General features: G+C 40.1%; 2 protein-coding genes across 2 annotated transcripts; one reads left to right on the forward strand and one right to left on the reverse strand.

Moving 5' to 3' along the window:
• Positions 1 to 8,366: 8,366 nt before the first annotated feature.
• On the forward strand, positions 8,367 to 10,986 carry NPFFR2 (neuropeptide FF receptor 2). Its single transcript, XM_062575052.1, has 3 exons — positions 8,367 to 8,733; positions 9,480 to 9,579; positions 10,146 to 10,986. Exons 1-3 carry the CDS (start codon positions 8,367 to 8,369, stop codon positions 10,984 to 10,986), a joined length of 1,308 nt encoding a protein of 435 aa, XP_062431036.1.
• A 65,680-nt stretch (positions 10,987 to 76,666) lies between these two features.
• Positions 76,667 to 214,362, reverse strand: ADAMTS3 (ADAM metallopeptidase with thrombospondin type 1 motif 3). Its single transcript, XM_062574257.1, has 22 exons — positions 214,168 to 214,362; positions 213,113 to 213,140; positions 204,411 to 204,817; positions 169,574 to 169,730; positions 117,206 to 117,402; positions 104,726 to 104,809; positions 102,939 to 103,095; positions 100,815 to 100,920; positions 99,687 to 99,830; positions 97,959 to 98,091; positions 97,359 to 97,472; positions 96,202 to 96,347; positions 95,461 to 95,636; positions 94,266 to 94,399; positions 93,641 to 93,764; positions 89,792 to 89,872; positions 88,004 to 88,167; positions 87,149 to 87,314; positions 86,282 to 86,414; positions 85,807 to 86,014; positions 84,931 to 85,048; positions 76,667 to 79,501 (listed from the first exon to the last, which is right to left on the reverse strand). Exons 1-22 carry the CDS (start codon positions 214,234 to 214,236, stop codon positions 78,927 to 78,929), a joined length of 3,621 nt encoding a protein of 1,206 aa, XP_062430241.1. The 5' UTR covers positions 214,237 to 214,362; the 3' UTR covers positions 76,667 to 78,926.
• Between the last annotated feature and the right edge of the window lie 31,461 nt (positions 214,363 to 245,823).

Consider the following 245,823-nt stretch of genomic DNA (forward strand, 5'->3'; position numbering starts at 1 on the left):
GAGTCTCATCTCCTATCAGTGGGAATTCTGTGATGCAAAAAGACTACAAGCAAACACTTAACTGTTCCCCTAGCTTAATCCAAAGTACTTATTACTAAATGCTCGCTGGAGTGCCTCTCCAGTGAAGCAGAAATGCTCAGAGCAGTCCAAGCTGTAGTTACTAGAGTCCCTGGACAATTTCCTGTGATGGATGGGAAGCTGCTACTTAGATTTGATCTTGGGAGATATTAATTGAAATGGTTTAATTCTGTTCAAAGCATCTTGACCAGTTGAAAGGGCTTTCTTTTCTTCTCTCTGAATTGAAAAATGGACAAACTCAGTTGTGCTGAAGCTCCAATGCATTACAAGCAGTGTACCAAGGAATAGCGGAGGGTAAAAAGCATATGCTCTGCACCTGTCTCACAGGATCAGTGGGCTTATTTGCTCTGCCCTCCTTAGCAAAAGTTAGTTGATATATGAAGGGTTTGCTAGCCTACTTTCCAGATACTGCTAATGCTGCTGCACTTGTCTATGCATGTGTCTGTAAATGTTGCTCTTGCTGTGGTAGCATTGTCCTACAGCACTGTTGGTTAACTGCTGAGCACCAAAGACTCATTAAATTCAACCAGAATCTTGTCACTTCTCTCCTGCATGCATGTGTCTAGACAGCAAAGTGTGCTTGTTGCACCTTACCTCTGCTTTCTGCAGTTATGGCTGTTAAGGCCTTCATTCCTTGGTTGAAAGAAGTCAAATCCTCCACTTCCAAGTGCTAGACTACACTAAATAACAGCTCTGAAGGGACATCATTTCTAACATTTAGAAATGTTAATGTATTTGAAAAGGTACTAAATAAAAAGCAAATTGCACGTACAACCACAAAAGGATGCTTTTCAGAGTCCTGTGCTATCAACATGAAACTGCATTCAGATGATTCAGGTGAATACTAGCATGTAGCATAACTGGACACACAGGAAGCATTCTGATACCTCAACTTAGCTTCCATAAGCATTATGATGGTATTTGATTATACAGCATAGCTCTTCAGCATACACGTTCACTTCTATAAACGTACATGCTAGGTTCCTTGCTCAGGGGAGAGGTAGGTACTAATGTAAAGGTTGGGCATAAATCTTTCTTACATGATCAATTCAAGTCTTGTACTAATGTATTATGCATCTTTCTTGTAGTCTACTCAGCCAAGTGCTTCCTTGATGAATTCATCTCCCATGCTGATGAGATTAGTGGTAGTATCATCCTTGTTTTTCATCCTGCTGCCGAAGGCTGAGAGAGGTCTAAGTATAAACAGGCTGTCCAGAAACTTCAGTTGCACTGTGAGTGATCTTAAGGGAATTATCAAAAAGATGGCAAAAGCCACTTGCAAATATAAGGGCGGGGGCAGCGGGGGACTAACAGATCTTGTGACTTTCTAGGCTGCTTAATAAAGTGGCTGGAGGCTGGATAAGTGTGCCTGTGCAGGGAAATCTTGCTTAATCTTATTCTAGGAAATAGTTGGCTGAGATTTCAGTTAAAAAGTAAAATAGCCTGATAGACATCCTTGAAAGACTTTAAACTTGGAAGCTTAAAGGTTGGCTAAGCAACAAAAAGTAAGATTATAAAGAGAAGCAAGAAAAATCATCTATAGCCTAGGTTCTAATTCTCCAAGAACTTGTGTATGTTATTTTACACCCATAATAAGGTAACATATGTAGAAAAATTTCTCTGAGCACCTCTGGTAGCAGAGCCACTAAGTAACTTGCGTTTTCCTTTGTAATCGAGAACCTGCTCAGCTAGTGTTCAGACACCATGGGATCTGTGTATACTATCTCTCCTTGTTCTCCCCTGCACAACCTGTCATGCAGCTTCATAAATACAGAAAAACAAAACAAACTGACAAACTCCTAGCTCTCATTCAACCTTTGGCCTCAATTGGAAATTTCAGGTTTGGAGTCTCTATGGCAAGAGTGGGTGGAAACCATGAATATGCTGAAAACAAGGGGGATAAAATTCCCACACTGGTATCATAAGTCCTTTCTGCTAGTGAAAGACAAGAGATGTTTAAATATAGCAAGGTTTTATTATGAATTTTCATCTGCAGCCTCATTCAGTGTGGTCTTGGTAAATAACACAATATTAATTTGTTGCAAAAGCTATGTAATACTATTTGAATTTCATGGAGAAGAACAAAGTAGTGTGAAACTTAATATATTCTATACAGTAAAAGAAGTAATTTGCTGCTGTGAATGCCCTACCTGCTATAGCATCTTTTGATTTACATTTGACTAGATCTGGCCTTTTTGACAAAGGGCTCCATATTCCTGGCTCAAGTGGATAAATAGACATCATGGGAATAAAGATAATTTCTCATTTTGTGTCTTACAATAATCCCATTGATGGCATTATCCTCACCACTAAGACAGGAAAAGTAAAAGACTTTAAAAACAGACTTTGACAAAATATTTTCTTTTGGTTCCAGGTCAAATTTCCCAGATAACTAAGCACTAGCAGAGAATAAACAGCATAAGTCCACTTACCAGAGTTCTGCATGCAGCTTCAAGATGGATACTTTCCCTGTCATTTTCCATTTATAATCAAGAAACTTGCTTTAGATTTTTTTTTTCCACAGAGCAAGTAGATGCCAATGGGAATAACACATTTATCTTATTCTTGGTATGGCTTTTTTATCATAGTTCCTCTTCTTAGCTGAAAGCGTAGTATGTGATATATTCAGTGGTTATTTTCAGGGAAGACACAATCTACAAAAGTTTCATGCAAAAGCTCTTAAACTGACATATGAATAGGTAAATCAAATATTTACTTCTACAGTACATTTTACATATCTTAATTCATAATTTTCACACTGGTTGGCAATTAAAGCCATTTGTATATAGAGTAACTATTTCTGCTTTTACTGGAGATAGCACTAACTGCAAAATAGTTACACCTCATAACTTCAAAGAAAGTTAATAAAGCCAAGTCTGTAATGCAATCTTTACTCAGGCAGTTCTGCTTGTTGCACTAAGTGATGTTATGATAAAGAATTTCTGATGATATGCACAGTGAATGCACAGAATACACTGCAACATCTTTGAGTCTTTTCTTAGAATTGAAAGGGAAGAAAGGTTTATAAGAAAACTCTTATAAATCATGATTTCTAATCTGCTGATCCTCCCTGCTACTTTCTCCTTGATTTCCTCTGCTTGCTGCCCACATGTTTTGTTTGGGTCACTTGAATTCAAAACAGAACAGACTAGTTGAGCCCTGAGTAATATGGAAGGATTATTTGTGTTCTACAAGTTAGTTGGGCTTACATATCCTAGTGGAGATTATCCTAACAGCCATTTTCACATCATGCCAACTGCTGCTGCTTTCATTTGGTGACTCAGTACAAACTCTACATCCCTGTGTGTAGGACTGCTATGCAGCCAGTTACTCCCCAGCCTGATCTGAGAAGTGCTCTGCACTTGTCCCTGTTGAACAGCACTTTGATGCTTAGCCTAGTTTCCAAAGGGAACTGTCTTTGCAGCAGAAGTGCCTGGTTGATGATTAGTCCTCTTCACTGATCTCATTCCCCAGGGCCCCTTCCCCTTTTTCCTTCAGCACACCCCTTTACTTCAAGGCAGAGATCCTATAAAAGGTAGTAAGAGAACAGAAAATGGTCACATGTCCTCCTTGAATTCTGAAAAAGTGCTACTAATAATGCTTCACTGGATTGGGAAACTTCACAGCTAATTTTAAGACAAAACAATTTGGCTTTCTGTCAATCTGTCAATAACTTCTCTGATTCATTGAATCATAGGTTGATCCCTTCATCTCCCTCATCTCCCTATTTCTAATAGTTACAGAATTAGGTATTTCTTTTTTGCCATCCCTTGGGTAGCTGACCTCATTTTGCAAGCTGGCTTTTCTAGCATTTCAGTAGAACAGATGCTATCATTTTCGAAGGCCTCTAAGAGTGTGTACTTGACCCACGGAGTACAGAGCTCAAGAAAAGGACAAGATAAATCTCATGCTTACCACATTACACTTTCTCCTCAATGACATGCTTCTGTTCTTCGTGACTCTGAAGCTTCCTTGTCTTTGTTCCAGCTTCTAAGGCCGAGATGAGCTTCTAAGGTGAGATTTCAATTGAAAAAAAAATCACAACAATGAAAACAGATGGTTATATACAAAGGTGAAGTAGTACTAGCTGTCTCTGATGGTTGCCAGAATTCTTCCATGGGGCCAGAATAAAAACAATGGCATTTACTTCATAATTACCTCAAACAGTTATTGTAAAAATGCAAAATTAAGTCTCCATTTCCAATAGCATGAGATTGTCCTGCTTGTGCTGTGAGATTTCACTGCATATTTATTTACAAGGGGGTGTTACTGGGATTTTAACAGTTTGAACCTAGCATTTCTTAAAAACTTAGTCTGTGGAACTGTAGTTCTTGACTGGTTGAGACTATTGCCTTTCTTTGTAGATTTTCTTCTGGTACATCAAAAAAGAAGAAAATTTCTGCGCTCCTTTTTTTTTTCTGATATAATGACTACAAATGAAGTAGGAATGCCATATTCTTATCAAATTACTGTGTGGAAACTAAATACTTTTATTTATCATCTTGCAGTATTATTTATGAAATATTTTTCTTCTTTCTCTGATGACTTATGCTTCTGCCTTCCATGTCTCTTTAGGTTATTTATCCATGTCTCTTTTAGTTGGTAATTATTTTGCCAAAACACAAAGTATTCCCTTTGTTTCTCCTTCCAGCCAAACCTCTTCCACCTCAGCTTCAGTATAACAAAAATGTGTAGAGCAGGCCATCTCCTGTAAGTTAGGGCATTTGTAAGGCTAGCCCTAATAACCTTAACTGCACTATCTTCACTGTAATGTTAACTTATAATTTGGACCTGCAAAAATGTAATCATTTTTAGGGGGCAAGAAAGTGCACATGGCCTGATGTTCTTCAGACACTTGGGACTGCGTAAATTGTTACCCTTTGCTAAAACTTTCAAAACTGAATGTGAACTAACCAGGAGCATAAGTAAGTCTTGTGCTGACTGCATAGAGCAAAACTCACAACTGTCATCTTACATAGTTGCACGTACAGTCTGAAATGCAGTGATTAGCCAACAGAGAGCTCTGTTCACTGCTCTGGTTTATACACAAGGATATATCAGATTACCAGCAGCATCTGTTCCATTTTTTTTAGTGTTTGATTTCCTTTGCATTAAAGCAAACTCCCTGGTTACTATCAACACTAGCTGTCAAGAGAAGAAGGTCTGAATCCAAGCATCTTGTCTTTTTTGACTTAGCATCATTGAATCAGGAGCAGCCTTAAAAGCAAATCAGAGCTACAAACCAAATGTTGCTGTTTGAGATTCCTAGGCACAGGTTTGAGCTTTTTCCTGTATAGTCATGACGAGGAGAAGGAGACCTTGCTGTGCTACCTAGCAAAGGAAGCTCCTGTGAAGAGTGCTATCTCTCATCTAGATGCTCCAAGCGAGCGGGCAGCAGGGCTGGGCAGGGACTGCTTGGGCTTCTGCTCTTTACTGACCTGAGAAGGTAGCTGAGGAGAAAGAGGAAAATGAGCAACAATGAATTCACCTCTTGTCACTGGCCAAAAGGCAGCATGAAGGATTACCAAGCTTTAAACACGGCTTTGGTGACCCTGGGATCCTGGATCTCCTGGGATATATATATATAAAGCACAGTTCCACATCTGTGATGAAAGGACCATGTAAACTACTATTGTCTAATGTCTATATTTGGAGTCTGCTTGCATTCTTCACCTTGGGCATGTTTGGATGCAAGCACAGCAGTGCCTCTTTGCTTAAGGAAGTAAATAATAAAAGCAGCCTTAAAACACTTTCCACAGTAATTGACTCCGTCCTCAGAATAGTTACAGTATGTGATGCATAATACATCAGAATAAAAATATTGTAATTGCTTTTGAAAATATTTTGAGTAAAAATAAAAGTAAACATATCGTCCTGCATAACGGCTCTCGAAGAGAATATACAATTACTACAGTTAGCTTATGTATAGACAGTTTCTGGGGAGAGCTTTTAGATTCTTGTCTACCTACACCTTAACACGTAGACACTTTAATGAGTATGTAAAAATGTAGGACCATTACAAACATTTTATTTTTGTTGGCTTCCAAAAAGACAGAAGGCTAGGCTGCAGAAAACTATTTTTTCACTACTCTTCTTGTTCCAAACCTAAGGCCTATCAGAAGCTTTCTTTTTTTTTTTTTTTTTTTTTTTTAACAAACTTACTTACTACCGGGGTGGGGGGGGGAAGGTAGAAAACAAATATGGCAGAGGTTCTAATGTTACAAAACTCCAGTGAGAAAAAAAATATAGGAAAGCCACAAGGTCTTCCTGAGAATTAAGTGTGAATAAGTATATCAGGGAATAAAGGGCAGACCCTTTTTTTCCTACTTACCTAAACAGTTTCTACTTAAGCAGTAGAAAGTGTTTAAGTAAAACATATCAAGAGAAAAAAGGCCAGTCCTTTTAGCATTGTTACTTAACAAAATTTCATCTCCTGGAGAGAGGGCTGCCATAGGCAGAGTGAGAAGAGATTATCATTTTCTATCATTACTCCGTGGAAATGGCAAAAATGGCACGTGTATCGTCATCAAGAATCTGTGGAGACAGTTTGATATCTTAGTCCCAAGAAGAAGGGCCCACTGTGAGTTTCCTCTTATAAGGAAAGAGATGTAGCCAACATTTTACTTCCCTCAAATACAATTTCATCAGGATTTGATTATTTGTGGCTCAATTTAAATGCCATTCACAGTAAAGAAATAGAGTAAATGTCCTGAGGCCATCCACTCCTACTGATGAATTTTGTGCCTTTTGTCATCAATTAGTTTTACTCTTATTTGAAATCAGACTCCATCCCCTGCCTCCCCTTCCTGTCCCTTCCCAGCCTTAGGCAACTATTTAGAAATGCCTGTTAAGCAAATAAAAATCCAAAGCCAGTTTAAATTGTTGTCCAGAAGCCATCTTGCTGGTAGTATCAGCAGAGAGCAATCTAATTTTATTTGCTACTCACTCTACCTCAGTTTTAAAGGTTTCATCTACCAGATAATAGGAAATAAACAATGATAAAAAAATATATTGAATGCTACTTGGAAGTTATTTAGTGCCAGTTGCAAATGTCAGGAGTCCAGTGTCAGCCTGTTATGCAGGCTAATATTATTTCTATGTATGTGAATCGCATAATCCACAGGTTAAAATTTTGCTATAGTTAAGATGTGTCTTAGGAATACAAGAAGCTGCACTTAAATTCTATAGGAATACAGGCAGGCAAGAAAACTGTGCAGCCTATGTAGTTCAGCTCAATCAATTGCATTCTAAAATAGGTAAATTTGGGGCATACTAATTCTGTACCTACCTTAAAGTGATTCTTTCATCTATTTCTAGTGTAAAATAAAAAGTCCGGCTTTCCTTATCCTCAAACCAAGACCTTTGCAGAAGTCTTGCTACTGCAACAGAGAAGGCATAGATACTTGTAGGCTGAAATGGAGATGATACAATATGAAGAAAGTCAGATTTGAAAAAAAAGTCTCACAAGAAAAAGCCTGTATTTTTGGCCAATTGTGACTTAATACAATATAAAATGAGAGAATTTCTTTTAGCTGTGAATACACAGAGTGGGATACTTACATTAATTACCCACATTTTATAACAGGAAATCTCTGACATGGAGAGAATATGAATTCCACAACAGAACAGTAGAAGTCAGTTGCAGGGCTAGGAAATGAATCCAGCTGTCTTGTACTTCACTGTAGTCCTTCATGTTTCCTGATTCCTCTTTACCTATGTGGCTTTTAAGCAGGGAAGTCAAGTCAGCTGTAGTCTAAAATAAACTACATGCAAAACAAACTTACTTCACAATGAAATGGGACTGGATTTGTATATATTCAGGCAAAGGATTTGTATCACTTCAGAAAGCTTTAATTTAATCACGGTTTTTAAGAGCTCAGCAACCTCACTGTCACCTAAGCGCCAGATTACTCAAATTGTTGAGCAAGCTGGTGTCTCAAGAATTCTGTTTTTTTTTTTTTCTTCTCAAAATAAACCATTTAGTTTGTTGGTTTGTTTACCTGACACATCACAAAAGGCCAGTTTACATGTTTTGTTTGGGGAGGAAAGGACTTGATTTATTGAGTCTGCCGATGGAAGAAGAACTTCAGCAGTCTTACTAGTCACTTTTATATACCCATGCTGTAAAATCAAACTAATAGCATTTGTTGCTTTTCCTGCTTGCTCAGAACATGGACTGTCAAGTAAGCCCTAAAGAAATGAGTATATATAAATATTTTCATGCATTTCAACACACTGTATATCCAAATATAGTCCCATTTCTTCAACTCGATCTTAAACATGCTATAATGACTTTTTTAAAAACATCTTTTAAGGCACAATACGACACAAGTAAGAAAATGGATTCAGATTCTTCAACTGATTGGCCTCACATGCTCAGCTTTAATGGGACATACAAGTACCTGTACTTCGAAGGCAATGTCTCCTATGTAGACTTCTACCTTCATCAGCCTTCAGTGGCAGCTGTCTTCATAATCTCTTACCTCCTCATCTTCCTGCTCTGTATCGTTGGCAACGGAGTGGTTTGCTTTATTGTTCTGAGGAGCAAACACATGCGTACAGTCACAAACCTTTTCATCTTAAACCTGGCGGTCAGTGATTTACTGGTGGGAATCTTCTGCATGCCCACCACTCTCCTGGACAACATCATTGCAGGTAGGCTGGGTCACACCACATGGCAGTAAGAGCTCAAGGGGGACTCTCCTGCATTTGTGAGAGCATAGTGCATGAGACAGTAACCCCCCACAAATTGTTTCTCAATTCTCTCCCTGGCTTACAGAACCAACCTCTCTGATAAGATCTGGGACAAATTTGGAGCCCTTATATTGCATCCTGGCCTAAGGGGTAAAATCCTTCACATACATTACCTTCACACTAGCTTAAAAACGTGTCGGCACCCTGTTAGATATCTTGCAGCCTTGTACACCCAGCAGAAAAACAGGGTGGTAGGAAGTGGCATAGCTTTGAGCCTACTCAGGAAAGCATGGCAGTCAGCACTGGCTGTCCTGAAGCTGAATTCAAAGGTAATCTGAAGTGATACTGTATTTTTCAAAGGATTCAGAGGAGATGTTTTTACCTCAGATGATATCTTACATTTCCTCTTATTTAATGGAAGCATTCAGGACATCTTCAACTGTGGTGCTTGATTCCCTCTCCTGTGTTGAGGTCGCATTTTAACCTGTAATCACAAATCCTTGCTCTGCCATTTTTCAGAACATCAGAAACACATTCAAAGCATTATGCAAAGCAGTTATTCACCCAAACTCTGCCTCCCTTACTGGCTACAGCCTGACAGAGCAAAGGACATGTATTGGTTTTAGGGAGGAAAATTCCTCTTCTGTTTACACTAGAGGAAGTACAGTACCGCAGTGAATTGGAGAAAAATTTTAATTTCCTTCCAGGATGGCCATTTGGGAGCATGGTTTGCAAGATGAGTGGGATGGTCCAAGGAATCTCTGTCTCGGCCTCTGTCTTCACTCTAGTTGCAATTGCCATAGACAGGTAAGATGATACAAAGATGGGAAATCGTTTTTCTCATCACCCTAAGGCCACTTGGCCATGCTGAGGCTGATTCATTAATCCATAAAACATTGCAACAGGTTAGAGGTATTTTGCTCCTACAGCCAGTAAGCAAAACAAAATGTGGCTATGTCTAAAAAGCAGCGACAGCAATTTGCTCCTCCACTAGTATCTCTTAAAAAAAGTATAGCCTAGCTGTACCAGCTGCTAATGTTGGTTAGTTCCCCAGCTATTGAACTAGATCATAGAGGACCCAGTACCTGCTTGGGTTACTTAAGTAGTAATAGCAGGCTGGTAAGGAGACAGATTGTATAAAGTAATGTCAACAATAAATGTGATGATTGTTTTTGAGACTTTATCAACATAGCTCTTAGAAGAATCCACTAATTCTAACTCCACTGGTTTATGCAGGATGAGGAGCTGATTACATCTGTATTTCTTTAAAAATACAAAAATACAAAGTTTGGAAAGCATGGACATGTTTGCCTGTTTGATTAAATATTCATTAAATGTCTTTTCCACACACGTCCCTGTGTGTTTTGCTGCAGGTTCCGATGCATCGTTTATCCCTTTAAGCAGAAGTTGACTGTTTCAACCGCAGTCGTCACTATAGCAATCATCTGGATTCTGGCTGTGGCAATCATGTGTCCCTCTGCAGTCATGTTGCAGGTGCAAGAAGAGAAGCATTTCAGGGTGATCCTTGGCTATGGCAATGAAACTCGCCCTGTATACTGGTGCCGGGAGGACTGGCCCGATCCAGGAATGAGAAAGATCTACACAACGGTTCTGTTTGCCAACATCTATCTGGCTCCCTTGTCGCTCATCGTTGTCATGTATGTCAGGATAGGCATTGCTCTCTTCAACACGGCAGTGCCTGTGGTGGAAAAACACAGCCAGGAGCAGCGGCACCTTGTGTTCAAGAAGAAGCAGAAAGTAATCAAAATGCTCGTTATTGTGGCTTTGCTTTTCATCCTGTCCTGGCTTCCTTTGTGGACTCTGATGATGCTCTCAGACTATGCTAACCTCTCAGATAACCAGCTGCAGATCATCAACATTTATATGTATCCATTTGCTCACTGGCTGGCCTTTTTCAACAGCAGTGTCAACCCCATCATCTATGGTTTCTTTAATGAAAACTTTCGCCGAGGTTTTCAGGCAGCCTTTAAACCTCAGTTCTGTTCTAGGGAGGTGATTCACAAGGAGGTCTATTCGCCGCGAGGCCAAAGCAATGCTGTTTTGCCAGCTGCCAACTACAAGACACCCCAAGATCAAGCTTTTCAAAATGCTGAGGAGGAGAGGAAGCCAATTAGGAAAGGAAACTGGATAAACAAGCAGCAGGATTTGATGATGGAGGATCTAGAAGAACCCTCCAACAATGAGGTTAAGTGAAACTTGCTATGAACTATCTAAATGATTTATACCTGGCAGGGTTTATTCACTACGGTGAGAAATCCATACCCTGTAAGATCTTTCTGACAAAACCAAAACATGCCAATATGTTTCTGTTTAGAAAAAGATATACAGCTTGCATAATATCTGATTATTTGATATAAGCAGAAGCCCTATTCAGGCTTCTTTGTCTCCAGGTTACATCAGGAGCATCTGTCCTGCTGTCAGTGGCGTCTCACTGCTCCCAAACTGGAATAGAGCACAGACTTGATTAAAATGGAATTACCTTCCATTTACCCCGATGTAAGAGAAAAAAGAAAACTATGATTATTGAGTCAGATACAGTTTTTCCTGATATTCACTGATAAAGAGAAGAATACTTTTTACCTTTTGTTTGCTACAAAAGCAAACACTATTTGCTTTTATAAATTTCTTGGAGTGGGTCAAATAGAGTTGCTTAAACAATATTTATGGAAATGCTTCAGCATGTAAGGCTATTTGTTGTTAATACATGCAATTTTCTTGTTGAAATGAAAACATAACAGCTGTTTGTAGTATCCTAGCATACATAGACTGTGGGGCTAGATAGAAGAGAAAATCATGAAACTTGTCAGGGCCCTGAGCACATCTGCCCTCCGACTGCAAGGGCCAGGGACAGCTCAGAGCCACTGAGGCCGAGGGCAGTCCCCTCCCTCTGCTGACCCTGGAGACGTTTCCAGTCAGCACTGCAGGACGGCGACAGCCAGCGCCAACCCTTGCCCAGCAGAGAGATTTTCAAACACTCTGGCTCCAGTGCTTGGCCCCTGACAGAGCTACAGCTCCTGCTGCATTTCAGGGCCAGACCAAGACCCCAGTGTGCAGACTGACTTTCCAGCCTGGCTTTAGACCTGCAGCATCCCTACCGACTTGTCCAGGACTCTTGGATGAACCTGGCTGTCCCCTTACCTGCCTTGCTCCCTCGCTGAGGGTGGTGGGACAGGCCTTGGCTGCTAAAGCTCTTGCCCTGCTGGCCAGGGGATCCCCTGCAGCTCCCAGCTTCCCAGCCTGCAAGGAGGCACCAGTTCTCACAGCTCCGTGCCAAAACTATTCCATTAGAACATTTTAATTTATTGTTGAATTAAGAAATAGTTGTGTCTGCAGATCAAAATGTCCACTAATACTGGATATTAATATTAGTTCACTTTTACTGAGCTAATAGCAAGAGTAATCCAATAAATTCACTTATTTATTTAACATATTACATTTCCCTTCATTCAGCAGTGGGTCCTTCTTGGTACTGCTGCATTAGCTGCTTCTGTGAAGCCTAAGCTTGTTTCTAGAACTTGTCAATCTGTTATTTGATAAATCTCATTAAGTCAAATATTGGAAGTAAAGTATTGATACTTGAAATGAACTCACCGATTCCTAGGTCAAGATGTAGTTGTACTCATAGTGCTTCCACCTGGACATTTTGTATGCCAGCTGTTTTCAACATAAACCGCAAAAAGCAAGCATCTTCAGCAGCATTTCGTTTAGTTCCACTTCTGGTTGTCCACCTTGTTAATTATTGCTTCAGCTTGAGAAAAGGAGTGAAAATCTGAGAAATAAAAGAAGAAAAGTTGCTTTCATGGTATGTTTGTGAAGGGCTCTCATTCTGTTTTATTTGGGTGCAATTCACCCAAGAGGACTGCAACTTCAAGACTAGTATGAGAGATCATTTTGAGGATCTATTCAATCCAAGAGAGCCTGGCACTTAGGCAGAGCAACCCTGGTGTCAGTTACCAGGTAAGGTCATTCACCAGTGATTAGGTGGAGTGGCATGCTCATCATACTAGAGACCTTCTTCTCATAAATGTGCATACCTTTCAGATAATGACAGATTTGCACAATTAGGGGAATTCAGTAACTTTTCCAGCTGCCCCAAACTCTGTTCCTTCATCCAAGTCATCAGAAAACATGCAAAATATTGGGAGAGGGTAAGAAGTTGCAGCAGCAGTTCTAATTTTGCAGGTGATTTTTGTAATGCATTGTATCTAGGCTGGGATTCTTAAAAGATCTAACCAAAGATGCCTGACTGTTGTGATCCCTTGAAAAAAACCCAGCAAGGAAATTTTTTTTGAGCTCTAGGTATTCCACACTTTCTATATCCCCTTCATCCAGTTCTTCTTCCTTCACTTGCTGTACATTGAAAAAATGAGACTCATTTTGCCTGGCAAGGTTTGCTTTACTTCGATTCCCAAAGCTTATTGCTATGTCTCCCTTTTTATACTGAAGGCCAAATTACGCACAGGTCTGCCTGTGTTGTCTACTGCTTATGGTACAGTTTGCCTATTGCTGCAAGCACAGATTTTTTTGGTGAAGAATATCCAGGTCTTAATAATTTAATCCATTATGTTTATGGGTTCTAGCCCCGAACAACCAGCTAGTCTCTGAAATATAGCTTGTTTTACTGCAAAAAGAAACAGTTTGGCAAATGGCAAACTGTACCATGTACAAGTGAGATAGGAACACTCTTTAAAAATCAGATTAAATGCACACACCCAGTTGGCTGGTATACGTTTTGCAGGTCATGCCATCTACTGAATTTAGAGTGATATTTAATAAGCTAATAACAGAAGCAGCCTGATGTTGCAGGAGGTATTTTTTTCCAGAAAACTTTTACCAAAGATGTGCTTTCTTGATTAGAGCTATGGACCAGATGACTTCCAGAGGTCCCTTTCAACCTGAATTATTCTGTATGATTCAGTAAAGCTTGGAGACTTAAATATATGTTTGTGTTCATCCAAGTTCAGCAAAACACTCAGATGTGCTCAAAATGAACATCAACATAACATAAAAATTCCCTTAAGTATTTGTCTGATTCAGGGTGGTATTCCTCAAGACAGACTCAGCATTTCACCGTGGGGCAAAGGCTCTAAAGTAAAAGCCATCAAAAGGTTTCCCTTCACTGGAAACAAGTCTGTGTTAAATATGAAAATTATGCTTTAATGACAATTACAAAATTCAAATGTTTGCTTTTCTAAAACTGAATTTCAACACGCTCTCGGAACGCTACCTCCACACACAACCCCCCCCCCCCACACACACACTGTGATTGAATTGTAGCAATGTATACCAAAACACATAAAAAAGGATGAAAGAAAATACTTCTGAAAAGCAAGATTTTATCATGGAAGCATGGTCTGAAGAAGCCTTTGGGAGAAGAACTTGAGCAACACAAGGAAAAAGAAAAGAAATTTCTACAGAACAAGATATCATGAAGTATTTCAGTTTTGCTAAGACTGCACTTCCCAGTTGAATATACACCTAAAGACATTTTCCCACTTGCTCTACTTAAAAGGCACACTGTTAACCTGAATTCACTGAACATTTCTTGTCCTCTGAATTCCTGATAACATACAGCACAATTAGATAACTACTTTGTGTTGTTTTTTTTTTAATTGTAATTCTAGGAGCAATAATGAAAAAGTAGCATGTATAGTTCTATGATTCACCACCAATCAATCATTAAACTTCAGCAAATCTTCAGTAGGTGGGCAGTTTAATCATAAATATCCAAGGTTTATCTGTTTTAGCTATTTTCAAGACATACCCTCCCTTTCCTCTCAATGTATGAACACATAACTCCTAGTAGGAGCACTTTCAGATTGTTCTAAAACTTAACTTGCCTTAACCCTCTCCAAGCATCTCTTTTCTATCTGTTCATCCAGAGGTGCTCTAACAACTGATTTACTTCAATAAAATCAGGAGTAGGCCCAGGTTTCTACTTAGGTTTCTACCAAGGTTTCTATCATTAATGCCCAGGAGGCTCACGAGTAGGCTTTTTAAGCCATACCTCAATGTCTTTATCACCAGCACCAACTGGCTAATTCAAAAAGCAAGAGTATCTGGTACATTGTGTAAGTTACTGTTTTTTATTGCAGAATCTTTATGGGGAACTTAACACCACTTGCCCCTCTCAGCAATTCACCACCCTTAGGAGCCATTAGCACTTGTGAGTCTCAACCCACACCTCAGAGAACCATCAGCTCCAAGGCACAACAGATCCAGTTGTCGTTTATCAACTGAAACCAAATAATGAATCTATGCCTTCAACTCTGAAACTGAATTAGAATCAAAACAGCTTTTGTCACAAGTAAGGTACTAAGTTTCCTGAGTCTCATGTTTCCTACTCTGTCTAGTCACATTACTCCTACCTGCTTGCATCTTCGTTAGCCTAAATTCCGTTGATTCATCTTCCTGCACTGCTCTGCTTTTAGACAAATATCCCAAATATCAATCTGGAAATCTGAGACAACATATCCATAACTGAAATCTGCAAATGTACGTCTTGATTTAAAATTGGGCCTGATGGCATTTTTAAAAAAGGCTCTGAAAGCTAATGGACTGAGTTGTTCAAAGGGGTGACATATTTTTAATGCTTATTCATTTATGTCTTTTTTTGCCTGTTTCACTTGACATTTATATGCCACTCATAGATTTAATATGACAGAGTAAACCAACTGTACTAAACTGTTGTTACCAAATTTGGTGGTGCTGTACAGCCTCTAGAAAACAGTTTCCATCCATTTCCTCCCTCCACAAAGGATGTCCACTTAGGTGATGATGATATCAACTTTCAAGGTCTCTGAAAATCATGTTGTCTTTTTCCTTCTGATTGATCATTTTTACAGAGTAGGTAGGTAGAGCTGTATTTACTTCTCCAGCAAAAAACTACTACGTGATTCAAAAAAGTACAAGTCAGATGAGGAAGATGTAAAAGACATGTTTTTTTAAAAAATGAGCAAGCAGAACAAGAGGAAAACTTTTGGAAGACAATGGAGTTTAGATGACAAAGGCAGAGGCCGAGCTGGCATTTCCTGCCTGCTCTGTGTGCACAGCTAAAGGCATAAAAGGCAGAAAGCTGAGACCAGTCTAAATGATTATATATGTGTTAGTACAGTCTAGCATCTGACCTAGGTGGGTGGTGGGAGGCACTGTGTGGAGGATCTTACTTTGCTGAGGTGGGAGAAACCAGTGGTTTTGGAACGGATAGATTTTAGCCCTCCTGTTGGCCATGATTCACCCTCATGTCTGTTGGGGTATTAATTGCAGTAATGGGAGACAGAATGAATAATAAAGAGCAGAAAACAACACTACAATTAACTGTGAGCATAGGGAGACTGGCATCAAGGATAAAAGAGGGGAATAGTTCCTGGAAGAAAAGGTTTTGCAGAGGGAAGGCATTTGGCAGCTGATTACATTTAGAAAGAGAAAAACAAAGAGGAAGGCCCAAGAGAAAAAAGGAACAGTAAGATAGATCTGTGACAAGGCAGGCTGCAGTTAGCTGAGGGCCCTGAAGCTGCAATAAAAAACTATTTGATGAAGGAAAAAAATCAAAAAGCTAGGAAGGACTTTGAAGAAGAGAAGGTATAAGCAAACTGAAAGGCAAAGAGGGCTAGGCAGCAAGCAGATTTTTCCATAGTCCAATCAAGTAAAAACATTTTTGAAGAAAATAGATGCTGCAAAAACCTTTTTCTATTCTTATCAAAAAGTGACATTATAGACATTCTACAAACCTCAAGAACTCAGGTTTCAAAGGCAGTCCAGGTGTAATACACTCCTCCCTTTCCTCCACATCTGCCCTGGGGAATTTTTTCTTTTTCTGTTATGACTCCTCACCGTTCATACGAAGAACTGGGGTTCAGAGAAGATTCAATACTAGTTAATACATAACTAGTATTATACTATATGTAATACTGGAAGAATGAAGTTCCATAAAAAAACATCAAAGTCATCCTGTCACATAACAAGCTGCCCACATAAAACAGAATGGAAGAGAAAGCTGGAGCCATTAAAGAAACTTCTCCATAATTGCCAAGGTCTGGGTCCTGCCAACATCAATTCTTTCTAACTTCACCTGTTTTTCACTTGTCTTGGTAGGCCAGACAGCACATAGCCTTTTCTCACAATCCCAGGCAGATGCATCTTCTGAAGGCTCCTCTGATACATGGAATTTCTTTATTTCAGCATTCCTTTAGCAGACAACTCATTTAGTGAGCTCCCTGTTCATCAGTGATGGATGTGCTCATGGTTAATAATGGTGACTCATTTAAGGAGGGAGAGACCCTCCTTAAAGAAATTTGCCCTTTGTGGCTGCTCTCTGACTGCTACAACCAAATGTTCAGCCTAGGACAATCTGCCTGGGGCTGATTGCCCCAGGAGGACTCTAAGAATTAGCCCCCAGTGTGTTGTTGGAAAGATAAAACAAGTATACAATTGTCCTTACCAGCATCTTTTCTCCAAAACCAACAGCTGCTAACTACTTTTTTTTTAAGGCACTTACTGGCATCTCTGTAGGTTTGAATGCTTTTGAAGAGCCAACACCTAGCAGCTTTCCCCAACTGACTTTTCATGAAACACAGAGGAAGTACAATTTATCCACTGCAGCATATTCCAAAATGTTATTCTGCATAATTAAGTGGTCATCACAGAGTTAAAGAAGCCTGCAGATTATGAGATTATTTTCCAAAATCTCATTTCTTGTGCTTCCAGTGAAATTCTCTTTCTTTACATTTTATGATACAACCAAAATAAAGCTGAGCTATGAAATACAGGAAGTTAAGTTTAGATTTGGTTGACCTGAGCAGTCTTTTTATATTTCTTTCCTTCCCATGTTTATATATAACTTATTATATGGCTACTTCAGTAAGCAGGCAGTATTTAGCTTAAAAAGGCCTCATGTAGAAGCCTAGCTTCCAAATGTGAATAGACACAAGAGGCCATAAGCTCAGCAGTTAAAGCGTGAAGTAGAAAAGGGAGCGATTTATTTTTCCCCTTGGCATTCCACAGAGCAGCTCTTTGCCTTCCTAAATGGCAATATGATCACTAATCTTTTGGAAATATCTAATCCTATTAAGGAATTGGTGTGACATTCACGAGATAGAGTGGACATACCAGAACCATACCATGTTGTTTTCGTGCTTTTTTTTTTTATTATTTTATTTTTCCAAGACAAGCACACCCATACACTGAATTGCTCCGCTTATACCAGTGGCATGTAAAATAAAACTTTGGACTGCACAGCAGCAAAAAAGGTTGCAAATTATCCTCCCTGAATCTACTCCTGTCCTGTCCCAATACTGTCAGAGGAACTGAAATGCTACAAGCCTTTCTGACCACAAAGATCAGGACTGATCACAGGACTCTCCCAAACATCACCAGCACAAAAATGACTTGGTCAGGCTGTAATTCTTCCCTTTACAAAACCAGTAAGGTAAGGTAGTTCCCGTCATCTTCTGGGAAACCTCTAATGTCATGCTCTAAGCAAACACAAAGGGCTTAGCAGTTGGTAGCACTTCACCTGTGCTGAGACAAAATCTCTGTGTTTGTAGGAGGCAGGGCTTTGCTAGCATTATAGTGACAAGCTGCTGAAATGACCCCTTAATGCAGCCAGTAAGGAAACTATTCTGTAATTGCCCAGTGGAGCACCCGGAGCATAAAGTCAAAGCTTTGAGCTTGGTGTATCAATAACAATCCTGGAGCAGTTTCTACCAAGTAGAGCCTGTTGCACAGTCCCCTAAGGACAAGAGAAATAACTCCTTCAGATGGCATAGCACTACTGAGATACAAACCAAGAGTTTCCCAATCAAGATCAATGTCTAATCCCCTTCTAAGAGAGGCAGGCATTAAAGCACAGAGTGGTACTGTCTTGCCCAAAGAACTCAGCACTTGAAGGCAGTGCTTGGATTCATCTACAAGGCTGCACAGCTTCTCTTCCTGCTCTGACACAGGTTGACACAGAACACCCCAAACTACAATGACTGGCCTCTCACTTCTTTCAGTTCAGGTCTTCTATCATTTTACCAAGCCTTCACTGCTGTCCTAACATATATTCAGATATTTAATTCTTTGTTGACTGCTCCTTGGAGTAGGAATCAGTATTGAAAAGGCAGTATACCTCCCTATATATTTCTGAATAGTTCACAAGGCTTGTAGGTACTCAATCCCTCTGAGTATGTTGGTGCCGATGGCTATTACAAGTAGTATCGTAACTCCTTGAGAGAGGGAGACCCACACTGACAGCTTCCGTGATACTAAGAATGCCAATCCACTGCCCATCACATTTTGAATGCTAATTATAGAAATTGCGCTGCCTCAAGAGAAAGAAAAAGAATCCCAAATGACTTGGTAAAGATAGCGTGTCTATCAACACATAACTTACCAGATTAACAGGGCATGAAAATAACAGCTGGTTTTGCTTTTCTCCCACCTCCTGCTTTCTCATCACAGTGTATTCTAGATGTGGCACCAGGCAAGCTTCAGTTTCCAGTGATGAATCAAAATGTTTGTTATATCAGCTTAGACTAAACAGAACTAAATACTATATGCAGCAGTACTCTGGTTTGAATTTGCAGCAGCAGCTGACAGCCAGGAAGGACGGCTTGAAAACTCTAAACATTTGTTTGCCATACCATAGGCAAGCAGCTTGCTTAGAGCCTTAAGTTTTCAACAAGGCTGTACAGATGTTTTCATAGAAAAGAGAGAATAAAAGGAGGAAGATTCATAACTATGATTTCATACAGCTGTGCTCTCTTCACATTTTTAATTCTCAAATTTCTGAAAGCTGAGAAGCATATGTGGTTTACTCATATTCCAAACTTTGTGTGCTGGGATATATAATAATATATAATAAACACTCTTGGTTGGCAAATACTAAGCTTCCCAACAGCTGTAGGAGTCCAAAGAGATAATCTCTGGCTGTTCTGGGGATTGTAGCAACAGCAACTGCCTCCCAACACTAAGAATTAATTTATCCCCAAATGCCCAATGGCATGATACACATCCATCTCCTACCAAATACTGCCTTGAAGCAATTTACATTTCCTAACAGCTCCCCCCATCATACACATGCATATTCCTCTGCCTTCTGTGTATGCTGTAGCAGGAGCTGGTCACAGCACAGCAGGGAGAAGCACCCACCATGAGAAGTACCTTGCATCTCCTCACTACATCTCGCTCCCAAATAGCTGCTCTACAAAGGGGTCTTCCAGACACTTGGACAGGGAAAGCCTTGCCTTTTCAAGGACAGAGTAAAAGCCTCCAGAGAAGTATCTTTGCTCTACTTCCTTAAGCAATGCTTACAGGAATTCAGAACCTAATCACTACAACTGATCATTGCAGGCTATTTGATTAGCAGGAAATCAAGCCTTCAGCCACATATGCCAGGCTACCAGATTCCACATACAAATAATTCCCTGATCTCTTCTTTGGTACTGCTCGGTAGCCCTTTGTTTTTCCATTGATCAACTAATGAATGTTCACTTCCCTGGACATGTGCCTCCAAAGCTATCAGTGTCTTGGCTCCACAAACTGGAGGAAAACATCTCTCCCCATAGCTCAGCCAAGAGGTCAGTGTCTGTGCCTGCATTTCTGACCATTTACTTCAGTCTCCGTCTGTGAGAAACTCTATTTTGTGCAGTAATACAAACATTCTTCCATCCCATATTCTACCTCTTCTGAGAACAGTCAAGAGAGGCAGTGGACAAAGATCTCACAAAGCAGGTACTACTTTTTTTCTTCAGCTTACAAGGTACAGTTGTACCCACACTGATGATAAACTGCTGCCGAGAGGCTAGCTTTCATTAATTTGCCCGGGGGACTGCAGCAGTATCAGCCATCAGTGGATGCCACAAACGGCAAACAATACCAGTTGTTGCCTGCTTGGCATCTGCCTGCACTTGTGTTTGTCCAGAGACACTGTCACTGCTCAGTTGTGACAGTCAAGTTACACAGAGAGATGTGGGAGGAAGATTACTGAACTTGAGGAACTGTGAAACAGGACACATGCAGAAGAGAAATTATTTCCAATCTGTCACAAGGCTCTCTCTCTTGAGGTGGCAGGAAACACTACTCCCAACTTCCATTCACTGGAACAAAGTTAAATCTAAAGCCACAACTTTCTGCTCTCCTGCAGATGCAGGGTCAGGATGTACACCGGTTGCTTAGAAACAGAAGCACAAGGTGCAGCAAACACATGGCTGGTTACAAATCTGTACAGAGGGACAGCAAAGCAAAATTACACAGATGAAGGCTCTGTACTTCATCAAATACTTGCAACAGTATTTCTACACTGTCAGAAGACTGCCTTCCTTTATCTGTTTTCTGTTACTTTTTAGTAAAAATCTCACCTGCGTTTAGTTTGAGCCTGGAATTTTACAGATGTATGTTCTGTTCCTGGTACCTCATTCAGGGCCCTGGGGATAACACTGCCTGTAGGGAATTCCAGGACCTCTTTCACTATAGATGTCACCACTGATTTAACCTATCATCCCAAAACAGCAGATCTCTGTGACTGAGCTGTCTCTCTCTACCATTGAAATGAGCTGTCTAAAATTTTTCATCTCTTCTCTTTCCCTGCTTTCACCAGCAGCTCTCTTCTGATGACTTGTATTCATTTTACATTATTTTCTTCCTAAATTTAGGTTATAAAAATTATGTTAAATACTCTTCTGTACTCCAAACAAATGTGGATTCAATTCTGCCTTTTTAAGCTTATCATAATCTCTGCCTTCTTAGTCTAAGTGTCATTGTTTGATAACTTTTTTATGACTGGAAGCTATACCAGGTGAGCCAAATCTTTTTCAACATGCTCTCCAATTGCCCATGAAAGGTGATCCCTTTAGGAAATGCTGGGTACCTTGGTTGTTCCTTGCAGAGGTTTTAAAGCTACAGGTTGGGACTATTAGCATCAATGGTTTCTTTTACTCTTGTCCCAGAAGGCTTCTCTGAATTGTGCATTCCTAAAGAAGAAAACTGTCCTGTTCTACATCAGGAAACCCAACCTGGGAACTGTGATCAGTGTCTAGTCAAGAGCTGTATAAGCTGGCAGCTGGCGCTTCCGGCAGGGAGGAGTTGCCTGTTTACTCTGTGGGCAGAAAGGTGGAAGAAGAATCTGGAGGAGAATCTCAAAACATACACAGGTGTGTAACAGACAGTAGATATCCCCATCTGCTAGCTCTAGAAATCACATTGTGCGTTACTTCTGTCCTGGGAGAGAGCAGCATTTAAATCCCATTTCATCCCTACGAAGGGCCAAAACCATTTTCTTTTTTTCTTTGTTGGTTTGTTTTTTAAGTGAAAAACTCATGTCGGAGTAGCAAGAAACCCAGCCAGGGATCTGATATTTGCCTGCATTTTCCCTACCAGAGCTCCTGAAGCACTGAAAGGACTTCCCAATGCAAACGTGATGCCTCCAAGTTTGTCCTGCAGCACTTGAAGCATGCTGAATCCAAAGCTGGAGCAGGTCCAGCAGGGCAAGCGCCTCCTTCCTCTTTCCTGACCTGAATGAAACCTGCAGCAGGAGAAGCAGCAGCTGCCACAGACGCGATTTGAGTGAAAGGGGTGGCACTATATGAAGGGTACAGCCACATCATGACATCATGGATGTCTACTGCATCAAGCAACAATACTGTTTGGCATTCAAACTAGAAGATTTACATCGACAAATCCATAACTGAAAGGAAAATATGACCAGGACATATTTGCTGATCACCAAAGATTATCTAAGTGCCTGTATCATATCACCTCTGAGTTCCTCAACACATCATGCCTCTGTGACTCCTAATAAAAATGATCTGCTCTGGATTTGTCCCAGGACTAGATGATGTTCTGAAACAAGTGCACTTTCAAAGGTTCAAATTCAAGAAACAAATAAAGAGAACTCACTACTTCCTTGTTCTTTAGGGAGAAAAAAAGCTGGGGATTTTTCAGCTTTTCTCCTCCCCTCTGCACATTCTGAACTGACTATGCCAGAGTGCTGCTCTGGGCTTTCTGCCTCAGATGCTCTCTTCATTATTTGCCTCTTGCTTTCCCTTGCAGGCTTCTGGGGGCCGGGACTGTTTCTCATGAGGCACAATTACCAGGCGTGTTCTCGCACTGCCTAGTGAAAGACGTCCTCTTTCATGGTTGCCATTTATAGGCTTATTGTTAAGCCTATAACAGTTACTGTTAAACTGACTTACTGCTACACTGCTAAGAGAGAATTTTGCCATCTTCCAAAATTGAAGATTTCATTGTCTGCCTCATTTGAAAAATAAATAGAGCCTGTCATAGGCATTTATATTAAAATGACTTATAACCATGTAGCAATCACTCTGTAAACCTCAAAAATGTTAGTAAGAAACTTACAGTGTTCCATTTATACACCTACTGCTTTCCCATCCTCCTGGGAATAAGAAGCAAACAGCTAAATTTTGCACCATAAGATAAAGATGACGTTACAAAAAATAAGCTGCTGTAAAAAAGGATGGTAATTTACAGAATTAAACTGAAAAGAAGAACAAATATTGCTGCTGGGTCACAGAAGAAAATCAGATCATTAAAATGAAATGATCTAAAGCCAACAGTGTATCATGTTGAGAACTAGCTATGAACTAACAAAAGGATCAAGATCCTTAGCAATGATGTCACTGTGTTGTTTTTTTGCATTGCTTATTTTTCTTTACTGAGTGAAAATCAAAAAGTTTTCCTCTCAATTACCATTAGACAGTAACAATTTCTTTACCATCCTTAACTTCACAAAAACAAAATCACGTCACTGATGCCAAACTTTGTAAATCACTTAATGTACCCAGATACTATAAATGAAAGGAGCAATAAGAAACTACAAGAAGAGTTAGTGGAACTGCTATTTGCACTAAAGAACATTTGGCTTTACTCTGTCATAGTGAAACTCATATGCTTAAAGGCAAATTTAAGTTTCTTCACTATATGATATTTATAAAAAGTTTAAAAATCTAATACATTCTCTCTCCTTTTCTTTTTTTGGTGCTGAGACTGTTGGAAGGAATATAACTTTTACTGAAAAAAGTAGCTTTAACAAAGATTTAGGACATTTTCTTATATGAAGATTCGTGTTACAATAGTTCTCCAAATACCTCAGTCAAAATTCAGTTACACAATGCACAAGAGAGGACATCCTCTCTGAAAAATAGACTTCAGTCTACAATTCTACCTCCAGAAACACATAGAGAAGAGAACATCTGTACATCTTTGCAGTTCTTTCAAAGCAAGGGAATCCATATGGGTGCACAGATTTACACACCAACTATTACAACAAGAAACAGGTTGATACTAAGCTCTGTGGTGTCTCAGCTAGACAAGTGCAGTCTGAGTATGTCCAGCTGGCCTGCAGTCATCTACCACTGTACACACAAAACAGTTAATGATGATAGGCAGTTACCAGTGTAACATGCGCACACACTTATATCCAAATGACCTGCAAAAAAAGAATCGCATGTGTGTGTGTGTGTATACAACCAGCCTTGCACGGATTGCAAAATGAATCTTCCCAGTTGAGCTCTGACTGTGAGTAAAACTCATTAATTGACACCAGTCATCTTTGGACACATCACACTCCAGAGGCTAAAAGCCAAAGACTCAGCAGGACAGGTTATCAGCTATATCCTGTTGCTTTATGTCTAGGACTGAGAATGAGCAAAAATGACCTGTTTGCTGAAACTTGCTCTGATTTTGCTCTCTGTTTCTAGGTCTGATTTCTGTTTCACTGGCATGAACAGATATCCATTAGCAGCAAAGTCAGCCAAAGCCATCCAAATACAACATGACCACAAAAGCATCAACCCTCTTACCAGGTAGAGATGGAAGATATATCAGCAGAAAAGCAGAAAAAGAGGGAAGTTTTCAAAAATCATTTCTGCATGCTAATTTGAGAAAGAGTTGCTGACTGGAAAGAGCTACTTTCCAGTCTTCCAGGTAAGGAGAAAATTAATCAGCAGATACTAAAGCAGATACTTTTTAAAGTCACCAGATCATTCATACAAATGAGTTTTAGAAGAGATTAAGTTCTTTCTGAATTGTGAAGAATGCTGCTTAATTACAGACTAGAAAAGCAGAGCAGCAGCCGCCAAGAACCATTTTAGAAAGGAGAACATACCTTTAGCTGAAGGAGGAGTGACTTTGTGGCCTTTAGGAGTTGTGAAGGCACCAGCTATGATGGGACAGAGAAAGCATCAGGCTTCAGCATGCACTCTGAACTCCTTACTGGAGATTATTCTATTCTCTGATTTTGCACAACTATGTCTCTGTAGCCACTTTCTTACAAGTGTACTCCTATGAAGTATATTCTAGTTAGCGTTAAGTCTTAGCCTAGCTTTGATTTTATTCTTATTTTCTCTTATGTACTCTTGTCTTTCTAATCACTTTTAGTTTACTTACTACTTTATGGCTCTGATGGTTGTTGGAACACTGAGGACTCTGTGCTGGCAAAGAAAGCAAACTGCTGTCCTCGCAGCGGGGAAACAGGAGGAGCTGATGGTCTGTGCGACAGCAAGCACTTCACACACCTTCAGTGAACAGCACCCAAACATCTACTCAGGCACTTCAGTTGTCAGGAAGAGGACAAAGGTAGTAATAAGACTGTGGTTTTGAGGTGTTTCATCCCTTACGCAGCAGTGAGAAAGATGTACAGCTGGCTCCAAACCAAAAACCAGACAGCTCAGTTTCTGTGTCACCTGCCCCTTACGTCTCTGCCACTAACCAAGCAGAAATGCCCATCTGTCCAAGGAAGCTGTTTAGAGGACACTGGAACAACCAACGCCTAACTACAATAGCCCGCTACCTACCAACACTTTCATACTTGGGGGCTAAACTACCTCAGCCATTCATAACCACAGATAATAGTGCTGCAGGGAATAAACATGTGCATACGCAATTGCGCATGGACACCCTCACTTGAAAATATAACCCAGTCCTGGCTGCAATCAGGAAAGATCTCCTGATTTCTTCTTGTTCTGCCTGTTGTCAGACAGAAAAGGCTTATTAGAAACAAGAGCAGTCCAGGCATTATCATCTGCCAAGGCCTGACTCTTTAACTGCCATCCTCATCATACTATACTTTTAAAAACTGTAATCGAGCAGATTAGTGATGTTTTTCAAGAGGCATGTTCATTATTTATTTTTAAATATTTTTTAAAAATGATCCAATCCAAAACAGCATTTGCTTTTTAATTCTTGCTACAAAGGGTAATGCTGTGTGGGCACAAGTCATATCAGCTTTTGGTGGCTAAAGTGAGCGCTGACAAGCCTATACTCCCAGCTACAATGATGGGTAAAATCCATATGTATGCAGTGAAGTAGAAAAGCTCTATTCACCCAGCTAATGTCCCAAACTGTGTTGAGCTGTTTGCAGATTTTATGTAGCACCTTGCCTGCCCCCAGCCCCTGGACATCCCACACTACGTGCTTTGTCCTGCTATGCTCCAGAGAGGCTGATCACCCTCGGCCAGTCAGGCCATGTTTGAGTCCAGCACAGTCAGACACCATTAGGGTTGATAAATGAACAACTAAGTTATGTAACTTGTGTAATTCCACAGGGGGAAAAACCAGATGGCCAGAAGGATTTCTCTGACCCTAAATATTTCTGCAATTATCATCTTGAGTAACGGTTGGAGTGCAGGCTGATTTGTACAGATTTGTTTTTAATTGTGAAATAAATTAAAAGTTTAATATATTCATACGCCATAAATAAAGTTAACACACTAGCTCTACTTAAAGTAGTTGATTTAGTGTGATTTAATGCAAAAAAGGAAACTTCCCAGAATAAAAAACCCTCATTCTTAAGGTTTCTTTGTGCGCAGCAGGATAGTGGCAGAATAATGGGAAAAGAAGGGAAAAGGCCATTTGCTTGTATGGAGATTAATTTGGTAAATAAATACCTCAGAACTATTCTTTGATAAACTCTGTTCCTAGAGTTAATGCAAGGTTTTCACCTAAATTCACCCTGCATGTTAAGGCTGAGACTTTTTATAAAGAAATATTGATACAAATGTTGCTTTCTAGGGGAAGACTGAGTTTCAATGTGGCCTGCTTGGCCAATTTTCTAAAAATGTAGACCTTTTGACATTACTCTGTTTTATTAAGATATTGAATATAGTACATTTTCATTCTAATACAGTTCAAAAGCAGGTTACAAAAAATCAGAAGTTATTACAGATCTGAGAATATATCCTCAGATCAGCTTTGTCCCTAAGTGTTACTGATCTGATCTCAAAAATATTTATAAGCCATAGTTATCTTTCCCCCTTGTCATTCCGTTAAAATTCAAAACATCCAACTAGACAAAAAGTCAGCTAGTTATACTTCCAAAATAATCCAAGTAATAATCCAAAAACTGTGAAAAGACTTGAAGTAAAACTCTGATATTTGGTGATAGATTTGCAATACAAAAAAATTGCAGTGACTTAATACTTTGTTTCATTTAATTGTATTTGACTAGCCCTCTCAGAGGCTGTGTAGATACTGTAATACTTGCTGCTGTCAGACCGGTGTCCGTGCAGCCTCTCTTCTCAAAACCTCATTGTGGCCTCCTTTTCAGAATGCCTGTGTAATTCAGCTTTCTCAAGGAGAAAGAAGAAACTGTTCACGGCAGTATAGAGATGAAGCTATCAAGAAAGAAGGTAAAGAATAAATATTCACGTAATAGCCTTTGTAATCTGTAGGGCTGAATTTAGAAGGTTAATTTGCATGCATTACAAACAGAGACAAGAAGAGCAAATAAGAAACGAAGAATGTAAAGTGGTATATGAAAGCATCAAGGTTTGACTTTTTTTTTTTTTTTTTTTTTAATGACCTTTCATTCAATCTTTTAAGCTGACAGGTCCAAGCTTTCAACAATGCTCAGTCCCATCAGAGTCCGAAACAACAAGAATATTCATGCAGCTCACACTTGCAAAGCATATTTCCAGAAAACACCCATAGACAGTGAGGAAGGGATAAATGAAGACTTGTACTGCAGGCTGTAAATAGCTGCCAGAGGTACACAAACCCCTAAATGTTGAAGAGTTGCCAAGGTCTCACACTCATGTTTAGAGAGCAGTCATGTCCAGCAAGTATGGGACCATCCGTGATAGCAATCTGACACACGTGGTGCCCACGAGACTCCAGGGTCAGGCACAGAGCCACAGGATTACTAAGGCGAAATGGAGCAACTTTTACTTGTGCTGAACGACATCCTGCTTGAACAGCGAGGTGCTATTTGCAGTGACGGCGGCACAGCCTGTCTCCAAGGGAGAAAGCATTATTCAGCCTGAGCAGAGCAAGCTGCTCGCCAGGGCCTTAAATGTTATGCTGTTCCTTACCTTCACAAAAGTGATTCTAGACCAGCAGGGCAATATCCAGGACTCTTTGCTACTTTCCAAAATGACCACAGCAAGACTTGGGAACAGAAAATTAGGGCTCTTCAGTTGAGTGGATACCAGATGTATCTAACCAAATTAGACTGATACATTAACCCTTTAGTTCTCAAGAAAGATCATTTTCTTCTTCAAAGCTTTGTTAGTAGAATAATAGACAAGACTAACTATAAACAAAAGCATAGTACAAAACCGTAGAATGATCACCTTAATTTCAGTATAGGTAATGAGAAAAGCTTTAATCCATATCTAATATACAGTAAGGTTATCACTGTTCAAAGCTGTGTGTAAGCAATGAGCTAAGTGACTGTATACAGGCTGCACTGGATTAATCCGTAAGATTTGAGTTGAACGATTTACCCATTGACTTCTGGAACTCAAACTCCAGAAGGTGGAAGAGGGAGTATTTCTGGTGTCTTAATCCAGCTCATCTAGAGGTGAAAAGCAGCTCTGGAAATAATCTGGTATTTTAGATTCACAGGGCAGTGAAAAGACAACACTAGAAAAAACAGCTATGTACTTTTACACAAGGAATATTAAGATAGTGTTTCAAAGATTAAATAGGCTTCCATCTCTTAAAGTGCACTTTGTACTATAGACTTTTTTTTAAGAGTATAGCATAATTTTATAAATTATTTGTGCTTTGAAACCGGGTTAGTTGGGAGTTCTGAGGGCAGTGGTTGCTGGTTTTGCAAACACACAGCTAAAGACCCTTATTTTGGAAAATGACTACTACAAGCTTCAAGTATTGATGTTACATGTGATTACTTATATTCTTTAACATCTGAAATAGAATTTGGCAACAGGAAACTGCTGCAATATTGACAACCTTTTTTGGCAAGGTGTTTCCAGCCCTCTGTAAAATCAATGAAACCAAGAGTTAAATACTTCTTGAACGTGAGCTCTTACACACCATGGTATGTCCAGCGTATTGCTGATACTTTTGAAACACACAGGTAATCATGCATTCAAGTCAAAAATCCCTGAGACAGTATTTGCAAATAAACCTCAAAATGCAATGCTTTTTTCTGCTCTGCAGAATTTAGAAGTAGATACTAAACCTCTAAGAAACAGCTGAGCCTTCCTACTGCTTACCTGGGGATTTGCAACAGGTCTTTAATTATCTGCTTCATAGATAAAACTTCCTTATATTACTTAACAAATCAGAAGAGATTTGTCTGAGAAAAGCTGCAGAGATCATTTCCCATGCACTTATAGTGAGCAGGCAGCGGGAAACAACATTGTTTCTGGAGGTGCTGCAACAGCCTGATGAGATGGGCCAATGATGGGGCACTGTGATGGGCCAGGAGAGCAGAAGACTGCACAAGGCACCTTGCCTCTCGTCAGTCAAAGCAAGAAAGACATAAGCACCTTCCCTCTGCGCTTCTCTTTCCATTAATTCTGTCACTGACACAGCTCACTTGCACATGGCAAAAGGCCCCAGATGATCATTTCTTCCAAAAGGGAAAAACACATACCTAACAAGCCCCACAAGCTCACAAAGTCCTATCAAAAACTAATAATAAAGGAGCCAACTCCTAGCAACATCCTCTGGGTTATTTATAAAGCTGTCACGCAGGTGGTAGGTAAATGAGAATTTAGATACTCCCAAATGAAAAAAGTCATTACAGAAAAACATGCTGAACATGTTAACAGCAGCAGAATGGAAAACCAAAACAGATACTGTTTTTCCAAGCGGTGCACTACAATATTAGTGTAAAATTAAAAGCTCCTGAAAACTTACAAGTCATTCTAAAACACTGATTAAATGGTATACAGTTTTTACACACAGATCATTTTGTAGTTAAGGGTCACACTGGTTGTCTCAGGAGCCATGCTCAGGTCTCGTTCCTTGATGACCCATGAGAGCTAGTCACGAGTGCTCAAACTGAACAAACCTGGAACGTATCTAATGGGATGCGAGGAAGTCTCCTACCTAGCCCAAGCACTGGTTTGCTTCTTTGCCTACTTTTGGCAATTCAGCCACATAGGAACTGCAGCTCCTGGTAGCTGATACTCTAACTACTAGAATACTGTTGACACTAAACAATACTTCGCTGTTTTATGGTGTTCATGCAAATCTCACACACAGCACAATTGCACTATAAAAGGAGCAAAGCCAACCATGCCAAATGTTACAGCTCACTAGGCATCATCTGCCCACGTTTAACTCTCCCTGTGTTCTCTGGAGATGGAAGATCATGCCACTGTGGGAAGGTTTTCTGCAATTTACTGCTGTAAGGCTTATAGCTTTTCCTCTCCAGCAAGCAGTACTAGCCACTGGCAGCCACAGAGTACAGGGCTGAAAGGGTCTTTACACCATCAGGTCTGGGACGTGCCTATAGAGAGTTCCTTTGCTGTCTTCCCAAGTAACCACACACGCGTACATACACACACATGCTCCACAAAGTGCTTGTGCCTGTGCAAACTAAGGGCAGCCCAAACGCCCCGTCCTGTGCGCACAAACCTTGCGGGTTCAGAATCCATCCGACTCCATCCACTCCCAGCTTTGTTCATAGAGCCCTTCCTCCCCATCTTATCTTATTCTGTCTGTAAAAGCTTATGCTTCCCATAGGCCAGTTTTCACTGTAGCATGCAAGCAAAGACTTCATTACTATAGCAATCATTCTGCACCATACATTACCAACCGCAGAAATATGAGAAAGGGAGTAATACTCACGCATGCAAATGCACACGAAATACATAATCAAAATGAGAAACAGCGCACCTATCAGTAAGTCCAGACATTTTCAGATTTCTTGGTTTGTGGATTCTTCAGTGGAAGTGCCACTCTACCAATGTAACTAAGCCTACTGACCAACGGCTGCTTTCGCTTGCTTACTTTTTGTGAACCGTGCGCAAGAGCCTTACAAATTTCCAGGGATCCAGAGACCACAGGCTGAAAGTCACACTGCTGTACATTGAAAATATTTGTTTCTTTTCTTCCCCAAGATGCATTCAAAATCTCAAAGTATGTCAGAATCACTCTTGAAATAAGGAGAAATAATTGAAATGGAAAACTGAAATACTGAATCCACACAAGCCAGAACAAGAACAAAAGCTAGAGAACATCCAGCTTCCAGGACAAGCCTTTCTTCAAAGGACACCATAAAGAATGGACAAAACACCAGAGACACCAGGAGAAAAGATCTAAAGTATTATAAACCACCTCAGCAGTCCTGGTAAAGCACTACAGTTGCTCCTTTAAAAATATCTTAGTGTGATGTGGGCCCTTCAGTCAGAGCCCTGCAGTATCACAGAGGAGGCTTGGACCCGGCATGCATACAACATCAAATTCCGTTCACTCCGCCTCCAATACTGCCGGTTTCATATTCAAAAAAACAGACCTTTCCCTCAGCACCAGAGGGTCAGCTACAGCTGACATGCCTTGGCAAGCAGTATAATTTTGCATTTGGGACCTTTCTCATCTAAGCAACAGGTTTCAATCTCACATGGTCTGAAGAAGGCTGAAAACTTTCATCCTTTTGACAATTGTGAAAAGCACGACATGTCTCATTCCTGCTTCCAGTGGAATTTCTAGCATATGAGATACTTCATAGGTGACAACTCCCCAATCTCTGCAGGGCGGAGTATGATGGACTGGTGAGCTGAGACAGCTTGTTTCAACTCCCAGCCCTCCAGGCTGCTTGCGTCAGCCTAGGCCAGCAATTCACATGCTCGCTCTGTTTTGCCTATTTGAATTGCTAGGTCCTTGGAAAGGGATCATCTCCAAGTCTATGAACATGTTGTGCCTATACACTGTCTCTAAAGATATGAATATACTGAAGGAGCACTGATCTCAGTCGGAGTTTGTACCTCAGCTGGAAACATAATTAGCTTCTTGCTGTCTGAGAAGTGCTTCTGCAGCTCAGCTGGGGCATTGCAGAGTAGCTGAGCTGTAGGTGTTCCTGTAGTGACTTCCAGAGCTGAGCAGAAAGACTGGTATCTTCTGTAGTGTTTTCCCAAGCATTTAAATCGGCAAATGCATTTGCAAAGAATAATCAAGCACATAAATCAGTGCAGTTTTATTAAGCGTAATTCCTCACTCTGCAAGCCAAATACACTTTCTGCACACTTTTACTACTTTCCTCACAAATGATGTAAATATTTATCTCCTCAATAAGAGGCTCCAAGAAAGCCTACACTTTGAATAATGAAATCTTCATTGGATTCAAATCTGTATTTAATGCTTTTCTGGTCTTTAAACAATAGCCCAAATGTTCAGATGTTTGTGAGATGCGAATTGTTTTGTATTTTGACATCAATTATTTAAAGGAAAGAGGATCTGCAAGCAATGTATTTCTCAAACTGATTGATATGATACTGTATTCTTCTAATGGCACTCTACATTATTCCTTAAGTCAACAGCTTAAGAAAGATTGCATTACTGGCCATGAATTTCAAAGTTAATCAGAGCTAGCTTTATTCAAAAGAATCTATGATAGCACACTCCTTCCAACAGTAAAATTATTAGAGTATATAAATCCCATTCTGGGTGAGGGGCAGAATCCCATTCTGATGAGGGCTATTTAGATCTGAGAGCACACTAAGGATGGAGGCTGGAAAAGGCATTTGGCCCATGGTACACAGCAGCAATGACTTAGAGAGTTACTACAGTGTCTATTCAATTTCTGACAAAGTTTCTAAGATGAGTTTACCTTGAACCTATCCAAATACCTCTTTCAAGATTTCAGGTCTCAAGCCATCAATTTTCCTTCCCAGGAAAACTGAGACATTTGCCCGTTCCCCATACAGACAGTAGGTTTCCAGCACATGCTATCACAGTGATTTAACAGTGTTGACTTAAGCTTAGTCCTGCTATTCCACTCCATTTGGGGCACTGGAAGTTGGGTTCCCCTCTTCTCCAAAATAAGGATGGGAAGATGTCTCCTTTCCTGATTAAGCCTCAAGCTTATTTAGATACCCAGGATAGGTTTTGGCTTACTCCGTCAATGAACAGAACGAATAATTTCCTCAGCACATTTCTCCCACAGCAAAAGGAATATTCCGGGATGTGTTCAGGAAGAAAGGAAAAGGAAATAGACACAAATACCTGGAAAAGCCTTCTCCTTCAGGACACAGGGACTCATACACACGAAGTCTCTGCAGCTCATGGGTCAAAAGATGGTGAGATTTCCTCATATCCATCCATGCTTTTCTCTACCTGGCATTTGCTGCACCAAGCACTCTTCTCCTCTTTGTCTGAAGCACACTAAGGCAGAAAGTGTCAGGGGAGGTGAAAAGTGTACAGACCATGCTTATTAGTTTAACATGGTCTCCCTTTATTTGTACACTCATAACCCTGTCCACTGACAAAGACACGTTATTTTCTCTGTCACATTCAGTGCCTAGAATAACTCCCTGTGAATATTTAATTATCCATTGCTGTTGATTGCCCTTTTTCAGTATGTGGCATCAGATGTACTTCTCAGCCCATTCATTTTGCTGCTAGCTTTCTGGCAGTGGGCAATACCACACTGTCTGACCAGTTCATAAGCATTAATCCTTACATGTTCTCAGAATTACTGTTCTCATTTTATAGTTTAGGAGACAAAGCATAGTGGCATCAGTACCACACGTAAACACTAGTTTCAGCATTCAGAGATGCCTATAGTCTTTTTCTTTGGAAGTTTTTGTTTGTTTGTTAGCACTTTTAGAAGTGTGTATCCACACACATTAAGAAATTGGTAAACAGTTTGTTAAATCTAGTTGCACTAAGTCTTCAAAATGATATCTTGAAAGATGCCCTTAGGTAAAAAGGTCAGTTCTGGAAAAGCAGGTCATCTGCTGGCTTTTGGAAATTTCAGCTGACAATAATTGCCACACCATCTACTGCGCTCATTCCAGGAGAGAAGACGTTTGGCTTCCTCCACAGAAGAGAAGGATCAGACAGCTACAAGAATATAATTTTTTCCTCCCTATTTGCTTGCACAATTAAATTTTGAAAGATGCAAGAGAAAAATTATTTAACGCAAGTTTAATGATTCAATGATCAAATGATTTAATGCATGTTTACTCAAAATTACAAGAAAGGCAAATGGCAAAACAGTATTTACCATGTGAGACAAATGCAGATTGCTGCCCAATATATACTTTAATTAGATTTATCAATAACAGCTTGCACCTTTTGCAGCTACCATTCAACATTCACCACTTCCTTACTTTGTCTCAGCTACAGAGGTTGCACTAATGGACCTTGAACAGAAGTCAATGTCTGCTTTTCCCAGTATGTTTCCCAGTATGCAGCAAGGAGAATCCATTAAATCTGTGCCTCTTCAGAGGCACTGTAAAAAGCCACAGCTGTGTCACTGCTCACACCAGTGCCGGCTCAGGTGGCAGACAGATGCAGGAAATCAGTAAAGCAGCTCTGTTTCAACTCCTTCACCCTGGTCAAAGGTTTTTATACGTGAGCTGGGAAATAAAAGGTAGTTCTTGGACTGAGTGTATGTGTCACACTGAGTTGGGGATGAGAAACGTGCCTGGGGCTGGAGCATGGGTTGCCACATTGCCCAGGTTACTAAGAAGACTGCCCCAGTACCTGACATAACATAACTTTGAAAATACAGGGCTAGCTGCAGGCCAGCACAGTTAACACATGACCACATTAAATCATACACAAGCCTCAAATATTGCCTTTTCTGGAAGAGTGGAGAAAAAAAACATTCTAAGCATAAGAAGATATGTTTCCCTTTCTCTATTTTTCAAGCATAAGACAAAACTGAGAACTTGCTTTTTTCAAATATATAACTGAACTTAACAATAAGAGCTTTATTTTCCTCTGGAATCTCATCTCAGTATTCTTTAAATCCTATTAGATGGGTGAACTTCAAAAGCAAATCTAATGATACTCAAGAAATATGCTAACTTGCACTTTCTGAAGTAATAAAAGCATTGCTATTTTCACATCTCAGAGATTCCAAGGCTTGTTTAAAGTAAACTGCCTTGCATGGATGCTACCTGCAACAAGGGAAAACCCAAACATTGGAGCTGAAGTATCTAACTGGCAGAGGAAACAATACTCTTCCTCCTCTTTGCGAGTACTAAGAAATCTTGAATAGATTTGCTCTCTCCATCTCCTATAGAATTTTACTACAAATTTATCTTGAGAAGTTACAGACAGGAAAAAAAATAAGACCGTCTGGGACATGCTGTTTTGCTCAAGAGCCTGTCAGCAGCCCTGGCTCACACATCAAGTACAACAACTCTTGCCCTCCTAAGCTGTGGTCTGCTCTAAGTTATAGTCCAATTGTTTTGCCTGACTCTTGCAAGTTTTCCATAAAGGCCAAACAACTTGTGAGTTTCGACGCCGATTGCTGGGCTGGAAACTGCAATTCATAACTGGATTTGGAAGAGGATTTGAAGGCTGAGAAAGATGCCCAAATTCACTGCTCTTTAGCAGAGATTTTCCTCCTGCATAGGAAACCCTTTCTTTCCAATCCCCTTGATCACAGACTGAACTGAAATTGGCCTCTCATGTACATGCATCATATTAAAAAAAAAAAAAAATGTATTGAGGAGAATTTCTTTTTTCAAGTAGGTTTCATTTTCCTCTAGAAATGCCTGATGCTATTTCTTTTGATAATTGTTTTTAACTGCTTTATTTTTCAGCAGTACTTTCTGCAGTTCTTTTCACAGCAAATTGCCAACAGATGGCAAAACAAAGATAAAAATGTCAGCAACACCCACACAACATCCAGGTCTACCTCCTGCTTACTCACATGCAAACATCATGCCCCACACCAGCTATTTATACATCCAGGGGGAGATCTCAAGATACAAGTATCAGGATGCAACAAAATGCAACTGTTCAACTTTGCCTCAGTTTCTCCGTTAAAAAAAACAACTCCCAAATTAACACAGCAGATAGGAAACAAATTCACTTAATGACAAAAAGAGGACAGAAAATGCACCTCTAAGAAACAGTTTGGCAAGCGTAAACGTCAGCTTGGGCTACGGCCTATCATAGAAAGCCCATGCACCATGGCAATGCAACCAGGAAAGCCACCTCGCTGATAACCTGTGGAACAAAGAGCAGATCCTTGGAAAGGGCAGTGGCCAGGCCTGACAAAGGCTAACTTGCCATAAGATGCATTCTTAGGTTCAAGAAATATTTCTGTGAAAGGAGGGTTAAGTCATAAGGCAGGGATAAGTTTGTAGTTGCAACAGCATATGGAAAACTTGGGCAATTTCAATTCAAGTACTGAGCTGTTTTAACAGGTTGCAAGAATTACTCATACTTCTAAGTGGAAAAGCAAAACTTAAAGGACTGAGCAGCCTCCCTGTGCTCTGTAGTTAATACTCATTACCACGGTCAAGTTCAGTAGCAGAACAGCCCTAGCAAATATCTCACCTCTGCAATCAACCACAGCATGCCTCCAAGCATTTTGATGAGAAGTGGAGTGTGATTTGGGATTCAGCGTCCTACGAAAAACAGGGCTGTTACTGCTAGTATTCAGGCTCCTGCCTGAGAATCAGATATGACTCATGTGGCCAGCTTTGCGCTCCGGGTTTGTTTCTGAGGGGAACAAGTCCGAAGTAAAATGAGAATTATATCAAGTCTGAAATATCAGCCCCTCCTGGACTAATTTGCCTCCCCAAGACAGCTAGAAATCATTTGTCATAGCTTAGCAGCCTACCACTGACCTCCAGACCCCAAGTGGGGAACCCCAAAGTACTTCAAGAACAACAGATTCAAGTAGGCATTTACCAAGCTATCATGGTAGTTCACTGAAAGCTTACATTGAAACATGACCTACAGAGTAATGAGTACCACCTTTCCCCTCAGAGCTCTGAGGTTTTTTCAAGATAGTTAAGTCTTCTCCTCAAAAAGGTTAACTTTCCAGATGATGCCATCTTGTCCTGGACACACAGCTCTGAAAGCAGGAATAAGGTTACAGGTACCACAAAGCAAGGATCTGTATATAGCAGAGGGAGATGCCAAAGAAGAGGAAAAGAAAACACAGGAAGGAGAAATAGGAAGATGTGTTTAGAAGGGCCCACCAAACTTATCAGACTCACTGCAAGCCATGTGCATCAGCTGGTACATAACATCAAAGCCCCAGAAAGATCAGCGGAGATGGGCTGATTTTGGCTCTATAATGATTTCTCTAGTGAGCATCAGCTCTTTATAGCGTCAGGAGCCTTGCAAGGTTCTTCTGTGCTTGTGTTCCTAAGCTCTAATACAAAGTCATAAAATAACTCTGATTCTAAATTTAACCAGACCACAGACCGAGATTTTCACCAGTTATCCTAAGCCAAGTATTCCTGTAAGATGCAGCAGTAGGAGAGCTCTTCAGCCCCATCAGGCCAACACCTAGGCTTAAACATCCCCAGTATTTTAGCTCCAATTATTGCCAGTGTCCACACTGAGAACTAGTTTACAAAGCAACAAGTTTGGTTAGTACCACTTTTCACCCTACTCACACATTGACACTTAACCTGAATCAGTTTTCATTCCAATACAGTCACCTCTCTCAATACTAACCTTTAAGTACTCACATATAAGCACAAAACCCACAAAATGCACATAGTTCTTTTGGTATTGGCGTTATAAAGCGCTGACACAAATAACCCCACTTCCTCAGTCTCTGCTTCAGTAAAACCTAACTCTACCCCTAAAACTAACCTTGAGCTTAAAACCTGGCCAGTGTGCACACAGCCCCTCAGAAACCATTCAGTGCCATCACAGTCCAGAAAGAAACGCCCTGGCCCCAATCCCTAACTGCAGCCCTAACCCTGATTTCACAGACAGGCCAGGGGGCTGCGCTGAACCAGCCAGGAAGCAGCAAAGGCCGCTTTGACAAGTGCTAGCCCTTGCTCTGCCCTGCAGGCTTTACAGGCTGCAGCAACCGAGGTTCTTCTGTCTGTATAGCCTGATACCTGAACACATCTAAACTGCAACTTGCCACTAACAATATCCCAGTGACAACTGGAAAAAGAAATCAGAAGCCATCAGCTTCTGCCGATCCTACCTTCATGTTGATCACATAATTTATGCAAAACTTAGCAGAAACCTTCCCCAGCCCCTCCTTCCATGAAACCTAATTCTCACTCCAAGCATGATCCTAATATTTATGAGAACAATGCAGAAGTACTCATCACAAAGCTAGGGGAAAAAAAAAAAGAAAAAAAGAAGTCTCGATACTTGTAGTTTGAAAAGCTTTACGAAAACAAATGCTCTCCCTCAGGAACAGGGAACTCCAACAGCCTGGCAATACACCCATCATAATGACAAATGTTCCCAACAAAAATCCATGAAAAGCATTTTTGTTCTACTTTTACAAGCCCTCATCTCAGTCCTGCAAAAAATTAACAACTGCACAGTCCCTGCTTTTGGGAACCTCTGCTATCACTTATCTCCTGTTGCCTGAAAAATTTACCCCCGCCACAATATACCACAACTACTTCCACAGGGAGGCTGGCCAGAAGGCAGCAAGCTTTCCTGGTAAGAACCTTCGCCTGGTTGCTGTAATTTGGAAAGGATCCAACAATAAATGAAAATTTGTTCAAATTTTTCTATAACCACACTTCTAAAATAAGGTGGCTCAAAATTGGAACAACTCCTGTTACAACTCAGTAATTGGAAACAGCCTTCATCCCAGTCCTGCAAGACTTGTATACACTCTCTGAATCTGAAGAAATACTATTAATCTGAAGAAATACTATTAATCTTTACTGAGACCAGTCCTCTGTACAGTCCTTCAGGCTTCACAAGACTTAGCGGTGAACAGTTTCCAAACCCCAAGTTCTGATGCTAAATCTTGATTTCTACTAAGTTAATCTGCCTACAAGTACCCCGTAATTTGTTTTGAATTAGGTAATGTCACAGGAATCTGCCCTTATTTTAGCAACACAAACTTTTGCAAGAGGCATCCGCAGACAGGGCTCCAGTCCTAAACCAGTTCTCCCCTTCCTGCTCCCACCAGTTTAATGGCATGAGAGATGGGAAGAGGATGGGAACCTGGCATGGCCCAGACTCTTCCTTAGGGCTACAGACAATACAAGGCACAACAGTAAATACAGTCCTTGGTTTTACAAACTCTACCTCTATGTCAAATTTTCTGTAGAGTCTAGTGATACAGGCAAAGATCAAAATTTGTCTTGAACCAGAGACATTGGGCAGGGCACCAGCCCTTACTAAAGGGTTATGGTCTTTCAAGTTGCAGCAGAAAAAACTCAGTCTCATTTTCCTGAACTCTACCCTTGGCCTCCTCAGAAGTCTAGATGAGCACAAATACACAAAACCTCAATATGAATATTTTTGCATGTCATTAAAAGATCATTGCTAGAAACAGCTTTCACTGTAGTTCTAAAGCTTTCCAAGATGTAACAAAGATAAGAGACCATCAATCCCAAATTCTTATCCACAGCAATAACAGTTCACCCATTCTGGTTTCTACTCTACCAGCATCTACCAGCTCTTTAAAATATCACATAATTAAAACTCATTGTTTCTTTCCTTACCATATTCTAACTTTAATGCTTGCCTTCAACAAAACTATTATGAGTAGATATATGAGTAAATTAAATCTAGCATTAACAGAGGTGCCTCTTCCTTTTGCTACTGTACTTGATACATTAAGAAATAACTGTGCTCTTTAGTCCTTATCATCTATATTCTGACCACATCCATTAGCCGGGCAGAGCACCAGCCCTCCTCCTACCTGTGCAAGACACTTTCGGTGACAGTCGTCTGCCACCTCTTGCTCCCTGCAAACAAATCCCATCTCTAGCTTGGAGCTTGCCACAGGGCCTCTAATGCACAACAGTCCTATGACACCTCTGTGGCTCACAGCACTGTCAGTCCTTCTGTAGACCAGTACACCTGCAATGTTCAGGGCTTTTTTTCCCCATTATTTTAATCCTAGTTCAGCCAAGTAAGCGTAGCAAAACAGAAAGCAGCAGGTATAGCGAGTGTGTGGCCTGAAACTGATTTCTTGCTGTATCATCAGAAAGATGTCAAAGATGGCTTGAAAAACAGAATATATTAACACAAGAATCTCATCAGTGTTTCATTCAACATCATTAAAAGAATGTGCAATGAATAACAGCAGCTCTTCAATCTTAACTAGTTTGCTTGCCAGAAAACAGAAAATATACATATTTTGAATATGGGAATATGAGTAGTTCTCTAATACGTGATATTACCATGTATCATGATTCATATCATATAGACAGGAAGGTTGGGGAATTCATGGTTCTCTTGTTGACTATGGAAAGCATACAGATTTCTCATTACATTTTTGGCAATAATTTTCTAAATTTTAGAGCCTTATGATCTTTGGGGCTGTTGTTGCATTTGTGAATAAATCATTGAAAGGCATTAAACCAACCATTTCTCCCCCACAGGCACTGGCTTGTTGCTCTTTTTCTAAGTGATAGGGGAGCAGAAATTGCACTGGAGCCTGTAACCAAGTATTTATCCCAGACTCAAGTGAAAGAAAAAAGGATGAAAGAAACTTTGTTCAAATAACCTAGAAGACATATTGGGATTCTGCATCAGGGTTAATGAATTCAAAAGGAATAACAAACTCTCAGGTCCTTCAGAGTCCTACTGATTACACTGAATTAACAGGACTGCTGCACTACTGGCATGAAATTAGAGTTGGGCAAAGCTCCTCGAGTTCTTTCCCGATCTTTTCATCTGGGAGAGTGAGGGTCACCAGATGAGGGAAAGTTGAGAAATGGCTGGTGACAAATTTTTCCTTCCCTTCACTATCCCCGAAAGAGAGGAAAAGATTTTCTTCCTGCTGAAAGGAGGCAGATGGCAAAATTACAAACACAACAGTGGTGCCAAAAGACTGGCAGGGGATAATTGATGATTTTAATGAGATATCTAGATTTGCTATTTTGTTGCTTATTAGAGCCCTACCTCCACATCTCATCTCATGGTTTCAATGCAGTCATTTTCTCTCTTCCATGCTCAGGCTCTGTTCTTTTCTTTTCCCCTAGAGTCTCAGATTGTAGGACCAAATTCTTGCAGTGATCATGGAATTAGTATTAATGGTTAACTCTCAAGCATCATTATTACATGGAGGACTTTGTTAGCCCTTACCTGCTTGCATATGCCTTGACTGATTTTTGGAAGGAGCAAGATAATGGCCCACTTCTGTTTGAGAAGTTTCCAAATTATCAAAAACATTTTCATTTAGCTCTATCTGACTTATAACTAAAGTGGCACCCTGTTATGCAGAACAGCATGGACTGGAAGACCACATAAAGAACATGCAGTAATGTTTAGAAAGGGCACAATATTAACTTGTGTAAAACAACATAAATCCACTGAAAATACAAGCTAAACTACTTTTTCAGAGTGAAGAATATTATGAAAAATATGAAAGTTTGGGGAAAATATTAATTGGTGCTATTATGAAAAAAGAACAAAAAAAAAAAAAAAAAAAACGAAACGAAAGTGCACAGAAGCCAATGATATTTCATTGCTTTAGGATTTAGCTTATGCTCCAGCCGCCATGCTCTATTCAAACTATTCTTAAAACAGAAATGTAGTCTCCTAAAGTGAGCTGACCATGCTAATCAACTTACAGATCAAATTCACTATGCACGAGACCAAAGGTCTTGTTATCATCTGCAACTCAGCTGCTGTAATTTAGCATAAGCAGGAGATTGAACCTTCTTGTGAAAAATGATGTTCAGTAATATGTTCAACAAGAAATTCAGCTGTTTGCAGGAATAGGGGATGCATATTTTTCATCATTTATACTCAGATTTTTGTGGCCTCTAAAGTCTCAATTCATATGGGAAAAAAAAGAACAAAACAATTTACTGTGAAAATCTGCTTCTTTCTTAACTTCAGCATAGAAAACTAATTTAAGCCAGAGGAGAAATTACAAACCATAAAAAAGGAAACAATCTAAACATAATACCTGAAGAAAACAGACATAAATTATCTTGACAGATTCATGTCTTAACAACTCCTTTTCTAAGCTGACTCATGAAAGTTAGTTGTGTTGCACTCGTTTGTTGATAATTACTAGGGGAATTACGTAGCATAAGCAATTGCTAATATTTTCCTTTTTTTCTTTTTTTTAATGATTTGTTTTTCTGTTCCAGTGTTTGCAGATGCACTTAATCCTTTTTTGAAAAGCAAGACCCCTAATCGTTAACATCACTTCTCTACAGTATATTTTGGCAGAATATTTACATAAAAATATTACATAAAAAACATAATCTCATACTTTTAAAAGAACTATCCTTTCACTCTACTTACATACCCTGCAAACTGAGGCATCCTAATACCTGCCATACAGGAATCAAACTGCAATGCCAGTTTTAAGTTTAACACTAACCAGAACCCAGTGATGTGAATGCAATTAAGTTAGCAGCCAGGTGCTTGGCATCACCAGCACTCATTCTTCTCCAAGAGACATTACAAAGTCATGCAGTAAGCACTTACTCCATCCTTTGATCCCTAACATAACCTGACTCCAGCCCAAATTCAGTTCCTCATAGACTCAAACTAAACTAAACAAAGGTAATTGCTCCCATCAGCACATGGAATTAGAATTCTCCATTAGCTTGATATTTATCCAAAAAACTAATAGCAATCTTGACAACAGTCCAGAGATCTGTATCTTTAGCTATTTTTGAAGGCATTGCAAGATTCAGCTCCACCTAACCATAATCTTTATCTCATCCCTCACCTTTCCTTATTGTCCAATGACTCATACTTGCAACAAAATTAATGTCACCCTTAGCAGCAGCAGGGGATACTCAAAGCAGTGAAGTCAGCAGGGTCTGCTCTTTGAAACAGCTGGCTGGATACTGGAGCGGGTAGATTCAGTGAGCTACCTGTGGGCTTACATACTACTGGTGGACATTTCAGGGAGATGTTGGAGGACCTGAGTCTACAAGGAGCAGGAAAAGAGAGGGGCCTCTGAGAGCCAGTAATGTCACATGTTAACTGTAGACTCTTGATTTGGTTCAGGGAGGTATTGTAGCGTATAATAGCATGATGTCACTATTAATTTCATTAAAACTCTTCATTAATTTACAACCAAACTATTTTGCTGAATTCAACCTAAACGGTCACCAAGAAACCAAAATGGGGAAACATTCTGTGAAACTGCTGCAAAAGCAGACTGCACCTCAAGGCAAAAGCGGTCTGCAGAACTGCTGAGCAGGAGAACATGCAGCTAGTTTAAATAACACATTGCCCAAGCAGGCAAAGCTCCATTATCGATAGATATATAGATATTGACAAATAGAACGGTGTCAAAGTGAATGTTAACTCCACATAAAAGGGAAGCAAATTCCTGCTGTCATGTAAGTAATATCGAAAGCAAGAACAACGACTGCTTCTTAATGTATTGAACAGATAATTTCACGTAATGCCACTTAAACAACTCCTGAATTTTCATCTCATGTAAAATACGCACAGACGTTCTAAAGCCATTTTGCCTTTCAAAGTTTTTCACTCAGTCATCCTCTGGACAGAAATAACAGGCACATTGCAGTGCAAATTCTGTTGCTATGAATCCTTCATCTACAAATGAGCAGCTGCTATCAAAATGCAAAGAACAGAGTGGCTCTGATCTTGTTACTCTGCAGTGTCTCCATGAGGTTTCTTTCACAGCAGAGGCCTTTAAATTTGCCTCCAGGCAATGGTCTGGAACAAGATGTATTGCATTACTAGCTTTATATATATATTCTCAAGCTCTTTTTCAAGTCTCAGTTGTATGACAGGAAGGGAAAAGGACATGCAGTAGAAAAATTTAAAATGCAAGTTGGTCATGTGAATGATGGGAAAGGCAGAGGAGAGAAACAAACACGTAGAGGGTGGTGAAGTCCCAGTGAACACGTTTTAAGATTGATCATCAGCTCACATGAACGAGCTCAACTCCATTGAACTAATGGGGCTACAGTACTTTACAAGAACACAGGATCTGACTATCCCCTTATTTCTGAACTGCTAACATGTACAATAGACCATATCTATAACTCTTGTATTACTTTAGTGAATGAAATATACCTTTCTGTAGAACTATTTTAATAATATTGATAGCAAAATTAACTTTCTCCTCACATGCTTCTTAATCCTTGCCATTTTTCAGAAAATACATTTAGGACCAAACCAGAGTTTTAGTAACATCCTCTTCATATTGACTTAATTCCAAGAAGAAAGGAAAATAGAAATGCGTCCAGGAAAGTTTCCCTATAAATCAACTCACATTATCATTAGAACTATATGACATTTCAGTGCAGGTGGTTTGGGCAGGGAACTTTTTTCCTGATCAAGCGCTGAAGTATTTGGCATAGCTGTACCAGCTTAAATGATTTTTTCCTGTCCTGAATGGAAAAAAATATACATATATCAAAAGTCAAAGGATCCCAGTTGTCACATTTTTGTTCCAATTTCTCATTGTAGGTTGTTCTTCCATAATAATCTGGAGAGGTTTCCAAACAAGAAATGTTAAAATGGAGCACTCTTATTTAGTTCTTATCTCTTTTGGTCATATATGTTAAATTTTAATATTGCACTTTCAGCCTGATTTTAACCAATCTGTTTTCATACTAAGCCCAGTCTTGTTCATTATTCAATCCTTTGACATTTTACTTCCTACGAAGTAACAGATATCCAGTATGTCAGACACAAGAATTGCTGAATAAAAGAATTTAAATAGAAACAATTGAAGTTAGGAGCATCTACCAAGTACATTGTTTGAGCAACACATTGCCCAAATCTAAGGGATATATGCTGGTCACAGAATCATAGAATCAGTAAGGTTGGAAGGGACCTCTGGAGATCATCTAGTCCAACCTCCCTGATCAGCAGGGTCACCTAGAGCATATCAGACAGGGTTGCATCCAGGCGGGCCTTGAAGATCTCCAGAGGAGACTCCACAGCCTCTTTGGGCAACCTGTCCCAGGGCTCCGTCACTCTCAAAGGGAAAAAATTCCCCCTCACCTTCAGGCGGAACTGCCTGTGCTTCAACTTCTGCCCATTGCCTCTTGTCCTGTCACATGGGACAACTGAAAAGAGTTTGTCCCCATCCCCTTGACACCCTCCCTTCAGGTACTTGTACACATCGATAAGATCCCCCCTCAGTCTTCTCTTCCCCAGGCTAAACAGGCCCAGCTCTCGCAGCCGTTCCTCACAGGGCAGATGCTCCAGCCCTCTGATCATCCTCGTAGCCCTATGCTGGACTCTCTCCAGTAGCTCCGTGTCTCTCTTGGACTGGGGAGCCCACAACTGGACACACTACTCAAGATGAGGCCTCACCAGGGCTGAGTAGAGGGGCAGGATCGCCTCCCTCAACCTGCTGGAAACATTCTTCCTAATGCACCTCAGGAGACCATTCACCTTCTTGGCCACAAGGGCACATTGCTGGCTCATGGTCAACTTGTCATCCACCAGCACTCCCAGGTCCCTCTCTTCAGAGCTGGGCTCCACAAGGTCAGCCCTCTCCTTGTACTGGTGCCTAGGGTTATTTTTCCCTAGGTCCCTGCAGGACTCTGCACTTGCCCTCGTTGAACCTCAGGAGGTTCCTCTCCGCCCAGCTCTCCAGCCTGTCCAGGTCTCTCTGAATGGCAGCACAGCCCTCAGCTGTCTCAGCCACTCCTCCCAGCTCGGTATCATCAGCAAACTTGCGGAGGAGGCACTCTGTCCCCTCCTCCAGGGCACTGATGAAGAAGTTGGACAGGATGGGACCCAGCACTGAGCCCTGGGGGATGCCATTAGCCACAAGCCTCCAACTGGCCACCACGCCATTGATGACGACCCTCTGAGCTCTGCCTTTCAGCCAGTTCTCAATCCACCTCACTGTCCACTCATCTAACCCACACTTCCTGAGCTTCTCTAGGAGGATGTTATGGGAGACAGTGTCAAAAGCCTTGCTGAAGTCAAGGTACACAACATCCACTGCTCTGCCCTCATCTACCCAGCCAGTCATTCCATCAGAGAAGGCTATCAGGTTGGTTAAGCAGGATTTCCCTGTGGTGAATCCATGATGGCTACTCCTGATCACCTTTTTTTCCTCCATATGTCTGCAGATGACATCCAGAATGAGCTGTTCCATCACTTTTCCAAGGATGGAGGTGAGGCTGACTGGTCTATAGTTGCCTGGGTCCTCCTTCTTGCCCTTTTTGAAGACTTGAGAAAAGGGTCAGAAACAAGGGAAAAAGAATCAATGAGCAAAGTATATGAAAAAAATCCTCCCTCTGATGAGATGCAACACAAACTCTCTGTAAGTGCTTTTCAGTCCATGAAAATGTCTATGTTCAATTTCTGTCAGGTTAGTAACAGTTGTGCAAAGATGATCACAGACCGGGCACTTCCCTCTCCTGCAAAGACTGTTCAGTCTGGGAGTTTCCATGTAATTTGTCAGCAAGGACTTTCTCACATGAACTGACAATGATGCATTTCTTTTTATGTAATGCAACTTGATAAACATCCTAAACTTTCGTATTTGAGCATCTTCTGCCTGAACTGCACAAGATCACAGTGGTGAGCCAACAACATAAAGAAAGGTACAACCTGCCTGCATGGATTAAAGTGGGAACCAAGAGGAAAAATACCTCCAAAACACACGAGAGGTTTCAAGACATTTTATAATAAAAACATGTTCATGCTGTGCCTGCAACATTGGTCTACTACATCAAACGTCTGCTTTGTGCAGATGAGGCAAATATTGAACTGCCTCCTGTGTAAAGGCTGCACATCCATATGAATGTTAATCCTAGACAGCAGATGTAAAGAGCTTTCTTAATACCAAAATTTAAATGACCTTTTCTACTAGAAAACAATTGTTCAAGATTAACCTTTAAGGAATTTTAGACAAATTTAACATGAACTTTGTGTGATAACAGTGGTGCTATGCATGTCCTTCCACGCAAGCTGGTAACAAAAAGGGGAACTGAATGAGATAGACATTATCAGGGTGTTATCTGCACTTATTTTCTAAAAGGACTTCTCCACTGCTTGCTGCACTTTGCTCCTTTCCCTCATAGAAAGGATTCATCAGTGGATTGTAATCAAAATAGCTATTATGTTGAAGTTATTTACCTCTCTCTGAAGAGATTGGTGCTAAGATCCATGAACAAAGGAGGGGTGGAAAAAAGCCACGGAAGAGAAAACGAAGTAAACACGTTGGCTTGTAAATAACTTTAATTGTGAACAGTTTCACTGAGTTTGGTGAGGATAAAAACCCAGACAGGGTTATTCACATGCCTTGCTGTTTCAATATTAAGCCTTAAATATAACAAAACCAGCATTAACAACAAGCACCATAAGCAACAACTCTAGGAAGCAGCAGTTAAGGAAAATGTTCCCATCCTTACATGCTCTTCCTTAGTACTAATAACAAGAAATCTAAGCCTTAGCTTCCAGTACAAGGCTAAGGAGATGGATGAACAAACCATAAATCAGCCCCTCTCTGACTGCTTGTACCTTCATTCAGAGCTCACATCAAAAGTCTTGTTAGTGTTAACACTAGCATAACTCAGTCATTTTACCCAAACTAGAACAACTCTACCTTTTATTAATATTAAAAAGCACAAGAAAGTAAGTGGAAAAAGCTTATGTAATGAGAGTCTTATTATTTCAGTGTGGCTGCTTGTGATTTAATTCCATTTGTGATCAAATCAGTCTAAATCTAAAGCTAGAAATGTGTCTGCAAGAAGCTAGTTCAGAGTAATAGTCCAGAAGTAGCTGGGTCATTGATTTTATTACATATAGAAACAAGACATAACGAACAAAACTGAGCTGGACTTTTTTCAACTGCAACAAATGAATGATATTCCCAGCAGGATATGAGGGGCACTGAAATGGAACTACACAGAGGGCATCTGGGGCTTGGGAGAGTGAAATCTGTTCAGAGGTAAGGTAGCACGGGACCAAGCGTAGTAGCAGAGCCCTGCAGGGTGCAAAGGAGCCATTAGTCAGGGTTAACACTGGAGGGCTGTGCTCTGTGGTAAGAGCTTCTGCTACGAGTAAGTAGCTTCTGTAGACAGAAGCAAAGCACCAGTCCATGTACGCAGGCCTGGAGCAACTTTACTGGAGATCAAAAGCAGTCTCGTATAATGGATCTATGTCCAAAACAGGAAAACTAGAAGTCCTTACATAAGAACTTAAGAGTTTTCACTTCTAACTTAAATATCACAGAGGTCGAGAGTCATCTAAGTTACAGCTGTAACTGTCTTTTCAGCAAGGAAGCATTTTAAGGCGGCTATACAAGATAAATATTTCCTACCACTGATGCACCAAATAAGTAGAAATAATGTTTTTGTATTCAAATATTCCCAAGAAAGACATCCTGAAGCAAAGATCTAGAAAAATGTAAGTTTGATAGATGATTGTTTGAAGTCACGAACAACTCACATTTAGGTCATAAAAATCAGATACACCTTAGGCTGTGTCACTGTTCATAGAATCATAGAATCAGTAAGGTTGAAAGGGACCTCTGGAGATCATCTAGTCCAACCTCCCCACTCAGCAGTGTCACCTAGAGCATGTTAGACAGGTTGCAGCTAGAAGAGCAGACAGAGGTTTCCTGGGATTTTAGATAAAGAAAAGGTCTTTCCTGACAAAAAGTCAAAGATGCACCTTTCTTTGTACTTAAGGGAACAGAATCAAAAGCTAGATCTAAAATCTGTCTTCCTAGCTGTTGTTCTCTGTGCATTTTCTTTTTCAGGTAGTATAGGAGCAATCTAATGGGGGCAGAAAAATTGCATTTTTGCGTGTTACAAAACTTACGGTAAAGGTCCAGCAACAATTGTTGTGTTTCTACTTAGAAAATTTGCTTTACTTCCACCTTCTCCAGTTTCTCAGGTTTTTATTCCTGTCAAGCACACTTCTATTATTTAGTTTTTACCATGAAAGTGTCAGATAAGGCTATGTTTTTGTGGTAACTTTAACCTAGAGAAACAGAAAAATCTAGAGAAACAAAAAAGAAATTATGCTGTTATGCTGCTCCCAATAAGTGTTTAAAATAAAGGTGTTATGTCTGACCTGTGATAAAGTGTCCACAACACAAACATTTAATTCCTTGTAGTTCCTTACTTGCAACAGGTTTATGAAGTATTTGAAGTGTAAAGTTATACTTGCTAATATTTTTCAAGAAATGTAACACAAAGCAAGGCTTCTTCTCTTAAATTTAGAGAAGTATGTATGATCCTTGGTAATTCATTAAACCTATCCACAGAATTAGCCAACTGTACAACAATACTTTGCATTCCTCCTCACACAGGCACTGGAGAAGAGTTTGAAGGGTAAAGCTCTGCAGGACAAAAATCTTTTGGCCATCTGGTCAGCCTCTTCCCACTATTTCATTTCAGACTCATAGCTCAAAAGCGAAGCAGAAAAATAGCCATTTAGTCTTTGAACAAGAACTTCTCATACTGAAATCAGTGTGCCAACAACAAAATTTGTCTAGATCCATTTTTTTCTCCCTTCTAAAGGAGAAATTGCTTGTGGGCAAGATGTAAGGCATAGGGACCAGCAGTCAGATCACACTTGTCGATAGAAGGAGTCAAGTTTTCTGGAACTTGAACGGTTCAACTGAGAAGAGAGACTAGGATATTCCCCTAAGGAGCTGCAAGGAAGTGAGACACTCCGCAGATTCTTATAACCCTTAACCCTCTTAAAGGAGGGCCACAAAATACCCAGTGAAGAACCCACAACCAGACATACCTCTGCGGGGCTGAATGACTCAACTTGCTCCATCAGGACAGTAACTGCTTAACTATCCATGCAGCAGAAGCAACACAGTAGCCCATCCCAAATGAGGTTTGGATAGCAAACAAGGGTAGGATCTATTGTGCCACTCTGCATCACCCTATGGAGTTAACAGCCTTACTCACCTAGAAGCAGTAAACCATAAGCCCCAGCTTGTATTAGAGAACTGAGTATGCTTTGAGACACAAGGCAAGCAAGCATGCTTCAAACAAGTTTGAGCTCTCAAGAAATTTTGCAGCCAGAAACTATCTGCGGTTAGACACAGGACCATTATTCAGTTGCAGATTGTTCAGAGTACAGCAGCACTCCATTCACTACTAACAGTCTTCTCTGCTGTCATCTAGACACCCACAGATGCTTCCAAGCAGGATGTTCTTTGCTTTCTGAGAATAAAAACCCCATACACTTGCAGCAAGCACACTAATCATTGCCAGAAGGGGGGAATCATTACCCTCTAGTGCTCACCTCGCAAAAGTCAAGGAAAAGACTTGCATTCAACGGTAAGGGAAGGTGTGCACCCCCTCCCATACAGCCCCAGAATGAAGTTACTGGAAATATTCTGATCAACTTTTAACTTTCCAAGTGAAAGTTGAGGTAATATGTAATTCTCATTGATATGAGTCCCAACTTTTTTATAGTACTTATGACTAACCTGTTATAAATAATTTTAACAAGATATTAAGTACAAAAATAAAATCAAATCTAATCTTTACATGTAGTTCTGTTGGCGATGCCTATTTTTGGCAGTACACAGATAATTAAAAGGTCAAAAATTTAGTTTCATCTGATTTTTTCAAACTATTTGTTAATAGCAAAGTTTCCTATTGAAGGAAAAGTATATTTAGTTTTTCCTAAAATGTGTTTTCCCTCGGTAAACGCACTTTCAAATTCAACAATTGAGCAAGAAGTCATAAAACTTCTAAGTATAGTTCATGAGCACAGGTTATAACCTCAGTTATAGCATGTAGCTAAATGAAATGTTCAGGCATACTATCAAGCAGGATTTCTTGGTATCCAGCTGTTAGAAGTACTGATATTCTGCACATAGAGCCCCAGAGCCATCATTTTTCAATGAATGTGGAAAAGAGGAGGCATGTTCAGTCATTTAAGTGCTGGAAGCAATTCTCAGTTGAAGAAATTTTAAAAGCAGAAAGAAAAAGGAACGTTTCTTACCAGTAGTCTGTAAAGGTAGTATTACTAGCCAGAATATAGGAAAAAGTCAGAAGGCCTGTTGAAATCAAACTTACTGTAACAGTGTTCTCTCTCAAAATTTACATGCCCACCTAGTTACTGGTTCTGACAACAGCTGAATAAGCACCAAGCATGCAAGCCATCTGAAGCTTAAGCTTCAAGTGCATTTCTCTAAGCCCTCTGAACTCATCCATTCCTCCTCCAAACATATCCAGTACGAACACCCGCAAGCTGGCACTGCCTATGCCACAAGCTGACCCAATCCAGAAGTCATTTGGTTTTAAGAGAAAGGGTCTATTTTAATTCACATACAGCATCAGGCTAAAAAATTTATGCAACTTCTGGCCTTCAGCCAGCTTATCCCAACCAACTAGAAGCATAAACAGCAAGACTGGATTAGCCTGTTTCTGGTTTTATATTTTTAGGGCTCCACAAATCCAGGCCCAGACCTTCTACTGTAGAAATGGTTGTACCACTCGGGCTGGCCAACAATTTGTTTGACTTGTAAACTTATTATTTCTGCTGTTATCCTTGTTGTTTCAGCTTTGTGTCTTCCTGTGCCTCTGTCAGAAGAAGAGAAGTTTCATTCTTCTGCATGTTAATGCCTGAACCACTTAATCTCAGCCAAACATAGCTGTCACTGCATCTCTGTTGTGCTGCAGTGTATCAGGCAAACACCATTAAGCAGGTTCTAACAGAGGGCTTTACTGGACTGGTGCCTCAGGAAGGATAACTTTAAGGAAATAAGGACAGCAGAAGCAAAGGAACCACAAGATTTGCTGATTTGCTTAGTTACACCAGTAACGTCCGTCCCCCCCCCCCAAGCTGGTTCATCTTTTTATTCCTACACTAGTCTTAAGTGATTGGATTTCTGTTGTGTTAGCCCCTGCCTACACTTTTCTCCTTTTAGCAGGAAGAGCCTCAGGATCAGCCCCAGTCTTTGGATCTAGTGTCCCCCCCCCCACACACACACACCTCCTCTTCCCCATTTTTGCAAGGCTTGGGTTCTATTTCACTATCCTTTCAGAAAAAGACATACATTAACTGGAACACTGTGGTCCCTTTCGTAAGCTCAGCTCAACATGTAATGCAAGGAGGAAAGGGATTATTAAGTCTTCTTTCTGAAAGCCGGGATCTCCCTGCCTGGCTTTTCCATTGAAAATAATGACACCTTTGTAACTACACCCCTTTCAGTGCTTTGCAAGTATCAACTAGGGAACAAAAATAATCATACTTCAGTGAGGGTTGTCTGTTGAACATCAACAGGATTTCAAGACAAACCTGTCACTGTCAGCCCTTCACTTCTGAAGAAAAAAATGAAACAGTAAGACACATTATGGAGAAAAGTTGTTGGCAGGTGAGCAAGAAACATTACTTCAGGAAGAGAATAAAAAAGATGTGGAAGGCCCAGTTCAAGCATCTGCCTTGTGAAGGCCTCGACATAGAAATTGCTCCCATTTCAAAACGCATATTGTAAACAATGTACCCAGTAATGAATGGCCAAGACAAGAAGGATTGTAAGTCTTAGAAACACCACAGACCACTTCATAGAATGACTATAACTTAAACTATTTCTTTTCACTACTTGCACAATTGACTAGTGAAATCATGACCTTATAGCTAAAAATAAGGGTACTTCTCATCCACCAGCAGCTATATAGTGGTACAGAAGAACCACCTTGTGAAAATTAATTTAAGAGAAACTGCCAAGACTTCCTAGAAATTCTTCTTTTGAAATGATTATATTAAAGTCAGGTAAATATAAAAGCATTTCAGATGCACTGAAGAAGTTCATCCTGTTTGTTGCAAGATAAAACAAGCTCTGGGACAAATTTCCAACCTCTTGATGTTAGTCACTCTTGCCAGTTTGCACATAGCCATTAACATTAGAAGCTCTTCTGCAAAGTCCAAATACAAGAAGGTTGTCTGCAAACTGCTATTTCATTATTTCTGGCAAACATAGCAAGCAACTAATCTACTGCTACAGCAAAGAACCATGACCTATTAACAGATGGGGAAATAGAAAGAGGAGCCATTTCAACAGAAGTCTAGTGGTACCTACAATCCCACCTCAGTTAAATTGGCTGATACCCTGACGTGCCCTAATGCAAGATTTAGTCACTATGTAAAATGCGTGAAGTCTCTTTTCAGAGTTCCAGCTTGTCTACAGAGACAAGACTGATATGACAATCCCAAATGCTAAAATCCAAGTCAGGACCTGAGCTGCTATCATATCTATGCTCCTCTCAGCACAGGAGTCTATAAATTAGACTTCATTTGTTAAATATATAAATAGTGATAAGCCCCTGAGCTCACACTCTCAGGAGTACCAAGTCTAAAGCTATATATTATATACAGACATACCAAGATGAAGACTTGTAGCCATGCTGTGCACAGATCTCAAACCCCTCTTACTAGGTGTAAGCATTGAAAAGCAGAGGCTAGGAAGGAGACATTGGCTGACTTCCTGAACCTGAAAGACACCTCCAGGAGTCCTGCAGATTAAATTGTGACAAAAGGCAGTCTGGTATCAGTTTGCATTATAGAAAATGCTTCATTAGCTGCTCAGCCTGCCAAACTTAAAGATGCTCATCTTGTAAGCTCTCTATCTAACGTAGGGTTTGGGATCCCCGAGCACGAAGATGCAATATAAACCACATAATTCCAAAAAGCTACCACTAAGCAGTGCCAAAGACTGAAATGCAAGTTTTCCATTCTTTCTGTCTCCTCAAGTAAAAGGCTGCATTTTTTAATACTTAGGCTGCTTTTTACTACGCGTTTTCAAGTAAAACAAGCCATTCTAAGGATAGACCTAATAAAACCTAGTGTCCAGGGGATTTGGTGTCTCCTTCCCCCCGCCAGTGGCTTTTGTGGTCATTTAATAAGAAGTATTTCTAAATGGAAGACCAATTAACAGTTAGAAAAAGCAGACAAATTTCAAGAATACATGCCCTTCATACCAGAGAGAGAAGCAGAAAATTAAAGCTAAAAGCAAGCCAAGAACAAATGCTCTGAAGCTCTGTAGCTATTTATCGGTTAGATCAACCACGAGAGAAGATACTGATAGCTGCGAGTGGATGATATCCTATCAAGGGGATAGAGTGATAAAGTGGTTGTCTAAGAGGAAGTTAACTTTCCATCTGAGTGGGAAGATGATGAATATGCCATAAAAGATTATAAGAACTTTAATTCATGATTTCTTAGTATCCAGAATTTCAGTTCAGGTTCATATGTTGCTGTTGACAGCATAATTTTGCAGACATGTCAAAGACTCTTGACAAATTCCTCCTGAGCATTGGAGTCTAGACAGGAGAAGTATCGCATACACTAGAGGTCCTGAACAGGCACCTTTTTCAAGTGTTTAAGTTTCTTGCAGCTCTCAGGTGAATTCTGTAACCATTCCTCAGGTCTGAATCCCAGCAGTTTTCTTTTTCTTAGTTGAAAGACTGGTCTGTATCTTCTTTCTACATGGTCCTTCTCAAATTAAACATTTAGCATGCCCATGTCTTTCCCTTCCCTTTTTCCAGCCTTTTATCAAATGCACTTGAAATTGATAAAGGGATTCAGAGATTATTAAAGGGCAGGTAGTATCTGACAAGTACAGAGCAATTGCTTAAGTGATCCACTTAGGAAATCAGGTTAAAAATAGAAACCCTGCAGAAGTATCTGACTAGCTGGAGTCAAGGATACAAATACATCACCACCACTACCACTATCTAAGAGGCTTGCATTCAGAAATGAGCAAAGAGTCAAGGGACTACTAAAACGTACAGTTAATTCCACTAATATCACAAGCTCTTCTCTACAACCACAAGAATAAAAACAATCTTATTTAAAGCTAAATCAAGTCCCACAGAATGTTACAACTCCAAAAGCTAGTACTTGGAATAAAATCACATGAGCACTGTTAATACTGCAGCACATGCCCTTCCAAAGAGGGCAGAGAGTCTAGACGAGAAAGCAAATGACAATTCTGGCATTCATATTGACTATTTCAAGTAAAATGCAGCAGTGAGTGAGTTGCATAACATGCACTTTCTGTTCCCACTTCCACATTAATTCCTCCTCCTCTGCCAATAAAGGTAGGTACTCCAGTCACAACTATCCATTCGTAGCCTGCTGCAGGTATAGAACTGTAGTTAGGAGGACACTCACAGTGGAGTTGTCAAGCCTGCGAGGAAACAGTCAAACCTCAGTCCTGTAAAGTTACACACTCAGGTACTCATCACAAGCATTTGCAAACTCTCACTGGCAAGAGAAAGATTGCGGCTGTTTTGACCTATTGTGTTCAAAGATGCTTCACTAATACCAATATTTTTCGACTGGGGTCCTATACCACACAGGTCACTGAGCCTGACTGCAGGCTCATTCAGCCTGATTTCATTCAGCATGCTCTAATGGGAAGGTATTTCCTCCCCTGGAGAGCCAAGAATTGCCTGTAAGCAGCTTAACAGAGATGGAAATTGGTGTTGGTCTCCACCTGCATTCAAGCTTTTAAATGGATTTTTGACAAAACTGTCTTAATTCAGGCCTTGAAAGTACAGCTGTTGCTCTATTATGAAGCCTACTGAGAGATTTCAGTCATCTTCAAGTTGACATTAGCCACACGCTGGTGAATCATAATTTGATGGCATCATATTGATATTCCTTCAAAATTACTCCCTCATAGTATATGCCCTCCCTGTTTACACACTATTATACTAGCAGATAGACATTAAACATACCTTCCACAATTTAAATTTGAAATTATTAAACCTTCTCTGAAAAGTGTTTTTCAAGTCTTAAATGAAGATCTGGAAAATTTCTGGTTTCACTGCTTTAAGTTAGGAGAAAAATTCTGTTAAGTTCCCAGACAAATCTACAGTGCAGAAGAAGGAAGATGTAACGACAAGGGATCAAGCTGTGAGAATACACATGGGACGTTTCTGAAAATATCCCCCTTTGCTTTTCCTTGGAACAATTCACATCAGAAGTATTAGTTATGTACAAGAAGAGCCACAGCTAGTATCATTTGTAAATGGCATGAAAGCCATTAGCTGATACATCACAAAGCAAATCAATTTCACAAAACTGAACCACATGGAGATCATTTAAGCAGCACCCACCATAACCAAGCCAAATGTTATAACTGCGCTTTGAAAAAGGGAAAAGAGATCACACTTGGTAGAGGATCACACTATCATAAACAGCAAAATCTCCTAAGAATTTACAGAAAACAGTAAAATTCCAAATACATTTACAGTGCAGAGCTGTGTGTAAGACTATAAAAACTTTAGCCTTATATAGAAGAAGTCACACAATATTTTAGTGCATTAAAAACTTACCTTTTAAGCAAATGATTTCCAGTCTGCAGAAGGCTATACACAGGCAAACAGGTTTGAGACTTGGAAGACCCAGGTATTTTGTACCAAAAAACCACTGAACTTGAATCTGTCTAATATCAAAAAAAAAAAAAAAAAAAAAAAAAAAAAAAGTTTCAGAGAGGTATCCAGTTTCCATCTGATGAAAAGAAGTTCAATCAAGTAGTCCGTGCTTTTGAGGCCATGAAAAAGTTAATCTCAGAATAACCCATTCACCTAATTGACTAGGAGGCAACTTACCAACATAGATGGCTGTATAAGGTACAATTTTTTTTGGCTTGATTCCCAACAGTTAAGAAGTTTTAATTATTTGATTAATACATACCAACCACATGCAACACCAAGGAGTGCTATAAAGCACTCACTTCTCCTAGGGCAAAATCTTTAAAATAGTGTTCTGAAGCACTACACAACTGCTTTCACTATCTTCAGCACGAGTACAAGATACAAACCAAAAAAGTTATTGGCATATTAATATACAGGGAAGCATACAGCCTTGATCCCACTTGCTACTCCACCCAAAGTCCTCAAGACATGTTAGGGGTCCCATGGAGCCTCAGAAGGACTCTGTGCTCCTAGCAATCATGAAGATTCAACTCTTCCTGCAGCATCAGGAAGGAATATTTATGTTGGTGAAAAAATAGATTAATGCATCCAGAGTACTGGCATGTGAAATGGAATATTATACCTGAATGTGAAATGGAATATTATACCTGACAGCAACCTAGACAGATGTGTCAACAGTTAAAATTAGGCTTACTGTTTCAATAAATTAGTTCAAGTCAAAAGCAACTACTCAGGCTCATGAAATACAAAAACTCATGGACACTCTTAGCTACTTAATCTTTGAGACTCAATTAACACCTCCCTGTTCTGAGCAGAATTCTAAAGAGAGAAGTCATTTACAGCAAACCTTTGCTATAATTGCTCAGTAAACACTGCTACAAATATGGTACATTTCCATCTCCACAAGTACTTCTGTATGCTGTGAAAACAATTCCCAGTAAGGGACTTTGCACAAAATGACATTTTTACCGTATTCTTTGAAAATAAGCTACTGCACTACTATTGTAAAGGTCTGATCAGTTACCTTCCCCTGAGTGCCACATCAGTGCTAAGAGTAAACTGATTTATGGGACATGGATGCAAGTATTAAAAAATTGATTCCAATAATTAAAGGTTAAAGACAGGTTACAAACACAGCACTCTTGCCACATCTAAAGCCTAATTTCATTTTTGTTTGGTACCAGCACAAGTGAGAAGAGTTTTAGTAGTAAGGGAATGGCTTAAACATGTACCTGATACTGTAAATTGAAGACATCAGCATTTGCAGATACATTCCCAGGAACTGATGACCATAAAGGAGATCTTTGGAGCATATCTTGGATATCTGAAACATAACATGATACATTTCATACCACCTGATCAACACTCTTTAAAACCAGCAAACCCTCAAACCTCATGCACAGATATGACCTAACCAAGCTAGACACAAGAACAGAGGAAAAGCAAAGAAAATCCTCCATCTCCCTTGCATTTCATAACAGTAATCTTACATGTAATCATATTAACACAGAAGACAGTCACAGCTGATAGCAGCTGTATGACAAAGATTAGCCATCACAGTCAAACGGTTATATGCAACAGTGATAATGGAGTCTGTACAATTCAGGGATGCTAGGCCCACGGCACTAGGGCTTCTGAGCCTGCCATGCCAGCCCAGTCCCTCACTGCACGCTCTACAGCAGGGACCTCACAGGTGGGTCCTCACACAGGGGAGAAATCAGCTGCACCAAAACAAGGAACACGGACTGCCACTGTCTTCAACACGTGCAATAACACAGCCATAAAATCATGGCAACTCAGTCTAGATGCTTGTTGGTTGCCAGCCTCTCACTTCCAGGTGTGCAATGCAAGACAAGCACCTGCTTCCAGAGGGTCTGCAGGCCAAGGGGACTAAAGGGTTAAGGACATAACGGGCATGTGAAAGCAATTTGGGTCACAGGACACAACAGAAGCCCCACCACAGGAGAGAGGATCCCAGAAACCACCACTTGGCTCTTACCTGAAACACCCTCAGCAGGGCTGCAGAAATACCACTTTTAAAAGTACCACCACAGTGGCAATTCAGCCATGTCAGAAGCTGGGTCTGGACACTGACAAGACTATCGTTTCTTGAAGGTGGGCTGGGTGCAGCCTGACAAACTCCTTCATGTATCAAGCTGTTTTATACCCAGAATCAACCTCTGAGAAAAAGACACCCCGGAACAAATATTTACCAACTCACATTGAAAAACAACCACCCAAAAACCCCAACGCTGCTTAACACTAACCTGTCCAAGTAAAAAACTGGCTTGTTAACTATTGAAGTAAAACAAATTAAAACTTAAAAAAAATATCCTTTTAGCATAACTAGATGTCTATTCATCTGTCAGGCCCTGCACAGCAGGGCAGCAAATACTGAGAAACTTAGAGTGGCTTCTTTCTCCTGAGGCAACAGCATCTCATCATCATTAAAAAAAAAAAAAAAAAAAAAAAAAAGCCCAGATGCAGAAGTCTAATGCACCTCTCCCTTCTGCACTGAACAATCCAAAACAGTGGAGACATGGAGCCAACTTCAAGCATAGCATATGGATTAAATAATCATAACCTATGCACCATAAGCCCAATGTCAAACTTCTCTCATTGCCAAGTTGTACATCACGGACCGCCACAGTAGGAGGAACCTCTTTTCCCTCCCACTCTCCAGAGTGGAGCCTCATGTGAGCATAGCCCTGAATTGTGAAATTGTGAAATGAGAACTTGAGAGGCCTGAGGACCACTGCTGTCTCAAGGCTGTCTAAGCCTGGTGGAAAGCCTTTCCAGTTTGGTTTGCACTTCTCTCCCTCTGCTACTCAGTTTTTCTTTTCTTTTCCAGTTTCCATGGGGCAACATTGCATTTTTCTGTTCTGTGTGGACATCTGGTGGTTTAGCCCATGATTGCACCAAAACAAAGGTAGCACTGTGGTCTGATGAACAAGTGTCTAGTAGTTACCCATGTCCCCAGCCCATTTGGAAATGGCTGGTGCAGCGTGACAGCTTGTCTCAGAGATACACAGTCTTTGCTCTTACATCTTCTTCAAGAAGAGAAGAACTGTTGTACACAGTTTTTCCTCTTTCTACTTCTGTCTCATAATTCACCTCGTGCCCTCAGGGACCTGCTGCTCCTGGGTGTTTAGAGCAAACCCAGGATACAGTGCACCCCAGCTCGCACGTTACCATCGTAGTCTTCAGCGCTTCAAGTAAATAGAAAAACATATTACACAGCAATAAAGATATTTATATGCACTCCTGTTGTAGAGCTACTCCCAAGCAGTTCTTTTCCCCTGTGGTAACCTTCTCCAGAAATCCTCTATATTTCAAAACCAAGAGTACTTAGGCAGTTTTTGATAAACAAGTTTTCCTGCAGAGCAGTCACAGGCTTAGGAAGTCGAAACAATCTTGTAAGCAGTATTGGTCTGGTAGTCTCCACAACACATTTAACAATTAAATAGTCATGCTACAATATGCCTTATCACTCAAATTTTTTTCTTTTATCAGTGAGGTCAGTTGCTCACAGAACAGAGATTAGACCAAGAGTAGCCAAGGATGCCTCCAAAAATACTGACTATGATCATTCATTCCCATCACTATCTTCTTTGGTGACATCTCATTTTTGTTTATCCTGCATTTGTTTTTTCAAAAACACATGCAAGTAGAAATTTATGTCAAGTAACACTGCTGCTATTACCAGAAAACCTGTGCCAAGTAAGTTACTGCTGCCTGTGAACAGGGAAGGAGTAACAAGTAACAGACGCTTTACGAAATGAAAACTTAATTAGCACTACGATGATTAATCAGGACACATTTTACTAAAGCTGTTTGCATTTTCTAGTTTTGGTTCAGAAGGAGTCTGAATAACTCCAGAAAAGAAACATACCAAATGCTCTCCACAAGCACATTCAAGACCTAGTAGAAGCCCTACTTTCTCTGAAGGAATTAATAACACCTGTTCCAAACACTGGCAGCATACCACATACTTTGGGAATTTGTCACATACTCCTGCCAGAAAGGCTTGATAGCATATTCTCATGAGGTTAAGACAATCACTTGTTTTGAGCCTGAAACGTGAACTTTCCTGCTGGAACAATCCTACAGTTTGTAAGCATGTTACAATCTAAGATTCACAAGACCATTTTAATAACTCATTGCATGACTGTTTTTCCCCCTTTACTACCACAGGCCTAGAGGTACAAGGGTTAAAGTAGACAGAGGTTAAGAGTCTAAACAGAAGCTATTAGAAGGCAGAGTTCAACAGTTAATCCTTTCCAAAGGGAAACCAGCAGGCCTTGAAAGATCTTCTCCTACCTGTATATGCACACAGCAGTTGTGCATTTCAGCTGATCTTGCAGCGTATTGGCACAGTGGATCTGTAAGTCTGCCTACAACTAGATGTTCATGAAATCCTGTGGCAAGGAAAGTACACAAAAGAGTCATTCATCTACAGCATATAACTCAGCTCTTCCATTAAGAGATATACCCAGTAGAGATAGGAGAAAAGCATGAAAAACTACACCAGACAAATATAACAACCAGGAAAGCCAAAGCCAGAGCCTAGACTTCTCTGCCACAGCACTATCTTTAAACAGAAGTTTAACCTAGAAAGGCACTAAGGGATATTAAAGAATAAAGAAGTTAAGAAAATAGAAACCTCTTCAGTTCTGATAAGGTTTTTGTCACACTTGCTCTCTGAATAACTTTTAAGAACCACTGGAGGGACTCTAGGATGAGCAGGTGAAGACACACCAAAACCAGAATGAATAAACAGAAATCACAGCAAGTGACTCAGATTAAAGCCTGCCTCCCAACTCCACCCCCCCCCCCCATCCCTAAAGACATCCCTAAAGGACACTGCTTAAGCAGCTCAGCCAGACCTGCTAGAGAACTTAAGACTACTGACTACAGACTAAGGTTACATCTTTCTTGTGGCAAGTGTCTCCTTTCACTTCAAAGATTTCATTTCAACTCTCACTGACCAATGTGCCTGGATCTCGTAACTACCATACTATGCAATACTACATCAGGAAGAACCAAGACCTGGGCTGCTCCTGAGGAAGATGAGCTAGGAGCCCAAGGCTGACCACTACATGGGCAGGGGTACTAACCTCACTGACCCAAGAACAGCCTCACAGTACCTGAGCAGGGTCAGTGGCAGCAACAGGTTCAATCAACTTGGCATGGCAAGTCAGGCCCAAGGTCTATTCAGGGAGTCTGGTAAGAAATAGCAGGAGACATGGCCAGAAGCAGGACTGCAGACAAGGCTACAGCATAGGCCTGTATGGCAGCTAGGAAAGAACACTGGATGAAGGACTACCTACAAAATCAGTCAGTAAGTCAGAGCAGAAAGAGACCAGGAATGGCACAGGTACACCTGCAGCTTACCACAAACAAGGTCTGGGTAGCCATTTAAGCCTGAGATTAATTAGAGCTCCTGGGTCAACAGACAGAACTCACAAGTAGAGGCCTCAGGTAAGGGTGGTCAGAACAGTTAAGGCCTATTGGTGCCCTCAGGGCTCTAAGGCAGTGAACTCCCAAGGTTTCCTGCCTCTTTCGAACTAGCTGCAGGTCATGGCCTGCTACTCAAGGTCACTCAGCAGGTGGCTATCAAATGTATTTCTAAAGGACCGCTTTAAGGGAGCTGTAGAGTTTTTTTTTTCCCTCCTCTATTTTCAAGCAAAGGGGACAGAAATCCTGTAACAGTATTTCTACATTCCTTCCAATACGTGCTGCAAGGTTCTCACGGAAGATGGTGATAAAAACAACTGACCAGCCACTTGAATTTGTGGGTGTTTAACTGGGGTTGCTAACATCCTATTTCAAAATGGCCATCAAACTTCCCCACAACTAACCACAGCTCACAGTCCAGCTACTAATAACATACACAAGAAAAAAAAATACAAAGTAAACATGCACACATGCAAACATAAATTAAAAAAGCATCTTCTCATATGTAAGTACATGTTCCTATTGGGAACAAGAGTATGCTCACATGCTAAGAAAGTTTCTCCCTTTCACATTAGAGGCAGAAGCTAGAGGCCTTAAAAGCCCTGTTCCTCCCTATGGAGAGGTTCCCCAGCTTTTATCCCTCGAACATGTCAAAACTCGGCTCGCTAGCAGCTAACAAAAGCACCCCAAGCAACCTGTTAACCCCAAATAAGGAACAGCTGTGCTTGCCACACTCACCACTTTCCAAAGTCAGCCCTACTCCCAAAGCCTCAGCCTTGTCAGGCCACCTGACAAGCTGCAAACAGCAAGTGCCAGTTCCCAGCTGAGCCCTGAGCCTAGGGAAAACACTTTCCTTACTGCCTGGAGAGTCAAGTCCTTAAAAAACAAACAAACAAACCTTTCAGGCAAGCCTGAACTTTATAATCACTTATACTGATAACCTTAACAATCATTAGATAAAGTCACCCCACCAAAAAGCTCCAAAATAAACAAAATCCAAAACAACTCCAGTCAGTGCTCTACCTAACCTAAAACCTGTCAGCGCTGCCTGTCAGCAGTGCGGACCTGTTTGCTGTGCATGTTTTCCACCCTGCAGGTCTGAGAGAAACGAGCTATTTTGTTTTTACAGAGACATTGATGTTAGAGCAACAGTAACCCAATCTATGTAATAACGAAGACCATTTTGCAAGCTGTTATAGATAAAGGAAGTAGCACAGCTGCTGAAAATGGTCTGGATTCATAACTGCATTGCCGCTGGTGCAGGCCAGATACCCAGCGAGATGGGTTGGGTATTTTGGGTAGTGCTAGTGCAAACGTCATTTCTTGGTCACCTTTAATTTCCTGTTGCTTTCGTTGCTCCTCATGCTCTGCTGCCCTTGCATTGCCCAGACTCTCGGCCAACCTGGATGTGGGTTTCCCCTCGTGCGTGCTCACGTGTTGGGTGTTTTGGGGCAAGAGAGCTGTTTGCTGTCCTGTGAGTGCTCTCAGTGGCTAACAGATGCAGCTGCGTACAAGCTATGGCAGTGCTAGCGACATGTTTCCAGTCTTGCACTTTCTCTTTGATAGTGTTAAATATTTTCCTTGCACATTTTAAGATCCCAAGAATATGCAGTGACAGCTTGATTTGCAAGAATTGTCAAATGTGCTATTTTATTGTGATTGTTCTAGGCTGCACTATTTCAGCTGGGACAAACGTGTTGTGCTCATGTCCTGTTACTGTCATTTTTGATGCACCCACGGTGCCATTCCCTGAGATGGGAAATGCTGGTCAGAACCACCACAGCATTATTCTTGGCCTCCTAAAACACAAAGATAATTACTGATTTACTGCAGTAATTTCCTAGAGGCATCTGCATAGTGGAAGCAGAGACACTATTTATTCCCATGCTCATGGTCAGTAATTAAGGAGACACCTGGACCCCGACCAAGAGAAAGGGGCACCTCTAAATTGGATCCATTTGTATTTATTGTTTCAGTTTTAACTTCAGCTGTTGGCAATTATTTTAAAAATGTGTTTTCTTTCCTTGTTTGCATATGTGATAAAACAAACAAGCTGAAGGAAAGCTGAGGGATCTACAGCTGATGATATCTGCAGGGTTTGAAGGCTTTTCTTTTTCTTCTGTGCTGCTTAGGGAAGCACAGGTGGTTACTAGGAATTGTTCAGGTTACCCAAGCAAGAACACCCTTTTCTATAAGAGCTCCTGAGGATATTAAGAGTCTAATGGGCTGTGGTTTTTCTTCCTTGTTGTTTATCCAATTTATTAGCCAATATTTTTAAGCAGCTGTTTGCCAATCCTCTGTTTGTGTTTGTGATTAGCTAGCTAATGAACAGTGAACAGTTGAATGAATAATGAATAACTGGACTGCAGTTAGCAGTGCTTATGTTTACACCCAGCCTTTCACCAGCTTGCTGGACAACTCAGCAGATCACAGACCAGCCCGGGCCCAGGTGCTGCCTATGGCATTTTACCTGCTGCTGCAGTTCCCTCCTGCTCCTCAGCATGATCAATGTGGGTGATGACCGGAGTTACCTTCAGCATCTTCCTTGGCAGCTGAGCACCTGGGTGAGGAGTGGGGCCCCAGGTGGTGAGTGGGCCTGGAGATGACAGTGGGTCCCTCTACAAAATCCTAAAGATCAGTGCCTCCTGCTGAAGGTTTTTCACTGCAAAGTGTCGTTGTCCCTTCCTGCTGCACTTGCCCTGTAGAGCAGAAGGTTGCCCAGCTCTCTTTCATTCCTAGGTTTGTCCTGCCAGCAGGTGATGGCTGCTTTAGCCAGGTCGCTCTGCTCCCCACAGCCTGTGCTCCTGTCGCCGTGGGGTTGCCCACACCAAAGGAGCTAAGCTAGAGCCATGCACACAGGCAACGGGCTGCATCTCTTCTGCCCTGGAAATGAAACTGGGAGACATCCAAGACAGAGAGTGAGCATCCTGGAGTTTGCTTAATCCCAGACAGAAGTCAGATTCCCCATGTGCAAAAGGACCCCTCACCTCCCCCTGCCCTGTGAGTGCCCCACTCCTGGCTGCAAAGAGCTTCTTGGTTGGCAGTTCTGCCTGTGCCTGCAGCCTCCTTAGAAATGGTGCTGGGAGCATGGCTTCAGCTTGTTACAACCCCAGCTTGGGCTCCTTACAGCTCCACCTCGGGCTCCTTACAGCTGCAGCTCATTACAGCTATCTGGGCTTTTGATAACATTGTAAATCAATTAGTGTCATAACTAGCATATTAATATCATAGTTTAATACAAAACAATTACTTTATAATAGTGTACACATGTTGAAAAACTAATTATAGTATATACATATTGCATAAATATTCCAAGTATTGTACAAATATTGGAACCGAAAGATGGCGTCTGCTCACATTTCCTCCCTGAAAAGTGCCTTTCGCACCACAAACTATCTCAGATGCCAAGTTAGGCCTAGCACACGCCAGCTGCCCTGCTGTCAGGGTGCACACAGAGGGACCCCACCTCCGGTGGGAGGGTGTGGGATGTGCCCATGGCTCCTGCCCTCCCCCTGCCCCTTGGCCTCTAATTTCAGGGCTGAAAACAGATGACATAGTCACTGTATTTAAGGTCCAAAAACACAGGACTTAGCCACCATTTTGGAGACCCCATAATAGCCCCTATAGCCTCCTTGTGAGCCCCAGAAGTGCAGGACTTAGCAGCTATTTTTGAGCCCCTGAAACAGCCCACTGAGCTTCTTTTCAAGCCCTCAAAAAAGAGAAGCCCCAATACCCATCAACCCTGACAAGCCTCCTTTCTCCAGCCCTGAAAACACTTGACTTCAGCTCAATGGGCCATTCCGGGAGACTCAGGAACAGACTCAGCTTTGAAGCCCCCAAAACACAGGAATTCTCCTCCTTTCTCAAGCCCCCAGATCAGCTGACTTTTCTCCTGAGGCCCCAAAATGGTCAACGTAGCCTGTTTTCAAGCACCAAAAACACACGGTGGAGTCTGTTTCCGAACCTCAGAAACAGCCGACTTGGTCTCCATTTCCAAGCTCAGAAACGCCCTGCTCCCCTCGACACCGTGTGCGGTGTGCAGGGCCCCTGGGCAGGTGCGTGTGGGGCTTGGAGGAGGCGGCCGCGGGGCCCCCGGACGGGTGTGTGCAGAGCAGCGGCCGCCGGGCTCGACCCTTCAGGCTCCATTTCCCACCCCCACGCCGCTTCGCCGCCTCAGCCCACACACAACCCCCGCGCGCGCGCGCGCGCGGCACCGTCCCCAACGGGCGCCCTTTAACGGCTGCGGCCCCGCCCCGGGTCCTAGCGCCGACCGTTACCCGCCCGACCAATCATTACCCACCTAGCTGTTACCCGCTTGATCAACCGTTAACCGCGCGCCGAACCGTTAACCGCGCGCCGAACCGTTAGCTGCCCGGCCGTTGAGGATGATAAGAAAGAGTCCAGGAGCAGGGCCAAGCTGCAAATCGGTGCCCTGTGGATGGTGAGGAAGGGGTGGTGGCTGTGGTGTTCTGTGGTGTTCTGTGGTGGTAGGGACAAAGGCCCAGGGCAGAAGGACGTGCCAGGAGCTGGAACCAGCTACCAACAGCACGGCTAAAACAAAGATTTGAGGGCATGAAATGGGGGGATTACCCTGTTTTTTGATGCTTTGTGCAAACACTTTCCTGTATCTTTAATACTGCCTGGTCTTTCACGTCTATAAACATCTTCTCATGTTTATTATTACAGGAACAAGCTTAAAACACTGTACCAAGAAAGAGATCTACAGGATGTATGGAGAAGGAAAAAAAGGTAATTTTTTTTCCCCTGAATGTAATTTAAATGAGCAAGACTGAGTGAGGAAAAAAGATACAAGGTTCAGACAGGAGTTCATCAGCATCAGCTGTTACAAATATGACTTAAAATTTCCATCCATTTATATTCTAGAAACTCTTATTTGAATATCATTGGTATTTATGAAAGCACACATGTCCCCATTTCAAGGTAGACTGATTAATGCCATTGCATTCTTCTTTAGGGATCAACAGAAATCTTTAACAGCAAAAGAACAACTTGTGCTTCTTTCAGCTGGTGCTGCTCATATTTTAATTGTGATTGACTCCATCACAGGGAAGCCTACATCAAATTTCATACTGACTCAGATACTGTGCAGGATCCCATATCGCTCAGAAAATCCTTAGGAAATTCAAATTATCTTTAGGGGGAAAAATCAATTCTGGGCTGCATCAGAGCTAAAGATGTGCAAGGAACTCTGGTTACAAATACAACAAGGCATGATTAGACAGTTCAGCTCCCCAAATTTTCAATTACAAACAGTTCCTGCTTTTTTCCACAGCCTTCTGAGATGCCTTAACAGGCTTGAAATCAAAGACAAATGCAGTACAAATGCTTGTAGTCCTTTCCAAGTGGACAAATTCAGGGCTTATCTCTGATAGGTATACCTCCAAAGCAGGTACTTTCAAGGCTAAACTTTTGTGTACTACTTTGATATTTTTTTTTCACTAGATCAACGCAGAGCATACATTGAAAGACTTCTGCATCAGTAGTTGTAATGTCACTGCAGGCACAGGCTACACTGCTCACTAGATATGACTCTTCTTCAAATACTGACAACACTCCCAGGTAGAACTTGTAAGGCCCTAGGAGGGGTCATTTTACACATTTAGGAGTGATCACACTCAGCAAGGACAATGCCAGTTCTTTAGACCATTTATCCAAAGAGAGACAAGCTGAGATTCTTTTCTCAACAGCTTCACAGCATCAGGAACATTTTCTGTTCAGGTTCTTTTCAGTGTGTCTTGGATGCTTTATAAAACAAAATATTATATAGTAGTTTACAAGGAAGATCTATAAATATTTTGTGTGGAAACTAATGTGTTAGTGAGGAAATGTGCAAATACAGATTGATTATTGTGTAGTTTGGAAGAGACATTTCTCTTCCAGCAGCATAGACTGCTCCAATTAAATGCTCGTTTTCTAATTATTTTCACCTGAGTATGCCATGCATGCCATGCATAAAAAGACAGACTGCCACATCTGCAGGTAAGATCTGCTTATCAAGCTACTGTTACCTCTGCTTTCCAGAGTACTTTGCAACATAAAGGTGTTAATACTTTGTATATGTTGTAGAGGGGCATAAACAACACAAAATGACAGACTAGCAAGCTGCAGAGGCAGTATGATCCAGCAGGCTGGGAAATGGAATTGTGGCTTCCTTTTGAAGCTTTACAGATTCAAGCTTTTAACTTACTGCTGTATCTTAGCTCTCCAATTGCCCTCACTAGTTATAAATGTGCAACAAATGAGAGTTAGAAAAAGCTAATCAGGAGGAAACTTCTAAACCATGCATATTTTGCCTTCCAAAGATGGCACACATCCCAGTCCACAACACTTCTCTAAAGTCTTTGTGGCAAGTGGAATTTGATTGTGTGGTGTATCTCTGCTTTGTGACACAGCACAGTCAACTAGTGTCTTGGAGTGAAGAAGAGGAGAACATGGAGAAGTGGCAAAGGTTGTGTTGTACAATACCCTCACTTGCTGCATTCAAGGTAGGGATGACTTTATGGCAAAGGAATGGAATTTACTCATCTGTGTTCTGCAGAAATCCTCTCTGAATAGATGGGAACTGATTACTCAGTCCCTACTGTGGTTCTCTGATATATCATGTCAACAAGTCAGCTTGCCCCAGGATAGAGATTTGATGTACCTCTTTTGAGACAAATTTCAAATATGATACTATCTGACAGGAGAGCTCTTAACTGTTTGTTTCCAGAGTTAACAGAATTGATACAAAGGAGACAGCAGCAGGCAGCAAATCCTTTAGCCCTGTTCTTTCCTTTTTTTTTTCTTCGATCTTGTCAATGCCACTGTCAAATTTGCATCCACTATGGTCTCCTATTTCCAAGAAAGGGCAGAGAAGTCTTCCTTTATAGTGTCAGTGTATACTCAGTCTGCAATAGTCTAACTTGAGGGGAATCCGGACTTCATAGTTCCTTTCTGTTCTATCCCCATGTTGCAAGGAAGTGATTGAATGCAGCACGGTGAGAGATTATTTTAAGTACAGATTTGCACAGGTGATAGTAATGGGCTGGCCTGCTTCATCAATATCTTGAGGAAGGACTGTTTGTTATATACCAAGGCACTTAACTGTGGTCTTCTTACAAGATTGCTTACTCATGTCTTGCATCCAACTAGCCAGCTACCTGCATGAGGCAGTATGAGGGGAACAGATGCTTCTTGATGCTTTTTGGAGCACAGCAGAAGCCTTAGCTCAGCTGGGAGAGCCTTAGACTGAAGATCTAAAGGTCCCTGGTTCAAGCCTGGGCTTCAGCAAATGTGTGGGGGGGTCCTTGTTACAGGTTTGCCCAGAGAGATTGTGGAGTCTCCTTCTCTGGAGATATTCAAAGCCTGCCTGGATGCAACACTGTCTAACATGTTCTAGGTGACCATGCTTGAGCAGCGGGGTTGGACTACATGATCTCCAGAGGTCCCTTCCAACCTTACTGATTCTATGACATTAAACTTAGACGGCCTCCCCAGAAGCACAGGCTGCAATTTTCACTAGTCTTTTGGCAGGTTGTGTAACATATGGTATGAGCCTGTCTCTAACCCCACACAATTATCTGCTTAGTTTGGGTCAGCTTGTTCATCCTTCCCATCCCTTCCTTTAGCACCAAGATGCTGCTTTGGGACATGATTCCTAGCTGTACCACTGCCAACATACTGTCAGCATGGAAGGTACTCCAGCTTGCCTACAGCTTTGGGCCCTGTCTGCAGTCAGTCTTACCAGCATGTTTTGCCAGGGTGCATCTGCAGCACGTGAAGTAACTTTATGTTTCAGCTGAGCCATTTCACTGCTGCTGCAGAATAACACATCTTTAGATCATTCTGGCCTGATGTCTGAGGCACCAATGACAGTAAGTGAAAAATGAGGCTGTCAAGGCAGACTGGGCTCAGTTTATAATCTCTGATGAGCCCAAGGCATTTGAAGGAACATTAAATGCAGTCTCCTGAAGATTTAACAAACGATAATGAGACAGTGCTTAGTATCAGGTAAGGTGAATCTCAGCACTGTGTTTCCCATGTCTGTGGCTGACTGGCTATGGAGACACAGAGCTCACTATCCCTGAGTTCAGAGGAGCTGGGAACTAAGACCCTCCTCAGGGAACCTGCTGCCTCGTTACATTTACCTCTTGGTGATGAGACTCTTTGCTCTGGCTTTGCTACACTCTCTCTCACCTCTTAGCTGCAAAAACAAACCTTTGGCAGTTCTGTGGAAGACCATCCCATAACTTCCTTGCAACAGGAGAGAATCCATTCCCACCTCTGCCATTGGGCTCTAATGTAACAGCAATATGGCTTCATTTACTTCAAGAAGCCTTTTAGCCCATTCTCCCATTTAATCACCTTAAAATTTTGGAAAGCTTACAAAAGATACATCTGCTTTGCATAGGAGACCAATTGTTGGTAAAACTCAAAATGAATGAAATAAGTTTCATGTTGCTTTTGAGAATTGTTACTGCCAGAAATGGCCATGCTGGTTCAGAGAATGTCTCATTTTTTTTTCTACTGCTCAGACTCTTCAATGCAATCAGCAGTGGCTACATCTAAACTTGCAGCATTTAATAGCTATGCAGAAAAGAAGTTTCAGAGCCGCAGATATTAGACAAAAGAAAAAACTTTTCTCTGTTCATCTTTCCCAAAAGGACCAAAAGGATCTTTGTAACATTCCAAATCTTCCTAACTCAAAAGCACATCTCCTCATGGAGTAAGACTCAGATTCAGGAAGAAATTTCCAAGTGCGCAGAGTTGGAGGAAGGTCATAGTAATTGTTTTTCCTGAGGAAGGAGGAAGGCATTCTATTGGATATATATGCACTGATAAATAGCAAGGAAGATGCATCTCATATAGCTGCACCTGAGATGTTACAGTTAAGAAAGTGGTCGTGGTGGTAAGAACATTTTAGGATGGATATCATGAGAATCACAACAGCAGAAGCACATCATCCATGCCAAAATTTTTTCACTTTCTCAGATAATTGGATTTAGGTTGGTCACCAGTCTCATTGCAATCCTCCCTGCTTGCATTTCAGGAAACAGACTTATTGGAGATGTTTTCTCTTAACTAAACCAGGGACATCTGTATACTCAGGGTGATTAGCATGTTAGAAATACATATAATATGCATCATCAGTAAATTATATATTTATTAATGAGGGCTTATGAGTACTTCAGTAGATTAGCCTGTCCCTCCTCCAGATGCATTGGAGCGAGAGTTTGAGTTGCAGAAACTAAACAAGGGCTGGTCTCTTACCCTTCTTTTCCCCAAGATCCATCTACTAGGAACAGTGTGTGTGTGTGCACTGAGTGAGGGGTGGAAGGGCACTTTTCATCCATAAATTATAAGATGTTAACTATTATAATTCATTAACAGAGTTATAGGGAGACAAATGACCTATAAATCCATATATATCCACAGCGGCTTTACCTACTAATGTAAACTTAAGTGAACTAAATTCATCCTCAGCATAACAGCACTACAAGTAATGGAGTTACTCCAAGAATGAATTTGCCTTCATACTTATAATCTCAGGATTTCTTTCAGTCCATAACAGTGCAAGTCTCCACATCTGTTCATTTCTTTTAAAGCCTTCTGTGAAGGTTTTAATTAAAAATTCCAGTCTTTGAATATTAAATTTCTGTTCAATTCTCATTGCTTCTTCCTTTTCTTTGATTATGTGCCATCATGTTTCTGACTTGCCTAAACTCTCAATATTGTTGCTGTCCACTATTATCTAACATCATCTCTACTATGCACTAGTAGCATTGCAGGTGGGACACAATTCTTAGCATCAACTTCCCCCAGGTGATAATAAGTTTCATCTTGCTGTTGTGCTGTGTGCTGCCACCTCCCCTCATGAGCCATGCAAAGAGCATCAATACCTTCTTGCCTCACTTGGGACCAGATTTTCAAGAGAACTCAGCCTGCATTCTAGTACGTAGCACACAGTGACCCCTCCTGTCATCATACCATCAGGTCTGAAGTTTGCTGAATGTGAGGCCTGCCAAGTTCTTTTGAAATTGTGGTCAACTCTTTAAGTGTCTTAAGCCTCACTGGTGTGTGGTTTTTGGCTCATCTCCAAAGGAAAGAGAGTCCTTGCAAGATCCTGAGCAACCCCCATAGGTACTGAGTAATTCTTGTCTCTCTCTCTCTCTCTCTCTCTCTCTCTCTCTCTCTCTCGGAAACACACCATGCATAGGCTGAGAAAAACACAGGACAAATTAAAATCCAAAATCCACCCTCCTTTTTTTTCAGAGAACATTAGTGTGAACTATTGGCAAATCCTGTTAATTGTTTCAGAAAAGAAAGTACTGCCAACAAGGTAAGAAATCTCTCTGAAAGCAGCCTGGAAGTCATCTTTATCTATGCAATAGAAAAGAACATGTTCCATAAATAGAGACTGGGATAAAGATTTCCTTTCATGTGAGCATAGTCACCTAGTCCTAAAACTTAAGCATTCAAAGGCCAAATGTTCAGAGCCTGGAACACAAGAGAAACATTAGAGATATGGAGCAGATATTTCTGCAGGTCAGCAGATTGTATTTGTTTCTGTCTGAATTATAAAATGTGATTTTCCTAACTGATCCTTTAAAGCATTGTCTTCCTTCACTGGATCTTTCATATACTTTTGATTTTCCAATTTTGAAATCCTGAAGTTGTTCTCCTGCTTTTGCCTCCTTCCTTTTGAAGCAAAGTTCATGACTTCAAGAATAACATTTCTTGCCCTGTTTATTATGCAACAGTGAAATAATTTATGAAAAGAAGCGTCACTCATTTCAATCATGACAGAAAATAGAAGTTACCTGGATGCTATTCTCTGTTTTCTAAAAAAGTTTACAGAGTTGAAAGACAAACAAGACCCTTGTAATCCTCTGCAGCACTGCAAAGATTATTGCTCTACCAAAACTGCAACTGCAAAACCAACCAGCAAAATCTACTCATAAAACTTGGATTATTCAGTCTTTGACAAGGTAATGCAATTTATCTGTCCTGCGAGGAATAGTTTCTCTTAAAAGTTATAACTTAAAGTTCACATGCTATCGTCACTTCACTCTTCATAAAGGGTAATCTATTGATCCATTTTTCAATGGAATTTCAAATAACAAGAAATACAGTACCATAAATACTATTCCATGTGAGCACTTCATGCTTTGAAATAGCCCCTCTTTTGATGCCTTTAAATGGCAAACCTTGATCCTGCCTCATCACACAACTAATAAATAAGACTGTTGAATTCCTTTGAAGATAACATGCTCCAGGCCAGGAAGGTGGGTCTCCAGAGTCATATGAGGTAGAAAATTAATCTTACGTCACCTGCCTGCAGCATCAGTTACATTCAGCTATCATATGAATAGTAAAATACGATGACTTGGAGATGCACAGCAATTTCACCACTGTTTCCTTTAACAGTCCTCATCCATTATGCTCCAAGATTTTTTTTTTACCCTGAAAGTTTTTTTTTTTTTTTAAAAAAGGGTGTATTGAAGTCATCAGAGTTAAACCAGTAGAAAGCTAGTGCATGTGAAATCCCCTCTGTCTCAGCAGAAGCTGGTCTGCTTGTTCTGTGGCAGCCATAGGAGGGTATTTTCACCAGGAGCTGACACATAACATACTGTTCCTGAATAACTGAGCAGGGCATGCTGCTCCTCTCTTTGCCATTAGGATTCCCTTACCTTAATGGCCTCTGAACTGAAATATTTTCATACAAATTTAAAATAGAGGTGTTTTTTTTTTCCCTTTCACTGTGATTAGAAAGGCCAATTGATATGACACCTTGCAATTATGAGAGATTTTACTCCAGGTGCAATCGTTCTTTCAGAACACTACTTGAAAAAAGAAAATGAAAATATGAAATCCCTAGAAAAAATGAGAATTTTATTACAGCATCTGTTAATATCAAACTGCCTAAGCCTGAACTTTCTTTATGCATTTTAAAAACTTGAAAAGGAAAAGGACTTTTTCTATTTTCAATATAGATGGTTGGCATCTTCCTAAAATATTGGTTAAAGCTTCTGGAATCTCTCCTTTAATTACACTTTAGATGACTACAGACTCAGATTTCAGTTTCAAAAATACCTATCCCCAATACTCCAAATTAACACCTGAAGTTTGTCCTGCAGATTTTTTCAAGCAGTATGTTAACAGGCTGTCATCTGGTAAAGTGTTGAAGTTGCTAGAATACATAAATTGGAGTTTCCTGTTCAAGTAAATAACTATCAGGTATTGTGATTCTGTGATCCACTCCAGAAATGGAAAACCAGAGTAATTTACAACTGTCATTATTGCCAATTACAAGCCATTTACTATAACTGACTGCATATTGAACTTTGATTAACAGAACTTTTTAACACTCAAGAGTGGTTCTTAAATTGATCTTAACATTTTTAAAAGACCCTTGCTTATGAAATTTTACTACCAGTGTTCTGTGCAAGAATTTGAATTTAATTAGATGCTTACCTCAGATTTACTTACCCAACTTAAAGCTGTCAGAAACGTACTTGAGGATATAATTCAGAGCAGAATGTAGCAACACAGAGTTTTAGCAGAGACCTGAAGCTAACCTGAATAATGTGAACTTCTCTTTTCAATGCAGTGGGTTGGAGATACGTCCTCTTGGTATGTCTCCTCATTACATCATTTGGATTTAAAATGAATAATTACAAACTTCTTTAAAATAATTACAGACCAAATACCTAAACACTACTGGAAGGCTCAGGTGAAAACCAACATACCAGAAGCTAACCTCCCTCTGTACATATTTGTAATTGAGACACAGGGTACTACTGTGCTGAACCTGTTTTCATTTGCAGGTTTGTAGATGCTCCATGAGTTTACAGCACTGTGATGTCCAGTATAAGGCCCTTAGATCCTTTGGTGGTACCAGACGTGGCTTACCTCTCTTGTAGCCTCTCAGCTTCAGCAGAGCTGCTTGGAAATCTTCTCTTACCAACCAGGTATGTTACAATGCATTGTGCAAGATTCCAACTAGCAGGTCCTTACTGGAAATACATGGCATAGCACAGGTCACACTATGTCTGATGTGTCATTTTGGGGTATTGTAAACCCTGGCATCTCTTGCCTGCCATGTTCTTACTCCCTATATACATACAAACAGCAATTAGCTCATACTCTCAGCCTCTGTTCTACTAGATTATAAAGCCAGTTTCTCTAGTCTCCACCTCTGCAATGAAGAACTCCCATTTTTGTTATCACATTAGTAAGCTTTTCCCTAGGTTCCAGTTTGAATTCATTCTGCTTGAATGAACTGTAGAAAACGCTTCATCAGTCTTTCGGGACAACATGAAAATGACATATGCTGTGGCGTTTATCCAGTAAGGCTGGAATTTGAAAGAAACAGTAGTGAGATGCAAACAGGATATAGGCAACTTTTTCTATGTCACACAAAAGATCAAGGGCAAAACTGGGAACTATACCACAGTTCACTGTTTAGGCACAAAGACAGGAATGGATTAGGTAGACTGAACAGAACATGTGCCAACACACAGTATTTTCTTTGAAGCACAAAGCTTTATTAGCTCTTATTAGATGATTCATGAATCACCTCGGTTCTTAGATACTTACAAGAAAGCCAGGCTGTTGTCTTTGATTGAGCAAAGGGTCTGAATGAACATGTAGCAAATCTGTAGTAAAATTTTTATCCTTATCTGAAATCTAGGGTGCTGTCACAAGCATTGTCATGTGACCCTCCCCATGTTAGGATGCCCAAGTGATCACTTTGCAGCCAGATGGCACTTTCAGTGTCCTTGGATACTTGCTGGAGGACTACTGCTAGCTTGAAGTCACCTACTGAATCAGAGCAACATTATTTTGTCTTTCAACATTTGGGTTGTTGCATAAAAAAAAGGCTCACATTTACATACATGATCCATCCCTACCTGAAGTAATGAAATAGAAGCATGGGGCACTATGACTGCAAGCCAGCTTTCCTTAGTTAAAGTGTTAGTGTGAGTCAGTGGGTCTGTGTGCCTGCCCATGAGTACACATGTGCATGATGTACCCTCACTTGCCCCTGAATCACACCATGTAAGGCTCACAGAAAAGTTACTGTCATTAGGCAAATACCAGATTCAGATGTTAAGTCTGTACTGGTCAAATGAGAAACACAGCAATTATTTCAAAGGATGCATCCTTGTGGATGGATGGTCTCAAAACTTTTTAAAGACAGATGGACCACAAGGGTATTTTATATTTTTAAGATGTGCATGAATATTTTTAAGATGTGCATGAATACTAAAATAATACAGGTGAGTTTTTTTTTTTTTTTTTTTTTTTTTTTTTAAATAAAAGTCATCAGTGGTAGTGCCCAGCTGAAATCTCACCAGCTCAGAAACCATTTACAGATACAGCAGAGGAGAGCAGCTGCCTTCCCTCTGTTCGGCTGGCACAGAATCTCCTAGGTACCAGATCTTTAAAAGCACAGCCCAAAATGTTACATATTATAAAAGGGGTTTCAGCTACTATCCAGACAGTCAAACTCATACCAGCAACCAACTTTGGCTCACAAGAAAATGATTCTTTCCTTTCTCCCATCTTCTCTGCAACCCACACTCTTCAATGGTACAAGCAGGGCCTCTATTTTTAAAAAGCAAATACTTGATTCAAATTAACTTTTTTCATGATGATAAAGTTGGAGGATGTAAATGTTCCTTCATTCTGCAAAAAAAAAACTCTTAAAAAACCCTGAATCAAACCAGAGAAAGACTTGATACGTTAAAGTTTTTATTGCTACGTGCTCCCCAATACAACAAACAGTATCAGTAGTGTACACTTTAATGAGAAAGAAATTAGCTTCTTAGAAAAGAAAGCAAAAAGGTAAAAGGATTATCTACACCCATATTGTATATATGTAAAAGATAGAGACAGAGAGAATTTGACTTTTGGGGAATTTCAAAGTAACAAACACGCCCTATTTGTCTGTTTGAGGCTCAGGGATTGTCTGTACAAACTATTTAACACTAATTTCTTTGACCTTCAAAAGCCTTGCAAAAAGGTAGCAGCAGTTCTTTAGAGGTGTCGAGTCAATGCTTTAGTGGGTTAGATTATGCACATGGCACTGCAAGATGTGTCTTGCATAGCGTGACCCTATACTTCCCTGAACAGAATTAATCTACCTATATTCTCACTTACATTAAAAGTCTCCTGACAAAAATTTCATCCTTATTTAATTCTAGTGATCCTTATTTAATTCTAGTGATCTAGTATACTGACTACATATGTAGATTTTAGATTTTAATTAGATTTAAATTTTAATCCATGGAGTCCTAATCTATTTTGTAGTATTTTAGTGCTACATATTCACTGTTCTTTTAAATGGGTCAATCATGAGGGTTTTTTTAATGGGGAAGCAAAAAATGCACATGAAATTTTAGTAAACTACATAGAAATTAAAGATGCCTGTAATAAAAAATTGTCATAGACTTTTTTGGAAAGAATAAGATCAACAATTTCTCTACAGTAGTTTAGTTAGCTTAAATTTCTGTTCTATCCATATGCCATAGCATGTACAGGTATCTAATTACATCTCTCTATTTTATCTTGGCAAAAAGAATAGTCAACTGCCCTTAGTGTAAATATTTAGTACATAAAATACTATCAAGAATTCAACTTTTAATAAATATCTTTAGTTCTCAATCCTATATACAAGTACTTTACAGCAACACACAGGAGAGAGTGTGATTGGGCGGACTGTGAACAAGATGATTATTGACATAAATTACTAGTACATTATTGCAGTCAGATGCATTGTGGTTGTGGAGATTTTGAGGTGAACCATGCTGAAAAATAAATATCTCTCTCACCTTTAAATCAATGCTTCCAGTAGGAAAAAAAAATCTATTTTAAGTCTTGCCACAGCTATTTCTTGTTAGTGCCTATTCTACCTCTGTGACGCTTTTTCAGCTTCAGAAATAACAAACAGATCATCTGGAAGACACAACTCATTTTTGTTTTGTGAACATTACAGTACTTACAGTATATACATGGTTTCCTACACTCGCCTGACCTCTTATGCAAAAGAAGACTTAACAGATGGTACTGCTACTTCTGAACTGAAGCAATGCTTGCTGAGTGTAGGCTATGGGTGTCTTTCTTCATTTCACAGGCATGAGCAATCATTTTTCCAACCTGTGACTGGAATTACATTAAAATCTCTAAACCTACTTACAGTGGGCAGGTGGCAATAAGTAGACTCATATCTCTAAGTATACACTTTTTTTCCTTATTCCAAAAGAAAGCATCACATTGTCGATATTTAAAAAACTCTTTCCTAGTGTCAGTAGATGTAATTCATATGAAAACAGAACTCCTCCTTTTCTGATAATGCTGCTTTGGAAATCAACTCATGGAATGTAAATAAGGCAGTACTCAATGGCAGGCACCTAGCAATTGTCCAGAAATATAACATAGGTAAACAGTTGTCTGACAGCACAAAACTCTTAAAAATAATACTGATTTTCTGCAATATACAGTATTTACACAACAGCTGCAAATTTGCTCATACAATATCCATTTATATAGATAAATTAGCAAACAAGTCTTATGTATTCATTTGTTCCATTGCAAAAGTATTCTGTAAAGTGTAAACGTTTGGTACCTCTTGTGGAGGGGTATTTTCTATGTGTGAGTGTTTAAAAATAAAAATCATGAGGTGAGTGCTGAGGTCAGGGCCGCTTTTCCATACTAAAGCTTGACCGATGCCCTCAGCAACTTTTGCTCACTGTTAGGAATATTCTTTGGTGCTTTCTTCCAATGCATTCAAACTAACCAGATGATCAAGTGTGGGAAGAGGACAGGAGCAACTAGAAAGTGAACCAGCACTTCTTGTTCTTCGTATTTACAAGGAAAATGAGTTGATGATCCACAGTGTCCTGCTTGTGGAAAGCAGCATGCACCATAGTGTCCATAAGTAAAGAAATCAAAGCCAAAGAGACACTCTTTCCATTACTATCCTCCCTGTGGCATTCATGTTCATCTTTCCACGGTGGAAGACCTCAAAGGCCATCTCCTGTCTACATGCTTCTCGCTCTTCCTTGAGGTTCTTGATGGAAAAAGAGCACCCGCTGCAGTGTTATTAGTTGGCACCACAGGAACAGCTGCTGCCAAAGCCTGGGCATTATGACGATCGGGACTGCTGCTGTTGCCAGGTGGCTGGAGAGGCAATGCAAACAGCCTATAAGTCTTGCTTTCTGGAGCTCTCCATTGTGGAAACCCAGCACCCTTGGGCTTAGTGTTTGACAGGGAGACACGTGTACCTGCCTCCTCCTCTGCAAAGGGAAGCCTACTCAGAGAACTTCTTCCGGGCAGGAACTCGGCATAGTGGGGCGCTAAAGATGTCGGCATTGCCAAAGCCCTAGGCAGATGGCTTTGATCAAACATCACTTCATCTTGAGTTTCAGCAGCTTCAGTAAGGAAAGGCGGTGGGAGGGTGCTGCTGCGTTTGCTGCAGGACTCACAGCACAGCTTGTTATAGCCAGGGATGGAACAGTAACGTGCAAGCACTTCCATTTGACAGAAGATAGATTTGTCTCCCATACAGGGTTCATCTGCAAAACAAATGCAATGCTGGTTTTAAACCTAGGGAGAACACAGAACTGCCTGGACAGCACTTAGATGGGCAATGAAAGTTCTGAGCCTATGTTTTAAAAATGATGAGCTACTCTGGGTATACAACCTGAAATGCCTGATCCCCTGAAAGAACAACCACCTCCTTTGAAAAAGCCCTATTTGGGAACAAAAAATCACTAGTCACTTCGAAAGTGTTGGCTCCTCTGCATGCCAGAAGGGAAGAAGTGTGGAAAGGCATGTTATGTGTGCAAAGGGCCACCGACAGCAGTATGCCAGACTTGCAAACTGCCAAGCTAGATATAGTTCTGCCCATCCGAAATCACCTTCACTTCTAGCCTGAGGACACTATCTATCAACAACATTACAACAATTAAACCTTTCCTAAAAGAAAGTAAATCCCAGGCAATAGCTCTTAAAGATGCCTTTTAAATGATCCTTTAAAAATAAGAAGTTATAGTTGTGTAAAATCATTTGAGTCCTTCAGTGACCTAAAGATAACTGGCAAGCTGATGAAAACCTTCTAACACATCAATCAGACCCAAGATCCCTTCAGGTTAAGTGTCTGGGATGCCTTTCAGACAGAGAAAGTTTCTTAGAAATGTTGAAGAGGTCTTAGTGATTTCAAAAATGTCAGAGTTTCTTTAAGCATTTGCTAGATATTTGTTCCACAAACAGAGAAGCAATGTTCATATTAGATAAAACTGGCAAAGAGGAAAGCAATAGCACAAGAAGCCAGAAGGAAATTAAGGCATGTTTTACATCATTAAGCTGAGAGGACATTGGTGCATTCTCCCATTCACCTTCAGAGTATGTCCAGTCACATGAGCAAAGTTGTGAGTTTTACTGTTATCAAGACTGGGAAAAATGCTGAGAGCTCCTAACACTCATGAGTAGGTGGCACTTTCAAGAATTTAGGTTCTTAACCTTGCAATCTGTTCTACTAACCATATCAAATTACAAGCGTCCTGGATGGCCTGATATTCTGTGAGGGAATGCGAGTTAAAATTAAAACTTCACTATCATTTCATACAAAAAAAAGCCAAATTATTCCTCAGTTTGTGCCTCAGCAGAGCTGTGGCGATGCACATACAAAGGCAGGAGGTTAGCTTCAAGCATTCAAAATGAATTCTACTATTGTGGAGGTTAAAAGCAGGAAAATTAGTATTTCCTTACTTATCTCTTGTCCTTGTCTAATTCATCCCACTGCTCATTTATACTGTTCCTTATCTGCGTAGTTCAGAATTTCACATGCCTTGGCTGAATGAGAACCCAGAAGAATAATGCAGGTTAGAAGGCACCGCAGGAGGTCATCTAATCTAGCCTCCTGCTTCCTGCAGGGTCAACACTGCATTCATACCAGCATGCTGTTACTTTGAAATCAGGGCATCTGTAGGTAGAAAGGTGTAATTTCCTTCCCATAGATGTCTACAAGGACCCTCAAAATAGACCACTTATTCCAGTACTTTGTACCACCTGAGCCTGCCTCTCTCCCATGCAGGATTCAGCCCCATGACTGGGACTTTGAGAAACACAGTGCATCTGTGGCTCTCCTCAATCTCCTAAATAGGGTGCTCAGGCCTTGGAAAGAAGCCAGAATTAGACCAAGAATGTGCAAACATGTAACACTTCACAGCAGAGAAAATCAGCAAGTGGGACAAATGAGTTGCTTGATTCCTCCAGTAACTATTCAAATTCTTAGGAGAGAGAGCAGCAGGAAGTTTCCATTAGCAGAATTTTCCTAAGATATCACAGTTTACTTGAAATGGTATTGATGGATTTTACTTAAATAGAAGTATGAAAAATTATAATGTAAAAAGCCAAAAGCTAACCCAAACTATTGAGATCTGTTCCACAGCTACTCCTGCATTCACAGTTAGTAATTACATAGTCAACATTTTAATGAGCAACAGATGGCTTGTAACACCACTTATTAAGATCTGAAATTAAATTAGTTTTCTGTACTGTGATATTTTTTCACTTGTGTACAGATGTTACCTCACCACATGTCAACAGTATGTTAGGCAATCAAGCTTTCCTATTTTAAAAAATGACCTCTAGGGCAACCCCTCCATCAGTGTAGATCAGCTTAATTCCACTGAATTCAGTAAAATTACACACACTTGCATCAGTTGGGTTGTGGGTCATTGTTTATAAATAGAAAATTATATGACTGTGGCATGTAATATAAAGATTTTCCTTGCTCCTAATCCTGATGTGCTTATTTGGATAGATGTTTATTGATTCTTGACAAACCTAGCATTAAATCTGCAGCTTTGCATGGGAATATATGTAACCCATGAAGGTAATGTAAAACTATTTTCAGCAGGAATTTAGCATGGGAAATTCAAGGGCTATATTCATAATTCATCTAAACTAGAACAGCTAATATTGAAACACAAATCTTTGCATATATATATATTAGTGCATCATATATAGAATCATAATTATGTTTCCATGTAAATGAAAACATCTGATTTGGAAAATTATGGCAGTCATCTTGTTAAATACAGACTGTGATTTACATCAATATGTAAGTTAAAGTAAATAATATTACCTAAAATGGCAAAAATAAATCAAAAAAGAAAGTACCAAGCAATTATTCTGCCTTTCCTCGGTGACAAATGCACTTTATTTGGTCCTGTTTTCTTATGGTTAATTTTCCTGATAATGGTTCCTGATGGTTTAGATTTCATAACCCAAATATAGAGTGCAAAGATTTGGTTTTGTACTTATCTACATTCAGTAGATTCAGCAAGTACAATCTTTGAACTGAATACTCACGTAATCCCTTTTTTTTATTTTTTAGGTTAATTCTGCACAACCTAGTCAACCACTTCCTATTGAGTATGTAAGTGCTTGTATCCTTCTGCTGATGTTCATGGTAAAAATTCTCCTTCTCACAATTTCTTACTTGCTTCACGGTAACTAAGAGTAGAAGACACAAGAAAGCATATCGGCTCCCTAGGGAAACTTTAGAAGATGAAGCTACTAGAAGATAATTTTAAATTAACCCCCAAATTTCCTTATTAGCTTTTAGAATTGCCACAGGTCTTATAAAAGGTATCACCATAACTTTACATTGCTTGCTGACAGCATCCCACTGAAAAATCTTGCTTTGGCTTAAAAGTTGGTATTTATGGACTAAAATTTCATTTTTCCACTCTACAAGATTCAGCTCCACTTAGGCACATGGTGGACAGATCATTGTATTTGTGAAACAGAGGAGAAATATAAATGCACCTTATAACACAAAAGAAATCACAGCAACTGTGCCAAATGTTCATGGCAACTCCATCAAGATTGAACTCTCAGCAGTCTTGCATTTATATAATATATAGTTCAGCCAAATGATACCGACTAATGTTTTGCTAAGTCCAATGCTCTGAGAATCAGAATAGTAATTAAGGCTATACAGATTTAAAGATAAAGAAATACCACACATCACCATGCATTAAAATTTCACATATATAAATATTATAGAATACTATCTATATTTAGGTATATGCCCTCAAAACATACAGAATGTTGTAGAAACCAAAAGTGTGATGAAAAAGAGACTATTTGGCCTGAAAAAACACTGTCAACTACTTAGGGCTAAGGTTGAAAATCCCAACACTTGGTGAAAGTTATGACTCACTCAAATCCCTGAAGAGAACAGAGAGGTTTGTGCTCAAACAGAAGAATCAAGCATTTGCATGGCTGAGGAGCAGAACCTACAGGGACTCACGTGGTTTTGTCAAAGGTATGCAGTACTTGGCTGGATGTAGCTGATATGCCCTACTAGTCCACAGCATTTTCATACAGTTTGGGTTGTGTTGTACATGTGATGCACACCAAATAGAGCTGGGCACTTCCCAAACTGTTATTTCTTGGGTGTGTGTGGTGGTGGTTTTCTTTTCTTTTCTTTCTTTTTTCTTTCTTTCTTTTTTTTTTTTTTTTTTTTTTTTTTTTTTTTTTTTTTTTGAATAGCTGTTGTGATGTGTACTATATCCTCTCTTTTCAGGAAACATCCCTGGGGTGTCAGAACCCTCTTAGGCATCCTTGGTATCTACATGTGACTATAAAAATCCTTCATTCACTGGGGCATACAAGAGAGGGTGCATTTTAAGCATCAAAAAAAAAAAAAATGCAAAGGGTACTAACTAATGTGATTCAGCTTGCATTTGTAGAGGGCCTGCACAAGGCCATCTATTGTTTAGATCCCATTTAAGTGGATCCTTGGTCATATAGGTTAGCAGCATTTGGCTCTGACTGCTCACTGTGAGAGAGACAAAGTATTCTCACAAGCAGAAAAAGATTGTGTGATGCTTAATTTTGAAAGGCAGAAGTTTAATGATGGCTATTCCAGAAAATCCCAGCCAAGGCTAAAGGTATATAAGCACAAGATCAAAACTTTATCTGAAGAGACTGCAAGATGTAGCCTTCCTTATTCATTTAGTTTGGAAATATTTTTATCACCAGCCAAAAATCATTCCACCACAGACAGAGAATATTAAATCCTGTTTGTAAAGTCATGGACAGTGATTTGCTCCCACCTAGTGGATAAACCATTTTATAAACGCTAATTGTTCCCAGAATTGTTTTCTGTTTTTCCACTGGCAGCAGCAGAAGACAAATAAAAGCAAATCAGACACCTTTCCCAGACATGTGGCAAGCTGAGTTAGATTCACTCTGTGGGAAAACACACTGCAAACCCTTAGAACACTGACTCTGTATCTTCCACCAGCAGTCTGAGAGTTAGGACTGTCACGAGGGATTTAAAAAAACAATTAAACCCTAAAACTAATATAGTCATGGGCCCAAAGAAGAAAGACTTTATTGTCATAAAAAGATCAAAAATCTTTTGGAAAAGATTCTATGAGAACAATGTCATGAGATTTTCAGGAACTTTGTTAGTGTGTCATAGCTTCCCCCTTTTTTTCCTTCTCAGTTGCCAGCTTGTAAACCTATCTTGGGATTTAAAAGGTCTACTTGGGTCAGCCCTCACTTCTAACACAAAGTTTTTCTGGACTGAACAAGAGGGCACACATTAAGCTGGACAAAAGCAAAGAAATCTCTAATGAAGGGTATATTTTGTAGCATGCAAGATATGAACTGAGTTGTATAGTTGTCACCTGACAGTGCCATAACTTCAAAATATAAGTACAGTATCAGTTTGGTATGTACAATACCTATTCACAGACATAGGCTCTGCCTTGTTTCATAAATCTGTACACATTAGCACAGAAAGTTTACCAAGTAGAACTAAAGCTACATGTGAGATTAAATATAGGTCTTTTATTTTTATCATTCATTGTCACATGAAATCTAATGTCTCTCCCGAGCATATGATGAACACTAGACATGCTGCTCTGAGACAGAAATTGTTATCCTTATATACTGCAGTCATTTTAAGATGTTTTCTTACCATTACAGGGAGGGAGCTTACAAACCCTCAATGATTCTGGCTTTTCTCCATCACACTGGTCACCAGCACGACATAAAATCTGCCGGGTCTCGGTTCCTTCCCCACAGGTCACAGAACACTATGGAATAGACACAAGATAATTCAGAACATTAAGCATTCACAGCAACGTGCAAAAATTATGTGTTTAAAATAGCCCAAGGTTGCCTTTCAGGTCAGGATATACATTCCAGCAATTTGTTTTTTAAGCAGGCTTCAGTGAAGGTTGACACTATGGACAAATGTGTAGAGCATGATATTTTCCTTGGTTCTTGTTTTCTGTAATCTGAAATTTATTATAAGAACATATTATGAATTTTGCTACTTATTCTTCCTGTAGTTGATTCCTGATCTGAACAGTGGAACATAAAGAAAATATAAGAACATAAAAAGCTCAGTGTCTACAAGTTACTTCCCTTGGCCATAGGGTTCAGCTGCTTGTTTCTGCCATTATAACGATATTAACAGTTACGGAAACATTCTGTGATTCCACCACAGTCCAAGATGGTAAAAATGTTATGCTATCCTCAGAAGCAGGGAAGTGAAGAACTGGAAATTTTATTTGGAGAAAAACAAACACAATTTCAACTTTCGTTTTGCAGGATTTTATATCTCATATGTTGACTATTTTCTGTGTTGGTTTCTAGAAAATCTGAAGAGCTGTAGAAGCCCTTCAAGTTGGAAGGCCCTATCTGTTGCTGATTTTAAGGCTTTAGAGTACTCTGACCAGTGGAATCAGCCCAGGCACAGCACCAGCATCAGAGGCATGAGATGTTAGCAAAGATACGTTACTAACTCGCTGCTAAGGAAATGTGAAATACTTGACTGCTGCTTGCCCACCTCAGACCAGGGTCCAGCTTTCCACTGTGCAGGGCAAGGTACTCGGTTGCATGGCCTGCGGCTCTCAGGGCGATCTCCACTACAGTACTTGAAATGAACAGAACGGTTTGCACCATCATGAAGGGGTTGAATGCAACGCACAGTGCGGATCTGGTAGCCAGAATTCCCACAGGTTTTTGTGCAGTATTCCCACTCATCTGCTACCCAGCTGGGAAGTAAAAAGGAATAATACGCCATTACAACCTTTGCCTATTATCTAAAGTGCTGCCATCTCAGGCAGGCCTTAGTGTAAAATTTTTTGTGATGAAATCCTCAATAAGATCAGTAACCATTCTTATACAGGTAGAAAAAAACATGCATAATACAGGGACTCCACTCTAGAGACCTATCAGGCTCCCACCAAATCTGGCTTGGTTTAACTCCTACACCTATCACAAGTAGCAATCATTTATACTTTTATTGGAAACATACTTACAGAGGCTGTGTGCATTCTTGAAGATTGCACATTCTACGAATGGGCTTTGGCTTTTTGCTGGCTTCACAGAAGCTGCGATGAACCATTTTGTTATCACTTTTCCTGCGGCACCCATATTTTGTATACTGGAATCCTGGAAAATATTTCAGAAAAATCAGTGGAGAAATGCTGCTGCTCTTAAAATGTTTTCTTTAAATACAAGGTTTATAGATTATTTTATGGTTTTATGAAATGTATTTATATGGTATGTAAACACACACACACAGTTTGCTGAATTGTCAGGCACAACATGATTGCAGAGTATTCTAAATTGTAGATGCTATTTAAAATATGGCACTGTGATAGGTTTTTAAGGGCAGAAGGGACTGTTAGGATCCTGTAGTCTAACCTCTGTATCACACACAAATCACACAATCACACAATTATAGCACAGGGAGATGAGAAATTACTTCTTCAACATCAAGCAGCATGTCACTGGCTAACCTGGGAATGAACCCAGATCCCAAGTCTCATTTTAATATTGTCACTAGCACAACACCTACTTCATTGCTGTATGCAAGAGTTACAATTACTCTGACTCCCCATTCTCTGTGTAAGTAGTAATATACATACCACAGGTAAACTCTCAGTGGCATAAACCTGTGAGTTATACTTCCAAATTGGGTTTGGGTGCTGAATTTAGATAACTAAAAAGGAATTTTCCTTCCTAGGGTGGAAGTGCGACACTTTTGAATAAGGGGACACTTAGCTATTTTAAGCTTGGGCACCCAAAATAACAAGCTAAAGCTTTAATTTCCCCCAACTTTTACTCTTCTATTTTTGACATTTTGCCATTCATCTCTAGAAGTTGTTGCATCATCTGTTTACCTCCACCACAGGGTTTGGAGCACTGGGACCAACTCTTTAACGCCCACTCGAAAGTATCTATTTCTTCCTGTAGGACGTTGTTGCTGTTGATAGTTGGTACTGAATCCTCGTGAATGATGTATTTGTAAGTCAGACTAGATCTTGTGTTGTTCTCCCGAGGAATGATCTATTAATAATGAAACGTAAACAGTGGTGCAGCACCAAAGCTATTATTTATTTCTTTCCAAAGAAACCAAAGCCTGGTTCTTGGGAAAATGTGGGAACTGTTAGTTAGCTAACTGAAAAACTAAGAATAGTTTTAGAACTATTAGCATAGAACTAAGAATATTAAGATTAACACAGAGATATATGCAGCTGTGTAAAATTAGATACCTTACTAGAATAGAATTCTGACCTAGCCAAGGTGGACATCATCATCTAGGATGAAAAAAGGCAGTGTGGCTGAGTAATATACTTGACTGGGCAGGGTTGGTCTCAAACATAGTTTGAAGTGGATCCTGATCCAATGTCATTTTTGGTCCATTGAAGGTGTCCCACTGTTATGTCCCACAACACTCTACTGGGCTTGTGACTGACACATTACTGCTGCATGAATGGGCAGCAGTTTATGAGGGAAAGTAGTGTGGAAACACTATTGCCTTGAACACTAAACATGGTAGTAGGGATGTTCTCAAAAGCATTTTCCTTTAATAGCTAATGAGAAAAGAGCCTCAGCCTGTGAGCCACCTCCTCCACATACATCTTTCAGAGAGGCATTACACAGCAATGTTTTACCTCAGCACAAGTTCCACACTGGCCATGCACTTTTATAAAAGACAAAAACACTATCTTCCCACTGCTTGATGTATAACCTACCAGCACAACCACTGCATCATGCAAGGGTCCATCAGTGTGGAGAGTTTCTATGTCATCTTCTATGTTGTATTCCCACTCCACACCCAGGTCGATGAAAGATCGTGATCTGGCTTCCTCTCCTTTTCCATTCAGAATATAGTGTCCTGTAGCCTGGTTCTTAATTGCTAAAAGGAGTGAAAATAGTGGCTGTTGTGCTCCCCATCATATCATCTGCAATCACAGTGGCTTACATAAAATGTGACAGGAGTTATTATAGACTCTTGTAAAAAAAACACTTGCAAGTGCTGTAGATGCGTTGGCTTGGAGAAAGGCTCTCCCAGGCCATCTCATGTAGCCACCACATTCCAGACCGCTAACAGATGCATTCAAATACTTGATTCAATTTTGCACTTTCTTATGCATATGAATTAGATACAGAAACAGAGCTAGAGATGGATTTAAGTACCTCTTTGTGTGTAACACACAAAGCACATTCCCCACATTAGCTGAATTCCCAAGAAGCACAGGTAATAGCAAGGAACTCAGTCAAATCTTCAGAATCACTCATCTCTATTTGCTTAAGACCAAAACCAGTATTACTGGGAATGCCTACTAGCACAACAGAGGTCTCACCAACCTAAAAGTACCTTTCTTGTAATCCTCAGATTATGAAATTAACAGCTTTTTCATCACATATTTCATTTTCTTTTGTGTATATCTGTACATATCAGATTCTAAAATGAGTAAGCAAAGAGCTAAGGCATTTGAATACCTGAGGAACTACTCCTTTTTCAGTTCCTGCAACACATCTTAAAAGTCATGTACTGTGGGGATTATTATTATGCTCTGTTTACAAGCCAAGCTACTAGAAATCTGAAAGATGGACTATCATTTTTTCTTACACAAACTTTTTCCAATGCAAAATAAAACATGATCGAAAACTATGCGGAAATCTTGCAACTGCCCATGATTATAGTAATCACAATGCAGGACGGCTGCAGTTCCTAGTTAGTAGCTTGATGAAGCCACTTACTGCCAAGGCAAACTGTGCTGCTCTGAAAGTTACTATCAGGCTATGCTTGGTCCAAATGAAGCTCCTGTACCCCAAAGCTAAGTTCCCTTCTTGACATTATCACAGATGAAGCCATTTTTTCTTTCCCTTTTTCCTCTATTCCAACTTTCTTAAAGAGCGAATTTAACTCCACCTGAAGAGTTTACAGATCTCAGATGCTGCAGTGGCACAGGAGGAGATGATTAAAAGCCTATTGAAATCTATGAAAAATACCATCCCTCTGGTGTGAGCTAAAAATCCCTCAAGCATTATTAAGTGGAAAGTAGCAAGATACAAACTGATTGACAATAATATGAATTGTCCTACATAAGAAAAATCCCAAATGAAATGCACTGCAAAATACATCACAAGTTCCCCAATCTTCTTTCCAATAAAAAAGCTGTTGCTCACAATCTATAGCAGATAAAAATATGTAAAGATATGGAACTGGATTCAAAATAATTGTAGATACAGTTTTTACCCTGGTAGTACCAGTTTAAATATGAGTGATCACAATCCTTTTTTTAGTAAACATGCAAATTGGAGTCAGTTTAAAATTTTAAAGAATTCAGATGAGAAGTAAATATTTGATTGTTAAGCTTATGCTATAGGACTCAGTCCTTGACATGCAATTCTAAATGCATAAATTATACACTAGGTACATTAATTTGGTTATCTCATTTTTCAGGTTCTCCTTTATGACTGTCCTGTGCTTTCCATCATGCTTCTAGGACAAACCTGAGGAGAGAAACACTTACCAAGAAAGTGAGGAGAAGCCTCGTCTTCTTGGATAAACACATGTCGAGCACCAGGAGGGATATCAAACATCTTAAGGTACCCTTTGGCATGTGTAGTAATCAATGGAGAAAGCAGAGAAAGAAAGAAAAAGTAATAGCTATGGTTAGTAGCGAACTGCATTATCCAGCTCCTACTTGCAGAAGAGGGCATCCATCAGCTGAAAAGCAGTATCAGAAAGAAAATGATCAAATAGTTTTGTAACATATTTGACAGGACTTCCTCTTGCTTTTTTCTCTTTCGGGGAGAAAAGAGAAACCAGTTACAAATCTATTTGTCACTTGACTGACAACACTGTTATAGGCCATATCAATTAACAAGTCAGGCAAAAGATATGAGTATGTTTCCTATGCTTCTCAGCATAAATGGAAGTGAAAAAAAAAAAAAAAAAAAAAAAAGCCTTCCAGATATCCTGATAATTTTTCCACAGTACCCATCAGCCAGGCTGTTATATTTGAGTTTACTTACTGTATTGTTAGATGTTAATGTCTTGCATTTGTCTGCTTACTTCTGAAAATCAAAGACTCTGGAAAAACGTAGATGTAGTACAGAATAAATTATTGCTACACTTCATGAAGGGCTTGTCTACATGGAAGTTAACCCAACCTATCTATACCTGTAAAATGCATCAGTTAAATCCTTACTGCTGAAATGAAAAGGCTGAATTCAACTCCCTACAGCTAACAGTAAAACGTTGTTCCAAAAGGAAACAATTTTTATTTTATATTTTAATTATTTACCAGTTCAAACCACAAATAATGAGTACAGCAGTAAGTAGTATTGCCATTAGGAAGACTAACCAACTCCGACCTCCGAAGACCTGTCACAGGTCCTCATGTTTTAAGTAAGAGCTTCATGAGTACAAAGTGAATGATTTTAATTGAATGTAAGGATGTAAAACTGTAAAAGTGTATGGTATTTTCGTATTTCTATATTTCTTTCTTTAATGCATGCATATTAAAGATAAATCTCCTTGGATCTACTTTTAAAGAGTACTTCATATAAATAAGTTCCTCTTTGTTTTGCACACTGCTACGTAATTTTTCTAAATGAAATCTATGTAATCCAGTCCCGCTATAGAAGCAATGTAGATGTGATAAAATTTAAAGGTCTGTACCTTGCAAATACGTGACATAGCATATAACTAATTTTGTTTCATCCTGGGGATTATGGCACTAACCAGTGCATGTATAATGTGGCTGGCAAACTGCAGCTCCTCGGAAAATCTAAATGAAGAAATTAAGAGCTCTGATTATATAAAATCATGCTTCTGGCTGATGTGTGGCTGCACAAGCAGCATTTGCCAATCTTTGTATTGACCATCTGTCAAGCATATGAAACATAAAGCTTTTGCCTGGTTTGGTGTTATCTGTCAATGACCAGGTGGAGATGAGAACTGCAGAAAGAATTCCCAAGTTGCCATGGATGCCTCTCTTTCTGCAAGCACTTGAAACTTACCCAGAATATTTTTAGACTCCTTTGTTTCAGAAAGGGAAATATTGCGAGCTCCTTTGGGCAATGTAAATGCTCCTCTTGTCTTCCCTTAAATAGAACGTCTGTAATTAGTGTTACGGGAGAAAAACCTAGTTATTTCATTGACTAAACTGTTAGCCAGATGCGCTTTACAAATATGATGTATAAATTACATTATGTGTTCAAACACATTTGAAGTAGCATTAGACACATCTAGCAAATTTTAATAGTCAATGAAAGTTAGACCAGTAGGTAGGTGATTTTAAGTTGGATACTTGCAGATTTCATTTTCCAGAAACTTGAATTCTTTTTGGCACCTCTTGCTTAAATGTTTCCCTGTTGGAAGAGGTCAATTAGTCTTTTTAATGACTAGATTGCCAAAGTTACTGTAAAACAATTCAACAATTCATAAACACAGATCATTTGGAAATAAGTGTCTGATGAACAGCAGTCTTCCCTGAACTATCTCCTATCATGAATCACTCTGAATTGTCATGATTTCCAGACACTGCGAATACTGTGCAAACATCATTCTGAACACTGTTGCCCAGTAAGATAATGCAGTGGTCCTCAGTGGCCCATATGCAAAATGTCGAGCCAGAATATGAAGTGGTCAGTAGCATATTTTGCCCCCTGTTGGCCTCTGTTTTGCCCTCTTAATTTCCCAGAAACTAAACTCATTAGAAAAAGCTCTTATTGGACTGGGTCCAAAGCTGTTACATGGACATTCCCTCAAAATTATAATCATTTTTTAGAAAAAAGATCAGAAACACTCTCAGGAGACTGAGCACTTATTTCTGCTGATTACAGTTTTATGTCAGAAAAGCACAGTAACTGCCCACTCCAGAAATACATATGGCTATATATGAGACACAAGTTGATGTCTGAAGTCCATTAAATGCAAGGTTTGAGTGAGTTTTTGCTTATTCCCTACTCAACACATCATCCTCTGGGGGAGCATCCTCTTCAGAAAGGTGATGAAAACATTTTTTGCTGTTGTGTGTTTTGTAAGCATTTTATAAGGCCTACAGTTTTCAATAGTTCTTTCTCTATTGTCTCTGATAATTAGAAGCAGTTCAATTTTCTAGCTGGTTTGCAGTAATTAATTAGTATTTTCAGCAGAATCTTTTATATATTTTACTTCCATTCACACATCAACTTATTTTTGTCTAAGTTTAGCTTGTCTGCTCATTTACTGTCCAAATTTAATATTACAGTTAATCTTGCTTGATTGGCAGCAATTCTAACATTTAAACTGTTAAGACAGAGATTCACTATACCTATTGCTAAGCCTTTCCCTGCTGAATCTTAAAACACTTTGTGCTATAGAACAGGAACTGCCGAACAGCAGTGTACTCCATGATATAGAAGCTGCATATTCCTGAGTAGCTTCCCTAAATTAAAATACAAGCGATACAGAAAAGCCTTAAAAGCAAAATACATTCAGCAAAATATAATAACATAACGCTGTCTCAGCTCAACAAATAACTGACTAAACAGAAATTGTTGAAGAAGCCCAAGGAGTTCTTAAATTATTTTTAACACAAAATGTGTCGTAAAATACTCCAGAGCAGTCTGAAAATATTAACCAAGTCATTCTTGATTTTGAGCTAACAGGATGCTATCACCATTTGATGTCAGTCACACAACTTCAGATATATGAGAAATGAGAACTCTTACCAAAACATTTTTCTGTTTGGTTCAGAAATAAGCTGTATTTATTTTTTCATTATTTATTTCACTAAAGGGCTGTAATTTGGGAATAAGCATTGTACAAGACCAATTTGACATGAGCATCCATGTATTTATACGCACAGAAATTCAGGCTTCCACAAATCTTCCATGAGTTTAGATTTAAGAGAGAAACTTGTGAAAAGCTTAAACTCTGAAGTGTTTCCTTTAGTCCTCCTATAGAGGATAGGATATAGACAAATGGATGCTACACTTAGTGTCAGGTGAAGTACCTGAATTTCTTCTGCAGTTCACTGTGAGAAGAACAGGCTGGTTTTGTTTAGCATAAGTTGGCGTATCCCCACTGACCACAGACATTGTCTGACTGGGATTCAGCAGGTACAAAGAACGACTAAACATGCTCTGCACAGTGCGTACTTTTGGATACACTAGACTTATCAAGCTTTCTTCTGATAGGTCCTTTAGAAGAGAGAAATACTATCGTGTTATTAATTTCTTTATCAAGAACTAAACTATTTTTATGCATAATCTTGCAACTTTGGTTTCAATACCGTAAAATAGCTGTATTTCTGACCAGAATGCAAAAGCAATAGATAGGACAGAGACAACAGAGACCATCTCCAGATGCATGAAAATGCTATTCCTACCAAGCTTTTTGGGAGTCCGGGTAAAGGTTCCTTTTACAGTTCGGCAATGAGAGTTATCTCCACCACAGACACCACATTTATCTTCAGCCTTATTAGAACCAATCTCCTTGTCACAACCCACTTTCTGCAGAAGGAAGAGCAAAGAGAGAGGGGGCTTTGTCACCTACTGCAGCTTTAATTATGGTGGAAAGCCATCTCAAAATGAATGCATAAGACTGATTTAATTAATTTAAACACAAATTATTTTAAATTCTGTTGCTGGATAATGGTTTCAACATGAAAAATTCTTGCATTATATTCACTGTACTTCAAGACTAAACAAGGATGAGACAGACAACAGAATAAAGGACACAATTCTTTTTACACAAGAAAATAAGTGCCTCCAAAAAAAGCAAATGAAGCTACCAGTTTATGAAAAGTGCAGTATTTCCAAGAATAGATCTATGCCATTGCTTTAATTTAATGTAAAATTCAAGTAATTATGAGGAATATGACACTGCAAGTATTTATTTTGAAAATGTCTTCCAAGTCTCTCTCTGCATTATTTACTGTGTTCTTTTGGTTGATTCATTAAGGAATACAACATAGTTCAAATTCAATGATGACTTGGGAAACTGTCACTCACCACGCATTCTCCACGAACACATATGCTGTATGGATCTTTATAGGAACAACGAGTCCCATCATGTGCTAGCTGTTTCATATAAGCAACATCTCCTGTCTCTCTGGATTGGCAGTACAGGTGACATCTCTTATTAGCTGTGCATTAAAGAAATAGAAGTATAATTGTGTAAGTCTATACCAATCCAAATAAGCTTCAGAAAAATATCCCACTAAAGGAATAAAGAGAATATAACAGAAATATAAAGGACTTTAAATAAATAGCTGTGAAATCAATGCCCTTCTTAAAAGGGTCTTAGCACTGGGTTCCCAACTATTCTGAAAGTAGCTTTCACTCCAATCCTATTGGGAACGAGGGTGAGTTTAGGAGATCACAGGGTGGCAGAATAATCACAGCTGGGTTTTCAGAACGAGTCTGTGAGAAGATGGTGCTAAAGCCACAAAAGTGCTGAGAGGATCTGGATATCTTGCTTTCTTAGTCTATTTGGAAAATGCCAGCTCAACGCGTATTTCTTAGTCCATGACTTAATCTAACTCCCTAGCCATAAATATAAAGGGTATCTCAGGAGACAGGAGCACACCTAACTCAGGACAAAATGCCAGCAACTCAAAGCCTCTGCAGCCTCTTTGAGTAAGCTAAGAATCTGTCTTTGTACTTAAAAGCTGTCCATGTGCACTGGAAGTAACTAGATTATCATTAACAGTAAACACTGACAAAATCAGACTGACACAGCCGTATCTATAAGAAGTGGGAAAATACTTTCAGTAGAAGTTACTACCAGAAGCTGTGATCAAACATCAACACAAGAAGAGCTGTGTGGGAGAGAGGGCAGGAAGAGGTCCTTCAGGACTTGAGAGGCAGCTTTGCACACTTTGCCCAACAGGAGAGAGACAGAGTGACAATGTGGTACATTAAGAACTATGAGCACTCCCAGCAGGAGCTGAGAGCCAGAAGAATCTTGTTGGATCATGTTCTCACTAAGAATAGGATGAAAGTTAGGAGAAGCTGGCTAGGCTGGATTGGGGAAACTACAGTTATCTCATGGAGCATCTGTTCTTTATTTAAGGGGCCATCCTTTTTCCTACTCTTTAGTCTCACCTACACTTGTTCGCAGACCAATTATTTCTGCCTTCTGCATGGCTGATGGAACAAGATACTCCAAGATTAACCTGTAATACAGGCAGATAAGTGAACTTACAGTCAGGGTGTTCATATGGCAGCCAGTGGTGTTTGTTGTTCTGATACTCAAAGTGAGAATTGCGCTGCTGACACTGTTGTGCTCTGAAGTCCTCAAAATGCTTTGGACACTCTTCTGTATTGCAAAGTTGAAACTCAAAATTGACCCCAGCACAATCTTCACCTCCATTAATTGGCCTATGAGAATAAAACATTTAAGAGATTCTAAAACCCTCTGAGCATTAGGACTGGGGATTCTTCTTCTGTCTTAAATTAATTTTTAATCTTAATTTTAGGGGAACGAGTTTGCAAAAAAGCGGTGAGAACTCACAGAAGTGGAAACAGAGCAGCTATACTGCACAGATATGCATTTGCAATGTAACCTCTGTGCTTGCCCATACATCCCAAAAGCACATGCTCAAATGCAGAAGCCATAGATGTGCACATACATGCTGCCAATAATTGATTTACAATTAGCAGTTATCTAATAGTCTACCCTGCAGTTTGGTGAACTTGCACACTATGTTCCCTTTATTCTTTTTCACAAGTTAAATATGTCATGGGATGATTTTCCACAGGCTTTTCTCTGAAAATTCTTGAATTCTCCAAAACTGATGCTGGCTTTCTGCAAAAAGACATGTTTTAAGGGGCTTGAGCAGAATGGAATTTTATCAGGATCTATCCCAATGTGTAAATGTCATTTCAACTTGTACCTGTGAAGATTTCCAGCCAACTGAAACTACCACTTAGGTAGGAGACCTACATTGGATTGTTGCACTGCCGTGTTCGGAAGCGAACTCCAGTTCCACAGGATCGTGAGCAGGAGCCAAATTTTGTCCAGGGTCCCCAGTTGCCATCCTGTTTCAGCTGGTTAGCGTTCTTCCACATGCAGTGGCCTTTATAGCACCACTGCAGGAAACCAGGCAAGGAAAACAGACAAGAGCAGAAACAAAACCAAACCAAACGTATAATCACAATAAAATTAAAAGTACAGATGTGAACTCATAGGGCTAATAATGACATCTGAGAGAAAAGACTGGAAATAGATCAGACCTCAGACTTTCTTGGGGCCATAAGAGTCAAGGGTCTAGGTGCTCTGTGACCTGCAAGAAGCTGATCCTCCCCTTGACTGCAGTCTGCTCCACGGTAAGCAGCATTGCTGAACCTGAGCATGTTTCCTTCTGTAGGCAGATATATGAAGCTCAGCATGTTCTGTCCTTCCTTCAATACATTTAAATAATTTTTGTTTCATTTGAGTCTTAGTCTCTACTACCTTTTTAAAGGAATTTTAATGTTCTAGATGTTGTATTGTAAGGTACAGTTCTTGCTGAGGCTTAGTATTTTTTTTTCTTTTTTTGCTCATACTGGCTAGATATCATACTCATTCAAATAGGTAAAACAGAGGACTAGTCACTGGGCAGGGTGTTTTTTGCTGCTGGCTAGGGCATATTCAGATGGTTTAAGTGGCTCTCCTCCATAAACATTTAGCCACAGGATGTCTGGACCACAAGCACTAAGAAGAGTTTCGTACTAAGTTCTCCCACCCTACAGTAACAGCATTATCTGCTAGGGTGGATTCCCAATAACACTTTATGGGCACTTTGCAGATGAGACAAGAATCCTAAAAAGGTAACAAAAAGGCCACAGAAGAGGCTGAGAGAAGGTTACATCTAAACTGGGGTTTCAATGTGCTGAGCCACCACAATTTACTTGGTACTACAGCAAGCCTTGTATGGTTCACAGAACACCACACTGGGAAAGCACTGCTCCCCTTTTCACCTTCTCTGGCTCCACCTGGGATGTGCTGGGCAATTCCCTAATTTTCTATGTGCTCCTCAACCTAACTGAAGCTAAGAAATCCTGCAACTGATTTTTTTAAATTAAAAAAAAAAAAAAAAGAAAAGAAAACACAATACTCACTTTTCCAGGGGCACACTCTGTCCCATCAAGTGGAGGCCCTTTCTTAGTCTTACAGAAATACGGGTTATCTGGATGGCTACACCACAATTGCTTGCATGGGTCAAAGGTTCGGAACTGAAAGGCAGGATGTTTGTAAGATGAAACTCAGCATTAGATTATCAACACTTCTCAGATAATTTTTCGAACCACTCAGTGAATTAATCTCTCACACAGGGCTATCAAAAAGTAAAGTATCTTCAGAAAGAAAAGGGCAGTGCTCATTCCCTGCATCTCTTGTTCCTGGGCTGGTGAAAAAAAGAAAGAAGGAGACATCCAAAAATGGGAGAAAAATAAGGTTTTTCCCTTCTGTCTTGAGATCACAGGTTTACTGCCACAAGTCTTTGTCATGTGGGTCATGCTGCTGTCCACCTGACCATTAAACATGACTGAAATTACTAGGTTTCACCCACAAATCTCTCTCTCTTCTCTACATGACTGTTTAAACTACTCTATTAAGTGTTTTTTTCAACTATGTGAAAATGCATATATTGCAGTTATTAAATAAGGCTGAATGAACATTAAATGCTGAATGAACGTTTGTAATGACTGCCTTGGACATACCGCTGTGCACATTTTATAGCCAACACCAAAATCAAAGCGGCACTGTTCATCCATGGAATAGTTGATGCCTGGCAGTTCAGGAAGCTTAGGCCAATCATGTTCAAAAGGGTCATCAAGAAGACAGTCATAAGAGCTGTAGAAAGACATGTAGAAAAAATCGTGAGAAGACTTGGTAATTCTGTTTTTGATCAGCAAGGTCAACATACTTATTCTTAGATGTCAATACTGGCAATACTTCTTTTTTCCAGTTCGTTTTCTGTTCCATTTACATATTCTTACTGTTTACTGAAACACAGTCCTTTCTGTAGGAGTACTGCTTAGTGCAATATAACTCAGCCTTGGATATGACTCAGCAAAATCCCTGGGAGACCATGGAGAGCCACCTCCAGCTCTTCTCTGCCCTAGAGACACATGTGGAATTTGCTTTTATTTTTATTTGCTCTTTATTTTCGTGTCACCAGAGGTAGAAAACAAACACTCCTCCATTCTCACTGCCAAAGGTCAACATCACGGTGTGCTTCAAACTGGAGTGTGGTTCCCAACATAACACCTAACACAAAGTCCATTGTAGTCAATGGGAGCCCTTCCACAGATTTCTTCAGGCTTTGAAACACGACAGCGGTCTGAGAATGGGCGCTCTTACCTGACATCAGCCATGTTCGTATGGATGAAGCCCTGCCTATGCAAAGAGGCAGAATTAGCCTTGCTTTTCACTGGATTCATTTGAAGTTAAAAGACTGATACTGGTAGGCTGCTCTTTCTGCATGGGGTTAAAATTCACTTGAAGCTCTAAGGTTTGGTAAGATTACTGTTTTACACTTTATTTCTATAAATGGGGTTTGTTCTCTAGGAAATACAGGCTATAATGGATCAATTCATGAAGTTTTTACTCAGCTTTGGCTGGTAAAAATAGTCATTTACAATAGAGAAGGAAGCCTGAGTAAGAACTGAGTGAAGAGGTAAATACATGGAGGGAGGTCAGAGCCAGCACGGCAGAGATCAGTCCCATGGTGCTCTGTTCTTTTTCTCCTTAATTCACAGACACACACACACACAGACACAGATACACACGTTATTTTTTCCCTCTTCCATGACTTTCAATATATTTTTTTTGACTTTAGGGCTTCATCCCACCAGTTTCACAGGACAACTCCTATAGAAATCAAAAGCCCTCTTCACAGCTTTCAGAAACCTAGGGAAAACACTAGCTATCTAATACAGAGTCTGCTGGAAAGACTTCTGCTACTTTCCTCCAGAAGATGCAATGGGTTTTCCATAAAGCCCTAAATGAGGAAGTACATTTCTTGATTTAGCTTTTCTAATATACATCTGAAGGGAAAAAGAGAATGTCAGGAAAGGAGGTGATTAGAAAGCAACATGACTGGAGGAGGCCAGACATGGACTGTTTTGCTGCTGCACTGAAGCACAGATAAACCTACTGGGATGCCTTTGAAGACTGAATCCTTCCTTGAAAGCAGAGAGCAGGCCAATAGGAGCATCCTATTCCTCAATATCTCTGAGGCCCCTGTACCACTGTGTTTATAAAAAGGGACTTCCACAAAGGTCAGGTTTATGACCCTTGATTCTGCTCCTTCATGCTGAGATTGCCTCTCCTCTTCTCTTCACTGTTTAACAGGGCAGCCCTCTGGCCCCAGATCCCAGCCAATAACAAAGATTTCTGTTTCTTTTAGTAAAAAAAACTACTGCTGAGTGTTGACAGGTCCTTACTGTATGTATCTTTTGAGTTCTTGGCCGCTGCACCTGGACCAGTGGTAACGATGAAAGGCAGCCTGCACCAAGGGAGCCATAACACTCCCCATTGCTGTCTCATCACCACATCTGTTCCCTTGCCCATCGTGCTCCATTCCCAACCTGGGTGGAAAAAACAAAAAGCAGTATCAAAACTTGGGCAATTTTTGCGAAAACAGTCCCTCGTGGACACATAATCATTCAAAATGAAATTGTTTTCTCCACTTCACAGCTATCACCTGCATTTCAAATAGATATCTCCTTTGATGTCAGAACACCAAGGACTCTGTGAATACTGTTGCTTTTATACTTCATTTTATTTGTTAGTACCAGGAATGAGGTAACTAGATGATGATTTCTCCTCATGCTTTGGGTAAAGGGGAAAAAAAACTATTCTGTTCATCAGAGAGCAGTTTGTTCAGACATTGAATTGTTCATGTTCGTACACTCATTTATCAAAAGCATCTATTTACTCATAGAGCTGACACGGTTAACATGTAACACCTGCAATTGTGCATCTGGTACAGCTTAACATGCAAGCGACCTGGTCATCTCAAACTTGGCTGATTTTCTCCTATGTTACTTTGACAAACCCACTGAGGTGTACAAATGAACAAGTAGCTTGCACTATTTAAAGAAAAAAAAAATCAGGTCAGTGCTTGATATTAATTCATCCAGGCGTCTAACAGAGATCTTTGCTTAATCAACTATTCCCAACCTAACACTTTCTCATTCTCTAAGTAAAGTGCCAAATCTAACAAATTATCACTTTCAGTCAATGAGAAGTAAGAAGTTAATGACGCTTGGCAAGCTATTGTCTCCACTGAATGCAGTGAATTAAGACACCACGCCTGGGCCTTCCAGGTTTCTTACTTAATGACCTCCTTGTCTCCCTCACCATACAAAATGCAAATTCCCTCTTTCTTCCCCTTCCCTTCTTCCCCAGCTTAGAACATTCTTCATTGCTCAGAACACTGATGCATTCCAAGGAGATGGAAATATAAATAGGACAGCTGTCATACATACATGAAAATTAAACTGCTTTATGCAAACAGGAGATGCAGCACCATATTTTGTTGCTAATCTATTTTTAAAAGTTAGACTTACACATGGCCAGTCTCATGAGCAACAACAAAAGCTGATGAAAACCCATCCTCATGGTTGAGTGTGCAGCTTCGGACTGGGTGACACATGCCAGTGACAGGAGCATACCCTGTTGAGAGAAATCAGGTCTCTTTTTTTCCCATTAGATTTGTTTTAAACTAGACAGCCCAATAAGATTTCCTACCTGAGATGTACTCAGGATTCTTTTGCCTTGATGGCCAATTTTCTTTATCTCATTACAATTATTGTCAAATAAATTAAATGGCTGTGCCAAACTGGGTTTGATTCCCCAGACATCTGTATTATTTCTGGCACTTACATATTTATTACTAGAAATACATAAAATTATATTTATGTTCAGTTAGAAGGTAGAGCTATGGGGTTTTTTTCCTTGTGTTCAGATTAATACTTTCATCTATGTATATCCTGGTACATATTGCATATCTTTTCCTCAGGAAAAGCCTAAATCCTTCTGAAGACAGGAAAGTCTGCCTTACATCTCATCTTTACCGGTTTCACTTCAGACATGCCAATCCAGACCTGAAGAAGGGCTTGGCTTTCTTACCTCAATGAAAGGTGAAGGGAGAATGGAGAACATGAACATCTAAGTCATCTTCAGTTGGACAGCCAAAACATTGTGCACTTTTTAAAAAAAACAACTTGGGGAACCAGAAATGTTTATCAACCAGTATGGTTCACCAGCATATGAGCACAAAAGTTTTCTTACTAAAGGGCATGTCTAACTGAGAGCAAATCATTCTTACCAAGTCCTAAGTGAAGATTTGTAAACTCTGGGCGTTATAGTTGAATGTACTGCTGCGATCATATTAAATTACATGTATTACACTGCTTTTCCAAGATTGAATAATGAACAGAGCCTTCTTCACAGACAAGTTGCAGGATTTGAGTCAAAGGCACAGAGAATGGGCATAGCACTAGAGGAGACCATGGTGGCTGGAAGAAGGAATTGAGCTGCAGACCCAGCCACAGCGCTGCAGCTGGACAGATGACTGAAGTGGCAGGATGATCTCCAGGGTTTTATTATGGGGCTTTCTTTAAAGACTGGCACAGGCAACATTTAGAGAGGGAGTGGCACTGTTGTTGTGACTAAGGAAAATGAAGTGTAGATGATAGAGGAGATTTCTGAAAGACTGATATTAGATTTATTGAGTGGGGGCCATTATTTTTCGTAGGACAGCTTTGCATCAGAAATTACTCAATTTTCTGGTTGCTCTTTTCCACCTAGAAGTGGAAGTAAGAAGCATACAGAACCACAATGTCTCACTTAAGAGCAATCCCCATGGTAGCTCTTCAGCTAGTTCGACCCCTGACCACAGCACAAGAGGTGAAGTGATTATTTGGTCCAGATAAATCATTACAGGAAGGACATGCTGCAGTTTAACTACATGAAAACCAAGTAAATAAAAAATTTCAAGACTCTCACCCAGGCTGTTTATTAACAGTGACATAAATCAAACTCTGTATGCTACTTTCTGAATTTACCTCCCTTGAGTAATAAAGATGTATCTTTACATCTGGCAGGTTGTTTATCTACAGACAATGATGCAATAAAATAAAAGCTAAATAAAATGTAAACTGCACTGAGAGTTCCTAGTGTCACCCTGCACCAACATACACACACAAACACCTGACATCTGAAGAAAGTAAATTACTATTTACTTAGATCTCTCAGGTCAAAAACCTTATTTCTTGCAATCAGATTTAAATGGCAAGGACACTCATTGCTTTTTCTTTCTTTCTTTCTTTCTTTTTTTTTTTCCTTTTGGTATATAAAATGAATGAAAGAAAATAGTTTTTCTCCACAACAGAGTAATGAGTACCTACTCAGACTGTGATGACTGTAAATGTGTGACTTTTCTAATGTCAGGACAGGAAACTGCATTGATTGAAAGTTATTCTGAGTGCACATGCTTTTCTGAACAGAGGTAGGTTTCAGCTTATCTTTAAAATTGAGCACTTCCTTAAGTATTTGCTGAATTGTGGCCTATATTCCTTATTGTCTTAGGTTCATATATCAATGCAATCTTCAAAATTTTCTCTTTTCTGTCAAGCACTAGCCAGAACACCCCAAGACCAGATACTTCTGCTACAGGTTAGCTCCATTACCTTGCATACCAGCAGGCCCAAAATCTTGCCTGGTTAAGAAGATGGCATGATCGTGGTGCTCGGAGTGATTGGGATCGGACTTCTGCTGCTGATACGCCCAGCGGCAAACATTCTCCAGGCTTCTTGAGGGATTCCCCCTCTCAATCAAGCTAATGGACTGAAAGAGCAACATATTAGACTCAAGAGCTCCTGAAGGTAAGAAACTTAGACAAGTTTTGTTCTTCCTGGAGCACCAATCAGGTCTCCATTTCTCACTTACCCAGTCCCTATCACTCTGAGTCATGCTAGCCTTCTTTCCTATTAGGAAAGTAAATGAGTATAGCTTGACATGACCCAATCCCTAACAGGCATTTTCCAATATTCCCTCTCGGCCTTGATCCCCAGCTGTCAGAGCAGAGTGCTGGCAATTTATACCCACGCTGTGGATATTTAACAGTGACCGTGCAGGTGTAATAGTGCATTTTAGGGATTTTTTTGAAGACTTTATTGTAAGTGTTCACATCACCTATGGAAATAATGGCCTTTTTGTATAAAGCCTGTAATGTGCAGAAGAAACACACACCATGATGTAAGGATTAAGTAAGGACATTTTTATTCCCTTTGCTGTAACTTGTTTACATTCTTGACTGCTGGAAAACATGATTCAGTTGAGATAAATGACAGTGTAATGACACATATGGTCTCTGTGGAGATAGTGAATGATATAAACACATAGGACAATGTCTCAGCTAGTGCAAAGCACTAACTCCAGTAAATTTATACTGATAAACATAGATGAACCCTGTGATTTAGTGAGATTTTTGCTACAATATGTGCCTACAAGCTCAATATTTTCTAAGTAACTGAATTTCATTGTAACAGGAAAATCAAGTTGGTCTTTTCACTTACCAAATTTAATATGAGAATTAAATAGGAGGCACATGTTTTTTTATCAGACCATAAATAGCATTAGAGTTTTCCTCTCATCCTAAACAATTTAACAAGGATTTATTTCAAAACTCTCTGAGCGCGTTTTATTAGGGAAATAGGGAAATCAAGGTAGCAAGTACTCTCCTTCACTATTTGTGAAGGAGTGTGCTACGATTCATGAGAAGCAGTGTATTCAACAATGACAGAAGGAGATAGCTATGCTAGCAGACTGCTTCGAGGGGGTGTACTAGCAAGTTGTGTTTGTCAATCAAGACAATCACTTCTAAACTGATTTCATTCCCTGAGGACTCACAATGACAAGAATTCAGGCTGCAGGCCCGAGTAGGCTGAGCTCTGCTAGGAGTGTGACTGCAGTGGGTCAAGGTGCCCCCCCCAGCTCTCAGTCAGTCCCCCAAAAGCATCAGCAAGAGGGAGTCAGTGCTAACGACTGCTTTCTCTTAATTTAAGAGCCCTCACAGGCACAACTGCCACTTCTCTGACAGCACCAGTCACTGTGACTTGGTGTTTAAACATGGAGACTTGATGACATAAGAAAAGTATGTAGTGGAACAGGAGCTTTCCAATGAGCTGAAACTAATATGACAGAAAAATTAAATTGCTGCAGTCTTTCAGCTTCTATATGATGAATGAGGGGTGAAGTGACTCTGCAACCAGTCTTCCACCTCTGTCACAAAAGGCGCCCTCATGGGCAGCCTCAGGAAAGAGGGCACAAGCACACTCACAACATGCCAAGCAAGGAAAACAGTTCTCTGGAACTAGCCCTGAAGTAGACTTCTTTCCACAGCCATTCCTATGATTCATGTGGAAAATAATTACAAAGAAGATGAACAGGTAAACTGGTTCTGAGGCTTGCTTACCTTTGCATATCCTAACATGATCATTCGGACCAGTACGACATTTATGTGAACACCCAGGGATTCATCATGGTAAATTTCATTCACCTAAGAAAGGGGGTAGGAAAATAAAAAGGGAAATTAAAGAAAAAAAATCAACGATAATACAAAGGGAACTTCCAAGGAAGTGTATATATGTTATTTTAAGTGCTTACACCACTACGGTCTTTTCAAAGGAGTTATTCAAATCTCAAATTATTTCCATGCAGTGAGAAATGTATACTGCACTTCCTGTTGTCAAATACACCCTCACAGAGAACATTTGGAAGCTCATGTCAAGACTGCTCTCAACTTTTAATGGCCTTTGGATCAGGGCCCATAGAAGAGTTGTTTGAGAAAAAAAAATCCTTCAAGTTCAAACTCTGCAAATACTTATCTGAATGCTTAATTTCATTCAAATGATAAACAGAATGATGGAAATGAAGCTATGCCTGGAAGCAAGGTTATAGCAGTGTGTTCAAGTTCACTGAGAGATTTAAGAGCAGATAGAGTTTGCATTAACAACAGTTAAAACCATCACTATGCAGCCCACATGGCCACCTCTGCTATGCCACCTGGCCACTCTCTGTGGATGAATTCCAGATCCTGTTCCTATTTGCTTCATCCACCATTCGTCTCACTTCAGTCAATTTAAACATGTGGGACGAGTATTTTAGCGGAGAGAGAGCTAGCATGTTTTTGGTCATTTTGTAAAAGTGCCGTTAACTTCAGCAGAGGTTTGTCTTTGGAAAATACTTGAGGATTTGACTTAAGGCCATTTTTGCATTCTGAAGCTCTAGGTTAGGAAAGCAGAATATTTAGACAATGATACGAACAATGATGCTCCATTTCTGCACATATGTATGCATGTGTTAACTTTAAAGATCTGAATAATACTCTTGATTCTAAATTAATCTTAAAATTAATGAGCAAAGTGTTTCCAAATCCCAGAAATGCATTGGAAATTTTCATCTGAAAGGTTTAAAGTTTTATGTCTCTGGCTTTGCCAGAGACATAAATTCTGTAGTGTACCTCACAGAGTCATGACTTCTCAAAATAGACTTGATTTCTGTAAGTCAGTGCATTCAATTTAAGAATTCATTAAATGCATCAAAGTGTGTAACATTTATGTGATCTGGAAAGACTTACTATGTTAAAAACAACTGTTAGCCCGAGAAAATACCCATCCATAGGACAACCTCATGAGACATAAAAACTCTAGTCCTCAAGGGCTCCAAAAAAAACTACAGGAAAGAGTAAGCTTCAAAGCCCACATGGACCCCCACAACACAGTCCACAGCTTTGCAACAAATCAGATCAGCAGAGGTCTCCAGTGAAATCTGTACAAATGCATTTAAAGGCAGAATTACGATTTAGGTATTTTTTGTCTGGTTTTCAAAGGAAATAAAGGTGAGAGGGTCACTCTCTGTGTTAGTTCCTATGCCTCAATAAATTTTGGCCCTGTTTACTGCTTTTCAGCAAAACTTGCAAAGCAATAAAGATCTCAGAGAACTTATGCATCTACAAGTTCTGCAAAAATAAACAGCTGATTGGAAATAGCAATCTTATTTCTGCTCCCATGGAGGCAAAGACTGCATGTCCTTTATCCCACCTCAGAAAATGCACACACAGGGGTTGTGCTTGTGAACACCCCCAGCAAAAGAGAAGCTCATCTCTTGTCAGAAAGCCCAGCCATGAGGCAGAAATCCAGAGGTAACATGAGAGAGATCCCCTGCTCACTGAACAACTGAAGTTTTTCACAGTGGTTTTTGTTTTGTAGGGATTTTTAAAAGCAACTGATTTTTAAAGATAAATTAGTACAAAAATGACCATGTAACTCTATAAAGAGTATTTGTGGAAATGAAGCTAAAAACCAAAAATCATGCAGATGGGTCAAAATTGTTCTTCTTGAGGACCTTCTTTGTGTCTGGAAAGGTGAGAAATGTCCTCTCATCAGTGTATAAATTAGGGGGCTAAAATATCTGCAGATCATCAATGAAGTTACTCATCTCCCTCAAAACAAAGTAAATATTGTATTATAGGTAATTGGTGTAAAATAAATACCAGTGTTCAGAGGGAGTCTGGTAATATTTGGACAGGATTTAGAGGTTATTTTTTTTAGTCAGGCTAAACAGAACTTCCCCTTTCCCCTAAGGGAAAAAGGTCATTCCAAGCTGTCCAGTCTGTGGGACCTGGCACAATGACTTTAGTCCATGTTTTCTAAAAATGCAAGCCCCTTTAGGACCAACTGAGAACAGACTGTCAGCAGGATAGTTCAATCAGGCATTAGGACGTAACTCACTCTGCCTGCCTTGAGAAGCAGTTATTCCAAAGTTCAATTACTCATCTCTTACAATCTCTCCTCAGTAATGTAATAGTATTGCTCCCACAACAGATTTGTGTCAGAAAAGTGTTCAAAATTTCCCTTATACCAAGAAACAACAGCCTTCCTGGGAGTGACCTTCATAGAGACAAAAAGAATCCTGGGATTACCTAAAGATTCAAGTCTTACATTTCTCCACAATACCATAGCTCCACTATAGGATGTCCATGAGGTACAAGCTGGCATATGCTAGTGAGTGACCTAGACTCAGGAAATTTTGGAAACCTGTAACCGTGCTGGAAGGTCACATATCAAAATAAGTGCTGAAAACTGCCAGTGTAGATTGCAGCACTTTTATACTGCTGAAATTGCATCTACACTGTGGTTATATTGGCAAAATAGATTACATTCCTAAGATACTGGTAGAAGTACAAAATGCATATATAAATCATGCCCCAGTAAGCTTGATTTGTCCAATTTGAGCTTGGGAAACAGATCACAGATGTTCAACTGGCCTTACAGCCTCTGTTATAGTATTGGAAAGGAAAAAGGGGTTAGCTTGAATTCAACAGCAATATACAGAAGAAAGACATAAGTCAGCACTCTCACTGGACAGTGATGACAACTGGAAGACTCCACGACAAAGCGGGGAAGTATCTACTGAATGGATAAATAATTATTCAAACAGACAAAATAAATTTACAGCTGGCAATGAACACTTAGGCTGCAGTGGGGAGCACTGAGAAAGGGATATAACTGCTAACCAAGGAACTTCAGTGTTTATGTGGAGACTCACTCGGATTTACACAGCACAAACGTCATGGGTAAACCCACATTTTCAAACTGACATACTTGTAAAGCAACAGCTAGAAAATCAAAGGCACCCTCTAGCCAGACCCTGTTCCCTAAAAGAAAGTGGCTGGATTCTCACTTGTCAAAGAAGTTGCTGTTTCCTATCCCCACAGTGAAGTAGGCAGTCCCAAATTATGCTGGATGGTTCCACTGAGCACTTGAATATGATCTCTCAGTAGCTGGCCTGTCAAATTTAGGACAGGCAGCAAGCTACAGAGGCAATGCTCTTCTATTTTGTGCTATCAGTGGCAGGCATCGTGCAATTCCCTTTCAGGGCTGTCCCTCAGTGCCTGCCAACCCTACCACCAGGGAGAGGTACCCAGGTAGGAGCTGCTGGTAAATCTACAGGCTAATCCGCACCCCTGAAAAGGGCCAAGGTCCCAAACAATGAGGGTGCCTAATCTGCTCACTCAGCAAAGCCTCACTCATCACCATGTCACCATCGTCTCCCTGTGACGAGCTCCCAGGCCTACCAGTGCTATCTGAGAACAGTACTACCTTGATTACCAGCTCTTAATTTCCTTCTCTTGGACTCTAAGACATCTTTGCTTTTCTAAATTATTGAGATATTTCAACAGAATTTTCTTTCTACATTTAAGAAAACAGAAGCAGACTGGAGAAGGTTACAGAAGTTTCTTCGCTGACGTTTTCCTAGCTATGCTCAATCACAGCCAGCTCCTCTCTGTTTAAACCACATACTTCATTTGACGCTTCTTGTCTGAGTGCTTGGATTCTGGGGAATTCTAGGGAACCACCTAGCCTCAATGACTTTCTGTTTGTACTTTGATAAAACTGCATACATTGCCTGAAACTCTTAGCCTCTGATGCCTTTGCACAGAAGTGCAGTTTTTTAGTTAGTATACTGCAATCAAAGAGAGTTGAGTAATTAAGAATTTAATGATTAATGCCATCTTCTGCCTTACTGCTCACATCACTGGAAATGAAAGAGCTTTGAAAAATAATCCTCTCCTGACCACCCACAAATATGAATGACTAGAGTAAAGAGCAAGGAGCAAATTCAGCTCTTCTGGTCACACTGGCACGTGCCATTAGTCTTAACCTAAGCTGAAGGTAAAATTAGATTGAAAGTGACATTAACTGATACATGGGAGAACTGAGTGTGTGATGACTGAATCCTATAGAAACAGCTGCTAGCAAGAAATCGTGTTAGACAACGAGGTAAATTATAAGCCTGATAAGGGCTTAGAAGCAGAAATGGCTCCCTTTTGGTCCCGTGACAGAGTGTGAGGCCCTGGAGCTGGTTCGTTCTCAAAGCCAAGCAATTCAGTTCCAGAGGATAATCCACCCACTGGATGACAGTCAAGAGTGATGACTCTCCAACTCATAAAGAAATGTCACCATCTACAGAACAGCCTATCTGTCTGTAAATAACATCCCCCAATGTTCTCTGGGATGTGGAAATGTGAGGAATTAAAGCAGAATTTTCCTTCTGAAATGTGCCACTCAAGCACATCTGTCTCCTGCAGAAAGCCAGATTGGGAGATGACAGTTCAGAAATTTCAAGTCAGGGAACTCAAGTACCTTCCTCTTCAAAGTCAACACCCAACCCACAGCCCAGTCAAGTTGGCAGCAAGACTCCTGATGTGAGATTTTTCTTAGCTCTTGAGGTTCTGTAAACACTCGCACTTGTTTAGCTCTGCAATACAAACAAGCCTCCTGGAAAGCCACTACTCATAGGCAAAGGGACTGGCAGAAACAGTCTTTAATCTGGGCTTTTCTGGTGCCCTTATTCACATTTTTATTGAGTTTTTAAAAGCTCTATGCTCACCTATGTCTATCACCTATTCCTGCATTTACTTTGCATTTTACCTACACATTATTTAAAAACTCCTGATCACAATGTTAAACATTGTATTGTTAAAACCTTAACAGCAATGACTAGATTGTTACAAAATATCATTACATCAAGAAAGGCAGCAACCTTTATTGTTGCTGACCCACAGCTTCTGAGTCAAGAGGGTTGTTTTAGCTTGCTCAAGCTCTGTATTGACATATATTCCCAGTAGATGGAGCTATTGATATTTTAGAAAGCATGAAACTGGAACTGTCTTTTGAAGGGTGAATCAGCTCAGCTGTTTGCAAAGTTAAATGTTTGTTTTTAAAAACTAAAAAGCAAATATTCTGAAATCATATTTGATGGAGATTTATTACAGAGAGGAAAAACAATAGAGGAGATTATCTTCTGGAGTTTGTCTCCTGCTAACAATATATTGCTTTGATTTTTTGGTATAAGCAAAGAAATAGCATAAAGACACTTCTGATAATACCTATTTAGTAACTTCTCCAAAACAGTGGCTCGCTGTAGTAAAATTAAGGCACAGAGGAGATGGTAACTTCTGAAAAGGAAACTTAATGACTGCTTATGTCAAGAATCCTCATCTGGTAATAAAACCAAAAGACAAATTTAATTTCTCAAAAATCACATTCATGTTCATGCTTCATGAAGCACAGAAATTTCTGCAAGTACTGTATTAAAGATATTTTGTTACTCACAAGAATAGTAACTTTTCTTCTCAGACTGAGTTCAAATGTTAATTTGTTTCCATGTTTGCCAAAGTTGTATTAACTCCTATTTCACATTCTTCAGTAACACAAATTACCTGTGCAGTTTAGCATAACCGTATGTCACTGCTCAGGGAAAATCTGCAACTGGCATTTCTGAATTGGCAAGAACAGCCCAACAGAAGTGCATAGAAAATGTTGTAGATGAGCAGTCTGCCTTACTCATGCCAAACTTGGAAACCAGCACTAGCTCCCACTTCTATATGTAGCTACACAGAAAAAAACAAGTGCTGATCTGACTTTTCTCTCTGAGGAGGTAACAAGCAAGTGACAGAGTTGGAGACTAGAAAATGTCAAAAGATAACTGATTAATGTGTTTAGGTCTTGCTATGCACTTCTAGAGAGAGCAAGAGTGAATGAAAAAGCCACTTCAATTCATGGTTGTCCTGTCTCTGCTGTGAAAATGTTAAGTAAGATCAAGTGATAGAGAGATAAAAAACTACAGGTAAGGTATGTTCATGGAAATCTAAGGAAGGATTTTTAAACACATTGCATGCTGTCTGTTCCTACTGAAGTAAATCATAAAATTCTCATCAGCTTCAACACCGTGCACTCCTGATATTAACCTCCTTGAAACAGTATTTACACTGGAATTAAAATTAAACATGTACTTTTTTTCTGTGCTATATTAACACTGCTAGTGGGCAACTATCTAGAATGGTTATTTAGGAAAAAAAGTAATATCCATAAAGCTACAACACTAAATGGACAGTGATGACCAAAAGTGGAACTCTGTCCAAAGCAACTTGCAATTCTAGGATGAACGATGCACAGAAGTTCTACCCTACTAGAAAATTCTGATTTATGTTTAAGAAAAACAAAAACAATAAATAAGAACCCCAAGATACAAATACTGACAAGTCCAAACCTGCTTAGAATCCCTCACTATAACTTGATGCCCTATGTGCGTATCTTTCTGATTTCAAGTACTTTAATCCAGGGAAACTTCAGTCTTAAGTAACCATCCAAGGGAGTAACAAATAATTGCCTAACACAGAAGACCTTTAATTTCAGATCTAATAACAAAATAGTACTGAAAATCTCAAGCTTTTTTAAGAGGTTGCTTAAGAAACTGTATTTGTTATCTCTTGCTCAAAGTGATCATTATGAATGTTTTGCTATTCTTCATTTTATTACTTAGAAAATAAACTCCCTCTAAACTCTATGCAATGTCTTTAAAATCTCTTTGTTACAGGTTTCTCTTGCATGTGGAGGAGAGGTGAGCAGCATTACTAAAGACAACATAACACAAAACAAAAGTGAGTTCGAAAGTCCAATAAATCCTTGTTCATGGGGATCCTGCCCCCCTTTCCCTGTCTCTCACCCCTCTGCTAGTTTTAACACTACCTTCTTGTCTGCTGTACTTCCTCAGGTTCTCCATAGGGTGCCCCACTGGGGATTAACAGTGATGCTTGCGCTATGGCAGGGTTCAGAAGATGGAGCCTACTACTCCTCAAACCTCGTGGTAAAGGTGAGATGAGGAAAATATCAGTTCTGTCACCTAAAGGTCTCAGAGTGACCAGAAATAACTCCAGGAGAATGACATCAGCCCTCCAGGAAAGCAAGCTGTAAGTGACTGCTGCAGTTCATGCTGCAAGATAATGGCAAAGCTTGGCCTAAAAGCTAGGGACCACACTAGATTTTACTGCTTTCAAGTGTTGCTTGTCTCCCACTTGGGTTTCTATCCTCTGGCTCTGTCCCTTAATCTCTATTTTAGATGCATCTCTCATTCTGTTAAGATTTACAGCCTGTTTCCTAAGCCAAGAGTACATGTTAATTATATGGAAACATCTCAGGCATTTCTTTAGCTGAAACTGAACCTCCACGCCAGGCCTTGGGCCATCTTGGTGACAATCTCCAGCACTGGAGCTCCCAACAACATCTCTGGACCATGCAATATTTGGCTCTCAGTGAGCCAGCTCTGGCACTGAGAGCAGTATAGCTGTGTCAGCATGGCACTGTGCCCAGGATAACCAGTCTTGGCACAAGGTTAGAGAAACATGATTATACGGCTTTTCACACTTGAGCAAAACAGCGTTGCCTATGATGTGTGTATATATTGGCTCATTTGGAATTGATCTGGAACTATCTTGCACATACTGCATTACGTGAGACAAAACTGCCCTTAACTTCCCTGCCTGAAAAGGCAAACCAGTATCAGCAAATTACCATCAGACTTGCAAAAATCCCCATGGATGTTAGCAACATCCCAAATTCTCTCTCGTCTTAAGCTCCCATTTTCTGTAAGAGTAAAAGATATAAGTTTAGACACGAAGTTCAGTTCTTAGATCTTTACACCACTGGACCCAAACCTAATATGAACCCCAAAGCCAGGTTCATCTCTGTGTCAGGCAAATTCAGATGCACTGAGCCATGTCTACTGATGTCAGCAGTGCATCCAACTGCAACAGCTGCCCTCCCAGAGGCTGATGATCTTCTAGGAACAAGCAAAGACTTGCTCATGTGCTCACTAATTCTCTCAAGCCAAAAAAAAAAAAAGCTTCTGCTAACAACAAAGATAAACACTGTTACTAGACATACATGCATTGCTGCCACATTCCTGCTGTTGATTCATAGAGTAGTTCAGGTTCAGTGGCTGTTTCTTCTCAATGATCTTTATGCCCAATTTTCTAATACACCATTGTCAAAAGCTTTCTGTTTGCATGCCAGAGAAGGGAAGGAAGTTATGATTAAATGTTTTGGGCTCCAAAATCAAATGCACAGACAATGCTCAAGAGCCCCTTTTCATCAAACTAAGATTCTACAGCATCTCTTCTTAGCATGCAACTCCCCCTGCATATTGAAATATCACAATGACCTACAACACTTAAGTTAGCAATTACAGAAGCAGTAGAAAAGGCACAAGGCTGAACAAAGCTCTGGACTGTAAACCTAGCACACTAAATTCTGTTTTTCAGTTACAACGTGCAAGTCTTGTGTTTCTTAGTCTAACTTTATATACAACAGTGAATATGTACATATATATATATATATGAGTGAATATTTCTCACTGAGTATAATTCAACATAGAGCTATGCTAGAAAACGTATCAGTAGATACACATTTGAATAAAGGAAATGTTTTAACTGTCAGGTTCTACAGATTAGATCTTTAAACTACTGATCTTCATTTTGGAAGCCAGAGTAGGTGAGGAAGATTTTTAACAATGCTTAGTATGCTTAGTGCACTTGGAATACTGAGACAAGATTGTCACAGGTGAAAGCTGTGATGTGCTAAGATTTTTTTTAAGTGGACCTGGATTTAAACATCTTAAATGGCAGTAGGGGTCTTATGACAATGAGACCATAACTGTGGGTGCACTTCAGTCCTGACCTTGTATTTGAGAGGCATCCTGTATGCCTAAGCAATAGCATTCTTTCATAAAGGTAGGGTATGTTGTGTTCACAGCACAGTTCCTTATGAAGATTTAGTTCATTTAGCATCCGGGGAAGCTTGCAAAGGCAGCAGAGACCTCTAGATATTGCAAATCATTTTCAGCATGCTTGTGTAGCCATGTGATGCAGTCACTGCACAGTGTGCACTAAACAGGAACTGTGCAAAATCACTTGGCACAGGACACATTATGATATGAGCCACAAGGATCAAAACCTGAGAGAGAAGGAACACTTGGATCATTCGGCATGTAGAGCTTCCATCATTTTTGTTACCTGTGTTATGCATGAGCTCTGATGCCAAGAATGCTGTCCTATGAACTCCTACATACCACGCTGAGTCTTGCTACCTAGCTCTCCCATCTCCTCACGGCATCACTGACCTCACCTCTTCCACTAACCCATCAGAAGCAGATTTTCTAATGGCCTGCTTATGTGCAAGGGAGTTGCTGCTGTTGCTCCAGCAATACCATCCCTCACCATTAATTCAAGTTTAAACTAAGTGAAAGAGTGAGTCTCTGTTAACCATTTAATGTGCCAGCACCACCTGTAGCCTCACTGCCCGTCACTGTAGTCAAAATGGTATTGTTTGGATTGAAGGAAGACATTAATAGCAACAAATATGTAAGAAAAATTAATCAGCACACGTGTATGTAGAACTAGCCATAAAATAAAGAGTGAAGACTGAAGGGTAAAATCACTATGCATGTTGTTCACATCAGCTGCCCCTCCTGAAGTGGACTGACATGTACGAAGGGATTTGGGCTTGTGTGATGAGGGAAAATGGTCTGTTTCTGATATTTTGCAATAGTGAAAGGACTGAATTCTCCCAATCAGGAATGATGCCAGGCAGAGGTGAGACAAAGAAAAGAAATATTACAAAAATGATCTGTAACCCTAAGGAATCATTTTGAAATTATTCCAGGAATAAAAAGATGAGTATAAAAAATCCATAATCATTTTTTTTCATTCAAAAAAACATTAACTGTAAGCTGATTACCCTAAAATCTGTCCTTAGGACGTTTTTTTCTTTCTTTCCTGGAAAATCTTTCAGCCCCTGCAAGGAATTATAGGTCTACTTTACATTCATTTCATAGATATAATTTTAGATTTTTGTAAGATGGAAAAAGTAGAAAACATTTTAGCTTGTGTAATTTTAGCATTTACTGCTGGTGTACATGACTTCTAATATACCACATAAACTGTGCCCTCTTGTATTGTGCATCTCCATGGAATCTGATAGCACAATTCAAGACTGTATCTTTACATACAATATCTTGTCATTGATTTTACATTCTTAGATGTACACATAGACAGAAAATACTGGCTAATCCCATAACACATGATGATAAGGAGTTCTATATGTCTCTGTTCTCTTGCCATTTCTAGATAGAAATATTGCCATACCCGTTAAAGAACGGACATTACTAGAAGGCTTTCCATCTCTTAATTAAGGTTAGAGTATTTCTTGATTATAAAGTGTCAGTTGTAGACTTGTCCACATCTTTAATCAGGTTTTCCTTGAAAAGTGTGTTGCAAGAAAAGTTAGGATTTACTAGAAACATACCAGATCTACATTTTTTCCACTATCTTTCAAATATTTTCATTCTATACAAAAGTATAGAATCACATCTTGAGGTCCTTATCTAGACCTTATTCATGCAAAACCCCACTGAAACTGGTAGCAACTTGGCTGGGGAAATGTACAAATTGCTAGAGTTTTGTTGATTTCAAGTCAACAGGAAAACTAAAGGTAAAAGATCTCCAAAACCCCCATAATAGCCTTGCGAGTTTTCATTGCTAGTTTTTAAACGGGTAATACTAGGAGAGGCAACAGCACTGCTAGTATAGTAGCTTGTTGACATATTCCAATCTAAGGAAATATAAGTGACATATTCCAATTTCAAATCTTCTAGCACAGTAAAATCATACATTTAGGTGTTTGAAAAAGACCTGCTAGTAAAATGCTTTAATAAAAAGTTTGCCAACTCCTCCTGCAAAAATTCTCTCTCTCACTAAACACCTTTGCAGAAGGGAATCTCACAGGACATCAAGTCTCCAGTCACCAAGACCTGAAGAAATAGTGCAGAACTGCATTCTGCCACCTCCCCAACTTTCCCACTTTCCTCTGCTTGGGCAATGAGAACAGAAATAAGATACCCCCAAGGAAGCACTAAACTCTCTTGATAACTCTGCCAGACCAGTTCCTCAGAAACATTCATTTACAGAATAAGTATCTTGCTATCAATTGCTCCTGAGAGCAAACAAAAGTAATGCTGAGTTAGGGAATATTCATAGTTTCTTGTTGAGCCAAGCACTGACTAAGAGACAAAAGACACGGATACCACCCAGCACAATATCTGTTGTCTCTGCCTCGACATAACAACTGTGATCAACGCTGCTTGCTAGGTATCACTGTTCTGATTATAACACACAACTAACACAGGACTTAACAAAGTGGACTTGACAAAAGTGTGAAAGTCAAGAGCCTGCCAGGTTACTCAATGTCATGTGTAACAACTGCGAAATGCACTTAAAACAGAGATCTTAGGTCTGTAATGTGCTCATATCATTCACAGCATCTGTCAACTGAACCCCTATATCGGGAGTGAGAACTCTGTCCTACATGCAAGGGAGGACATCTGCCATCATCCAGCTATCTTGGCATTTTCCTTGGTTTGGGGTTTGAGCTTTTAGGGAGGGGGAGGATTGTTTTTATTTTTATAATGCAGAATGTGGGAAAAATGGGACCCTCCTTTGTTTTTAATCAAATTTGTTCTATCCAAAAGCATCAAGAGGACTGTCAACACCTCCAGTCCTACCACCTGTAGCTTTGTTGTGTGATCTGTATAACTGAATTTTATGAAGCAAGGAGAACAAGACGCAGCATATTACTTGTTAAAAGGACCCTTTAGGAATGCTTATGTCCTCCAGGGCTGTGTAAAAAATCTTTGCATACGAATACAGTCTCACAGAATTCAGCAGATTTTGCTTTAAGGCGAATGTATCTGCAAGAATATAGCTAGGAAAATTATTTTGTGCAACTCCATGAGGTGTATAAAGGATTGTGTTTTCACTGAGGGTCAAAGATGGGGAATTCTTGAATTACCCTAGAATGTGTCTTAGAAGATTATAGTGTAAAATGTCAACTAAAGGAACATCTTGTAAAGAAAGAACCAAATCCAACAGCAGAAAAAAATATCCCATAATTATCATATTTATATCAAGCATGGGTCTTCCAGATACTCCTGGAAGAATTTGGAAAAGCCACCTACATTTCAAAACAAGTAATGCGGCACTACAGAAGATACTCACTATGTTCATGAGGGTGAGGAGGTAGTTTTGAACATGTTCTTTGCCATGGAATCGGACGACAGAGTCATCCACACCTAGCAGCACCTCAATGTTGTAGTCATCGTCTCCTGCATGCCTGCGTCGCCTCAGGGTTTCGTTCAGCTGCTGCTCTACACTGCTGTACAGGGAACTCAGGTCTTCAAGGCCCCCAAGAGACTCTACAAAGAAACAGCAAGACATAAACATCTAGTCCAATTCCACTTTAGAAACATCCACCCACACAACATCCTGACCTATATAATCACCACTTTCTTGGATAAAATAAATCAGAAACAGAGAGAAGAGATCATTCCACGGGCTGAAGGGTAATCATCAGACATCCATTAAAAAATTAATTCATCATATAGTTCTGTAATAAGAATATAGTTCTCCACAGTAGTGGAGAATTCAGGCCAAATTTTAACTTCCTAACCCAGATTTTCCTCCTTCTTTGCAACATACTAGGCATGTCACAGAGTGACATGTATATGGGATGCCTCAGCGTTCACTGGGGTTGCTGTGCAAAGCCAACTCGTGGCTTTGCCACTCAAAAATAATGTGATCACTCCAAATTTACACTGAAAATTTAACAAATTGCTGAGTTGTATGTCTCCCCCTCATAATCAAGCACTGGAACAATTCTGAATACAGTAAAATAACAGGTGGGGAGAGGCAAAATTTTCTTCAACTTACTGTTCACTGAATTCTTTATTTAAAAAATAGATGTTTGAATATCTTATCCTGCGCATATTACAGAAAATTCGAAGGGTCCTTCTAAAGAGATAGGTTAATGGGCAGACTTCAGACGAACCATTTTGAATTGGCTTTCAAGAGGATGTATTTAATAGCCTGTATCTGAAATGACCAAAAAACTGTATCACTGCCTTAGGACAGTAAAGCAGAACATCATCATGGATTTTTGAAAAGAAAAAAAGTCAAAAGTCTAGATCACCTACTTCTTCCAAAACCAAAGCCAGCATGAACAGCACTAGAGAGGCCTGTTTGAAAGATCTTACAATAGAAACCATTAGCTGGATACTGCAGTCCTCACTAGGAATCAAACTATTCTTGAGGCTGCCTCTGTCCCAGAGCCAGGGAGTATTTCCATTCCCCCTACTCTTTCATTCAAGAAAAATGATGATCTAGCTCTTAAATACTCAAGGATTTTCCTGCTCTATGAAGGCAATTGGCAAAGAGGAGCGTGGTCCTGCCTTCTGCCAGTGCTGGCTGGTATCAGCAAGGTGCATCTCCCCCCAAAATAGCACACCTTTCCACCCTTTTTCTCTGCTCTGGAGTTGGAGGGAAATTGCATTTCCCTCTTCAGTGAGGGAAAGTCAAGTCTGCAAGTATATGACCTCGCCTTTCACACATTTTCAGGCAAGAATTCCCAGTAAATTGGATAGAAGTTTTACTTGTGAAAGGACAGCAGGACAAGGGCCAATGTTGCAAAATGTACCGGACAACCATGCTGTAATTCATCTTGAGCAGATTCAACTACTGGCTTAACTAGCCGGGATGTCTCTCCCTGCTAGATATCTCAGTGGTTTGGCGATGCATAAATAACTCTCCCCACACCCCACATCAAATGGCAAGGTTTTCCTCAGTTGTTTCCAGAAGCTTAACCATCACTGTGGGTGAGAGACCAGGCCTGCAAAAAGCTTTACAATTCAACCACAAGTCCTCTCACACTCAAGAAAGCGAACTCTGTGATAGCACACAAGTGGGAAATTCATAGACAAGCTTCAGTTCTAAAAATTGTTGCAGCTGGCAGAGCTGCCGAGTGCAATGACCAACGGAAATATACCACTAATGTCATCATGTCACTATGCCTGCTGCATGAATGGAATAGCTTGAGATTACTTCAGAAAGGACCAACTATCGGCTCTGTGCAACACCTTTGGTTTGGCTGTCACTTCCCTTCTTAAATAGGTGGTTTTGTGGTTCAGAGGAAGAAGAGAATCCCTTTTTTGTGTCTATGTGAGCAGGCAGCAGGAGTCAGAAAGGACTTCTTCTACCGCTCCCCGTTCTGTAACATGCAGCCACTTTCTGCATACAGGATACACTGAATATGTCAATACTTTCCATAAATGTACCCCTTGATTTTTTTTTTTAGTTATACAGTCCCCAAAAGCAAGAAAAATACATCCTAACTCCTGGAAGAAATGTAGTGGCCATTTTTTTAACTCCCCCCCCCCCCCCCAATAGAAACATTTTCCAGTGGAGCCTCTCACCCCTGGAAATGAAACTTACCTGCTTCTACACAGAATCATAGAAGTGCTAAGGTCGGAAGGCACCTCTGGAGATCATCTAGTCCAACCCCAAACAAGTGGCCTATATGGGGATCAGACCCATGACCTTGGCATTAATAGCACCATGCTCTAACCAACTGAGCTAAACCTTCTTTCTGCAGAAATCCCAAATCTCCCCCTAACTAGACTCAATGGTAAAAAGCAACCATTTCACTAACCCCGATGGGCAGCATATTCCATGGAATACATCTGGACTGTACAGGCTATGAAGTAGCACTCTCTACACAGCTTCTCCGATGCTGACTGGTTTGTAACATTTTGTCTATTGGTTCTGGCTCAACAGGACAGGCACAATTTAAATGCACTGCTCCTCAACAGAGAAACATTAACATGGGAAAAAAAAACTTTAAGGCTGCTCTGGGCTACTTATTAACCAACAATTACTTAGCAAGCCTCTTCCTGTGCATTGTCTTTCTCCACATCTGCTCCAGGAAGTGAAGCCATGGATTCCTCTCCCTAAGTGCACTCTCTGTAAGTTGGTATGGCCTCTCCAAAAATCCATGGCAGTATGAGTGCTCTTTTTTTTTTTTTTTTTTTTTTTTTTTGCATGTTTGTTTTCCATAAATCAGCATGTTAGTGACTGAATAAAACAATCAGAGATAAACCCAGAATACGCATACTAATGATAACTGTTTACAAATGCTGTAATCTATATCTGTTGCCAACACTTAATACAAAGTAAGAGCAAAGGGGATGACAGCCTGAAACATGAGAGCAGCAGAGAGCAAAGTGAGATCTCTACATTCCTGTATTCTAGTCATTAAATCACTTTCTTCAGGTCATTGTTCATGATTCAGCAATTAGTTGGCCACTTGTGTAAATTTTAAGAGCTCACAGACAGTGAACCTATTCACATGATTAAAATCATGTATCTGTTCCAAATACCTCAATCAACTTCAAGTTATTTACCATAATTAATCATCATTAATTTTCACCAATTCTAAAAAGTGTTTCCTCTTAGACTACATACTACAGGAGACACATGGGGCAGCAGGATCAGTACAGATTCTTTCTGACCAATACAGAAGTGTCCTCAGATGTGTCCTATTCAGAAAACGGCTCTGCTATTCTTACAAATACGAAATACTTAATTCAGAACCTCCTGGACAGACAGATGCAGAGTACTTGCATCTAATTTGCTCTAGAGAAGGTAAAAAAGGTGGCCAATTTGTTTACGCTGGGGCTATGCATCACACCACTCCAAATATTACTAATGATAAAGTCAGCAGCTATGCTTAGAGTGAAGTTATAGTGAAAATTGTCTTCTAACTCCTTTCAGGGTCGAGAGCTTCCATACTTTGGAAGTAGGAGCTTTTTAGAAGCCCATAATCTCCATGATTCAGAGTTCTTTCAAAAATTTGAGTATAAATATCATTATGAAAGCTGCAGAAGAAGGAGGCATTACGGAAAATCTTAGTAGAGAGCTATTTATTACAGTATGATCACTAAAGCCAATGAAGACATCAGCATTCTCCACTCAACCCATACTGTTGGGGTTTTGTTAAGCTTCTACACATCTTTGGTACTCTTTATTACGACAATGGGGTTTCAGCAGTACATAGCTATTGGTAATAGAAGGGCAGAGTTCAGCCTGAATGCTTCTTGCACAAAATCTCGGTTAATGCAGAATTAAGACTGGTTGGCTGTGAGTCTAGGTGACTTATACAGTGCCCCTTTCTACATTGCAGTAAGTGAAAAACATAACCATCCTTTCCCTTTCTACCCTCCTTCTCCCCAGAAATAAAAGATGAATTTTTTCCCTCATGTCAAATTCTGCTTTCAGATACATCTTCACAAGCCCATTGAATTACAGAGACAGATAGACAGACATCTGCATTGCCAATAAACATGAGTTACTCTATTGATAGAGCCAGAAAGAGCGCACATTGTTGGGTCTCAGGACACAAAGTGGCTAAGCCACTCAAGGTTGGTGGTTAGGAAGTGCACGTGCTGTGATTTCCCCTGTTTATTGTTACAGGCTTTGCATCTAATAGACTCTAAAGAAAGCTAGCATTCAAAGAATGGCTGCTTTTTTAGAGCCTAACCCAAGGTTTTGGATAACCTGCTTGTGCGCCACTGAGCATCAACATTGAGGGGAACAGCTCATCTATATGTATCTAAATCCAGGAGTGGTTTGGACAATGAGATGAAGGGTTTATATAAAGGAAGCCCTGTAAATTTGCTAGCAGAGTGACACTAGTGTGCATCTGGACACCCACTCTCCTGCATCCCAGTCAGTTCAGACAGCTGCTGTTCTGTCACCAAGTAAAGGAGAGATCAACATGTTCTTCTCTAGAGCACAGACCAGGTAATTCAGACATAGGCAGAAGCTGAAGACAAGACCCACCTCTTACAGTACAGAGCGCTCACAGCAGCTCTTACTAAAGTGAATTATTTAAATTAACCATTTGAAGAGAAAGGCCCTGTGCAGTGAAATCTAGAAAGCTTGCTAGGCAGCTTTGACTGCATTTTCTAACACAGTAAGGAGACATGGCTATTGCTGGACAGCAATATTCTTTGTTACCCACAGGGAAACTACTCTGTTTTTTTGCACATTTATGATAGACAGACTAATCCTTCCTAATCTCATTCTGGAATTAGCTGGTTCATTATCTCTTCCTTTTTTATTCTGTTACCCACCTGCATCATTTACATCATGATCTTACCTGTCGGAAAAAAATTAGTCCATGCTCTTTCACCAAGTGAAATGGTTATTCAAACACCTGAGTAGGAAGACAAAACATTAAGCTTTGTATGCACATGCGCGGGTGTGTATTTTTTCAAGAGCACACATCAGAGTCTGTCTACTCTGTATCATGTAGTAAAAATGCGGAGTGCACCATCTTCCTCCAGTCCAGCTGGGATTCCTCTGCCAGGAAAAGGCAGGAGGAGTTTTGCACAGGTAGTAAATGAAGCAGTGGAAATGGAATCGAGACAGACACTCCAGGAGAAAATCTGCTGCCCCATATGCTTTTTTTGTCAAAAAACATGGCTGCTAACCTGGCCTTGTGCCACCTCTAGAGACTTGGAACGTCATTGCTGGAATCAGACAATGTGTTTCTGTCAAGCACAAATGTAGCTAAAGAGTCTCTCTGTGAATCCAGAGATGTGTATTGTGAAAGCCATAACCCCTCTGCAGACCAACAGTCTGCCTCTCTTCTAAATCCTTTTTCAGAAATGCTAGCCATTTCACTCAACACAAACACCCTCATGAAAAACTGAGCCTAACTGTATCACTCCTGAATACTCTTTTTGTATAAAAGAAGATACTCTGTATCACATCAGGTATCTGTTCTGTTTTTCCTATAGTATAACTTAGAAAGAAATTATAGCTCTTTCTCTAAATATTTGAGGTCTGAATCTGCTGTGATCTGCCCAAGTCTAACTCTATGACTGCTGCCGTCTGTCTAAACTCCGCACATCTAAAGAGAATCCCAAACATTTCTTGCCTGCAAGATTCCTGCAATCTTATTTTATAGTGTAAACCATGTGACCCTTCTGTGATACTTGCACTGCCTAGTGATGCCACTGTTATCAGCAACATTTCTTATATTCCTTATATTCCTTACATATGCTTGCTTGCTCACTTAAGGGATAACGAGTTATAGGTGAATGCTGCATCCTTTCTTCATACACGTTTCACTCAGTGAAATTAAGCTGTGTGTGACATATTGACACCTCATTCTTTTTGATCTGTCATTATACCCTTGGAGACCTCAGCTAGCTGATGCCAAGTGAGAGAAAGCAGGAGGATGCTCTTAAGTAGAAGAAATGGGTGCCTATCAGAATCAGGCGCCTATAATGATGTTCCCTGCTTGGTCCCTGACAGATTCCCTGTCAGCAAATAGGAGAGTATGCAGACTCTGAGAATTGTATCTGTAAGCATCAGGCAGAGGTTAATAAACCATAACTATAGATCTGCCCATTGTTAAGGTATTCATTCACTCAAGACTCACATCATACACTGAAAAGTGAGGTAATGCATCTCCAAGGCATCAGACACAGACAACAGCTTTGCATATATCTAAACCTACTGAATCGATGTAACAGCTGCTCCTATGCTTGTGGCCTAGAGACTTATGCCTTTTCCTGCGTCTCTTCTGCAGGCACTTCCCTCATCTCGACATATATCAGAGCTAGTGGATGAGTGGTTCAAATTCACCGGAGCATGAAAAGGAAAATGGTTTGAAACTGTGAAAGAGCAAGGTCTGACTAATGCTCCACACCCAGCTGACTGCTATCTGGAGAGAAGCCCAGTTCACCCTCTTCCCATCTTCAAACCCTTACATCTGTAGAGTTGCTAACAAATAGATTTACTAGGCAGTACTGCAGTGACCCAAGTCATACAGACGTAGGTTTAGTGCCCAATATTAATAGCAATACTCTTACAAGGAATTGTGTTGTACTTCCTCCCAAGAAGAATGAACAGAGAGGGACGCGTTGCTGGGCTTGTACAAAAAATAAGAATTCACATTTATTTTCTGTGATGCCATTTATTTTCTCTTGAATATTGCATTTCAGTAAGGATCCTAAGTATAAATGCAAATACTCTGCCTGACAGAGAGCAGATCCACAGACAAAAAAGAAGCATGACAGAAGAAAGAAAGAAAGGAGAGCTTGATTTTCTGGCAGTGAGTAGAGGGGCCTGTAAGCACAGAAATGAAGTTGCTCTGAGCCAGCTGCAGTGCCAGACGAGAAGGAAAGATGTATGACACAGGGCATACTGGTATAAAGGAGTGCAGGAAGAGTGTGTCAGCCTGGATGCTTGAGCTGATCATCAGCTGAGAAAGCTATGACTGCATCTCCCATGCAGCAGCTGCCATCTGCCCAGCTGACTGCTGCACACCTGGTATGCAGGCCACACATTTAGACTTTCTAGGAGCGGGACAACGTCATCGAGTCAGCCATAAGCTAAAGTTTCTTTTTGGCAGCACATTATGACCCACTGCCAAATTTAGGGGAAGTAAGCATTCAACTGCCTAATTTAACCTTTTCCTGAAAATACAGCTGGAAGCAGTGTGTAAGGAGGCTCCACAACTTCACTAATTCATAATGAAAATAGTGAGAAAGCAGTTTGGAACAAATTGAGATCAATGTACCTCACTTCCTAAGGAGTGGATTAATATATAAATGTCCCCAAGCACAGCTGTATTTTGTAACAACTAAATAATTCCATTATGCTAGTTCAAAGAGAAGAAGCCAGGGCAATTTGTAATGTCACTTCGAAAGTTGCACTAAGTAACTGAGTTTTTTTTTCTACTTGTTACCATTGGATGAATATGAGTTTCCGTGATTGCTTTCTCTCCTAGTTATAGTTTCTTGAAATTCTTTGTTTTCTTCTGCTCCCAAAACCTGTGTTACTAGGGCGTAGCAAGGCATTCTCATTAAGCTGCTTTTTGCCCTTTTTCCCCTAGTCTTAGTGCTAAAATCTTTCAGGCTGCTGTTGCTCGTAGTCAAATATATTATTCTTTGATGAACTTCCAAGCATCTGCATCATGAACAGAAATTACTAAACACACAAAAATGAGCTGCAAGCTGCTCGCAATCAAATGCGAGAAGAAAAGTGTGGAGAAAAGGATAATTCAATAAGGAAAGGCAGTTGACAACACAAGTAGCTTGATTAAACCCTGAAGATAGTACTTAAAAACCCTCAAAGGCGGCCTTGCCCATTTGGCAAAATACAAGAATGAAGAAGTAAAATAACTCCATCATGGATACAGTGAAGGTAAGTCAAGAAACTATTTTATTTTTGAGGATATTCTTCTTTACAACACAGAAGCCTCCACAGAAATCACACCTGGAACAAACTGTATGGAGATAACTGGCATGTCAAGATAGCTTGTTTAAGTACTTAGTCGGTCTTCTCACTGAGTCCTGTGATTCCTGACAGAGAGAGAGTCCAGCCTGTGTGACATCTGCTGACAACATTTCCAGGGAAGTCGGTCACCTACAGCTTCCAACTAACTCTAAGAGAAAGCCTTTAGCATCTGACTAGTAAGTTAAAAAAAGTCTGAATAAAGGTAGAAATGAGGCTCGTTAATAAAAGGAACAGGCTGAAAATAACCTTTCACTTTGCTCTGAGAATCGGACCACTAAGGAAAATGCAGAATTAGAGAAAGTACCAGCTTGGAAGGATTCTGGGGAGGCCACTCAGTCCAGGCCACTGAACTTGGCCTGGCTTTGAGTAAAGTTACAGTAGGCCACTCAGGACCTGGTCTAGTTTGAAAATTTCTGAGAACAGAGATCCCAGCACTTCTCTGGGCCCCTGTCCAGTGCTTGATCACCCTCCTGAGGAACAATTTTTTTTCCTAGTATCTACCCTAATTTCCCTTGTTCCAACTTATGATTGTTGCTTCTTGCCCTCTTGTTGCACATTTCTGAAGTAAGTCTTTTTTGTGACCTCTGTACCTAACACTGTTATCAAACACTCACACATTACTTGCCTCGCACTATCTTTCCAGGTGTCTAGATCTCATTCATGAACATGAATGTCCACAAGAAATAATAATAAAAAAAAAATAATAAAAAAGCTATCATGGAAAAGTAATTCACTAGTCTTAAGCATATTAAAGCCAAAGACCAAGAGGCATTCAACTATGCTAGATTTTATCTATGCTGAATGTAAATCAGATTTTTGAAAGTCCTCAGCAGCCTACTTTAAAAACAGAAACAAAAAACAACACCCCGCCTCCCCCCCCCCAAAAAAAAAAAAAAAAAAAAAAAAAACCACCCAGCAGCAGCAGCAGCTCTGGTCACATTTAAATGCACACATGAAATTTAGCCAGATTTAGAAGAGTTTAAAGCACTACAGTGGATTTCTAACAGTCACACAACACACATTTTTGGCTGTTTTGGCTGTTCTTCACCGACTAGTTTTAAAGAACATAAAATGCTGACTCCCACTGAAGATCTGGCCCTTTAGATATTAAGAAACTACCAGGAGCTGATGGCTCATCATCTGATGGCCAGATGCTTTGGCAGCTGGCTGCCATGCACTTCAGCTAGAATACAGAAATACCTGTTAGCTCCTCTGGAGCTTTTGCCAAAAAGAGTATGAGAAATATAACTGGCTGTTTAGTTACAACAAAGGTCAAAATACGTGATTGAATAAATCTGCAAAAGCCTATGATTTTTTTTGTCTATTAAGGCTTGTTTTGAACTTTGCCTTTTGGAAAGCCACAGAAGATAAAAACAATAATTTGGGTCAAACATTTCCAAACAGTTATGACTTTTAACTTATTTCCCTGAGAAGAGAACTGTTCATATACAGAATTTTTGTGGCACTGGTGGCACTGTCTAATTAGGAAAGATCAGTGCTTGCAAAAGAAACCACCCAGGTTGCCATGTGGAAAATATTATGACAGGATTTTCTCATTAGATTCTGGGATGTGCTGAAATTCAAGTGCTTAGCTTTATTAGGTCCATTTAAAATTTTATGTAAAGTTAAACATTCTCCTCTTACCCTTTCCTGAAGATTTGCATGAAATTGCCTACTGTGCCTGAAGCATCAGAATGCCATTCTAACGGAACTACATCTTTTTCACATGTGAAGTACTTGTCTCTTACTTAAATATCACTGCCCTAGATCCCTCCTTCCCATATAAAACACACAAATCATGACTTGCTAACTTGAATCTGAGAGTCAGTTCCTTAATATTCTTATTCTCTTTGATGGAATGTGCGTGCAAATTTCTGGTTATGCTTCTGTGCTTAACTGTTGCCAAAACTTTTTCTTGTTTGTATTTTGGGGCTGAGTGGAAGGAAGATTTTTATCTGTAGCACCTGAAAGCAAGCAAGTTGTGCATAAAAATATCGGTTTTCACTATATGTTAAGGGCACCAGAGTGCAGGTGGAATGCGTCCAGAATCCATGGGGCACCAACAGGGTGTCTTTTGGGGATATTTCACAACAAACGAATGTTAGCCATGAGATTTTGGTGATACTTAAATACAAAAAATGAACAAAAATCAATTGATTTTACAGGATAACCAGCACTGTAGTTTTGTAATGCTCAATTTCTTTCATTGGCATAACCAGGTTGAGAAAAGCAGTTTAAAAGCCATACGTCCTAGGTGCGAAAGCTAGGCTGCAGCCTCAAGGTAAATAGCCCTAGATCTTTAACCACATAGCTCCTCTGGGCTTTTTGGTGAGTTTTTGACTGAAATTCAAAAGCGAAATAAAAACCCAGAGAAAACCATGCAACTCTTGCTGAAGCAAATGACAAAAGAAATACTCTTTGAGCTGCATTTGTCCCGTTTTTTCTTTCCTGTGGGTTCTCATCTCAGTGAACTGTTGTGGATAATGTTTCTTCCTGGTGCAAACACAGCTCACCATGCACCCCCGACCAGAAGTACTGCAGAATACTCTTCTCTTTCCAGGGCTGCTTACGAAAGGAATTATATGTGTGCTACTGTTTTTTGTAACAGGAATGAACACACACAATTTTAAGGAGAAGTACCTTCTTGCATGACTTGGACACTGAATGTAGTTTTAAGCAGCTTAACGTTAAACAGAGACTGTATTTTGAGATTTAAAAAATATTTCTATCTTAAAATAATGTGAACTTATTTGCATGCCAAAACCTAACTGAGCCAAAGGTACTGTAAATAGGTTTACAGAAAATAAGGGGCAGGGGGAAAAGCTAAAAAAAAAAAAAAAAAAAAAAGGCAACTTGTAACATAAGTTGTCTGAAAATATTGAAAACTTAAACAGATTTCACTTTACAGACTCAATAAAAAAGTGCTTGAAGTATTAACTGAAAATATTCAGCAGTTAAAATGAACATTAAGAGGGAAAACTCAGTATGAACAAAATTGCCTGGGAGACCCCAAGAAAACAAAGGCATGAGAAAGCAAAATTAAAGAAATGAACACACATCAACTGGACATTGTAGACTGGCATGGCATGATTCCTTCCACAAACTGATGGAAACACTGTAGTGGCTGTTAGAGTCTACAGCTCTGTGGCAAGGCAGGGTTTCTTGGCAGATGTCACATTAACTAGTACAACTGGAAAACACAAACTTTCAAGTATATGAGCTGCCCTTCTGAAACAAAAGCAACACACCCTCAGGAGAAATCCAAATCGAAAACAACCATTTTGAGCTTACTTAGATACTTATCATCTAGATCATATGACGGAAAATGCAGTTGGTACCTGTAGACCAGAGGAGGCATTCGCAGAGAAGAGAGGTATTGCCACATTTTCTAAGGGAAATGGACTGATTTAGAGCTTTCAGGACACTGAGCATGTGGGAAGCAAGATAAAAACATTATTGAACCAGTATCTCATTGAGGGCATGGCTTTTGTACCTAGTAAGATTATAAATTTTTATTTTCCAGGCTCATCTTTTGAAGATATTTTGTAGGTCTTTCTTGAGGATCAGCAATATGAGATTAGAGATGGAGTGAAGATCTTTGGAGAAATATTCTCCCTTTTCTCTCAGTGCTTATGTTCTTCATTAACATTCTGTGCAATTTCTTCCAGGTATGTACTGATCATTTAGAAGGTGCTAGACTGATGTCAGAGACGGACTAAGGAGGAAGCAGCAAATTTGACCAAAGATGGTCATCAGATGAGCAACTTACTATTAGAGCTGCAGTAATGCAGTGAGGAAAGAGTGTGGAGGAAGTTCTGGAGGAAAAAGGATGTCAAAATGGAAGAAGGACCTCCTAGCTGCCTACAGCCGGAGTACCTGCATTTGCAAGGTAATGCTGACTCCGGTCTGATGACATATTCTGAGAAATAAAAATAGTAGTTGATAGGGCCAGACAAAACTCCACTTTCACAGTAGCTTAAGCACACTGTAAGAATTTAGAAAAAAGAGAGAACACTCCTGTGACTTCATAGTTGTTCTGCATATCTTTCACCTTCCTTAGATGAGTTAATGAATTACTGCTTGGAGTATTAGCTGTTTCTAGTTCTCTTCAGTGAGACTTCTAAAATGGCAGTGGCTGCTAGAATTACAAACAAACATGGATTAAAGGAAGATCTAACCCTCTGGGTTGCAAGATTAATCATCAAATACAGGAACTCAATAGGCCACAGACATGACTTGCTTTGCTATTAGATTTTACTTTCAAAAGAAAACAAAATATTCTGAAGTGCTGACTGCTTCCACAAAATATTTGCTTCTCTGGTACCTTTTGAATTCTAGCTGCAGACTTTTGGGAATGATGGAAGATTTCCCTGCACTGTATAGCTTGTTGGCTCTGCAGAGCCAGCCCTGCTTTGACACGACAGGGAGGACTCTTCCCTTTCATACATTATCAGCAAAGCCGCTTCTTACTGCTCATTTACATGGCGGATTGATGCCAGCAGCACACTTAGAAGGCCACGCAGAACTACCAGAGGTATAATTCTGTATACATTTGAATATGTTTAGTGCTGACTTGGGATAAAATTTTCCAATGCAAATGGCTAAAATTTTACCCTATAATCTTCTTTTCCTCACCTCCATACCTGGCATGATGGGTTTTTAGAAATTAGGTTATCCTTACCTGGCAGCAAGTGTACACAAAGCAAAGCCAGGACTTAAATGGGATTAAGGAAACTATAATTAAATATGACTGAATTTTGGCCAACTTTTAACTATTCTTTTTTCCATCCTATGACCAGAAACTGGCAACATGAAAAGCAAAAGAACAACTTCAGCCAATTACAGAGTTCTCACTACTGGAGAGCGCAAGCTTGCTAGAGCAAGCTTACACTTCACACCCTAACTGGATAGCTAGTTCCCATTGCAGCAGTCCTGCATTCAGATGATTCACGGTGAAAGCAATTCAGATTTATCTATGATCTTGCAATGATCTAGTTCTTAGAAAGCATATGAGAAATGTTGTTGGAAATGCAAATGTCACTGCAAGACTGTAACACATACAATCACACTAAGATAAGAAGTGGCTAGAAAAGATATGTGGGTGAGGTGTGTTAGCATGCACAGCGCTATTTTAAATAGCTAGATAAAAAAGTTACTGCATACATCTATAGACTTATACTTCCAGATACAGCAGGAGTCTGGTTAATGTAAAGCAAGCAGGAGGCATACATATGAGGCACGCCAACTTTAAAGACAGGAGTTGTTTTTAGAAAAGAATGAAAACCATGGCATGTGCCAGATCTACACCAAAGAATGCCTATGAGATCATTTCTCAAAAGACCTTCCTTCCATAGCCCTAACATGATACAAACTGGTTTGGTATTTACGCATGCTGGAAAGTCCTTTAATACATTTTACAGCTTTGAGTAAAAACAGCTGTCACCACTCTGAATCTGCTGTAATAAATACCAAAGATTCATATAAAGCACCAGGTTCTCACATAGACTTGCAAAAGGTGCCACAGGTGCATTGAGATCTACAATACTAAGCACCTCTGATAGCCCAAGTTAAGTGAACCACGGTCAAAAGGATGGTGGGTAAATCTCAGGATCAAACTAGGCTCTTTTTGAACATACTACCACTCTTCCCGAGGACTACTGGCTTCTACTCTGACAGTCAGAAGGTTAAGAGTACAGTAACGACACTCTCCACATGCAATACTGCAGCAAAGAGGAGAAGTAACAGAGCAAAAATAGACTGTCTACTTTCTGTGCAGCCCTTGGCCCAGGAAATGCATTAGCTCCTTGCCTTACCACCGCTAATGACAGATCACAGCCTTCCATTAGCTTAACATAGACCTCAGGACATGTCAGGCTCTGCCCAGACTTACCTGCTCTTGACCTTATTTTAGTTTGGTTTAGCTGTAAGAGCACATTGCCCACATCTAGATCACTACTGCCTAACTTGTCTAGCTGTCACAGCAAATTCAGTCAGTAGTCAGATGATTAGTATAGAACTTGTTTTAGCTTTAGCTTCCCTTTGTGCAGTTGTATGGTAAAAAAAAGAATAATTCTAAAAAGAATTCTAAAACAAATAATTCTAAAGAATTACATCATATATAGTAAAAAGCTAACAAAATTAAATTACCACAGTAAAATGATATCTGTTTATCTGTAAGAAAGGGGTTAGAAACTGACTGTTTGACAACCTATATACATAAAACCAACTGGACCCAGGACCAGTGAGGAAGGTACTTTACCATCAGCAGCAGAAGCCTCACAGCGAGGAACTGCAGCCCCTGACAACCCACTGCAACACCACACAGCAAGGGGGAACAAAACTACATCGAAAGGGGGACATAGTTACAAGTTTGTGTATATCGGTTCTAGTTGCATTTTAAAAATAATTAGATAATTTGAATTTGGATTATATGCGTTAGTATCATTGCAACTGTACTTGAAATAATTGCTTTATTTTGATCAGGCTGTTAAAAGTTAATTAGAATAGAAGTAAATTTTAATTGTTTTAGATCCACACAGAAGGTTTATTCTTTCTGACTATTCATAATGAAACTGTCTGTAAGACCTGACCTGATAGAGAAGTTCAAAAAGATGTCTCCACAACTACAGAAGAAGCTGCTGAAAGAAAGGCTCTTCCACATTCCTAAAGTGAAAACAGGATCCTTACAGCCACCTTTCAGAAAAGCAGCTCCCCAGTTCAACAACTCAAGAACAAACTACTTTTGCATTCAAAGAAAGGAAGCTCATCATCAACAAATCCTATGGCAAATCTCCCTAAGAGAGGAAACAGTAGTTCCTTTTGGTTTCCTTCATCAAGGAATAACATAATGAATATACAGGCTGATTTCCTAAATACACTTTACTGCCAAAGTATGGCTGCGGATGGACATCCAGTGCGTACTGGATTATGGCAGGCAGGCGGCTGGTATTCCTTAAAGCTGGAAGCTGACACTGCAGTGACAACTTGTCCTGATGACCTCAAAGCAACAGCCAAAAGTGGAAGTGGTGCATAAATAAGAAATAATCTTTGGCCAGCCTGAAGCTTTTTACCATAAATTGGGATACTGCTAATATGTTGATTAATCATAAATATGTATTTTTTTTCCAGATTGGTGGAGTGAGTTGGAGTTATGCCTCTAGTCACTAATGAACTGAAGTTTTTGCACTTTCATACCACAAGAATGTTCTGTCAGGTAAGGGCCTTGATTTATCTGTATACACAAAAAAGACTCAAGCATTTGGCTTTGGCTTTTTCGAGACAACACTAACATCTTATGTAAGTGGTTACATACAAATGTATGGTACAATTACCTCATAAGTTTACAGGTTGCATATTAGATAGATTAGATATTAGAAGCAAAAGCATTCCTATGGTACTTTACATAACACTAAATTCTTCAGTTAGAGATTAGTGTATCAGCAGTGACAATTTATCTCGTAATAGCAGACAAACAACATGGTTTCACGTACTATATACACAATCCAAACAAGTCCAAGATGAAGACTGTACATTCACAAATGATGCTTAAAACAGTCCTGAATTGAGCCCTGTAAACACTACTGTAATAGAAGGTGAAAAGTAACAACAAACAACAACAAAAAATCGTATTTTGCAATATCATCAGACATATCAATGTTTAAAGTATAGAAAAAGCATGTTTAGAGGCTCTGGTTCCCTGCTGAAAATGCATACCTTGATATCTGGTCTGCTGGAACTAAACACATCTTTGGATATGTGACTAGTGTTTTTAGGGCTGAGTGTGACTAGCCCTTTACTTCCAAAGTTTTCACCCAGTAAGAGCATATAGTAGAGCACATGACTTTCAGAGTTAGACACTCTCCTACGAACAGCAAAGAGCTTGCATTAACACTGAAGTACTCATGGCTTCATGTATCACTAAATCCATCCAAAATTATTTTTATTTAACAAAGGAGCACACTTAAAAAGAGGTGTAAGAATCCTTGGATTCATAATTTGAAAAAGTGTAATTCAGAAAGGAGGTTACCTTTAAAGTCTGCCACAACACAGGCTGCCTTCATAATTTATTCACTCATATATTCAAAGAAATATTGGAATGTTCAGGTTGTCTGTATTTTTGGGCATCTTCCTTGAGACCCCCGAGGCAGAAGAGTTCCGTGGCCTAAACTCTTTAGACCACTATCTTCAGTAGCAGACTACTGTCATGAATTTTCAGCATTTGGGAAGTTATTTTAATAGAGATATAGCCCCCTGGAGCTCATTAACTAAGTAATCACAACAAAGTTTCAAAATTATTTCAGTCACAGTTTGGATTTATTACTCCTAGGTATCTTAGCCAGCTTCTGCCAGGTGTTCAGAAAGCTTCATACTTGGGGAAATGGCTGGAGGGGGCTGGCAAGATCATTATAGATATAAATGATATATTTATATAAGATTTATTTATTTCCCTGAGGTCTTTAGCAACCACAAGATGGACATCTAACCAACTCAAAAGGCTCCAAGAAACATCTGTACACACCACCAGGTACCAGGGCCCCCCAAAATTTCTCAGAACTTCACAGAAAGCTTCAGGTGTGACTAACAGTTGTAACTATAATGTGCCTTACAAGAAAAGTATTCCCTGATCTCAGACCTGATAATCAATTCACTACCAGACATATTGGCATGACAAATCCATAAACCACCCAAAAAATATTCATGTCACTTGAAGTGGAATATGCCCCCTACAAAAACAACTTTTGGCCATGGCTAATCCTCAAAGGTTTTTTTTATTTGTTTGTATTTTGTTTTGTTTTTTAAGCTAACACTGAAAAGATCATCCAACAGTCAAACCATCTGTAGGGGATGAGGGGAACAAGGGGATAGATATCAGTAGAACTCTCCCCCATAGGCAATTAGCATAAATATGGGTAACTGCAGCAAAAGACATAACACAAAGAAGGAGAAATTCAGTCTCCCTTTATTTTTCCCTGCATATATCAACACCCTTAACATTAGAGGATTTATATCAAAAGCTTTTGTTTTCTTATCTCTAGAAATTCTCCTAAATCTTCTAATATTTAAAACTGTCCAGATCATCTGCTCTCCCATTTTTCCACAGCATTTTGCCACAAATGACCCTCTTAAAAAAACATTTCTCATTAGAAAAAAAAAAAGGCTCCACTAACGACCAGTTCACTACCTGTTGTTGTTCTACATAAATTTATTTCTAAGATGTGATATCCTCTGCTGATTATAGACATTTTCACATCCAAACTTTAAGCTATCATCTCCGTACCAAAGGAAAAAGGTTCAGATCTATTCAAAGGAGTATTTCTCAGTATTCAGCTTTGGTAGTTAATTTGTTTTAAGGAATTCTACTGTCAAGGATATTTACAGTTACTAGGTATATAGGCAGTTTACAATTTCCCTTCAGAATGTGGACAGATGAGAGAACATAACAGGACATAACAGCTATTTTCTGTGTCGTTATTTGATGTCTCCTATGTAAGTCAAAATGACTTTTACTGTTTTATTTCAGCTGTGAAACACTGAATGTTGTTTCACACTTACACACTTAGTAACTTAATCAGGAAAACACAGTAAAAATGTACTAGACTACCTGACACATCCATTAAGAGACTGGGGGTAGGGCAGCCACATCAGGACTGACTGTCACTGCTGCTTCAGACTTCCCATTGGTTTCAAAGCACCCACAGGTAGAGGAGGCTCTAAACTTCTGACAGATACCAGCTTAAGCGCAAGAACAGCGACAGAACAACAGCAGAAAATTTTCCCTACCAAATTACACAAACTGTAAACTGTATTCAGAAGTAGATGATTTCAGGTGACATGGAAAAGAGGAAGAGCAAAATTTAGGAAAATAAGAGTTCCTTAATCATGAACAATTAAGAAAAAAAATATTCCTAGAATAGAGGTCTTCCTCATTTTTCCTTGTGTGTCATTTTCTCTCATTAATGTGGCTCTTCCATCTTCTGTTTTGCTGGACACCTAACAACTACTTTGGTTAATTGTTTCACTTGGATGAAGCAAGTGATGTGTTTATGTACAGTTGCTTAGTTTTAAATGCTGTAAAAGGAATTTTTTTCTAAACATGTGGAACCTGTTACTGCAACAGTAAATGTGTAACAGGAGCACAGCATGGCCTGTGCTCATCTGTTCTCCTAACCACAGTCATTATCTTTACTGAGAAGCTCACTAACTACTGTCAACAACAATTTCACTCTAATTATCTCTTTATCTGCTTAAGCCTCTAAAAGTCTACAAAGCTTACTATACTGTCCAGACAGGACAGCAAGACATCAAGACAGAACACAGCTCCATTTGCTATGGAAAAATCCAGAACAGAGAGAAGCAGAAAAGTAACAAAAAGCTGGACAAAGGAGTTTCCCTAGCTCTTGTTCAGGAAAGGCATGAAGCTTGGTAGTTACCTAGAAACACTTTGATACGCCACCATCATGAAATTTAATGGTTCACCTAAAAGCAAAAATCTTGGAATGTGTCCTGTGGACCAGCTCCACAAATGACCAAAAAAAAAAAAAAAAAATTCACTGCAGGGAAGGCCTGTCAGTCCAACCCATACAAGAGGAAACCTCTCACTGGCTCAGGAGAAAGTCTTTGCTCTTTTCCAGGACAACTTCTGTATCCTCCTGCCTATGGAGAAGCAGAAGGAATAGTTCCCTCGCTGAAATACTTCAGCTGAACAGCCCCATGGCTATGCACTGCTAACACCAGCTAAGCCAAAACCACTATCCAGCTGGAGAGGAAAGCTGTGAAAAACTGAAGATGATGCAGCTAAGCTTTTCCATTAATGTAATTACCAACAGTGAAAACACATCATAAAAACCCAAGGAAAAAATGTTCAGTTGTGAAAAGGTGGGGCACAGTAACCTGCTGCTTTAAAAATGCTGAAGTACAAGAACATTTCACATGGTAACAGACTGGAAAACCCAGAAAGGTACTTTTATTTTTTTTCGCTGTAAAAGGAAACAGATAGACATTAATACATCTCTCACTAACCTGCAGTGCTGTAAGAATAATTACCAATGCAGCTTGCACTTTTTGAACATCTAGAAGTTTGAGCAGAACACTAAACAACCCAAACTTTACAGAATGACCAGTGAACACAGGGAGTTCTGTACTCTCTACTGCCCTAATAGCCTTCCTCTGATACCTAGCTAACTCTACAGGCTAAGATATGAAATCTGGATGACACAGCTGGAGGATATCAGTCAGAGTGAATCTTGCGTCTGATGCAATAAACTCTTCCTGAAGTATAAACAGGACAAATTAGAAGTGAAGAGAAAGAGATGAAGCTCTCTGTCCAAATGCCAAAGCCAGAAGGCTTGTGCATGAAGAAATGTAAGGTTTCTGAACTGGAAATAATTTCTTCTTCTTAGCTCTCAAATGTTCTTGTTCGTCCATAGAAGATGAAAGATGGAAGGCATATTTGGGCCTGTTACACCTCTTCTCTTAACTGATGGAATGTCTTTATAGGTAGAGGGAAATTTATTCTTCGAGGGAAATTTATTCTTCAAGGTCTTCGTTGCACTTCTAATATGGCTACAATAGGTACAGGGCTGGGATTTTTTGTTCAGAATAAATGCAGATATCATCCCAGTTGTTGTTTAGACTATGTCCAAACACTGATCCAGTTACACTGACATGACACTTTTTAAAATAAAACTCCACATTTTATTTTAAAAGAGATATTTAACGTTGGCATTTTAACAAATCAGTATGTAAAGAAGTTATATCATATTAAGAGTGCACGTGTTCAGAGGTAAAAATATGCTGTATCCATAAGGACAGCCTACAATAGCTTTCCAGCAGCTGTAGGAGCAATTATATCCCACTCAAATTAGGAAAATGTATTGTGTTTAAACAATAACTTCACTTTCATTGCACTTCAGATTTCTTTACATAGTCTAAAGACTTCTTTTCGTGATAGTGCGATGTTTAGTGAAAAGGGTTCAGCTTCATTTCTATGGGAAATGTCTCTTCAAAATCTTTAAGATTAAGGAAAATAAGAAAGAGAAAAACATTCAGTTGAGCTGGAGGAGTCCAAAGAAGAAAATATTTAACCTAAATACTGAAAAAAAAAGTTCTCATAAATTATGCTAATATGGACAACAATAGCATAAAAAAGCACCGTGGTTTGCCTAATGCACTCTTGAGTTCAAGCTTTTAAAATGGAATTTGACCGCTGATCAGCATTACATCAGTACACACTGTTAAACATTTCAAAAAACATTTTCAACTGCTTCTCTCAAGGTATCGTGAGTGAAAAGCAGTTGTTCTACGAGCAATATCCAGAAAGTACTCAACTCAGGAGCTCTCCTCGATGAAAGAGTTGAACTACTGGAACATCACTGCTATAGATAAAACTGCTGATTATACTACAAAGACATTAATTCATTAAAAAGACAGCTATGACAAGGAAAAGCCGTAATATCCACTTGAGGTAAACTATAAAACAATGACATGGGAAGTGCATTAAAGAATTTTATTAAACATCTGTCACATCCTATCTCTGTCACTTCTTCCTTATATTTCAATTAATATTTGTAAATAATTTTGAGACAGTGCTTGATGTATATTAATTTTGCTGGGGAACTCCACATCACAGATGCGCACTTCCTGCCTCAGGACTGAACTTCATCTCGTGAAGAGAGACGTGCCCCTGCTTTACCAATCAGAACCCCATTCAAGAGAGTATGTTTCCAGAGGAGGTTTCAGGGAACAGTACTCACTTCATGACTCCGGGCATGCTTTCCTCACATGGTTATTAGAAAGCCAAGAAGGTGAACATAATGGGCAGACTCAGCTGTTAGATGGCTTATGCAGAGATAAACATTTAAAGGAGACAGAGGAAAGGAATTCACAGTATTCAGTCACATAAAAGGAATAACTGAGTGTAAAACTGGAAAAAAATGAGGGAAAATATTTATGCAGCCCATATTACCAAAACAAAGAGAACTTCGAACCCCTTCCAGTGATGCCATGAGTCACAGATTACTCGGTGTTCAACAAAGGGTCGTTCCCTTCCAGCATCTTACTACTGAGTTACTCGTTAATGTAGCTAAAAGCATAACTGTCCTTAATTGTTCAGTTGTCACTAAGTGGATTCCAACCTTCTGACATTACAAAGCTCAGCAGCTGTTTTTTTGGAGATCTGGCCTTTCCATGAGCCCATGCACCTGCAGAGATACGGACCCAGGTTCAAGACAAGGCTCTTCCATTGCTAGCAACCAACTGCCAGGCAGCATCAGGAGCCAGGATTTAGATAAAAGTCTCCATGCATGACAGGCTGTTGAAGGATGCAAAGTTGTTTGCTCTGAGCCTCTACACCAACAGATGGCAACTGAGGACACTTTTGGCAAAGTTTCCAGATGAAAAACAGTTCCTCAGATGTTTAACCAAGAGTGTGGCTATTTCTATTTGAAAGTCCCCAGCAAACTCTGGTTTGGGCAAACACGTAAGGTGGTGGATCTAATCCAAAGCTGACTGACTTCAGTGCAAAGGCTGTTGCTGAGTCTGAATCAAGCCAACATGCATGAGTTATCTAAGATGTTCAACATCCAAACCTAGAGGCTCCCATTCTCTAGGAAATACTGCACCTTGTTACTCCACTGTAAGAAGAAAACCATATATGCACAAAATTATCCTTCTTAAAGAGCAACAACTATCACCTAATGTATATTAGGTGATACATACTCTAGATAGTTATGTTAGATTATAATGTTTTATATTCAGGTGTGTAAAATTGAGGTTTTGAGGATTTGGCTTTCAACTCTATCTCAAACTGAAATACTCCATTTTTGATCTAACTTGTACATAAGAACTAGCTTATGTAGTTTTTACATACAATTTACATATAACCATCTTTCAGTGGCAACTCCAAGCTTTAGCTGGAAGAAAATACCACACACACATGCACACACACACACGCACATAACTGTATATTTTGTCAAACCAAAGCACATCAGTTAAAACCTCTCCTTATCTCCCAGCCATATATTTTTTGTAGCAGAGAATCTTAGAGCTGGAAGGGCTAAAAGGGGGAGGGAGCTGTTCTCAGTTAATAGCCAGTTCCCAAATCTCACATTTCCTTATGAAATGGAACCTCTCCTACCCACAGCTCTAGTTATAATTACATATAAAATAAGCAGATTGTGATATACTTATAAAAACAGTCTGACATCATACACACACTGATGTAACAATATTTTGAATGAAGAAACAGCAAATATACAGCTTACACATTTCAATTTTGGCCATCATACTAGAAAACTGGTTTACAAAAGAAGTGTTGAACAAATGAGTCCTACTTGAGCTTTCCTGTTTCCTTTCAGAGAGCAGAAACATCTTATGCAAGGCCCAATACATCATGGCCTCAAGCACTGCAAGATGAGTTACTTCATTACGGATTCACTATCCTTAGATACTTTTCTTTTTTCATACAAACTCTTATACAAAGAAGCACTTTTTTTTTTTCTTTCCAACTCACTAAATTCCTATTAGTGAGCCAGCCCTGAGTGTACCTTGCACAGATGAGTTATGAATATAACTCATAGTGTTTCCACACCGGATATTTTGATCATTCCCTCCTCCTTCCCCCAATCCCAATTCAGTCCAAAACAGCACACAGCCATAAATTCTCCTATTCTGACATCCTTCTCTTTCTGGCCTGAAAGATGGCACCATCCACGTTTACTTGAAAAAGCAGTGTCTCAGCAGAGAGTATTTTTTCAGATAGGTTCATTTCTAATCTCTGTGTGCTGTCTGACAAAGGCAGGGAAGTCTATTGAAAACACATTATGTATGAGAATACTACACACTGTTAACTTCTTTATGTCCAGAATCGATCCTCTTCTTCTTCTTGGCACCTGCAATTTGATTTTTAAGACTGCTCAGATAACACTGTAAATTACTTGCTGTTACGTTCAAATGGATATTGATAGAATCTTACCACAATGTAGAAATATCTGAAACACCATTTATTTGTGGAATAACATTTCAAAAAGCATTTCTTAGTCTGTATGCCTCTTAAATAGCACATGCTCTCTATGAAGCTGTTCCTTGAAGCTGAGGAATTTCCCTATTAGAGGAGAGTTGCCAACTTTCCCTATTTGGCGAGGAGGGTCCCATTCTTGTGCCTTTCTTGACTTCCTGTACAGCATACTTTAACGAGCCCTCCAGTATGGTGGAAAGCTAACAGAGACAGTCAAAAATAATAATAATAAAAAAGAAAAACCTGAAATGAGAGAACATTTAGGAGGAATTTTCCATGGAATATACTATAAATGTTATAAAAAGGGACAGTCCTCCACAAAAAGGAAGATTAAATGCTAGAGGGAAAATACCCCTGATGGGCACATTGTTGCCGCATGTGCCAGCATGGAGAAGGTAGAGAAAGATGCCCAGCTTTTAAGAATACATAAGTGATCTCTGGATCTGAGTATACAATAGCTTTCACTTTATCAGACAGCTTGGAAACAATCCAATACTGATTGTGGATGGTTAAGAGGTCTAAATAATATCAAGTTAAAAATCCCGAGGAATTTCTCTGATTTTTAGAAACCAGGAGCCTAGACTACAGAGCATGTTAATCAAAATTGTAAAGCTGACTTCTTAGCCTGCCTTTTTGCTATGGTAATATATGCAATTTTAGACTTAGAAAAGGACCTCTCAGGCTAACGTTCATCAATAACTTTTAACTGCTTGTAACCAAAATTACAAAGAAGAAAATGCTTAGTTGAGTATTCTTTGTGATGCAGAGGCACAGAAATACTGTACAAATAGGAGCTACAAAGATAGTCCAAGACACCAAAAGAAGTTAACAGTATGGTTTATGGAAAATTGAAGCTGATATCAGAAGTAAACACAAGGTGTGTCAAGGATAAAGTTTTCTGCAAAACCAGTCATAGCTGTTGCTTACCCCTAAACCAGCCATATGAAAACTATTGAGTGAGCTGCATCAATCTGAAACAGGGACTTTATGAAGACAAAAATACAAATTAAAAAAAAAAAAAAAAAAAGTTGTTAATTTCTGTGCCCTGCAGCAACTCTGTGTACAATGTAAGGTACCCTAAGAGCACCAAGTCTCCCGCATGGCTGCAACATGGCACCCAAAACGAATACAGAGGGAGAAATACAACTCAGTCCAGAGGAAATATTTGCTTTCTCCAACAGAACTGGACAATGCCTAGTCTTCTGCTTCCTGGGCACTTACTCTTCATACACACAATCTTTTGATATCGGAGGCCACTCTCACCAGAACAGCTGTATGCAGTTATCTGTCAGTAACTATTGTACTGCAAATTAAACAAACATCTGAAGAAACTGTTCTCCTATCTAATGACATACTTCACTGCTACATCTGCCTCCAAGTTAGTGGTATTTAGTTGCAAAACCTGAGGAAAAACTAAGCTGCCACAGTAGTGCATACATGTCATACAGGCACATAAGCATCCCTCTTTTTTGTGAAACGTCCTCATGTAAGATGCAAAGTTAGGTAGTGTCTATCTGGGATGTGCTGGAGATGTCATACAGAACAGTACTTCTGCATGGAGGTAGATAGCCTGCCTAGAATCATTAGAAGTTTTTAGTATAGGGAAAAGTACCAGAGAATGTTTTTTTTTTCTAAGAATAAATCTCAGCAGGAATATCTTGACAGCTTTTCTGATGGAGTTACATCAGTGGACACAGTTAACAATGCAGCAGGTATGACTGGGATATGTTTTCTGATTATTAAAGCAGTTGCATGTAAAAAATAACTGAAGAACTTCATAGAAATCCGATAATATAGATGAATTAGGAGATACTGGCTGCTGGAATTCACTCTTGATACATACAAACTAACACACAAGAGAAAACACAATGAACCACACACACATGCACAGTCAAAACCTATACATTAGCCATGGACATGCAGAAAAGGGATCCTAAATTCAGCATAGACAGTTCTCTCTCTCTCTCAAAAAAAAAAAAAAAAAAAAAATCTGCTCAACTGATAAGCCAAAAAGGCACACTGAGTCACACAACCACCCTAGAGCTAGTCTGATGCAACTCCCCAGTGTACAAATGTTGGACTGCCAGCGCCAACTGTTTTGCTGTGCAACTCTGCTCCCAAAGGGCAGCACTACTTGCTAACACAGACATGGCCTCTTTCAATTCATTGCTGCTTTTTTAAGGTATGAGAGCTGAATATTTCATCCCTCCCTTCTTTACTATTCCTCTCCCACCCTCTAAGGGCTCACATGTGCTATACCACATTGTCTTTTCAGATTGTGAGCAGTCTGGACATGGTCTCTTACTGCATTTGACATACAGCTACCGCTCTCAGCCTCCAAATTCTGGCTCAGGCCTGTAGCTGCTACAACACTGCAGATGGCAAGTGACAAAAAATTAGCAGTCCTTCTCTCCCACGTGAGGTCCTATGCAGTGACTCTCTGACCAGCTTAGAAGGCTGCCTGAAAGTGTTCCCAAATGCATCTATGCACTGCCAATCCTCACCCTCTCCTGCGTTTAACTCAGCCCAGAGACCTTCTCCTGCTACAACTCGGTTTCCAGTTTCTCAAAGTGCTGCACTGAGTACAGTACTATGCTTGAGTACCCAGCAAATCCTCTTTCAGCCTCAAGTTGTGGATTCCCTAATGCTGAGCTGACCATATGCCTTTGTCAGGCACAGAAACCATTGCAAAGGTAAGAATCTTACCACTGCCCTTTATCCCTTGTAAAAAGTATCGACATTGTCATTTCCAGCAACAGGAGAATGCTAGCTGTCATGCTCTCCAGCAGGATCCTAACTGAGATGAAACAGAAGAAGCAAAAACAGAGCTTTTTCTCTCCGAGCAAATATGTTAGTGCTCTCAATCAAACATTTCCAGAAGGATTTAGAGACAGAAAAGGAAGGAAGAAAAAAGCCTTTTAATTTGAACACAGGCTTATTCTTTTCTGGGAATTCTTCTGGGAAGGCAACCCAATTTTTAAGCTCAATTAAATTCTAAATAATACTGATGAATGGCAACACTTGTCTATTTCCAGTCTGTTGCATGCCAACATAGATACAAGCCATGGTGTCTCAAATCATATAAAATAAAGGTGGCCTATTTTTGGAATGACGAGTACTGCTAGATCTAAAAGTGAACTGAGATTCTAAATTATAAGAAACCAATTTTTCTGCTCTGGCCTCAAGTTGTTTAAACAAATGGTAAGATTTGATCTTGAAAAATACCTACCTTGATGGCAGGCAATGAACTAGGAAGGTCCATACAGTAGTTCTACTTACTGTGTTGAAGACTTTACATAATTTCAGTGCTGCAATTCAGACATGCAGACTTCAGCCTGAATTCAACTGCAAACACAAAGACTACCCGGTTGGTTGCCCAGAGAGGTTGTGGAGTCTCCTTCTCTGGAGATCTTCAAGGCCTGCCTGGATGCAACCCTGTCTAACATGCTCTAGGTGACCCTGCTTGAGCAGGGGGGTTGGACTAGATGGACCTCCAGAGGTCCCTTCCAACCTTACCCATTCTGTGGTTCTGTGATTCTACCTTACCCCTATTCTAGATTCAGATTTGATAGTGTGGTTGCACTCCCAGACCTCTGAGGCAGATGACAGCATGAGTATTGCAAGAACAAACAACAGCTAGAATATATGCTCTTTAAGATGATGAAACAACAGAAGTAATCAACAAAGCAGACCTGTAAAAGTGGCACAAAAGCAAGTAATATTTATTAAAAAAATGCATCTAAGTGTTACTCACAGATAATAAGCTTGCACAGAATTTCAGCCATTTTTAAAAATTCCATTGGCATAAATACAAAGGAAAAACTTCAACTATAAACTATCACCAAATGCTGTTGAATTCTGGTTTCTGCTTTTTTCCACAAATGAACTGTAAGTTAGCATTCCAAGACCAACAAATGTTTCCAAACCCAAGCTATTTTCAAACAGTATATGTACCATGATATCGTCCAAGATAATAGCAAAAATATGTATAAAGTCATTTTCCGCATAAAAAGAAAAAGGAGGTGCACCAACCAAATATGCTGATCTGCACAAATGAGGTCTTGGTTTAAATAAGTAAGACAACAAAAATATTGAATAAAACAACTAAGCAAAAAGATCACTATTTCTGAACTGAAAAATAAACAATATTAAAGGCAGCTCTTAGTTATGTCAGCTGAAATTCAATGTAGCCATTAGTTGAGAAAGACAGTGCCGCAAACTAGAGGACAGAGTATCAGCTGGGACTCGGGAAATTTTGGGTAGGATTTGAGCTCTGCCATTGACTTGAGCAATCACTTCCTAAACATGGATATCAGCTTTCCCAGTTCTACAGTTGGGGTAATAATTTGCAGTGCCTTTGAAAATCCCTCTCAGCCTCTAAATATTGTCATCATTCTGACTTAACCTTCATATACAGTGCTGGAAGGAGCTCATTATGTGCTGCATAACCAAAAGACTTTAACTGAGGCTCTTCTTGTCCAACACTACTCTTCCAAGGAAAAATGGAAAACAGAGTTTCCTTTTGTAAAGAAAGGAAAAAGAGACTGAGTACAAAACAGGGAACACTTGCTAAGAGGAAAATAACTGAAGTCTTCATCTCCTTGAAGGAACTCTCTGCCCAGCAAAGAACCTGTCTTTCCTTCCCGGAACCCAGCTTTCCTTCATTCAGAAAGCCAGCTGTTGCCTCAGCGTCCCTGACATTACTGCCAGATACTATCTTTAATATTTGAAGCATTTTAAAATGAGTCAGGAAATTGTTCTCTTACCTTGCACAGAGAACAGAATGCCCACCATCTGAGGTGCAGACAGAAGTTGTTGACTCAGGGATAACGTACCAGTAACTTCAACACCGTTTAGAAGACAACCACTGGTCTCCTGGCAAGTAGTTTTCCTTTCCCTCACGTAAAAGTCACTTGACAAAATCTCACTTCTTCCTCTCTGTCTCACTCCACCTGGACATCAGCAAGCACACCTGACTTTTTTCATTCCCAGAGGTCCACACATACGGACCAGCCCTCCCATTCTTACTATTGATATGATAATGATACAGTAGCAATATCAACAGGGACGGGCATGTGATGGCACATTTGTTAAATGCTGATATCAGAAACGAGACCTGAAAGTTTCTATTATTTATGCCTGATGAATGAAATCTCATAGTCTGCTGATTTACTGTATAAATACATTTACAAACACCCGTGTATTTGAAGAAGCACATGTTCTCTCTCTACATAGCACTTTTTCTAACTGGTTAAGGTTTGGAGGTACGTAGAGCACGAGAGCTGCAAGCAGCTGGGACATGCTACCAACTATGGGAATGTCACAGGAACTGTATGATGCCCATAAGGTATGGAGACAAAAGAAGAGAACTAGGAATGCTCCACTGGTGACATGCTGCCAACATGCAGTGACGGCTCCCAGTATTTCTTATGGCGAGTCAGATGGAGATATATTTTTATCAAGTAATTTATAGTACTCATGTTTAAATATTTAGGAAAAGGAGATTTCAATGTCACATAAATGTCTTGTCAAAGTCATTCCAAATGGTTCAGCTCTTTCACACTGTTTCCAAAGTCAGTGCAGCCAGTTGTTCAAACTGTGATCTGGAAGAGTGGTAAAAAGTAGACAAAATGGGAAAAAATATAATTGCATGATAACTGTAGTGCACTTGATCAAGATACAAAAAATACATTAGAATTTAAAGGGTCTGTAAAAATCATAGATTTTTTCCCTTCATATTGTGTGTTGTTTGTTTTAAGCTAAGAACAGTGATCAGTGATAGTTTTGTGTAAATCAGAATGAAACTTGTACCATGCTGCAGTTTCACTAGTAAAAAAAGATTTCTGACAACACTAGCATCATAAAAGGTATTGGATCATACCACTGAAAACAAAGAGCTTAGTAAAAGTAATCTCTGTCTTCAACTGGAAATAGATTTCCATTTTGAAATTCTGATCTACGAAACTTCAAGATAAACCTAATCTAGAATGTAATTGCTTATTGATCTTCCCTCTGGGAGAAAAAAAAAAAAAAAACCTCCCAAACCACCAATATTTGTACATTCAAGAAATTTGGGATTAACCTTCAAGCTGTGAGTGCTTCTACAAATTCTACAAATCAATAGGTTATTTCTCTTAGCGTCGTTGGCGAAGGAAGGAAATAATAGCAGAATAAGGCAAAAGCTAAAAATCAGTTAGCAGAGATTTGAAACTTCATCCAAGCAGCAAGAACTGCCTGGGTTATCCTTGTATATTTTCAGTTCAGAAAGATGACACAATGTTTTTCCATTTCTTCACAACCATAATGCAGAGAAAGCCTTCAAGAACACCTGGCTTGCAGATGCAAAGGGAATACAGCATATTTTTCTGAACACTGGTACAGAAACGAATAACACCAGGGAGTAAGGAAGAATAGTTCAGAAATTTATGCTTTCATAATAAGTCACAATCCATTATTGCAAAAATTCTGTGGCTGGCGATTGCTTGTAAACAAAAAAGAAAAAAAATTGCCTTTCCTTTTTATGTTGCTCCAGACATATTAATATTTAAATAAATACAAATATTTAAACTAGGAGAGTCGCCTCCTATTTTCAAGCTCTTCAAAGAAAGATCCACAAGAAGATCACAGAATTACTGAAGAATTTGGGTTGGAAGAGACCTTTGGAGATCTCTAGTCTAACCTACTCCTCAAAGCAGGGCTAATGCTTCATTCAGACTGGAGTATCAGGGCTTGGTTGAGTTGTATCCTGAAAACCTAGAAGGATAGAAAGTCCAGTCTCTCTGGGCTTCTATCCTCATTGAGAATTTTTCTTTTCCTACTATGTAAGTAGACTTCCCTGTGTTCCAGCTAGTGTCCACTGGCACCTACCCTATCACTGCACCTCTGAGAAGAGTCTGACTTTGTGTTCTCTCACCCGCCCATAAGGGAAGCAGGAAGATCCCTCCTTCACCTCCTAAGGCTGAACAGTCCCAGTTCTCTCAGTCTCTTTAATCCTCAGTGGTCCTTCACTGGACAACCTGTTCCAGTGCTTTGCTACCCTCAGCAGCAGTTGCGGAGCTAGCTAGATTCAAATCAGTTTACATGTGTGCAAGTTGTTACATGCAATACACATACACAGTGTACACGTACTCATTCTGATTTCAAAAAAGTTTTCCCAAGCCCTATGACCAGGTAGCAGGCTATCGGACATGCACTGAAATCTTTCTAGAAAGAAGATGCCCCTTCTTAGAGGAATGATATGTAGGCCAACCATCTATTAACAAAGGAATTCCCTAAGAAGCAGAAAGCTTGAAAGCACCACTGATTTCATTACTGAGTTCCCAGCGTGGATTCTGCTCCTTTGTGAGAAGAATGTGTCTATTTTAAAATACGCTAAATAATGCTGAAGATGAAAGGTCTGGAGGTTATGAATGAAAATAGGTCAGCTGCTAAGAGCTCAAAGACAAAACATTACTTTCTTCTGAATTTAAGTTCGAATAGCTGTAAAAATTCAAAGGAAGATTTAATCATCATATAAATATCTTTTTATATGTAATCTCAAATACTTTGGTTTAATTGGCTTATAAGGGCAGTCCTACTGAAATGTGCGGATTTCCATTCCACGAAATTTGTTTCAGGTTTACCTTTCATCAGTAAGTGTCTAAAGGGATCAAGCTCTCTGAACTCATCTCTGCTCACTCTAAAAGTAATGACGGTTTGACCATCCTCTCCAGTGAGAAGAATTATGCCTTTTTTTCACAAGGTACAGTGTACAAAATAGGAGCCAAGTGGTCTGTAATGCAGTCTCCCTTCCATGTTACAGCCACTCTTCTTATGAGGACCACAGAAATCTATGCCATGAACTGAGCTGTTTAAGATATTCATTAATTATCTGGAAAAGGTAATAATCAGAAAACATTATTACCTTACTGTGTATTAAAACAGTCACATGTAAACCTTACGGAAAACCTTTTACATGGATCTCAAAATACAGAGTGATTAGGAGATAATGGCAGCTGAAAACTAAAATAAAGGAGAAGACACAGCAAACCACACACATGCACAGTGACATGAGCTATGGTCACTCATAGAATCATAGAATCAGTAAGGTTGGAAGGGACCTCTGGAGATCATCTAGTCCAACCCCCCTGCTCAAGCAGGGTCACCCAGAGCATGTCAGACAGGGTTGCATCCAGGCGGGCCTTGAAGATCTCCAGAGAAGGAGACTCCACAACCTCTCTGGGCAACCTGTCCCAGTGCTCTGTCACTCTCACAGGGAAGAAATTCCCCCTCACGCTCAGGTGGAACTGCCTGTGCTTCAATTTCTGCCCATTGCCTCTTGTCCTGTCACACGGGACAAGTGAAAAGAGTTTGCAGACAGTTCTCTAAAAACAGGTTTGTGCACTTGAGAAGCTAGAAATGCATGCTGAGCACCACAGTTTGTTAGAAAAGGAACAGAGGCAAAATATGATGCCACTGCACAAATCTGCAATACGCCCACACCTTGGACACTGCATGCAGCCATGGCCGCTGTATCTCCAGAGAAACACAGCAGAGGCAGAAAGCAGCAGAGAAAGGTGGCAGGGATGGCTAAAACTATGCAACTGCTTAGGGATTGAGAGAGATGAACAAAGTATTTCGCTCCATTTTAGAAGAGAGACAATAAGGAGAGATAAGAGATAAAAGGTAAGAAAACATGAAAAACAAAGAAGATGTGGAGAATATTCTCCTAATACAGGAACTAGGATGGATCAAATAAAATGGCTGGTAATAGTGTTAAAATGAACAGAAGTCCCCTACAGCATCCAACTGAACTGTTTAAGCCATGGTTACAGGAAAAGTTCAGAAAGGATTATACAAATTAAGGTCAGAGGGATGGTGGATTGAATACAGTGGCCTGGGAAGTCCAAATCTGCCGAATGCTGGGAGCTTGGAGGATGTACCAGAGACAGGATGACCTGATGCTCTGCTCCTATACACTTTATTTATATCAGCTCCTTGCCAATGTCAGAGACAAGTTACTGTTCTTTAATGTAACTCTGTATGTTCCTGTAACTACGTGATTCAACATATATAGGCTGTACTGTAGATAACGGTAAGCTAATTAAATAATTTTTCCTAGTTCTAGTCATTACAATTCAGCAGCTATCCCATATTAAACAAGAAAAGAAAAAAGTGTTTTTTTTTTTAATTAATGTAGATTCCTTTAAGCTTTAACAATGGAAAAAAGAGAGCTTGGGACATAGGACTCTGGGTTTACAAAGAACATTACATCTGACAAGCAGCTGTGAATCAACCTACATGGCAACGATTCAAGAATACAAGTGCTTAGGTTTTTAAGCATGACTAGAAATCTGAAATCTAAGTCATACTTCTACAGATAAAGATGACAAATAACCAAAGACTGAAAGCGATACTGTTGGTCTTTCCCTATTGTCTCCTCCCCCCTCTAAGTGCCACAAGTTTATTCTTTACAGAAAAACAAACATTAAAGCATTCTAAACTTGTGATTTGAAAAAGCTTGGTCAAGAAACAAATATCTGGTTTTTAGTGTCTATCAAATTTCCTCCACTACCTGCTATTATAAATTAGCCTGGAGAAGGGAAGAGAATGCACGCATCTGTTCACTGCTAAGAGGTTTCTAATAATGATGCAGATGTTTCCAAACAGAAAGTGGATGGGATGCCCAGATGTCTTTCATTGTCATATTTTTCCAAGCAGCCTGACAAACTTCAGATGAAAAAAATAAATATGAATGATGAGTCTGTCTTGCCAGCAAAAATAAAAAGCACGTTTGACAAAAAAGCATACAAAGCATATCTGAGAAGGTCACAATTTCTTCAGTCTTTGTCCAATGAAGTTAGCATATAAGCAAACACTGAACCATTGCACGGCCTTTCACTCAAATACTAGGTTCTTTTTCTTGATTTATCTCATCTTGTGTTCCCTATTAAAGAACAACTGTCAACTAAAAGAAAACTACTTTTTTCTTCCAGTAGTTTATGTTCTGAGCATCAGAAACTTGGAATCTCTGAAGTGCTGGAAGTAATGAAAATACATTGTTACTTATTCTTGGCAGGGAAATCTCTGAAAACTGATTAAGAAAGAGGACTTCAAATAAATCAAGATACAATATGGTGGAAGCAAATGGAGAAATACTAGTAAAAGAGTAAAGCACAGACACAAATACAACTGCTTGCAAATACACTTGCAAGCAACAATCAAACATACATTTAGATGTGCAAGAACCTGAGTAGAATTCAGACATACGGGAGTGTACTTTGGAAGACTGTTATGGATAAACCATTTACAATAGTTATCAAAATGAGTTACAGTTCCTGGATACTCACAGAGCAGCAACAATGAGCAAGGGCTTTATATATATATATATATACACATATATATATATATATGTATGTATGTATGTATGTATATACACACACACACACAAAAAAAAAAACATTCAGGTAATATTTAAGTTATTTGGTGAACTGGATGTTTCTTGGTATCTCAACTCTGTGAGAGAAATATGGAGCTTGCTTTGAAAATCAGCAAAATCTGTGATGCTATTAATAACATAATCTATGATTATATTAGTTATATTTTATTTGTAACCTACTGGACATGCCAAGCTATCTTTTACTGTAAGATATTTTTCAGAGATTTTCAAAACAGCCTTTGCCACAGATCAAATTAAAGCAACAGAGAAACTTTGAATTATTCTCAATCTAGACAAATCAGCTGGATTTTCCAGAAATATATCAAAATGAACTTTGGCAAATAAACTAAGGAAGCGTAATATGGGTAAGCTATCAAGAGAAAGCACCATGCGAGAATGAAACAGCATAAGGAAAATTTACAAGTATACTGTACCTGACACTAGAAATTTGGATCAGCTGAGCAACAGCACTGCTTCCACATGCAAAGGGCTGTGTGCATAAACTGAGCAACAGAGACTTATTTACAGTCTGGAAAAAATCAAGTGAATGGCATTTGACCCCCAAAACTACAAGGGTGAAAGGGACCAAGTATCTTGGACTTGACACATCTGGAAATATTCAACAATATGAGCTTTTGTAAATTAAGACTGAGACGTTTGCTCAATGTTGCGAGAAGACTTGGAAGATACTAATATTGATCCTGACCCTTGAAGATCTGGATGTGGTTTCATTTAACCTGAAAACTGGTCCACATAAAGAAGAGAAGATTTTTCAGAGCAGAAAACAGCTTCCGGATCACCCAGAGCAGGTGTGCCCAAATGCTGTTTGCTCAGGTACTGTTGTCAGAGGCAGCAGTGGCTGCAGCTTCAGCATCCAACCATGTCCTGGATGTTCACTAACAGCAGGCCACATGCAAATCTGCTTGGCCAGTTTCTGCATACCGCTCTCAAGTAGTCTGTGGTACATGTACCACAGTTTATACACGTAGTTTTGGAAATTAAAAGCTCCCGTTTGACTCAAAGATTACTGCATTTCAAGAAGAACTGATCTTTGCAGAAAAAAATGCTGAAGGATTTCCTTTCTGCCTAAGGAAACAAAAAAACCCCACAGAATCTTAAGCCTCAAATCACAGACATTCAAAAAAAGCAAATGAAAATCTACATCCAAAAGTGGAAGAAGCAAGAGACACTCATTTCTAGCCGAACTCAATCGGTGAATCCAAGAACTAAGGAAAAAATAAATCAAGACAAAAAGCATGCAACACTAAATGCATTTGTCACTGTAAGAAAGGTAAACTGGATGTGATCTGAAAGAAGTATTTATGTTGTATTTTCCACTACTTTCAGTAATGGAAAGAGAAATATTGGAAAGAACATAAAATTTCCTGAAGAAAACATTAAAAATTTGAATCGTTACCTTCACAACTTTTTCAACAATCCAAAAAGTCTTTCTGTACAAGACAAAATACAATCTTTAACAACTCGAACTTCAATAACATTTTGACAAAGGGACGGCCATGTCATTTATTCAAGCCTTCTTCAAGAACTGGCTTCTCTGGAACTATTTCTCTTCTTTTTCCCTGACAAGCTTTCCAAGGTAAACCCTCTCATACTAAAACAAGACAGTGAATGTCCCACTGAACGTGTCACTAAGTAATATTCAGCAGTTAGTAGAGAATAGCTCTAGGCAGCAGGGCAAATACCAAAAGAAAATGGGCCCAGTCATGTCACTACCAGTTAATGGAATGAGAAAATACTGAAGGACCAGACCATAGTCAGCTATCTAAAAGAGTAATAGAGAGAAAAGCAGGCTTTGCTACTGCCAGGAAGGCTTTCTTGCTTTTTTTTCTTTTCTTAAGGAACAAACCACCTCAAAACCACAGCCTCCTCAAGGCCAGTCATTCTTGGCAACATATACATATACTTTTTCAAGCTTTCAGAGAGGCCTGCAAGGACTGCAGTATTTGGCAGCAAAGTCTGCAGTCATCCTCAGTGGTTCTGTTCATGTTGCTTTCATAGCTCTCAAGGAACTTCCTCAGCAGCTTCTTCCCTTCCCCAGAGCCTTCTCTAATCTCCACACTTCAATACCTTTTTTCCTGCTGCAGCGAAGTTGCTGGGAGAGGCCGGGAGATGGTACGACTCAGCGTGGCAACGCTGGTGACAGTGCCCACAAAGGATCCTTCTATTTTGAGAAGATTTGCTCCTAGCACTTTTACACTGGTCTGCCAGACAACTATTAGCCAGAACTGTTGCCCTTATGCACACACTAAGTGGCAATCTGGCTAATTTTTCATGGCAGCTGGGCAGTGCCTCCTACATATCTAGCCCCAAGTGAGCCCTAAAGGCTTTTCCTGAATGATTGGCTCATTCCCACTTTTCAATTGTTGAAAACAGAAATCAACATCCTGAGAAACAGAGTTTTTTGATATCTGCTTGTATGGATCTTGGCAGATAATGCCAAACCACTTTGCAGCACATCTGAAATACATTCAAGAAAAGACAGAATGTAAGGATATAGAGTACATACTGAGTTGCTAAGCTATTACCAATGCAGTCATTAACCTCCACATGAAAGGAGAAAAACACACTTCAGGCTCACAGGATTAATGAGTTGCTTCAGGGCAGAAAACAGCCACAAGCCTGTCACTGACTGTCACACTACTGTTTGACTTTCATAAATAATTAACAGAGTTACTACCTGTTGCCTTAATATTGCTAACAGATTTATTGTTGAGGAAGAAAAAGCACAACTACATTTTTCACCTAAAAAAGAGCACTTTCTAATATTTTCTTCTACAATCAAGGCAATAAGCAATCAGAGCATAATGATGACTCAAACACACTTTTTAATACAGAGGCCACATAAATTTGGACCACTGTGTTCAGTCCCATATAAGAATTTCATTAACTCAGGACTGTAGCAAGTAGTAATCCCTTTTAGCTTAGCCATTCCCAGATTTACAGTCTCCTGGCAGCGTTTATACAGACATGAGCGGAATTTCTTCTACTGTCTATTAGAAGAAAAGCAGCAAAAACAATTGAAGTTTTATTATGAAAAAAATTCTGTTTTGTTCCTGCAGCAACTAGTAAGTTCCTTAAAGGGCCAGAATCCATCCATGTATGGCAATAGTCAACTTCCCAAGCAGCAACACTGCCTTTTCTCTAGATAATTAAGTTTTAATATGCAGCATGTTTTCTTTAAAGTTTCTTGTACAAAAAAGTTGTGAAAAAAGAGCACATAAAGATGTACAAAAGAGCTAGGCTAGATTTAGACAGGATCTGAGCAAGATTTTGTTTGCAAAGTGTCTATTCCAGCATATCCCTGAGCAAAAAGGTGTATCAGGGAATCATACCAGAGTGCCTATACCGTCTCCTCCTCCCGCTCTCCAAGCAGCAGTGATATTAAGCTGGAATAGGAACGCATCATCCATCCCTTGTTCTGGTCCAGCTATCTGAGCCTCTGAGTCAAGTCTGTATTCATGTCCCATCACTCCCTGTCCCCTCTAGATGTGTACACGTGAATCCTTCTTTCTCCAGGTACCTGGGTCCATAGTTAGGTAGCCCATGCAGGAACATGGGAGAAGGAAATCTTAACTTGGACAGGGTCCCTTGCCATTAACAGCAGAAAGAGGAGGGCTTTTTTTTACACTTAAGTGATGAGCCTACCACAAGCAAATATTTGACAAAGGCCTCTAAAGTGTCCTTTACATGGTGAAGCCACACACAACTGCTTTTCACTAAGTTAGAGGAAGACCAAGAAGGAAGGCAAGGTTAGAAAATCAGTGTCAACTCTACCTTCATCAGTCATTTAGCTACTTTATCCTGTTCTGGGATAAATCTGCTCTCTGCCATGCATGCCACACGCCATCTTTGCAGATGAAGCAGCCTGCTTGTTAAGTGTGAAATGTTAAGACCGCAAAGGACAAAACAAACCACAAGGAGATACACCAGAGCCTTTACATGCATCTCTTCCAGAGAGGCAGAGAGGTCTTCAGACTTTTCCAGGGTCTTTTGTTTGTTTGTTTGTTTTTTTAAAAAGAAGGCAGTGCCAGTCATACTGGAAAGGAAAACAAAAACAAAAAACTCTCCTCGGTTATTCCTAAAGGTACAAGCCAGAACAACATCTTCATTGCTCCCTGTGTTCCCCCCCTCCCCCCCCCCCCCAAAAAAAAAAAAAAAAAGAAAAGAAAAAAGAAAAAAAAAGAAGAACAGTCTTTGACAGAGTCTAACACAGATTTCCCACAGGCCAGCCTCTCCTTGTCATTACTGCTGGAAAAGGCAGCTTCTCTTAGATAGCAATTCTCTCTCTTCCAACTCATATTGCAGACTCAGACTTGTGTGTCTTTTAATAACCTCCAGAATCCTAACTATCTTGATGATCTTAGCCCATGTTATTAGGATATTCAAAAGAATTACTAGGCAAGATGTTCTGGCAAAAAGATCACTGTTTTCATAGCAAACAACAGCTGGATCATGCTGTTATTCTGTGGTGTTTTACTATTGCATTTTGGAAGGATTTATGCACTTCTGTAACAAAGAAATGGATCTGAAGAAACTCAGTCCACCGGGAGCAAAACTAGCTGCAAAGATGGTGTTCTCACATTATTCATTTCCATATGCATTCCTATCAGCTTCAGTTGCCCAATACCATGTCATCCCACATAAGACAAACAAGCTAAATTTACTCTTGTCATCTATACAGAGCTTTAAAAGAACAAACTAAACTGCTGAGTGAACTCTAAAGGGACATCTTGATGAAATACAGTACAGTAGGAGTCACTACATAAGAACCCTATACATCCTTTGCAGAGACAAAATATATACCACTTACCAGCCTGTCCCTGCAAGCATCCAAACTGCTCAAAGTACAGGATCATGTACTCCAGTGCCGAGATTAGTTTTCTTTACAATTTTCAGTCTAGAGGATTGTCAGCTGGAGTTCATGAATTTGGAGTATTCTTTCCCCCATTTTTCTCGTTGCAAAGTACCTGGTTTTAATGGCTTGGTTATTCAGCATATTTTTAGAAAAATTTTTGAAGCACCTGAGTAGTTTAGCATCCAAATCTAGGCAAACGTAGGCAACTTCAGTTCATATCTTTGAAAATTTCTGGATATTATACAGTAATACTTGGTTTATGAAAGGTAGGAAAGCAAATTAATTTCATATTGTCATACAAACTTGTACGTTTTCAATAATTTTCCTACAAGAGACATATTCAGGTTAAACAGCCAAACTCTAGAACACTGACAAAAGAGGAATATTTTCTTTTGGTGAAAGAATATGTCTCAGTGCTTTCATAACATCACATTTTAACATTAAATTTGTATGATGCACATGTAAAACACACAAACAAGAATCAGCCCCCACAAGCTGTAGGAGGATTCATTTCCTCATGTTCCTGACCTCTAATTCACATAAATTCATCCTGATAAGGCAGCTTTTCTGCTTCCAATTACTGTGTTTTCTCAGACAAGGATTGTCCTGGTACATATACTCTGGCATTAAGCAAGGTCCTGCTTTTCATCCAGTTTTACAGCTTGAGGAAACCAGGGCTCAGAAAGGTCAGATGAGTGGCCTGAGGTCATCATTCACAAAATGAATCATTCCTTCGGGCACCGCCGGACAACCTGACCCTTGTTCCTTTGCTCTCAATGGCACATTACCCAGCCAACTTCAAAGCATTTTAATCTCATATGTATCTTTCTTATAAAACTCAATAGAAAAGAGCTACTTCTGATCAGAACTTAGGGACTTGGGTCTACAATGCTGTCGAGCACTTTTCAGAATTATGGTTTAGCTACGAGCATTATCCTTCCCTTCCAAGCTTCTCCTCTATATGAAATAAGCGTTCGGTCTTTCCTTGCATGCACCTATCAGAACATTCACAAACCACAAGTCAGGCAATCCAAACTGTAGACACTGTACAGAATGATCACATCTTGAGGCTTTTTGCATAGCCTCTTGTGTTTCTTGCAACAGTGGAAGTTCAGACTACATTTCTGAGCCTCGTTAGTACATACTCTTATTTCCAAAGAATGCTATAATTTCCACATATTCATTTGGGGGCTTCACAGTGGGTACCTAAAATAAAATGCTATACATCTTGAGACGAGTAGTAAAGTACTGGGAGTTGCAATGGGAAAGTAGATCTGTCAGGCTCTCAATGAGGGTCATGTCGTGGACAAAAGCATGAAAAGCTTCTGTTTTTCATGCCCTGAAAAGCATCATCTCCTGTGCTTTCTCCTCAAAAAATAAGCTAGCTACTCAGAGCGGACATGTAACACTAAAACAGTTGTAGTGAACGTCGTGCTGGGGAAAAGGCATGAAGTCATGGTTAGTGTTTACTATTACAGACAAAGAGTAACATATGCAGGGAATAGCATTTCCTTATCCATCGCAGACAAGTCAGTGTCACATGATAGAGTCTAACACTATATTTGAACCATCGATGGGAACATGCTGGAAGGGTACAGTCAAAGGGTGGTTCTTACCGTGGCACTTCTTTGCCTCTTAGACAATATTGTAAGAATATCACTTCTAAACCAAGTGTGCTCCCTATGAAATAGAGCTGCTGCTTATAGAATATTTTAATATCTCTACTAATTGGAGGGTGAGGGTTTTGGGGGAGAGAAGCTGCACAAACCTTAGAATGGCTGCAGTTGCATGTACTGAACTCTCTTTTTTTTCAATTTTCCCCTCATATAGTTTTCTCTGCGTTTTACTACTCTGGCTTTGGGCATCTGCAGTGGGAATCAAGCCTTTATCCTTGGTCTTATTTAAGAATATTTTTCCCTTGTTATTGCCAAGAACCGAAGACGACTTAAACAGATGGATGTCTCCATTCCCATTGTAGGGAGGTTAAGTATAACCTCCCTAACATAGCATGCAAGTCACTTTCTAGCACCTATTCATCCACTGCTGCACACTTTTCTTTCTTTCTTTCTTAAGTTTTAAAAGCTTTTTTTGAGCTATAAAGTCTGGGTTTTCCTTTACTCATATGCATTTCAGGGCAAATATGATAATTCTGATACAGTAAAAAGCAGAGATTTTACATTTATTTATAGTTTTCTTAATTATCTGGTGGCCAAGATAGAGCACTTTTTCCAAGCTCTGCATACATCTATCTGGTCCTCAGCCTCATTTATCTCTGTAGATGAGTAAGCGCAGCAGCTTCAAGCTGCTGTCCACTTCACTAGCATTCTTTCTTGAAGGAATTTGGAATATAATTTCAATATATCTTCTTACCCATAATAATCTGCTTAAAATGATGGATAATAATTTTAACAAACATGGTTCTATTCCTTGCATTGTCACAGATCTCTCTGTGTGATTAAAGGTACATCATATTCTCCTGCTGTTGACTACTTTCAAACGCTTCTCAGCTCTTCTGTCTAACATATTATGATTCACACAAGTGCTTTCCACAGATGAATTCAATTTTTAATGTATAGTAAATATTACATCAATTTGAAAAGCCAAGTCTGGACGGTGAATACGCCAGGAAATGCCCAGTGACATCATGGCCTACTAAAATTCTAGAGACAGTGATAATTTCTGTTTGAAAAACTGTTATTGGATGAGAGGCAATGGACACAAGTTAGAGCAAAGGAAATTCCAATTAGATACTAGGGAAAAAAATTCATAATGAGAGTAGTCAAACTCCAGAACAGGGGCCCATAAACATTGTGGAATTTCTATCCTTGGAGATTTTCAGGTCCTAACTGCTCTGAGTTACTATGCTTTGATTCCACAAAATGTTCAGCTATTAAGGCTGACAAGATATGTGCACAAGAGGAAGTGAGAAACATCTCAGAAGACAGTATCTAACCTACAGTCTACACAGCCACCTCAATTTTTCTCCATCCATATCACAAACTTTGGGTCTTCATATAGACAGAGAAGTGGATTGGTTTTACCATTTTTCAAGCTAGGTCTAAAAAAAATTGCAAGCACAAAGACACTGGTATTTATCACTGAACCCTGGCAACAAAGCACTAAAATGCAATGACCAGCACATCAGTGGACATACATGAAGTCTGCTTCTACAGATTCGATTTGAAACAAGAACAAACAGCTCACTAATCGAAGTTCATACCCAATTGGTATGGTCCCCCTATGTGTCTCTGGGGACAGATTCCAGTAAAGAGGAGAGAGAGAGAGACAGACAGACAGACAGACAGGAAATACTAGAAAGACACAAAGACGCTTTCTAAATACAAGATACATGTCAAATTCCATTCAAGAACAAATGGGCCAAGTTCAGCTGTGAAATCTGAGGGTAAATAAAACAGGTCTGCAGCCTAATTATAGGCTAGGCCTGCACCTCTGCGCAAAAATATATGCACTGGACCATGTTTTTTGGGGTCATTCTGGGTGGAAACCAAAGTACCAGTGATACTGTGAAGCCCAATGTAGAACCAATATACGCAGCTTCTTGAGTATATTTTGCATCAAGCACTTGGCTCCACAGTTACATTGATATTGGTATCCAAGGAAGTAAGGTTAAATCTAGTTCAGGTTATACCTAATCAGGCTGACAGTACACTTCTGTCTGCAGTGCAAACACACCCACTCAAACCCTTGGAGAGGGATATAAGTCCATTGTAGTCAAGCATATTACTCATCTACTTTCATTTCTAGGTGTGCTTAATGCTTTTTTCATTATATTTCCTCCCACTTCTCCTCCTCCTTAGATCCTTTCTCTTTTTTCCCATGTCCTGTGAATATATCCATCACCAATACTTATTTTCCTTTGCACCACATTCTGTTCCTGTTTGAAAGAGTATATTGTTGACTACCTTTCCCTTAAGTAAATTGTTACCTGAAAAAAGAAAAAAAACACTCAACAAACTAATGTTCAACAAAGAACTTCAATGTACTGTATTATAATTCAGTATTAAAGAAAAAGGCTTATTTATGCTTTATATGCTTATTATTTATAAGCCTTTACATGCTCTAGCAGTTCTGAATAAAGATAAATGGTATCTTCAGACAAGAACATACATGGGATATCACCACCAATACAATTTATGTAAGAGTGCGTTTATTGTAATAGAGCACATTGCAAAATATGCTGTACTAAGTCTACACAGAAATCAGTTCCATCTTTCTGGTTATTATGGTTGCACAAACTTCTGTAGTATCTAAACTAGCCACCAGCAGAACACAGGTCATGAGAAATTCTGCTGAGAAAGAGTTAAGACACCTACTGGCACGCCAAGTGCTTTAAGAAACGTTCGTGTGCCTGGGGAAGTTCTGAGTGTCTCAGAAGCAAGCAACAGTCTTCCCATTCTTCTGTCTTCTATTCCAGGGTTTCATTCCCTGGCAACCAGGAGCAATTCCCGAATCATTTCTTCCTCCTACATGTTTCCCACCTGGGACAAAGACACTCAAACCCAGTGCCATGGCAACCACATCAGCCACACAAGCACTTTGGTTCTTTAGGGAAAATGAAAATTCTGAAAGGAAGCTGCGAGATAAAGGCTCCTATTCCCTGTTTCCCACTGTTAGGAAGTAATTACAAAAATACTTTAATCTGAAGTGCTCTCTGGCTGAATAGGTTGTCATTTAAAAAAAATACTATGATGTGAAGAAGGAAAACAGAAAAACTGAGCACGTTAACATGCTGCGTGACATTCAAGCTAAAGGTTGGTTGTCATCATTATATTATACGTGAAGAAAGCACATGGAAAAAAATTATAAATGAACGAACAGAAGGAAAGATAAATCAAACTCTGTGTGACCAGCTTAAGTAGAATATGATCCAAAATCTGCCTCATCAGCTGACTGACGTAAATCTGAGTCTTCTCACTGACTCCAATGGACTTGGACTCGGACCAGGCTTTTACTTTTCTGAGAACAATTTGTATTTTATATACCATTTCACATTTTACTTATTCCTGAGCCTGATTCAGAAGAACTTGCAACCAAGGCCTCCTGGATGCATACTGGATTCTAAACTCTGCAATTCTTTGCCTGTTTCTATTGTTCCTTGAATGCTTTCAAGGAACAAGGTTAATGACCACACATCTTGATGATGTTTGTCAGTTTATTGACAAAGGAGAACACATTCTTTCACTCAGTCCAGGCAGAATGATATCATTATCACACTTTCAAAACCTTCCTAACTCAGGCTTGTCCAGAAGCACTTCTTTGTGTTCCCAACGGAAAAGGTATTTTCCTATTAAAATTTTAAAGATTTATTTGAATAACGTTTTAACATAATAGCCCTATATCTGCTTTTCTTCTGTTTTTTCCAGCTTTTTATGAATAGTTTGCTCTCCCTCTGTTCCCCAAACCCTTCCCCCATATGGATTTTTGATTTTTTTTTCTTTTTGCCCTTAAAAATAAGGGTATTTTCTCAAATAGATACTATTTGGGAATAATATTCATGACGTGAACACTGATCTTGAACACCTACAGTATTCAACTAAAATGAAAAGCACAGATGTTCAGTGTCTTTAGGATCAAGACTTAAATTACTGGGGAAGTCGAGCTTATGAAATCTCATCCCAGGGCAATCTGATACGGAAAAGCCGTTAGGAGACAATCATGCATATTTACACCCGCAAAGAACTCTAGAGATCATCCTGTTGTACGATAGGATTCCCAGACTGACCAGATGCTCATCCCAGATGTTTAAAATCAAACTTCCCACGTCCTTCAAAAACACTGTCTCAGCATCTGCAATCCCTCCTGCTGGCCTGGCACAGCCACCTCACTGAGCATCAATACCCATCAACACAGCAAGTAGAGCATTTTCAGCTCCCCAAATCAGTAACCCTATAGAATAGTCAGATACTATAGCACAGCATGTATTTAGTGGCTGTTACAAGTTTAGAAGCCCTGGCTGCTTCAAAGTACTCTAAAACCAGCATGCTTATTTTCTTGAAGTCTGCTTTGCTTTGCACACCTACCAGGCACAGTTAGTGAGCAAAAAGGCTCTGGGGATGCCAGAAGCTGCCATCACACATTGAGTGGGGGCTCAAACTCTGAGTGAGCTGCCTCTAGCAATTATCTTCACAAGTACATGGCTTTTTTGGCTACCACATCCTTGCTCCTTCAGGTACTGCCACCATTACTTATAAAACAGATTCTCTACCTTTGTCTCAGCTGCATGCTCACATAATGCACAGTAACAAACAGCTACATCTCCAGTCACTCAAATGCTGAATCATCAAAGCTGATCTCCAGCCAGGTACAATAAAGTTGAAAGCTATTCTTGGAAATGCTGAGGAAAGACTATGAACAATTCTCTAAAATCTCTCTCTGTCCTGGTGCAGGAAACCAGTTTTTAATGGGGAAGCAGAGTCTGAGCAGAGCAGATATGCAGAGAACAATCCAGTTGCCATCAGAAAAAAAACGTATTACCTATGCAAGTGTGCTGCAAAGGGAGAGTAAAAACAACAGGAGAAGTTGGGGAGGGAGGACAAACAGAACACTGGAGGGAGGAGATGAGCACAGCGACCCTGCGTTCTCCACTCCAGCGTTTGTGTCCTGACCCGTCCTTTCCGGTGCGCATGTCCGTGACCCTTTTAGCTGGGGGAAGAGAGAGTGACTGAAGGTCCAGTTGTCATTCTCTGCCACTTTCTTGATTCAGCTCACTGGCACGTAGCTCAACTGTACTCTGAGGGACAAGGCACTGAACACCTGTAAGGCACGGGCAGCCCCGGAGGATCTGCCAGGGGCGCGGTGGCAGAACCGCACCTCCTGGCTCGGCCCAGCGCCCTGGCAGAACAGCACAGAGTTACACTGGGGCATGAGGACCATCTCAGACCACTCAGCAGCGTTTCTGTCCTGTGAGCTGCTGCTCCACAACACATGCTTGTAAATATTAGCAGGAGATGCCAAGTCACAGAGAACAGCTATTCACATGGCTTCTACAGTATTTCAAATATTTATATGCTATTTTATAGGAACAAATAATGCACAAATCACTTCCATGATACAATACCAGACATCTACAATGCTAAAAAGTAATGCTTAGGAAGAGCATGGTGTTATTCTCATTTCAACCTAACAATAACTTTTTGGGTTAAACACAGCAACTCATTATAGCTCAAAATAGGAGTTCCCTCTTTTTCATACCGCCAGAGTAATTGATGGTCAGAGGCTAGTGGCTGCAGAAAAAATACCTCCCCCGTCTGTTCATCTATCACCTTTTCTAAAGCTGAAAAAATTCATTAAGATTGCTGGGCTGTTAATCCCCATCATCAGTAAATGCATTTCTGGGATGTCTTTCTCCTCCAGCATCAGTCAAAGACTAGCTTGCCTCTTTAGCTAGAAATTTCTGTAAAATTCAAACATCTCCGTGTTTCTCTATATGCCTGCTAAGCCTAATGACAGGGTCCCCTGTGGTTTCAGCAGTCTGTCTCAACTAACGAGCATTTGTTGTAAGCATGTTCTTGTCAATTCATACTCTGCTATCAGATTCACGATGGTTGATTTCACCGCACTTCTGAGCAGAGATATGCATTTTCAATAATTTTCTCAAATTCAAACAAAGATCGGGACAGTGCATTATTCTGCATGTGTTGCATGATACATGATGTTCCAGGTCACGATTACATTAAACATTAGGCGCAGACCAGTTTTCACATGCTTCTCTATATAACTCCTGTTTGATCCAGGTCTTTGCAAGGAACAATAATCATGACTTATATTACCAGGAAAGAAATCCACTTGACGTTTATTAATGCCATATTGCACCTTACTATATTTAAATGTTTCTCAGGAGCCTTGGCATTCCAGAGAAGGCCTTAGCTACTAGCTTGCAGAAAAAGAGGAGCTTCACCTTCCCAAAGGAATTAAGTCAAGCTCAGCACTTCTGCTCAGCAAACAGGCCCGTGCAACAGAGACAGCAAGTACCAGTTTTCTTTTTTCTTTTTTTAAACTGATTGTATCGCTAACTAGTGGGAATAAACTACTGCTGAAAGACCCTTCAGCGTCTCACATTAGCAGAGAAAAGACCAGGTGCTGAGAAATACAGTAAAACAAAAACCTTTGAATTAGCATGTAAATTACCAGTACAACGCAAAGAATCACTGCTGTCATCCACTTGTCAAAATATGGACAAATTATCCACATTTCCCTAATCTCACAGAGTGAGGGCAAAGGCAGATGGGGCATTTTATAAGCATAAAACAACAAAGGAACCTCGCCTGCCATATGGTAGATAAACCTCACTCTTTACACCAGTGAGTGAATGGAGACATAGGTGGCTTGCCCAGCGCTCAAAATCACGCGACAAGAGGAACAGCTGAGGAGAAGTATTCACTCTTAGCACCTTAGGAGCTGCAAATCCCTAAGCCTCCTACATATGCCCTAGAGAACAACAGATTCTCTAGCAGAGGATTCAGAATTAACAGATTCCTGCACTGAACTGCTGTCCCAGCCCAAATGGGATCTTCCTCATAGTGAAAATTCCTGTCTTGTCCATTCGTTCAGTTTTACGTTAAATGTGAATAATATAAGCTAGAGAACAAGGAAAGAAGGTAAAAAACTGACCAAAAATTGGCAGTGAAATTCATCTACCAAAACAGAAAAACAAAACAAAACAAACAAACAAAACCCCAGAATGCCTGGAATGCATTACCTTAAAAATGGTGCTCATACCTTAAAAAACTAACCAAACAAAAACACCTCCCCAATACTATTTTTGAAATATCTACCAAACATTACTGCAGCAAATGTAAATACGCTGTCCCAGCTACTGCAGGCGTAAGGGTAAGAGATGCCATCTGCCTAATATCATTAACTTTAGGTGAGTAAAGGGCATTTCAAAATGCTAAGCATGCAATGCTGATTCACTCCCCCTCAAGTGACTTGACCTCTTTAATTACATTGTCAATTATGGTAACGCAAAGCTGGACCAATCACTGACACTTCACCTAATAAATAAAAATCTGCTTATAATGGATTTACCATGGAGACTCTTTAAATTCATATGGCAAATCCAGGGAGAGCATTTCCATTAATTGATGCCTTTTTACATCCCACTCTTTTCAATCATTCTAGTGCGAATAGGATCTCCTGCGTACAAATGGCCCCGAATATTTGGTGATGGCCCAAGCAGATGAATTCTACAGACACTGCACATAGCTCCCACCAAAGGAGGCAGCTCCTACTCCCTTGAGAAGTGTGTGTAGCCCTTGAGCAGCTGGCCACGATTCCCCCACAGCTCTAGGCATGTGGAAGGCTGGGAGAGAGAGAGGACAGACCCAGGGTCACTCAGTGCATGGCATTAGCCAGCTGCATGCCCTCCATGTGGTGCACTTCTCTGTGCAGCCCGCAGGGGAAACACCACAATAGTAACTTCCCAGGAGAGCAGTCGTCGTTCTTGTCGGCAACAGATTGTTTTACTCCCTCTCGTCCCCCTGTGAGGCATCTAACGATTCGACGTGGACGATGGGGCACCCTGCATTGGCTGCCGCAGTGTGATACCGGTCAGTCATCATAAACCCTGCTTCTCCTCTGTCTGCACGTTCTGGCTGTATGTTGTCAGAGGACAGGCACTCATGAGACAGCCAGTGAAGAGTAAGTATTTCAGAAGAAATTTTCAAAACCTAAAGACTTTGGATAACCCATCCTAATGAGATACCACAAGCTGATTTCAGAGTATAGATGCTCACATCTTTCTAAAAGTAAACTTGCTTCAAGCTGTCTAAATTGGGCATATACACAAAAACAATCAAAATACCCCCAAAGCAACAGAAACAAAAACAAAAGAAGTCCCCCCCCCCCCGGTTCAAAGGATATCTGTGCCATCTATTAAAGGCTCAGTCTTTGCTTTATGTTCCTAACTCTATAACGTGAGAGATGAGTTGATAAAAAGCATGTGCTAGCTTATCAATTCACTCATTGCGTTTCTTGCTGAAGCATTCACCTTTCTTCCCATCTTCCATGTAACTGCCTATTTTGAGTTTTTTCCTTGTGCTTAATGAAAAAGGATGCGGGGCTGGGGGAAGTGTGCAAAGTCTTTCAGTGTGTGAGGATGCGGAAGTTCCCCAGCACTCCTCCTAGCACAGGCAGACAGAGGGCAGAAAAACCAAGCCCCATCCATAAATGTTAACACGTTTGTAATCCTACAGCATTCATCAAACAAATGAGGCAGGTTCCCATCCAACTTCTTGGGTGTTTAATGCAATGCACTTTTAAGGAAACGAATCTCTACAAAAAACAAATGATGAAAAAAATACCATGGTGCACTCCATACGCCATCATTCCCTAAAGAGGCTATAAATAGCCATGAATACCATAAATAGGAATCAGGACTGGGTGCTGCTGCAGGGATAATGTTGTATTGGTGCAAAAGTGGGAAGACTCACACCCACCGTATCTGATAGCTTGAAGAATTCTAAAGTCTATTGCAGAAGCCCTTTCGGATCTATGCTTCCACCTTTCTAAGAAAGCTTGTTTCAACTTTAATCTACTGCAAATAACTTTCCAATACAGGAAAATAGGAGAGAGAAGTACTTGTATCATAAGCGCACGTCTGTTTCTACAAGAAAACAGTACATGAACTAATAAAAGCTGCACTATATTGTGATCACCACTAATATCTTGATCTTAAGCTTGCAATTTCCTCAACTTAGAATTCCTATTCTAATTCTATCTGATGAGCAGTTTGAAACAATGTCCAACAATTTCCCAAACATTATAAAATACTCCAGGAATACCAGATGTCCTGTCAGACTGAGAGCTTCCTTTGTACAGCTGGAGTTGGAAACTTTACGGACAATAATATCTGACAAAACTGTGCCTTCTTGTAGAGAGAACACAATGCAGCATATCCTGTTTCATTATGGTGGAGGAATTTTACACAATGCTTCACAGTTCTTATAATAACCTCACTAACAACAATTTTTTTTAAATGTTATCTTAATGTCTAATTTGTTGAGCCATCTTAATTCATTACTAAAACCTTGGATTCTTGTCTGTGTTGGCTAAAGATGTGGCTGACATTCTTAATCACTAACAGCCTGCACTCTGTATTCCTGCCCCTGGCCAGAGCGCTGGGCATGCAGGGCTGACGCAGAGAAGATCAAGAAGGATTTTAATGCATCTATATGTAATAGGCTGCTCAACCACTGCTAACTGTTTCACAGTGTCATAATATCTGAACTCAAATGCTTTTAAAAGCTCTGAACTGTCAAAAGCAAATTAAGGAGACTGCCTGTGAAAATGTGTAATGCTTCAGGCTTCAATAATTTGCTTTTAGTATGATATTGCTTGAATCTTAAAACGGATCTTGAAGATGTACGGATAAAGGAATTACGGCTGACTATTTTCCTATGCCTACTCTCAGCCCAGGTAGAAGAGTGAACTACAATGCAGATGAGACTACAGCCTACTTTGCAAGTGTAATAGGAACAGACTTTGTCCAGCTGGACATGGTCATTAATCAGGTGTAGTCAATAGTTATGAAAGGAGGCTAAAAGCAGAAGAATCGTATCAGCTGAAGAGAAACCAGGAGAGAAAATTAGCCAGCTAACTTTTTCTCGCTAAATGACAGGAAAGATTTGTAGTCTTCACAACAGACTGGAAAGTGGTTTACATCACAGCAATGTGAAAAGACAATCTTTAGGCACAACTGGAAGTTAAAGAATATTAGTAGTTCAGCTCTGGAAGAACATTTTTCAAGCAAATTTTAAGAAACCCTCTTAGGAGGATGTTCAAAATACTCCAAGTAGTGGATATACCTACAGCACTCTCACAAAAGCAGGACCATGCCTGGTCTCACAGGCATGCTATACTGTTCAAGTTACTACTGCCAAGATCACCAAAGGAGCTAATGTTCTTAGGCTTGCATGCTTCAGAAGTTCTCTGACCATTTTTAAGCTGAAAACGAGCCAGGTAATAAGCAGCACATCGAACTGTCTGATGGGGTGATAACCAAGGGGAGTTTTTACACGTATAATAATCATTGAAAGGATGGTAAGCCTGCTGTAAAGACAGACTTTAATAAGACTTGCAGGTTTGTTCTAGCTCAGAGGCACGGATAGGGACATGCAGACCACATTCCCCAGATGTTCTGTATCAACTCACAGAAAGGGAATTTATTAACAAAACCAAAATTGTGGCAGGATCTAAATGTACGAAAGCCAAGAAACTCCACATGACATTGTTTACTCTATACTGGCAAACCTTTAATGGTAGTTAAGAGCTTACCCAGGAAAAATACTCAGCAAGGAATGGTCCAGTTTCTTACAGAAGAGCTTTTTAAAATACAGCAGCAATCTATTGCATATATATCACTTTCCTACAGTGATGAGCTGGCTGTTCTACAAGACAGACCATAGCTTTGCATCACTAGGACCTTTCAACTGGATATGGTTACGTCTGTGAATTAACAAACTTGCGGATATTTTTTCCCCTCCAGGAAATTTAAATTCAAAAAAAAATCAGTAAGTTAGCTGCAAATACAGTGGTGTGGAGGAGTGGAAGAGGTTGGAGACTTGCAATCAGTACTGCCCAGGTCTCTAGACCACCAGCCAGGCATCAGAGCACTCACAGAAACATTACACCACGTTCAACTGTTTACTGTCAAGTCCTGTACTCTGCTGGTAGACACAAATACCTCTCTCCCCTCATATCCACTTTCATTTAAAACAAAAAGCTGTACTTCTCTGAGAGTTGTACGGGATACAGCAAGTCATCCCTTGAGAACCATCTGTGAGCACATGAAGGATGCTAAAGGAAAGAGATGCTTAACTCGTGGAAGTAGACACACCTTCTGGAAGACTAATGAAAACTTGAGCTATCTGAAATAGCTCTCAATTCCCACGTATCTTTTCAGAGAAAGCAACTCCCAAATCATACCAAACAAGTTAAGTCCATGAGGACTGGCAGTGAGGGAGTGCTTCCTCCTCTATGCTTAAGCATTTGTATCTCATCTTAGTTCTTCATGTTCTAGCTCTTCTAATTCCTCTCAAACCCTTAAAATGTGCAAGAACATGTGAACACAAGAAAGTACAAGAAATTGTAACACACGAATTTGAGAAATTGAGAGATGTCAAAGAGGAGACTGAACAGTGAATTGGATGGAGCTGCTCTTTAATACACACTACTACCCATAATGTCAAAACTCTTGAAGTTCACTATGCCATGTGAACTTGTAAGAATTTGCATAACATTTAAAGGAAGGGAAAGCATACAACGGAACACATTAAACTAGACAATAACTATTTTCAGATGGACCAAAGACATTGTCTTTAAGACTGAGGGGAACTCTTGGACATGTGGAAACGTATCTGACCAAGACAACTGTTTTCAAACTGCATTAAGTGTGCCCCATAGAAGGCAGGGAGGGGAGGTGGGGAAACATCAGCCACTAGCACGATCTAACTGTTAGACAGAAAAGAAGTAAGACTTGATTTTTAAACAGAAATTGTACAGACAAGCTAGCCTTAATAAAAGCACAGTTACGTTAAACACACTTAATAAAGTCACGAGTATTTTTATTAACAGGTAATATCCCACAATATCTTAATGAATTATGGAGAGCTGAGACTTGTTTCCAGCTAAATCAAGGCTAACTTTGCCCTTTTGCCTAAGGAGAAAAATATCTAAGCATTTTGCAACATTTCTTGAAGGAAAAAAAAAAAAAAAAAAACATGCTCAAATGCTGCTCTTAGCAGAGAAACTGTGTATGTGACTCTGATGACATATTTCAGCAAAATGTTTATGTTTACATTTTTCAACCAGCTCAGTCAAAAACGCCTCTTTCAAAAGCTAATACCTGGCATAGTTGCCTGGAATAGATTTCTAAACACGCATGTAGATGTACTGTACCTTCTGTATGGACGTCAGGGAGCATGTCAGTGGGATGCTGCACTACAGCTGATCTCCTGTACACCATGTGAATTCTTCCCTTTTCCTCATCCATTTGCTTTCCTCTTTCCAAAGGCTCAATGAAGTATTCATCCTGATCAGTTCTTATCATTCCAGCCTGTTGAGGAGAGAGAAAGCATACAAATGCATCAAGAGTCTACAGACCTGGCCTCCTGCTTCCAGAACAAACAAACAAAAACATCACGATAGGTGAAGTATAAAAAAAAGCATATTACTGTACCATAAAAATCAAATTACCACTGGGTTTCTTTTGCAAGGCCTTCTGCCAGGTACGATATCCCTCTGCATTCTGAGGATTTTGATCTAGGCTGAAGCTAGTGTTCAAAGACATTAAGAAAAGATCATGTCTATGTATGAGATCGATTACTCCATCAAGAACACAACTGAAAGCAAAATCATTTAGGAGTCTGTCATTTTTATGTTAATTTAAGTGTGGCATGCTGAGCACTGCTTACTGCAGCGCTCTGCAAATCCTTAACTTGCCTGTATTCTGAACCACTTACATGCTCAGGCCCTTCATTTTATTTCATTAAAATCAGTAGAAGCCATATACTTAAACAAGTACACACTGTTTAGTCCTGTAACTACGTAGCTATTGACAATTCTTTAAAACTCTTTCTCTTTATGTCTTCCTCCTGAAAAAAATGCCATGCAACAGGTTCACAAACCAGGCAGATTTATCCTGATGCTTACTACAATTAAACTCACCAGAATATGTCACACTGCGTACGTCCAATTTAAGGGAAAAAGAGACTCGTGCTCAGGAGAAAAAAATTCTCTGCTGACACTTGAACATAAATCACAGGAAATAATGGTGAAGAAATCTGGCAATACACTCAAGGAAACAGTCACTTGAAAAGCCCTTAGTGAAGGCCTTCAGTTCTGAAACTGCCCTCAAGTCTAAGGGCACAAGACTATATTCTTTCTGACACAGGCAGTGCAAGAACATCATATGGGGGACAAACAGACATAGCATATTTGAAAATACTGGAAAAAGAAACACAGCAGTATATGTATTTGGAGGAATCTGTAAGTTCTCATCAAATGTATTCAAATACATGTAAAATGCAGCAGTGGAACCACTGATAAGTATTATGCACCTGACTTTCCTTTTATAAAACGCTCTTCTCCCTCTTCATGCAGTACGACCATTTCACCTGCAAACAGCTAAATTACAAGCATACAAACAGAGGGGTGGTTACCAGGCACTTCCTGCCGTCACCAGAGCTCTGTAACTTGGATGCCTGGCCTGTCATTTCAGGAGACGGATGGAGACACCCAGCAGGCATGCTGCGTGCAGGAGCCCCCCCTGCACAGCCACCGCCGAGGCTCTGGCCCTGCCCACGCTAGCGGGGACAAGCTGCGTGAGAAGGGAGAAACGCCCCCACTGCCTGCCTACGGCACGGTATGACTTCGGCAAAAGTCTCGTCCTGCAGTCAACGCTTGTGCTCTGCTCAGCTGAAAACAAAGGTACTGCTCTCACTCCTAAATCACCCCGGTGCATCCTTCTGCATCAGTTAATCAGGGCAGTGTTAGAGACAGTCTTGTATGTAATTCATGCTGTATGTACTTAATGTACAGTTGTCACTTGCTACTCTGCCATGCCAAACAAAAGGTTATGGTGACTTTTTAAAGTGTTAAAAATAAAATCTGGCTGTAGCTAGCCCTGATGTACCTCCCCAAAAGGTGGAAGTCAATCTAAAACAAAGTGTTTTATCAACAAAATGGCATTCCAGTCTTGGATGGTCTTGCAACAGTTTACTATCAGTTGAGTGATGCATTTGTTTTCATTAACAATTATTCATCCGCTGATGAAACTATGGAAGCTAAAGGCTTGGCTAGGAGTCTAGTTTCTTTTATGCTGCATAAAGGGTCTCCAAGAAGCCATAGCTGTGGCCAGGAACTCCTGCATAAGGCCTTGTAAGAGCATGTTGACAGTGGGGGCCACAGAGATTTTGGATCTCAGAATCTGAACGCATGGCACAGTCATGATACACGTGCAAAGGACCTCCGGGGCTCTCCCAGCCCATGAGGGCTAGTTACAGTTCCAATCCCGTACTCCAGCTTTGAATGCCATCAAACTCATTTACAACAGTGCTAAACAGATCTTCTTTGGGAATAAATGGACGTTATTATAGTCTAGACACAAATCATTTGTCAAATATAAGAATTCAAAATTGTGAAGGTCTAAGATAGAGTTTTTTAAAAAAGTATTTTAATCAAAATATCCAAGAAAAAGAATCACAAATGGTATTTCACCATTAGCTTTCCATCCTCCAGCTGTTTTCTTACATCTAATCATCTTTCCAGTTAACATGTTTCTTCAAATATTAAACTAAATAAATATAAATACTACATTTTCTCCTTTGTTTTCACTACCCAAACTGCAGTAATAACTGAGATTTTTGGCTGGAATAACTCAAGTTAGCAGTACAAATCAGTTTTGCATGTGGCTACTGCACATTATTAGATCGGGAATTACAAGTCCCTTTGCATGCTAATAGCTTGTTTGCTTGCCATTTTTCTAAGCAAAAGTGAGTTTTGTACCCACAGTTGTTATGTTACTAGTGTAAGACCTTATCTTGGCATACAGTTTTTGTGTAAATAACCCATTTTCTGTGAAGCTATTTGCCTATGACTTGAAAGTAGCTCTATTCAAGAAGCACACTATTCACTAGCAAAGCCTGGCTTCATTTTCCAGCTTTAACGTATGCTTTTTCTTTTCTGCGCTAAATCTACAAAAAAGAAAGGCGCCCACAATTTCATTTCTGAGAATGGGTGTGTCTTTCTGTGAAAGGCATGTAAGAACAATTTGCAAGCATCAAATACAATTTCACTTTTACAATCCCCCCTAAAACACTTCAACAGACCTAACACATTCCACTCTCCTTACACTGTAACTCCTTATCTATACCTCAGAAGATTCCTCCTAACTTCACAAATACTGATAACCCTTCCTTATAAATAGCAGACATAAATAGTTGCCTATTGTAGAAGTCTAATTACTAAATAAGAGGACAATACCAAAGTGAACATGTCACTTCACCTAATCATGCTAAACTAATCTCATGGTTCCCATGAAAAAATGCAAATTTAAGAAGTATAAACATCAAGATAAATGGCAAAGATTCAAGGTGACTTGCCATGCAAATATATCTGGCAAAACAGGCCAGCATCTACATCTACAAAGCATGCTCTATCCTAGCTTGTTACTGCCTGGCACGATTACTGCAGCACACATCCGATTTTTCTTTAGAGGATGCACAGTACTCTTCGCCTTGGCTCACATCTGGAATTACAGACAGCTAATGCAGCATTTGCAATTTAGAGTTAACAAGGCAATCCTAATCAAACAGTTTTTATCATTATAACCCCTTCCTTGTATTCCAGTGCCAAGCTACCAGTGTGCTCCCAATCTCATAGCTGATGATAAATTTGTTACTGAACAACTAAAGCAAACGGCAATAGAAGCTGACTCTGTAAGCAGTCCGATCTTTACAGCTCCTTTTCTCCTAGCTAGAACCCACTTCAGAGATTATACCTTATACTGACCTATTTTTTTCTACAGCTTTTATGGCTGATTATTTATACCAACATAGGGTGCATCTCTACCTTTTCTTCAGCTTTATGGAAGCGGTTACATCTGCTGATTTCAGTGGATTTAATCTCTTTAGAGGTGTAAGTGCAGAATTTCAAATAAATGTGCCTCAAATAATCTCTCAGCAAAATTTGCAAACAGAGCTGAAGGACTGGATTTCCAACAGGCCTTCATCAACATGGGGTTCCTGGAGAACTCTGTATCCAGCAGATCCAACATGAGACCAATGATCTGACTTTCAGAACAAATAACAACCTCTCTCTGGCACAGCAGACAAGTTGATTAAAAACACACAGTGATTAAATAACTCACACAGACTGAAGGCAGCACGCACAGATCCTTTACCAAACACAGTGATGTGCTGTTTAGAGGAACAGTGTTCCCCACACTTCCAAGAGAGAAATGAAGACCAGGCCATTATGGCTTTGTAGTAAAAAGTCAAACCTAAAGGGCTGAAGAGGTAAAAAATGTACAGGGGTCAAAAAAAGCATCAGTTACACTAACAGCAAGATATTTTTACTCAGCATGATTTCTCACTTGCTTTCTTCCTCAACCTTTCCACATCTTTCAGCCTTGTTTTACTTTTTGCTTTATTTGTAGAATGGATTGTTTCACTCATGTGAAAATCAAATACATTTCTGCATGCTTTTGAATAATTAATTTGTACATACTTTTGAGGTACTCACCCTTGCTTTGCTTTTACAGCAAACAGTACAAATATTAATATGGTGTCTGACACTCATATATGAGTAAAAATTAATATAGCAGCATTATGTTACACAGCACATTCTAAAGGACAGCAGACAAATTTTTTAAGTATCCAAATTAGCTTCTTTTTAGTGGAAAATGAAACGTACAATCAACAGGAACAGTTTTGCTCCCTGTTACTAGTCTACTGTCAAGTGTGAATGTAGACCCCAAGCTTTATTTCCCTTCTGAAACTTTTTCCTGGATTTCAGTGATAAAAAGAATGTGACATTTTTCAAATGAATGGAGAAAGAGAGTCTTGGGTTTATACAGCCCACTCATAAGCAGTTATCAAATTTTCAGTGGAATCATCGCTGTAAACTCTACTGTCAACCCAGCATTTTCTTCCCTCATTAGCCAATGAGAAAAGCAAGCAGGTGTTTAGAGCACATATTTTTAAAGAGTCACTTGGAGAAAAGACTTCAGAAGTAAGGGTGCAGAGTAAACTGAAGGAAAGTCTCTCGACTGAATAAAACAGGAGCAGGAACAGGTCCTATCTGAAGTTGTAATAAAAGATACCTAAGAGTAAAGTAAATCATGTCTGGCACATGCAGCACACTTGTAAGAATTTTAGGGGACAGTAAATGATGCATTATTATCAGAAACTATACTGATAAACACAAAACCTGGAAAACTGTGTTTTTTTCAAATGCAAAAATACAGAGACAATAAAAATAAGGGAATTACAAATGATACAAAGCCTTGAGAAAACAACCTACAAGGGCACATTAAACTAAGAAATCACTTACTGAGCCAAAATCAACAGCTTTTAAGGGGGGAGCACAATTCTGTATAAATATGCATAGGCTATTGGCTGCAAGAGAGGAAAGAAACATTCATTCAGAGGAATACAACAGAGAACTGTGGAGTGACGATTAAGAATGGACACATTTAACTTTAATATCTGAGTAAACATTATGGGTGGGATTTTCAAAAGTATTTTAGGAAGTTAAATGTCCCATTTCTAGTGCTTTTCAGTGAGGGCAGGTTGTTCAGTCCTCAGGTGTGTTTTGAAAAGTCCACCCTCAAACGTCAGAAAGTGAAAGAGGTTGTTTAGCAAGGCAGCAGAGTCACAGTAACTGCCATAACCAAAGCAAGCACTGCCAATACTTGCCACGAAGAGCCACCCGAGGGTAGGAAGTATTTTGGCTGTTTAATGTCTATGGTGCACTTATTTTACCAAAGAAACCTATGGCAGAGTATTGCTAAGTTACCTACCATCTCACACTGAATAATAAAGAAGTCAGTTAATGCTCTCACCTTTTGGTGCCGGCATCCATTGCCCACTTCTGTTGGCAAGTAAATTCTGTTTTTTTCCCACTTACTGTCCTCTCGTGCTCTGGATGTGATCCCCACAAAAAGTGCAAGCTACACTGTTTTCTTATGCTAATCCCTCCACAAAACACTCCTTTTTTTTCTAATTGCCTATGAAAAAAGCTTGACAAAAGTTAGGTTTCTGAAGTGCTGAGACCTCTATCTACTGCAGTCATCAATATTGTCTTCCTGTCCCGTCTGTGTCTGTTTCCTCCTGTCTCATACTTAAATCTATAAGCTCTTCAAAGCAGGGGCTTTGTGTTTTATAGCATGTAGCACAGTAGGACACTTGATCCATCGACAGATACTGGCATAATCCAAATACACCACAGGCATGTTGGCAAAATGAAATGAAGCATTACATGTATTTATATCCATATACAAATACTTGAAAAGAACATGGAATCTTTAACGGGAACTACTAAAATGATATAATGAAAACGACTAAAGAAGCCTATTTCTAGATTAGATCAGAGTATGCATGCTATACTAGCAGCATCTGTTGGATCTTTAACTACATCAAAGTGTACTAGTTTAAAGCTAAAGGGATTGCAACTACAGAGCTTTCAGTCATGTCAGCACAAAAGGGGGGTAAGTACAAGGAGCCCGGCTCCAGGAGAGCCTAGCACCAACTCACGACTTCCTCACCTCGTGCAGCGGTGGCCCTGGCAGGGCCCGAGGGAAGAGCGCAGCAAGCAGCGCGCATGCACAGTGAGCTTCCCCTGGCCAGACCACCAGTGTTATGCTTCAGCGAAAAGGGCTCAAAGCTGGGGGCGGGGGGGGGGGGGGGAGTCCGCACCAGGCAAGGTTACAGCTGCGAGAAGTCTTCCGTTCTTCGGCTTGGGCTGTGAAGGCTCAGGATGCATTTCCCCAACGCTACTTGTAAACAGTAGCGACTTGAAACCGAAGCCACTTGTGCTCATACTCCTCCCTGCTCCAGCAGTGAGGATTACATCTGCACACCGGTATCATTATCCCAATTAACTCTACACACTTCCTATCACAAGTTTGTGCTGCCTGTTTTCATATCACTAAACGCATACTTTCAAGAAGAGAGACAGAATTGTAGCAATTAAAGGCAATAAATGCATGGTATGGCGATAATTTTCAGAGAAAACAGCTTTCATCCAAGTGTTTCTGTACCTCTACTGTCATTGTAATCAATGCATGTGCTCACTTTCACAAGATTTCAGTTGGTATCCATATTTTGAAAGCCCTGGAGCCAAGTGCATTTTTTAAAGTCCTTATGAATATACCACAGAGAAGATAATATATCATAATATAATTATGTTCTTAAATTGTCCTTAGTGCTATATTACTATACAGAAATAATTTTTAAAACGTTCATATGCGACACTCAGGGGAACTGAGGTGTTAATTAGTAGCTGTTTCTATTAAGCCAGCTTTGAATGGTGAGAGAACTGAGCATGAAAGGCCGCCTTAAGCAAACTAGAAATACAATTTTAAAATATTTACACATTGTGAGATGGTAACTCCCAGACCAACGTGGCATACATGGGAACAAAGTGTAAAGACATAAAGACTAAGAGCAGCTTTGTTGCCAGTTGCTTTTTCTTTCTCTCCCTCAAATACCTTAATTTTTCACTTAGAGAAGAAAGATCATATCCAAAATGTCCTTCCCAAGGAGAAGCTGTTGCTCCCATCCCATCCTACTCACTGTACTTCACTAAAACTTCACTAAAAAATCCTTTGTCTCCAAATTGTTCCAGACTGAAAACCTCTACTTATTCTTTTTTCTTTCTCTTATTTATTTAAGTTTGTACTTTCTCCCTCCCAGTTAGAAACCAGGAGAAATATGTAAGCACTCTTCTGGCAGTTAATTGGAATTACTTATTTAGCAAAGTCTTTCACAAATTGAGGACAAACAGCACTGCATTGAACAAGATACGCCAGGTTTAGCAGGTTGGAGTTGGCTCTGCAGGTTGGCATTCAAATACTTGCTCCACAGTGTACTCGGTGCTTAAAATGAGTCTTCAATGGATAAACATCAAATGCCACTCTCTTCTGACAATATTAAGTGCACAAATACACCACACACCATGCTGATTAGCTTTGTATTCCTCCACACAAGTTCAGCTCTTAGACTAAATGCCGTATTTGTCTGTTTTCAGTGGCTTTTATGAAGACACGGAGCCATTGTGCTACACTGAATATGATGACTAAGGAGACAACGACCTTCACGGCATCCTGAAGTCAAACGTTTTCATGCCGCTAACCATTATATAGGCTTTTAGTAGAAGAGTTGCTGCTCCACCTGAATACACATTACAGGCCTGCTTTTACTGTACCCATGGTACAAAACTTAACAATTTTAAAAAATGTCAGTCATCCAATGCATAATTGATTTAGCTGCACCTTGAGGGATATGTGATCAATAGAGCTTCACTGCATTCCCCAACATGGGAATTTTCATTTATATTACAGGCATCTTTTATGCAGCTTAAGATACTGACTCCCTTCTGTAATATAAAGAGTAATTTGGAAATACCACATTCTGTGCTTTTACTGTGAAGAACTGAAATAGTAGAGGCTAAAAGTTTGCAAAATTGAAATTTAAGATCAAATTCGAGGCTCTGCATTCTTTTCTAAATGAAGCAGGTTGTCAATAATACAAGAAGCAGATTAGCAAGCAGGCTGGAGTTTGCTTGGCAGAAGGAGGTTGCCTGTGTGAAGTCAGGCAACAGAATAGGCACTGATAGGAAACCAAGAGCAAAATATCAGCAAAAAGCACAGGGATCTGAGAATATAAAACCACCTTCCCTCTAGAAGAAAGTTCCAACTTTGAGTCCTTCACAGCACACAGGTGCTGACAAATAAGCAATAAAAACAAGCTGTTCAGTTGTACTCTACCGAGAAGGGAAGTCAAAATGACAGGGACGTAATAGCTCTCACCAGAGAACGTCCAGTGTTTGAAACTCATCCAGCTCTGTTTGCCAGTGTGTATTCTTTAACCCAGTAAACTGATGTTTGACACTGGCAATGGGTAGCTCCCTATCAGTTAGGGGACTGTCTGGTAATTGCCTACGGTGACACCGGTACAGCTCATGATGTTTCAGGAGGTTGACTCTCTTTGCAAAGTACTCCAACAGCTCTGCTGTTTGAATTCTGGCTGATTTTATGAAACGGGCTGTACCACTCCCCGCACCGCGTGTGGGAGCAAGCATGGGTGAAAGGGCCAGGACAGTTGCTTTCCAACCCAACGACAACTAAGAATCCACTGGGAAAGGGGAAAACTGCCTGCACAAGGCAGTCACCCTCTGTTTTAGAGGAGATGCTATGTTTAGGGTTATGAACCTGCTTACTTTAGAAGGATCTAACCTAAACCCAATAACTTCAACCTAATAGTGAGGAAATAGGGGAACACACAGCCAAGTTTTGCTGTAAGAGGTACTCTAACGCCTTCAATGCCCATGACCGTTCAGACCAACTGTCATTGTGCAGTCTGCGAATGACGGGACTACGGCTGCACAAGGTCAGGAAGGCAAGGCCCCAAAACACAGGTCTATGAAGTTGCATCATTGACCGTTCTCTACATTTATATGACAACTACAAAGGAGCGGAGCTTGCATGTGAAGGGGAGATGAACACGCTTAGAAAGAAGTTCCTCCACCATCTTGGTATCTGACCTTAGAAAGAAAGAAAGAAACTCTCCTCTCTTGCAACAAAGACACTGCCTCTCAGACTACGTAATAGCCATAGGCTTTCCTGCCTCACCTTGTGTGCTAGTCACCTGCTCCAAAACCAAGACATTTCCGCAAGCGAAACAGTGCAGGCAAACGAGCACCTTTGATGTGTTCTTTCTTTCTCAAAGAAAGAAAGAGAAGTAGGATACTGGAAGCAACAACTCAGAGGTAAAATAAAGACTAACCTTGACATAGCGTTCAAGCTTGCAAAAATACTTGTTGATTGCTCCTGTATCACTAGCGATTTCCCCAAATCTTGGTATTATTACTTCCATTCCTCAAAGCATTGAATGGGAGTAGAAGAGGGACTTACTTGACTGAAAAATGCCGTTACGTTGCATTTTATTCGAAGTGGGACACCCATATGCCAAGTATAGTTTCACCTTACGTCAGCTCAGAGCGAGTATCAAGGAGGAACTCCCAACAGCCTGATTTACTACACAGTACATCACAGAATCGATCACTACACCTGCCTTAGAAACAAAATACAGAAGTATATACAGCATTCATACGTGTCAGAATTGGAGCATCTGCAATCTGCTCTCACTTTGGGCTACTAATTGCATGTTCAGCTCATCACAGGATCTCTTAACACACTCTCAACATGTGCTAAGGTAAGCAACAAGACAGACTGTGACACCCTGAGCAGTTTCAGCTAGCACAGTCATTTATTTCACCTACCACCAACAACGATGGAGCCAGGGCTGCAAAAAAGGACCCAGTGCCGCTGTGCATATGGAACAAAACAAAAACCAATCAAACAAGACAAAGCTGCTGCCTCCAGAAAAATGCTTTTTTCTGACAATTACATCCGTGACATTGGAAAATGTTTCCAGGTCTCTCCTCCCATCCCTTTTATTTCTCCCTTTTTTCCTGTTGGACAATCGCAGGTGGCTCACAGCTCTATCCTGCCGCTAACTAAATAGAAGCCCCATTGAAAAGCATCAAGAGCTCTGTGTTCCCTCAATTTAATACCCCAGCACCAGCCAAGCAGACTACCGCATCCTGCCAAGACAAACATATGGGACTTGGCAAAAGGGGAGGGGGGCAGTTTCTGGAGACAGCCCTCCAGTCTAAACTTCTTAAGGAGTCGATATAAACATGCTTTTATGAAAAAGGTGCTGCCTCGTCTAAAAACACAGATTCAGTGCAAAAACACTACTACCTTTCACCCTCTCTGTTAGTTTAAGGTGTGTGCAGTTCAATGACTGTGCAAAACCTGCGTCACAGCTACCTGCTACTCGCTTTTTTAATCCAAAGACGAAAACTTTTTGGAGCCACAGTGAACACTGGTTGATTTATTGGAAGAAAAATAAAAGCAAAGAAGGATGCTTTGCCTGCAGCACATTTCCCTTTGCCTGCCTCCACCAAAACACCGCTACACTAGGTGGAAATTGATTATAAGTTTCCTATATGTTTAGCTCTAGGGTTATACCTTAAATTCACTGTGAGGATATTATTTTGCATGCCACATGGGATCCATATTTTGCCAAGAACCAACTGATTCTCCATGTTTCTTCTTTAAAAAAAGTGTAAGAATAGTTCAATATTCTAGCAACTTCTAGAGCTGTACAGTTTGCACCACGATACCCCTCTTCAGGTGATGACTGAAGTGTTACATTTCAGAATTTCTTCATGAGCCAAGTATAAATCTCTATTTAGGTAAAAACACTCAGCAAAAGGCTTAACACTGAGTTATCTTCTATTAACTCAGAGTTAAAAGCAGAGGCTGTTACCTCACGGTAAACAGACGGTGTCTTGAGCATCTGTCACAGACAGGTGAATAGCCTCAAGGAGCGGGCCCACAAGGTAGCATGCTCCCCGCCTGGGCAAGGCAGCAGCCCGCAGGCCTCCTCGAGCCTTGCGCAGGAACCCACGCTCCCATGTGCGGAAACGGGCTGGAGAGAATTGTGTTTTTAAAAGGTTGAGGACATAAATGAACAGCCAAAAGGCACAAGTGGTCTGCTTATACACATCAGGGCTGGGTCCACAACCTGCCACGATAATTCACCTGGTGGGTGAATTCACTCACTCTTGAGTTTTTTATTATTATTATTATTATTATTATTAAGCTTGATTCAAAAAAGGAAGCAGGAGTTGGGCAGTGATTTTGACAAATTATTCTAGTAGATGCAGCACTCGCAGCTAGCCTTCATCTTCTTCCAAGAGAGCCCTTATGTCCTCCCCACCGTGCCACAGATGCGCCGCTGACCACAGGAAAAGCCCAACAAGCTCCTTACAAGCTGGAGGCAAAGAGTAGGTTGCACCAGTTGTTGTGGTACCAGCAGCCCATCCGTGCCAGCTCCCTTTCCTGGGGTGACTTGGGCTGGTGATTCACCTGAGCATACGCACACTGCGCAAAGCATGCACAACAAGCATCCCACCTACTGCATAAACACAGTAGGGCAAGCCCTTACCTTGCTGGAAAAGCTGCATATCCCTGATCTACAACCTACAACTCCGTACACCCGGAGGTAAAAGGAATCTGATTTTAGCAAACAATACATCATACAAACAGAACAATACAGATATGGAAAATCAGAACAGATTCAAACACTACACAGAACTGGCAAACAGCAGCACCACAGCTGTATATCCCAGTGGCTACACTTAGTAAGCTAGCGCAGACACTGCCGTACGGCTCCTTCACTACGGCACAGCCACCCCGTGGGCTGCCGCGCGGCCTGCTGGGGCAGCGGCGGTGGCCGAACGTCTGCAGAGACGTTTCTGTGGGCAATCTGACGGCACAGAGGCACCTTTTTGCTGGATAAAAGATTCACTAGATAACGAGTCTCCTCTTCTTACTTTCCAAAGAATCATTCTGTAGAGTCACTATCCCCAGTAACTTTGCTCCGTGCTGGACAAACATGATTAGCTCAGCCATCCTCATAATACCGTCGAAGTCCGTATCATAAATCTCAGTTCAGTGAGACTTCTGCGGACAGCTGGAGTCAAGTAACTTAATGCATACATATGAGTCCCATGACTTACATACAAAACACATCTGGCAAACCAGGGAAGAGCTCCCCTTCTGTTCACGACACCACCGAGCTATCCGTAATGCTTGCCTACTTTTTTCTCTTTTTCCATTTATTCTATTTTCTCTAGTTACTGCTTACCTAACTTGGCATTCATCCATGTGCATAATTATTACTCAAAATAAAGTGAAAGCAATTAAATATTACATATTTTTTCCATTTATGACATTTTTGAGTAGTTTAGACTCATTGGGCCGTATTGTATCACCACATTGTATACAACATACAGCACTAATCTGATAGATGCGTGAGTAGACGGCAGATACTTTTAAAATATTGGACAGGCTGGAGAACGTGTGGTATAAACATAGAGAGCGAACCAAAGCGACCATAGACGGCACGCAGTTCAAATTCTGAACAATTAACCAAGCACAACCCAAAATTTTATCTTCATCTCACTAAAAATGCTAAGAGAAACGTATATAGACAAAGAAAAGCAAGTAGCATCCATTAACTTATCCCTATTGCATGTTACTGCAAACTCACATGAGAATCAAAATTAACTGAGAAAAGAAAAGTTTGCCCTGCCAGAGGGACGGATCTTGGAGACCGAGGGCTGCTGCTCTGCTGTCGCTGCCACTGCCAGGACCAGGCTCCCTCTCTGCTGCGGCACGGAGAGCCCAGGGCCTTCTCGGGCGCTCCCTGAGGAAACGAGGCCAGCGGGAACAGGCTTCCACAGTCTGAGTGTGCTAAAAGAAATCAGGGTGGCAGAAAATGGACAAGCAAGGAGCTGCACCATGCGACAGATAAACAGCTGGACAGAAAATTAAATGCCTACAGCACGCATAGGTGAGCTAGACGGGCAGCCGCAAGTCTCACTCCCTGATGGCAATCAAAGAGGTCCTGCCCTCACGTACCTGGTAGTGTGGCTGAAAACACTACGTATCAAGTTCCAATGATACCAACAGAAATAAGTTGCTGCTACATGGAATTACGAGCAGAGCTTGGCAGACACTTAACGAAGCAATCTCAGAGGAGGCTGTGAATCCCAGGTGCGCAGGGAGGCCGGCCGAGGAGAGCGGCCGCTCGTGAGCGCCACGAACCAGGCAGGGGCACGGGGCTGAACCTGGGTGCAATCCCATGTGGTAGCACGGGCCGCCCCTACGGAGCCAGGCTCACCGGCGCTGCACCCAGAGAAGGGGTGACCAGCCCCTTCACCTCTGGCAAAGTTTGGCTCTCAGTCACATGAGGGGATACAGTCCCCTGCTGAGGTCCAGCTCGCAGGACTGGCAGGGAATGAAAAAGTCCTTCCAAAAGAACATATTTCTTTCACTGCACATCTTCTGCATGTTAAAATATTTATGGTCTCAACATACTTGGCATACGAAAAATACTACACGTTAGAAGAATGCTGGAAAAAAGTAATATGGTATTACAGCGTACATTTTGAGAAACAGATGTTGCTGATCCAGTTGCTGGGTGCCTACAGGAGAGGAGGTTTGCACACGCAGCTCCCCCATCCCCACGGACGGGCCTCCTGCAACCACGGGATCCCTCTGAGGCTCCCTGGGCTCTAGGCAGACACACGGGTCTGGGGGCAAAACATCAGTACCTGCCGGCTTCTTAGGCTCCTAAACGTTAGCACCCTTTCAGCTGTTTCCGGTACAGCAAGCAGGAATTCAATAGTTAATTTTTCCTCTTCGGAAGATCAATGTAATATAAAAATCAATGCTGTATCAAGCGTTTTATCTGTTGCAGAACTCCTGACATTTCCATTTCAGAATTAAAGCAGCAGTTTCTGAATTGTTTTGGTCTCAATTCTTGGAGGCTATTAAACATAGGCAGCCTAGGGAACTGTAAGATTTTTCTCATTAAAAGTGTTCTTACAATGAGACAGCTTTATTTAAAAATGTTAAAAACAATTTCAAATCAAATTAAATATTCAAACAGTACATGCTACTCAAATTTCACAGCAACCTGAACTATTCGCATGGCATAAGTTTCTGACTATTTTGCACCAGTTTTTTAAGGTAAAAACATCTTCTGCAGCTACAAAGAAAGATACTACTTGTTCAACTGAACACCAGGATGAAAACTCAGAGAATTGAAATGTAGGAATGTTTAATATCCTCTTCCAATCTATGGATACAATTTATGCATAAGAGGCTAAAATACCCTATTACTGAAGTACTGAATGTCAAGCTGACCAGAAACAATACACTCATTTCCTTAACTAAGAAGAGTTCTTCCTGTGTTTAATAAACTCATTTTTAATACAAATACATTCATTTTAAACATCTTTAGTACAGTCAGTGTAATCTGAACAATAAAAATATTGCTGTCATTTGACACTATACTGAAAAGTGTAATCTAGTCAAAAGACATGCACAGCTGACCATTCTGCAGAGCAGAAATTAAGGGTACAAGGAATTGATCATGATCTGTAAACACCTAATTGGAGAAGAGCTTGCCAGTCAGTAACTGTCTGTTAATGTAGCAAAAGATGAAAAAAAATGAAAAGAGAAGATGGAGAATTGAGCTGGATGAATTTAGATCACTAATATGCAGTGTCTTGTACATCTATATTTAAAAGTAGATACTTGATCGACGCCATGATGAATCTAAAAATATAACAAAAGCATAGTAGCTTCGGCAGTGGTTCAAACCCTCAGCTGAGACAGACATCCTTGGAGCTCGTAGGCCCTGTGCAATCAAGGAGCTGCTGGAGAGGGTCTCCCCATGAAACGTCTGACTTGAAATAGCCGGGACACTAGGCTGGATAATAAAAATGGACTGGTATTCTGACAGAAATCTATAACTACATTTGAAAGGTGCAGTATTTGGCAGACACTTAAAATAAAAGACTACATCATGTTAATTTCTGTATCCTATGCAAACACAAAGTCCTTTCCCACATTTTTTGGTTGCCTCTCCTATGCACAGGAGCTTCCTCAGTGCACTAACTGATGCGCCATTTTAATGAGCAAAAGACACTAAGAACCACCACAGAACCAACCAATAATCTATTGCATTTGCATAGACGAAAACGGCAATATACTACTGGGTCAGTGCACAGGACTAAAATTAATCTTTTTAGTTTCCTCTTTGAACATACATAAGAAAATTCCGTTATGCTGAAATTTCTCATACTTGGTTTTAATCCAAGGTTTGGGTTCCTTTTTTCCCCCTTTAGACAGTCTATGAAAAAAAAAAAATCAATGGAACCCCTTAGAGTTATATGAAAACGAGAAAAAAAAAAACAAGCTTTGATTTTATGTGGAAAAATGTGTCTCTATTTTTCGTTCTTGGAAAACCTACAGAGATTCATTTTAACGGCACAGAACTGGCACACAAAATGCTTTGTCCTTACAGAAGAAATCGCGGTTTTGAAATATCAGTTATTAAAAACTGAAAAGTATGCATGGAACATGATCAGAAAAGTCAAGTATCTCACTAACCCCAGCATATCTCTGTGGAAATATTTACTGAGTACAAGTTTTATCTTTGTGACAAATACAGAAGCTCTATGCTAGTAATTATTTTATAGTGCAATGGTACTAACCGTGCAACAGGAAATTTCACTTCTGTGAAAGGAGTCCGAAGTGTGTAAGATAACGGGTACTTATCCCTATGCCACAGTTAAATTTTATATGTACAGGATTGCCAATTCTTGCAGCAAACTTGGGTGTTTTGTCAACTCCTGGAGTCATGGGATCATGAGAGAATCATAGCTTCCTTTAAAAAGTGGAAAATACAGCAAAAAGCAAGGACATTTGATAGCCTTCAAAGAAGGAAAAATAAGTGCTTCAAATCAAGCACTGAATACTCCAAAATTACAAATCAAATAAAAATAATATGAAAATATTAACATCTCATGATCTGGAGGATGGAAACAGGGACACCTGAGGTCAGCAGCACCACAAACATGGCAGCACACACGAGCAATATTTATCTGCTGCCTGTATTCAGCGGGCACGAACAACACCGCAGAATTACCGACAACTGCAAATATTCCACACACTGAACGTTGTTACTACATTAGGCAACACTGCGGTATCTGCCTCGTACCACCTCAGCTGGCCGACCAGGCCCCGCTCTGCGCTCTTCCCCAGCTCCCTCGTGCCCCACAGCAGGGAGAGCAGGAAGCCAGTCAGTCGACCCTTCCCCTCTCTTTGGCAGCTCCTCAAACTTCAAATTCTCTCGCTCGTTACTGATACCTGCGTGCTCACACGAGCACCGAGCCCCCGCGTGTTCGGCCACTTACCTGCACACCTGTTTACAGACCTATAAACTCAAATTAAACTCAAAAATTTTTACCTCTCCTTGAGGAATTCCAGGTTATGCAACACACTTCACATCGCGGGGCATTCAACACTACCTAAGACAGACAGCTCCGAAATGCTCCAACACTGACCAGTTACTGATCCACGATTTTCCAGGGCACTGGGTACCTCAAATCCTAAGGTACCCCCTCTGCAAGTCAGAGGGATGTGTACCTCCCACTTGACACCTTTGAAAACTATAGCCAACGCATAGTTCAGGTGATCAGTTAGAGCCCTTCTGATTCTTCTTTGCTATAGTATTTTAAAAGTATAATATTTTAAATAAATTAACTACTTTCGCACTATCTGCACCGAGTTCAGAGGCAAGCATGCTCACGTGGAGACGTCAGCCTGGGCTGCTCCCTCTACAGTTGGCTGCAACTGTGTATCCATGGAGCTTTTTCTACTGCTCATCTTCACAAAATGTATAGCAGAATAATTATAAAATCTAGACGAGACTAAGGTAACGAAGGTGAGAAACAGTAAGAGGCTGGATAGCTTGGCTCAGCTTTATTAATTTCCATTTCCCCAAGCATCAAGCCGCAGGGTTTCTTAACCTATGTTCGAAGGGGCACAGCAGCCATCTCCGCAAAGCGCTTGGCCTTTGGAAGGAGTCGGAAGGGCTGCGCTCGCCAGGGCCTGTGCTATGCAGGACTGGTGTTACTGGTAAGCTATCCACAGAGGTAACAAAGACTGTCCCTGCAGATTGGACTTTCCAACATACTAAAACTCAGTAAAAACTAACTGCAACAGTAATCTCTTGAAATACAGAATTTCTCTGGTTCTTTTGTCTGGTATGAACTGACGCATTTTATAGTGAATCGGGAAATTCTATTTATCAAAAAATAGGATGTGTCACTTCAAAGTACTGACATGCCAAAGCTAGTAATACTTACAACAAACTCTTTGTTTTCTATCCGTTCTACATCTTTTTGCAAAGAGATCAAGGTAAAAATCTCTCAAAGAAAAAGCACAGAAGGTTTTACACTGTAGTGATTTAGTCAAGTACGAAAGAAAAAGGCAAAATGACAATACAATTTGTATGAGATTAGAAAGTTAATTTACTACTGCATTTTTTTTGCTTTTAAAAAAAAAACACAAATATTTCCAAGTCATTGACAATGCTACAGAAGTAATCTATGAAAATGAAGTATCAGTTTAAAATCTGTGTGAAAGTTAGTATTTCACCCTATTAAAAGAAACAATAATGTTTTTGCTCTATCCATCATTTCAAGAAACTGCTGATGAAACATGAGGCCAAAAGGTCAAAGTGACTAACCTACATTTCAATAACTCTTTCAGAGCCTGGATCGCAAAGTCACAGTTAGAATTGCAGTGTGACTCCCCCAAAAGGTTATGAACCTATATGCAGAGGCTTTGTTTCCACAACAGAAACTCAGAGCTATCTTGTCTGCTTTCCACCTTTTCCTTTTTTCTCAAATAACCCTGCACAATATTTTCTCTGCAGTCTTGTTTCTTGCTCCCGTTGCAAACCTCAGACCGTGTGGCTCTGAGGTCAAATTCCAGATACAAGTAAGTACAGCACTGAATAAACAAGGAACATCAAAAAAGCTATTACTGAATATGGCTTCTGTATCTCCACTCGACAAAATGCAGTTTCAAATTCAGTACAAACACTACAGTCAATAAGAACTTTGAGAGAGGTTACAAGGATTAAGTTTTGAGAACATTGACTATTTCAGTATCTATTTACTTTCTTTTACTGAGACACATACTTTACCACATGTGATATGTGAAGGCAGAATGTGAATGAGTGCCCAATTCATGTGCGCTATATGTGTTATCAAGGGTCCAAGGAGTTACACAATCTGTTTTTTATTACTGAAACTATGAAAAACGGTTGTACTTACTAATTTTAATAAGTTTGGACTATTTTACATACTGTTAGTTGTGAGTTCAGGAATAAAATATTTTAGTAGTAATTTGCTACTTTGGTAACAAAGAGCAAAAATCCAGAAGAGAAATATCTGTGAAACTGCCTTAAAAATACTGTTTTGTGAAAACACACAGCCAAAACTAAAAGGTGTGATTCAATAGCAAACAGACTCAAACTAGAAAACAGATACTCCCCAATTATTTGTTTCAGACCATTTTTTAACCACCTACACTACAGACAATACCTTTTAACTGAGCTCAGACATGTTCAGTGATGCCTCTCCACTCCTCCAAATGCAGGCTTATCTTCTGTATGCCAAATCCAGAAGAAGCACTAAATATTCCTCTTTCCTGAGTTTTGACTAGGTCTTCACACAACACATAGAAGATGCAACTAGAAGAGCAGTACCTAGAGCAGAGAGCCTGCAAATACGGGCGCTGTGGGCTTGACAGTACGCTTCAGTCTACTGTATCAGCAGCTGTTTCTACTCTTCCTTACTACATGAGAGAGGACAAATGGGAGCATTATTCCAACCCTTATACAGTAGGTCAAGCCTGTAAACCTATCACTTTAAAAGTATGAATTATAATTAAAACCATGCTCTATCTTGAGAGTAATTTTTCAAACTCAGATGTAAACTACAAATTAGAGTCTAGAAGTTCTGGCAATCAAAGCTTGGACATTTCAGTTTTATGAAGAGTCAGAGCTTTTTCATGCAGACTTTCTACAGGCTCCTGTTCCTAAATTCCTTTCTAGAGAAGCTGACCTGAACAAGACACCTCCATCTGTGGAATCAGCGTTACCAGGACAGCTTAAAATTCACGCTGGTCTGTTCTTCTCATTTCCATCCAAGTCATAACGAACTGCCTGTTAAGTATTTTAGTTCACCTTCAAATAAAGCATTCTCTCCAACCTCAAAAGACATTACAACATTCAAGTAACAGTATCGATTGGACTTCTTGGCAGTGTATTTTTTGCTTGTGCCTACTCATCAACAATTCTGCAACAGATACAGCTTTTAGCAAAAAAGCACCCAAATCAAAAGTTTTAGACTACTCCTGTTAGACATTCCTGGGAGACCCCAGGATGCCCCCAAAACGAAGCCCTCCTCCTCCTCCTCTAAAGAGTTTACAGTCACCTTGGATTTCATCACTTCGTATTGCTCAGCTGCCGCCCTCAGTGGACTGCATCTCCTCTTCTGCTTCTAACCTCCCAACATGGCAACTGACACTCAGATTCACTTGATGTTGACTCACGCACGCAAAAGACGCAGCAGCCTTAACGTATCACTTCAAAATTGGCCTCAAGGAGACAATACTTCAATTGACTTAGCTTTCTGTTGCCACCTAGGAAATACAAGGCTGCAATGAAGGCAAATAGCTATCTCCTTTACCTTGTACCTGCCGGCTCCCCAGCATGCGAGCTACCCTTTTCCCATCTGGTCTTTCCACTTCTGCATCTGCAGTTGCCAAAACGAGGGGTGTATCACCTGACATAGCTGTAGCAAGTAATGCAGCCTTTTGCTTCTGATTGACTGCTCATTCAGACAAAAAAGGTTTGCTAGTTCCTTACACAGATGGTCCTTCTTGAATTTCAACTTTCTACAATCAGATGAAATGTTATTTTAAAGCCAGCTAAACAATCATGCCTTTCTGTGAATCCCAGTTAGGGCTGTTTTTCAAGTTTCCAGAATGCTCTTTTCTCTTTCATAACACAAAGAAGTGCAATTTTCACTTCCTTCAAATATGCACTTTTAGGCAGGCCATCATTTTCACTGTTACTACTACAGCAAAAGACATTGAGAAAGGCTAGGAAAAAAATCAATACTATCGACATGTTGCTTAAAAGGCATAGCAGCGAAGAGCTTTGGTGCCAGTCATGTTCTCTCTCCTTAATCAAAGTATGAAGAATTATGCAGGACTATCAGATAGAAGGGATTTTACTTTCATCCTAGCTTTCAATTATTTAAAATCCTGCTGCTGCTCTCTTCTGAAAGGAGAATAGAGACCTTGTTTTAAGATAAATACTAAAACTTCGCTTTCAGTTTCCAAACAGCATCATGCACCGCTGGGGTTTGCTGGCATTCCTCCCTCCGGAGGCTGCAGAAGTGAAGACTCCCCTCTTCCAAAGCGCCCAAAGGCTTTCCCCCTTTGCTCTTCTGAGTGCTACCTGGGCCAGAGACCCCAAACAGGCCAGATTCCTCGTTTTCAGCAGGAATCATTTATTCATAAAAACTCTCCATTCAGGTAAAAGAAAGGCTTACTGCTCTTGTCAGCAGCTTATCACAGCTTACTGTCAGATGAAAAAAAAATCTGATCATGTGTAGATTTGGAAAGAGTCCTGTCCCACAAGACTGGCGCTCTCTGCTGACAACCAACAAAATCTCATTTCCATCTCCAATTATAAAGGGATTACTTGGACCAAAAATTTCATAACAGTTATGACGGGGTGATCCTTTAACATATGAGAAAGACATTTGCCGTGCTAGGCCTCTAAACGCTGGCTAAATGGAGTCATGCTTGAGGAAATCAGGTTCCCCCCCTTCAAGGTGCCAGCAGATGGTGAGTGCTTTCAACTTTTATTAAAGTTGGCCAGGGCAGAGGAGGGAGGGACTCAGCACTTCACTCAAAACATTTTTACAGACATTCATTATAATTTACAGGGACTTTTAAAAATATTAAAGGACATACATCACATATCACAACCGTAAATATAAATCAAGAGAACTGATTTAGTATGGAAGAGGAAGCCTTATATATTCTGACAGTTTCCTTTAATTTTTTTCTGGACACCTGTTTCACAAGCAGTCTTAGTTTCTAATCCCCTACTTATTTTCTTACTGCTGCTGGCCATGTATTGCTTGCACTTCTGGTAGAAGTAACTCCCTGTGTAGTATAAGAATGGAAATAATTATATACGAGAAAGAATCCTTCAGTAATACTTTGGGAAGGTTTTCTAATGAAAAGGTCCTCCACCAGAGAAAGCTGTGTATGATATAGTTGCTTAAGGATAAAACAATACATTCTTCCAAAAGATAAAAGAGAGTAGAGACAATTCAGTCGGAGAGAAGCCCAACATCATCTCAAAATATGAAAGCGCTGGTAACTTTAAGAGCAGTCTGCTGGAAAGTTCATCCCTTATTCATTCACTGGATTCTCTTATTTGATGCTGTGAGGATCCATGTGCAGAAAGGATGCTCAGGAGGGGAATATCCTTTCAGCCCACCAAGAAGAGAACGAAGGAATGCCAGCAAATGGTACGGTACCATCCCTTAAAACGGCTCCATAGAGTCCCACTGGTCAGGTGATTTGTCTGAGGGGAGCTGGAGAAGGTGGTAAGCAATGGGCTGACTACGTATGTTACCTCCATATATAGCCATGAGAAACCTGCACAGTTTTCATCCCCTCTGCAATCTGAGTTTGTCCTGAAGAAATACGCTCAAGATAGGAAAGACAAGACATGAGAGTTTGGAGGCTGCATGCCCACAAGGTAGGATACTTCCAAGTGTTACTTCTGGGAATTATCCACAAGAAACTTGCCCATATCATGAGACGAACTGGGCAAACCTAGCACTATCTTGGTTTCCAGGTCTCTACATGGAGTTCTGGGCCAAGGAAACTACACAGTTACTTACTACAGAAGCCAATCACTGTCTCTGCTGAAGGGACCATAAGTATAAGAACCCAAAACCCCCCGAAAACCTAGAAGGTCATTTTGACCTACAGCTATTAGATTTCATCAAATAAAACCCACCTTGTCAGTCATTTCTGTCATTTGAGGATGACTGCTCCCAAACTAGCCCATTCCAGTAAGGAATTAATTTCCTCCTGTAAGATGAAAATATCGCAGATAAGCAGATACTACCCACTTACTCCGAAAACACAAAACCTGCCCAAGACAGTCACCAGGAGAAAGCAATCACTCAGTAGAGGGGCAATGACTGAAAGGTACTCTCCACATGGGAGGATTTCAGAAATGTACTGCAAGAGATACATGCAATGGTGTGCATGAACGTGCATGTGCAGCTGCACTGCTGTTATACTGCTTCAGTCCCGGATGTCCTATAAACCATGAAGGAAACAAACCACTTCAGGTGAAGAATAAGCAGAGATTACCAGGACCCTGCGCATCAGTGATAGAGTTCAAAACATTTAGGCTTTGATACTCTCAATAGCTTTGCCATTCAGACTGTGGAGACAGATCCCACCCTACTTCTCCCCATGTCTCTAGCAGAAAGGATAGGGAATAGTAGAATTCATAGAAAATCAGATGATTAAAAAGTATCCTGATGACATCTTAGTTTATCAGCAATCTTCTACAACTAAGGTAGGTCGGGTGTTACAAGAAACCTACTGAGAGACAATGCCAGCTTGGACTATAGTCTCATATGGATCATGCAATTGTACAGTCGCGTTTTTTAACAGCCATTTAAAGGTGAGCATGGCAGGAACTAAGAGAGGCAAGCAAAGGAAATACAATTTCTTGTATTCTGGCAGCACATTCTTTTCTCCATCAAAACACAGAGGAGCTTCACTCAAGGCCTCATCAAAACACTTCTCATTAACAGGAATGGATGGGTCTTTGCTGGTGAGAAATGCCTTCTTTGATACCCACAAGCAGAAGGAAGGCATTAAAAGTCCTACAAAAAAAAGTTAGAAGTCAAGTCATGCTCAGCTCTGACCATCATCTGCTTCTGATCCCCCCAGAGTTCAGACCTGGCAGTTGGATCCCGACGGCAGTGCCTCAGACCACAACAGCCCACTCCAACTGTCACAGTAATCTTTGTAAGAACAGCTGCAAGGAAGATTTTTCAGAGTAATTGGATTCTTCCTTGGAAGAAGAAGCATCTTCAAGGTGGCACTTTTAACAGTTTCAGCAAATAGTGAAAAAGCAGTGCAATAATGTAAGGAAAATCAAGAATTTGGCTTCTCCCAGGATTCCCTGACAACCTCCTCAGTGTCCTTGGGTAAGAAATCAAAGACCAGGCCTGGAGGAACAAAGTCAGGACTGTTCACACTGATTGCTTGAGGGAGAGGACGAAATAGTTTGCACTTGCAGTGCAGTTGGGAATCTCTCACTCAGGAAAGGGATTTTTCCCCGGAGCCCTCTAGAAAGCTGAGAGGACAAACTGCCAGATCAGCTCCCTCCATCTCCCCACTGCGCCAGGACTAGGGAGGAGAGAGTTCAGATATGCTCCCATTACAGAGCAGAATAAAGGACTCACTCCCTTCGAAGAAAAAGCAAGTGCCACATGGTCAGGCACTAAAATACGGGCTCCTTCCATTCCCAGCATTAGCCCCGGCACTTCCCACTGCAGTCAGGCTGTTTGCACACTGCCTGCCTTCAATGGGGAAATGTGGTTCTGTGAACCCTGCTTTCCACCCAAGGAAGTAGGAGAAGCTCCTATGACAGAAGCAAGGAAGAAAATCAACTATACGTCTTACCATATCCTCCATCACTGCTTTTGCCATGGAGTGACTGCAAAATACTAAAGACGAGGCAAGGAGTCTGTCTTGGGACCCTAGAGCAAGCCATTTGTAAGTTCTGAACGCGTCAGAGAACCTCTTCCAATAGCTGCAAGTAGCCCAAGTTTCAGCACAAGCTCGTTTTTCAGCCACAGGATAGCTCACCACATGTGACAGCAGATATTTATTTACTACACAGTAATACTTATGGAATAAACATGGAGGAAACCAGTACTGAATCTGGTTTTGTTGCCATTCATGGATAAGGTTTTATCAGTAAAGCAAGCACCAGTATCAGGAAATTCAAAGTTGACAAGTTTTGGAATCAGCTACTTATGCAGCTCTAAGGCAAGAGCTGCTAACACGAACTCCTCTGTCACACCAGTCCTGCTGATGGAGGCTGTGAAAGGTTTGGTGCTCACACATGCTCCTCCTGTACTCTGTGAGGTTTGGGATATTTGGACTCGAGAAGAGACTCAGTGTCATTCTGAGGGTGAAATGAAGGGATAATGCTCCTGTTTAATGGTACAGGGATGAGTGCAACTTCCTCTCTTCTCCTCTGCAGAGCGCCCATATCACAAAACCACTAATGTAGGTCTACTCCACATATAAGGGCAAAGGAACAGGGAGTCTACACACTAGTTTAACAAAATTTGCTATCCATAAAGTTGAGCTCAAGAAGGGCTGTAAAACCGTAAGTGTTGTACAGAAACATGCTGCTAGAACATAAACCCAAAACTACCCCAGTCCATGCACAAGAGACGCTTATTTCCATGAATTCATAAGGAACAAACATCTCTCTCATATTTTAACCATTTCCACATCTCTGTAAGTGATTCTATCAATGAAATGATGAATAAGCAAAGAAAAATGTTAAGAAAACAGTCATTCTACTTTATGACACATACATCACCTCCAGACAGATACATGTGGAATTAAAGCATACTTGCACAGATTTTCTTTCCTTAAAATATGCCACAAGAAAGTATTTAAAAATAAACTAAAATCTAATAAATGTTATTTTCAAGTTTAACTGCTCCACTGCACTTGAGAAGCAACAGGTTTCTCTCTACATGAACATTCACATGCGGAGGCACGCAAGCAAGCACACACACTCTGGCTCTCACACGCCCGAGTGCGGAGCCTGGAACTGAGCTGAGGGCACAGCATAGACGCTGTGGTCTCACTCAAACACTGCAGGAGAATTAAGAAGGGAAGGAATTAAAGGGCAATTAAAGCATCAAACAAACAATACTGTACCCATGGAAGAAGACCAGAGAAGATACGAAATTGCTAAATGGTTTAGTACTTCAGATATGTTTGTCTCCAATAAAGAAAATGATGTAAAGTCCTCTCCTATCGCAGAAAGCTAGGAAACACATTTGTGGAGATATATTCCTTGTGTTAAAATGAGAAAAATGTAAATCAACCCTATGATCTTCATAACAGATACAATGATGCTAATAAAACTAGGTCAGAACAGTTGTTTAGATTTAAGAAAAGCACACATAAATATTATCTGGTATGTTTAATCATGGTTTCAATATGTGTTATCTTGAAAAAGTTTGTGTTGCTAAATGAATTACTCAGAAGCTATATACATATAGCACTAAGTGATCTGTTCGGACATATTTTACCTGGTTATTAATGTGGAAAAAATCATAAATATATTTCAGATGAATGAACAAAACTATCATTTCTCAATCCATCAAAACGAACTTCAAACACCAAAAAATCAGAAATCTTTAACTTCACTGCTATTTAGCAAGCAAAAAAGGGTTTTTTTCCCCCCTTATTTTTCCTGATTAAGCAGCACAGCATAAATGAAAAAAGAATTTTAAATATTTTGGCTTTGGATAGCTTATACAGGAGACTGTAGAGCCACCTGGAAAAAAGAAAATCTTAAATAATTCTGCAGCAGCAAGCAGATGCCTAGATTCATTTAAATGTCCATATGACAGCAGCATTGCACGCCCACTGGGTCTTGGGCCCTGGAAGCGCTGTGCAGGTGCTGGCAGCACACTGTTTTGTCAGGAATCGCTAGCTCCAGTTTTGAGCAATGTATTACGGTGATCAAAGTGATAAGGAGGAAAAATGGGATATTTCAAAGGTATACTTCACATAACTTGCTGAAGTCAGCTTCCAGTCCCAATTCCTGCTCTTTCCTTCTCTTAAAGGAGGCTAAAGTGGAAGAAAAACATTCTCAAATTTGTCCTTGATCCCTTTCTCATCAGAAATGCTTTTCTTGGTCCTGGTTCAGTCTCCAAGGCCCAAGAGGCTCATGCTATCCACACTGATGTACCCCACCAGTCCCCTCAGCTCAGCCCAATATCTGTCGCTACAGGAACCATTCTCTTCATTGCACCATCAGATGAATGGAAAAGGACCATAGTGTGGCGACACGTAATATATTTCTCTCTTCAACTACCTTTTCTTTACCTGAGCTGCCCATGCTCCCAATTTCTCCTTATCGAGGAACCTTCACAACACCATTTGTGTAGGGAAGAGGAAAAAGGCAGAGCTGCCTCCCTCCCTCTTCTATGCCGGGGGAACACAGTTCTGACCAGAGGGATTTCTTTAGTGAGCGGTCCACTGAGACAGGCCTTTTGTTTTTGTGCCCCCATTTTAAAAATACATGACATCTTCTTCCATTTGGAAAACCTAATACCCAAACTGATCGCATATTTCCATACTATGAAAGATATTTGTGCAGCTCCTTATATTTTGGCCTAAAGTGATCTACATTAAGTCTGTAGCAAAACTACTGTATATCTATTCAGTTTTTCCTATGACCACGCAGTCCTTGGAACAGCAGGGAGAGAGAGCAGCAACTCATAGGAAAATTATCATTTTAGAGAAGGACGAAGGTGGTGAATCAGCCTTGAAAACATGAAGCACAGAACTAAGTGGAAACTCTGAGCACAACCCTTTTTACTACTTACAGTAAGTACAAAGCAGGGACATTTCCCCAATTAACCAGCCTCTAATAGGCAGCCAGGAAGCTGGTAAGAAGAAAAGGTTTCTAAAAGTACCTACTTAAGCACAGAGATTTTCTCTATATCTCTAAAAAAGAGCTTTCATTTCATTTGGGCTTAATTTTACTTTGCTAGTCGGCCTAAGATAACAGTTCAGAGGAACAGGGGGAGGCAAAATGGGTTGGTAAAGAATATGACTTGGAAGGCCCAAGTCCTTCTCGCTGCTCTCTAAGCCAGTGATGCCATTTTTTGTAAATAATCTCCAAGTGATTCCTGTGTCTACCTGTGGCATCTGTTTTCCCAGGACAACGCAGGCACAAATTCTTTGACATTCGCCTGGGAAAGAGAAAGAAAAAAGAGAGGTCTTATGGTACATGGGAGAGAAGAATTTGTTCTAACCCTAGATCGCGACAGATACAAGATTGCCCCAAATCCGGCCAGGGAAAAAAAAAAAAAAAAAAAAGGAAAAGAAGGGAAAAAAAAGAAGCTTGAGGAAAGATCTGCACAAGCTCTGATTATACAATACAAAGGAGGGATGATGAAGTAGCAGTTTGTTTTGAGTGACAACTTTAAGGAGAAGCAAACTAGACATACGAAAGTTTCTTCTATATTGTGTTGTGTATTTTATATTACAGTGACACTCTACTTTCATCACCATCATTTTCCTTCTCAATACTCTTTTCCCTTGGTGTTTAATGCAAAAAGCCTGAAATCCTCATTCAGTAACATGGTAGCACTGCATTTTTCCAAGTTTGGTCTGTAGTTTCCGAACTTTGAGAAATCCTCTTTACTTTGGATTACTATGTTTGAAAAGTCTGCATCAGTTCTGGGAAGCGCTACAGGAGAGGTGACAGGGATGAATTCCAAGCCTAGCCTGACAGTGACCAAGGGCGACTGACCCAGCAGCATTTCGTCAAACAAGCGGACTGACCAAGGTTACTAGTTGGGGCCTGTCAGTCCAAGGAGGCAGCTGGAACATATCAAGCTTAGTTAATGAGCCTACAGGGCTGCCAAATACAGCAAAACACAAGTAGTAAGAACAGGCAGGGCAGGTTAAGGGAGTTCACTGCAAGGATGTAACCACTGCGGGAAGGGCACAATAGGACAGGTAGCACGAATATAAGAAAAGTTAAATCAATCTGAGACACTGCTGCCATCTATGCAGAGTGGCGCACAGCCCGGATGCGGTTTTATCTTCCTGTTTATTTTGATTTCCTGTGTTCTGCGCTCTCAGAAGGTACAGGGTTACCAGATGTCCACTTAGCTGCAGCCCAGGCAGCGGAAGCGCAAGGCTTCCCACGCTGCCCCCGCAGCCCTCGGCCGTAATCAGGAGAGATCCCTGGGGCGAGGAGACTGTCCCCTTTCGAGCCCTGGTGCTCATCTTGTCCTAGGAGAGCCCAAATCTAGGCCTGCTGCGGTTGTGTCACCCCAAGACTCTGCAGCCAACTCGGTCGTCAAGGTGCTCCGATGACTTTCACACAGCACTACTCAATCTCCTCATCGGGGGTGGGGGTGGTTTTCTTTTTGTTTGTTTTTTGGGTTTTTTTTTTTTTTTTTTTTAGTACTCCAGAATTAACCTCATCTTCATGAGTACAGAAAACTCTCTCACGTGCTATAACCAGAGGCTCAGCAGCAATTTAAGTATTTATCTTCAAAATGCTTTCGAAATATGCTGAGAGTCAAAAGTCACCAGCTCCTAGAAAGTTATTTCATCATTTAATAACATAACCTGGTCAGCTTGGGGGCAATCAAGAAACAAGACTTCAGTACAAACAGATGAACAAGAAATCTGTCTTCAGCAGAATTTTGGTGGAACAATGGGTAACAAAAAACATTTAAAACAGATCAGAATACCTTGAAAATGCTTAGATCCAGGTATGCACTTAAACATATGCATGAATTCAGGCGTATTTTTAAGGGTTTTCCTGAACGAGTGACTAAGTCTTTGTATAACTCACTCTAGTATGAGTATTTCAAATGCATTTACCCACGGAAAGGAATCATGCACATTTCTGTACATCCTTCCATTCAAAAACTTAAAAACACATTAATGAAGTGAATGCCAAAACCACTAACGGTAGAGAACTATCATCAGGCTCCTTCCACAAACACTGAAATTAAGACACAAAGTTAAAGACTAGCGCTTGAGAAGTCGCTACTTTCAAGAGGTCTCTGTAGGGAATTCTGATATGAGATAATCAGAACCAAACCTTGAGAATACGATGAAATTCCCAAAATACCAAAAGTCAAATGTTAGCTTGTTTTAAATAACTGATAGGAGTGGTTTCAGCAACATACAGAGATTTCTTCATGAATCAGTAACCTTAGAAAAAAAGATGACAATAAACAAATGAAGAATAACCTTCCACAAATAAGGTATCTGAGTAGTTTTGTTATTCTTGCCAACTGGTCTATCGTTACAGATACCCCTAGTTTAACGGCTGAAGGTCAGAAGGCAGGCAGACTGCCGAAGACATTTCATTTGCAAATTGTTGCTTTTACAAATGAATTGAGGTAAACTGATGCAGCCTTACTGACCTGGAAGGCTCAGTTTTCTGATGAACAAAGCAAGTCACATTTTGCTTGGTACCCAAAGACAATGATTAGAAATTTAGCATACTTGGTCTGACTCTTTAATTTAATACCAATGAAGTTAATGTTCCACACGAAACCAAAGGCAACCTTGACTGATTTTTGGCATAATATATACATGAACAGAAACCAAATTGTAATTCACACAAGGATGCATGTATCTACAAAGAATACTACTAGTCTAAGTAATATCAAAGTGCATCACAAATCCATAACAATTTGGTTTTCTTACAAAGTAAGAAAGCTAATTCAGAAACAGAAGTAATTTTCCTCACAATAAAAGATAGAGACTTATTTAAGACTTTCTACATTGACATTTTTAAACGTAAAGTTTGCTGTACTATGTTTGTTTACAATCTAAAACATCTGTAATGGTTTTTTGAAGCTCACATTTTTCATCTTCTGCATCAGGTACAGTACTGCACCAGGCATAAGCAATCTGTGAAAACTGCCTTCTGCTAAATCTGCCTTGAACTGTTCTAGTTCCAACTCCTCAAACATCTTGCAATTACTTCCTGCTTTGCTAAACCATATGCTCCTCTAGAAGCACACCAGTTTCTTCTTAGCACAAAACAGCAAGGTCAGATAAATGTCTGAAGTGTTAAGCTATTAAACCTACTGTACCAGCTTGGCTTAGAACAGAAAACTTATCACTCCACTCAAACACAAAATACTGCCCCTTATATGCTCACCCGGGAATGTTCCCAGCATAGAGGAGATGAACTTCTAACTACCTTTCTTAGGAATATACATCAGATTACACATTTCATTTAGTGTGGAGATGCACAAAATGCATTCCTGCACTTAACCAGAAGAGAGGGCACCTTCATTAAGCCCCTCCTGACTGTTCATAGGATCTGATCTTTATTAAAGGCAAAAGGGAAGATGTTACTCAGATTAAAACAGGGAAGCGGCTGTGCGACTCAAGCAGGAAGGCTTGCCCTGCCAACTAACAATACTTACTCACCTCGGTAAGTCCACGCCTACCAAGATGGACAGCAGAAGAGTACAGATGTGAGATAACGCTGTACAGGTGCTGGAAGGAACGAAAAGCAGGACAGAGGCAGAGCAAGAAATGGGAATGGAAGAATTACAGGACTACAGATGTGTGACAGGAACACACGTCCACTGCAAGGACTGGCTGGGTAAACCAAAACTTCCTTCTTGGCCTTGTGAAGCTCGTGCAATTGTACATCTCTCCACTGTCCCGACATACTCTGCCTTTGAACGCTGATCAAACCAAAACCAAATAAAGAATAGGGAAAGTATCAACCAGTGGACCTAAATCTAGGCTTGTGTGTGTCAAACTATGATTTTACCATCTGTAGATCAAAGTTATTACAAGCTTTTCTTCTACTACTCTTCTCTGACAAAAGATCACAGGCTTCAATCTCTCAAGCGCACAGAGCCATAGGATGTTGCTACTTGCAGCTGATTAATATCATCTCAACACAAGAATAAACTTGTAGAAAACTTGTATCAGGTTTTGCATCAGCTTTCTTCCTTTCCTACTTCTGGTTCAACATTTCTGCATTACAAACGCACCATCTTAACTTTAAAAGATTGCCTTGACAGAGTGAATTTTAGCAATAAAAAATATGGGACAAAACCAGCCATTGTTAACTATAGTGAGAATAAGCAATAGTTAAGATTTAAGTTTAGAATTAAGACAAGCCAGAATTCTTCCATGTACCAGCTGAAAACCGGAAAAGCTGATTTTGCTGGGTGAATAAAACTCAATTATAAGTTTTGCTGGCCAATATTTGACAAATTCTATAAATATTATGTCTATAAATACTGCTATTGTGACCAAAATAGGAGGTGAAACACAAAATAGTAACCTAAGGGAACAATCCTTCCCAAAACAAGGCCCTACCCATTCAATGTAAGGCAAAAATTAGTATTAGACAGTATTACAAATCCTATCCTGACTTTCACATAAGAAAATTGGGAAATGCAACTTTATTTACTATTATTATACTATTATACTGTCACCTGCATGTTATAGCATTTGTCAGCTACTCACTAGCACCATCATTTTTTTAAGCACACAATAATAAAAGTAAAGGGCAGCTTCTCCATGACTAATTAAGTGTTCTTTTACTAAAATAAGTACATCAACATGCACACAATTTTTCTAATGAAGTTATTTTCAAGGAATATTAAACAGATGTGAAGAAAGGAATTTGCAAAACCGAAAGCATGCACATGACTCTTACTGCAACAACAGATAAATAAGCTACTTTGTAACAAAAAAATTCAAATAATTTGTTTTTAAATGTAAATTTAGATTCTGGAACAGACCACAGGCAAAATCTTGCGTTACTAGTGTAAATCCCAATTATCCTTTATATTTACAGTCAAATAATCAGAATTTAGCTCCGTTATGTTCCTAATAAATATACATCTATTGTCGAGAGCGAAAAATAAATACTATGAAATTCAGTAACATATATGAAGTACAAGTTACCAAATGCACAATTTTGCCCAAACATCAGCAGGTCTCTTACAAGTCATTACCAAAAGTTTCTTTACGCACAGAAGAAAATTTGTCATGGTAAGTCCAGCCTTCTTCTTCTATAACTTAGGATATCATACCTCCTTACAAGCTATACATGGAGTGAACTGTTACATCGCAATTCCCTTTCTTTCTCCCAAAAGGTAAGGACTTAGCTGACCACACTAGCAAGCTCCTAAATTCTTTTGAAGTTGAAAATAAATCTTTCCCATAGGCACATGGTCCTAGAATTTCTCACTGTTGTTCCAGTTTCTGTTAAGCCATATTTAACTCACTCTTCACATCTTTAGGATACACTGAGGATCAAATATTCTAGCTTGGATGAGAGAGGCATAGCACAGCAACACAGAAGCCTGAAATGCTAACGGAAGATTACTTCTGCTAGCCCTGGAGCTGGTGGGAGAAAAAATAAGTCTGAAATCACACCAATCTTCAGGATTATCTATTTCACACTCACTTGCTTAGAGCCTCAAAAGACTGTTAAAACAGTCAGGTGAAGAAAGCAAGCAGAGGTGCTCTAAAAAGGTGCTTTTCAACACAAGAACTGTTCTCATTCTGGTTGCGAGAAGCAGGGAGGAGCAAAGCCACCGCAGCAGCTCTCCGCCAGCCAGGGCATCCCCACGTAGCAGGGCACAATGCAGTGCAGTGGCTGCGGCAAGCTCTGCTCTTGACAAGGGAGGCGCACAAGGAAACAGGGTGAACAAAGATCAAAGCCTGCCATAAATGCTGTCTGGAGACTCAACCCAAACCAACTTACCTCTTCCCATATAAACATCCATAGAGGGAGGCTTTAGGCAGCCATATCCAGGAGCCTTTTGTGCTCCAAGGTGAGCTGTGGGAGCAGCAGCAATGTCGGAGGAAGGTCATGCCAAGGCTCTTTACTGCAGCCCCCCCACCTCACGCTGGGGCTGTGCTCTCATGTTGGCTTCTGACCCTCCATGGCTCAGGGCCTTGAAGAAGCCCCACAAATACTGCATGCAACAGCTCAGGTCAACATGAATAGAGACAACACTGATTCAGGAACATTTACCCACTCTCCTCCCTAAACAAAAAGCATGTTTTCTCCTAGTCCATTCCCCTAAAACACACAGAGCAGCAGAGGAGCTTCTCCTCCATTCAAAGAAATAGGGCAGCAACATGACACGTGCAACTCAGAAATCTCCTATCCTCTCCTCTATTTAGGACCCTTTTGGTATCTGCTGTCTTCTGCTCACACAGTGGGGGTTGGAAAAAAGAACAACTACTTCATTTCAATTAACTAAAAACCCCACAAGAGCAGCTTGTCAGCCACATGGCCATCTCTGCTTATGCTGCTGTACACCTTAATTTAATTCCACTTAATCCAATTCATTGTCTTAAAGTGGTATCTCACTTAATACAAGAACTTCATTCAGGATTACTGCTAAAATACAGCTCACAACCCAAAGGTCTTGTTCATTGTGAGAGCTGCCTCCAAAGCATACATGCAGATGTCTGCTTGGCCTTTGTGAATGTAGTACACTGTCAACAAATACAACTTAAATTAAAATAAAAAAGTAGTTGATAACCTTAGATCACCAGTAAGATCACCTTCATTTAATTAAGGAAAACCAAAGTGTTTTGGTTGCACATAGCCCTAAGCTTCAAATCATGTGTTTAAAGCATATATACAATTACTCTGTGACGGCTTCACCTGAAATAAATTATGTACAGCAGAAGCTCATTCCAGAGGCATGGGGGTTTGCTGGCCAGTACTTATCACAAAATGGAATCAAATCATTAACATCTCTGGCATGTGATAGCAAGAGGGAAACATTTCAAAGAAGGGATACTTGTTGCAGTCTTGTTCATACAATTTCTCTCCTAAACAGCAGTAGAAAAACCACTACATTAATCTTCCTGGATGCTGCAGTCATGTTCCACCACTGCTCTAGCTACTTAAAGAGTACAAGGTAAGTATTGTTAGCTTGCTTTACCGCATGATTGAATTAACAAATGGTATGTGTACTCAATGTATGTCCACTCTCTCAATATGGGATTTGTGCACCAAGCCAGTCATTGCATCCGCTGAAGCCACAATGAAAATATCATGCATTTTTGACTAACACAGCAATTGGGTAGCTTAGTTTTGAGAACCAACCATTTATAGATGTGAACCACTCGACTGTCTTGTGATACCTTCAGATGAAACAGAATTGCAAGTGAGAAAACAAAAAGAAAGCTTATTTTATAAACAAATCCTTTAGATTTTAAACCTATTGCTAATCTTGGCCTACAGGGCAGCCTGTGAATTTGCTACACGTGAGAAGTACACAGTGATTATTTGGATGTCAGATTCTACACTCATTGAACAAGAGAGGCCTTCTTGCAAGCGGTTAAAGTAACTTCATTATTAATTTTTCTATTCGTAAGACTCCATGAAATTAAAAAGAGTCAAAAAGCTGGTATGATTTTTCTCTCTTTTTTATCAGCCAGAATAAAGACTTAGCTCATCAAATCAAAGGAATTATGCCAGAGTAAAGTATTTGGGCCATATAAATCAAGTATGCACTAATAGATTTTCTAAGTGATTTTTAAAAAAATAAAGTTCTTCAAAATTATATCATTACTACAGAGCACTCAATAGTAACAAAATCTGCTTGTAAAGTGATAAAATACCAGACATATATGCCATTGAGTAAGTCTTACCAGACCATCACAATTGCTAATAGCAACAGAAGCTCCAGGGATGTCAGTTATGTCTCCAACATAGGCGCAGTTGGTCCGCAAGGGCTCTCTTTTCCATAACCTCTCTGAAGTAGTTATGGTGTGACTTGTGTTCCCAGCATCTTTTCCATTTCCAGTTTCCACAGAGTCTTCGTACCATTCCACTACTGCCTCGGGAGCCACCAAACGAGTGTTGGGTTTCAGCCTGAGGTGGAACTCCCTTCCAAAAGCAGTGACGTTAAAATACAGTTGTTTGGGGCTTTGGGATACCTCCCTTGTTGATCTTCTCTGATGATTTGCAGAGAGAATATTGGAGATATAGCTTCCATCTGCATTGGTACTGATTGGAATCACTAAACCAAACGGTCTTGGTCTGCTTTTTGGTAATTCTGCCAAGAAAAATATCCAACACCAAACTAAAATCAGAACCAGGGTATGGAACAAACTTGAAGAATGAAGAACAGACGCATGACTAGACAAGTGTATGTCACTAGAATAAACTGTAAATGCAAAGATACAATATGTCATTACACTGACTGTTATGGGCTACATTCATTTCAGAGAACACTCAAACTACAGTTAATTTACTATACAACACACAGCAGTTACTATGTTTTCAGGTTTAATTTCAATTGCAATGCGTGTTGGATGCCCTGACTCTCATCCCTTTATCCCCTGTTTAGGTTCACTGTTAGAATTACTCTAAATCATTCATCTCAGGAACAGTGAAAACCTGTGTATGTTCAAAAAAAAAAAAAAAAAAAAAAAAAAAAAAAAAAAAAAAAAAAAAAAAGGACAGAGGACAGCATCACTTCCAACACCATCCATACCACTTAGGTATGTGCTAAATTATCTACTTGCTAGCTAGTCTGGACAGAAGCAAGACCAATTTAGTGTAGGCAAATTGAAGGTACACTTTACTGGTCTCTCTACTTACTACACTCAGTCTTGCATATCTTCACTTGGGTACCATATCAGCAAGACCTTTGCTATTCTTAACAAATCATTTTTTACAACAGAAATGCTTGTACTATTTTTATGTAAACTCAGAGAGAACACATAAGAAAAAAAGAAATATGTTTAATGCATCATCATGTTAAGCAAGATAAGATAAACCAGTAACAATGTGAGAACAAGCATATTCCAACATTAGGCAAATAATATGGACAACATTAAGCTGAATGAACCCAAGAAGCTGTGTCCAGTCAGGCATCTCAAAAAGAAAAAAAGAAAAACCCCACACCATGGAAGCTGCGATACACATTAAGCACGTGTAAAACATAGTTCACATGCAAAAAATTTTTTTTTCATAAAATTTATATAGCACACTCTGAAAATATTCATTTATATTTATCTGGAGAGTTTTCTGGGTTACAGGTTTGCTTAATAGCCAAAGAAGAGGTAGCCACCCTTTTGAATTCTCTTATAAGAAAAGCCATGGCACTCTTACACATGCCTTAAAGAACTGTTTGCTCCTGTTGCAAGACCTCCATTAAAATTTTGAAAATAAAGTGCCATAATTGATATGTAACTGCAGTTTACATGTATATTTGCCCCATCTCAAAAAGCTAAAATACAGATAGAGATACAGTTTCTTAAATATAGTCATTGCAGTGGTGAAGAGCTATGGTATCAACTGATTGATGTCAGCCCTGGTATGAGCAATAACTCTTCCCTCTACAGATCTTCTCTAACAAATGCCCTTACCCAGAAACTTGCTATTCCTCTTCATCTTTGCATAATTTTAATAACAAGAGTTCAAAAAAAATAGAGAAGTTAATTATTTTTAAAAACCTTTATAAATTCTTAACTAAATCCTGCACCTCACTACAGCATACAGATGCTACAAAAACAGCAGAGCAGCACTGTGTGGACAGCACTGCCTAAAGAAATCCTGAGGTAAAACTAGAGTAGCTCAATGACATTACCCATAGCCAAGGTAATATGTCCTAAGCACAGAGCAGTGCCTCCTTCTAAGGAGAAGGCACTACTGTAATATCTCTAGCAGTCTCCAGGATCTCCAGGTACCCGATGGTGCAGTTAGGCACGGCTGAGGGCAACCAATTGCTAGGAAAAGTTATCCCAAAGCTAATTAATTTAGCAGAGATACCAGCCAGGTCAGCAAAGCCAGAGCGGAACATAGATAACAGCAATTAAAGCCACGTTGGCCTATCATTTGCCAGTGATCCCCACTGGTCAGATCAGGACTCCTGTCTCATTAGCAGCAACATTAGCTGACTGGTAAACTTCTAATTGGGTTCTGAATTTCCCTAAGTGAATACAATACTTGCTTAAAATAAGAAAGAAAAGAAAAAAAGTCCTCTCTTTCTGTATAGCAGTCCCTTACTTGTAGCCTAGAAATAGTACTCTTAGCCTGAGAGAATAAATGCTTCCCTCTCCACCCTCCTGCTATTCTTGGACATTGATGAGAAAAGGAAGAGACTCTTCTTTTTACATGGTAGAGATAAAACATCTAATAGGAATTTAACTGCAAACACCAGGTAGCCATTCTTAATTTACTCAGAGAGGGGCCTCTCTCTCTCGCTACAGTTATTACTCATCATGCTTGCTGCCCCAAATCAGAATACACAATATTTCCCATTGCTCTAAACTAATTTTACATACTGTAACACAAGTCTATCAAATTAGTTTATCTTTTCTCTGAGACCTATGTAACCCATGAGTAATCAGGGTATCAGGTGTCCAATTTTTATCCTGTAAAAGAAGAAGAGCAGCCAGTCCCAGGCCAGGTCAAGCCACGGGTCAAAGCACTGCTAGAGCTGGGCCAGAGCCTGATTCTTTTTATCTGTGTATTAGACTTGATGTGAAGGTTTACTAAAATCACTTTGTTATCATTTTGTAATCACTCAATACAAAGAATTAATTCCTCCCTCTTTTCTTCCTGAAAGAACTGGTTAAAGCAATATTAGAACGATATTAGTGATACTTTTATTTAAAAGGACTTCAAGATTGAGTAGCTCAAACGTTACTACCAAGTACTAATGAGAAATCCTCAAATTCATAGAATGAATGAAATTAACTAAATTTTACCCATTCACAATTTATATCACATTTGAACTGAGAATTTACAGAGGAAAAAAAAACTCAGTAGCTAATTTCTCTCTCTGAAGCAGCAGCTGCTTATTTTAAGACTTACGCTCTGAACTAATAACTTCAGTAGGCAAATGTACCTAATGGCTTCACTTAAGTGTTTTTCCTCGCAAGTATTTTCAATTCCAGTTACTGACCCAAAATAACTAGAAAGAGTGGGAAAAAGAAAAACTTAATTTCAGCATTCTGCCTCCAGTGGACAGTTGGGCAGCTGTATCTCCCCATCATCCCAGAGACTGAGCACTTCAAAGGAGGCCACTGTGGTCATCTTCGTGGCATATTCAGCACTGCCCTGGCGTCATCAGGTACCAGTCAATAAGAGCGGACTTGACAGAAGAATAGCACATGGTACTGTCAGAAAGTACAAGGACGTTTAACATTTTGCTACATTAATATCTTCACATAACATGCAAATGCTACATCTAAGCCAGTAAAAAGGTCCTAATAAGTCAACTGTTCTGAAAACTTTCTCCATGACCTACAGCTACCAGTCAAAGTGGGATTTTCTGTAGCCAATGCAACCATTTTGCTATTACACCTATAAGAGGAGGTTCTAAAACTGGTATCCCTAATCTCAGATAATTCCCATTTAAATCACTGGGAATTTTGGGTAAGCATTGCTAACCTAGCTCCTTAGCGATGGGACTAAATCAAAACTCTAAAGTCCTTTCTATTAATTAGACCAGGCCAACAACAGGAGACAGAACTGCTGGGCTGCAGCTCCTAACTGGGTCACAGCAAAACTCCAGATCCTCACACTCCTCAAGTTTCAGGGATGAGGTTTCTTTCACAGACTGACATTCCTACTTTTACCTCACTGAGATTCTTTGGGGCTTTTTTAAAGCGGGATGTAAAATGCCAGAGACCACAGTCTGGTGACCAAATTCTGCGTTCACTGCACAACTGAGAAATGACTTTGCACATCTTGCAGCAGTATTCCCAGGTTTCTACTTGTGGGGGCAAAAAAAAAAATGTATTTTTGCTAGTAACAAGAGCAGCCAGCTAGCCACAGGAAGATAGGAACAAAAAAAATTTTTTTTTCAAGTTTTTGAGTCAGCAGAAACACTTCCAGCATCACTAAATGCTGAGCTAGAAGAGGAAATGCCTCTTCTTCAAAGGTAATTAAAATTAAACATGGCATGACTAAATACTGAAGACATCTAAACTCCTCCACTGACTTCTATTACCCCTTTTTCCATAGACACCATCATCTCAGGAAATGCTATTCCAACTGTAGGTGTTCTCTTTCCTATACAAAAATTTCAGAGTCATCCTGTTCTGCTAATTCACAGCTTACAGTAATGATCAGAGAATACAGAGAAATAGAAAAAAAAAAAAAAAACACTTAACTGAAAATTCTCTTCATTCTTTCATCTGGCTTTAAACTGCTGCTACACTTGCACAATGTGTAAGTTGAAAGGAAACACTCATGAAAGAACATCACATTCTTTCATAATGTGCCAAAACATAATTAGTTAGAGAATGTCTCTGAAAAAGAGCCTATCCATAATTTTTTCCCCAAACACAAACGAAACTGAAGAATTAACACTACCAGCTCACAGGAGTTTTCTTTGCACTGTAAAAGTGTCGACAATCGACAATTGAGGTTCTACATCTTTTTTTCTTTTTTTCTTTTTTTTTGGAAAACTACATCTGGAAGAGCAGTATTTTTGTTGGCAGAAGATTTTAAGAAATATGTTGACCAAAAATTTTTCATGTGGGTGTCCACAGTAGTCTTCCAAATTCATAGTCATCCACCTGAGAAAGTGGGTTTCAAGCACACAGTCTAAATTAAAATCAGCTAAAAGCAGAAACTTCTGAGAACTCAGACAAATTATTTCTGTACCTAAATTTAGCTACTCAAGCACAAAGAAATTATTTTTCTTGCTCTTTAAGACATATTTAAACAGCAGCTATTGTTCATTTTTTTGATCTTTTCTTTGCTAATATTGGATGTAAACGTATTTTGTTAACAAGACCATCCTTTTTCCAGCCTTCGGCATTACAGACACAGGACTAACTCAAGTTTTTAACCACATGAGCTCCTTCACTCATTACCTATGAAATTACATCTCAGGAGTGAAAGTGCTGGCAGCACAATTTGCTCACAAAAAAAAAAAAAAAAAAAAAAAAAATCAGCTCCATGACAACAAGATGTAGATCAACTGCCATGTGCAGTAACCACCTGTCTCTTCAAACCACTAGGAGATATTTCAAAAGTAGGAATACCAAACTGGAAGCAGACTAAAGTTATACCAGTTAGTCTAGTCCTACGCTTTTTACCATAAAGCTGTGGCTTTGATCGCATTGGAATACCTGCCAGCCCCGTTACTTATTCTGGCATCACCCATTGCTGAACAGGGCGGGCAGCATTTAGAGGTGATCAGCCTGTGGCTCACAAGCTCATGACCAGTTCTAATGTTGCTCCAGCAGCAGAGCTACTTTGCCTAACCAAAAGCATCAGTTTTTTGGTAAGGCTGATGCTGTATAATCAAAACATGTAGCAGGAACCACCGGTAACATCCTGATCAAACTGACCAACATTGAGCTACAAGCCACATCCCAAATTGTCCCACGCTGATATGAAGGGGTGACCAGAGAGCTACTGTCAGCTTTCAGAGCTCCTTCATCTCTCTTGAAGGATGTATCTGAACATGGTTTGTAGGGTCAGCATGCTTGGCTACTTGCACAAATAGAGTGACGCTAACGTAACACCCCAAGAGCATAAGTGCATCTGCAACCTCTGAACATAATTCACAAACTATGATACAACCAGATTGCTGGATATCAAAGACATTTTCTAGTGGAAGCACTGGAAAGGACTCCTGAAAGAATTACACGCTATTGTAGGAATTAACAGGTCAGCACATAATAAAAGGATTGTCCCAGGTCTGGTAGATTAACTTTGCCATAGATAATCAAAATGGGATGAGCACAGTGCAGCTCCAATTACTTAGCAAAGTGCTTCTTAATAATGAAAAGAGATGGTACAGTACCAGATAGACAACCTTAGTAGGGATTTCATATTCCCTTTTTTCTGCCTTCATTGTAGGTGAACAGTGTCCAGAAATGAGGAAGCAGTTTTGGTCTTTGCTTTTCAATCACCTGAATCAATTCAGAACTATCATTCACTCTGTATTTAGCTGCCCTGTGCTGGCAGAAATGCTCAAGCAGAAAAAAAAAGTTTAAAAGGAGAGATGAATTTATTGAGAATTTCCAGACAACTCTGCACCTAAACAAGGATAAGGCTATGCAATGTACCTCAATACCTATAATACATTCCACACTGATATTCAAAAAAAATCTATATACTTTTATTTATCCTAAGTGGCTATTCAGGCTACAAAAAAAGATTAGCTGCTGACAGCAGCTAGCCCTGGGCCAAATCAAAATATACAAGACCAATGCAAACTGACACTTAACAGGGACTTAAAAGTAGGACAGCCCGTTTGGAGGCAACCCTATTGCAAGTTTTACTGTAGTCATTAAAGCTCTAGACTGAGCAAACCATATCTTTTCAATCAGAATTTTCAGGATAAAATATGTTAAATAATAATAGTTTAAAAACCGCAGTGCATGGAACAAATCCTAATGGCTATAAAGTGGGGTTTTTGTTTGTTTGTTTCCAGTTTTATTTTGTTTTGTTTTGAAAATGCAGATTCTCCCCTCACAAAAACACTCTAAATCCCTGAAAGACAGCACTGGTCACAGACAATCTAGTCCTGGTACACTGAACAAAAAGCCACCGAGCCACAGTACAGTTATGTGGAGGAGCAGACACAGACAGATCGGCAAGCGCTCGCTCACTGGGCACTGACCAGTGCTGACTTGCATCCGAGCAGGGCCTTGCTGGGACGTTTGGGAGGATGGCCTCACGGTGCAGCACGCACACAGACTCACTAGGCAGCACAGCTTTTTCATCTCCCGTCTGCCTCTCCCCAGGTAGAGGAGGGCAAGATTACAGCAACCGCGGAGGCTCCTGCCGTGCCGTGAAAACCACGCAGAACACCCGTCCCACACCAAGTGCACAGTCCTGTCACTCAGGGCTACGCTTCGGGGATCTGATTCACCCTGTACTGTGCAATATCAGGTCTCCTGTGGTTCCTGCATGCCTCAAATGCTCCCAGACTACAGCAATGCTGGGGCCACAAAAGAAAGAAAGAAGCTAAAGAAAAGAGCTTCATTTTACACGTTAAGGAATTTTGTCTAACATATAGTATAATTTAAAAGATGCATTCCCTGTGTAGCTTATGGTTACTAAAATTCAAATACAATCTATATCTCATGGAAACAATCAGAAATAAAACACAGAAGCAGCATACTTCTGGAAAAAAAGCTTGTTTGCCAGTTTAAACACACCTGGCGGTCTCTACTCCTATTACTCATCGATCACAACGGAAATCAACCACTTGGTTGGAAATCATGCACTTAAGAATGCAGTGCCAGAACTGAAATTGAGACAAGACCTCCGAAATTTAGAAAAATACTTGAAATTCTTTTCTGAACAAAACCTCAAATCAAAGCCTGAACTAAAACCTCAGAACTGGAGGTCTACTGGCAACTGGAAATACAATTGCCTAGGATCCTTTTTCACCGCTACAGCTCTTCTCAGCAAAGAGTGCCAAAGCCCGGCACAGACAATCGCATCTTACAACTTTGGCCAAATTGTTAAAGTGCTTATTTCATAACTGAGTGAACTAAGAAACAGGTAAGAGATGGCATACACAGATACTAACACTCTAGGAGAGAACCCGGGGGATATAATGCAAGCTTCTGCATCCTTTGACAATCTCTTCCATGCAATGGAGTGCAAAATTACCTGTTATTTTAAAATAGCAGGTAATCTACTGAAATTAAATTGCATGCACATGTTCCCAATTATATGAGGTTTCCTGTCTTCAGAAAATAGTTAAAGACGCTTAACATTCAACATGAAGTACTCTGCGGGCACTGATATGAGGCTTTCATTTCAGTACCATCATGGACACCAACTCTGTACTATCACATCTTATGTATTTATGCCAGTTTGTAAAGCAACAGCCAACAATTATCTTTAGGCATGCAGCCAGCATGCTGTGCTACCAACAGAAACACGCAGAGGCTTCTGCATTAGACTAATTTTTCCAGCTAAGAGAAAAGGTTGAACTCTTCCAGTAGAGAAGCAAAAGCATCTAATAACAACAGTTTGTCCTGGACAAAAGGAGCAGGCAGTTCCTTCTTGACACAAAAACAGAGAAAGACAAACTATCTGACTCAAAGCTGGTTTGCCATGTCTTTCAAAGGGGTGGTTTAAGCGCACTGCAATTTTGAACCTTTGTTGTTTTGTTTTCAAAAGGGAAGAGCAGATTTATCAGGTTGTGAGAACTGATAATGAGACAGCAAGCAAATTAAAGTCATGCCACATCACTATGAAGAAGCTACAAATGCTCCTGGCTGGTAACAGGGTGGGAGGACACAGGAGAATGCCTGTCTGCATAAAGATCATTTTTTTCCAAAAAAATAAACAGGTTCACTGAGCTTAGTTTTTTTTTACTTCCTTTGAAATAACAGGAATAATGGTTAACAAAGCTTACCTGTTTGGATCTTTTGTTCTTTATCAGCCTGCAGAAGAGAAAAGAAACACACACACACACACACACAAAGTTATTAGTATGATTATTAGGCAACGTGCGACTTCACAGTGTTTCTCGAAGGCTGAAAAGTTACTTGGTATGAATTGACTGGTTTTTGTATTTCTGCTTTTAGTTTCCAGGGATGGCATTTTTCCTTAACTGAATGAACAGCTGTTCTCTCTGATACACTAACCAAGTCCGTAATAAGTTTAACATAAATACAGTAGCTAAGAAATCCTGATTCTGAATGAACCATTCTATAAATCGTGACCCTGTGCCAAAAAAAAGGGGGGGGGAGGGAAGAAAAAAAAAGTTCAGTGGCCAAATAAAGGCCTTAAACTTAATTAAAGTGATGAGTTCTGAGGCGCAGAGGTGCGGGGGCCACGATAAGGCATGTACGCTGACAGGTCACCTTCACCTCGATGCCAGAGAGCAGCAGAGCAAACCAGACTTCCCCGGCAACAGCTAGGACAGAGGTGCCGGCCCGATGCCAGCGCCAGGACATCCACTCGCGTGACACCCAGGCTCGGCTCGTGGTGGCCAGAGGCACGCTGCACCCGGGGCCCTGGGCGAGGAGCTCACAGGCTGCCACTGGATCAGGCCCAGCTCCGGGGATGCTGCGTGCCCGGCTGAAGGCCGCTCCGCGTCTGGTACTCGCCCCGCCGGAGCGGGCTGAGAGGGGCGCCGAAACGCGCGCAGTGGAGGAGGGGGAGAAACACGCTCCGGGCAAGAAAGAGGAGAAGCCGGGAAAGGCTCCCGAAGCGCCTCCTCTGACCTGTCAAAGCCCGACCCGCGGCCCCGGGCTGGTCCCCTTTGACACGTGCGCAATGGCTGATCCCCCCGAGCGGCGGGCAGCGCCGGGACCGCCGCCACGGCAGCGCCGCCGGAGCCCCCGTCCCGCCGGGGCGCGGGGGAGCCGCTGCCCGGGCAGGGCAGGGCCGGGCCCGGGCGGCGGCGGCGGCCCCGGCTCTGCCCAGCCGCGGCCCCGCACGGCCCCCGGCGGCGCCGCCACTCACCTGCCGGCCGGCTGCAGCGCGGACCCCCACGAGCGCGGCTGCCACTACCCACAGGGACAGGAGCACCATCACGAGCCGGGGCGCCGCAGAGACCGCCGCCCAGCGCCACCGCACGCACCGGCCCCGCGCCCCTTCTCCGCTCCGCTCCTTTTTTCTTCCTCTTTTTTTTCTTTTTCTTCCCTCCTGCCGCTCCTCTTCTCGCCGTCCCTCGGGCCCCGCGCGGGGAGCGCCGCGGGCGGGACGCGAACCGGCGGGGGCTGCCGGGGGCGCGGGCTGCGGCCCCGCTAGCGCCGGCGCCCGCGCGTGCTGCCGGCGGGGCGCCCCGGGGCTCACGGCAGCCGGGCGGGCTGGGCGCGGGCGGCGGCGGCGGCGGGGCGGCGAGTCACCGCGCCGCCTCCTGTTGCTCGCTGCGCCCTGCCTGCGCCGCGCACCGCAACCTGCGGGGCTAATAAAGCCGCACCGGCCCCCGGGCGCGGCTCCGCCTTCGGCGCGGCCCGAGACACCGACGTCAGGGGCCGCCGCCGCCACCCCCGGCCTGGCGCGGCCCGCGGCTCCCGGCGCGGCCGCCGCAGGCACCCGGAGCCCCGGCCCCGCGGCCCCCAGCTCCCCTACCTGGGCCCAGCTGGGCTCCCCCGGCTCAGGACTTTGCACGCCCGCGAGTGCAGACACGCACACACGTCCAGCGCTACCTGCTGCTGCTTCGCTCCCCACTAACTGCTCGTGCTCCACAGCCACTTCATGCCCGTGCCGGGCAAAGGACGTCCACAAGGAAAGCTCTTCTGCACCAGCTCATCCTGCCGCTTGGCCCAGCCGGCAGGTGCCTCTCGTTGCAGTGGCTCCGAGGAGGGCTTCCCCGCTTTCCAAACCTGCCGTCACCTGTGGCACGGCAGCTGAAGTCCCGCGGACTCCAGCGCTACTGCAGCCCTACTGCAAAGTGACTCCTCTTCCCCCTGTTTGGGACACAGCATGCAACAAAACCTCTGCAGCAGCAAGACCAATGTCCCAGCCTGGACAGATACCAAAATGTATTCTTGGTCCCTTTTATTTGCCTAGAAGATGTCATGCACTTCAGGCTATGCAATTTTAAGTTGATAATAGATGCAACCAGGTGTATCCCTAAAGGGGAAAAAGACCTAAAAGCTTTACAAATACACTTTTAGGAGCCAGACATAAATCATTCCTAGAACATACGGTTCAGCAGTATTCAAAAGAGTGCTGTCGGAGTCAAGATTCTCCTCACCGATTCTATCCCTACGTGACTGCGCACACCCAGCTTTTCATCTCGGCACCATTTCTACACAGACGAAGGAGAAAACAATGTTAACCAGACCTGCTGAAGATTTTGTTTCCTTTTTTTTGTTGTTGTTGTTCCATTTGTTCCCAAGGGAAAAATGATGGAAAGTACTTCTTATAGAAACAGTTTGGTATAAAAACCCTTTTTTGCTGAATAGACATCTCAATTAAAAAATATGAAAAAGACCTTTTAAAATCTTTAAAGAGCAACTCTTGGAAGAAAGGTTCCCATTTGTTTTCTATCTCACTTGCTGCGTTATATAGAAATGATTAATCCAGGAACATCTGAATCTAAAGTTAAAATTATACTTTTCTATTGTGCCTATGGTATTCAACATCGTATTTATTACTCATGTGATAATGTCAGGACCAACTAAAATGGCTTTCCGTTGGCCTCCATCTAGAACAAACAAGAGGATTGCTGCTACTTGAAGGTTCTCAAAATACATGTGTAAAGTGTCTAATTATAATAATCACCTTTAAGTTGAACCATGATATTTACTTGAAAAAGCAAACAGTGGTTCTACAGAACTTGAGTGGTTGCCTCATAGTAACATTTACGAGAACTGGATCTCCAACTTTCATTTTCAGGAGACATCCTGGATATTTAAACTACACAGGCCTGGAGAGCAGCCCTGTTGTTCCAGAGAATGTAGCTCCTGAACTGCATTATGTTCTCCCATAAAGCAAAAAAAATAAAGGGAATTTCTCTGAGGAAGTAAAAGTGCCTGGATGCACGTGTCTCATTACAAGTGTAACATCATTTCTGTATGCTGTCATTCCCACAAAAAATACATAGCAGCCAGTGACAATCAGCACACTGTAACACAGTGCAGTTGCACACTGCACAAGAACAACCTTTTGAAAAGGTCAGGGAAAAATCAGAAAGCCTGAGGCAAACTGCTAGGTACATAATCACACATTAAATGGTGTATTAAAAAAAGTAATTTTACAAAGGCATGGAATCAGAATTGTCGGTTCAGAAATGCCAGAGCTAAAGCTTTACTCGGCCTCCTTCTGAACTAAGATAGAGACTAGAGTTACTTGACAACACATCTGTTATCCCACAGGACTTTTGCCTCATCCAGTACACAAAATGGATGCCATTCACTTGATGCAAAGCTATTCCCTGTTTTATTTCCTTCACTGATGTTCGTTATGTGACCTCAGGCCTTATTTACAATACACTATTCAAAGCCCCCAAATCATATTGTTCGTTCTCTTGCAGGCCTTTCTGCAATGCAACGTACCCGAGTGCTTTGCAAACCATCCATTTCCTGCAGTTACAGGTTACTTGATGTAGCCTAATTATAGGTGCAATTCACATTCGATTTCTTTTTCCTCCTATTTTATCTAGCACCCATAAATTCCAAGTTCCTTCTCATTTCACAATTGTACAAAGGCACAAGCTCAGATTCCCAGAGATAGGGAGCAGGAGAAGTTGATTAAGTGATTCACTCAGCAGCTCATAGAAACTCTGTAGAAGCAGCAATTGCCGTTATTGACTAAACACCCTCCACCTGCACCAGGTCCCCTTCGGGAGAGCACAGCCTCATGCCCCCACCACATGCGCTCAGTGGGCCACAGCTACACAGAACTACAAACTCAATGTGGAAATGCAAAAAACCATCATTCAATGTGCAGAGAACCAAACTTCTGGCACTTGGTAATGCTATTTCTGCAATCTTAAAAATATTTGTTCAATAAAGTGGTGGGTGTTAAAGGCCTGGTTGGTGTCCCCCCCCCCCTTTTTTTTTCTTTTTTAACTGTCAAAGAAACCTAAAGATACACAAAACACAGATCTGAGGTCAGGGCAGATATCTAATCAGAGCAAACAATCAAGGTTTAACAGAGTATTAAGAGAATAAAAATAAGGTCTTATAATGTGACATCTCTTGTCACCTTTCTCTAATAGGAAGTAAGACCAAGTACCATGCTTCTAACAAAAATATATCAAGATAGTATTTGAAAGTTCAGTTAAAGACATTTTTCATCTCCAACAGCCACATTTGGACAAACTAGTATCAAAGAAATCAGATTTTCTTATGATTCCTCAAGAACATTACGTAGATTAGAGGCCGAACTCAGGTTTGTGGGTTTTTCAAGTCTGATTGACATATATGTCTGTGTGTCTATGTTTTTTTATATACATATATATATATATATATATATACACACACACACATATATAATATATATATAGGCATCTATATATATGCCTATATAAAATAAAAATCTGTTAAGTATTTGCAGCTCCAAAATTATTCTAACACTACATCAGATGGGCTTTCTGCATAGATGCAGTTTCTGTTAATGCACTAGACTGACAGCTACAAATATTTTATGAATCCGTGTTTAGGCCCTGAAGCAAAGAGGCACTGATGTCTGGAAGGTTTTGTGAGGGCCAGATTATGGCCTGTGGAGAGTGCAGAAGTCTGTGAATGGCAAGGACAATATTTATGGGAGTAAGTACTCAATGCTGTTAAGTAAAAAGTTGCGTTACCTGGTTCAAATGGCTCTGGAACACATTTTCCATGAAATCTCAGATTTTCTCACAGCAAGAGTGTCTGGAACAAAAAAAAAATTTCAAAACACATTTTAATTGGAACAAGAATTCAAACAGAGAAACTTGAAAGAACAGTATTCCCCATGTGAAACCAAGAGAATATACTGAAGAATTTTTAACTCCCATACTAGCTTCCAAATAGTAACATTTTTTCCCAAGCCCCAAGTGAACTTGACTAGAATAAAAGCATATAAATAAAAGAATAAAGCTAGAATAAAGCTGTAGTCTAGACAAATAGAATAATCTTTACTGATCTTTTAACTTTCCTAACATATTCACAAATTGATTAATAATCATTTTTTCAGGCACTTTTCCTGATATTTAGAGATAATTTTTTTTCCCCAATATATTCTACTTATATTCTGATCTACTGCCTTCTTTGCTAGTTTGCATGTGACGTCCTTTCTCAATAGTTGCCTATTCGGAAAGCATTAGTTCTACTCTTTCAGAAGCAGCCACATCACTAAAAATATGGGTAAAACAAGTAGCATATTTAAAATGGCAAAGATTAACTTCTTTGAATGCCTGTTTTAGAAAACTAAAAATATTTTCTAATCATCATGCAGATGTTTTCCTATTTTCCACTGCTATAGCAGTGGGCCATGAAGGACCTCCTTCTTTAAGAGAAGCTAATGGAGGCTGATTCAGAAAAAGGTACAAGAAAGCCCATCAAAAGTAGTTACAGATTAATTTACCTTCTTTGTCATCTACACAAACTAAAGATCACATCCTTTACACAATTCTCGGGCTTTTTAATTTTTATCATTATAACCACAGTTTGTTTTCACTTCCAGATACTAACACTGCTGAGATTAGTTTTCAGTGTTGATTTTTCCTTTAATGATTGATGCATTAGGGCCTTAGGTTCTCCTTCTGTATGAGGCATGTGCTGATTCAAGTATAACCAAAGGGCATGACCCTTGGTGAGGCAGGGAAATTGGAGACCTGCAGCGTGTTACTGTGAAACCAAAGTACCTGCAGGGCTGCAGTGCTGCGGGTAGAGCTGGCAGGAGGTGATGGTGGGAGCACAGGACGGCACCCTCTTAGGTTTGTGCATATTCCTTAGGATTTGCAGGGCTCTGAGCCTGCATTTCTCCCACTGAGGGGAAAAGCCATAGCCCCCTTCATAAAGACATCACCCCATATGGTTATAAAACTCAGATACAGCACGAACATATTTTTACTACCAGCTGCTTGTTGAGCTTAGGTCAGCTTTTCAGTTTGCTAATGGTTTGCTTAAGGAAAAATAGCAAATTTTTTTCAAATCATTAGAGACATAGGAGGCATACAGTGCAGTCTTTAAATCCGAGGCAATATAAATCAGTTATATCAGCACATGACACATCTGAAAAGAACCCCTGTACCTGATTTTTAAAATTCATCACTATTTGCATTTCAGTACTGCCTGACGTCCTATTCGCGGACCGGAGCCCCACCGTTGTAGGCACTGTGAACACCCACAAGGAAAAGGCCAGGCACAAAGGCCTTTCGGTCTAAGGGCTGCAGTCGTACTACTGCAAACACCAAATCCCAAAAGCCTGGATAGTCAAGAACCAAATTTGATGTTCTTAAACGGAAACCCACCACTTGCTGCACGCTTGTACAATTAGTTGCACAACTCTCCTCCGGCAGCAGGGCCTCAGCTGCAGCTGTAGCATCTTTTCTGCTCTCGGGGCAATTTGTCAGTATCTTTCAGATAACACAGGTGCCACGAGCAACCCTAGATCTCATCACTTCACTCATACAGGATGGCAATATTGCCACTATAATTAGAAAAATGACCTTGTCTCTGACTGTTTGATATGACAACTCTACTCACACAGTCCAGAGTTGCAAAAGCCTTTTCTGCTGAGATATCACATTTAACGTTACAGCCTAATTTGCTGTCCAGTCACTCTGGTGATTTGATTTCCAGAACTGTGCAAAAAGCATTTCTTGATATTATACTTTTCATCTGTTTACCGCAGCACTATGAAAAAAGTATTTCAGTGAAGGTGTTGACAAGAATTACCAGACAGCACTTGAAATGAAAGTACATTGTAAATGAAAATGCCTATAGTTTCTCCTTCACAGCGCATTAAAATTGAGAATATTAAACCACACAACTATATTAAATTTCTTTAAAGATATATTAATCTAACAGATTGTTAAATGAAGAAAAATAGTAGACCTATTACTTTTAACAAAGCAGCGTAAGATTTATGATCAAGACTTAACCACAGGACATAGGAAACTCGAGAGAGAAAAATGTGAGACATGAAAATTATGGTTGTAAAATATCTTACAAAAAATAAAAAGTAGTAGAAACACAGGAGGTAGTGTATGTGACAACTTCATATAATAGCTGCATTCCATAAAACTGTTTCTATTTTGAGGTGGTTGATTTTGAAACAAACTGTGCCAAATAAAATGCAATTAAAAAGCCTCAAATTCTCAAAAGAAATCAATAAACAAATATCCATAAATCATTCTAAAAATAAGATCAAATAGGATGAAACGTTTAATGGCCTGAGGTACTGACAGAGAAATCAGTGGTTCTTGCATTGCATACAGCTTCTAAGAAAAGGCAGCTCATCTAACCACCAAAAGGGATCATCTGTTTAGCATCTGTTTAAAAAGAATTATTATAGTATTGCCATTAGGTCAAATACTGGAAACAGCTCAAATTCCACCACTTAGGTGTAAATTGTAAACGTTGCCAGCAGAGCCAAAGAAAACTGGCACTCTTATCTTTTATGAGCCCCAAGGCGTATAATGAGGATGCAGAATTTAATTCTCTCCCATACAGTCTGGCCCAAAGCGCCTCACCTTGTGCAAGAGGTTCCTGGAACTGCAGAGGCAGCGACCTCACTGCACAGTAGAGACTCTGAAAGGGCCTAAGGCCCATGAAATAAAGTGACATACAGATGGAAAACAGACTATCATCCTGTTCGGTCAGCGCATAGATTCAGCTTCTAATACCAAAACACTGAGTACCTCCTTCAGTGCAGTTTCCAGGTGCTCTGCCTTAAATCCTGGAGAAGAGCCTCTACGCAAGGGACACGCTTACTTAAATTATCACCCACCTGCACTTTGGACGTATGGATGCTGGTGTGTGCTATCCACACTTAATTTTGCTAGCGTATTTCTAGTTGTAAAAATTCCTGATTTTATACTTTCATGCATAAGCTTTTCTGGACAGTGGGGAGTTCTGCAGTCTTCTTGTGTAGATAGATGGATGGATGGATGATATATAGCTATACATCTATATACAGTAGGTGGGGCTGAGTACTTGCAAAGAGCCAAGTGACTGCTCAAACAGCTCACAAGAATTACTCCACTGGCACGGGAGAAATAGTAACTATCGGCTTCTGGGAATCAGGGCTCAGAGATCTGAAATAAGGATTATATCTGCCAGAGGCTTTTTTCTTTCTTCCTTTCTCTTCCTCCTTTTATACTCCATTGACTGAACAGAACAGTACCTTCCACTGGGAAGCACAAAATCTGACAACTTAACTAACACAGAAAAAGGCTGCTCAGCACACTCTTTGAAATGGAAATCATCTCCCAAATATGCAAAATGTGAGAGATGCTTAACTATTATGACCACTGAGTGGCTGTTCTTTCCATAGCATTTCTTGTAAGTGAAAGTGTGACAGCCTGTGTGATTTTCTGGAATTGTCAAATTAAATACTTCTGTTAGGGCATCCAACCAGGCTTCAGGAACTGGATTTCAGTAACATTTAATTCCCGGGGCTTCATAACCAATGAAGGTCATAAACGATGAATTTATGACAAATGTTGCTGTGCCGCTAAGGTCCCAAGATAACCATCAGGCACTAGCACTTTTGGTTTTCACTTTTGTAACCAAGCACTGCCCAACAAGACGTCTGTGAATACACTAGAATTGTTAAGTAAAGGTAATCAGCCACATTTTACAATAGCAGATAGAACAATCACGGGAAAGAGCAAAAAATATATTCTAAATATATATTAGCAGGTAAAAATCAAATTACCATAAGAAGAGAGGAGGTAGAGAAGAAGAGACAAGGAAGGTACTGGAGGTCCAAAATCCCCTATAAGAATACTGTAAAAAGTAGTATGATTCATGTAACAGTTTGCTCCCATTTACTAAAGGGGAAAATTACACTGGGAAATATTTTTTTTAGGGTAATGGCCAACCTGTCACAGAACAGAGATACAACACATATCTGAAATCTCCTTTTGGTCAAGAGGTTTACAGACAAACCTCTCAAAATTCGTTTTCCTTCAAATAGTTTATAGACAGCTGAAGCAACTGTGCTGAATGCATGTCTGGGCCTTCCGTAGCCATTACCAGCCAGGAAAGGCTTGTTCCTGATGGAGAAGGCAGACAGTCATTTACTCCTTTGCCAGCTGACTGACTGCAGCTTCACATTTTCTGCAACTTTTTATCTATCATCTGTGCATATCAGTTTAATCTCTGCCTTCAGTCAACCTACTCTGAAGCACATAATGCATAAACTAAACCTGTGCCATCCTGGACTGGCTGTTGATTGACACCAAAGATACAGTAAAGCTTTGCAATAAAGGCCGTGCCCTCCATCAAGCCATTCGACTCATAAGTAATCATTCTTACAGAAATTTTGTGGGCAGGGCATAGCTGTATGGAGAGGGAATGAGTATTTTTTCAGTAGTCTGATGCTGCTTCTGCCACTGATTCACAAGAAAAAGTTTCCATGAGGAGTGAGGGAAGTTGCATACCTACACATTTCCTTAGGAACATAATGAAAATCAACTATCTCAGCCTCCATTCCTAAAACCAGAAAGGACAAAAGCTACACCAAAGAAATAAAAAATGAAATGTAAAAATCAAGAATATCCTGCTGAAAGACTCTTCCTTGAGTAAGCCAAAGAGAATGTTTGATTCAGCTCCAGTTTGAAAAGGTTATGATGTTATCCGAACTGATTACCTCACGAAATACTTCAAGTCAGTCATGTCAGTGGTTTGGGTTATTTTCATTTCCTTGACTCTATTACAAAAGGTCATTCTGTGTCACAAATATAAAAATAACAACTTGAGAATGCTTGCCAGTAGTCCCTTTTGTAAGCATTTTAATAACGACCACAATCGGAACCCAAGAGACACTGCTGTTCCTGTGAATTGTCAATGTCTCAAAGGGCATTTTAACTAGGACCATGTGAAGTTGCAGGCCACATCCTATCCCATACGTATCAGACTTGTGTTACATTATGCCACGGTTTATAAAGAAAAGAGGCAATTTATGCCACTATCTTTACCTTTAATGCATTTTGCATTATGGTTGAAACTTAGCAAAGTACTGAAGAGATGCTTAGCCTCAAGCACACAGACCCTTATTCAGGTTATATCTTTGATCTGAAAGATCTAAAACCAGCCAAGAGAAAATAGGGTCTTATTTGGAATTTAGATAATCTAATAATGTTCTTTAAGCACTGCCCTTGTAGTTGTTCTCTCCCAAGTAAAAAGAAAATCAGAAAAATTTAAGTTCCAAGTGAGTTTTAGCTCTTCTGTGCTAGGTCTCCCCACAGTTTGGATAGACAGCTCTAATTTAAGGAAAAAAGAACTTCCTAACACCCATGGCAAGTCAGCATACAAACAACTCACCTAGAGTGAATGTAGAACTGTGCCAGCTCTGGGTAACACTGCTGGAGCTCGGAAGGGCTAGCACATTTTCAGGTTTATATGATTCAGACATCTGTTCTCCACTCACTGCAGGTGGTATTGTGTGGCTGACACCCAGACCAGGGTGAAAGTCCTTAAATCTATATTTAGGACAAAGTCGGCTTTGTAATCAGGTGCTTTATATACTTAAGGATGCTCTCCATAAAGAACCACCCACTTCCTCCCTGTGTGCAATATGCTGGGGCTATGTTGCAACAGATGCATATGGCATTCATCCTACCAAGGTCATCTGCAAACTCTTCTGATCTGATAAGCATATTCAAAGCGGAATTCTCCTAAGAAATAACTGAAATGATAGGGAATGAAAATTTCATTCAGTCAAATATTACAGCTAAAGTATGTATCTGTGCCATCATACAAATTTAAGTCAATACCATGAGTAAAAAGCTGAACTGGGATGCTGTGATGAAGAGTGTGCAAAATAAAGCAGCTGTCACTATGGATACAATGGCTGGACTGGGCTGAGCACTGTTATTTCTGGACAATCTCAGTTGTAGATGAAAGCAGGAAAGTTGTCTGGCACAAATAAACATACCAGAACCAAAGTACAAAGTGCTCTCATTAAATCGCATGTATATTGACCCACTCAGTAGATTTCAAGTAAGAAAACAAAGTCTGGACCAAAACTGGAGAGAAGAAACTTTCCAGATTATTAGCACTCACAGGAGACTTAGATAAGTATAACTTAGAAACAGTAGATAAGAACAAGCACTTACGAAAATATTGGTGACATAGGAGAAATGTCAATGATGTTATAGGTAGACGCAATCAGAAAACTGAAATACTATTTCAGAATATATATGTATTGCATATATACACATATGTAATCATTTCCTTCTAAACTCTTATAACTGACATAAGAAGTTACTAAATCTCTATTTTTAATATGGAACATATGTGACAGAACTGGAAGTAGATCCTTTTTATTTAGAAAGCCTCACACACAGGCTGTAACATTGCTAGAATTTCCTAGATGCAGGTTACCACAGATAGTCTGATAAGACCTCTGAAGTTCAGTAAAATTAGTATCTAATTTTACTTTTAAAGAGCTTTACTTTTAAACTGGGATTGGGGACAACTCTTTTTGGAAGTTGTTCTTCTGTAGTCATCATTATTTGGGTAGGAAATAAGTGTCTACATCCACTGTCTCCAGAAACCTTAGTAGTCTATTTGTATCAATATCATATCTTAAGCCAGAAGTACTGGCTACCATGTTGGTTAAGTTTGGGGATTTTTTTTTTCCCTAGTATAGATGGGCTTGTAATATGAAGAAATATTGCTACTTCGCATGTGGATTTTTGCATCATTGTTACTTCCATGTCGGCTTACATACTGCACTGGTCCTTACTTGGACCAGATGGTAAAGTCACAGTCTAACTCTGGTACTCTCTCTTATATTTTACCTAAATACATTTTTATATATGAAACCACTGAATTCACTCTGAAAAACAATCTGCACTGTATATTCACCACAAAGCACACGGAGGGTGAGCAAGAGGGCTATCACGGGAAGGATTTCCAAAGAAATTGAAAGAGGTTTGACCTAGGGCTCATTTAAGTGCCGTAGTTAGCGTCTAGGCCAATGGGACGTAACTTTCTTATGCTTTCCCAAAAATCCCACCCATGAGCTACAGTTTCTTACACTGTGCAGTCACATCCTTCAAATTCATGGCACTTCATGAGAAAGGATATGAATCTGCAAGTATTATCACTGTGACTTGAATTTGCTGGGACACTTTCAAATTACTTCCATTTCCAGGAGGAATTAAACCAGGTGCTTGTCTTTGCAAAGCAGCTTAAGCTAAAATCCTGATACCACTTGCTGCTTGCATGTGGGGTCATGGTCATTAAATATTTAAGCCAAAATAACAGTAAGTCGAGATGAGGGAGTACCAATGTTTAGCAGATAAACCTTAATCTCTCTGGACTTCAGTTCTCTGCTCCCTCTCTCTTGAGGATCCATCTGCTTTAAGAGATCAACAAGACTATATGGGACAACACCAGCACTGTTCAAAAATCACAAGCTTAAATGAAAATGAGAACTGAGCTTCTGACCTCACCTAGGGTCATCATACCACGTCAAGGCTGGGGTTATTTCCAGGGCAGCATGTGAGAGCTTTCACTGCAGCTGCTTGAATAGTACTTTGCCTGTGGATTAATGGGTGACTCAGGCTTCCCATTCTTACAAGCCTTTACAATTCAGGAGAACACACAGAGGATTTCTTCTGAAACAGTTGAAGGGAAAGACAAAAGTAAGCTAACCTTGTGACCTGTAAAGTAACGTTGCAGAGAAATCCATTCAACAGCTACCCATAGTTTCTGGGAAAGGAAAAAGAAGGGGTTTTCCAGAGAAAACAGTAACTTCTATACTATTTCAGCAATCTGTTTCTCAGGAATTTACATGACGTAGAGGAAAGAGTAAATCCAACAAGGACCAGTTGGTGATAAAGAGCATCATTAGCAAGGACAGAGCAGTTTTAAAGCAAAGGCACTCTACATTTTCACTGTTCTTCCTAGTATTTAAATAAAGGAAACAATAAAGTGAGATGGAAGAGGCAGCATTTTAGCAACTAAACCTTTTCCCTTGTCATTGACCTTTTGTTTTCAAATCTTTATCCAATGAATATTTTTTCACTTGAGGAGTTCAATAAATCCAACACAACAGTTCAACAAATCCAACAAATAACAAGCTTAAATTAAAGTGAGAGATGCTCTGGGTTCCTAAGAAAAAGCAGAGTTCCTTTCAAAACTCAATTTTCTACAGCTCACGTCTTTTGTAAGAGGTGTTGTGAAAAAGGTGCACAGAATCCTATTCACTGACAAGGTGATGGCCATGTGATATCAGCAACTAAGAATATGGCAGCATAAGAATGGCTCAACATATCAGATCAAAGGTCTATCCAGCCCAGTATCCTGCGTCTGCAAGAGGCCAAAATCAAAGAAAATTTTAAAGATGAGTAAGCATATACTGACAACTTTTCAGAATGCTTTACTCAGCTGCCAGACTGAGAAAAGGCTAAACAGTGAGAAACAAGAGAGCAGTGATTCTTAAAATGTCTTTGCACCTCACTCAGACACCTTACAAGCCCATCCACAATAACACCAACTCTCTAGTGGGAGTGCAGTAGTCAGACATCAGTGGAGCCAATATTTCTGCTCAATTCTAGACAACTGTTAACAAAAGCAGAAGCAGCAGCAACTTCCAGTCCCACCTACCAAAGAGGAAGGAGGAAGATGGAGACCTGCAACAGATGGGATTGCAATATGCATGAATGTGTTCAGCTTCAAGTATATGAATGCTAGTACACTCAGATGAGGCTACTCTGCAAGCTTCAGTTCAAATGTGTGACACAGAGTTTGTCATCACGTTAGTGTTCTCCAGGGCTATGCTACTGTACAAGGTTTGCACCATCAGTGTCTTGCCTTTCTCATGCTTGCCCTAAAATCCCCAAGAGAGCCTGAGATAGCAGAACGTCATTATTTACACTTGAAAATGCTAACATTTTCCTACATCAGTTGTTCAGTAAAAAGACCGAGTACTATACTGTTTTAGGACTGCTCTCAGTTGATTTCGTTCAAATTACAGCTTTGTTTGCTATAAAGTACAGAATAATATATGAAAAATAATCTTAAGTTAGTAGAGTGGTTGCACACAGGCATACATACATACATAGGAAAATATATACGAAAATATTTATAAATATAGACTCTCTTCAATAATTATTGTTTCTTTTCTGTTCCTTAGTTAACCCCATAAATATTGATAGGATAAAACAAAGTTCATATTCACATAAGCATATAATATTATTAAGGAATTGGAACGGTTAAAATAAATAAAAAAGCTAACCATTGAATTGCAAAGGTGAATAGTCCCTTTAACCTCCAAAAAAATTCACAGGCCGCAATAGACAGTGGGCAGTATTCACACCAGCTAGGCAGTCATCTCGAAGTAATTTGGAGGGAGAATGTAGTCCCCTCTTCTAACTCCTTCACCTATCATTTTCTTTCCAAAGATTACATGCAACTCAGATCAATTCTTTGACCTGCAGTCTTCTAGTCGTTTTTCGAGATGGGGAAAATGAATGTCTGAGAAAAGCAGGAGGTTTCTAGCCCAGCTTCAACATTCAGGCTGGATATCATAAACCTACAGCCGAAGCTGCATGCCTACAGTCAAGTACAAATACGTCCTGAGATACCCTTCTCAAATCAGATGACTGTTCTATGAAGATCCATCTGAGGTCTTTTTTTTCACTCTGTTACCTAAATTCATAGTCCAGACTTTCATGACCTTCACTTTTATAGACAATAAAGACTTTTACAGACAATGGTTTTCATTACCATACTGGTCAAAATACGCAAAAAGCACGATTTAAAAAATACACATGCCTAGTCCTATAAACCTAACATATACAAATCCACTGTATTGCAAAAAGACAAGAGGTAATGCAAGAGCAGAGCAAGGCAAGAAAAGGTTAGACAGATAGGTATATGAAAAAGGAAGCAAAAGAAAGATGGGCCAAAGTTAGATCCAGGAGAAGCTCAGCCAGGAGAAGCAAAAGGAGGAGTCACTTCTAAGCAACAGAGCACTGCTGTCCAGAAGCATCCTTTTCATTCTGAATCAGAGCAGAGGTGTTAACTAAAAATACAAACACAGTAGTCGCTGTAAAACTTTCTCGATATATACCAAATTGCAATAGAGTGCCTTCAGTCATGCCCAGTATTGTCATGTCTCACAGAATCTGGTGCTTCTAACTGTCCTGGGTCTTGACCACACAAACATTTTTGACTTTCAGTTTTCCTTAAACAAAAATCAAAGACTGCTTCTGAATTTCAGGCTTGTACAACCTGTAGACTTGAATATGTAAATCTAATAGGTGCAAAGCCTAGAAAGCAAACACACAGAATTCTAGAATATGCTGGAAGTCTCTGTACTTTTTGGTCATTTTCAATATTTTTTTAGCTTGTTTCTTGAACCCTTTGAGCCAGCAACAGCAATTTCACGTAGCTCCTCCTATCTTTTGCAGTACATTGTCTCCCTGTCTTTTGCAAATGATAAAGAACTGTTTCCAAGCATGGCAAGCACTCTTCCTCAACAGCTTTTTCTTCTGATAATGATTTCTTCCATGCATGCTTAACTGCTTTTATTCCACTCAAACCATGTCACTTCAAAGAAGTCCAGTTCTGCAGGACCATATATGAGCAAAGATAAGGAATATTTGTGTATCATCATTTTCAGGTTCAAATCCTTTCACCTAATTTCCAAATTCACATATTCTTCTCCTTCTGTTTTGACAGATGACAAAAGTAGAACAACAATGACAATCATTTTGTTTTATCTTATACGTAGCACAGGTACTTTAATTCCATTAGTAATTCACCAAATCCTGGCAAAGTGTTTGAGCTGTAACATTCCCACAACAAGACGGAGAAACCAACGCATGATATGCTGGTGCAACAATTAATTATCTACAAAATCATAATTTCTATGTTCTGTTCAAACTGTCTTGGTTTTGCTTCCAATCATTTTGCTATGGCACTTTCTGTAAGATTATGGAGACCTGTTCTGAATAATATTTACTCTCCAAAGAAATATACTGCAATTTAGTCCCTCTTCTCCCTCTCCTGATAAGCCAAATGAATTGAAGTTCTTAAGTTTCTCACCATAAGGCCAGTTTTCCAAATCTCAGCTCAGTCTCCTGGCCTTTTTTTCTGCCTTTTTAACCACAATTTGAAATCATTTGGACTCCTCTCACAAAGGAATAACAGGATGTCCGGCAATGGCTTGGTGAAAGTTAACATGAAATTGAAGGAGTAAATTCTGAGAAAGAATGGCAAATCTACACAGAATATTCATAAGTATCCAAAGAAAAATCCTTTCCCTCACTGCAGTTTTTGTAAAGCCTCACACACGGCCAAAAAAGAAAAGGTTCACACACCTCAGCTTTTCAGCCTGAGATGGCTGTCAATATGCCTCCCTGTGTAATTTCTATGTCCTGCCTATGAACTGTACAGTTCATTTATCCTTTTAAACTCTTATCTTTAAACTGTCTCTTATTAAAGCAAACAAGAAACCTAAGATACTATGCATGTGATGCTGGAGCTCGGCTCTTTGTTGCTTGCAGAGATAATGGAAACAGAGTGTACACAGAATCAATACTAGCAGAAATATTTGTATTGCATGGAAATCTGAAAGATTTAACTGCAGTTAATATCCTTTTGCTTTTTTCTCAGGACATTTTCTCAGAACATGTAGACCTCCGTGCCTTACTAAAATAACATGCTGATTTATGATGCTTCTATGTGAATTTAATTAACTAGAAATAATACATTCATTAACTAGAATTAACACACAATGCAAACTTCTACAAAACCATTACCTAGAGATAACAGAGCCTCCACGCTTCAACTCACTTCTCCTCTCCAACAAATTACATCTCCCCTGGAAGTGGATCCCAATGCCTCCAAGCACTTATCTTTCTGGAAGGAAATAACTTTGGTTCCATTTGACCCTGATTCTAGAGCTTCCTGAACGCACACTTTGCTGACTGAAATCAGAAAGATGCTTCCTCTTTTCAATGCACAGGAAAGAATACAGTGCAATATAAATATATCCAAGGTAGCTTCATACTAACTCAGTTATAGCTAAAAGTCCAACTGTAACAACATAAAGCTTAGATAAGTTAGGCTGAGCTAAGCTTCACTGTGGTGCCTAGACTGCTCACAGTGTCACGGTTAGCCAGCTTAAAACTAGCTCAGGAATCTTGTAGTCAATTCTGTGACTGCAGCTTAGGCATTCCCTTCTAGACATATTAGGAATTTCTTATCGTTATGGTTCAGGATAATGGACTACTAATCAAGTAGGTCTTACAGATTGCTGCAATGTGCACAAGTTTCACAAACATGATTTTTGGTGGTGATCCACATGGGTTGGCATGCTCCAAGTTTTATGTGAATCTCAAGTTCTACTAAATCTGACACCTCAAAGACAAACACGCTGAAAACTGTATGATTTTCTCTGTTTTTCTTTACAGTTGTGCAAAGCTACATATTTCATATGATTTAAACAGCAAAACCACTCATCAGCCCAGGTCATGTAAAAGGTCTTCAGTTTTTAGATCACCTTTGTAAAAAAAGCTTTGCTAAGTTGTGACCATATCAAAATCTAAAAGAAGTATATGTGGTTTAATTGTGAATATTTTGTGTAGTTCCAGCTACTACCAACAAAAAGTGAAGGACAACATTTCATTTTACACAAAACAGATTCTACACTGACTTGAAGAGACAAATGTTCAAAGAACTTCTTTCTTGCATGCAGACAAACTTGCAATTACACATCAACTCCTCAGCCAATGTTTGCATATCAAATTGAATCAACATATGTCTGATTTACAAATACAAATTTTGCTAGTGTATAGAAAAAAGGCATATATGCAAATTTGGCATATGCTTATGCAAAAGATGCTCGTTGTGCATTTAAAATACAACAAGCAAACATTTCCACAGCTGCCTTAGATATCGGTTCTTGAGGAAATTATCTAAAGAGCAGTATTGAGAACTGAGTGAAAAACAGATCATTAGATTCTGGGCTGCATATATACGTGAAGAGTACAGAATCAGCAGATAAGTTTGTGTACAACTGCTCACCTGAATACAGAATGACCATTTTGATCAGTCTCAGTTGGGAATGGGATCACCTGGGCCAAATAAAGCACTTGCAGTACTAGCTGCCTCACTCACATAGTCAAGCTATTAAAAAAATGCATGTGGGCAAACAACGGGGAAAAACGGAGAAACTCTGATGAAGACATTGTTTTGCTCCAGAGAAGTAACTGACCAGCAGTGGGAGAGCAGCAGAAGCTACAGCTAACGGAGAACTTATAAAGTCTTTCCCCACAGGTGCTGTGGGGAAGGTGAGCTGTAGGCCCTGGCTTCAACTCCAAGTCTGTGCTAGTAACATCCTGGGACTTGCATCCAGTGGGGAGGAAGATGGTGGGGCAGGAGGCGGCATTGTCCCCTCCTCGCATTACTGTCCTGTGACACACAATACTTCTGTACCCGTGACAAAACCACTCAAACCTTCAACCAGATCCAAGGAGAAAAAAAAAAAAAAAAAAAAAAAAAAAAAGAAAAAGGATCTGATCTGCCTTTAAGTCCCCTCTGCAAGCCAGGTGCTGTCTAAAGCCATGGCAAGTCTCCAGGGGCAAAAAAGAAAATGTGCAGCCCCCTGCCTGAGGCCTGTCTTTCCTTCCTTTGGCAAGCAGCTGTCTTGCCAGGAGGGTCAGGCTCTAGGGAGAGAACTGTTTTCTTTCCTCTTTCCTTTCCTTTCTCTTCAGTCCCAGCCAGGCTGTGTTCTTCTTGTCAGCCAGGCACTTGTTAACCAGATTTCACTAACTGCTCAAAGAAAGCAGTTCTTTAGTCTTTAGTCTTTCTGGCTTAGCTTTCTTTAGTCTTCCTGACTTAGCATGCATTAATGGCATTTAAATAATGGCATTTTTTCATTATCTTTCCAATTTTATGCAACAAATTTTAGTATCAGTAGTATAAAATTTAAAGCATTTTCCTACTTCTTTACATCCCAAAGTGCACCATGCGTGCCTTCACGAACGATTTCACTTTGGGGGACAGTGCACTCTTGAAATACCCCAGGATAAGTTATCAAAGGCTATAAATCTGAGCCCCTGTATGTATCATTGTAGCCATTTCAGTCGGTGCACAGCCTTGGTGATAGGCAAATATTTAACTGTCAGTGTTTCAGTACATCTGACTGACTTCAACATTGGTATGCGATTTAAATGGGACTTCCTGTTAGGTTCACAGAATCACAGAATCAGTAAGGTTGGAAGGGACCTCTGGAGATCACCTAGTCCAACCTCCCCCCTCAGCAGGGTCACCTAGAGCATGTCAGACAGAGAACAGTTGGACAGAATTTGCAAACTGTGCTCAAGACCAACTCAGATAACAGGAGAACACTACCTTAGGGTAGATTTCTGTCATTTACCTAGTAGTCTATTCTCTAAGCAACTTTTTGAAAACCAATAGTTTTTGAGAAGACTGAAAAAAAGGCTAGTCTTAAGAATGAGCTGAAAAAACACATTAACTTTTTCACATGAATATTTGAAAACTTCCCTTTTTGGTTAAAACACAGATTAACAACCTAATACAGCTGCTCAGAAAACTTCCCGATACCTCACAGAAAACAATCAGTAAAATTACAAGCTTTTCCTGTGAAAAGAAAATTTATTTTTAGTATGAAATGAATTTTTTAATCATTTCCAAGTTCCACTTGTTTCTAGGATGTGCTCACTATCTAACAGTTGTTTCTAAGTTACAGTGGCTATTACTTGTGAGCATCCGGAAAGAAACAATTTAATCAACAGTATTCCTAATAGATATGCTATTATTTCAAACTGTATTAGTTTAGATTTGCTATTTCTGACATACAGATTTCTATTGGCAACGTAAAAAAAATGTGAATCATTCACATAGCTATGCTTTGCAAAAAAAAAAAATTCATTTTTAGCACATTTTCTAATTCAAATGCCTCGACTTTTGTGAACAATATGTAATAACAGCATTCCTACTTTAACTAGGAGCTAGTCTTTTACTCCCTATAAATCAAAATACTTCTGTGCATCATGGGACAAATTGATGCATCATTTAATTTGCATATTTTACAAAATTAAGCCCCAAAGCTAAAAGGTATTTTAGTCAACCAATATTTATTGAGATCAACCAGTTGAGGCAGCTAAATGTCATAATGCATCTGCCTCTTATTTATCAAAACACTGCATCTTTGCATTCTGTAGCTGTTTAACTAAGGGCGCAGCAACACAAGCCGTTCAATAGAGATGCCAACTGGAACTGACCTGGTAAGAACAACAAGAACGCAGCACTGGATCAACCTGACTTGGACAGCATTGCAGCTGTTTACCTCCAAAAGGAGCTGATGTCTTTTCTTAACGTTTCAGTTCTTATGCGACCACACAGCTCCTGCAGTCAGAAGCTCTGGCTCTGACTCACAAGCTCTGGCAAGACATGGGGATAATTTGAAAGTTACCTTCCTCAGACTCCTTTGCCAGAAGTAAGCTGTGCTCCTCTGATCTGTGCTCCTCTGATAAGGGCCAAAGTGGAAAGCAATAAACAGTAACCTCTTAAAATCACCCCAGCAGGAGTTGCTAGAGGTCAAGAATCACAGCCCTGCTACTGCTGAAGCCCTTCATTTATTGTCCAATGTTACACGTGTGAACTGATTTAGTAATTGCTCTGTTTTGCCTACCGAGCCACTGGTCTATATTTAACACGTATACTGAATAAAAACACTTTGGGACACCTCAAGTATGAGAGGCTCCATGCAAAGTTAAATTCTACCTTAAATCTTCCTGGAAAAGTATCCCACTCCCCAGTTCCTACAGTATTAATTTTCTTCTCTCTGCTCACATCTTCCAGTAGGCAACTATATTTTATTGGTTCATAAGAGAGCCCTGTGGTTCCTTCTCTTGCACTGAGGATTTGACTGTACTGCTTGCTTTGACATGTTCGGTCTACACCTGCAGTTTACATAGTTATGCTGTTCAGCTGCAGCAAATTACTCGGCTGCCAGTCAAAACCCCGAAGAAATGAAGTTACGGTTTGGCATCAAGATAAGCGGTGAGCGTAAAAAAAGCTGTGACAGTGTGCAGAAACACTATCCTTTCAACCAGCCACAGGAAAAAAGAAAGCAGCATTGAAAATATCCTGAAATATTCTGGACTGACAATTACATTTGTCTAATAAAATATTTGTCTTTTTGCTCAAAATAGCCTCTAAAATAGCTGAGGAATAAGAGCTGCCTTTATACCTAGTTTTTGGAAAGTAAGTTGAGTCCACTTGGTGGGCCCAGTCCAAAGACCATAGCAGGCAACAGGGGGCTGCTAACTTCCCTGGACTTTGACTACTTTCTTGATTGCTTTTAAGCCCTGACAGTGTAGTGATGTTCTATTCACATTATTATGCACAGAACGTTATAGTATACTATAATATCATTCACAGTCCTTCTCTTGTCCCAACCCAGTATCCTCTCATTTTTGCATATAAGCGTTCACTGATGTTATCCATCTGCACTTTTGTTTGCATCCAGACGGCCCACGATAACTGTAACTGACCACCACGGATGTGTCAGCAATTCATCACTGCCATACTGCTCCCCTCCAGACTACTTTTCCAAAGATCAATGTAGTTACTTAGATTAATTCCACTATACATATACCAAAGTATTCTAACTTTTAATACAAAAATATACAAGAAAGACAGATCCTCAGTTAGTATAAACAGACTTAGCTCCTTAGAAAAAACAGATTTACACCAGGAGAGCATCTGACCTCATCAAGTGACAATTGCATTTTAATGGATAATAGACCTTCATCATCACAGAAAAAAGTTTAATAAGGAATGCCATTGCAGTTGAAGAAAACAAAAGGAAAAGTACAAGAGGAATAGAGTGGAAAGGAGTATCGTAGGAAAGAGCACTTCTCTTTAGACCTTTAAAAAAAAAGAGCCCAAGTTAACACCTCTGGAAAACTTTCTACTGATCAGTGCAACTCCTTGTAAAGAAGGCTTGGTCTTCTTGGTCTTACAGATAAGATGAGTAAACATTTCACTTCTTATTTAGAAGAATCTGTTTCAAAGTAAGTAGCTTTCCTGCCAGTTGGAATACAATCCAAAGTGTATTTTTTTCAAACTATTACAGGAGAGCTTGGGCCTCTGCTTTTCTTGTAGATTCACATTTTGCCTAGCATCTGCCCTTAATAGAAAAAAGGTTTTTGTTTGTTTGGCTTTTTAATAAAAATAGAGACTTGCTGTAGTCCCCTAAAACGAATACTTGGTCTAGGAATATATTTTACAACAAGTACAACATTAATATCTAGGAAAATATTTTTCCAATATCTCCTAGTGACTGGAAAACATCAAAACCTATGTACAAAAATCCCAGAGCTTTAGGATTTGTATAAGTTAATGATTTTTGCCTTCAACATCTTGTAAAGGGGAAGCCCACTTCTGTTCATTACTTTGAATTGGAGAGGTCTCTGTCTCACATTAAGGGAGGATGTTATTGCATTCTTATTAATCTCTTTCCATATGCTATTACCATTATTAATTCTTCATCCATTTTCTTAGCTCTCTTTTCCACTCTACTTAATGTATTCATGTGGGTTCTCATACGGACATTAAACTTGGACAAAATGCAAACATACAAAATGGTTTTCTAGATTTTTTTATCTGAGCTATTAGGGCAGACTCACATCACTCACAAGAAGCTTCAAGCTAGCTAGCAGAGGTCAGTCAGACTCCTCAAACTCCTACGTAACTCCTGTGCAAATATACCACTACAGTGGGTAATAGCTTCAGTGCTCCACTGAAAAAAAACAGGAGATCCTGCATCACAAGGAGGAAATGCTATCTGATGTCCGTGCCCTTGAAAAGCAAGCAAGGCTACTCAAGTTCTTAGCAACAGAGATCCCTCTGGATGGGGGGGGGGGGGAGCAACAACATGGGGATGCAATCAGGGCATTTATTATAAGAAGGAATGGAAGTGGGAGTCCTTTCTGGCGGGCTTGGAGCGAGGTGAGAAGTTTCAGCACAGCTCTTCTTCAGCAGGCAGACAGGCCCTGCAGTGCTGGGCTAGTGCAGCAAGCACTGGTGATCTTTAACACATCTCCCCTCTGTACTTCCCACTGGAACTTGGATGGCACTATCAAGTTAAAACTCAAGAGGGTTCAGGCTTTGTTTCTAGGTCTCTAATTCTCCAAAAGAGTCAACTGTTTAACAAGAGTAGGTCCAAGCTTGCTGCATTTTAAGAACTCACGAGTGAGATGAGCAATTTGTTTACTTTTGCCTGAAGTTAGTGCAAAATGCTCTTCAATCTTGCTCTCTTGTTCAAAGGCTTTGACAGCACACATTTTTGTTTAATAAGCTAGTGAAGTGTCAGGCAGATACATCATCTGTTCTCCCATTACATTATTTTAAGATCTGTCACTGCAGGCTAGCTTTTAAAGTTCTCCATCCGCACAACAACAAATAGTTACATGGAAAAATCAATATATTGGCTACTAAGACCTCCTGAAAAACAGACTACATGTAAGCTAAAAGAATGAAAACTCCAAATATTTTTACTTTTTTTTTTTTTTTTTTTTTTTTTTTTTTGATAGAAACTACTACAGAAACAAGGCTTCTGTAATTACTGGGTATACATATCTGCTTCCTTAATAAGTTTTGATCTTGCTGTCCAGTTTCAATAAAATTTGACAAATGGATAAAGATCTCCAAGATAGCTGGGTTCCTGCAATTTTTGTAACATAGGCAACAAGGTAAAGGAGAAAGACTGTTCAAGTGTCCTAAAAGAAAAGCTGCAACAGTGAGCCTGACACAGAAGGGAGTTCTAAAAATGCCACATACACAGAAAAAGTTTCAGTCTAAATTCACATCATCTTAGCCACCAAAATCAGTCACCAGTGAGAAACAAATCTGTTAAAAAATTAGGCTTGCGGTGCCTGCAGAACTACTCATCTAATTATAAATTCACAGATTGCACAACTGGTGAGCTTAACTTTCCTGTGGTTGTGATTCATGTGCTTATCTTCAAGCATATGGCTAAATCTCACTGACCTGGAGTATGCCTCAAGGCAAACACTATGCTGAAATCTTACTGTATCCCTGTTGAATCATAGAATAGAATCACAGAATCAGTAAGGTTGGAAGGGACCTCTGGAGATCATCTAGTCCAACCTCCCCCCTCAGCAGGGTCACCTAGAGCATGGTAGACAGGGTTGCATCCAGGCGGGCCTTGAAGATCTCCAGAGGAGACTCCACAACCTCTCTGGGCAACCTGTGCCAGTGCTCTGTCACTCTCTCAGTAAAGAAGTTTTTCCTCATGTTCAGGTGGAACTTCCTGTGGTTCAGTTTGTACCTGTTACATCTCATCCTGTTGCTAAGCAACACTGAAAAGAGTCTGGCCCCATCCCCTTCGCACCCTCCCTTAAGATTTTTATATACACTTCTAAGATCCCCTCTCAGTCTTCTCTTCCCCAGGCTGAAGAGGCCCAGCTCTCGCAGCCGTTCCTCACAGGGCAGATGCTCCAGCCCTCTGATCATCCTCGTAGCCCTATGCTGGACTCTCTCCAGTAGCTCCGTGTCTCTCTTGGACTGGGGAGCCCACAACCGGACACAGCACTCGAGATGAGGCCTCACCAGGGCTGAGTAGAGGGGCAGGATCGCCTCCCTCAACCTGCTGGAAACATTCTTCCCAATGCACCCCAGGAGACCATTGGCCTTCTTGGCCACAAGGGCACATTGCTGGCTCATGGTCAACTTGTCGTCCACCAGCACTTCCAGGTCCTTCTCTTCAGAGCTGGGCTCCACAAGGTCAGCCCCCTCCTTGTACTGGTGCCTAGGGTTATTTTTCCCTAGGTCCCTGCAGGACTCTGCACTTGCCCTCGTTGAACCTCAGGAGGTTCCTCTCCGCCCAGCTCTCCAGCCTGTCCAGGGCTCTCTGAATGGCAGCACAGCCCTCAGCTGTCTCAGCCACTCCTCCCAGCTTGGTATCATCAGCAAACTTGCGGAGGAGGCACTCTGTCCCCTCCTCCAGGGCACTGATGAAGAAGTTGAACAGGATGGGACCCAGCACTGAGCCCTAGGGAACTCCACTAGCTGCAGGCCTCCAACTAGACTCCAGGCCACTGATGACAACCCTCTGAGCTCTGCCTTTCAGCCAGTTCTCAATCCACCTCACTGTCCACTCGTCTAACCCACAGTTCCTGAGCTTCTCTAGGAGGATGTTATGGGAGACAGTGTCCAAAGCCTTGCTGAAGTCAAGGTACACGACATCCACTGCTCTGCCCTCATCTACCCAGCCAGTCATTCCATCAGAGAAGGCTATCAATCAGGTTGATAGCAGGATAAGCAGGATTTCCCCTTGGCGAATCCATGCTGGCTACTCCTGATCACCTTCTTTTCCTCCATATGTCTGGAGGCAACATCCAGTTTTTCACCTACACATAAATCTTCGTTTTACATTCATACTTACAAACTTGTTATAACCTCTTCTCTGAGCAATGAAATAACCCACTTTCAGGAAAACAAATCTCTGAACTAAACATGGCCTGGTTGCTCAATGTAGAGCAAGATGTATATTTTAGAAGTCCTCTAACTGGGTTCAGGAACAAAAGTTTTGGGTTCTGGTTTAAGTACATTGCTAAGTTTAAACACAAATTAACTTAGAACAAATTATTTACTGATTACATTCCCCACTCACCTTGGTTGCTCAGTGTATTTCATAATGGGAATTAAGAAAACTAATCAGTTTGACTAAAAAACCCAAGATCATAATCTTGTTTGCAATGATTAGAACAAATCAGCAACCTGCTTTTTCTTCAATATTATGAAGCAAATAGCTGAATTACTAATTGTCCTAAAAAATCTAACACTTGGATTTTCACTTTTAGTTGCTTTGGGGAAAGACTTAATTTCACTGAATGTCTGTAATATATAGCAAATAGCGTTAAGACAATGGAATGCACAAATAACATTCAACACTTACTAGATTATTCTGGGCTTTCATGATCGTAATGACTGGACATTAGGATTTCAGTGCTTCTAATAAGCATAGTCTTCAGGTGCTGTTAAAAAGAGCACCTGACTCTTCCCTACTATATAGTTAGTACATGTGGCAAAAGTATTAAGTTCCGGATTAAATCCAGTGTAAAAGCTGGAACCTTCTCCCACAGTCAGATTTGAAAAGCTCAGGAATGAGCTGAAAAAGAGAAGTGTCTGCTGTCTCATGAGGTATCTGTCTGCTTTTCTCCTGAACAGCTGTGTTTCGTCTATGTAGCTGAATAATAGATAACAGAAGTCACTGTCCACTTAGTTTAGCTCATCACTGCTAAGAAAAATGGGTGATGAATAGCAACAACTCTACAAATCTGTTTTGCATATTCCACAAGTGACTCCACAGAACATTGCCAACCAAGGTGCATTCCTTAGCATTTCTTCTGCATTCATCACCTAACAAAAAGAAAAGACAACGGTTTCCTCTCTACAGTCTTCTTAACAAAATTAGCGCATTAGAGTCTGTTGGTAAAAAAAACAAGGTGCAATTATTTCCTTGTGTTACGTGCATGTTTTGGGGGTCTTCTTCTATTCCAACAGCATATGCAATGAGGCTAAGTCTTGTTTATGAAAAAGACAACAGCTATAAACAGTTCAAACGTTGGCATCAGACACTCAAGAAAGTTGATAAACTTGCATTTTTTCACTGATCTTAAGCCCCTATGTTCATTCCTTGCACCTTCTTCCTGGAAGAAGGCTATTACTCTCCTAATAGCAGCCATACTGAAAGTAGTCAAACACAATAATAATAATAAAAAAAGACTAGTAGAGACTTTCTGTTTGAATGCTACTGCAAAGACTTTTATCTATTCACTCTATTTTTGAGTCTTGATTTGAGCTGCTTCAGATAGCAAAGCCAAGCCACTTTTCATTTGGTCAGTGCTAATGTGCTTGCTTCTCCAAAGGAGAATTCTGTGCTGTACAAAAACAAAATAATTTGATTTTTTTAATCACCTCAACACACACACACAACCCACTACCATCACAACAACAAAGATTCTCCATCCCACACACGGCCTAGGTGAACATTTATTCTCAGTTCTTCTAACCAGCTCTACGGATTTCAGGGCAACAACCTGAATTTGACTGACAACAGAATTCAGGGTCCAAGACTAAGATTTCTTTAGTTATTTAAACAAATCAAAGCACACTTTTTTCGACCCATGATGTGCTTCCCATTCTTCCTCCACATACATATATATAAATGACACCTTCTTTGAGATACTGAAAAGAAAAATCACCTTCAGTCATTGAAACTAGTGGTCTAAATGAGGTACAAGTTAGGTTTTCTCATTAGAGATTTTATTCACTCCCAGGCATATGCCATCTCAGCAGGCCACCACAGACTAGACAGAAACATGAACTCCCTACTATCATACTGTTGATGTTGGCTGTCAGGCTACCATGAAACCAGCTCCACAGGAAAGTCTAATATTTGGACTTTTGACTCTTATTTCATTTTATTAGACAGCAGAGAAGGTTAGCTTTGTAAAAAAGGCTGAGCTCAAAACTTGAAATGCCGGCAGTCGGAATGCAGCATTTTTACTGCACTCCTTATTAGGAGATGGTCCTTCCAAATAGATTTTGACTTTTGTAAATTATTATTTCTGATGGATAATTCAAAACTTGCCGAATGTACAGGTGTAGAGGCTGACATTTTTAGGGTGAAGCTGTAAGAATAGAAAGAGTTCACACAGGACAAACATCTGCTTATTTTTTGGACTTTACAGGGATTCACATTGTAACTGCATAGGACTGACGCGTATAGCTGGCATTTTTCGGAGCCTTACACGATAATGGGAATTAAACTCCACTCCCCTGTACACTGTCTTGAAAATCCTAATCTAAGGTTCAAACAATGACATGATAACATATTAATTAATGGGACAAATAGCAGCTCAAGAAGGAAGGTCTCCTTTCTGAAGCAATGAGGAAAACTGAATATCCATAACTACCATTCTAGTCACTAGAAAGCAAGCTTTAAACCAGGCTCTTTATCACAGGCAGTATTTCAGAACAGGCATTTAAGGTCAGAAGTCACTTCTGATGATCTCAGGAGAAATGCTTAACATTTCTATGATACACACTAAGCGAAACACATATATATTTTAGAGAAACAATGATGCAAATCACGTACACAAAAACAGTTCCTAAAGAAAAACTACAAAGCTTCTGCTTTTCTCATTGCTGTCAACAGAACATACCTGACATGTCTCATATCAAAGTGGCCCTTCTTGGATGGACATTGATATGTTGCTGTAGGATAGATTAGCTTCTTGGAAGGCTTTTGCTTCCCATTTTTGAATGTAGAAGACAGTGTTCCCCCAGCAACATACTCAGGAACTCCCTAGTAAGGCCTCAGAAAAAACCCTCACCCGTGGCTGGGGTTAGATCCAGAAGGGAACAGCAGTGTTATTAAGTGCATGAGCAGAGAGCAGGCGGTAGCATTTTCAACAGCCTTGATTTCCCCAGGATGAGTTTAGGAAAAATGCATTAGGAAGAAAGCAGAAAGGAACTAGATCTGGGGAAAAGCTGAATGCTTTGCTATGCTCTTGTGTAGGTGTTTCTGGACTGAGCTGCCTCTATTGAGAAGAAAAAGGCATTCTCCAGCTTTCTAGATGAAGTCAGGATGAGTAGTGTTAACAAGTGTGTTTTTTATTTAGGTAAAAAAGAAAAAAAGAGAGGCAGAAAAAAAAAGTCTAACTGATTTTAAACCGTAAGTCCTACTGACTTCCTAATTAAACTGGGGCTCCAAATTGATCAGCTCATTTTTAAAAAGGAGTTGGATATTTTTTCAGCTTGAGTTTTAGTTAGAACTCTTTCTTCAAATTAAACTCTAATTTAGGGTTACAGCCTAGTGAGGAGGAGTTGAACAAAAATGCAAATACAAGCCTGCGTGTCCAAAAGGACATTTGCATTTACATTTTAATCATCTAATGCCTAAAGTTCTGAAAAAAAATATAGCTACCTTTCCAGGAAATTAGTTTTCATAACTTGACAGCAGTGTTAGCATGTTGTTCTCTACATATACCTAATACTATGTGCTCTGCATTTTATAATAGGATGTGTCAAATACTTGAGCTATAATTACAAACTTGGGTGCAGTTCAATCTATGAAATGAAATTTACCATGAGGTATTTGGTGCCAAGAATGTGACTTATGGACATCTTGAGTTGAGATTGCTGTTTACAAAAAGTAGCTACTGATTGCGGTAGTTGAATGAAGGAATCTTCGTAGGACCTGTTTTCTTAAGATGAGTGCTCCCAGTTTACAGACCTTTATGTGGACTCAAGGCATGCATCCTTCAGGGAGATTCAACACAAAACTAGGGTTTTCTGGTTTATATCAAGCTTATGAAGGGATGCGTACAAACTTACGGGGACAACCGTTGACATACGTCAACCATGCACAGACCAGAGGTAAGTAACCAGCTCAGTCTGCTAGTGCTAAATGCCTCACAATTTCCCATTGAAGTTAATATTGAAAGATACGGGACCAACTCTTTCTTTCTTTCTTTATTCTTTTTTAATCAGAGCCCTACTTCCAAAGCAGCTAAGAATTCCAGGTGCTTTGTTTTCTGGCACCAAATCAAAGATATTTAAAGTATCTAATTTCAAGTGGTGGGGTGACTCAGCTGCTTCTGCAAATCATAGCTGTAAGGACACACAACTGTCAAGGCATACACAGCCATAGGAAGGCTGTAACAGGTATCTGCCTCACACTTTCCTGTGATAGCTGTGTCAAATATAGCAGCAGCAGTAACTGGAATTAACTTGGTCAAGTTGGGCATCGTTTTTTAAAATTGCAAAAAGCCAAGAGAGAATAAAGGTATGTCTCCTTACAATCCTGCACACAAAACTGCCATATGTGTGAAAAATCTTGTAGCTGGCATTCTTTCTCTGTGAATAAAGCAAGGAACTGGAAGTCAAATATCAGGCTCCTTTTTAAAGTGCTACAGCCCCAATCAATAATGCCCTTTCTCTATCTTTTCTCCCCGCTTCTCTTCTTCTCCACTATGTTCATGAGCAAAGTATACCAAAGCATAACCTGCTAAAGTGTCACTATGCGCAGATTCTTCATTTTGGACTGAAAAAGCACAAAGTGTCTGCATTAATTAATGAAACACTGACAGGTTTATCTCCGGACTTGTTCTTCTCTCTGTATGATGTCAGTGTTATAACTCGTTCCAGTGTTCTACACGAATAGCTGTTTCTCTGCAATTCACCACAAGAAAACCCACTTCTACCACTATAAGACACCACTTGCAGCATTTCTGCATGTCTTGACATACACAACACTTTTGACTGATTTTACATCCTTTCCTCAAATTACAGAGAAAGGAAATAAACTGTTCAACAGTGGAAATATCTGTAGAAAATGTCACTAAGAAATGTAAGATATGAATTGTGTTTTCTAGGAAGAGGACACATGCATGCTTTCAGATATACGGGCCATACTCAGCACTGTATTGCAGTTTGATACGACACTGCTGAAATTGATGGTATCATCTCCATGGAGGCTGGGGAATGCTATGAGGAACTAGACCTAAATGAAAATTCTCAATGTCCACCTTCATCATCTTTTGGTAAAGGTGTAAGATTTTCTGTATGGCTCCCAAACATAAAGCTCCCAGACATGTAGCAGAAAAAGGGTTAACCAAGTAACCAAAGTTTACCTTAAATGTTCTGGATTGGGACCCATCCCAATTTTTCTGGTATGACAGAACTATCAAATGTCTTTAGCAGAAATCAGGATCTGATTGTAACAGAAACTGCATCACAGACAACTAATTTAACACATACACATTACCCTTAACTTACTGTCATGGAGAAAAAGGAGATACAGAAAGGGAGGAATTGCTCCATGTCATAAATAAGGCCCACGTCAAGGCTTCCAAATTAACTGAGACAGCCAGTGTTGGGGTCCCTTTACGACAAGAACATTCCTCCTCTGATTTGCAATGTGCAAGCATCCTACTTACTTGCGCCCTTCCTTCAGAAACCAGGCTGTATTCATGCTCTTGTTATCAGCATGGAGTTACATATGCCTTCACTTCTGTTTTTAATTCATAATATTCCACTTTTCGGGAAGCACTGATCCTGTATGTTGTTAACACTGCATTAGGGTACCAATAACTGCAGTACATTGCTACAGGTTCTGCTCTCATTGGTGTTTAAGTACAGAAGTGGAATGCGAGCAAACTGGCCTGGTGCATCGTTTTTCTATACAACATACTTTGTGCTTTCTAGAGAGCTCTTGGGACTTGCAAAGCTTAATCCCCTATTGGACACACTCCAACAGAAGAGACTTATAATTTCAAAACAGTTATTCTCTGACCCATCTACACAAGTAACAACTCTTTCACAGAAGGCTGTCTTTGAGTTGGAAGCCCTTTATGAACACGGCTCAGAAAGAAAGTATACAACCGATACACTGTTTTATTAGACTTGAGTCACCCACATTCATTCTGTTTCAGGACTGAAGAAAGTCTGACTCAATCTCTACTGCTGTCTACAGAGCACAACGCACATTGGCTGCAGACTAAAGCATCATACGTTTGGTAGCATTATACCACCTGACAGAACCACCCCTGGCAGAACATCCTCCTGACTGAATATAAGGCCCACACAGGGTTTGAGATAGTTATGTCAAAGACACTGGAAAGTTATTTTTATTTTTATGACTAATTATAACTCACATTTAAAGCTGTTATCAGTAACTTCCTTTTAACCACAGAGAATTACACCACCAAAACGGAAGCCACAGAGATGCCATAGAGATGCAATATTATCACCAACTTCTAACTTTGTCAATTTTGGTGGCTGAAACCTCCATCACCATAAGATGTGTTTTCAAAAGAGCCAATAAATAAATTTATTTAAAAAGTTTTCTCAACTGTGAAGCGTAAAAGGGCTAAAAACTCATTACATTGGAAACAAGTATTGCATTTTTTTTCTAACTAGAAGATTCAAAATCAAATTGTATCAAAAGAACACAGTCAGTGATTTAACTCTAGATGCTTTGCACTAGTCCTTGAGCTAGTATAATTGAGCAATGTCAATCTGTATCTTTTGAAGAGAAGACCATGAAGGGTTAGTTTTGCCAAATCAGTGTAAATGTTAATCTCATCTCAGAACCAGGACTAGAAGTGGTTCAGCATAGAATTAAAAGCAGTCATCAGAGAGGAAAAAACTACCCTTACACAGACATTAAATATCAAATAGACATTTGGTGGTTTCAGTTCGGTTCCCAGGAGACCTCAATTTATGTCATGAAAACTGTTACCATAATTTGAACTAATTTGCTGGTTGTGTCTAAAGGGAAATTGGTTACTGAATGGGAATGGATTCATTGCTAGTGTCTCTGCCCTAGAGAGGGGGAGAAACACTTTGAAAATGCAGGCACTTAACTGTGGATCTAATTCACCTGTATAGCAATTATGCAAAGTACCAGTAGGCCCACTTCAAATTTTGA

This window comes from Rhea pennata, chromosome 4 (assembly GCF_028389875.1).
Source record: "Rhea pennata isolate bPtePen1 chromosome 4, bPtePen1.pri, whole genome shotgun sequence".
Lineage (NCBI taxonomy): Eukaryota > Metazoa > Chordata > Aves > Rheiformes > Rheidae > Rhea > Rhea pennata.

Bases quoted from the DNA above. Each gene is read 5' to 3' on its own strand.
- ADAMTS3 (XM_062574257.1), bottom strand. From the start codon at position 214,236: ATGGTGCTCCTGTCCCTGTGGGTAGTGGCAGCCGCGCTCGTGGGGGTC. The intron at 93,765-94,265 runs GTGAGTGACAGT...TTCCTTCTGCAG, and splicing joins GTGTTCGTGGAGAATGCGTG to AAAGTGGGTTGTGACAAGGA. The intron at 85,049-85,806 runs GTGGGCAAGCAG...TCTATTCCATAG, and splicing joins AAGCTGGACCCTGGTCTGAG to TGTTCTGTGACCTGTGGGGA.
- NPFFR2 (XM_062575052.1), top strand. From the start codon at position 8,367: ATGACTTTTTTAAAAACATCTTTTAAGGCACAATACGACACAAGTAAG. The intron at 8,734-9,479 runs GTAGGCTGGGTC...ATTTCCTTCCAG, and splicing joins CCTGGACAACATCATTGCAG to GATGGCCATTTGGGAGCATG. The intron at 9,580-10,145 runs GTAAGATGATAC...GTTTTGCTGCAG, and splicing joins GTTGCAATTGCCATAGACAG to GTTCCGATGCATCGTTTATC.